Below are 288358 nucleotides of genomic sequence, written 5' to 3' on the forward strand. Positions count from 1 at the left end.
AAGGGATGGCATATAATAGAGCAAAGATTTGTGGGAAGATAGAGGATTCAGAAGCTTTTAAAAACCACAGAAGGCAAATAAAAAAATCATTAAGAAGGTAAAGATGGAATATGAATGTAAGCTAGCCAATCATACTAAAGAGTTTCTTCAGATACATAGAGTGTAAAGAGAGGCGAGAGTGGATATCAACCACTGGAAAATGATGCTGGAGAGGTAGTAATGGGGGACAGTGAAATAGTGGATGAACTAAATAAGTATCTTGCATCAGTCTTCACTGTGGAAGACTCTAGCAGTATGGTGGAAATTCCAGGTGTCAGGAGCATAAAGTGTGTGAAGTTGAAATAACTAGAGAGAAGTTTCTTGGGAAACTGATAGGTCTGAAGGTAGATAAGTCACTTGGATCAGATGGTGTACACCCCAGAGTTCTGAAAGAGATGGCTGAAGAGATTGTGAAGACAATAGTAATTCCTGAATGCTTCTGGAAGAATGGAAAATTATAAATGTCATTCCACTTTTCAAGAAAGGAGAGAGGCAGGAGAAAGGAAACTATAGGCCAATTAGTCTGACCCCAGTGGTTGGGAAGATGTTGGAATTGATTATTAAGGATAAGGGTTCAAGGTACTTGAAGGCACATGATAAAGTAGGCCTTCGTCAGCACAGTTTCCTCAAGATCAAATCTTACTTGACTAATCTGTTGGAATTCTTTGAAGATAGACAAAGAAGAACTGGTTGATGTCACTTACTTGGATTTTCTGAGCCTTTTCTGACTGGCTGCCAGTGACTATTGGTTTTCCACAGTGGTCTGTGTGCGACCAATTATTTTTACGTTATATGTGAATGATGAAATGGTTGATGGAATTGATGGGTTTGTTGCAAAGTTTGCAGACGATCTGAAGATAGGTGAAATGCTTTGAAGAAATAGAGAAGCTATAGAAGGTCTTGGACAGATTGGGAGAATGGGTAAAAGAATGGCAGATGGAATACAGTGTTAGGACTTGTATGGTCATGTACTTTGGTAGAAGAAATGAAAGGGTTGACTATTTTCTAAATGGAGAGAGAATACAAAAAACTGAGGCACAAAGGGACTTGGGAGTCCTTGTACGGGATTCCCTAAAGATTCATTTGAACGTTGAGTGTGAGGTGAGGAAGACAAATGAAATGCTAGCATTCATTTCAAGTGGACTAGAATATACAAGCAAGGATGTAATGTTCAAACTTTATGAAGCACTGGTGGAGCCTCACTTGGAGTATTGTGAACAGTTTTGGGCCTCTTATCTTAGAAAAGATGTGTTGAAACTGGAGAGGGTTCAAAGGAGATTCATGAAAATGATTCCAGGATTTAATGGCTTGTCACAGGAAGAAGGTCTGAGGGCTCTGGGCCTGTATTCAACAGTGTTCAGAAGAATGAGGGGTGACCTCATTGAAACCTAGCGAACGGTTAAGGGCATTGATAGAGTAGATGTGGAGAGGATGTTTCCTATGGGTAGGAGAATCTAAGGCCAGAGGACACAGCCTCAGAATAGAGGGGCATCCTTTTAGAATGGAGCTGAGGAGGAATTTCTTTAGCCAGAGACTGGTGAATCTGTGGAAATCTTGACCTCCACAGCTGCCTGTGGAAAAGTCTGTATGTATATTTAAGGCAGAAGTTGATAGATTTGTGATGGTCAAGGCATGAAGGGATATGGGAGATTGGGTCTCAGAGAAAAACTACATCAGCCATGAGGAAATGGCTGAACAGATTCGATGAGTCAAATGGCCTAATTCTGCTCCCATATCTTATGGTCTTAAAATCCCAGGCGATCAGTAGTTTCTGAGATACCCAAACCACCCTATCTGGCATCAACAAGCATTCCACTTAGATCTCATTTCTTCACTATTCTGATATGTGGACTGAACAACAACTGAACTTGTTGACCATGTCTACATGATTTTATGTGTTGAGTTGATGCCACATGATTGGTTGATTAGATATTTGCATTAACGAGGAGTTGTACAGGTGTACCTAGTAAATTGGCCTCTGAATGTATGTACTAAGGTATCATTTTCTTAATCAATACAAATTTCCAAGTTGGAAGCAAAGAAAGATTTCTGAAACCTCATTTCACTACAATGGTGTGCAGCTGGAGGAGAGCAGTGTTGAGTTTTCTTGTTGCATATTTAAGATGCAAGATTCAAGATTGTTTAATGTCATCTCATGTACACAAGTGTAGAGGAGAACGAAATTGTAACTCCAGATCCGATACAGCACAAAAAACACAGAAGATAAAGAACACAATAATAATAATAATAATAAAAATAATAATAATAAAAACAACACAATAAATAGAAATACATAAGATACCTTATATACATTGACTGATTATATATCCTTAAATTGATGCTAGGCTATACGTAGGTGACCGACAGGAAATAATAAAAAAAGAGGAGGGGTTAGTGGATGGCAGTGTTGATTTTACTGCTTGGGGAAAGAGACTGTTTTTGGGTCTGGTGGTCCTGGTGTGGATGCAATGTAGCCTCCTCACTGATCGGAGTGGGACAGTCTGTGAGCAGGATGGGTGGGATCCTTCATGATGCTGCTGGTACCTTTCTATATATATGTCCTCGATCAAGTTCAAGAGATAGTTGTTGACTTCAGGAGAGTACGGAGCGACCACTCTCCGCTGAACATTGACCGCTCCTCCGTTGAGATAGTTAAGAGCACCAAATTTCTTGGTGTCCGCCTGGCAGAGAATCTCACCTGGTCCCTCAACACCAGCTCCATAGCAAGGAAAGCCCAGCAGCATCTCTACTTTCTGCGAAGGCTGAGAAAAGTCCATCTCCCACCCCTCATCTTGGAAACTGAACCATCTCGGATCACAAGACCCTGCAGCAGATAGTGAGGTCAGCTGAGATCATCGGGGTCTCTCTTCCTGCTATGACAGACATTTACATCACAAGCTGCACCCGCAAAGCTAACAGCATTGTGAAGGACCCCACGGACCCCTCTCACAAACTCCTGTCATATGGCAAAAGGTACCAAAGAATTCGGGCTCTCACGACCAGACTGTGCAACAGTTTCTTCCCCCAGGCCATCAGACTCCTCAATACTCAGAGTCTAGACTGACATCTACATCATTTATTATTATATTGTAATTTGTCCTCTACTGTGCCTATTGTCTTGTTTACTAATTATTGTACCGCCCTGCACTGTTTTGTGCACTTTATGTAGTCCTGTGCAGGTCTGTAGTCTAGTGCAGTTTTTATGTTGTATTACGTAGTCTAGTGTAACCTTGTGCTGCCTCACATAGTCTAGTGTAGTTTTGCGTTGTTTCATGTCACACCAGGGTCCTGGAGGAACGTGGCTTTGTTTTTACTGTGTACTGTACTAGCAGTCTCAGAATCAGAATCAGACTTTAATCACCAAGTACCTGTGCACATACAAGGAATTTACTTCCGGCAGATGTTGTCTCTCTGCTCATAACAATAATAATGATAAATATAAATGAAAATATAGATTATACATACAGGTAGTGCAATCCAAGTAATAGTTAGCTGACAGTTAACCGGCAGTTAACTGTTCAGCAAAGTGACCGCAGTAGGGAAAAAAATTCTCCAGTGCCTATTAGTCTTAGTCTGGAGGGATCTGAAGCGCCTACCAGACGGAAGCAGTTCAAACAGTCCATGCACAGGATGGAAGGAGTCCTTTATGATGTTCCCCGCCCTCTTCTTCAACCTGGAAGAGTACAGGTCCACAATAGAGGGCAGGGAGGCTCCAATGATGCGCTCAGCAGTCCTCACTGTGCGCTGTAGTCTGGTTCTATCCTGCTTGGTGGCGGCTCCAAACCACACAGTGATGGAGGTGCACAGGACAGACTCAATGACTGCAGTATAGAACTGCAGCAGCAATACCTGAATTCCTATGGTTGAAATGACAATAAACTTGACTTGACATGACGACTTGAAATACAAGTTGAAGTTTAATTGTCATTCTACTGTACATGAGTACCCTGAATACAGCCAAATGAACCAGTGATACTTTAGGGCCAAAGTGCAAAACACGGTACCAACAGTCATTCACAGCACAAGGCACATATAATACAGCAGTAAAATACAGTCAAACAAAAAAAACAGTGCAAGTCCCTAGTTCCATGAATGTTTCAGCAGTCTGCAAACACAATATATTTTGTCCTCTGTGGAGTGAACACTGGAGGGCAGCCTGTATGCTTCGCCTCACCTCCTCCAGCACTATAGTGGAGTGCACTGACTCTGAACCCTCTCTCCCGAGCAGCTGCAAACAAGTGACACTGTGGCTTCAGGCCTAGTGCTCACTACAACCGAGGCCATGAGGCTCCTCTCCATTCGGCAATAAACCAGTGAATTGGACTTGCAGTATTCCACATTAACGTTGTCCAACACGGTCTTGCAATCACAAAGAAAGCAACTAAGATGATCACTGTTAGACTGCATACCTCCTTTGTTGACCCATACTGATGCCTTACTGATGCAGGCAGCAGCACAATTCACCCTAAGTCCAGCTCCTTCAGTTTCTCCATCAATGAGCAACCCATTGATTGCGTAGACCTGTAATACTTTAAGTCCTAAATGTCCAGTAGTATCTTGCAATGGTAAAATTACATATAAAATGACAATAACACCTTTGGTTGGCCCTGTAGAAGCCACTGTATAGCATGATGCCATCTTTCTCGAAGTCTTGATGGCAGGTAGGGCAGTGCTGGTGAAGCATGGGTAGTCTTCGCTGAGATAATTAGGGGGATATTTGTTTCTGTCATCCTGGAGCAATTCTACCTCTTGTGATCCCTGAACTTTTGCATTTGTTGCACAAAAATCTCAATGCTTTTCTTTTATTGTTTATTTTTCAGGATCCCTCTGTTGCCCCGGAAAGATCAGTTTTTATTGTCGATCTTTAATTATAACTGAAAAGGTAGTGGTGAGCCAAGTACCTGAAGTACATCAGGTGTTCTAGTGAAGGAGCTCTGGCAATAGTGGAGAGTGAGAGGAAGGGGAGAGTACCAAGATGTTAAAGGAATGGCACTCTGTTCCCAAGTGAGGATGCATACTCCCATCTGTTTAAATCCTTGTGCTTCTTGTTGTGAGAAGTTGCAGATTTGGGAGGCACAGCTGGAATAAAACATAGAACATAGAAAAATGTAGCACAGTAGGGGCCCATGATTCTGTGCCAACCTTTTATCTTACTCGAACATCAATCTGACTCTCCTTCCCACACAGCAATTCATATTCTTCCACCCATGTGCCTATCTAAGAGTCTCTTAAATGTCCCTAATGTATCTGCTTCTACCACCACCCCGGCAGCATGTTCTATGTGCTCATCACTCTTCTTGTTTAAAAAAACTACCTCTGGTTTCTCCCCTATACCTTTCTCCAATTACCTTAAAATTATGCCCCTGATATTAGCCATTGCTACTGATGCACCATCAATAACATGAGGCGAGATAGGCTTTTATTATCTGGAAGAAAGCACTGTCAGCAGCAAGAGACCATCATACAACATCCTGGAGACTGAGGGAGGAGCAGTGCCTCCAATTGCCTTTATAAAGGGGTCTGTGGGAGGAGCCACAGGAGCAGTCAGTGGGGGGGGGGGGGCGTGTCCAGACAGGTATACGTAGTTCACCGCACCTACCCCTCGGGAAGTTTATGTAGGAGTGTCAAAGGAAAGGTTCCTTTAGAAGTTCTGAAAAGGGAAAGGAGGGAAGATTGTCTGGTTATTGAATGTTATATCTGGCAAATGTGTAAGGTAACCTTTGGGGTGGAAGGTGAGATCCACAGCAGCTCTGTCCTTGTTCTGGTAAGAAGAAGAAGGGCTTTAGAGCAAAGTGTGGAAAATAGATCAGGTGGACTCAAAGATTCTCAATAATGGTGAAGGGGAAGCCACCTTTCAGAAAATGTAGGACAATGGAGCAAAGACAATGATAATGAAAGAACTGAGAGAATGATATGAATTCTATGGTAGACAAGATGTGGAAAGTATCGTTAAGACTGACAAAGAAACTGATAGAGTGCTTGGTGACAGCTCAGCCTTTGGGGTGGAGATGGAGTGATCCAGAAAAGGATGGGTTGAATCAGAGATAGACACAGCGAAGCCCTCTCTGAGCTGGCTATCTTGACTCTATTATCAGTCCTGACACAGATAATCCTTCCAAAATGTTGATTAATTTCTTTCCTCCCATAGATGCTGCTCAACCCACTGAGTTCCTCCAGTAGATTGTGTGTTTCACTAGCCTAATTCTTGGGATAAAGGGTTTGATGAATGAAAAATATTGAGCGGGTTGGAACCGTAATATGGAAGAATGATGAGTGATCTAATTGACAGTTATAATGTTTTGATAAGAATCGACAATATGGGTGCTGAGAGAGTGTTGCCCATACAAGGGCATCCAGAGGACAGAGCTTCAGAAGTTGCCCATTTCAGACTGAGAGGGGAAGAAATTCATTTCTCGGGGAGGTTCATGAATCTTTGGAATTCTCCACCACTTCGATCTGTGGGAATGGAGTCCATGAATGGGTCCAAGGTGGAGCTTGACTAGTAGGGAGATAATGAGAATGGGGAAAGAATAGGAATGAGACATTTAAGTGGTCTTATTGAATGCTGTGCAGACCTCAGGGGCCCGATGACTCACTGCTGCTGCTGTTTCTTATATTCCAAAATCAGATCATACACATCTTCATCTACAATAAAAATGTTACAACTATAATGTCATCACAAATGTTACAGTGCAAGTACAGTTTATATTGACATATATTCAACCTGGCACAGGAATCTAATGATCAGCTGCCGGGACCCTCACCCTAGTTTAGAGTCAGGTTTTAACTTCTGCCTGAACTATTCATTTGTGACAGAAACTACTTGGAAACGATGTTGAATTTGAAACATAAATGTATTCCAGCCTGAGAAATGTGCATATCATTGATAATGTGCAAACATAATTATAATATTTTGTCACGTTAATAAACATGGAACATATTCAGAACATTTGACAGTGCTGCAGTACGGATATAGGTCACAGTTCCGAGAAATTGATACTCCTTCTATCTGCCTACAAGTTCCGCCACGTAACCTCTGCACTCACTTTTTTACAGCAGATTTTGCTGATTATGGCTGAATAAAATTACTTCAGTTGATAACTGCTTTCCCTTGTCACATCTAAGAGAATTTTTTTTTTCAATATTAACCAGCCTTGAAAAAATTTGCCTTTCAGTAGATTTGGGACAACAGAAGCAGCGTTTACAGAAAATAAGTTCACATTATAAATGACGTAGAATCTCAACGATACAGAAGGTAAGATATTATAATCCTTATGTGATAATAAAGCATTGTTTAATTATTTTTAAAACTTTGTGTTGTATAAAATGCCAAAAAAATGATGCAGGTCTGTTGGAAACTAATATCTTGCCAATATTCTCAAAGCTTTAACTGACACAGGGTTGCAAGTTCAACGCAATGTAACATTATTTTTACATTGAACCTTTTAACAAGAACAAGAACATGGCTGGGAAAAGCCAGACGTATGACTTAGTCCCTTTCTTCATACTTTCATGGATAATTTAGTTGTAGGTAGAAGACAAACAAAAGAGTTATGTGGAGTGTAGCAAATTAGCACAATTAATCTGTAACCAAGTTTGTTTTGAAGCCAAAAACCTCGATAAAATTGAAAGCCTTTGAGAAGAATGTTAGTGCATTAACCATACCGTGACTTTAAATAAATTCAAGAATGTGTATAAACATATACCCATTTAATCATACATTATTAAATATCTTAACTGATAAAAGCCATTTGATCTCAGAGAGTGGTTCAGTTACCATTTGATTGCTGTTGTTTTTCCTGGGTCTGAACTGCAGATCTCTATTTAAAAACAAGTTGAGTAATTTTCAGAAATAACTTTGCAGAACTTTGTCAGTTATGTTACAGTGAACATTCCTGTTATGTTGAGCAGGAACCCTTTCAGCAAAGGAGGGTGGAATTTTATCAGATTAGCCCATTAAACTAACATGTTTTAAACTGAGAAGTAATTACCAACGTAAAATTGGAAAAACATACAATGCATAAGTTAAATCTAATGTATTTTCTTTAAACTTTGTATATAATTTTAAGTAACCCTTTCACTATAATTTTGATCTATGACAAAGGCCCAATGTAAACTTGTAAACCAAAGGAAACACTGTTCCTTTGATCATATTTCCTTTTTATTGGTTATTTATATTTCTAAATTTTGAACACTTTTACTCGTACATTATGTCTAACTTTGTTTCCTTTCATCAGTGAAAGCTTCATGGTATTCCAAGATTATTCATCGTCATGAACTATCTTTGTAGTGGAGCTATTAGTGCTGCGTATGTGAATCATCATGTGGCCAATTTACTCAGCCACCATATCAAACTTACATACCTAGTGAATGAAATAAATGATTAGTTACTTTGTAGTTTGATAATCTTTGAGAAATGAATGCAGGACAAAACACTAGAACGTGGACAGCATGTTATGTCTCAAACAAAACTCTGTACTCTGTACTTCGAAATCAGAATCAGGTTTAATATCACTGGCAAATGTCTTGAAAGTTGTTGTTTTGTCACAGCAGTGCATTGGAATACATAAAAATGATAAATTACAATAAGAAATATATTTTTAAAAATTGAATTGACTAGTGCAAAAAGAGAGCAAAAATAATATCGAGGCAGTGTACGTGGGTTAATCGTTGTTTCAGAAATCTGATGGCAGAGGAGAAGAGGCTGTTCCTAAATTATTGAGTGTGTGTCTTCAGGCTCCTGTACCTTCTCCCCAATGGCAGCAATGAGAAGAGGGCATGTCCTGGGTGATGAGGGTCCTTAACAATGGATGCCTCCGTTAACGGCACTGTATTAATAACTATGTAGTCTACTTCATTTTGTTCTTGGTTTTTAAAAGTTTGCTATATGGAAAATGATTTTAGTTATTAAATCTTAATTCTATGAAATCTTTACTAATCCATTGGAGTTTCTCCTAAGACCACAGTCAATTGTATAGGCCCTCCCCAAGGTACAGCAGATTTCTGTTTCCAAGAACGGTTCATGTCCTGAACAGTTTGCAAGACAGAAATGCAGATGGTGATATTTTAAATAAAAAAACACAGGATGACCAAGGGCAATGTGTAGTTAAATGAGAGGGTTTAACTTAACTGTTCAGATATCACTGTTAATCAAGTTCCCACGTGGCAGAAGGTTCCTGCAGCATCATGGCAGCTGGTGAATCCATCCCGCTGGCCTCTCAAATGCTCACTCATCTGAATGAGTTGCACAATGGTAATCTGGAGAAGGCCTGTCATTTAGTTTGAAAGAATTATATGGAGTGGATGTGAAGAAGATGTTGCCAATAGTGGCCCCATCTAGCACCAAAGTGCCCAGCCTCAGAACAGAGGGATGCCCAATTAGATCAGAGATGAGAAGGAATTTTTTTAGCCAGAGGGCATTGAACCTGTGGAATTCATTGCCATGGATGGCTGTGGAGGCTAAGTCTTTGGGTATACTTAAAGTGGAGAATGATAGGTTCTTGGCTAGAATGGCAGTGCAGACTCGATTAGCTGAATGACCTAATTTTTTTCCTATATCTTATGGTCTTATGGATAGTAGAAGGTAGGGAATGCAGTCATGAAAATCAGGATATCTGATGAAGTCATTATGCTGCATTGCACTGAAGCCTCACTACAAGGATGTAAAGGGCTACTTAAAGTACAGAATGTGCTGGAAGTTAGATGCAGGCACAATTGATTTCAGGATCATTCTTTAATGACTTTAGATGCAGATGTTCTTCATATTCCCCCCCCCCCCCCCACCCAACCTAAGACAGTTGTTGATGGCAATCTGGTTGACCTTCATTAGGAAAGATAGTTAAATGATTGGTATTTTCATGTCAGATTAATACATACATGTGTAATGCCCTGGTTCGTATTTTTACTGTTATGCTGCATGTATTTCACTTTGGCAGTTCTGTAAGAGCAGTCTGCTCTGATTTCATGCTTGTTTGAGTTACTGTTGAAGATAAGAGAGGAGAAATGTGTGCCATCCAATGGGAACGAACAGATTCAGGGGAGGTTTCTCTGGTGAGGGACACTAAGGTTGGGCTTGGGGCTTTTGATCGAGAAGAGATGGAGAGAGAAGATGGTGGGGAGAACTGGTCAAGGCGTACAATCCGGTGGGAGACCCATTTGTTCAAGATGGATTGCGAATGGCATTCGGAAGGTGGTGTGTGCTCTCACGTTGACCAAGGGCTCAGTGCGTGAGTGACAGAGAAGTTCAAGATGAGCTCCAATTTGTGCACATTTCACCATTAATTAGGATGGGCCCTTTTCTTTTTGTTATTCTTTACTAACCCTTCAGTTAAGATTCATAAATATAATTCCTTTAATCGCATGCAGTGTTCAGTCTGTTATTTTGTGGCATTAATTTGTTGTTACATAATCATCTTGTAGCAAATGACACAGCATCCACACAAACCGGGCTTTAGGGTGGGATCAAGTGCACCTCAATCTCACAAGTTTGGCAGGTCCGGAGGTTGTCTTCCTGAGACTTACGCAGCTAAGGAAACGGGGTGTCTTTAACATGTCTTTAATAAACTAGATCAGGGAATTGGGTTTTAAGAAAATGCATTATTTTTGATTTTTTAATTGCCATTTTTTCCATCTGTTTATTTGGATCATTTGGAAGCAGGAAGGCCTGCTGGCAGCACAAGCTGCTTGAAACAAACTGAATTTATTATCAAAGTATGGATATATTATCATATGCTACCTTCAGATTCCTTTTCTTACAGTAAATTAACGAAATAGAATATAATTTATAAAGAACTAGTCATAGTTATACATAGTGGTGCCACAACAGCGCAGCAATTAGTGTGATGCTATTACTTCTCTGGGCATCGGAGTTTAGGGTTCAATTCTCATGTCCTCTGTAAGACAGATTATGTGTACTTCCCATGGTGCACATGGGTTTCCTCTGGGTGCTCTGGTTTCCTCCCAGAGTCCAGAGACATTCCTGTTAGTAGGTTAATTGGTCATTGTAGATTGACTTGAGATTCAGCCAGGGTTTAATAGTGGGTTGCTGGGCAACATGGCCTGTTGGGCCAGAAGGGCCTGTTCTGTGCTGTATCTCTACATTAAAAGAATAAGCAACGGGATGGCAAAGCCTGAGCACACTCCACTTCTTGGCGTGGCCACAGTGCTGAGGCTACCGGCTCCATGCAGCTGCAGCACCGAGTGACAGAGTTAGTGCAGAGAGGGAAGTGTATGGCCATCATTCCTTTTACCAGCACGTTACCAGCCTAAAAGTGCTGAGGAACCCCAAACACTGGCCTGCCAGAGTAACAGAACAGAAAGCCAGGGTACAATAATGTTGTCTCTGGACATCATTTGCTCCATCAGATTGGTCAGTTTTGAATGTACTGCTGCCATAATCATCTTGCAGACAGATGATTGGACTGAGTAAGATCATAAGTCATAGGAACAGTTCAGGCCATTCAGCCCATTGACAAGTAACACCATTCAATTATATCCTCTCATTTACCCTACGGTTAAGGTAGCATTACAGTGTTAAATATAAGCCTCCAAACAATAGCCAGCATGTGGGCTAAATTACAACAGGAGATAGAAAAGGTATGTAAAAGGGGCAATGTTTCAATAATCATGGGGGATTTCAATATGCAGGTAGATTGGGAAACTGCAGTTAGTGCTGGGTCCCAAGAGAGGGAATTTGTAGATGACTAGGTCAGAGATATAACTTTTTAGAGTAGCTTGTGGTTAAGGTCACTAGGGCAATAGCAATTCTGGATTGCATGTTATGTAATAACCAGATTTGATTAGGAAGCTTAAGGTAAAGGAACACTTAGGAGACTGTGATCATAATAATTAGAATTCACCCTGCATTTTGAGATGAAAAAGCTAAAATCAAATGTATCAGTTAATAGGAATTACAGAGACATGAGAAAGGAGCTGGCTAAAGTTGATTGGAAGGGGCCACCAGCAGGGATGATGGTAGAACAGCAATGGCTGGAGTTTCTGGGGTATATTTGGAAGGCACAGGCAAGATACATCCAAAAGATGATTCTAAAGACAGGATAATGCAACTGTGGCAGATGAGGGAAGTCAAAAACAGCATAAAAGCAAAAGAGAGGGCAAATAATTTAGCAAAAATTAGTGGGAAGGTAGATTGGGAAGCATTTCAAAACCATCTGAAGGCAACTAAGAAGCCATAAAGAAAGTAAAGGTGAAATAAGAAGTTAAGCTATCCAATAATATAAAAGAGGATACAAAAAGTGTTTTCAGATATATAAGGAGTAAAAGAGAGATGAGAGTGGATATCAGACCACTAGAAAATGGCATTGGAGAGGTAGTAATGGGGTCAAAGAAATGTTGGATGAACTTAATAAGTATTTTGTGTCAGTCTTCACGGTGCAAGAGTGTTAGGGGACAGAAGTGCAAACACGAGGAAATCTGCAGGTGCTGGAAATTCAGACAACACACACAAAATGCTGGTGGAACACAGCAGGCCAGGCAGCATCTATAGGGAGAAGCACTGTCGACGTTTCAGGCCGACGAAGGGTCTCGGCCCGAAACGTCGACAGTGCTTCTCCCTATAGATGCTGCCTGGCCTGCTGTGTTCCACCAGCAGTTTGTGTGTGTTGTAGGGGACAGAAGTGAGTGCCTTTGCTATTACTAAAGAGGAAGTGCTTGGGAAGCTGAAAAGTCTGAAGGTAGATATGTCACTTGGACCAGAAGGACTACTCCCCAGGGTTTTGAAGGAGGTAGTTAAAGAGATCATGGGGGCATTAGTCATGATCTTTCAAAAATCATTAGATTCCAGAATGGTTCCTGAGGACTGCAAAAATGCAAATATCAATTGACTCTTTAAGAAGGGAAGGAGGCAGAAGAAAGCCAGTTAGCCTGCCATCAGTGGTTGGAAAGATGTTAGGGTTTATTATTAAGGATGAAGTTTCAGGGAACTTGAAGGCACATGATAAAAGAGGTCAAAGTCAGCATGGTTTTCTAAATGGGAAATCTTGCCTGACAAATCTTCGGGTCTTCTTTGAGGAAATAATAAACAGGATAGCTAAAGGAGAGTCAATAGATTTTGTTTATTTGGATTTTCAGAGCACCTTGACAAGCTGCTAAACAAAATAAGAGCTCATTGTTTTATGGGAAAGGTACTAGAATGGATAGAAGTTTGGTTGACTAGCAGGGGGCAAAGAGGGGGAATAAAGAGAACCTTTTCTGAATGGCTGCCAATGATTATTGGTGTGCTGCAGGGGTCAGTGTTGGGACCACTTGCTTCTTTTCATGTTATATGTCAATACTTTGGATGAAGGATTTGGCTTTCAGCCCAACTCTGTAAATGAGACAAAGATAGATGGAAGGGCAGGTAGTGTTGAGGAAGCAGGGTATCTTTGGAGGACATGGACTGATTGGGGGAATGGGCAAATAAGTGGCAGATGGAATATAGTATAGGGAAATGCATGGTTATTCACTTTGCAGAAGAATAAAGACATGACCACTGTATTTTGTAAGTGAGGAGAAAATTGAAATATCAGTGGTTCAGAGGGACTTGGGGGTCCCGAAAGGTTAACTTGCAGTTGAGTCAGTGGTAAGGAAGGCCAATGCAATGTTAGCCTTCATTTCAAGAGGATTACAATACAAAAGCAAGGATGTAATACTGAGACATTATAAGGCTTTGATCAGATCACACTTGGACGTTGTTTTGGGCCTAAGTAAATCTAAGTAAAGGTGTGCTGGAATTGGTGTCCAGAGAAAGTTCACAAGAACGATCCCAGGAACGAAGGGGTTAACATATGAGGAGCGTTTGATGTCTCTAGGCCAGTACTCACTGGATTTAGGAGAATGAGGGGGATCTTACTGAAACGTATGGAATATTGAAAGGCCTAGATAGAGTAAATATGAAGTTGTTTCCCATAAGGGGGGTGTAGGACCAGAGGACACAGCCTCAGAATTGTGGGACATCTATTGAGAACAGAGATGGGGAGGAATTTGTTTTGGAAGACAGTACGGAATCCGTGGATTTCTTTGCCACAGGTGGGTGTACAGGCCACATCATTGAGTATATTTAAGGTGGAGGTTGATAGGTTCTTGGTTAATCAGGGCATCAGATGTTACAGGGAGAAGGTGGAGAATGTGGTTGAGAGGGATAATAAATCAGCCAAGATGGAACTGCAGAGCAGGCAGATATGATGGCAGAATATAGTATTAATGATAAGACTCTTTGTAGTGTGGAGGATCAGAGGGATCTTGGGGTCCAAGTCCATTGGACAATCAAAGTTGCTGTGCAGGTTGACTCTGTGGTTAAGAAAGCATACAGTGCATTGGCCTTCATCAATTGTGGGATTGAGTTTAGGAGCCGAGAGGTAATGTTGCAGCTCTGTAGGACCCTGGTCAGACCCCACTTGGAGTATTGTGTTCAATTCTGGTAGCTTCACTACAGGAATGTGGAAACCATAGAAAGGGTGCAGAGGAGATTTACAAGGATGTTGCCTGGATTGGGGAGCATGCCTTATGAGAGTAGGTTGAGTGAACTTGGCATTTTCTCCTTGGAGCAACGGAGGATGAGAGGTGACCTGATAGAGGTGTGTAAGGCGATGAGAGGCAATGATCATGTGGATAGTCAGAGGCTTTTTCCCAGGGCTGAAATGGCTAGCATGTGAGGGCACAGTTTTAAAGTGCTTGGAAGTAAGTACAGAGGTGATGTCAGGGGCAAATCTTTTACGCAGAGAGTGGTGAGTGCGTGGAATGGGCTGCCAGCAACGGCGATGAAGGCAGATACAATAGGGTCTTTCAAGAGACTCCTGGACAGGTACATGGAGCTCAGAAAAATAGAGGGCTATGGGTAACCCTAGGTAATTTCTAAGGTAAGGTCATGTTCTGCGCAGTTTTCAGGGCCGAAGGGCCTGTATTGTGCTGTAGGTTTTCTATGTTCTATGTTCTAACTGAATGGCCTAATTCCGCTCCTAGGTCTTATCATCTTAAGGTCTCTCAATCCCATTCTCCTGGTCTTCTTCCCATAACCTTTAATGCCCTTACTAATCAAGAACCTACAGTATTATCCTCTGTTTTAGATATACTCAATGACTTGGCATCCACACTGTCTGTGGCAATGAATTCCACAGATTCTCTACTCTGACTAAAGAAATTCCTCCTCATCTTTGTTCCAAAGGGACATCACTGTTTTCTGAGGCTGTGCCCTCTGGTCCTGAACCTCCCAAATGACCAGCAAGGTTGTTTATTTTGAAATACAGTGCAGAATACGTCCTTCTTCCATTTGAGACATACTGCCCACAACCCTCGATTTAACCCTAGCCTAATCACGGGATAACTTGCAATGACCAATTAACTTCCTAACCTGTATGTCTTTGGACTCTGGGAGCGAACCAGAGGACCTGGAGGAAACCCACGCATTCCAAAGGGAGGATGAACAGATTGCCAGGATTATGGGGATGAAGATACAGGAGACAGTAGATACTGGAATCTGTAGCAACATGCAATCTGCTGGAGAAACTGTGTGTGGAAAGGAAGTGTTGATGATTGTGATCAAAACCCTGGAACAGGGCTGAAAGTGGAGAGAGGAGGTAGACAAGCAACACACACAAAACGCTGGTGGAATGCAGCAGGTCAGGCAGCATCTATAGGGAGAACCGCTGTTGACGTTTCGGGTCGAGACCCTTTGTCAGAGGAGGTAGACTCTGGGTTCGGGGGCTCTCAACAATTTTCTGAGAAAAAAGATTTTCTATTAAGAACTAAATGTTGTCTGCAGATTCTAGAAGAAGGTGGGGGGGACATCACTGAATATTCAACTCTTGACCAACTAATGGGGAACAAATTTTACACAGGAGTCGTCCAACAGGCTTTTAGCTTCCAAGATGTTAAAGTGTTTTGTACCCTCCCCCTGGTGCCCCTCCTCTTTCCCTTTCTCCCATCATCCACTCTCCTTTCCTATCAGGTTCCTTTTTCTCCTGCCCTTTACCTTTTCCTCCTGTCACCTCCCAGCTTCATACTTCATCACACTTGTCCCCAGCCACCTGGCTTCACCTATCACCTTCTAGCTTCCCCTCACCTTCTTATTCTGGCTTCTTCCCCATCCCTCGCCAGTCCTGAAGAAGAGTCTCGGCTCAAATTATCAACTGTTCATTCATTCCATAGATGCTTCTGGGCTTGGAGAGCTCCTCCAGCATTTCGTGTGTGTTGCTCTGGATGTTCAGCATCTGCAGAATCTCATGTGTTTAAGTGTTGTAATCCATTTTTATGTGTCCACACAAAATGTTTAAAGAATTGGCCCCAGAGCTGGAAAATATGTTTGTTCCTACCTTCTGCCTGTAAACCAAGCATGTACCACCTTCTCTAGATTGGTAGTATACTAGCTAAAAAAAGGTAAATATTATCAGAAAATGTCCTTCAAAAGAGATGCTGTTTTGCTGGTTGAAATGTTCTTTATTTATTTATCAAATAAACATCAATAAAAACAATAATTTATACATCTTTACTTTGTTTAAAAATGTCTTATTTTACCTCCCAGCTTCTTACTTCATCTCCCCTCCCCCATCCACCTGGCTTCATCCATCATCTTTTAGCTTGTTCTCCTTCCTTCCTCACACTTTCCTATTCTGGCATCTTCCCCCTTCCTTTCCAGTCCTGGTGAAGGCTCTCGGCCAAAAATGTTGACAATTTATTCCCCTCCGTAGATGCTGTCTGACCTGCTGAGTTCCTCCAGCATTTTGAATGTCTAGCATCTGCAGGATATCTTGTGTTTATTATTTTACAAATGCCTGTATTTAAAAAAATATGGCTTATATCTTATAACTGTCTAAATCCTTAATTGCTGTGTTGTCAGAAAGTTATTTTGTGTTTTTTTAGCCTTAAACAGGTGCCATAACTTTACTATCAATTTTATCATTGTGGAAAGCATTTTCCACTCAGCAGCATCTTACTTGTGACCACAAAATATCAAGTGTTGGTATCTGCCAAACAGGCACAGTTTCTGTGATCTCAGTTACGCAAATCAATGAAAATTATTCAGCTTACTCTGAGCAGGTTTTTCTGGTATTTGGAACATCAGTTTAACCCAGTAAGTACAAGACTTTTTGTGATTCTTTTACACAGACACTTTTCCTGCTGCAATTCTAGGCATTTTCATGTCTTACGTATCTCCTCAGTAGATCTTTAAAGTCAGAGTCTTATTTCTTTGCATTTACTGGAATATCTGTAAGGAAATGAATCTTAGAGTTGTGATATATACAGGACTGTGCAAAAGGCTTAGGCACATATAGTATATATAGTGAGGGTGCCTAAGACATAGCACAATACTGTGTTTGTCAACATGTAGTGGAAAGCAAATTTGTAAATCTGGCAAGAGCAAAGGGTGATGGGCAAGGGTGGAGCGCCATGGGAGGAGAATGGGACAATAGCAGAGAAGGAAGTGAAGAGTGGTGTGGGTGCAGAAACACCCAGCCCTGAGACACCAGAAAAGGTCATTTGATTCCGAACAATTGGTTCATTGATCATTACAAAATATCTCTCTGTTGCTTCCCACTCTCTCCCCTCTACCTTCCCCTTTTCCAACTATGATTGCCCTCTCCCTGTCCTCTTTCCAATCTCAGTCCACCATAGAGACCCATGTCAGGATCAGGTTTATCATCACTCATGTATTTCATGAAATTATTTTTTTGTGGCAGCAATACAGTGCAAATCATAAAATTACTGTGGTATTGTGCAAAAGTCTTACGCATTTTACTATACATATATATATATATATATCTAAGACTTTTGCACTATACTGTATGTTATACAGTATAGTATAGTGCAGTATAGTATACTATATACTATACACTATACTGTATGCTATACTGCTTCCTATTTATGCAATTTGGAATGTTAAATGAAACACTATCTGAATGGAAATTTGAAAGTCCTCTCACGTATGTCCATGCACAAGAATATCAAAAAATTGCAGATAATGGAAATCGCAAAGAACAGAAAATGCTGGAATGCTCAGCAGGTTAGGTTTTGTCTTGGAGGGTGGTGAAGTGAGAAGCTGGGAGGTAATAGGTGGAAAAGGTAAAGGGCTGAAGAAGAAGGGGTCTAACTGGACCATGAAAGAAAGGGAAGGAAAAGGGGCACAAGAGGGAGGCGATGGATGGAGGTGTAGGGGTGAGAAGAGAATCAGAATGGGGAATTAAAAAGAGAGAAGGTGGTGGGGAAGAGATTACTGAAAGTTAGAGAAATTGATGTTCAAAAAGTGAGGAATGTTGGGCTCTGTATCTAAGGAAAGATGTACAGGCCCCGGAGAAAACCCAAAGGAGAGATCCCTGGAAAGAAAGGATCCAACGACTGAGGTGCATCTGATGTCACTTGGCCTGTTCTGATGGAGTTTAGAAGGATGAGGGGGATCTCATTGGAACTTACCAGATACTGAAAGGCCTGGATAGAGTAGATGTGGACAGGATGTTTCCATTTGTAAGAGAGTGTAGGATCCAAGAGCACAGTCTCAGAATAAAAGGACATTCCTTTAAAACCAGGATGAAGAGGAATTTCTTTAGTTTGAAGGCGGTGAATCCATGGAATCCATTGCCACAGACGGCTGTGGAGGCCAAATCATTCGGTGTATTTAGGACAGATATTAATAGTTTTTAAAATAGTAACTTAAATTCACTCATCACACAAAAGACACATTTAGCAGTATTCTCTAAAGAGGAAAGAAGGAATCTCTTAAGTTTTCTTAAGTGTTTGAACAAAGGTGCAAGTATTGCAATTTGTTTGCTATGCTAATTTCCTTTCTCAATATTCCCCATACTACTATTAAGTGACCAGATTTGTGCAAATCCTTTGTGAATTACGGTATTTCTGAAGAAAGGTTCCCAACCTGAAATATTAACTGTTTCTCTTTCTTGTGGATGCTGCCTGACCTCCTGAGTGCTCCCGGCAACATCCTTGTAAATTTTCTCTGCATGTTTTCAGTCTTGTTGATGTATTACTTGTAGGCAGTAGGCCAGAACTGCACAAACTGCATACTTGGCTATATTAATTCGGGTGGCACAGTAGTGTGGTGGTTAGCACAAGGCTTTACAATACCAGTGAACCGGGTTAATTTCCCACAGTGCATGTAAGGAGTCTGTACAGTCTCCCCGTGATTGCATGGATTTCCTCTGGGTGCTCCAGTTTCCTCCCAAGGTCCAAAGACATACAGATTGGTAGGTTAATTGATCATTGTAAACTGTCCCGTAATTGGACTAGGATTAATTCAGGGTATTGCTGGGCAGCATAGCTCGAAGGGCTGGAAGGGCCTATTCTTCACTGGCCAGGGTTTTGGCCTGAAACATCACCTATTTATTCCTGTCCAAGGATGCTGCCTGAGCTGCTGTTCCTCCAGCATTTTGTGTGTGTTGCCTTGGATTTCTAGCATCTGCAGATCTTCTCATGTTTGTCAAAGAAGTCAAGTTAATTGCCATTGCCCAAGTCCTGGTGCAATGAAAAACTTTATTCATTCCTCCCTCTCACCTTAAAATTTTGTCCTCTGGGACTTTGGCTATCAATCCTATTTATACCTCAAATAATTTTGCATATCTCTAACATATCCCGATGAAGGGTCTCAGCCTGAAACATCAACTGTTATTCCCTCTATAGGAACTGCCTGATTTGCTGAGTTCCTTCCGTGCTTGCTGTGTGTTGCTCAAGACTGGCAGCATCTGAAGGATCTCTTTTGTTTATGTCACCTTCAGCTTCCTTTGCTACAGGGAAAACAGTCCTACCCTGTCCAATTTCTCCTTATAACTCAACCCCTCCAATCCAGGTAATTCTGCAGGCCTCACATCTTTTCTGTAATGAGATGACCATAAATTACACATAATACACCAAGAAATGTCTAACCAAAGTTCTGTACAACTATAACATAACATTGCATCTCCTATACTCTGTGTCTAGGTTGAGGAAACCCAGTTTGCATTGTGCATTTTCCATTGCCTCATCTACCTGTGATGCCACCTTCAGAGAACAATGTACAGGACTGCAAATATCTTAGGAAATATATCTAGCTAGGGTTCCTAAGACTTCTGCACGGTATTGTATTTGTCAACATAAATCTGGCAGGAGCAACAGATGTTGGGTATTGTGAGTGTGGAGCACTGCAGGAGGGGTGTGCGACAGGTGGCAGAGAAGGAGTGCTGGGGTGAGGGTGGCATGGGTGCAGATACACACAGCCCTGAGACCCCAGGCAAGGTCATTTGATTCCAAACAATTTATTTACTGATGATTACAAAATATATCCCTGGTACTTACCATTGCCTCTTGTCTCCCTTCCCCTTTCCCAACCATGATCTTTTTCTTCCTGCCCCCTTCCCACTCTCAGTCCACAATAGAGACCAATATCAGAATCAGGTTTATCGTCACTCATATATGTCATGAAATTTGTTTTTTTTCTTTGTGACTACAGTACTGTGCAAAAGTCTTAGGGACTTTATTATAGATACGACTAAGAATCTTGCTCAATCCTATAAATTAAATTGAAACTGGTTTCTTATTGTTGCATGTATTAAGGTACAATGAAAATCTTTGTTTTGCATGTCATTCGTACATATCGTCACATCAGAACATTGAGGTAGTACAAGGGAAAACAGTGACAGAACGCAGAATGAAACGTTAGTTACAAAGAAAGCAAATTGCAGGCAGAAAATGAGGTCCAGGGACCCCTGCCACCCAGGCCAAGCTCTCTTCTCACTGCTGTCATCAGGAAGAAGGTACCTCAGGACTCACAGCACCAGGTTCAGGAAGTTATTACCATCAGCCATCAGGCTCTTGAATCAGAGGAGATAACTTCACTCAACTTCACTAGCCCCATCACTGAACTGTTCCCACAACCTATGAACTCACTTTCAAGGACTCTTCATCTCATGTTCTCAAAATTTATTGCTTATTTATTTCTTAATACTATATTTTTTCTTTCTTTGCTTTGCACAGTTTGTTGTATTTTGATCACTGTCGCGGTCTTTCACTGATTCCATTATAGTTATTGGATTTATTGAGTGTGCCCACAAGGAAACAAATCTCAGGGTTGTTTAAGGTGGTATATATGTGCTTTGATAATAAATTTGCTTTGAACTTGGAACTTTGATAATGAGGTAATAATAATAATAATAAATTATTTTAGAGAGCATTTTTAAAAAAGACAATATAGTTCAATGTATTTTTCAAATGGATAAAGTGCAAACATGAAAATAAAATAAAAAATAAAAATAAACATGAAAATAAAAGACAAAATGATGTTAAAAGCAAGGTTAAATAAATAGGTTTTGAGTTGGTCTTTAAAAGTGTCAACTGAGTCTGCATCCATTATAGTTTTAGATACAGAAATCCACAGTTCAGGAGAGTCATTCAAAAAAAGCTGACCTGCCAATTACCTTGAGGGAGGTTGATTAAATGTAAGAGATCAACGAAAGAAAACCTGAGAGCTCAGTCAGGATTATAAAACAAAAGTGATTCCATGATGTTCTCCAATCCCAGACCATTAAGAGCTTTAAAAACAAGTAAAAGATCTTTAAAATCCATTCTAAAAGATACAGGAAGCCAATGCAGAGTAGCTAGGATGGGAGTGATATGTTTCCTCTTCCTGGTTTTAGGTAGATGGCAAGTTCAAGAGTCTATCTTATTGTACAAGAGCTCCATTCAATAATCTTATAATAGCTGTCCTTAAGCCTTCAGTATTGTCACAACCACTGATTCGGCAGTGCAGTAGATACAGCAATTGTGCTTGTGAATTTGCACGTGTCAGCAAATTATTATTTAATCGTGATAGTATTTAACTCCATACTTGTCATCGTAGTGCTTGTCGAGACTTGGTCAGAACACAGCAATGCTTCGCTGCCTGTTTGCTTTCAGCCTTCCCTGAGAAATTGGACTTTTGAGTCAACTGACTTTGAAGACTAGCAGTGTTCATTTAATGTTTAGATTTTCTTTTCAGCCACAGTATAGGCTTTGTTTCCCATTTGAGAGCTTTAGTTATCGGCCCTATTTGGCCTAGCATTTTGTGGTGAACTATGTGCCTGTCTGGACACGCCCCCTGCTGACTGCTCCTGTGGCTCCTCCCACAGGCCCCTGTATAAAGGCGATCTGAGGCTTGACGCTCGGCCTCAGTCTCCAGGACATAGTATGATGGACACTCACTCCTGGTTCCTTCTTCCAGTCAATAAAAGCCGTTATCTCGCCTTACGTCTCAGTGTGAGTTATTGATGGTGCATCACATTTATTGTTTATTTTCCCTTTAACACTGTTCGCAATAAAGTTTGTGAACTACCGACCTGCTTCAGTGCCTCTCACTCTGCACTTGGGCCATACCCGAACCTGGTTACAGCAAGTCTCAACCACACAAAGATGGACCCAGCAGAGAGAGAGCAGCTGACCTTGGCAATGAGATTCGTTGGTCAGGTTGGAGACAAGCAAACAGTCAGCGAAGCTTTGCTGTGCTCTGTCCAAGTCTCGACAAGCACTACGATGACAAGTATGGAGTTAAATACTATCACGATTAAATAATAATTAGCTGACACGTGCAAATTCACAAGTGCAATTGCCATATGCGTGGTTGTGACAAGTATGTGCTTTCAGGCTTTTGTACCTTCTGCAAAGTGGAGGGCGGAGAAGACAATGTCTGTGATGGGAGGGGTCTTTGATAAGGACTTCCTCCTTTCCCTTCCACCTCACCTTTTTTATCCTGGTGTGTTTTCCCCTTCCTTTCCAGACCTGATGAAGGGTCTCGGTCCAAAATGTTGACTGTTTATTAACTTCCATAGATGCTGCCTGACCTGCTAAGTTCCTCCTGCTTTTTGTGTGTGTTGCTCTGGATTTCCAGCATCTGCAGAATCTCCTGTGTTGTATATTCTGTAGCTGCTGGAAATCATGAGCAATGCAACCTCAGCACCTATGGAGGGAAATGAACAGTTGACATTTTGGGCTGAGACCCTGCAGGGATGGACAGCAAGGGAGTAGAAGCCTGACTAAGAAGGCTGGTGGGGGGGGGGGGGGGGGGAGTACAAGTTGGCAGGATATAGATGAGACACGTAAATGGAGTTCAGGGCAGGAAGACTGGTTTCCGTTATATGCTGAGCTGCATCCACAACTCTCTGTGGTCTTTTGTGGTCACAGTCCGAGAAGTTGCTACACCAAGCTACAATGCATTCAGAAAGGATGCTTTCTATGATGCAACAATGAAAACTGGGTTGACAGGGACGTGCCAAATTTCTTTAGTCTTCTGAGGAAGTAGGGCTACAGGTGAACGTTCTTGGATGGGCATCTGTGTGGTTGAACCAGGACAGGCTGATGGTGAAGTTTACTTTCAATCCTCTTGAGCTCAGCTCCATTCACATAAATAGGAATGTGTACATCATGTGTGCATGAAGTTAGTGACCAGCTCATGTTGACATGACATCTCTTACTTTTTTGAGATTTGGCCATTTATTGTAATATCATCTGCAAGGAGGTGTGAGAAGTAAAGTAGGGAGCTGAGGATGCAGCCTTGTGGGTCACCAGTGCTGAGGATAATCGTGTCAGAGGTGATGCTGCCTCGATCATAGAGCATTACAGCACAGTACAGGCCCTTTGGCCCCCAATGTTATGCTAACTTTTTAACCTAATATAAAATCAAATAAACCCTTCCCTCCTACATAGACCTCCATTTTTCTGTTCTCCATGTGCCTATCTAAGAGTTTCTTAAATGCTCATCATGTATTTGCCTGTACTACCACCTCCCCTGGCAGCATGCTCAATGCAGTCACTACTCTCTCTGTAAAGAACTTATCTCTGATGTCCTCCCTATACTTACACCCAATCACCTTAAAATTATGCCTCCTCATTTTAGCCATTTTCACTCCTGGAAAAACCTCTGACTGTCTACCTGATCTATGCCTCTGATTATCTTTTAAACCTCTAGCAGGTCACCTCTTATCCTTCTTCACTCCAAAGGTAAAAGCCCCAGCTCACTCAGCCTATCCTCATAAGGCTTGCTCTCCAGTACTGGCAGCATCCCAGTAAATCTCTGCAACCTTACTACTTGCGGTCTGTTAGTCAGGAAGTTAAAGCTCCAGTTGCAAAGGGAGATCTTTTGGAATGTCTTTGCACTCCTGGGTCCCTTTCCAGAAATACTCCCCAGAGCCCTGCTTTTCTTTGTGTCTCTCCTTCCCTGGTTTTCAAAATTATTTTTAAAATGAATTGTCTAAAATATATACTGAACTTTCAATTGGAAACTTTCACTCAACGTTTTTAGGAAATGCCAGCATTGTGTGAGCTTTGTGTGCACTTTACATTTGCAACAATGAGGGCAATCACAGAGTCCAGAAGTGCTGGTTTATACTGATTGAGCAGTATAATTCAATGTCATCTACAATGTTCTTAAAGAATTGGAATTAATTTACTATTTCCTCCTCAGCAGTCTGCATATTTAGCTAGATTCTCATTGTTCCACTTTATTACATGAGTTAACGAAAAACAGGCAAAGAGCTTGATTCACATTACATCTGGTTGTTAAAGTTAAGATCATTCACAGTGTTCTCATATTCTGTCTGATTCTGCAAGATGATGCATGGATTTGCAATTCCAGAGTTTTCATATCATTGATGCAATGAATTCAGAACTATTGCTCCTCACCTCCCTCTTGTTCCCCACCTCCTTCCCTTATTCCGTGGTTCTAGTCCTCTCTTATCATATTCCTCCTTCCTTTTTGTCTCTTTTACCTATCATATCAATCCTTTTTATTCCCCCTATCCCATCCATCTACCTTCTCTCTCATCTGGATTCACCTATCACCCGCCAGCTCGTGTTCCTCACTCTCATTTCTCTCCCCTTCCTTTCCAGTCTTGATGAAAGGTCTTAGCCTGAAACATTTATTTATTCCTCTGCATAGATGTTGCCTGACCTGTTGAGTTTCTCTGGATTCTGTATGTTTTGCTCAGATTTCCTGCAGGTGTAGAATCTCTGTGGCTATCACAGTATTCTTTTCCATTATTTTTGGTATTTAGACACACAAGAAACTAGAAGACATCTTGGGAGACATTGGTAAGGTCACAGTTGGAGTGCTATGTACAGTTCTGGTTGCCCTGCTATAGGAAGGATGGCATTAAACTGGAGAGGGTGCAGAAAGGCTCTGTGAGAATGTTACTGGGATTGGAGGGCTTAGATTATGAAGAGAGACTGGACAGGCTAGGACTTTCTTCCATAGAGCGAAGGAGGCTGAGGGTTTATAAAATTATGAGGGGCATAGATGAGGTGAAAAGCTGCTAGGGTAGGGGAGTCTAAAACTAGAGGACATTCGGTAGATTCAAAGTGAGAAGTGGAAGATTTAAAAGAGAGCTGAGGGGAAACTTTTACCACTGAGACGGTGATCAGTACATGGAACGAGCTGCCAGGTCAAGTAGCTGAGGCAAGCACAATAAGAACATTGAAAAACTGTTGGACAGGAACATAGATTGGAAAGGTTTCAAAGTTTAAAGTAAATTTATCATCAAAGTACATATACAACCCAGAGATTCATTTTCTTGCAGGCATTTACAGTAATTACAAGAAACATAATAGACTCAATGAAAGACTGCACACAACAGGGCAAATAGACAACCAATGTGCAAAAAACAACATATTGTGCAAATACAGAAGAGAAAGAGAAAAAAGAAATAATAATAATAATAATAATAACATCAGATGATGTTATAATCATTGACATACTACAATCTCCCTATCTATTATCAACCACCGTAATCAAATTATACCAAACCATTTTGCAGGGCAACTCTCTAACTCCACTCTGGTTTTGTCATGTTTTAAACCTACTCTCTAATTACTAAATTGGATTAAAATAGGGTATCAAATCAGAGTCAACCAAATGAATTATACCTTATACATACCTTCTACAAATGGATGATTTGAAATTATACTCTCCTTCATAAGTAAAGCCAAAGCAATTAATTTTCTGAAGATATGAAAATGAACTTTGGACTAGATAAGTGCAAAACATTAACCATAAAAAAAGCGCAATAGAGTTAACAGAATACAAATCAGAGCGACAGGATACAATCCAACCGATGGATGAAAATGCAGTATTTGGGATATCAACAACCAAAGAAAATAGATGATAGTGTGATAAAGGGACAACGTTCAACAGAATTTACTTCAAGGCTTAAGACAATCTGTCAAAGCACAACAGTGGAAATATAATAAAGGCAATGAACACTTTCACTATACCCATATTAACATATTCTTTTGGCATACTATCTTGTTTCAAAAATGATCCAGAAAGTCTACAAAGAAAAATAATAACTGAAATGACAAATTTTAGAAAGCATTATATACTTTCAAATGCGATTAGATTAACATGCTAGGATAGAAGGAGGAAGAGGAATAACAGATATAAAATATTTGCACAACAATCAGATAAAACTTTGAAGGAGCTATTTCCGTCAATGAAAACAGGATTCGGCACTCTACACAAGCAAATGCAATTCTGATAAAAAGTACGCATCATTAAACTTAACTGAAAGCGCAACCCAGAAAATGAAGAAATTAACACTGCAGAAGAAAAGGTTAACAATGGAAGGGCATGACCCTCCATGGAAAACATCCCATGATCTGAGCAGACTGGATGTCAACAAGTAAGTGTCAAACACCTGGCTCAGAGTTGGAGATCTCTTCCTAAAAACAGAGGGTTCATCGTGGCAATAAAGGACCAGGTGGTTAATACTAAAAATTATCAAAAGTGCAGAATAAAAGATAAACAAATTCAAGATGATAAAAGCAGAAAATGTCAAAAGAAACCTTCTCTAGTTTCAGCACTTCTGTTCTCAGATGGGGGCACAAAACTGCTCACAATACTCAAGTGAGGCCTCATCAGTGCTTTATAAAGTCTCAACATTACATTTAAACAGGCTCTAGATGATCTGAGCAATGGGATCAACACACACAAAGCAGCACACCCTGATGCCTCCACCATATTTTTGGAGGATTTTAACCAGTCCAGTCTGAAAAAAAATCACTAAATAATTACCATCAACAAATCACTGGTAGTACCAAAGGAATCAACTCACTGGACACTGTTACACAACCATCAAATGTGCTTACTGTGCTCTTCCACGCTCTCACTTCGGGAAGTCTGATCGCCTGGCCGTATTTCTACTCCCTGTGTATAGGCAGAGACAGAGGATTGCAGCACCAGTAGTGAGGACCAAGAAGGTATGGACAAGGGAAGCACAGGGAGCGCTTACAGGTCTGCTTTGAAGCGGTGGACTGGACTGTATTCAGAGATTCATCTTCAGATCTGGATGCACATGCTGCAGTTGTTACCGACTTCATTAAAACCTGTGTGGATGAGTGTGCGCCTTCGAAAACTTGCTGTACAAACCAAAAGCCGTGAATAAACCAGGAGGTACATCATCTGCTGAGGGCTAAATCTGTGACGTTTAAGTCTGGTGACCCCGCTCTGTAAAAGAAAACTAGATATGACTTGTGGAGGGCTATTTCAAAGGCGAAGAGACAATTCCAAGTGAGGTTGGAGGCAACGTCAGATGCACGACAACTCTGGCAGGGGTATGACATTACTTTCTACAAAGTGAAACCCAATAGCATGAATGGCAGCTTTGAATGTCCACTTTGAAAAGGAGAATATAACCAAAGCTGTGAAGATCCCTGCTGCTCCCTGTGGCCCTGTGATCTCTAATTTGGAGATCAATGTTTTTAAGGAGGGTAAATCATCTCAAGGAGGCAGGCCCTAATGGAGTACCTGGTAAGCCTCTGTAAGGCTAAACTACTGGCAGGAATATTCAAGGACATTATCAACCTTTCAGTGATAAGGTAGGAAGTTCCCATCTGCTTCAAAAAGGCACCAATTATACCAGTGCCCAAGAACAATAGAGTGAACTACCTTGATGACTATTGCCCTGTGGCACTCACATCTATGGTGATGAAATGCTTTGAGAGGTTGGTCATAGCTGAATGAACTCCTGTCTCAGCAAAGACCTGGACCCACTGCAATTTGCCCATCACCACAATAGGTCCATAGCAGATGCAGTCTCAATGGTTCTCCACATGGCCATCCGAACAATACAGACACCTATCTCAGGATACCATTTGTTGACTATAGGTCAGTGTCTAACACCATCATTCTCAGAACCCTGACTGATAAGTTACAGAACCTGGGTCTTTATTACCTCCCCCTGCAACTAGATCCTTGACTTCCTAACTGGAAGACCACAATCTGTGCATATTGGCCTCGCTGACGATCAACACTGTTACACCTCAGGGGTGTGTGCTTAGCCCACTGCTCTACTCTCTCTATACCCATGACTGTGTGGCTAGCCATAGCTCAAATTCTATCTATAAATTTGCTGATGATACAAATACTGTCAGAATCTCAGATGGAGATGAGAGAACCTGCAGGAGCGAGATATATCAGCTGATTAAGTGGTGTTGCAGAAACAATCTTGCAATCGATGTCAGTAAGATTTAAAAGCTGATTGTGGACTTCAGGAAGGGTAAGACGAGGGAACACGAACCAATCCTCATCGATGGATCAGTAGTGGAGAGAGTGAGCAATTTCAAGTTCCTGGGTGTCAAGATCTCTGAGGATCTAATCTGGTCCCAACATATCAATACAGGTATTAAGATTTTGAAGAAATTTGGTATGTCAATAAATACACTCAAAAACTTCTATAGATATACTGTGGAGAGCGTTCTGACAGCTGCATCACTATCTGGTGCGGGGGGTAAGGAGTCTACTGCACAGGATTGAAAGAAGCTTGAGGAAGTAAAATTATCTTCAGTAATAGCCTCTGTAGTATCCAAAATATCTTCAAGCAGCGGTGCCTCAGGAAGGCACCCTATCACCCGCATGCCCTCTTCTCATTGTTACCGTAAGGAAGGAGGCACAGAAGCCTGAAGGCACATGCTCAGGAATAGCTTCTTTCCCTCCGCTATCTGATTCCTATAAACATTACCTCACTTTTTTAATATATATTATTTTGATTTTTGCACTGATTTTAATCTACTCAATATACATATATACATTTACAGTTATTTAAAAAAAACTACACAGAAGTTAAACAGATGCCACACACTCATCAGATCAGTCTCCATACAGGACCATCAAAGGTTCAGCATCTGGCAAACTCCTATAGTCCAGTTTTATTTTAAAAGAAACTTCCATTCCAGTCACACCTCACATAAAATGACAGGGAAATCCACATGGATTCACGGGTGGTCCAGCTTAACTATACACTGAGGTATTAAATTTTTATGAATTCTTTTCAGTTTAGCTTTTTTTCTTCCTTTTTTTGTGACGAAGGTTTCTTTATAGAATTCATGAGCCAAATCACCATCTTCATCATAGTACATTGAGAACCTGGGTGGCTGAATATGAAGGGGGTGGCACCTAGCCGCCTGCTGCGGTACCAGGCCAGGCTCTGCTGGTGTTCGCCGTCAGCCGTGTTGGTGATGGCGCCCGAGCCAAAGGGCCAGAAACTGCCACCTTTGGAACTGCTGCCGCCCATGTCAGCGGGAGACTATCCCCAGCAGCTGGGCTCGGGGATGGGGAGAGGCCGGAACCGGGGCCGCCACTGCCTGTCGCTCCCCTTCTCCTCACTCATGTCAGCGCCAGCCAGGAAGTCAGGAACAGGAAGGGAACAGTTACTCTACTGGGGGTATTCTATAGGCCCCCTTATAGCAGCAGAGATACCGAGGAGCAGATTGGGAGGCAAATTTTGGAAAGGTGCAAAAATAACAGGGTTGTTATCATGGGTGACTTTAACTTCCCTAATATTGATTGGCACTTGATTAGTTCCAAGGGTTTAGATGGGGCAGAGTTTGTTAAGTGTGTCCAGGATGGATTCCTGTCACAGTATGTTGACAGGCCGACTAGGGGGAATGCCATACTAGATCTAGTATTAGGTAACGAACCAGGTCAGGTCACAGATCTGTCAGTGGGTGAGCATCTAGAGGACAGTGATCACCGCTCCCTGGCCTTTAGCATTATCATGGAAAAGGATAGAATCAGAGAGGACAGGAAAAATTTTAATTGGGGAAGGGCAAATTATGAGGCTATAAAGCTAGAACTTGCGGGTGTGAATTGAGATGATGTTTTTGCAGGGAAATGTACTATGGACATGTGGTCGATGTTTAGGGATATCTTGCAGGATGTTAGGGATAAATTTGTCCCAGTGAAGAAAATAAAGAATGGTAGGGTGAAGGAACCATGGGTGACAAGTGAAGTGGAAAATCTAGTCAGGTGGAAGAAGGCAGCATGCATGAGGTTTAGGAAGCAAGGATCAGATGGGTCTATTGAGGAATATAGGGTAGCAAGAAAGGAGCTTAAGAAGGGGCTGAGAAGAGCAAGAAGGGGGCATGAGAAGGCCTTGAAGAGTAGGGTAAAGGAAAACCCCAAGGCATTCTTCAATTATGTGAAGAACAAAAGGATGACAGGAGTAAAGGTAGGACCGATTAGAGATAAAAGTGGGAAGATGTGCCTGGAGGCTGTGGAAGTGAGCGAGGTCCTCAATGAATACTTCTCTTCGGTATTCACCAATGAGGGGGAACTTGATGACGGTGAGGACAATATGAGTGAGGTTGATGTTCTGGAGCATGTTGATATTAAGGGAGAGGAGGTGTTAGAGTTGTTAAAATACGTTAGGACGGATAAGTCCCCGGGGCCTGACGGAATATTCCCTAGGCTGCTGCACGAGGTGAGGGAAGAGATTGCTGAGCCTCTGGCTAGGATCTTTATGTCCGCGTTGTCCACAGGAATGGTACCGGAGGATTGGGGGGAGGCAAATGTTGTCCCCTTGTTCAAAAAAGGTAGTAGGGATAGTCCGGGTAATTATAGACCAGTTAGCCTTACATCTGTGCTGGGAAAGCTGTTGGAAAAGATTCTTAGAGATAGGATCTATGGGCATTTAGAGAATCATGGTCTAATCAGGGACAGTCAGCATGGCTTTATGAAGGGCAGATCATGCCTAACAAGCCTGATAGAATTCTTTGAGGAGGTGACCAGGCATATAGATGAGGTTAGTGCAGTGTATGTGATCTACATGGATTTTAGTAAGGCATTTGACAAGGTTCCACATGGTAGGCTTATTCAGAAAGTCAGAAGGCATGGGATCCAGGGAAGTTTGGCTAGGTGGATTCAGAATTGGCTTGCCTGCAGAAGGCAGAGGGTTGTGGTGGAGGGAGTACATTCAGATTGGAGGGTTGTGACTAGTGGTGTCCCACAAGGATCTGTTCTGGGACCTCTACTTTTTGTGATTTTTATTAATGACCTAGATGTGGGGGTAGAAGGGTGGGTTGGCAAGTTTGAAGATGACACGAAGGTTGGTGGTGTTGTAGATAGTGTAGAGGATTGTCGAAGATTGCAGAGAGACGTTGATAGGATGCAGAAGTGGGCTGAGCAGTGGCAGATGAAGTGTGAGGCGGGACACTTTGGAAGGACAAGCTCCAAGGCAGAGTACAAAGTAAATGGCAGGATACTTGGTAGTGTGGAGGAGCAGAGGGATCTGAGGGTACATGTCCACAGATCCCTGAAAGTTGCCTCACAGGTAGAAAGGGTAGTTAAGAAAGCTTATGGGGTGTTAGCTTTCATAAGTCGTGGGATAGAGTTTAAGAGACATGATGTAACAATGCACCTCTATAAAACTCTAGTTAGGTCACATTTGGAGTACTGTGTCCAGTTCTGGTCGCCTCACTATAGGAAGGATGTGGAAGCATTGGAAAGAGTACAGAGGAGATTTACCAGGATGCTGCCTGGTTTAGAGAGTATGGATTATGATCAGAGATTAAGGGAGCTAGGGCTTTACTCTTTGGAGAGAAGGAGGATGAAAGGAGACATGATAGAGGTGTACAAGATATTAAGAGGAATAGACAGAGTGGACTGCCAGTGCCTCTTCCCCAGGGCACCACTGCTCAGTACAAGAGGACATGGATTTAAGTTAAGGGGAGAGAAGTTCAAGGGGGATATTAGAGGAAGGTTTTTCACTCAGAGAGTGGTTGGTGCATGGAATGCACTGCCTGAGTCAGTGGTGGAGGCAGACACACTAGTGAAGTTTAAGAGACTACTAGACAAGTATATGGAGGAATTTAAGGTGGGGGGTTATAAGTGAGGCAGGGTTTGAGGGTCAGCACACCATTGTGGGCTGAAGGGCCTGTAATGTGCTGTACTATTCTATGTTCTATGTTATTTATTTATTTCCTTCTATATTATCATGTATTACATTGAACTGCTGCTGCTAAGTTAACAAATTTCATGACACATGCTGGTGATAATAAACCTGATTCTGATTCTGTTATATTCTAGTCCTCTTGAAATAAATGTGAACATTGCATTTGCCTTCCTTACCACAGACCCAACCTGCAAATTAACTTATAGGGAACCCTGCACAAGGACTCGCAAGTCCCTTTGCTCCTCAGTTTTTTATATTTTCTCTTTAATTAGAAAATAATCAACTCTTTCATTTCTTCCACCAAAGTGCAAGACCATGCACTTCCTGACGCTATATTCCATTTGCCATTTCTTTGCCCATTCTCCTAATCTGTCTACGTCCTTCTGTAGCCTCTTTACTTCCTCAAGACTACCTGCCACTCCACTTATCCTCAATGCCATGAATTCTGTCATCCAGATCATTGATATATGACGTAAAATGAATTGGTCCCAACACAGACAGATCCCTGTAAAACACCACTAATTACCTGTAGCCAACCAGAAAATGCTCTCTTTATTTCCACTCTTTGACTCCTGCCAATCAGCCACTGCTTTATCTGTGCTAGAATCCTTCCTGTAATACCATGAGCTCGTAGCTTGTTAAGCAGCCTCATGTGTGGCACTTTCTCAAAGGCCTTCTGAAAATCAAGTACATAACATCTATCGATTCTCCTCTGATTGTTATTTCTTCAAAAAAATTCCTCAGACATATGGGCCCTATGAACCACCGTAAATTGTATCAAAGCGTGTCTAGCACACATTGAAGAAGTTTTAACTAGTTGGAGAATTTTCTTCCATTGCTATATAGGTAAAGATACCTGAAGTTCTCCTTCCCACTCATTCTTAATTTTATCAGATGTACCTAGATGTAGATTTGTAATCAGATCATAAATAATTGTTATTAACCTCTCCTGATAGGGTTTAAACCTAAATTTTTTCTGTAATTTTAGTTTGATGTGGTATCGGAAAAGTGGGCAAAATAACATTCCAAAAATTTCTAATCTGTAAATATCTGAAAAAATGTAATCTAGGCAAATTATATTTATTAGACAACTGTTCAAAAGACATGAGACAGTTATCCATGAATAAATCACAAAAGCATGTTATTCCCTTCATTTTCCATAAAAGAAAAGCTTGATCAGTTCTGGATGGTTGGAAGAAAAAATTAGATATAATAGAACTTGATAGGATGAATTTATTCAATCCAAAAAATTTACGAAATTGAAACCATATTCATATTGTATGTTTACTTATTGGATTAGTCATTTGTTTATTCAGTTTAGTAAGTGCAAAGGGAAGCGAGGCCTCTGAAATAGAAGACAATGAGAACCCCTGTACAGACTCGCGCTCGAGGTTCATTCATCACGGACAATGAACTTCATCCAGATCTTGTGTCCAGAATGTTAAATATCGAATATTAATTGCTCAATAATAGAATCTTTAGTGCGGCCTTGCCAAACCGCTATCCTTTTTTGATTTCTGTAAATATTTCTTACTTAACCTAGGATTTTTATTCTGTCATATATATGTAGATATTTTAGAATCAATAATATCGAAAAAGGATTTAGAGATGAAAATTGGTACCACTTGAAATAGATACAGAAAGTTAGGTAAAATAATCATCTTAATAGCATTAATTCTACCAATCAATGATAAGGACAATGGGGACCATTTAGTAAGCAGTTGTTTAACATGATCAATTAAGGGTAAAACGTTAACTTTAAATAGATCCTTATGCTTCTTAGTAATTTTAACACCCAAATAAGTAATCAGTAACCAGTCTAAATGGTGATTGTCTATAGATTGGAACTTGCATATTTAATGGGGAAAGCTCACTCTTATTAAGATTACTGTGACAGATGTACTTCTGAGGTAGCTTCTTTGACGCTCATGTTCTGGTCTTGCCCTCTTTTGGAAAGATATTGGAAAGGCGTTTTTGATATTATTTCAGTAGTCTTGCATATTGATTTACAGCTTCATCCTATTACTGCAATTTTTGGATATCAGTGATGGACTCTAGTCAATTATTCCCTTCACCTTGCCATTTGATTGCATTTGTTACATTAATAGCCAGAAGATCTATTTTATTTAAATTGAAAGATTCTAAACCCCCTAATACATTTCAATGGTTTTCCTGAATAACATGTTTAAACTTAGAAAAAAATTAGGAGTGGTACTATTGATCCTTTGGTTAAATTTGAAGAAACTTGGAGGCCATTTATTCAACATTTTCATATGATATAAGCTGACCTTTTCTGAATCCTTCTCAGTAACTTTTTGTTCGTGTATAGAGGAGTGGAGTTAATGACAAATAATGATTTTAACTGATGGAACATGGCAGCCTAGCTTTTGTTTTGTTTTGTTTTTTTTTAGTTTAGGGGGGCTCTTTTTTCTGTATAATATTTTTTGAATCTTTTTTATGTTCAGTTATTAAGAGATTGGGAGGCTTAGATTACATATGTTACTCAGAGTCTGTGTCTGTATATGTTAAACGTTATTAATGTAATCCCAATCTCTTTGTATCATTATCATTGTTATGTTTATCAATTCGAAACTTAATAAAAAAGATTGAGAAAGAAAGAAAGAAAGAATTCCAGCAGATTTGTCAGGCAAGATTTTCCCTTGAGGAAGCCAAACTGACTATGGCCTCTTTTATCACATGCCTCCAGTACCCTGAGACCTTATCCTTAATAATCTTCCAAACCACTGATGTCAGACTAACTAGCCTATAGTTTCTATATTCTGTCTCTTTTCCTTGTTGAAGAGAGGAGTGACATTTGCAATTTTCCAGTCTTCTGGGGCCATTCCAGAATCTAGTGATATTTGGAAGATCATTACTAATACATTCACAACCTCTTCAGCCACTTGTTTCAGAACTTTGGGGTGTACTCCATCTGCTCCAGGTGACTTATCTCTAGTAATGGTATCTTCACACACCTCATTCCCCCTGACTCCTGGAACTTCCACCATACTGCTAATGTCTTCCACAGTGAAGACTGATGCAAACTATTTATTCAGTTTGCCCACCATTTCCTTGCCCCCCATTACTACCTCTCCAGCATCATTTTCCATCAGTCTGATATCCACTCTCACCTCTCTTTTACACTTTATGTATCTGAAGAATCTTCAGGTATTCTCCATAATATTATTGGCTAGCTTATCCATTTTAACCTTCTTGGTGACTTTTTAGTTGCGTTCAGTTAGTTTTTAAAAGCTTCTCAATCCTCTAACTTCCAACTATTTTTTGCTCTGTTATATGCCTTCACTTTGGCTTTTATGTTGGCTTTGACTTCCCCATGGTTGTGTCATCTTTTGTTTAGAATATTTCTTCATCTTTGGTATATATATGTCCTGTGCCTTCTGAATTGCTTCCAGAAATTCCAGCTATTGCTACTCTGCTGCCATCCCTGCCAGAGTTCCTTTCCAATCAATTTTGGCCAACTCCTCTCTCATGGCTCTGTAATTCCCTTTGCTCCGCTGTAACACTGATACATCTGACTTTAGCTTCTCCTTCTGAAATTTCTGGGTGAATTTAATCATATTATGATCACTTTCCTCTAAAGGTTCTTTTTTTCCTAAGCTCTCTAAACAATTCTGGTTCATTGCTCAACAACCAATCCAGAATAACTGATCTTTAAGTGGCTTTGACCACAAGCTGCTCTAAAAAAGCCATTTCATAAGTATTCTAGAAAACTCCCCCTCTTGGAATCCAGCACCATCCTGATTTTCCCAATCTACTTGCATATTGTCATTAAAAAAAAAATTGGATAGGTATATGGACAGGAAAGGAATGGAGGGTTATGGGCTGAGTGCAGGTCGATGGGACTAGGTGAGAGTAAGTGTTTGGCACGGACTAGAAGGACTGAGATGGCCTGTTTCCATGCTATATTTGTTATATGGTTATATTGAAATTTTCTAGGGCTATTGTTACATTGCCCTTTTGGCATGCATTATCCATCTCTATTGGAATTTGTAGACCACATCCTTGCTAATGTTTGGGGATCTGTATACAGCTCCCATCAAGGCTTTTTCTTTACCCTTGCATTTCCTTAGCTCTATCCACAATGATTCAACACCTTCTGACCCTGTCTGAACACCTCTTTCTGATAATTTGATTTCATTTTTTTTTACCAACAGAGCAATGCACTGACCCCTTTGCCTTCTTGCCTGTCCTTTCGATACAATGTGTATCCTTAGACATTAAACTCCTATCTATACTCTTCTCTCAGCCATGATTCAGTGAATCTTACAATATCATATGTATCCATTTGCAACTGTGCTACAAGTTCATTCAGCTTATTCCATATACTCATGCATTCAAATATAACACCTTCAGTCCTGTATTTGCCCTTTCTGATTTTCTCTGCCTTTTATATTGTAAATCATCCTGTTGATTGCAATTTCACCCTATCAACAGCCTCTCTTCATTACACATTGCCTCTGTCTGTCGAGCAGTGACCTCAGCTTCAGCCCTATCATCGGCCTTTCCTACGACACTTCTTGCATTGAAATATAGGCTGCTGAGGACATTAGTTGCACCATACTCAATCTTTTGATTCCTAATTTTGTCTGAGGTCTTTCCAACATCTGCCTCCACAACCTCTCCACTAACTGTTTTGGCACTTTGGTTCCCATCCCCTGCAGCTCTCGTTTAAACCTCACCATGCAGTATTAACAAATCTTCCAACTGTGATAATAGTCCTCCTCCATTTCAGGTGCAAACCATTCCGTCTGTATGCTGAATTAAAAGGAAATTGAATGAGTAGTCAGGCACTGGACGGGTAGACCACAATCCTGTCTAAGGGCTGTGAGATCTATGTCTCTGTCACTCTCATTACCACTTGATCAGTTAAACAGTGAAAATTTAAATTCATTCTTACCTGGGCTGAGATCCACCACTGTTAAACCAAAGGACCATAAGATGTAGGAGCAGAAATAGACCATCCCATCATGGCAGATCTATTATCCCTCTCAATCCTATTCTCCTGGCTTCTCCCTGTAACCTTTGATGTCCTGACTAATCAGGAACCTATCAACCTCCACTTTAAATATACTCAATGACAGCCTCCACAGCCGTCTGTAGCAATAAATTCCACAGCCACCACCCTCTGGCTAAAGAAATTCCTCATCTCTGTTTTAAATGGATGTCCCTCTATTCTGAAGCTGTGCCCTCTTGTCCTAAACTCAAAAACTATTAATGATTTTCCAACAGTTTTACTGATATTTTACTGTTCAGTTTTCAGTTTGTTGTCATAGAGAAGTACAGCACAGAAACAGACTTTTCAGCCCATCTAGTCAATCCAAAACCATTTAAACTGCTACTACCATCGACATGCACAGGGACCATAGTCGTCCATACTCCTACCATCCATGTCCTATCCAAACTTCTCTAAAATGTTGAAATCAAGCTCACCTGCACCAGTTGAGCTGGCAGTCCATTCCACACACTGTGAAGAAGTTTCCCCTCATGTTTCCCTTAAACTTCTCACCTTTCACCCTTAACCCATGACCTCAGGTTGTAGTCCTACCCAATCTCAGCGGAAAAAATCCTGTTTGCATTTACCCTATCTATACCCCTCATATTTGTTGCCAAATATAAAAGCTGACACATTTAATAAACACAAGTGAACATTGTGGGAATTAGTTTCAAATTAGTTTAAAATTATGAGCAATAGTACTGAAAGAATGCAAATTCTGGTGTTGAACATAGAGGCAGAAAAAAATGTTCTTCATATATTTCCTAAATGAAATGCAACTAACCTGAAGTGTAGAGTCCATAGAGAGATTTGATCGTTGCTGATGTGATGTAGCCATACAGACAAGCCTCCTGACCTTCAGCAATGATGTAATTTGCCCTGCCACACATATCTGAGAGGACAAAGATGTAGCAACAAAACTAACTTGGCCTTGAGCCGAAAATATAGTCTGTGTGGCTAAGTAGAGTTCAAATTGTATCTATGTATTTACTGATGACACCACTGTTATTGGTAGAATCTCATAGCAATGAGTAGGTGTACAGGCGTGAGATAGATAGGTTGGTTGAATAGTGTCGCAACAACAACCTCATATTCAACATTAGCAAGATCAAGAAACTGATTGTGGACCTCAGGAAGGAGAAGTCAAGAGAACACATGCTAATCCTCATTTAGAAGCAGCTTCAAGTTCCAACATCCCAGTCAACATCTCAGTGGATCCGACATCAAATTTCTGAATAGTCCTTCAACCCATGAACACTGCCTCATCATTCTTTTTTTTGCACTATTTATTTAGATCTTTATGTTTTTGTACTATACAATTGCTGCAAAATACTAAATTTCCAGGATGCCAACCATTTTAATTCCTGCCCCCATTCCAATTCCAACATGTTGGTCCCTGGCCTCCACTTTTGCCATGATTAAGCCTCTCTCAGGGTGGAAGAGCAACACCTCGTATTCCATTTAGGTAGCATCCAAACTGACAACATAAGATTCGATTTCTCCTTCTGGTAACTTTTTCCCTCCACCTTCCCTCTCCTTCTGTTCCCCACACTGGTCTCTTACGTTTTCTCCTCACCTGTCTATCACCTCCTCCTCCTAATGCCCCTCTTTTTTCCCTTTATCCCATGGTGCACTCTCATCTCCTATCAGATTCCTTATGCTCCTATCCTTTACTTTCCCACCCTCCTGGCTTCACCTATTACCTCCTTCCCCTCCCCCCACCTTTTTATTCTGGCATCTTTCCCCTTCCTTTCCAGTCCTGATAAAGGATCTCGGCCTGAAACATCGACTGTTAATTAATTCCCATAGATGCCTGACCTGCTGGATTCCTCCAGCATCTTGTGTGCATTACTCTGGAGGCCAAGTGGATGTTGATGCAATAACCAGTCAAGCAAGTTTTAAAGCTGAAACAGAATATGTGATAACACCTATGAGAGATAGTTGTCTAGTCCCTCTGGAGGATGCAGAACAGGAAAATTTACCTCAAGGAATGTTCCTTTTAGACAGGTGCCAGCATTGACAGATGAGAACAGAACCTTCTGGAGAATATTTTGACTGGTTGGCTCAGCATCTGGCATGGAAGAGCCACTCCACAAGATCAGAAAAAGCTGCAGAGGGGTGTAAACTCAGTTAGCTCATGGGCACAGGATATCTGCAAAGGGCATTGCCTCAGAAAGATGGCATCCACTATTAAGGACACAAATCTCCCAGGACATGTTCTCTTCTCATTGCTACCATCAGGGAGGAGGTACAGGAGTCTGAAGGCACACATTCAATGTTTTAGGAACAGCTCCTTCATCTCCACCATCAATGAACAACGAAACCATGAAAACTACCTCACTATTTTTGTTCTTTTTTGCACTAATTTTATTTTTTAATATATATTTCTTAGTATTTATAGTATATGTTATGCATTGCACTGTACTGACGCTACAACACAATAAATTTCACCACATATGTCAGTGATAATAAACCTGATTCTGATCTGACTCCCTGAGACAGATTGAGCTGTCAGGGAAGTTCAGAGTGACCTCGGTGTTCCAGTCGCTGACTGAGATGTCACTGGAGATCGGAGGCCTCTGCACTCGAGTGATTTCTTTATTTCTTGATGGTGAAAGAGTCTGCTGATTCTCGAGTTAGGAGACCTTGAACAAGTGACACTGCAGATTGTAACAACGACACAGCGAGCTACTGGTCTGCTTTCTCGCAGTGGCAAGAATGATATCTCCCACTGGGATGGACAGTAGTTTTTGATAGACTATAGATCATGGACTCTGGGGGCTTTACTATGGCTTTCATTGTGGGTGGTGGAGGGCTGTTGCTTTTTTGTTGGATCAAGTGTGAGGAGGGGGAGGGAGATGGTTATGTATTACTGCTGCTTATGCATGGGAAGGCGAGGAAGGCTTTAGGATTCTAATGTATTTCTGTCATTCATTCTTCGGGTTTTTTGGTTTCATGGGTGCCTGCAAATGGCAAGGATTTCAGGCTGTATACTATATACATTCTCTCTTTTCTTTTTACAATATTTACAGAGCGCAACACATAGATACATCTCAACATAACTTGTGTACATTCATATATTGTAAAATATTCATAAAATATTCATAAAATTGATCAAAATGTTATAGCATAACACATAAAGGTATACCACTCTGTAATCAAAAATTTAAAGATAAGTCATACATCATAAAAGAAATGTTTTATATTAAAAAAAAGTCAACCCCCTACCAACTACCAAAGAAAAAAGCTGATGGATGACAATGGATAATTAGAAAAAAAAACATATTCACTTAAGAAGAGAAGATAAAAATATACATAAAAGTCTGTGTACTGTTAAACTTTATAAATTGGAAAAGTAATTTAGGAAAGGTCCCCAAATATCATAAAAAGATTGTTTCAAATTTAAGACTGAGCAGCGGATCTTTTCTAAATTTAAATAAGACATAATATCACGTAGCCATTGAAGATGTGTAGGAGGGGTAGACTCCTTCCATTTAAGCAAGATTGCTCTTCTTGCTAAAAGAGAGGTAAAAATCTAAAACCTGTAGGTCAGGAATATTTAAAGTTATATCTTCATTTGCAATAATACCAAACAAGGCAGTAAGGGGATTTGGGTCAAATTGGACCCTAAAAAGTTGAGAGAAGATATGAAATACTTCTCGCCAAAACTTTTCAATTGTAGGACAAAACCAAAACATATGAATTAAAGAGGCATCAGCAGAGTTGCATTTATTACAAAGTGGTGAAACATTTGGGTAAAAACTGGAGAGCTTCTGTTTAGAAATATAAGCTCTATGAACCACTTTAAATTGTAGAAGCGAATGACGAGCACAGAAAGATGATTTATTAACCCATTTAAGAATTTTATTCCATCCAGCATCAGAAATCTGACAATTTAGGTCATCCTCCCAAGCTTTTTTTATTTTATCTAAAAAGTCTTGTCTAGAATCAATCAACAAGTTATAGATACCGGTAATAAAACCATTAACAAAAGGTTTTAAATTTAAAAGATCGTCCAGTAAATTTTTATCAGGATCTATAGGAAAAGTAGCTAATTGGAAACGTAGAAAATCTCTAATTTGAAGGTATCTGTAAAAATGTGTTTTTGGGAGTGCAAATTTATTTGACAATTGGTCAAATGAAGCAAGAGATCCTGAGATAAACAGGTCCCAAAAACACTTAATACCTAGTTCATCCCAATCTTTAAAGACTTTATCAGTCATGGAAGGGATAAAAAAATAATGAGAATGGGAGATGATAATGAAAAATTCGCTAAACCAAAAAATTTTCTAAATTGAGAGCAGATCCTTAAAGTTTGCGTAACAATTATGTTATCTGTTGTTTTATTTGCTGAAAAAGAAGAGTATGCCAATAGACGAATTTTTTACAGAATTAACTTCTAAGGAGACCCATGATGGGCAATCTTTACAATAAATATAATAGGACCAGAAAGTAATATTCCTTATATTGGCAGCCCAAAAGTAAAACCTAAAATTGGGTAGGGCTAGTCCACCCATCTCTTTATTTCTTTGGAAGTAAACTTTACTTAAACGAGCTTGTTTATTATTCCAAATATAAGAGGTTAAAATTGAATCTAAAGAATCAAAGTACGTCTTAGGAATAAAAATAGGTAAGGCCTGAAAAAGATATAAAAATTTAGGAAGAATCTTCATTTTAATTGAATTAATTCGACCAATTAGGGATAAAGAAAGAGGGGACCATTTAGAAAGCATCTTTTTCACATAATTCAATAAGGGGTTTAAGTTTTCTTTAAATAAATTCTTTAAGATTTTAGTAATTGTTACACCTAGATATGTAAATTGACTTGTAACAACTTCGAATGGAAATTTGGCATTTGATGACATTAGGTCATTTAAAGGAAATAGCTCACTTTTATGTAGGTTCAGCTTGTATCCTGAAAAAGAACTAAACTGGGAGATTAAAGAAAGAACCAAAGGTAAAGAAGTTTCAGTGTTAGAGATAAAAAGTAAAATATCATCAGCATATATCATTCTCTCACATTAAATTGAACCATTGAACTATAGCGCCTGAGGGAAGCTCTGGCAAGTCGTTAGAATTCCCCTTAATTGAAAAGGAGTTTAAAATCAAGGGGATTTTGCTCAAGTTATACAGGGTCCTGGTTTTGGTCACTTTAACTAAAAGGATACTGTAGCATTGGAGGCACTCCATAGGATTTTCAGGGGGCTAATTCCTGGGGAAAGACAGTGTGCTATCAAGAGAAATTAAGCAGTTTATGTTTCTTTGGAGTTTAGTAGAATGCGAGATGAACTTACTCAACCAAATAAGCTCGTAATGGCTTGACAGGATAGATGTTGGAGAGACTATGGGACAAATTTTGAACAAAAAGGAAGGTTTTTTGAAAAAGGGGTCAAGGTGGTTGATGAAAGTACATTTTTCCTGCTGAGAAGATCTGGAATATCAGGAGGACTAATAGAGTCATGGAAGATGAAAACAGTACCTGTTGGAAATAGTCATCAGGTCAGGCCAAATCTGTGAGAAGAGAAAGAGTGGAAAAATTGTGGATTTGGCTCAGTTCATCATGGGTAAAACCCTCCCCAATATTGGGCACATCTACAAGGACAGCTGTCACAGGAAAACAACATCCATCATCAAGGACCCCACCATCCAGGCTCTTCTTGCTGCTGCCATCAGGAAGAAGGTACTGGAGCCTCAGGACTCACACCACCAGCTTTAGAAACAGTTGTTAACCCTCAACCATCAGGTTCCTGAACCAGACAGGATAACTTCACTCACTCACCCAAACGATGAACTGTTCACATAATCTATTAGACTCACTTTCAAGGATTCTTCGTCTCATGTTCCTTATATTTATTGCATATTTATTTATTATGATTATTTTCTCCTTTTGTATTTGCACAGTTTGTTGTCTTTTGCACCTTGGTTGTCTGTCCATCCTGTTGGGTGCGGTCATTCATCGATTTTATTGTTTCTTGTACTTACTGTGAATGTCCGCAAGAAAATGAATCTCAGGGTTGTATATGGTGACATACATGTACTTTGATAATAAGTTTACTTTCGACTTTGAGAGTAGACATAGACCTAGCGCTCTGGGGCCTGACCATCACAGCCATGAATTTCCTGCATTTTCTGTTTTTACATCCCATTTCCAGCAACTGCATTTTACTTATGTTTTTCTAGACCAGAAGAAAGATAAAAGTTACAATCGTAAATATTTAGCATGATACGTTGCTTCATGTGTGTAAGTTAATGATTGTGTGAGTCTGTTTCCTTTCTAAGGGATAGCAGTAGGGCATGTGTCCTTCGAGACCTGAGTGTATGTGGTTTGACCTTGATTGATACAACAGATAGTGTTACTTAGCTGAGCCTCCAATAAAGGATATTTTGTTTATATCTCTGCCTCTTCCTAGTCACTTAAGATTTGCAGCAACATATAGAAGCCCACAGTCACATCAGGGAGGGCTATGTGTTAAAAAAAATTCTGGGTCAATTGAGAGAGACAGCATCTTGATTCATCAAGGGATTTAAGAAAAATCCCAGAGATGTTACGTACATAGTGCAGCTTGGCTGGCATCGCAACATGGTTTTCATACAAATACCAAGTAATAACCATGAACAATTAAATGTTACAGCTGTCATCACGTCTGAAGTGGTTTGAGAAAATTGGCCTGCAGTGCATATCACGAAGGGGTATTGGGTTGTGGCTAGGGCAGGTGCTGACAGCATTCTGGACCTCACTCTGGCCCAGGAAAGGCTCAAGCCTGCCACAAGGGGAATGGGTGGGCCCCACGGTTTGCTGACATTCTATCAAAAGTCCCTGGCTCATAGAGGGAGAGAGAAGGTGAAATGTTCTGTCTCAACAGTAGTTGAAGAGGCCCTCTGTACCCTCAGAACGATGATCCACCCCCATTCATCCAACAATCTCTTTGAACCCCTACCATTAGACAGGAGATACCGTAGCATTAGGACAAGAACTGTTAGAATGGGAAACGGCTTCTTCCCCCAGGCCTAAGACTTCTGCGCTCCTTCCACCACCCAGGTAGAGTCATAGAGTCATAGAATAGAAACAGGCCCTTCAGCCCATCTAGTCTGCCAAACCATTAATTTGCCTACTCCCAGTGGCCTGATCATTGCCCTCTGTACCCCTACCATCCTACCCTTAAGTGTTGAAATCAGACTTGTATCCACCACTTGCACTGGCAGCTCATTCCACACTCTCACCACCCTCTGAGTGAACAAGTTCCCCCTCATGTTCCCCTTCAACATTTCATCGTTCACCCCTAACCTATGATCTCTAGTCATCATCTCACCCAACCCCAGTGGAGAAAGCCTGCTTGCACTTATACTATCTATACCACTTGTAATTTTGTATGCTTCTGTAAAATCTCTCTTCAATCTTCATTGTTCGAGAGAATAAAGTCCTAACCAATTCACTCTTTCCCCATAACTCAGGTATCACAGGTAGGTAACCATTGGTCTTCATAAATCAATGTATGGAGTATTGAAGTTGGGGTGTTATGTTGAAATTGTATAAGATGTTGGTGAGGCCCAATTTGAAGTATTGTGTTCACTTTTGGTCATCTACCAACAGGAAAGATGTAAATAAGATTGAAAGAGTGCAGAGAAAATTTACAAACTTGTTGCCAGGACTTGAGGATTGTGTGTGCGTCTTAGTCTGGAGGAACGTTGTTTCATTTGATAGAATGCATGTGTATGATTGAATGACAATAAAATGAACTTGAACTTCAGAATCAGAATCAGGTTTAATATCACCGGCACATGTCATGAAACTTGCTAACTTAGCAGCAGCAGTACAGTGGTAATATAGGGGAAAAAAGTAAATCAATTACAGTAAGTATATATATGTATATTAAATAGTTAAATTAAAAATTTTGCAAGAACAAAATTAATATACATGAGGTAGTGTTCATGGGTTCAATATCTATTTAGGAATTGGATGAATGAGGGGAAGAAACTATTCCTGAATCAATGAGTGGGTGTCTTCGGGCTTCTGTACCTCCTTCCTGATGGTAACAATGAGAAGAAGGTGTATCCTGGGTGATGGGTATCTTTACTAATGCATGTTGCCCTTCTGTGGCACTGCTACTTGAAGATACCTTGAATACTGTGGAGGCTAGTACCCAAGTTGGAGCTGACTAATTTTACAACTTTCTGTAGCGTCTTTCGGTCCTGTGAAGTGAACAGCGCCCCCCCACCCCCATACCTGATAGTGATGCAGCCTGTCAGAATGCTGTCCATGGTGCATCTGTAGTAGTTTTTGAATATTTTAGGTGACAAACCAAATGTCCTCAAACACATAATAAAATATAGTCACAGTCTTACCTTCTTCATAACTACATTGATATGTTGGGACCAGGTTAGGTCCTCAGAGATATTGACACCCAGGAACTTGAAACTGCTCACTCTCTCCACTTCTGATTCCTCTATAAGGATTGGTTAGTGTTCATTCATCCTATCCTTTCTGGAGTCCACAATCAACTCTTTGGACTTACTGACGTTGAGTGCAAGGTTGTTGCTATGACACCACTCTACTATCTGGTAGGCCCTCCCGTCTCCACCTGAGATTCTGAAAACAATGGGTGTATCATCAACAAATTTAAAGATGGCATTTGAACAATGCCTAGCCACACAGTCATGGGTGTAGAAAGAGTAGAGCAGTGGGAAAAGTACATGACCCTGAGCTCTGCCAGTGTTGATCATCGGCAAGGAGGAGATATTATTACCGTTCCACACTGATTGTGGTCTTCTGGTTAGGAAATCAATGATCCAATTGCAGAGGGACATGCAGAGACCCAGGTTCTGTAGCTTATGATGTAGGAATGATGGTGTAAAAAGCTGAGCTTTAGTCAACAAACAGCATCCTGACATGAGTGTTTATATTGTCCAAATGATCTAAAGCCGTCAACCTCTGAGATTGCATCTGCCATAGACCTATTTTGGCAATAGGCAAATTGCAGTAGGTCTAGGTCTTTGCTGAGGCAGAAGTTGATTCTGGCCATGAAAGCACCATAGATGTGAGTGCCACTGGATGATAGTCATTAAGGCAGCTCACACTACTCTTATTGTGAACTTGACAAGTCTATGGGCAGGGTAAGCTGAGGATGGGGGTTCCAGGAGGCAAATCATGTGAATAGAAGATATCATCAAATATAAACTCTAGTGTCACACATCCCTTAAACGTACCACTACCCTAACCTCAAATGGTGTTCAGCACACCATTACCCACGTCCACTGGCCAATAGCGGCAATCAATGAGGAATCTTTCATGGTCCCAGAATAAATTATACACAGTCAGAAAAGCTCACCAGTGAATGTACTTACTGAGAGCTGGACTATGTACATGCATACTCACATCATTCTACAGATAGGCAGTAGAGAGCATCCTAACAAACTGCATCACTGCTTGGTATGGACTCTGCATTGTGGTGAGCAGGAAGGCTCGACAATGGTAGTGAAAATGTCTAATGCATCACCGGCACCAGCCTACTCACTATTAAAGACATATATACAGAAAGGTGCCGGAGAAGGGCAATAATGTCATGAAGGGTCCCACCCACTCTGCTCTTGGACTGTTGTCCCATTCCCGTCAGGGAGGAGGTTACATAGGATCCACATCAGGACCACCAGACTTAAAAACAGTTACTTTCCCCAAGCAGTAAGGCTGATCAACCCCTCCACCCACTAACCCATCCCACCACACCCCCAACCATCACTACTTTATCATTCCCTATTAGTCACCTTATGTACAGACACTAATACTGTGCCTATCGTCACTTTATGCACATGCAATCAATGTATGTACATAAGCTACCTTATGTATTTATTTTTATTATTTTTTAAATTATTGATGTGTTCTTTATGTGATTTTTTGTGCTGCATTGGATCTGAAGTAACAATTATTTTGTTCTTCACATTTGCATTCTGGAAATGACATTAAACAATCTTGAATCTTGAATCTTGTTCTAGTCTCGCTCACCCTACACCAAACTCTACAACAAACTTCACTACTGTACTTCTATAGCTCACATTTCTCAGTCACCACTAGCCATGACATGCACATCATCCCATTGCATTCAAGCCCTGCTCTACTTCCAAGCAGAGTGGGACAATCATGGCTACATGACTGATGAGGAACAGGACCAGTACCTGTGATTCCGAGGAGGAGACTGACCTTGGCAGGAGCCAGTGGCAGGGCTGAACCATTTCTTCATTGTGAATGCACTTCCCACAATCCCATTTTTTAGTTGAAAGCTGTAGTTGGAGTTAACTATTCACTCCCCAGAAGGCAAACCTTCCCCAAAAGCTTCTTTTGTAGTAGGCATAGTCTGCCCCTTTTTCCTCTAATGGAGAAATGTCACCTCTACAGGTGGTGATGAAGATGACAGTGAGTGTCAATCAGTTCATCAGCATATGTTGTATCTGAATGTGTGCAGTATAGGGAATAAAGTAGATGAACTTACAGCACAGTTGCAGATTGGCAGATATGATGTTGTAGGCATCACTGAATCATGGCTGAAAGGTTGCAGCTGGGAGCTTAATATTCAAAGATACATATTGTATTGAAAGGACAGACAGGAAGGCAGAGGGGGCTGCATTGCCCTGTTAATAAAAAAAAATGAAATCAAATCATTAGAAAGAAGTGACATTGGGTCAGAAGGTGTTGAAGCATTGTAGATAGAGCTGAGGAACTGTAGGGGTAAAAAGACCTTGATGGGAGTTGTACACAGACCCCCAAACAGTAGTAAGGATGTGGCCTACAAATTACAATGGGAGATAGAAACTGCATGCCAAAAGGGCAATGTTACGATAGTCATGCGGGCCTTCACTGTGCAGGTAGACTGGGGAAATCAGGTTGGTGCTGGACTACAGAAGGGGGAATTTCTAGAGTGCCTGCTAGATGTCCCTTTAGAGCAGCTGGTGGTTATGTTCACCAGAGGATCAGCTATTCTGGATTGGGTGCTGTACAATGAACTGGAATTGATCCAAAAGAACACAAACAAGGGAAAATCTGCAGATGCTGGAAATCCAAGCAAAACACAATGTGTGTGTTGATTAGAGAGCTCAAGGTAAAAAAGAACCCTTAGAGGCACGTGATCATACTATGATCGAATTCATTCTGATATTTGAGAAGGAGAAGCTGAAGTCAGATGTATTGGTATTACATTGGAGTAAGGGGAATTACCGAGCCATGAGAGAGGAGTTGGCCAGAATTGATTGGAAAAGAACACTGGCAGGGATGATGGCAGAGCAGCGATGGCTGGAATTTCTGGAAGCAATTCGGAAGGTGCAGGATATATATATCCCAAAGTATTCTAAAGGGAAGATGACACAACTATGTCTAACAAGATAAGTCAAAGCCAACATAAAAGCCAAAGAGAAGGCATATAATAGAGCTAAAATTAGTTGGAAGTAAGAGAATTGGGAAGCTTTTAAAAAGGAACAGAAGGCAACTAAAAAGACATTAAGAAGGAAAGGATGAATTATGAAAGTAAGCGAGGCAATAGTATTAAAGAGAATACCAAAAGTTTCTTCAGATAAATAAAGTGTAAAAGAGAGGCAAGAATGGATATTGGACCACTGGAAAACAATGCTGGAGAGATAGTAACAGGGGACAAGGAAATAGCAGATGAACTGAAAATGTTTTGCATCATTCTTCACTGTGGAAGACACTAGCAGTATGGTGGAAATTCCAAGTGTCAGGGGGCATGAAGTGTATGAAATTAGATTAAGTAGAGAGGAGGTTCTTGGGAAACAGAAAGATCTGAAGGTACTCTTCAAGAAGGTACTTTCTTTAAGAAGAAAGAGGCAGATTAAAGGAAACTATAAGCCAGTTGGTCTGACCTCAGTGGTTGGGAAGATGTTGCAGTCAATTATTAAGGATGAGGTCTTAGGGTACTTGGAGACACCTGATAAAATAGGCCATAGTCAGCATGGTTTCCTCAAGGGAAAATCTTCCCTGACAAATCTGTTGGAATTCTTTGAGGAAATAGCAAACAGGACAGACAAAGGAGAATCAGTTCATGTTGTGTACTTGGATTTTCAGAAGGACTTTGACAAGGTGCCACACATGAAGCTGCTTAACAAGCTATGAGCCCATGGTATTACAAGAAGGATTCTAGCATGGATAAAGCAGTGGCTGATTGGCAGGAGGCAAAGAGTGGAAACAAAGGGCACCTTTTCTGACTGGCTGGCGGTGATTAGTGGTGTTCCACAAAGTTCTGTGCTGGGACTGATTCTTTTCACATTAAATATCAATGATTTGGATGTTGTGATTGATGACTTTGTTGCAAAGTTTGCAGATAGTGTGAAGATAGGTGAAGGGGCAGGTAGTTCTGAGGAAGTAGAGAGGCTACAGAAGAACTTAGATAAGGAGAATGGGCAAAAAAATGGATGCTGGAATACAGTGTTGGGAAGTGTGTGGTCATGTACTTTGGTAGAAGAAATGAAAGGGTTGACTACTTTCTAAATGGAGGGAAAATACAAAAAAAAACTGAAGTGCAAAGGGACATGGGAGACCTTGTGCAGGATTCCTGAAAGGTTAATTTACAGGTTGAACCTATGGTGAGGAAGGCAAATATGATGTTTGCATTCATTTCAAAAAGACTAAAATATAAAAGCAAGGATGTAAAGTTGAAAATTTATAAAGTACCTGTGAGGCCTCACTTGGAATATTGCGAGCAGGTTTGGGCCCCTTGTCTTATAAAGGATGTGCTGGAACTGGAGAGAGTTCAAAGGAGGTTCGCAAACTTGATTCCAGGATTGAATGACTTGTCATATCAAGAGCGTCTGATGGCTCTGGGCCAGTATTTACTGGAATTCAGAACAATGAGGAGTGACCTCATTGAAACCTATCGAATAGTGAAAAGCCTTGATAGAGTGGATGTGGAGAGGATATTTCTTATGGTGGGAGAGTCCAAGACCAGAGGACAAAGCCTCAGAATAGAGGGGTGTACCTTTAGAATGGAGATGTAGAGGAATTTCTTTAGCCAGAGAGTGGTGAATCTATGGAATTCTTTGCCACAGGCAGCTGTGGATACTAACTCTTCATGTATATTTGAGGCGGAAGTTAATAGATTCTTGATTGGTCAGGGCATGAAGGGATACAGGGGGGAAGTCAGGAAATTGGGGCTGAGAGGAAAATTGGATCAGCCATAATGAAATGGTAGAGTAGACTCAATGGGCCAAATGGCCTGTCTGCTCCTATATATTATGGTTTTATGTGTAATATTCCCAGTCAGAGCTCAAATACTGATGCCACATTTGGTTAGTGGATTGGAGTGGGACCACAGAGATCAAAGGTCAACTTTATTCATGTACACATTTACATGTGTTTGAAATTTGCTGTGGTGTGCGGCAAGAAGAACATTTAACAATTATAATGTCTAAAGAATTATATAATAAATAAACTTAAAGGTTTAAGTATGAATATGGGATAAAATATGCCTAAGTACCATTTTGTATTTACAATGTAAACAGCAATGTAAACTGTGATGGGAAGTGATTACAGTGCAGTGGCTGAGGTAATAGATAGAAGGGGATGGGAGCTAACTTGGCCATCTGATCAGATAACTTTTAAAATGGCGTGAAGTTTTGTTTTAATAGCCCGATAGAACTTTCCAGAAGGAGCTTTTGCAAAAGTCACTTTGTCGGGTGGGTAGTGTCCGCAAAGATTTTTCCTGCCTGCTTCTTTGCCCTGGACACATCCAAGTGCTGAAGTGATGGTAGGCTACAGCCTCTGACCTTTCCTGCTGACCTTACAGTTCATAATAGAGTTTGTATATTGTGAGAGGACACATAGAGAGACAATGCTGGTGACTGGCCTTAGACCAGGAGGAGGAAAGGAAAGTGCAAGCACAGCTCACTGGAGAGTTGGGGTCTAGATGGGCTTTGTGGCAGGAAGCCAAGTGAAGACCGATGGTGGAGAAGGCTGATGGGCACAGAGAAATTAGTTGGCTGGCACCTGTAACCACACATCTTCACATCTCCCTGAAGTCCATTACCAACATCTTTACAGCTCATAACACCTCTGGGATTTGGAAATTATGCTCCAAGTCATTATTGTCAATTAAGAACAGTGGTGCTCCTTGTATTTTCTCCTGATGGACTCCACTTCTCTCCAATCAAACAACAGTGTTCCCCCGTCATAGTCACAAAGTCTCAACACCGACAAAGCCTTCAGTGTATCGTGGCCAGAAAGTACACATAATGGCTAATCCCATTGAACAGCACTTGATTGATTGAGAGTCAGAGCTGGTGGTGTGGAAAGAATAGGTGATCCCACTACAAATGGTGGCGTTATCACTTTTCTGCTGAATATGTGCTGAACTGTGAAAGGTTAAGAGATGACAATATGTACATTATTTCATCTTTGGTTTGACATCATTAACAGTGAAGTAACACCACACTCTATGAAACTTGACTTGGCATATCTTGAAAATTCTATCCAAATAATTTGTTGCACTGCAAATGAATTGAATTTGAATTGAATTGACTTTATTACTTACACCCTTTATACACATGACGAGTAAAAGACTTCACATTATGCCTCGGTCTAAATGTGCAATGTGTAATTTATAGTCATTTATAATAAACAGTATGTACAACAGGACAGTCAATATAGCATAGAAATACAGCTGTATCAGCATGAATTAATCAGTCTGATGGCCTGGTGGAAGAAGCTGTACAAGAGCCTGTTGGACCTGGCTTTTATGCTGCGGTACTGTTTCCTGGATGGTAGCAGCTGGAACAGTTTGTGGTTGGGGTGACTCGGGTACCCGGTGATCCTTCTGGCCCTCTTTGCACACTTGGTTTTGTTAATGTCCTGAATACTGGGAAGTTCACATCTACAGTTGCACTGGGCTATCTGCACTACTCTCTGCTGAGTCCTGTGATTGAGGGAAGTACAGTTCCCTTACCAGGCAGTGATGCAGCCCATCAGGATGCTCTCAATTTTGTCTTAATTCATACCAAAATGTGTATGTAGGTTGCTGTATTTGAACAAGTTCTTAGACCAAACAATGGGCATCATGGAGAAACAAAAGATTGCAGATGCTGAAATCTGGGAGAACTCAGTGGGCCAAGCAGTATGGGAATGGGAATGGGATTGTTGATGTTTAAATTCAGTATGATGGGTTTTCTAAATCTTATCTTTCCTTGAACATCAGCCTTGCTGAAAGGTCTCAGCCTGAAAGATCGACTCCCTATTCCTCTTCATAGATGCTGCCTGACCTGCTGAGTTCCTCCACATTTTGTATATTATTCTGTGCACAGATATACTTTCCACTGAACTTCTGAAGTTCCGAAGTGGAATGGGAAATGTTCTGCAAACATTCACAGCCAAATGTACACCAACTCTACTTCTTCTCCAAAACAGTAAAGTAAAAAATTCACTTAGTAGCCACCACTTTGGGTACCTTCTGTACTTAATAAAGTGGCTACTGAATTTATGTTCATGGTCTTCTGCTGCTCTAGACCAACCCCTTCAAAGTTCGACGAGTTGTGTGTTCAGAGATGTTCTTCTGCATCCACTTTTGTAACATGTAGTTATATGAGTTACTGTTGCCTTCCTGTCAGCTTGAACCAGTCTGGCCGTTCTGCTCTATCCCAGAGAACTGCCGCTCACTGGATGTCTTTTTGTTTTTTGCACCATTCTCTATAAACTCTAGAGACTGTTGTGTGTGAAAATCCTAGGAGATCTTCAGTTTCTGAGATACTCAAACCACTAAGTCTGACACCAATAATCATTCCACAGTCAAAGTCACTTAAGTCACACTTCTTCTCCATTCTGATGTTTGGTCTGAAAAACAACTGGATCTCTTGACCATGACGGCATGCTGTTATGCATTGAGTTTCTGCCGCATGATTGGCTAATTAGATACATTAATCAACAAACAGGTGTACATGTGTGCCTAATAAAGTGGCCACTGAGCGTACTTTGACACTGTAAATGTACAAAGTAGAAATCATTGTATCTTGAAATGGAAACTGAAGGAACATTTGAAGTGACTGAAATAGAGAACTAAAGACTCAGCACTGGGACTAATTTAAAATGTTCAAACAAACAGCGTTCCGACACGATAAGTAAGGTAGCTTTCTTCAGCTATGCCTCTATAATAGTAAGTTATATATAAGTCTGTGAGTAAGATGTTGTTCCTTCTTTCTGGTCTGCATTCTCTAGCATGTGACACCTTTGGGCTATTTCTATCCACCATTTCATATTTATATTGGCTACATCAAGTTCAAATGAAAATTCATATGAAAAGAGCCATTGTCATTTTGACAGTAAGTATGAAAGTCTGGATTCAGTATTTTGAACTTTTCAGTACTGAGTTTTAATTGGAGACTTTGCAGAATAAAGTAAGCTGTTGAGTTGAAGATTGCTTTTGTGAACTTAGAACCTACTAAAACACCTCATGGGAGTCTCTGGAATTCTTGAGCAAATAGTTTGCAGATGTTTTGCTAAACACTGATATTCATAGATAAATTGAAGAGATACAAGCTCTCAGTCAGCATTAAGTTTTAGGAACAATCACTGTACATAATTCCAATAGTTGAGAAACAGGAGAGTCCACTTGTCAGTCTTTGCTTGGTGCAGTTTTTAATTGATTCTATTGTATTTCTTTGTTCTATTGTGAATGCCTGGAAGAAAATGAATCTCAGGATAGAGTTTGGTGACAAACTGTATACATACTTTGGTAATAAATTTATTTTGAGCTTAAACTTCTTCGTGGTAAATAGAGAATTTCAGATTTCAAGAATGCGCAAAAAAGTAAAATGAAAGAAGTCATTTGGTCACACTTAGTTGGTGTATTTGTGAAAAGGAACTTTGTACTTTCCTGGCCATACCGCCTAACAATATCTGACATTAGTACTTCTTTCAGTTACTGAAGATTCATTTGTTGTATGGACAATTTACAGGGGTTCCCAACCTGGGGTCAACAGGCCCCTTGCTTAATGATATCAGTCCATTGCATTAAAGAAAAAGGTTGGGACCCTTTGATTTAGAATAAATATCAAGAACCATGTCCATGCATCAAAAATAATCAAGTTTCATGCATTGACTAGTAAATGCAACCTTTCTGATGTTAGTTCGTGGAGGGGTTGGTTGGGGAAGACCAGACTTTAAAAAAAATTCAAGCAGCCAAATTAAATTGTACTGCATTTCATCTTGTAACATCTAATTAATTAGCGAGATATGTTATTTAGTGTCCTGATGAAGGGTCTCAGACCAAAACATCGACTGTTTACTCTTTTCCGTAGATGTTGCCTGGCCTGCTGAGTTCCTCCAGCATTTTGTACGTGTTGCTCATGATTCCAGTCCAGTACTGGAATGAAAAAGTATTTCCATTCTTGATGAATGGTCTCGGCCTGAAACATTGACTGTTTATTCATTTCCATAGATACTGCCTGACCTGTCGAGTTCCTCCAGCAGTTTGTGCGTGTTGCTTCAATTGGCTCATTCGTGAACTTTAGTCAATTCCTTCTTATTCTGTTTACTGGAAGCAGCCACCCACAGTGCAATGTCCACAAAGAGACTGATTGGATTCTTGTCAATGGTGTTACTCTGGAAGGTTTTACACACAGCAGCTGGCACGTGAAGTGCATATAAAAATGGCATTATTGAATAGTCTACTGTAAACTCATTGTTTGGCAAATGGTTGCACTACGTTTTACTGGGTTCTACTGCTTCTGTGCTCTTAGTTCAATGTTTGGAAAACTTCTCAAAGCTCATGTCTTCAGCTGAGTCACTCCCCTTAACCACATCCCCTCCTGGCGTAATGGCTGTTTCCTTAAGTACTTTGGACTTCTTTTATACTAAAGCAGTTACATAAATGATAATTGTTGTAATTTTCAGAAACAAACTTAATACTACAATTAATCCCTTATTACTCTTTCCCGTAATAGAGCAAAGTAGTATTTAACAAAACCGAAATCTAAAAAAAATGCATTAAAGAATTAGCTTGAGAGTCCTCTTACCTGCTTTAAATCCCCGCAAAAGGACTGTAATGGCTGGGTGGAGTTTCCAATTTCTACATTTTCCTGAAGTATTATCATAATAAAATTAATTTAACTGAAAATATTGTTTGTTAAATTCAACATGTGAAAAATAGGAAATATTTTACTTGTGGGAGACTTGGTTTTAACCTCATCTGTATTCTCTTAGTAAAAGGAATCAGGGAACAAAGAGGATCATTCATAGATTATAGAACTTTACAGCACATACAGGCCCTTCAGCCCAGAATGTTGCTATATTCACCCATACTGATTCTTCGCTTGAGCAATGAAAAATGAATCCTGATGAAGGGGCTTGGCCCGAAACATCGACTGTTTATTAACTTATTTCTGGTGGTATTTTTTTTAATGTGCTGTGGGTGATATATGTTTTGTGGGTGCGCCATGGTCAAGGGGAATGTTGTTTTGTTTGGTTGTATATATATACATAGTCAGATGACAATAAATTTGAACTTGAAAATTTTAATTGAAGCAGCTTGTGGTAGTGCTTGTGTGATACAGGAAATCCAAAACCATGTACTAATTATGAACATGAGTTCAAATGGTTCAGCCTTGAGAATCCGGACCATTTTTAAAAAAGCTGAAAGCGCAAAGCCGATGTCAGTTAAACTGTTGACTGTTGTGGAAACAAAGAACTTCATTCAAAGTGGAAGTCTTGCCTTCTTCTCTCCCTATCCTAACATCCAGATAGCCCCTTGAGCTACCAAGTAGTCCTCATTTACACCAACCCACCACAAAAGAGCTGCATGACCAGGAGAGGTAGGAAATGGTTTCCCCCCTTAATTTCTAGTCCTGCTGAAGGGTCCCTGCCTGAAATGCCTGCTGTTTATTGATTTCTATAGATGCTGCCTGACCTGCTGAGTTCCTCCAGCATTTTGTGTGCGTTGCTCTGGATTTCAACATTTGCAGAATCTCTTGTATTCAAAAATAAATTCAGAGCAGTTCTCTATAACCATCATCTTCTAATGCTTAGTTAGTTTCTCTTTGGGAACCAATTTGACCCCAAATTTTGCTGTTCTTTACATATGTCAAGTTGTCACAACTCAGAGTATATTAATTTCACTGGACTTGTTAAAATTCAAGGATAATAGTTTGCAAATAGGTTCAGAAACAGTTATTATCCCTCAGTAATCAGGCTCTTGAATGAGAGTGGATAACTTCACTCAACTTTACTCCCTATCACTGAACTGTTCCCATAACCTCTGGACTGTCTCCTCAAAACTAACCAATAAGCTTCAAGAACTTGGCCTCAATATCTACTTGTGCAATTGAATCCTCGATTTCCTCACTTGCAGACTCTAGTCAGTTCAGATTGGCAACCACATGTTCTGCACAATCTCCACCAGCACAGGTGCACCACAAGGCTGCATGCATAACCTCCTGCTCGACTCGCCTTATACTTATGACTGTGTGGCTCAGCACAGCTCCAATACCATATTCAAGTTTTCTGATTATACCACTGTCAAAGGCTGAATCAAAGATGGTGATGAAACAGCATATAGGAGGGAGATTGAAAATCTAACTGAGAGGTGCCTTAACTAAAAAGAGAGCAAAAGGTAGTAAGATAGTGTTCATGGGCTCATTCAGAAATGTGATAGTGGAGGAGAAGAAGCTGTTTCTAAAACATTGAGTGTGTGTTTTCAGTCTCCTGTATCTCCTCCTTGATGGTAGCAGTGAGAAGAGGGCATGTCCTGGGTGATGGGGGTTCTGAATGATGGATGCATTTTGAGGCATCGCCTTTTGAAGGTGTTGATGATGCTGGAAGATCAGTGCACGTAATGGAGCTGGCTGAGTTTACAACTTGCTGCAGCTTTTTCTGAACCTGTGCGGTGGCCCCTATACCAGATGGTGATGAAACTAATTAGAATGCCTTTCACAGTATTTTTTTACCATTAACTCAACTTGAAGGAAATTATGGCACATCTTACTTTCCTTTTTTGTATAGTGGGCAATTAATGGGTATGTAAATACCATAACATGCAACCCATCAAACTTGCTTTTGACTTAGGATTCATCTTAAGAAGGATGTGTTTGTATTTCCAAGGCTTATAGATGATAGAAAGCCTGGTTCTTTGAAAAGGGAAACGGAATCTCAGAGAAACACTACCTCTGTTCTCTTGAGCCTGACAATACTTACATCATGCAATGTGTTGGATTAGGTGTAGAACTGCTGTTAATTAGGACACATCAGGACCAATACATTTTGGCCCAATTAAGTGGCTGTTGCAATTAGCTGAAGTTTAAAAGGTATAAAAAAAACAACCATTTAACTGAGTAACAATTTAGGCATTTAAATGAAATACAGAACCAATTTGAACACTATCAATGTGACTACAGTACTATAAAACCATGTTCCTAATAAGTATCAATGGAAGAATACATTTACCATGTCCGTTTGATTGATTATAAATGAACAAAATCAGTGAAGACACCTAGTGCAGATAATGGACTGCCTTCATACAATGTTGTTGGCTATTTCATCCTCCAAATCTTCATTTCATTATAACATTCAAGATGATTGTTGATACCTTTAAAATCTTTGTAATTCTTAACTTATTGAAGGAATGAAATTGTTTAATTTCCATATCCAGCTGATTCTGGCAGCTCTAAGCTTGAACGCTTGAAACCCCAGTGAGCAAAACAGTTCCAAATTGCCTTACTGTTTAATTCTCACCAACCGTCAGTGATAAATATCTCTGCTTTTTAAACAGAAACATCACAAACTACATGCAACTGTTGCTATTTAAAAGCTATTTGTTCTAAGCACGGTGTAGTGTCCAACGACCACACAAATGCATGCAACTAATGCTAGTTAGAAACCGTCCAGCAACTGTCTGCTATCTCAAATAAGTGGTATAATGTCCCAAATAAACAAAGGGAATCTGGCTATTTTCTCTATTTAGCTCTTGTCCTTTAGAGTTGTCACAAATAAATGGCTGCTCTAAATAACCGACATCCAAATTAACTGGAATCCTCAGTATTTTCCTTGTAGTTTAACTTTCCTATCCTTGCTTGTCATTTTTATGTAATAATCTATATACATGTAATTATTTAGTAATTTTCTAGTAATTGTGGTATAGCCAATTCTGTCTTTTCTAAGAGTTTTTCTGATGCAGGTGTCACATCACTTGAATCTGGCTATTTCATAGGTTAATTATTTTCACTAAAAAGTTGTTATCCCTAGTCTGAGTATGAGGTAACCGCAAGTTTTTTTTTGTTTATTCTTTGTTCTTGTAACACTCAATAAAACAGCTGTAACCACGAAGTTTTATGCCTCACTACTGACTTCCGAAGAACCTCTCAATCAATACACCAGACCCAAAAGAATGGGAGTTGTGTGCTAGTTTATCTCACATCCCAAATTAATGATTAACATCAGTTGATCATTCTAGTTCACTTCAAAGCTCCTGAATCTCATTAGGATCTGCTTCAGCCACAGAAGTGCCAAAAACAGTGGATCTTCCCCTGATCCCACCCCAAGACACGAGTTCTAGGCACATGGCAGATAACACACGTTCCTGTACGTGCAAGATTACCATAAGATACACACGCCATAAGGTACGTACACCATAAGATGCACAGGCCATTATGGTACACAGTCCATAAGGTACACAGACCACAAGGTTTACAAACTGTAAGCAGTAGCCAATGCCATAATCTAAACTGTAAGATAAACAGGACCACCGACAAACTATGTCATAAGGGGTCTACATAGCCTTAACTGGAAAAACATGTGGAATGTTTTGGAAGAAGTGGAAATTTTTGTATGTTCCAATACTGTCTTTCACAGGAAGCCTTGCAACTTGCCCAACACACTAACTGAGAGCCGTAGTTGGCAGAATCTTGTTCTATACCCCATGACAAGAATTGTACTGACCACCGAGCTTTACCAATGCAGCACAATAAGTAGCTTATCTGGATGCATCACAGTTTGGTATGGTAAATGTTCTGCATATGACCACAAGAATCTGCAGAGTTTTGGCCACAGAGCACATCACAAGAACCAGCCTCCCCTCTATGGACTCTGTCTATACTTGCTGCCTCAGTAAAGCAGCCGACATAATTAAAAACCCGAACCTTCGTCAGGACTCTTCCCGAAATATCGACTGGTTATTGTCCTCCATAGAAGCTGCTTGACTTGCTGAGTTCCTCCAGTATTTTGTATGTGTTCTGGTGGATTTCCAGCATCTGCAGAATCTCTTGTGTTTAAGGTTAGCCATGATCTTTCTGGAAGGGAGAGCAGCTGTGAAGGAAAGAATGAACAGAATAAATAGTACAGAACCAAACCCTTTGGGCCCTCTAGTCTGTGCTGAACTGTTATTCGGCCCAATCCCATCATCCCACACCTAGACCTCCCATCCATGTATTACCCAAACTTTTCTTAAATGTTGAAATTGAACCCCATCCCCCAATTCAATTGGCAGCTCATTGCACAGTTGTACCACTCTCTGAGTGAAGAAGGTTCCCCTTAAATACTTGACCTTTTACCCATGACCACTTGTTCTCATGTTTCACCCATGACTTCTACTTCTCATCTCATACAACCTCAGTGGAAAAAGACTGCTTGCAGTTACACTATCTATAATCCTCGTAAGTTTGTATACCTCTATCAAATTTCCCCTCCTTTTCCTATGGTCCAGGGGATAAAGTCCTAACCTATTCAACCTTCCCTATAACCTGAAAATCTTCTTAGAAATTATAACCAATCACTGTGCCTGTTGAGTTGGGAGCAGGAAGAGCGAGGAAAATAATTCTGCTAAAATAATCAAGCATAATCTTGTATTGAGTCTCTTTGAGCGAGGAACAGTTTTATGTGTTAATTTTTTGATGCCTATTTAATGAATTAAATAGTAAGCAAATGTAACATACTGTAAATGTCACCATGTTCATTTTCTTCCGGGCATTCACAGTAAATATAAAGAAACAACAAAAAAACAAAATAATAATAATAATAAATAAATAAGCAATAAATATCAAGAACATGAGATGAAGAGTCCTTGAAAGTGAGTTCATAGGATTGTGGGAACAGTTTAGAGATGGGCAAGTGAAGGTATCCCCACTGGTTCAAGAGCCTGATGGCTGAGGAGTAATAACTGTTCCTGAACCTAGTGTCGTGGGTCCTAAGGCTCCTGTACGTACTTCCCAATGGTGGCAGTGAGAGGAGAGAATGACCTGGGTGATGGAAGTCCTTAATGATAGATGCTACTTTCCTGCGACAGCGTTCCATATAGATGTGCTCATTGCTGGGGAGGGGTTTACCCATGATAGATTGGACCATATCTCCTACTTTTTCTAGGATTTTCTGTTCAAGGACATTGGTGCTTCCATACCAGGCTGTGATGCAACTAGTCAATAGCAAGTTCAAATATTATGTATAGTAGAACCAAATAAAGGTAGCTTTACTCAAAACTGTCAAATGATGTGTCAAGAGATCTCAAGTGCATTTTGTAATGGGAAAGGAGTTATCAAACAACTGACTTCTGAACAAGCTGCAGGAAGTCAAACACAGGAAATAACAGCAAGTTCACTGCCTTACTCTCATGCGGTTGAACTAAGTTAGCTCACAAAATGCAGGTGCAACACAAGTAATTGCTGCATTTTGACAGAACCCTTTAACTTTAGAGATAATATTTGCATCTCATATTTAAACATTGAAGGAGCTTAGCTGTTAAGAAATAAAATCATTGCAATTAAACATGGAAAAGCTTAGGCAGCCATGAAAATTAGCATAAAGAAGGAAATGAAAATCAAGCTGGTACTTGATGTGTGAAAAATAACAGACACACCACCAACGTGTTCCACAAAATGGCCACATTCTCCTAACTGAGGCATACATACAGGCAGAGGCAACTTACACTCTGCATTTCTTGTGAAGCCACATGCTTGCTGCTCTCAATAAAAACACTTTAGGTGTTGGCTGACTTAGTATGGAGAGCATCAGTTACCAATAGAACAGTACTTAAAGCATTAACTATGAATGTAAGAATGAAAAATCATTGTGTGGTTTATTTTTGAAAACAGTTTTTATTATAAATAAAGTTTATTTTGATATATAAAATAAAATGCTCTTCAGCAAGAATTGATAATGAAATATAATTGAATTTCAATGAAATTGAAATAAATTCTGAAAAGGACTAGAATACAAAAGCAAAGATATAATGCTGAGGCTTTAAATGCCAGCCCAGAATAATTGAAAGGTCAATGTTGGGACCAGAGACCAGGGTTGGGCTGGTTCTGTCCCACTGCTCCATGACATTTACTCTGCTGTGGGCCTGCTCCATCTCCTCTGGGCTTTGTGTCTGTGGGCTCCGCAATGTTTACAGCACTATGTGCTCAACTGAAGCTGAGGCTGTGGGCCTCCTCTGAGCTTTGTGTCTGAGGATTTTTGTTCAAAATGCCATTTACTCACTTTTATTGTTTGTACCATTTTTTCCCTCTCTTTGCAGCATGGATGTTTGATTTTTTTTTAATGGGTTCTTTTGGGTTTCTTTGTTTTGTGGCTGCCCATAAGGAGATGAATCTCAAGGTTGTAGAATTTATACATACATTGATAATAAATCTACGTTGAACTTTGAATTTATAAGATATTGTTCAGACTGCACCTGGAGTATGATGAACAGCTGAGGGGCCCTTATCTAAGAAAGGATATGAAGGTCCAGAGGAGGTTCACGAGAATGATCCTGGAAATGAAAGGGTTAATGTTCATGGAGCATTTGAGGACTCTGGAGCAGTACTTGCTGGGGTTTAGAAGAATGAGGGGGATCTTATTGAAACCTATCAAATATTGAAAGACCTAGGTTGAGTAGATATGGGGAGGACGTATTGGGGAAGCCTCAGAATAGAGGGAGGTCCCTTTAGTACAGAGACGAGGAGGAATTTCTTTAGCCAGAGGGTGGTGAACCTGTGGAAATCATTGCCACAAATGGCTGCAGAGGCCAAGTCATTGGGTACATTTAAAGTGGAGGTTGATAGGTTCCTGATTAGTCAGGGCATCAAAGGTTATGGGGAGAAGCCAGGAGAATACAGTTGAGTGGGGGGTAATAAATCAGCTATGATGGAGTGGTAGAGCAGACTCGATGGGCTGAATAGCCGAATTCTTTTTATATGTCGTATGGTCAAGATGGCTCTGATTGTTGCTGGAAGGGTCCTGGCAAGTAAACGTTCAGCCTTAACCAGTGGCCATAGCAGCCAAAGCCTCAGATGTTTGTCACTTAGCTGCTGAAAGATAACATTTGATTCCTACATTTTATTCCCAGTTTCTATTCCACTAAGTTAACATTCAGGATTAAGAGTGGCAGTAATATCTGTAGGTTGCAGTGAGGTTCGGCATTATTAACAGGACGGAGGGGAAAGCATGAAATTCTGACAATTTTTAAGTTACTTTTTCCAGTTTCTCTGTCATTGCTTGGGGTTGCGTTTACTGGCATCAGATGTTCTGACAGACAATGGGCTTTCTGCTCCTGAATTTGGACATCTTCGGGCTGAAGGATTTATGGTCATAGCTTGGGCAGAGTCACTGTGTTCTGCAGGTGTTCTCTGATGATTAAATAAACAAGGAATAGAGAAAAATCAGGGAATTGGTGATTTTGATATTGATTAAGCAATGGCTACTTACCAAATTGTTTGTGATTAGTTTATATTCTGTATGTTGCTTGTGATGTTGCTGCAAGCAAGTTTCTCATTGTATCTTTGCCCCACTGTAATTGTACACATAACAATTTGGTTTTTTAGTTGTCAAAATCATTTTCACAGCATGTATATTTTTACAAAAGAAATCCAATTGTCAGAATTTTCCTTTGTCAAACTAATCAGTATGTTGAATGTTTTGTTGTCGTTTAGGTACAAGAAGGGAAGAAACAGGTACTGATCCGGGGAAGAAACAGGTACTGATCCGGGGAAGAAACAGGTACTGATCCGGGGAAGAAACAGGTACTGATCCAAGGGAAGGCCACAAGCAGTGACCATGCGTGACGCTGCTTTCCATCTTCCGTTCTTCTACGGCAGCATTTCCAGATTAGAGGCTGATGAGTTCCTACGGCTGGGAGGGATGACTGACGGGCTCTTTCTGTTACGCGTGTGCCTGCGTAGCCTTGGAGGCTACGTCTTATCAGTCGTCTTTGATCAAAAGACCCACCATTACACAATTGAACGGCAGTTGAATGGGACTTACGCCATTGCTGGTGGCAAGTCTCACTGCGGTCCTGAAGAGCTGTGTGAATATTACTCAAAGGACGCCGACGGACTGTGCTTCGTACTTCGTAAGCCTTGCCTTCGACCCCCTGGTGTCGATCCCAAGCCTGGTGTATTCGACAGCATCAGAGAAAACATGTTACGCGAGTATGCACGGCAGACATGGAACCTGGAGGTAAGCACTGAATTAATATTGAAGAGTCAGCTCATTAGAGAAACAAGCCAACTCAGTACTTTTTAACTTATATCATTTCAGTTTTAAAATGTAATTCTAGTTAAACAAAGACTAGTAGCTAGGAATGTCATACAGTAATTAAGTTAAATGTACGGTAAATAAATTAAGTGGGCTGCCTTGACAGAGTAACGGTTAACATGATGCTATTGCAGCTTGAAATTCAACTCCAATGCCACCTGTAAAGAGCTTGTATGTTCTCCCTATGATTGCGTGGGTTTCCTCTGGGTGCTCCAGTTTTCTCCCACAGTCCAAAGACGTACCAGAATAGGTTAATTGAATAGGTTCATTGTAAATTGTCCAGGGTTAAATAGGTGGGTTGCTGGACAGTACGGCCTGTTCTGCTCTGCATTTAGAAATAAAATAAATAAATTAAATAAAATTAAGGGAGGATGTTGAGGCAGATACAATTACTACATCAAAAAGGCATTTGGACAGGAAAGGCATAGAGGGACCTAAAGTGGGCAAATGGGAGTAGTGCAGGGGTACTCCTAGGTAAATATGGATTAGTTGGGTCATGAGGGACCATTTCTGTGCTGTATATTTCTATGATTCTAAAGCTAGGTGCATAAATAGAAAATTATTCCCAATGGCTGTTAGATGATTGTAGTAAATATTAATGGCATTGGTCTAAGAAGTAACGAGTAAACTAATCACAGTAGTTTTGCCATTTTAAAGGTTTTAATAAATGGATCAAATCTTACAAGCTGACATTAACTGTGCAAAAGGCTCATTGTGAGGAATAAGTCAAGTCAAGTCAAGTCACTTTTATTGTCGCTTCGACCATAACTGCTGGTACAGTACGCAGTAAAAATGAGACAACGTTTTTTTAGGACCATGGTGTTACATGACACAGTATAAAAACTAGACTGAACTACGTAAAAAACAACACAGAAATAAAAACTACACTACACTACAGACCTACCCAGGACTGCATAAAGTGTACAAAACAGTGCAGGCATTGCAATAAATAATAAACAGGACAATAGGGCAGTAAGGTGCTCTGAGTATTGAGGAGTCTGATGGCTTGGGGGAAGAAACTGTTACATAGTCTGGTCGTGACAGCCTGAATGCTTTGGTGCCTTTTCCCAGATGGCAGGAGGGAGAAGAGTTTGTGTGAAGGGTGCGTGGGGTCTTTCATAATGCTGTTTGCTTTGCGGATGCAGTGTGTAGTGTAAATGTCCGTAATAGCGGAAAGAGAGACCCCGATGATCTTCTCGGCTGACCTCACTATCCACTGCAGGGTCTTGTGATCCAGGGTGGTACAATTTCCGAAATAGGCAGTGATGCAGCTGCTCAGGATGTTCTCAATGGTGGGAATGTGCTGGGAATGACCATCCTGGAAATCAGTACTGGATGTTGAAAGGCCTTGTTAGAATGAACGTAGAGAGGATATTTCCAGTAGTGGGAGAGTCTAGGATCAGATGGCACAGCCTCAGAATAGAAAGATGAGGAGGGATAGTAGAAGCCAGAGGGAGTTGAATCTGTGGAATTCATTGGGGTATATTTTGGAATTCATTGAGTATATTTAAAATGGAGGTTGATAAGCTCTTGAGTAGTCAGGTTGACAAAGGTTATGGGGAGAAGGCAGGAAAATGGGGTTGAGAAGGAAAATAAATTAGCTGTCATCAAATGACAGTGCAGACTTGATGGGCTGAATAGCCTAATTTTGCTCCGATGTCTTATGGTCTTATGGTGAAAGTGGGTATGTTTGGGCACTCAGTAGCAGTCATACAAGCGCAGAAGTTGGGGACACGGAGGGAGGGGAAATAGTTGTGGCATGGGGGGTGGTGAAGGATGTCAGCTGACAATTGTGATCAATGCTGGTGTTGGGGCTGGGCTGAAAAGCTTAAGACAGGGAAGCTTAAGCATCCAAGCAGTGCACACCCACTCCTCTGGCCCAGAGTATAACATTAAACATCTCTGGCTGTGTCTCTCAGCCTCTGAACCAATCACAGCTATAGAGTTGCCCAGGGCCATTTCACATAATTCTAGGATGCCTCAGAGCAGTGAGATACAGCACATCTTCCAGATTTGATGCTGGTAACCGTGGAAGGGTGCTGAGCAGTGTGATCTGTGAATACAGCATTGGAAAGAGAGATTCAGAGTCCCTTTTGCAGAGTAGATTCAGCATGTCACCAAAAACCTTGACAAACTTCTATACGTGCCAAGTGTAGAGTATCTTATTGCATCACATGTCTAGGAACAGAAAAGTCTACAGAAAGTGATGGATACCGCCCAGTGCATCTTAGCCAGACCCCTCTCCGTCGCTGAGCACATATACATGGAGCGCTGCCACAGTTCCCCCCACCCCACCATCCAGGCCATACACTCTTTGTTCCACACCACCAGATTCAGGAACAGTTATTACCCCTCAGACATCAGGCAATGTGGATAACTTCACTCACCTCAACTCTGAACCGATTCCAAAACCTATAGACTCTACAACTCATGTTCTCAGGGTTATTTTTATTTGCATAATTTATTTCCTTTTTGCACACTGGTTGTCAGTCTTTATGCAGAGCTTTTCTTTTTAAACTCTATTGCATTTCTTTACTCTCCTGTAAATACCTGCAAGAAGATGACTCTCGAGGTAGTAATTATGTATTTACTATGATAATAAATCATAGCATATCGATCAAATAAATTAGAGCTTTGAACTTTGATCAATAAAAATACAATTTATAATTTATTGTGATGCTGGTATTATGAGAGAGTTGTGGATAAGAAGGAAGGCAGGAATGTGAGTGATGAAGCTTTGCCCTGTGGCTGACTGACTGACAGACAGACAGACATACTTTATTGATGCCGGGGGAAATTGGGGTTTGTTACAGCCGCACCAACCAAGAATAGTGAAGCAATATAGCAATATAAAACCATAAATAATTAAATAATAATAAGTTAATCATGCCAAGTGGAAATAAGTCCAGGACCAGCCTATTGGCTCAGGGTGTCTGACACTCCGAGAGAGGAGTTGTAAAGTTTGATGGCCACAGGTAGGAATGACTTCCTGTGACACTCAGTGTTACAACTCAGTGGAATGAGTCTCTGGCTGAATGTACTCCTGTGCCTAACCAGTACATTATGGAGTGGATGGGAGTCATTGTCCAAGATAGCATGCAACTTGGACAGCATCCTCTTTTCAGACACCACCGTCAGGGAGTCCAGTTCCACCCCCACAACATCACTGGCCTTACGAATGAGTTTGTTGATTCTGTTGGTGTCTGCTACCCTCAGCCTGCTGCCCCAGCACACAACAGCAAACATGATAGCACTGGCCACCACAGCCTCATAGAACATCCTCAGCATCATCTGGCAGATGTTGAAGGACCTCAGTCTCCTCAGGAAATAGAGACGGCTCTGACCCACCTTGTAGACCCATCAGTGTTCTTTGACCAGTCCATTTTATTGTCCATCCATATCCCCAGGTATTTGTAATCCTCCACTATGTCCACACTGACCCCTTGGATGGAAACAGGGGTCATCTGTGCCTTAGCCCTCCTCAGGTCCACCACCAGCTCCTTAGTCTTTTTCACATTAAGCTGCAAATGATTCTGCTCGGCTTTCAGAGGACTGGCACTGTCAACAAATATCCCATAAATTTAATTTAATGTTCAATTGCACTTTGAAGGGTGAACAACAGATTAAAACAAGATCTCATCCGGGGATTCCTAACCTTTTTTTATGCCATGGATTAATACCATTGAGCAAGAGGTCTGCAAACACCAGTTTGGGAACTGCTGAGCTAGTCCATTGTGTTTCAAATAGGAAACAAGATTTATTGTTCATAAAAGCTTGAAACTAATCTGTCAACATGAGAGGTGATCAGTAATGGGGGAGGGGATGCTAGTATGAATTAATAAATTGCTTTATTAAACAAAAGAACTTATAGAGACAGAGAATCTCTTATCTATGTGCCCAGTGCACTGCTAGCAGACCCCCGAACTGATCAACTCTTTCACATTCCCTTCCTGGTGGTGTTGTAATGTTCCCAGACTTAACACTCTCTCTCTGTTATTCCGATGTTGTCCCTTTCGTGATTCTTTCTCAGATTGCACTGCAGCCTCTGCCGCATTCCATAGCCTTGTACTTGTCGCAGTATTTATCATTACCATGTGTTCTGTTTGTTCTGTGATCTTCATGCAATCTAGGAATTCCATTGCACACTGGTGTATATGAAATAAACCAATCTAACCTAATCTGCTTCTAGTTTGATCAACAATAAGACTAAGATGCAATACGTACATAGGAAGCAAAGTATAATTCTCTTTCAAAATCTTTTTATTGATTTTAAGCAAACATAAATGAAACATTGAGTACAAATAGCTTGAGAGTACATATTTAATAAGTTAAGGTATAAATAGAAATAGTTAATAATCCATATATAATAACCTCCCAAACTCATAGTGGTTACAGAAAATGGAAAAAAAAAAGAAAAAAAACCCCAAAAAAACCAAGGAAAAAACTAACCTAACCAACATGGGCCATTGCATTATATCAAATATACGCAGTAGTGTCAATAACTCTGCACCTCTATCCAAATAATTAAAGATGATAAGAAAAAGGTTTAGGAAAAGTCAGTTTAGCTCATATGAAAATGTTGAATAAATGGTCTCCAAATTTCTTCAAATTTAACTGAGGGGTCGAAGACAACTCATAATTTTTTCTAAACTTAAACAAGAAATAGTTTGAGAAAACCACTGAAATGTAGTTGGAGGATTAATTTCTTTCCAGTTCAATAGGATAGATCTTCTACCCATTAATGTGACAAATGCAATCATCCGTCGAGCTGAGGGGGATAAACAACTATTATCCACCATTGGTAAACCGAAAATTGCAGTACTAGGTTGCGGTTGCAATTTGATGTTCAGAACTGTTGAAGTAATACGCAAAATATCTTTCCAATAATTTTGCAAATAGGGGCAAGACCAAAACATGTGGATCAATGAAGCGACTTCAGAATGACATTTGTCACAGGTTGGATTAACATGAGAATAAAATCGAGCAAGTTTGTCCTTGGACATATGAGCCCTATGTACAACCTTAAATTGTATTAGGGCATGTTTAGCACAAATGGAAGAAGAATTAACTAATTGTAAAATTTTCTCCCACTGCTCTGTGGGTACAAGACAGTGAGGTTCTTTTCCACTATTATGGAGTGAATTATTTCCATTAAATATGCAAGTTTCAATCTATAAACATTTATCATTTAAAGTTGTTACAGATAATTTTACTTATTTGGGTATTAAAATTACTAAGAAACATAAGGATTTATTTAAAGTTAACTTTTTACCTTTAATCGACCAAATCAAGCAACTTATTACCAGGTAGTCCCCATTATCTTTGTCATTGGTTGGTCGAATTAATGCCATTAAGATGATAGTTTTACCCAAATTTTTATATCTATTTCAAGCATTACCAATTTTTATTCCTAAATCTTTTTTGACATTATTGACTCCAAAATATCCTCGTATGTGTGGCAGAATAAAAATCCTAGATTAAGTAAAAGATATTTACAGAAGCCTAAGAAGGAAGGTGGCTTGGCTTTGCCAAACCTAAGATTTTACTACTGGGCAGTTAACATTCGATATTTAATATTTTGGACCCAAGAATCGGTCATAGTACCTTGCCCACAATGGGTAAATTTGGAGTATAAATCGGTACAAGACTTTTCATTGTTTTCTATTTTAGGATCTTTGCTTCCTTTTGCTTTAACTAAACTGAATAAACAAATAACTAATCCTATAGTTAAACATACATTACAAATATGGTTTCAATTTTGTAAATTCATTGGCTTGAATAAGTTTATCTTATCAAGCCCTATTATATCTAACTTCTTTTTCCAGCCCTCTTTTATGGACCAATCCTTTGTGTTATGGGAAACAAAAGGTATAACATGTTTCCATGACCTGTTTTTAGATAACAGCTTTATGTCCTTTGAACAGCTGACCAACAAATATAATTTGCCTAAAACTCATTCTTTTAGATACTTGCAAGTTAGAAATTTTTTTGAATAATATGTTACAGTCTTTTCCAGAGTTATGTCCATTGGATACTACGGAAAAAATTCTAGCTCTGAATCCTTGCTAGAAGGGTTTAGCAGCCATAATTAATAATATGATCATGAAATTACAGCCAGGGGTATCAGAAAAAATTAAGAAGGAATGGCAAGGTATAATTCTCACATCATCTATTTTGCAGAAATTGTCCTGAAGTTTATGACTTTCCATAGGACATTAAGACATAGAAGCAGAATTAGGCAATTCGATCCATCAAGTCTGCTCTGCCATTCCATCATGGCTGATTTATTATCCCTCTCAACCCCATTCTCCTCCTTCTCCCCTTAACCTTTGACATCCTGCCTAATCCAAAACCTATTGAACTCCAATTTAAATATACCCAATGAATTTGTCTCCACACCTGTTTGCAACAATGAATTCCACCAAGATACCACCCTCTGGCTAAAGAAGTGCCTCCTCATTTCTGTTCCCTCTATTCTGAGATTGTGCTCTCTGGTCCTAGACTCCTCCCCTATAGGAACCATCCTCTCCACATCCACTATGCCTAGGCTGCTGCATGTTTAATATTTCAGTAATATTTGAGTAATCTTGAAAATATATTGTTGATTAAGTATTTTTTTAAATTATTGAATATGAGTTATATGTATAAATATGTGAATTGCAATATATCATCATGCTACCACATGGTAAGTGTGCACCTCACTTAAAGTAAACATGAAGTTATATCCCCATTCCCGGACTCCTGCATATTCCTTTGAATTGGTTTAGTGTTTTGAAGTTACAAAACATAACATGGGCCTTTCAATATGTGATAGGTTTCACTGAAATGTCCCCTCTTTTGTCTAAACTCAGTGAATATGTGCCCGGAGTCATTAAATACTCCTCATGTAGATGGGATTTCTACAGGTTGTTATAGACCCTGGCAAAGTCGGCTGATGGAATCATTCTAGCTTTGCAAAGCCTAAGGTGGAAAAAATGATGTGGGTTATTGCTCAGTTATTACCACTTTAGAAACATAGAAACAAAGAAAACCCACAGCACAATAAAGGCCCTTCGGCCCACAAAGTTGTGCCAAACACGTTCTTACCTTAGAAATTACTGGGGTTACCCATAGCGCTCTATTTTTACCTGTCCGGGAGTCTCTTAGAAGACCCTATCATATCCATCTTCTTTACTTGGTGAGACCTTGCCATTTCCTGGATGTGAAATCATGATGTTAATTCCAACCCTTGGTTCTGGGACAAAAATAGAGGGCTGATTATCTATTCTAAGATTGTCCTCTGCTCCTCTCCTATCGATTCCTTCTTCTCCAGCCCTTTTCCACTTATCACCTCCCAGCTTCTTACTTCATCTCCCCCATCTCCACCCATCTGGCTTCACCTATCACCTTTGAACTTGTTCTTCTTCCCCTCCCCCACTTTCTTATTCTGTCATCTCCCCCCTTTCTTTCCATTCCCAACAAAAGGGTCTCAGCAAAAAATGTTGACTGTTTATTCATTTCCAAAGATGCTGCCTGACCTGCAGAGTTCCTCCAGCATTGTATGTTGCTCTTTAATTTAGATTGATCATTTTAACCAACAGATCTTTATGGATTATTTGAAAATGATGATTTTTGCATAATAGATGTGATTTTTTTTTTTTGTTTACTTTCTGTCGTCTGAGTCAAAGGTTTCAAACTTAACCTGAGGTGAGCGGTATTTTGCTGATTGTTGTGTTCTGCCCCTGGTCTGGAACCTGGAGCTGAAGTTACATTGCGACTCCCCCTGGAGGATCGTCCTGGCAACATCTGGTTCTGGTTGTTTCATTATAAGAAAGATGTGGAAATTTTAGAGATGGGGCAGAGAAGATTTACCGTAGTGCTGCTTGGGTTAGAGAGCATGTCTTATGAGGGTAGGTTGAGCAAGCTAGAACTTTTCTCTTTGGAGTGGAGGAGATGAGAGGTGACTTGATACAGGTGTACAATATGATAAGAGGCACAGATCGAGTGGATACCAAAGACCTTTTCACAGACTGGAAATGGCTAATATGAGGAAGCATAATTTTAAGCTGATTGGAGGAAAGAGTGGGGGGGATATCAGAGAGTTTTTATTTTACACAGACAGTGGTGGGTGCATGGAATGCTTTGCCACGTGTGATGGTAGAGATAGATATATTAGCGATAATTAAGAGACTTCTGAATAGGCATGTGGATGATAGAAGAATGCAGGGCTGTGTAGGAAGGAAGGGTTAGATCCAACTGAGAGTGGGTTAAAGGGTCGGCACAACATTGTGGGCCAAAAGGCTTGTACTGTGCTGTACTGTTCTATATTCTATACTCCTCTGTTCTTTAAGAAGTAGATTGCTGTTTAAGATCAAAAAGGGCCAGTCCCTTTGTTTAGCATGGTGCTTATCTTGTGCCAAGGTTATGAAGTAATTGGACTTCTAGGCATTGTTCATAGAGTGATAACCAATTAGCAAAGAAACAGGCCCTTCAGCCCAACTCATCCATGCTGGCTGTGTGCCCAGTGAGCAACATACATTCGTGCTATAGGTGCAGTTTCAGTAAATGAATGGAACTGAATATCAGAGTCAACAGTGACCAAATTAAAATGAGAAAGTCACTGATAAAGTGGCTGAGAAGCTACTCAGACAGACAGACAGACAGACATATTTTATTGATCCCGAGGGAAAGTGGGTTTTGTTACAGCCACACCAACCAAGAATAGTGAAGAAATATAGCAATATAAAACCATAAATAATTAAATAATAAGTTAATTAAATAATAAGTTAATCATGCCAAGTGGAAATAAGTCCAAGACCAGCCTATTGGCTCAGGGTGTCTGACACTCCGAGGGAGGAGTTGTAAAGTTTGATGGCCACAGGTAGGAATGACTTCCTATAACGCTCAGTGTTACATCTCGGTGGAATGAGTCTCTGGCTGAATGTACTCCTGTGCCTAACCAGTACATTATGGAGTGGATGGGGGTCATTGTCCAAGATGGCATACAACTTGGACAGCATCCTCTTTTCAGACACCACCGTCAGAGAGTCCAGTTCCACCTCCACAACATCACTGGCCTTACGAATGAGTTTGTTGATTCTGTTGGTGTCTGCTACCCTCAGCCTGCTGCCCCAGCACACAACAGCAAACATGATAGCACTGGCCACTACAGACGTAGAACATCCTCAGCATCGTCCGGCAGATGTTAAATGACCTCAGTCTCCTCAGGAAATAGAGACGGCTCTGACCCTTCTTGTAGACAGCCTCAGTGTTCTTTGACCAGTCCAGTTTATTGTCCATTTGTATCCCCAGGTATTTGTAATCCTGACAGACTTCTGCAGCTACGCTAGTAAACAGAAAGCCCTGGAAATACCTGGCAGGGTAATCAACATTTTTAGAGAAAGTAAGGATCAAAGCAATACTTGATATTGATAACTTATCACTGGGGTTGGGTGTATAGATTGGTAAACTAGTTTATTATTGTCACAAGTACCAAGGTCCAGTGAAAAATCTGTCTTGCATAGCATCCATACAAATCAATTCATTACATAGGTGCTTTGAGGTGTACAAGGTAAACGAATAGCAGAATGCAACAATGTTGCCAGGACTTGAGGACCTAAGTTATAGAGAAATGTCAAATAGGTTAGGACTATATTCCCTGGAATGTAGGGTACTGAGAGGAGATCTGATAGAAGTCTACAAAATTATGATGTGTATAGATAAGATAAATGAAAGCAAGATTTTCCACAGAGGTTGGCTGAAACAAGCACTAGAGGTCACAGGCTGAGAGTGAAAAGTGAAATGTTTAATGGGAACATGAGGGACAGGAAACTTCTTCACTCAGGGCGGTGAGAGTGTGGAATGAGCTGCCAGCACAAGTAGTGGATGTGGGCTTAATTTCAATATTTAAGAATTTTGGATAAGTACATGGATGGAAGGGATATGGTCCAGATTTGGGTCAGTAAGAATAGTTTGGTATGGACTAGATGGGTTAGGTTGATCTTTGAGTTGTTTAAAAACTGGACACAATGTTGTGGGCTGAAGGGTCTGCACTGTGCTGTACTGTTCTATGCTAGTGTCCTTTGATGTCAGTTTCTGTGGCTTAAACTGTTCAGACACCCTAGGTAATCAAATACCTTTATTATCTTCAAAACCACTGGAGCGCAAGAACTTGTCTGTGTGTGCTAGAAACAATAAGAGGTACAGAGAAATAACATGAATCAAGCAGACTGCAAGAACCACCAAATCAAGATAGGTGGCACCTTAGAGTCATAGAGCACAGCAGCATAGAAACATGACATTGGCCATTAATGCCATTAACCTGCACCTGGACCACAGCCCTCCATACCCTTCCCATCCATGTATTTACCCCAACTTTTCTTAAATGTTGCAATCAAACCCACATCCACCTCTTCTGCTGGCAGCTTTTCTACATTCACACCACCCTCAGAGTGAAGAAGTTCCCCTCATGCTCCTTTGAAACATTTCACATTTCACTCTTACCTAGGACCTCTAGTTCCAGTCTCTTCCAATTGAAGTGGGAAAAGCCAGCTTGCATTTACCCTATATATACCCCTCACAATTACCCTTCGTCTCTAGTTGTAGTGTCACCCAATCTCAGTGGAGAAAGCCAGCTTGCATTCACCCTAACTATATCTTCCATAATTTTGTATACCTATAATATTTCTTCTTTAGCTCATCGTTCCTACTGGGACATAGGCCACTGACAGCAGCTCACCAGAGTGCTTTGTCCTGGGCTAATCTTTTAGTTTTTCATGATGTAGCTCATCAAATATCCTTCCTCACCCAAGGATGAAGCCTTTGGAGCATCTGTTGGCATTTCTATAGCACTTGTTTTTTTACAGAGATGGGTGTCAAGCCCCTAAGCTTAATAATGAACTCTGAACAACGTAGGTAACTTCTGATTTCTTGTTTTCAGTCTTCAGCTACACCTTTAGCCTCAGTAAGCACATGAATATCTGCCTCTGTCACCATTGGTTAATCCAGAGCACCAGGGTGCCTCCCAGGCTTTCGTACTCAGAACCCCTCTACACTGGTTCATATATCCCAAACAATGAACACCTCCCACCTTGCTCCAATCCTTGGAATCACTTGGATTTATGAGAGCATTAGGATCAAATGGCCTCCGGGTAATGCAGGCTAGCCTGAATGTAGAATGAGAATCGGATTTACTATCACTGAAGTATATCATGATATTTATTGTTTTATGGTAGCTGTACTGTGCAAGATATAAAAATTACTACAAGTTACAAAATACATAAATAGTGTTAAAGATGAATAATGAGAGAGTGTTCATTTGTTCATGGTCTGGCAGAGGGAGAGAAGCTGTTCCTAAATCGTTGAGTAGTGGTTTACACTTCCCTGTACCTCCTAATGAAATAGAGCCGCTGGATGGTCTTCTTCATGATCAATTACATCAGAATATTGTCCGTGATTTTTACACCCAGCAACTTAAAGCTGTTCACCATGTCTGCTGCTGATACCTCAAAGAGGACTGGTGTGTTTCCCCTTCCTGAGATCAGTTCCTTAGTCTTGCTGCCGTTGAGTGTGGGGTAGAGGGCTCTACTCCATTCTCCATTTGAGAATCATCTGTGGCACAGGAAAGGCCAAAGCTCCAATGAGATTCAAGATTCAAGATTCAAAAACTTTACTGTCATTCTAACCGTACATCAGCTCTGCAGGGCAGAATGAGACAGCGTTTCCCAGGAGCAGTGCAATCATAACATAACAAATGCAACACTAAATAATAAACATAACAATAAATAGTAAAACACAACAGCCACATATCAGCTAAAAATAAGTTATAAGTGTCCAGTGCAAGTTAAAAGTGTCCAAAGCAGAGTCAGGTAGAGCAGCTATTTAGCAGTCTGACTGCTTGTGGGAGGAAGCTGTTTAGTAGCCTTGTGGTTTTAGTTTTGATGCTCCTGTAACGTTTACCTGATGGCAGAAGAACAAAGAGTTCATGGAGAGGGTGTGAGGGGTCTTTAATGATGTATCGTGTTTTCTGGAGGCATCGACTCTGAAAGAGGTCTTGGACAGAAGGTAGGGAGACCCCAATAACTTTCTCTGCTCCCCTAACCACCCTCTGCAAGGCTTTTTTTGTTGGCAGCACTGCAGCTGGAGTACCAGGTTGTGATGTAAAAGGTCAGCACACTCTCAACCACTCCTCTGTAGAATGTAGTTAAGATGTTAGTGGGGAGTGATGCTTGTTTAAGCTTCCTCAAAAAGTGCAATCTCTGCTGGGCTCGTTTCACAATCCCAGTGGTGTTCCTGGACCAGGTGAGATTGTCCGAGATCTGCACCCCAAGGAACTTGATGTTTTCCACTCTCTCCACTGTGGAGCCGCTGATACTGAGGGGTGTGTGTTCAGGCTGAGACCGTCTGAAATCGACGATCATCTCCTTGGTTTTGGTGACATTAAGCATCAAGTTGATGATGCGAGGTCTGAAGCAACTCAGTAATCGCACTGTAGATGGAAGAATCCAGTCCACAGTGGAAGGCAGGTCAGAGCAGAAAACCAAGTTCAAGTTTAATTATCAGTCAACCATACAAATGAATATAGTCAAACAAAAGAGCTTTCCTCTGAGCTCAAGGAGCAAAACATTTTACCAATGGCACATAGATCACAGCACACTGCAAATAGGACAAATACCACAATTGGTTACGATTTTAGAAAAATAACATGTAGACACAAAAAAAGAAAACCAACAATTTAGTCGAAGTTCCGGATTGGCATGCCTTTAGATTGTCCACAGGAGTGGCCAAGTCAGGAAGAAGAGTGGGCCAATCTCTATATGGGCCCAAACTCTGTATGGGTCCAAACTCTGTATGGGTCCAAACTCTGTATGGGTCCAAACTCTGTATGGGTCCAATCTCTATATGGGTCCAATCTCTATATGAGCCCAATCTCTACATGAGTCCAATCTCTATATGGGCCCAAACTCTGTATGGGTCCAAACTCTGTATGGGTCCAATCTCTATATGAGCCCAATCTCTACATGAGTCCAATCTCTATATGGGCCCAAACTCTGTATGGGTCCAATCTCTATATGGGGCCAATCTCTACATGAGTCCACTCTCTACATGAGTCCAATCTCTATATGGGCCCAAACTCTGTATGGGTCCAATATCTATATGGGTCCAATCTCTATATGAGCCCAAACTCTCTCTATATGGCAATTGGACCTTGAGCCATTGTGAGCGGATTTCTTGCTCACTCATCAGGCTCTTCACCCTCACCACTGTTCAGTAATAATTAAATTCCGTATGAGCAACTCTTTTACATGTCGACCACAAACAAGAGAAAATCTACAGATGCTGGAAATCCAAGCAACACACACAGAATGCTGGAGGAACTCAGCAGGCCAACAGCATCGGGCCGAGACCTTTTGGCAGTCCTTTTACATATCCAGTTGTTTTTCTCACCAACCTGAACCACTTCCCTTCTCTACCAGGAGAGGGCGGCATTGCCTAGTTTCTGCGCGGTTCAGTCTTCAGTGGAAACTTATTAGGAAGTCGCTGATCTATCAATCTTGTGTCAAAATCATAACTAAATTAAAGCTCAATTTTAAAATTAGTACTGGGGAGTTTTATGCTTTTAATGTCCAAAATAAGGCTGCTTATCATAAAAGGAAAATTGCATTCCAATGTATTTAAATCTGATTTTATTCTTTAGATTTCTTAAAGGTGTTTTACTTAGCAGGATATTATGTCACTACACAGGAGTCCATGAGTAAAGAAGGAGCTCACAGAGAAGGCGGGCACCTGTAACAGATTTAGGAATAAGTGGTAGATACACCCCAGTGTACCCTAGCATAGCCCTCCCTCCACCAAGCACCTTTACAACCAGCACAATCACAAGAAAGCAGCATCCATCATCAAGGAACCCCTGCCAACCGAACCATGCTCTCTTCTCGCTGCTACCTTCAGGCAGGAGGTACAAGATCCTTAGGTCCCACACCACCAGTTTCAGGAACAGCTATTACCCCTCTACCATCAGGGACCTGAACTGACATGGATAACTTCACTCACCATAACTCTGAACTGACTCCACATCCTACAGGCTCACTTTCAAGAACTTTTTACAACTCATGTTCTTATGACTTCTTTTATATGCATAATTTGTCTTCTTTTGCATATCAGTTGTTTGTCAGTCTTTGTTTCTGTGTAATTTATAGTAAATTCTATTTTATTTCTTTACTTCAGTGTAATTGCCTGCAAGAAAATGAATCTTAAAGTAGTATATGGTAACGTTTATATATTTTGATAATACATTTACTTTGAACTTTAAAATATCCTTCCCAGTATGTGACCAATCAATTAGGCAGTCTCAATGACAGTGACAAAGTATTGTTACTGTGTTACAGATGAATCAGAAAGCAAGAATGCAGGCATTTCCTTAACAGAGATAATTCACAAAAGTCTGTCAGTGAGTTTGTTTCCAAGGGCAAGACAACTTAAAGTCTATTCATACTTTTTAAAAACATATTGTCCTTGCTGCCAATGGTGTTGCTTCATGCTCATTTTCCTTCCTCATCTTAAAGTTCAAAGTAAATTTATTATCAAAGTACTTATGTGTCACCATACACAAACCTAGATTCATTTTCTTGTGGACATTTACAGTTGTTGTTCCTCTCTGTGCCTTGTGATACATAGGTGGCAACCTTGATTTTTCTTTAGCATTTTGTCTGTTTTTTTTTAATGAGGCCGAGTTGCTAGCTCGATGCTCAGCCCAGCACAGATGGAAAGTGTGCAAGGAGCTGGGCGGATTCAAACCCACTTGCCTCAAAGTCGTGTGGATACCACTATACAAAGAAACACAAAAGAATCAACGAAAGACCACACATGACAAAGATGGACAAACAACCAATGTACAAAAGACAACAAAATGTGCAAATACAAGGAGAGAAAATAATAATAAATAAATAAGCAATCAATAATGAGAACATGAGTTGAAGATTATTTTGAATTGAGTCCATAGGTTACAGATCCGCGATGGTGCCAATGAAGTTGAGTGAAGGTGTTCCTTCTGATTCAAGAGACAGATGGTTGAGGGGAAACAGCTGTTCTTGAACCTGGTGGTGTGAGTCCTGTGGCTCCTGGACCTCCCTCCTGATAGAAGCAGCGAGAAGACAGCATGGCCTGGTTGATGCGAGTCTCTGATGATGGATTTTGCTTTCCTATCACAGCTCTCCATGTAGACATGCTCAGTGAAGAGGAGCTGATGAGCAGTTGTTTCCTTCCTCATCGGTTAGCCATCCTTCCTTGGCAGGGCTGGATGTGTGTGGTCGGTACATGGCCATGATGGCTCAGAGGACCGAGGGAGCTGTTTCACTCCCTCCCACACCCTGACTGGGGAAGACATGACTCTGATACTCGATGGAACCTAAAAGTGGGTGCAGCATCACCACCCACAACTTCTGCCTCATGAACAGTGACACACTCTGACACCCTCAGAGCCCTGCAGACCCATTGTCTAGTCATTGCGAGTGCCCTGGAGTGAGCACAAAGATGATTGGGTCAAAGTATTTAATTATTCCTATAAGTACACTTATAAAATATTTCCATATTTCATTAGGAGTTTGACGAGATATGGGCTGTTACCAAAGACACTCACATATTTCTACAGATATACTATGGAGAACATTCTAACTGATTGCATCATCTTCAGGTATGGAGGGCCACGGCACAGGATTGGAAAAAAACTGTAGAAAGTTGTAAACTCAGCCAGATCCATCATGAATTCTAGCCTCCCCAGCACTGAGGACACCTTCAAAAAGTAAAGCCTCAAGAAGGAGGCATCCATCGTTAAGGACCCCCATCTCCCAGGACATGCCTTCTTCTCATTGCAACCATCAGCGAGGAGGTACAGGAGCCTGAACTCAGTGTTTCAGGAACAGCTTCTTCCCCTCCTCTGTCAGAGTTCTGAATGGACAATGAATCCATGAATACTACCTCACTATTTTTGCTCTCTTTCTGCATTACTTAATGTAATTTATAGTTTTTTATCATTACATATCCTCAGGACCCACACCACCAGGTTCAGAAACAGTTAACCAGAGGGGATAACTTCACTCAACTTCACTTGCCCATCACTGAAATGTGTCCACAACCTATGCATTTACCTTCAAGGACACTTCACCTCATATTCTCAATATTTATTGCTTATTTATTTATTGTTATCATTTCTTTTTTTTCCTTTGTATTTGTACGGTTTGTTGTCTTTTGCACATTGGTTGTCCACTCTGTTGGGTGCGGTCTTTCATTGATTTTATTATGCTTCCTGGATTTACTGAGTCTACCTCCAAGAAAATGAACCTCAGGGTTGTGTATGGTGATATCTATGTACTTTGATTATAAATTTACTTTTGAACTTTTTGCCACCAAAAAAAAAAGATTATGAATCTGATTCTATTGCAGAAACTGCAACTTCCCCAAAACTGAAATTTTGATAGAACTTAGCAGAAGAAATTGGTTTCAAATATTTTAATAAACAGAATGAAAATAACTATAGTCTTCATAAATCAGAATATTGTGTACAGGAGTTGGGGTGTTATGTTGAAGTTGTGTAAGATGTTGTTGGGGCCTAATTTGGAGTATTGTCTGCAGTTTTGGTCACCTACCTACAGGAAAATAAGATTGAAAGAGTACAGAGAAAATTTACGAGGATGTTGCTGGGACTTGAGATCCTGAGTTACAGGGAAATGTTGGATAGGTTAGATCTTTATTCCTGGAGCATAGGAGGTTGAGGAAAGATTTGATAGAGGTATTAAGAGCCAAGAGATAATATTACAGCACTATAAGACCCTGGTCAGACCCCACTTGGAATACTGTGCTCAGTTCTGGTCACCTCACTACAGGAAGGATGTGGAAACCATAGAAAGGGTGCAGTGGAGATTTACAAGGATGTTGCCTGGACTAAGGAGCATGCCTTATGAGAATTAGTTGAGTGAACTCAGTCTTTTCTCCTTGGAGTGACGGAGGATGAGAGGTGACCTGATAGAGGTGTATAAGATGATGAGAGGCATTGATTGTGTGGATAGTCAGAGGCTTTTTCCCAGGGCTGAAATGGCTAGCACGAGAGGGAACAGTTTTAAGGTGCTTGGAAGCAGGTACAGAGGAGATGTCAGGGGTAAGTTTTTTATGCAGAGAGTGGTAAATGTGTGGAATGGGCTGCCAGTGACAGCAGTGGAGATGAATACGATAGGGTCTTTTAAAAGACTCCTGGATAGATGCATGGAGCTTAGAAGAATAGAGGGCTATGGGTAACCCTAGGTAACTTCTAAAGTAAGGACATGTTTGGCACAGCTTTGTGAGCTGAAGGGTTTTTCTGTTTCTATAAATTTATGATGGGCATAGATAGGGTAAATGCAAGCAGGCTTTTTTCACCGAGATTGGATGAGACTAAAACTAGAGGCCATGGGTTAAGGGCGAGAGGTGAAATGTTTAAGAAAACATGAGGGGAAACCTCTTCACTCACAGGGTGGTGAGAGTACAGACCAAGCTGCCAGCAGAAGGGGTGAATACAGGTTTGATTTTCAACATTTTGGATGTTTTGATAAGTGCATGGATAGGAGGGGTACGTTCTAGATGCCTTTGGCGCTGGGCAGAATGACAGTTTGGCACAGACTCAATGAGACAAAGGGCCTGTCTCTTTGTTGTAGTGGTCTATGACTTTATTCTGTTTAATATCAGGTTGGTGGAATATTATTGACATAAGACATCTGATTGAATCAGATCTTTGTCAGCTGTTTCTATCCCAATGCCAGATTTTCACAGAGGCACAGTTTGGTTGATGAGTTTAGATATCAATATAAAACTCACCCAACTCTAGGACTAACGAAGCCAAGCTGCTTTTTTTAAAAAAGCCCCTACACCCCATATAAACATCAAACCTCGACTTCCTGTTTGCTTGGCAAAGGAAGACAATGGGAAGTGGTGTAAATTTGCATGTCCCGGAGGTTGCCATGGCAAGCAGACAAGCCAGCTGCTATTTCTGACCCAGAGAAAAAATACTTTCCCTCCCTTGGCCCTCCTTAGGCAAATCTGGTTGGAAGATATTTCTAATTCTTGCCTATAATTGTTAAATAGCTGAATTTGATGTTCCTAAACATAAAATTTACTGGCTTTGGACAGGCAACTTTGGAACTAATGTGGAATTTAACACAGTGCTCCATCCAGCAGCTCCCAGACAGGGTTGAAATGTGGAGGGTTTTGACTACTCATGTGAGTGGATTCCAATGAGTGGGCAGTTAAATGTTCTCCTAAAATCAGTTCCCCAATGACCCCAGTCATGATGTGACCTCCAACAGATGGGATAGGAGGTTCCTATGTTAGAGAAATTGATGCATTTCTCAAAAATTTTCTAAAGTAAATTTATGTCATATTTAAGTACATGTATGTCACCATATACAACCCTGAGATTCAGTTTCTTGTGAGCATTCACAGTAATCAGAATCAGAATCAGATTTTAATCGCCAAGTACCTGTTCACATACAAGGAATTTACTTCCGGCAGATGTTGTCTCTCTGCTCATAACAATAATAATGATAAATATAAATGAAAATATAGATTATACATACAGGTAGTACAATCCAAGTAATAGTTAGCCGACAGTTAACTGTTCAGCAAGGTGACCGCAGTAGGGAAAAAACTTCTCCAGTGCCTATTAGTCTTAGTCTGGAGGGATCTGAAGCGCCTACCAGACGGAAGCAGTAAATGCAAAAAAACAAAATAGAATCGATGAAAAGCCACACACAACAACGGACAAACCACCAATTTGCAGAAGACTGCAGACTGTGAAAATACAAAAAGAACACACAGCGTACGGTGTATTGGCCTTCAACAATCGTGGAATTGAATTTCGGAGCTGAGAGGTAATGTTGCATCTATATAGGACCCTGGTCAGACCCCACTTGGAGTACTGTGCTCAGTTCTGGTCGCCTCACTATAGGAAGGATTGGGAAATCATAGAAAGGGTGCAGAGGAGATTTACAAGGATGTTGCCTGGATTGGGGAGTATGCCTTATGAGAATAGATTGAGTGAACTCATCCTTTTCTCCTTGGAGCAACGGAGAATGAGAGGTGACCTGACTGAGGTGTATAAGATGATGAGAGGCATTGATCATGTGGATAGTCAGAGGCTTTTTCCCAGAGCTGAAATGGTTGCCACAAGAAGACACAGGTTTAAGGTGTTGGGGAGTAGGTACAGAGGAAATCAGGGGTAAGATTTTTTTCAGAGACTGGCGAGTAGGTGGAATGGGTTGCTGGCAATGGAGGCAGATATGATATTGTCTTTTAAGAGACTTTTGGATAGGTACATGGAGCTTAGAAATATAGAGAGCTATAGGTAAGCCTTGTAATTTCTAAGGTAAGGACATGCTTGGCACAATTTTGTGGGCCGAAGGGCCTGTATTGTGCTGTAAGTTTTCTATGTTTCTAATGACTAAATAGGCAATAAGTATTGAGAATATGAGATGAAGAGTCCTTAAAAGTGAGCCCACAGGTTTTGGGAACTGTTCAGCATTGCTGTGAGTGAAGTTGAGTGAAGTTATCCCCCCGGTTCAAAAGCCTGATGGTTGAGCGTTAATAACTGTACCTGAATCTGGTGGTGTGAGTCTGGAGACTCCAGTGCCTCCTCCCTGATGGGAGCAGTGGGAAGAGAGCATGTCCTGGATGGAGGGGGTCCTTAATGATGGATGCTACTTTCCTGCACATAGATGTGATCAATGGCAGGGAGGACTTCACCCGTGATAGAATGGGCTGTGTTCAGTACTTTTTGTAGGATTTTCTGTTCAAGGGCTTTGGTGTTGCCCCTGTTTTAAAATTCTGTTTTAAGTTCTGAAAATACTGAATTAATATTATGATTTATAAATCACACAGCTGAACAAATTATATTAAGGATCACCTGGTTTAATGACCAAAACGATTGCATTTTAATTAACTTCTCAAGTTTGTATGTAAGGAAGACAAAACGACCCTCCAGTCAGGTATTTCTTCATTCTTGTGATCCAGACTCAGTTGAAAGCTTTGAGCACATGATGTATTGTAGCTAAAACTACCAAAACAATCCAATCCCATACAGCTGTGCTTTTTCATTGTTCATATTACATGGAAGATGGATTTAAAAACTTTCCTCTGCCTGCATACCCATTGCAAGCCTTTTCACACCTGACCCATGTGCTAAATACTTTCTCATAGTTCTGGCCTGGAGACTGGTCATTGGTCACTACAACTATTTTGTTGATAAGGTTTCATCGATCCAATGTCCCCTTCTCATGTGGAACCAAACATAGCACAGTCCCTGATTGAGAGGTGCCCCCCCCAGAGCACCATGGCCATGGAATTCCATTGAGAGGTGCAATGCTGTTCAACACTTTCAGTAATGAGCTCGAAGAACAATCCACAGATTTGCAAATGGAACAAAGAAAACTAGGCTGCAGAATGATTTAGACTACAGGATATAGGAGCAGAACCGGGTCATTTAGCTCATCGAACAATCCATCATTGCTGATTTGTTCTGTTTCCTTTTGCAGGGTGAAGCATTGGAACAAGCAATCATCAGCCAGGCTCCGCAGCTGCAGAAACTGATTGCCACTACGGCGCATGAGAAGATGGGTTGGTATCACGGTGTGATCAGTCGCGAGGAGACTGAGCGACGGCTGTACTCTGGTGCGCAGCCGGATGGGAAATTCCTGTAAGTTCATTGCGCCTGGAGACTGCACGTTTGCTCTCAAGATCAGGATCAAACGTGTTGATTAAACTACGGAGGGCTCTTTGATCTGAACTATGACTACACTTCACGAACACAAGACACACATTTATGCCACACATAAAATATACTACAAATTATAATAAGATATAGATATTACAAAAATTTAATAAATAGTGCAAAAGAGAGCAAAAAATAGTGAGGTAGTGTACAAAGTTCAAATGTATCATTATCATTGTATGTATCCCATATAAAACCTTGAGATTCATCTTCTAGCAGGCAGCCACAAAACAAAGAAACTCAATGGAATCCATGAAAGCCCCACACAACAAAGACAGTCAAGCATTCAATGTGTGGAAAAAAAGAACAAATCCTGCAAGCAACAAAAAAAGTAAAACAAATAATACTTAGAAAATTAACTACAGAGTCTCCAAAAGTGAGTCCACAGCCACAGAGCCAGGTCAGCACTGAGGTGATTTGAACCTCAAGTGTGACAGTGGGAAAGTGTGTATGGAACTCGAGGAAATAGCAGAGGTACTTAATGAATACTTTACTTCAGTATTCACTATGGAAAAGGATCTTGGTGATTGTAGTGATGACTTGCAACGGACTGAAAAGCTTGAGCATGTAGATATTAAGAAAGAAGATGTGCTGGAGCTTTTGGAAAGCATCAAGTTGGATAAGTCGCTGGGGATGAAATGTACCCCAGGCTACTGTGGGAGGCAAAGGGGGAGATTGTTGAGCGTCTGGCGATGATGCTCAACAATAAGGGTGGGAGAGGTTCTGGAGGATTGGAGGGTGCGGATGTTGTTGCCTTATTCAAGAAAGGTAGTAGAGATAGCCCAGGAAATTACAGACCAGTGAGTCTTACTTCAGTGATTGGTAAGTTGATGCAGAAGATCCTGAGAGGCAGGATTTATGAACATTTGGAGAGGTATAATATGATTAGGAATAGTCAGCATGGCTTTGTCAAAGGCAGGTCGTGCTTTACGAACCTGATTGAATTTTTTGAGCATGTGACTAAACATATTGAAGGAAGAGCAGTAGATGTAGTGTATATGAATTTCAGCAAGGAATTTGATAAGGTACCCCATGCAAGGCTTATTGAGAAAGTAAGGAGGCATGGGATCCAAGGGGACATTGTCTTGTGGATCCAGAATATAGTATTAATGGTAAGACTCTTGGCAATGTGGAGGACCAGAGGGATCTTGGGGTCCGAGTCCGTAGGATGCTCAAAGCTGCTACGCAGATTGACTCTGTGGTTAAGAAGGCATATGGTGTATTGGCCTTCATCAATCATAGAATTGAATTTAGGAACCGAGAGGTAATGTTGCAGCTATATTGGACCCTGATCAGACCCCACTTGGAGTACTGTGCTCAGTTCTGGTTGCCTCACTATAGGAAGGATGTGGAAACCATAGAAAGGGTGCAGAGGAGATTTACAAGGATGTGGCCTGGATTGGGGAGCATACCTTATGAGAACAGGTTGAGCAAACTCAGCCTTTTCTCCTTGGAGCGACAGAAAATGAGAGGTGTATAAGATGATGAGAGGCATTGATCGTGTGGATAGTCAGAGGCTTTTTCCTGGGGCTGAAATGGTTGCCACAAGAGGACACAGGATTAAGGTGCAGGGGAGTAGGTACAGAGGCGATATCAGGGGTAAGTTGTTTTACTCAGAGAGTGGTGAGTGCATGGAATGGGCTGTCGGCAATGGTGGTGGAGGCAGATACAACAGGGTCTTTTAAGAGGCTTTTAGATAGGTACATGGAGCTTAGTAAAACAGAGGCCTTGTAATTTCTAAGGTAGGGACATGTTTGGCACAACTTTGTGGACTGAAGGGCCTGCATTGTGCTGTAGGTTTTCTATGTTTCTATGAACCGGTCTAGGAGCCCGACGGCTGCAGGCCACAGCCGTGGAGCCAGTTCAACGTTGAGGTGAGTGCAGCTGGTTCAGACTCCTACACCTCACACCCAATGGTAATAGTGAGAGGAGAGGCAGACAGGTCAGACACAGGCAGACAGGATCTGCTCAGATGCGGGATTCTGGCTGACATGGTGTAGTGAGCTAAACGTCAGATCATCCTTCACCCTCAGCCTTGATACATTAATTTTTAAAATCTGGCTTAGCAAGTTCATTGTCCATTCAGATATCTGATGGTGGAGGGGAAGAAGCTGTTCCTCATATCAAGAAGATATATCAAGATGGCACTGGAAAGTGGCAACTCTTTGTGTGCAGCTTTGAAGGGAATCATTAAATATTCCTGTTTAGGACTACTGCAGCTAACATCAAAGTTCTGAGTAACACAAACAAAATGCTGGAAGAACTCAGCAGTTCAGGCAGTATCTGTTGAATGGAATAGACAGCTGATGTTTCATCTCACTGTGTGGATTTCCTCTGGGTGCTCCAGTTTCCTCCCACATTACAAAGGTGTACAGGTTAGGGTTAGTGAATTGTGGGTTTGCCTTGTTGGTGCCTGAAGCATGGTAACACTGCTCCCAGAACATACTTGGACCTGTTGGTTGTTGATGCAAGTGGCACATTTCACTGTATTTTTCAATGTTTATCTGACAAATAAAGCTGATCTTTAATTTTTTTTCCAACAATTAGCAATGCTAGCGTGGCTGAGTGAATGTTTTGTTATGTATTTGGGCATTGCCATTGCCGATCCCAACAACTGGTGAGACACTAGGTTATGAACATAATCCCATAAGCAGGGGTCCAAGGATTCTTAACCATTGAAAGAAAGAGTTAATGGGAATTCCTCCAGGAATGAAAAGATTAACATTTGAGGAGCATTTGATGCCATTGGGCCTGTACTCACTGGACATTCATGAGATGATTCTGGGAATGAAAGGGTTATCATATGACCAATGATTGAAGGCACTAGGTCTTACTAGCTGGAATTGAGAAGAATGAGTGGGGATCTTATTGAAATCTTTTGAATGTTGAAAGGCCTAGACAGAGCAAATGTGGAGAGGATGTTTCCTATAGTAGGGGAGTCTCAGACCAGAGGGCACAGTCTCAGAATAGAGGGATGTCCATTTAAATCAGAGATGAGTAGGCATTTCTTAAGCCAATGGATAGCAAAGCTGTGGAATTTATTGCACAGATGGTTCTGGAGGCCAAGTCACTGGGTATATTTAAAGCAAAGGTTGGGAGATTCTTGATCACTAAGTGTGTCAAAGGTTATGTGGAGAAGGCAGAAGAATGGAGCTGAGAGGGATAATAAATCAGCCATGATGGAATGACAGAGCAGACTCGATGGACCAAATGGCCTAATTCTGCTCCTATGTCTTATGAAAAGGAAGAATCAGTTCTAAGTTTCTGGTTCAGGACTGTACGTGATTTGGTGCAGAACCTGCAGCCTGCCAGACATTGGAGCCAGCGTTAATAAGCCATGATGTCAGACAGCGAAAAGAGAAGGAAACCTATAGGGAACCTGGTGATATTTAATTTTAAAGAAAAGGGAAGGCTGTTGGAAATATTCAGCCGTTCTTCCTGATTGCTTCAACTTCTACAATTATCTGTCAGTGTAAGGTATAATAATGTGACCTGCAGTGTTTCTCAGTGCCAGTACTCTCAAGTTAAATAATTGTCATTGACCCATGCATGATTACCCACAAATACAGGCAAACGAAACTGCATTCCTCTGGGGCCAAGGTAAGAACATTCATACACAGCACTTGGCATGCATAACACATATAATTGTGAAAGGAGTAAACATACAGTCACACATAAAATAATAATAATGTAGCCCAGGTTCCTGAGTGTCATGTCCTGTAGACTTATGGTGCATGGGATATGGTTGGCAAGAAGAAGCCTGCAGTTCTCATCCTGGAGTCTGAAGTTCCAGGTTAAAGGCATGAGCACAGTGATGCAGGCTGACTCTCTATGCAGTAGTGGGGAGGCTCAGTTATCAGAGCTGTTTGCTTGGTTGGGTAATGGTTGCACACCCTAACAGTGACTGAGTTATGGCAGTAACACACACAAAATGCTGGAGAAACTCAGCAGGTCAGGCTTCATCTATGGAACTGAATAAATAATTGATGTTTCAGGCCGAGACACTTCATCAGGACTGAAATGAATGGGAGTAGAAGCAAGATTAAGAAGGTGGGTGGAGGGGAAGGAGGACAAGCTGGCAGGGGACTTCATTGTGTCATTTGAATCACAACAAACTCATTCCACTGCAACTATCCTTTCAGAAAAATCTTGTGTATAGAACAACCCACACAAAATGCCTCCCTCACCTCATTATTCTGGCTTCTGCCCCTTTCCTTTCCTGCCCTGATGAAGGATCTGGGCCTGAAACATTGACTGTTTATTCCTCTCCACGGATGCTGCCTGATCTTCTAAGTTCCGTCAGTATTTTGTGTGTGTTCCTTTGGATTCCTGCATCTGCAGCATCTTCTTGTACTATGGGATCATAATTAGACCATTCAGTCCAGTAGTCTGCTTTGTTATTCCATCATGGCTGGTTTATTATCTCTCTCAATCCCTGTATCCTGCCTTCTCCATGTAACTGACCCCTCAAGATGGTGCTGAGGACCAATGGTAATATTTTGCAGAAAGCTCACAAAACTACTAGATATTCTAGTAGATACACTTCTTATGAATTGTGATTGGTGCAGTTTGCAGCCTGTAATTTCCCTTCTCTTTTAAGGATGTACTTTTGAACTGACTAAATGATCCTGGGAAATTCAGCGAACTAGATTCTCATGAGTGCAGGTACAGCTGGGGCAGCCATTGCTGGTGGTGGGCGCTGCATCAAGGCCTGCCAGCTGAAGACGAACTCTGTTACTCTGTGCCAATTAAAGTGTTGAGCAAGGTTAAAAATGTTGAGGATGAGAGTGGAAAATGAGCAGATGTTCAGTGCCCTCTGCCTGCATTTGACCAGTTTCCCTCTCTCACTACTACTGTTGGGCAGGAGCTGCAGACGTCTTGGGTCTCGGGAGCAGGTGTTGCCTGTAGCCCTTGGGCGTCACTTGTCTCAGCTCTGAAAGGATTCATTTTCGGGGACTCTGCAGGTCATGTTTTTGTTTTTTTTTTACCATTTGTGCAATTTGCCCTCTTTTGCTCCTTTCAGAGCTGAGACAAGTGACGCCCAAGGGCTACAGGCAACACCTGCTCCCGAGACCCAAGACGTCTGCAGCTCCTGCCCAACAGTAGTAGTGAGAGAGGGAAACTGGTCAAATGCAGGCAGAGGGCACTGAACATCTGCTCATTTTCCACTCTCATTTTGCCCTCTTTTGCAAATTGGGTATGTTGCGTTCTTGTTGTTTGTGCTTTTTTGTGAGGCTGCCTGTAAGATAATGAATTTCAAGATTGTTTATGGTATATGTCCGCTGATAATAAATTTGAACTTTGAATCAAGAACCTCTCAACCTCCGCTTTAAATATACCCAATGACTTGGCCTCCACAGCCATCTGTGGGAATGAATTCCCTGCATTCTGGTTAAAGAAATTCCTCCTCTTCATCAGTTCCAAATAAACATCCTTCTAGTCCTTCAAGCTGCGCCCTCTGGTCCTAGACTCCTCACTATAGGAAACATCTACTCTATCTAGGCCCTTTCAATATTCGATAGCCTTCAATGAGATTCCCCCCTCATTTTTTCGGAACTTCAGTGAGTACAGGCACAGAAACATCAAATGCTCCTCATATGTTAACCCTTTCATTCCTGGCATCATTCTCGTGAACCTCCTCATAAAGTTATTACTATTGTTCAGGGAATTACCAGTAGGATATTAAAGAGACTCCAGGCACACACAATGTCTTTTTGGAAAGCAGTGTGTATTTTATGGACTGGTGTGATGTAGTGGCCTCAGAGTTACTGAGAGAGCATTAGACAATGTTCACTGCACAATACATTGATTGTATTGAATTACAATAAACAAAATACACTTGTTTATTCAGGGATGGAAACTTCATTTTGTTACAAACCACTGCAGATCCCTGAAGAAGATAATGGGTGAGGGACTTGGAGGTAATTACACCATGAGAGACTTTGGATTGGTCCTCATCACCTGTGTGTATTGAAAAATTATGTGATCCTAATTCATACTCTGTTTATGTCCAACACTACCATGAAACCATACAAAATAGGAGCACGAATTGTCATCTGGCACATCAGGCCTGCTCCACGTTCAATAAAATCATGGCTGATCCAGCCATGGACTCAGCTCCCCCTCCCTATAACCCTTAATTTCTCTGCTATGAAAAAATCTATCTAACTGGGTCTTAAATATATTAAATAAGGTAGTCTCTACTGCTTCCCTGAACAGAGAATTCTACAGATTCACTAGTTTCTCCTCATCTTTGTCCTAAAATCTATTCCCCAAATCTTGAGTCTATCCCACTTACCAGTGCAAACAACTTTCCTGTCTTTATCTTATTATTCCCTTTCATAATATTATCTGACACTTGCACTTTTCTAATAATAATTTATATCTTGGTCAGTGATTTTATATTCTGTATTTTGTTCTTTCTTAATAATATTGAACAATTTTTAAAGAATTGGTCTCAGGTGATCTACAATGCTTTTTGCCTGCTTTTCCAGACTGAGGCAACGCCAAGAATCCGGAACATATGCTCTCTCTTTGCTATATGGGAAGACAGCCTACCATTACAGGATAGATTTGGACAAATCCGGAAAGTTCTCCATCCCCGAGGGATCAAAGTTCGATACTCTTTGGCAGGTTTATAGCAATTTAATTTTTCAGAGATATATAAGATTATATATTTGAACATTTGTAAAGTTACAATGGATTAGCTGTAACCAGCAAACTCTTACTCTATTATTTAAGAATGTATGTATGGATGAGAATGCAATTTTTTCAAGGTTTTTCTTACCCTCCAAGTATGAGTCTTCCACTCCTAAAACTGGTAGATCATTGTCAGGTGATTTTTTAAAATTTTGAACTGTTGCAATTAATTATTTGTAATGTATGACATGAAAGGATGAGTGTGACTAGAATGCTTGGCACTGACATGGATTTGGAAGGCCAAAGGGCCTGTTTCTGGGCTAGATGGATTTACACTCAGTAGCCACTTTATTGGGTACACCTGTATACCTGCTCATTAATGCAAAATATTTAATCAGCTGTTCATGTGAAGAAAATCAGTGTATAAAAGCATGCAGACCTGGTCAAGACATTCATCTCTTGTTCAGACTAGAAATCAGAATGGGGAAGAAATTTGATCTAAGTGACTTTGACAGTGGGATGTTGTTGGTGCCAGATGGGGTGGTTTGAGTATTTTAGAAACTGCTGATCTGCACAACAGTTTCTAGAGTTGACAAAAACATCCAGTGAGCAGCAATTCTGTGGGTGAAAACATCTTGTAAATGAGAGAGATCAGACTCTGATTCTGATTCTGAATGGCCAGACTGGTTCAAGCTGACAGGAAGATGGCAGTGACCAAATGTTACAAAAATGATGTGCAGAAGAGCATCTCTGAATGTACAACATGTCAAATCTTGAAGTGGACACTTCCACATCAACAGAAGACCATGAAGATACACCCAGTGGCCACTTCTTTAGGTACAGGAGGTACATAATACAGAGTGTTCATTGAGTGTCTGGTTCTAGGACTCCATAAAAAAGCTCTTTGCTTGGTTGGTAAAGTGTAGTAAGTGATGTGCCTGAAGAACTTGCTTGGGGGCAGTCTCAACCTTTCATTATTTTTATAAATGACTTGGATGAAGTTGCCAAGTTTTCTGTTAACACAAAGAAAGGGAGGAAAGTAAGTTGTAAAAAAGACACAAGGAAGCTGCAAAGCATTAGAAATAGTTTGAAGTGAATTGGCTAAGATGTGGCTGTGGTCCTGATGAAGAGTCTTAGCCCAAAATGTCAACTGTTCATTCCTCTCCCTATTCCAATCTGCTGAGTTCCTCCAGAATTTTGTGTGTTGATCAAGGTCTGACAAATAATGCAGAAAAATGGGAAAATCTCCATTGTGATATGTAAGTTGAAAAGGTAGCACCTTATCAAAATGGTGAGAGATAATGAAACTCTGAGCTGCAGAGGGACCTGCGTGTCATAGTGAGTCATCCGCAAAAGGCCAGTGGTCCTATGTATGAAGTAATTAGGAAAGAACCAACTTTGTTCAGTTATTTGTTGTGGTGTGTCAGCGCGGCCAAAAACTACCAGAATATTACTGCTATCATTCTTGCAAGCGATCTTGAATACAAAAAATAAGGAGATTATGCCTCAGATATAGTGGACGTTGGTGATGCCACATCTGATGGTGGATTGGAAGGCTAAATCAGTCCAGAGGTTGAACAGTTAGTAAAATACACTGATTAAAAGCCTCTGTAAGACATCTATTGCTTGGCCAAAGAGCAAGTGAGGGTTTATGGAGTGAGGGTAGCTGTAGAATAGTATGAAAAAAGTTGAAACAGTTAGTCGTCATGAGGTGGTTTTCACTACTGGATTTTCAGTGTATATAACATCTTTTATTTTGAAATTGATTGAGGATACTTTGTCCGAAGTATGAGATAGTCAAGACTGCCCAAAAACTACTGTTAAGAGGAAAGCTGAATTCCATAGCAATGCACACAAAATGCTGGAGGAACTGAGCAGGTCAGGCATCATCTAAGGAAATGAACAAACAGTCATTGTTTTGGACTGAGACCCTTCATCAGGACTGGAAAGAAAGGGAGAAAATGCCAGAGTAAAAAGGTGGAGAGAGGAGAAGGACAACTAGCTAGAAAGTGATGAGAGAAGCCAGGTGGGTGGAGATGAAGGAGAGGAGAGTGGATCATAGGAAAACAGGAAGGAGGAAGGGACCCAGGGGAGGTGATAGGCAGGTGGGAAGAGGTAAGTGGCTAGAGTAGGATATAGAAGAAGAAGGGAGGGAGATGGAGAAATTTCATTGTTTCAGAACCCTGTGAAGCTATTTCTATTTCAGAACCTTTGCATTTAATCTTATTCCTCTTGTCTGTAGAAACCAGAAACTCTTTTTCTTTTTAACTTGATCCATCCCTTCGCCCTTTTATCAGTTTATCATGTCATCTTGTCACTGCCAAGGATAAAGTTAATTTACCAATCAAACACCAGGATTCTGATGATTAAGACCTGAATCACTCAGTGATCTGTTTCTTTGGTACCATTTTGAAATGTTACTTTTCTTTTAAAGCTGGTTGAGTATCTGAAGATTAAGTCGGATGGAGTGATACATGTGCTGCGTGAGGCTTGTAATAACCCCAGCCAAGCTGCAGGTAAGCCCCTCCATGAACCATTGTAGTGAGACTGTGCAGTTTACCTTCCATAATTCCTATTGTATAAATCAGGAAGCAGATCCACAGGTACTCTCTGGAAACATAATTGAGATGTCTAAATACGTAGGTGAAGTTAAAATAATGGCCTTGGACTTCCAGTTAAAGGCAGAAGGTCCCAGAGCTTGGTTGAAGTTACACAGTGAATGAGAGAGCACTGAGGAGTATGGTAGAACAGAGGGATCTGGGAATACAGATCCACAATTCTTTGCAAATGGCATCAAAGGTAGATAGGGTCATAAAGAGAACTTTTAGCAAATTGGCCTTCATACGTCAAAGTAGTCTTGCTGAATGGTCTCAGCCTGAAATGTCGACTGTACTCTTTTCCATAGATACTGCCTGGCCTCCTGAGTTACTCCAGCATTTTGTGTGTGCTATTGAATAGAGGAGTCCAGCTGTTATGTTGGAGTTCTGATGTTATGTTGAATTTGTATAAGACGTTGGTGAGGCCAAATATGAAGTATTGTGTGCGATTCTGGTCACTTGCCTACGTGAAAGATATCAATGAGTTCAAAGGAAATTTATTATTGAGAACATAAATGTCACCATACACAACCCTGAAATTCATTTCCTTGTGGGCATACATAGTAAATCCAAGAAACACAATAGAATCAATGAAAGACTGCACTAAACAGGACGGGCAAACAACCAAAGTGCAAAATACAACAATCTGTGCAAGTACAAAAGAGACAAAAAATAGTAATAGTAATAAGTAAGCAATAGATATTGAGAACTTGAGATGACCAGTTCAGTTCAGTGAAGTTGTCCTCTCTGGTTCAAGAACCTGAACCAATGGTTTGTGTCCTGAGGCTCCTGTAACATCTTTCTGATGACAACAGCAAGAAGAGAGCATGGCCTGGATGATGGGAGTCCTTGATGATGGATATTGCTTTCCTGCCACGGTGTTCTGTGTAGATGTGCTCAATAGTGGGGAGGGCTTTACCCACTCACAAGCAAGAGAAAATCTGTAGATGCTGGAAATCCAAGCAATGCACACAAAATGCTGGAGAAACTCAGCAGGCCAGGCAGCATCCATGGAAAACAGTACAGTCGATGTTTTGAGCTGAGGCTCTTTAGGAGAACTGGACAAGAAGTCCTGCTGAAGGGTCTTGGCCTGAAATGTTGACTGTACTCTTTTCCATGGATGTTGTCTGGTCTGCTGGGTTCCTCCAGCATTTTATGTGTGTTTCAAGGCTTTACCTATGATGGACTGGGCCATATTCACTACTTTTTGTTGCATTTTCCATTCAAGAGCATTAGTGTTTCCATACCATGCCATGATACAGTCAGTCAATCAAGTCCAATCAAGTCACTTTTTATTGTCATCTCGACCATAACTGCTGGTACAGTACACAGTAAAAATGAGACATTTTTCAGGACCATGGTGTTACATGAAGCAATACAAAAACTATACTGAACTACGTAAAACAACACAAAAACTACACTAGATTACTGACCTGCCCAGGACTGCATAAAGTGCACAAAACAGTGCAGGCATTACAATAAATAATAAATAAAACAATAGACACAGTAAAGGAGAGTAAGTTGGTGTCAGTCCAGACTCTGGGTATTGAGGAGTCTGATGGTTTGGGGGAAGAAACAGTTACATAGTCTGGTCATGAGAGCCCAAATGCTTTGGTGCCTTTTCCTAGATGGCAGGAAGGAGAAGAGTTTGTATGAGGGGTGCGTGGGGTCCTTCATAATGCTGTTTGCTTTGCGGATGCAGCGTGTGGTGGAAGTGTCTGTAATGGTGGGAAGAGAGACCCCGATGATCTTCTCAGCTGACCTCACTATCTGCTGCAGGGTCTTGCAATCTGAGATGGTGCAATTTCTGAACCAGGCAGTGATGCAGCTGCTCAGGATGCTCTCAATACAACCTCTGTAGAATGTGATGAGGATGGGTTGTGGGAGATGGACTTTCCTCAGCCTTCACAGAAAGCAGAGATGCTGCTGGGCTTTCTTTGCTATGGAGCTGGTGTTGAGGGACCAGGTGAGATTCTCCGTCAGGTGAACACCAAGAGATTTGGTGCTCTTAACGATCTCTACTGAGGAGCCGTCGATGTTCAGCGGGGAGTGGTCACTCCATGCCCTCCTGAAGTCAACAACCATCTCATCATAGACCATCATAGACTAGATGGGCCAAAAGTCCTGTTTCTGTGCTGTAGTTCTCTATTTATGATTCTATGACCATTAGCAGAGCAGAAATCTTAAACATAACCAATACCAGGTCAGCAAATAATCGGGAAGGATACTTCCAAGAAACATGTTGTGCAAAAGCAAGGAGGTTTAATTGGAAAGCATAAGGTGACCACTGACTATAGTTCTGGTTTCTGATTTTAAGGAAGATCGTGCTTGTATTGAAGACACTAAAGAGAAGGTTCACCTAGTTGACTTTTGGAATGAAGGACCTGATGATATATTAACATAGAACATAGAATAGTACAGCACAGTACAGGCCCTTCAGCCCACAATGTTGTGCCGACTATCAAACCCTGCCTCCCATATAACCCCCCACCTTAAATTCCTCCATATACCTGTCTAGTAGTCTCTTAAACTTCACTAGTGTATCTGCCTCCACCACTCACTCAGGCAGTGCATTCCACACACCAACCACTCTCTGAGTGAAAAACCTTCCTCTAATATCCCCCTTGAACTTCCCTCCCCTTACCTTAAAGTCATGTCCTTTTGTACTGAGCAGTGGTGCCCTGGGGAAGAGGTGCTGGCTGTTCACTCTGTCTATTCCTTTTAATATCTTGTACACCTCTATCATGTCTCCTCTCATCCTCCTTTTCTCCAAAGAGTAAAGCCCTAGTTCCCTTATATTAAGATAATTTAATGTCATTTCCTTTGCACAAGTAGAAGGAGAATGAAATAATTGATACTCCGGAACTGATGCAGTACTCAAAACACAAAAGAACACAACAATAATTTTTAAAAAACACACAATAAATATAAATACATAAAATAACATATGCTCATGCAGTAGATTGATTGTGTATCTATAAAGTGAGCAAGGCTGTACACAAGGTGACTGACGGGAAATAATGAAGTAGTGGTGAAGTTAGTGGGTGGAGGTGTTGATCAGCGTCCCTGCTTTTTTAAGTTAACTGTGCTCCAAAATTAGATTCCTCAAAATTCCCCATAGGTCAGGGACATCTATTTAAGAATCAGAATCAGAATCTGGATCAATATCACTGGTATATGTCATATAATTTGTTGCTTTGCATCAGCAGTACATTGCAATACATAATAAAAAAAAACAAAATGCAGTAATAAGTATATATAAAAATTAAATTACATAAATAGTGCAAAACGAGAGAGAAAAAAGTGCTGATAGTATTTATTGGTTCACTGTCCTTCAGAAATTTGTTGGTGGTGGGGAAGAAGCTTTGAGTGTGTATCTTCAGACTCCTGTACCTCTTCCTTGATGGTAGCAAAGAGAAAAGGGCACGTCCTGGGTGATGGGGTCCTTAATGATAGATGCTGCCTTCTTAAGGCATTTTAAAGGTCAAGATTTTCTAGATTAATACTTATCATATCACTTTGTATATCTCATTCCTTCCATTTTGTTGAAAGAGGGCAGCGTGGCAACATTTAGTGCAACACTTCACAGCACCAGTGATATCCTGTTGGGATTCAATTCCTGCAGTTGTTAGTGAGGAGATTGTACATTCTTTCTGGTGTCCTCCTGGTGCTCTGCTTTGCTTCCACACTCCAAAGATGTATGAGTTAGGGTTAGTAAGTTGGCACCAGAAATCTGACGATCTTTGCAGGCTGCTCCCAGCACATCCTTGGACTGCGTTGGTCATTAACACAAAAGATGCTTTTTACTGTATGCTTCGATGGACATGTGACAAATAAAGCAAATCTTCAAAACAAAATCTTTAAAGAATATTCACCCCAGTATTACCTATAATAAAGCTAATGGAATATATACTACATCCAAGTCGTTAATGAATACCCTGACACATTTTCTTATTCTTCATATTAGCTTGTAAAATACTTTGAAATGTAAGAGAAAACTCATATGTGGGATTCTGGGAAACCACAGCAAAGGCAGTTACCCAATCTCTTATCAAACTGAACTTATTTAAATATATTCAGTTATTTTTAATTGGTTCTTAAAGTTTTGGTGTTTTAGGTGTTTTTAATCAAAGCGCTTTAAAACATTGTTTTTATTTTTTGAGAAATTTTGAATGATTTCAGTAGTTTTAAGTGCTTCTGGTTTAACATTTCTAAATTAAAATTTTGGGCTGTTAAGTTGGGAGCCTGGCTGTCAGCTTTCAAAGAAGTTTTGGGACAGGACATGTTAATTTAGCTCAAAGATGTCTTGTGTTGTACTAGGCATTACCAGCTAACACGAGACAGCAACCAAGATAGAACCAATGTGCCAGTGTGTGTGTGCGTGTGCGTACACGTGTGTGTGTGTGTGTGAGTGACAGAGTGAGAGAAAAAGAGAGCAAATGAGTAAATTGAATGTTTCTACATGTATAGATGAGTGTTCATGAGTCTGTGAGCATGTAAGAGAGAATATTATTACATTGTTAACACTCATTCAGGTACTTCAAAAGAAAGTTAGCAATGAAATCTTGTGTCTGTGGAGTTCCATTACATTAGTTCTGTTTCTTTATTAGAACTGAGAAATCTGTTAATCATAAAAATAGTCAGATTAGTAATCTTTGGGTATTATGGCTTATGGAGTCATAGAGTCATAGAAAAGTACAACATAGCAACAGGCCCTTTGGCCCATTTAGTCTGTGCTGAACCATGTAAACTGCCTTATCCCATCAATCTGCACTGGAACCACAACCCTGCATACTCCTGTATGTACCTATCTAAACTTCTCTTAAACGTTGAAATCAAGCTTACCTGCACCACCTGGGCTGGCAGTTCATTCCACACTCTCATGACACTCTGAGTGAAGAAGTTTCCCCTCATGTTCCCCTTAAACTTCTCACATTTCACCCTTAACCCATGACCTCTAGTTGTAGTCCCAGTGGAAAAAGCCTGCTTGCATTTATCCTATCTATACCCCTCATAATTTTTATACATCTATCAAATCTCCTCTCAATCTTCCATGTTCCAAGATATCAAGTCCTAAACTATTCAATCTTTCCTCGAGTTCTCCAGACACAGCAACAGCCTCGTAAATTTTCTCTGTGCTCTTTCAAACTTGCTTACCTCTGTCCTTCAGGTAGGAGACCAAAACTGCACACAATACTCCAAATTTGGCTTGTTCTTTCTTATGTTATTCAATGTTAATGAATCAAAAAGCTCAGTTATTTCCTTAGGAACTGGGAACAATGGGTTATCAGTACTTATTTAAACTTGGAATATCAGACTCTTGAAGGGATGAAATCATACATTGCTTTTATAGATAACATTCAGAGACAGCCAGGGCAGTTTAGAAAATAATGCAGATTGACTCTTATGCCAATGGCCTTGGTAATGGTTTGCAGGCAGCTGGTAAAGTTGGGACCTGTACTTCAGGGTCTAGTCTGTTCAAAGCACCTCCTCTCGTTTACAACCAAATATTCACTTTTACCTTTTGGTCTTGTCTGGTTTGAGTCTGATATACATTATTGCCTCACAATTAGACCATAAGATATAGTAGAATGTAGACCATTTGACCCATCGAGTCTGTTCTGCCATTTCATCATGGCTGATCTAATTTTCCTATAAGCCCAAATCTCCGGCCTTCTCCCCGTATCATTCATGCCCTGACCAATCAAGAATCTATCACCTTCTGCCTCTGTTGAACATAAAGACTTGGCCTCCATGGCTGCCTGTGTCAAAGAATTCCCCAGATTCACCACTCTGGCTAAAGAAATTCCTCCTCATCTCTGTTCTAAAAGGACGCCCCTCTATTCTGAGGCTCCGTCCTCTGGTCTTAGACTCTCCCACCACAGGAAACATCCTCTCCACATCAACTCTATCAAGGCCTTTCATCATTCAATAGGTTTCAAAGAGGTCACCCCTAATTCTGAATTCTAGTGAATACAGACCCAGAACCATCAAACGCTCTCCATATGACAAGCTATTCAATTCTGGAATCATTTTCGTGAACCTCCTTTGAATCGTCTCTAGTTTCAGAACATCCTTTCTAAGATAAGGGATCCAAAACTGTACACAATACTCCAAATGAGGCTCACCAGTGCTTTATAAAGTCTCTGCATTACATCCTTGCTTTTATATTCTGGTCCTCTTGAAATGAATACTAACATCACATTTGCCTTCCTCACCACTGATTCAACCTGCAAATTAACCTTCAGAGAATCCTGCACAAGGACTCCCAAGTCCCTTAAACAGTAATCTGATGCGTGAGACAGAATAACACAGAGCTCAGTGATAGTGGGTCCCAACGTCTGAGGGGCCAAGTACAAGACCGAAGTATTTGCAGCCATCTTTACCCAGGAATGCTGAGCGGATAATCCAACCTCCTTCTGAAGATCTAGTAGCTTGTATGTAAGGTTGTTCACCGAGCCCAGAGGTTAGGTCACAAATGTTTGTCACCAGTCGGGGTGACATTATCAGCATGCAATTGAGTGCTGTTTGTGCCGAGTGCTTGCATATATATTGGTCTGACTTGTTGCTCTGAATGGTTGGCTGTTACGCTGGCCGCTAGTCTCCGCTAGGTCTCGCTCGACCAGGTAGCTGAGTGATTTCTGCTGGCCTGTATCCCTGGTTATCAGTCGTTGTGAGCGTCGGGTGTTCTTGGCTCCGATCCCACACATGCATAGGTTCATAATAGCTATGTAGCTACTGTATGCAGTAGCTTTTCTGTAACATCAAGCCTAGAACTGTGCACTTGCCAATGACAGGGCCCTGAACACTAGGCCTCACACCTCCTCAGCACGCCAGCCCAGGCGTTCAGACACTCAGTGTTCCCTCTTCCCTCCTCTCTCATCCAGTTCAACATGTGGATGAACAGTACAGGCTACCAGTGTCTACATCCCCTCCTTGCCCTGCACCTACCATCCACACCTCCACATACCAACTGCTACCGTCTCGATCTTCCCCTCCCCAGTCATTGTGGACTCACCTTGACTACTGAGCAGGTGAGAAAGGCTCTGGGGAATCTCAGACACGGCAAAGCACTGGGACTGAATGGGTGAACCCCCAGGTCCTGAAGGAGTGTGCTGAGCAGCTGTGTGGAGTTCTCCAGTGCATTTTCAATCTGAGCCTCAGCCTGGAAAGGCTGCTGAAAACATCATGTGTGGTCCCAGTACCCAAGAAAGCCAATAGTTTTAGATAAGCAAGGCAGCACTATGAGGATTATGTTTTTTGATTTCTCAAGTGCCTTCAGTACTATACAGCCCTTATTGTTGGGGGAAAAGCTCCACTCTATGCAGGTCAGCACTTCCACTGTATCCTGGATAATGAACCACTGGTCTGGCAGACCACAGTTTGTGCGGCTTCAGAGCTGTGTATCAGACATGGCTATATGCAGCACTGGGCCCCACAGGAGACTGGATTGGCTCCCTTCCTGTTTATCCTGTATACCTTGGACTTTAGATACAACACTGAGTCATGTCATCTGCAGAAATTCTCTGATGACTCAGCAATAGGTGGATGTATAAATGGAGGATGGGAGGATGAATACAGGAACCTGCTGGAGGACTTTGTCAAATGGTGCAAGCTGAATTATCTGCAGCTCAACATCAGTAAGACAAAGGTGATGGTGTTGGGCCTTAGGAAGACTAAGCCTGTACTGATCGTTGTTACTATTGATGATGAGGATGTGGATGTGGTGAGGATATACAAGTATCTGGGGGTGCACCTGGATGACAGATTTGAGTGGAGCACCAACATAGAGGCTGTGTACAAGAAGGGCAGAGTTGCCTCTACTTCCTGAGGAGACTGAAGTTCTTTGGAGTGTGCAGGCCTCTCCTTTATATGTCCTACCAGTCTGTTGTTGCTAGTACAATCTTCTATGCGGTGATGTGCTGGGGCAATGGCACCAACATGGGTGATGCCAACAGGCCCAATAAATTGTTTAGAAAGGCTGGCTCTGTTATAGGAGTTGAACTGGACACACTGGAGGCTGTGGTAGAACAAAGGACCCTAAGGAAAATCCTGGTAATTCTGGACAATGTTTCTCACCCTCTGCATGCCCCCTTGGCTGAACAGAGGAGCACTTGCTATAATAGACTAAGGCAACTGTGCTGTTCCAAAGAGCGCTGCATGAGGTCATTCCTACCCTTGGCCATTAGGCTCTATAACAAGCCAACCTATAGCCTGGGAAGTGATGACCCCCTCCTGTTAGACTGTTTGAGGTAAACACTGCAGAAGGGGTGTGGAAACTATAGGAAGGGTGAAGAGGAGATTCACAAAGATGTTGCCTGGATTGGGGAACGTGCCTTAAGAGAATAGGTTGAGTGAACTCGGTCTTTACTCCTTGGAGCGACAGAGGATGAGAGGTGACCTGATAGAGGTGTATAAGGTGATGAGAAGCATTGATTGTGTGGATAATCAGAGGCTTTTTCCCAGTGCTGAAATGGCTAACATGAGAGGGCACAGTTTTAAATGCTTGGAAGTAGATACAGAGGAGATGTCAGGGATAAGTTTTTTACGCAGAGAGAGGTGAATGCGTGGAACGGGCTGCCGGTGATGGTGGTGGAGGCGGATACAATAGAGTAATTTAAGAGACTCCTGGACAGGTATATGGAGCTCAGAAAAATAGAGGGCTATGGGTAACCCTAGGTAAATTCTAAGGTAAGTACATGTGCGGCACAGCTTTTTGGGCCGGAGAGCCTGTATTGTGTTGTAGGCTTTCTATGTTCCCATGTAACTTATTTTTTATTCTTTCTTAGTTCTCTTTTAATATTTCTGTATCTGTTCACTTGTAATGCTACTGTGACACTGTAATTTCCTTTGGGATCAATAAAGTATCTATCTATATAGCTAAGTGAAGGGAAAGACTAAAGATCTAAGAGGCTGATAGCTCTGTCTTGAGGTCAGCTATTTTTCATATCTATAGATAAGGAAAATCCCACTCAAATTCATAGATAACAATTAACCAATGTAAAAGTTCTTATTCAAGTAATGCAGCATCAGTAAAAGCTTCTGGAATCATACAATTTAGCCACTATTGGACACATTGAACAATTGCAATACACACTGTAACCAGTAGGAAGCTTACTAGCAGTTACTTGTCTATAAATAATTATATAAAGTACAAAATGACAATTAATTGTTAAACTGCAAAAAAAAACCAGTTTAGTCTGAGTATTCAGCAGTTGGATCCAACAGATCTCACCAATTTGTGAACCCAAGTGATCATAGGAACTCAATCCTTTTGGCCATACAGAACTCTGATCCTGGAACCTGCCAACAATACCTTGTGTGGTCTAGAACCCAGCAACACCAGAGGTTCCACAGACTGCTCACTGATTGCCTGACTATCCTCCCTTCAGGGGTTGTAGCCATTAATGTGGAACGGAATGAAAGTGGGGTGCGGGGTTGGAGAAATTGTGTTTAATTTAATATTAGAAAATGTAGAGGCTCATAGAAGAATGGTTATAAAACTGTACAGGTTTATTCAAAAGAGGAAGATATTGACTCATTTTCATTCACTTTGCCTCACAGAGCCAGTGAACCCACCATCACTTCCCAAGAATGTAAGTATAATTTTAGACAATAGTTACATGTAAAGAATGTCAGTTTGCAGACATAAAACTGATTACATCTGATCTGTCTTTCAGAAAGAATTGTTCAATTCAGATATATTTCCTACATTTTTACTATTTATTTGACATTATTTATCAATTTGCTGAAGAAACTAAGTACTACAGATACTGGAATTTGGAGCAAAAGTGAACTGCAGGGGAAACTCAGCTGGGGGAGCTGCCTCTGTGTAGGCAAAGGGATGGTCAACGTTAAGGGTTTTGACTTTTGGCCAGCAGTGCCTATGGAGAGTAGCTGACTTTTCAGAGTCATAGAACACTACATCCCAGAAACAGGACATTTGGCCCACCAAGTCTGAGGCGAACTATTAATTTGCCTAGTCCCATTGACCTGCAGCTGGACCATAGCCCTCTACACCTCTCCACATACTTATCTAAATTTCAGTTACATTCCGAAATTGAAACTTTACCCACTCCTTCCGCAGGCAGCTCATTCCACACACTCACCACCCTCTGAGTGAAGATACTTCCCCTCATGTTCCCCTTAAAACTTTCACGTTTCACCCTTCACCTTTGAATTCTAGTTCTAGCCTCATCCAACCTTAGTGGAAAAAGCCTGCTTTCATTTACCCTATCTATGCCCATCATAATTTTGTATACTTATCAAATCTTCCTTCATTCCCCTGCATTTCAGGGAATAAAGTCCTAACCTATTCAACATTTCCCTATAACTCAAGCCCTCAAATCCCAACAACATCCTTGCAAATTTCTCTGTACCCTTTCAATTTTATTGACATCTTTCCTGTAGGTGGGTGATCAAAACTACACACAATGCTCCAGATCTGACCTCACCAACGTCTTACACAACTTCAACATAACATCCCAACTGCTGTAATCAATACTTTGATTTATTAAGGCCTATGTGCCAAAAACTCTCTTTTGAACCCTAGGTCATATTGACATCTTCTGTTGTTGTCTTTCCTTATAACTCAGGTCCTCAAGTCCCAAAAATATCCTTGTAAATTTTCTCTGTACTCTTTCAATCTTATTTATATCTTTCCTGTAGGTCCCCTCGCTTAATCTAACAATGTGATTGTATGTTCTATCAATGACTTAACTCCCTCCAGTATTGATGCCTTTTTCATGTTTCTCCTATTTTCCTTTGATGTAGGAGGCCATTCAGCACATTGAGCTAGGTTAGCTGTCAACCCCATCAGTGCTCACTTCCCCGGTCACATCACCGCAGCTCACTCTCCCTCAGGGAGACACACAGGTTCCTTCAGTGGTTTGTGAGCTGTTTTGACTCCCATTCTGATCAACTCCCACTGTCTCCCCAGTTTACCAGAAACCCACCTACGTTAGGGGCATCTATAAAGACCTGTTAACCTAACAGATCATCTCTGGGACGTGGGAGGAAACTGGAAAACCCAAACAGTTAGATGTTTCCATAGAAACGACTTCCTGGGGCAGGATGGAACTGCGGTCACTGGTCGTACTCTCTGTGAAACCTTGTTACCCCTTGACCTGCCCTGTTTAAACTGCTTTCTTTTGGTTAGTACCTCAAGCCCTCTCCCAGACACTGCTCCTTCGACTTCAGAAGATCCTTTTATTTCTTGCAAGAACTAATAGAACAGCATGAGACTTCATCTTGCCAATCTGATTTACCAGGACGGAGTACCTAGGTTATATGGAAAGGTTGGGCAGGCTATGACTTTATTCTTAGATTATAGGAAAATGGGGGGAGAGGGTGACGTTATAGATGTGTCAACATCCTGATGGAGTGAATGCACACAGCTTATTTCCCAGGAAAAGTGAATCAAAGAGTATAAGTTTAAGGTGCAAGGGAAAAGGAACCTGAGGGGCAACTTCCTGCAGGGGATCGTGTGTATATGAAAGAAGCTTCCAGAGAAAGTGGTTGAGGCAGGAGCAATAAAGCTTTTTAAAAGATATTTGTATAGGTATATAGACAGGAAAAGGTTAGAGCAGGGGTTCCCAACCTGGGGTCCATGAATTTGTTGCTTATTGGTATTAGTCCATGGCATAAAAAAAGGTGGGAACCCCTGTTCTAGAAGGATTAGGACCAAATGTAGACATGGTAGACTACAGGCTTAGGTGGGCATCTTGGTTGCCATGGACAAGTTGAGCTGAATGGCTTTTTCTTACAATGGATCCAATATCAGATCTTGCCTTTGCACTGAGCACACTGAACAACTTGTAAGCCTTCATCTTTAACTGTTCATTCTAGATCTTCAGTGTTTATGTATTACTCAACCTGTTGTTAGAGGTAATGGCCTTTGCCCTTCATTTCACAGATACTGAAACAGAACTCCCACATTCTCTTTCTTTTCTGCCTTTTCTTGTGCTTTACATCCTCGCCTTAATTCTTCTTCAACTCAGAACTGGATCTACTTGAACATAATCCAAATAATAATAATAGTAACTTATTTGTCGAGCACCTTTCATACAGATGATGTCGTTCAAAATGCTTTACAGTGGGATAAAGAACAAGGCTAAATTAATAGGGCTTGAGCTGGCATTTAAAAGTGTCAACTAAGTTTTCATCCCTTATAGCTTTAGGTATTGAATTCCACAGTTTTGGAGCATAGTTCAAAAAGGCTAGCAGAGCATGTATCACCAGCTCTGATGAAGTGGCTCAGCTTGAAACATTGACTGTTTACTCATTTTCATAGATGCCTCCTGGCCTGCTGCGTTCCTCCAGCATTTTGTACGTTTTGCTTGGATTTCTGGCATCTAAAGACTTTCTCCTGATCTATAAGAGAACTTTAAAATCAATTCTAAAAGATACTGGAAGCCAGAGACCAGGTTCAATTCTGCAACTGTCTGCAAGGGGATTATACATTCTCCCCATGACCATGTGAGTTTCCTGTGGGTGCTCCAATTTCTTCCCACATTCCAGAGACATACGTGTTAGTAGGTTAATTGGCTACATGGCCAAAGGACCTGCTTCCACCCTGTATCTCTAATAGTCACTGGCTTTTGTCAGAGTAAGTAGGTCTAAAATTAGAAAGGTTAGTTTTGCGGTGAGAGTGGAATGATTTAAATCTGTGTGGCAGGATTTTTACACAGAGGGTAGTGGGTATAAGGAATAAGCTGTTAGACTGACAGGGCCTGTTATCATGCTGTATCTCTGAATGAATAAATGTACATAGCCACAAATCTTTGATACCTCATGAATGATATTTTTGTCTTACTGTGGCAAAGTGTTGTGTATAGACAAAACGTCGTACATGTTAAACTTCATATTTACTTGTGTGATGTTTTTGCCTTTCAGAGAGTAGGTGCTGCCAGCCTTACTTGCAATCTGGATGGATATTCACCAGACCCCATTGAGGGTGAGATCTTTGTCTTTTCTTCTTGGGCAGTCCCTTGGGATGGAGGATACTCTGCTTCCCGGGGCTAATGAGAACTGCGGGCACATCCACAGATGGGGCAAGAGGGGAAGTAGACGTCACCTGCTTTCTCGGTACTTCCAATTGTAGTCATCTCATTATAGAAAAGATTTAGAGAGGGTGCAGAATTACCTTCAAAGTCAAATTTATCATCATCTGCACAAGTGTATGCATGCACTGCCGCAATGAAGAGCATACTTGCAGCAACATCACAGGAACACAGCATCAGATAAACAGCATTCTCAAGAAAAACATAATTATATACAAGTTTTACAAGAATGAACACAGTTAGAACAAAAACAAGTCTATTTTAGTGCAATATGATCAAAGCGCTCAGCTCTAATGATTACAGTTTCATAGCATGTAGAACAGAACAGGCCCTTTGGCCTACAATGTTGTGTCAACCTTTTAACCTACTCTGATCAACCTAACCTTTCCCTCCTATATAGCCCTCCATTTCTCTATAATCCATGTTCCTATCTAAGAGTCACTTAAATGTCCCTAATATATCAGCCTCTACCACCACCCCTGACGGTGCATCCCACACACCTACCAATCTCTGCATAAAGAACCTACCTCTGACAATCACCCTATAATTTCCTCTGATCACCTTAAAATTATGTCCTCTCAGATTAGCCATTGCCTTCCTGGGGAAAAGAGCACTGAGTATCCGCTCTACCTATGCCTATTGTCATCTTAAATACTGCTATCAAATCCAAAGTTTCATAAGTATTTGGCAGTAGGTGTCTCAATGCACACATTGACTGCAGTCATTACAGAACCCATTAAAGGTAACTTAGTGAAGCAAGGTCTGAGACACCTCAGGGTATTTGAATTTTTAAGTCGGCTATTTCACTCCCTCTCCTGAATGCATTGATTCTTTCTTCAGTGGCATATGCCTCATGGATTCTTGAAGTCTTTCAGCATTTCACCCATTTACCTGAGATTTAGCCATCTGAATGGCCACTGTGAATGACAGAGAGGAGCCTGTCTATCATAAGAGGGACCAGCAGAGACACAAGACACTGCAGGTACTGGAATCTGAAGCAACACACAAAACACTGGAGGAGCTTTATCAGGCCAGGCAGCATCTGCAGAGGAAAATGTACGGCCAATATTTTGGGCAACAGACACAAAATGCTGGAGGAACTCAGCAGGCCAGGCAGCATCTGCAGAGGAAAATGTACGGCCAATATTTTGGGCAACAGACACAAAATGCTGGAGGAACTCAGCAGGCCAGACAGCATCTGTGGAAAAAAAACTACAGTCGACATTTCGGCCAGAAACGTCAACTGTACTTTTTTCCATAGATGTTGCCTGGCCACCTTCCTCTCCAATCAGATTCCATGATCTTTAATCTTTTGTCACTCCTGCCTATCATCTCCCAGCTGCTGTCACCATCCACTAATCGCCCTCCTAAGCCTGCCAACTCTTGCTATACTGCTTCTCTCCAACTTTTTATACCAGACATCCCCCCCAAACTTTATATCCAGATGAAGGGTCTCAGCCCAAAACACCAACTGATCATTTCCCTCCATAGATGTTGCCTGACCTGCATTTTATGTGTTACTCCAGAAAGAAACAAAGTTGACACAAAGTACACCGCAGATGCTGTGGTCAAATCAAGATGTACAAAAAAGCTGATGAACTCAGCAGGTCGGGCAGCATCCATTGAAAGATGCAGTCAACGTTTCAGGTCGAGATGAAGTCTGACGAAGAAAGAGTCCTGATGAAGGGTCTTGACCCGATTTATTAAAGCTCTCAACCCATTCTCTTGGCTTCTCTCCATAACCTTTAACACCCTGACTAATCAAGAGCCTATCAACCTTCACTTTAAATATACTTAATGACTTGGCCTCCACAGCCATCTGTGGCAATGAATTCCACAGATTCCCCACCCTCTGGCTAAAGAAATTCCTCTTCATCTTTGTTCTAAATGGATGTCCCTCGATTCTGACGCTGTGCCCTCTGGTCCTAGGCTCTCTCTCTATAGTAATCATCCTCCCCAGGTTCACTCTATCTAGACCTTTCAATATTTGATAGATTTCATTGTTTCATAAAAACCTACACATTCTTTCTGTGCAGGACGCCGGATACTTCCTATGGATACAGAATCATATGTCAGCCCGTACAGTGACCCAGAGGAGCTAAAAGACAAGAAGCTGTACCTGAAGCGAGATTGCCTGCTGATTGATGAAGTGGAGCTGGGATCTGGCAATTTTGGCTGTGTGAAGAAAGGGGTGTACAAAATGAGGAAGTAAGTTTATTTGCAAGATGAACAAATCATCACCTAACCACAAGAGAATCTGTAGATGCTGGAAAAACAGTTAGTGTTTCAGGCGGGGGCCCTTCATCAGGACTGGAAAGGAAGGGGAAGAAGCCAGAATATGAAAGTGGTGGGGGGGGAGGGGTGGAGGAATACAAGCTGGCAGGTGATAGGCGATATTCACAAATATCAACAGGAAATGCTGGAAACACTCAGAAGACTGGGCAAAGATTCAGAGATTCAATATACATTTATTATCAAAGTATATAAAGTATATATGCTGTATACGACCCTGGGATTCATCTTTCTGCAGTCTGCCATGAAACGAAGAAATGCCATAGAACCCATTCACAGAAAACATCAGCACCCAACTCGCAAAATAAAAGAGCAAACTGCACAAATGGCAAAAAACAAGCTAATACCACAGTTCAGTGTTAAGCTCAGTTTCGTGCTGTGTCATCCATTGACTGCAGGCTGCAAAGCGAGCAAGAGGAGAGGGAAACTGGCCAAACACAGGAAGACGGTGCTGTGGAAAGAGAAACTGTTAACATTTCAAGCTCTTGTTCCTTTGTCAGCACTGGGAGAGAGAGAGAAAAACACAGGTTTTCAGTTACAGAGAAGTTCCAATACAGAGGGAATACCTCTGTGAGGATGAGCCCAGGGCATTAAAGTTTGCTGTGTAATGTGTTTTGAATAGAGATTCTGGGAGACATGCCCAACAGACCAGACTGTTTATGATATTTATTTTGTTTTAATCAAGGAAGCAGATTGACGTGGCCATCAAAGTGCTGAAAAATGATAATGAAAGGTCACTAAAGGAGGAACTGATGAAGGAAGCTGAATTCATGCAGAAACTGGACAATCCCTACATTGTGCGAATGATTGGTATCTGTGAAGCAGAGCATCTGATGCTTGTGATGGAGATGGCAGCAGGAGGTCCACTCAACAAGTTTCTGTCTGGCAAAAAGTGAATATTATTGTGCAATTAGCTGTGTTCTTGAGTGTACAACATTCCTGCTTATTAATGCACTATCTCACCACTCAGACACACCCGAACACTTGCCAGATTAATGCCAACAGCTGCTTCCAAGAGTAATGCATGAATGGTGTGGGAGATCAACATCTCCACGTCTAACCTTCCTGCTGCCCATGGAATCTTGTGGAACCTTTAGTGTTTCACTAGATGTGATAATGCATGTTTCTGCACAATATTTTGAGGTGAAAGGCCTGTTCCTTTGTTGCAACGTTCTATGTTCTATGACCAAATTTCTTATACTTGATTTGAAAGCTTTTATCCTGTCCATGTTTTTCTAGAAAACACACATAAAATGTTGGAGAAACTGAGCAGGTCAGGCAGCATCTAAGGAAATGAATAATCAGTCGACGTTTCCACCTAACATTTCTAGATAAGCTGATTTTCATAAGACTATTGGACCTTAAGATATAGGAGCTGAAGAAGGCCATTCACCCATCAAGTCTGCTCTGCCATTCAATCATAGGCTCATCCAATTCTTCCAGTCATCCCCACTCCCCTGCCTTCTCCCCATACCCTTTGATGCCCTGGCTAATCAAGAATCTATCTATCTCTGCCTTAAATACACCCAATGACTTGGCCTCCACAGCTGCTCGTGGCAACAAATTCCACAGATTTACCACCCTCTGACTAAAGCAATTTCTCTGCATTTCTGTTCTAAATGGACATCCTTCAATCCTGAAGTCGTGCCCTCTTGTCCTAGAATCCCCTATCATGTCAAATAACTTTATCATATCTAATCCGTTCAGGCCTTTTAACATTCGGAATGTTTCTATGAGATCCCCCTTCATTCTCCTGAACTCCAGGGAAAACAGCCCAAGAGCTGCCAGACATTTCTCATACAGTAACCCTTTCATTCCTGGAATCATTCTCGTGAATCTTCTCTGAACCCTCTCCAATGTCAGTATAAACTTTCTAAAATAAAGAGCCAAAAACTGCACACAATACTCCAAATGTGGTCTCACGAGTCCCTTATAGAGCCTCAATGTCACATCCCTGCTATTATATTCTATACCTCTAGAAATTAATGCCAACATTGCATTTGCCTTCTTCACCACCGACTTAACCTGAAAGTTAACCTTTAGTGAAAATTATTTCGGAAGGAGAAGTTAAAATGTCAGTCATATTTTGGGCAATGTGCAAATATCTTCCTAACCACCACTGATCTCCTAATGTGAGGGAGAACCTGTATCATCAGTGAAATAACATATTGCATCTGACACATTCGAAAACTTAAAAGTCTCTGCTTTCCTAACACAGAAGTAATATAAGTATTTTTATTTAATCAGTGGTTATTAAAACTTGAAATCATTAAGTCCTTCCCCTCAACATACTCTGTGTATTAAAATCTGGTGCCTGTCATCCTGTGGTACTGGACTATGATCTGAACTGCTCATAGTTCAAGTTTATTGTTATTCAGCTGTACACATGTATACCGCCAATTAAGACAACACTCCTCTGGACCAAGGGTCACAACACAGTACATATAACTCACACACATAAAGTAATATGACCACTAGTAAATTCACAATTAATAAAGTGCATTTATGACACAATGAAAAAGTAAATGGTATAATGCTACTGGTGCTTCATACATGATGACACCTGGATAGCGGCAGGGAGTTCAGTTGTTTTAGGCCAGGGGAAGAAGCTGTTTCCAACAGTTTTTGTCCTAAGGCTATGATATCTGGCTAGATGGCAGGTTAGTGATGAGCGTTTCTGAGTGTCTTCATTTTGGGTAGGGGGTTGTCCATTGTGTCCGATGATGACATGAAACCTATGTGGGGGAGCTTTTAATGTGGAAAAGACTTGCACTGGGGCAGTTCAACTCTCTTGACCTCGGGAGTCCGAGCACAGTGGAAAAACAAGTACAAGAGGGGTTGCAGTGGATGATCTGTTTGCCAGAGCTGGCTTCACTTTACACTGGGGACAAATGTGCATTCTCACTGAATATTTAAGCAACTTTCTACTCATGTTTTAAATCTAACAAATGAGTTAGTTTCAGTGGTTTACTGAAAGTTAAAGCACAGAGCGATATGACTGTGTTACCCATTGGTTTTATGAATTACACATCTTGGTGTTATCTCTGCTTATGCTGAACTGTAACAGGATTTGTATGGTGGGTCTTCAGCCTTAAAGCTGCATCAACTCTTGACTAGTCTCAGCATTTTTTTAACACCATCCTCAAATTGTGCCAATCAAGCGGCTATGTCAGTGTTGCTCTGCTAAAAGGATTGTTTTAAATGTCAGGCCGAACTATGATATATACTGAGAAACCATTGATCATTGTTGACTAAAGCTTACTCATAGGCATGCAATCCACAAGTAATCAAAACAATTCTCAGGGTTAATCTTTCAGCATGAAGTTTTACAGTAAAATGATTATAAAATATCCTGTAGAGATGGCTTTCCCTCACCAGTCCACTGGATTTCCGTAGTTCTCTGAAACTTCCAATAAAGCAATTTTTTTTTAAAATCACCGCAAGGCAAAGTTAAAAATAGAACATAGAACACTTCAGCACAGTACAGACCCTTCGGCATATGATATTATGCCAAACTTTTAACCTACTCCAAGTTCAATCGAGTCCTTCCCTCCCACACAGCCCTCCATTTTTTTTTTATCATCCATGTGTCTATCTAAGTGTCTCTTAAATGTCCCTAATGTATCTGTCTCTACCACCAACCCTGGAAGCATGTTCCACACCCCTACCACTCTTTAAAAAAAAAACTACCTCTGACATCCCCCTATTGTTTCCTCCAATCACTTTAAAATTATCCCCTTGTAATGGTCATCTCCTCCCTGGGACGAAGTCTCTGGCTTACCACTCTATCTGTGCCTCTGATCATCTCTATCCAGTCACCTCTCATTCTCCTTTGCTCCAAAGAGAAAAGCCCTAGCTCACTCAACCTATCTTCATAAGGCATGCCCTCTAATCCAGGCAACATTTTGGTAAATCTTCGGCACTCTCTCTAAAGCTTCTACAACCTTCCTTTCATGAGGCAACCAGAACTGAGCACAATATTCCAGGGAGTTACAATATTATTTAGTGACAAAATAATATCACTATCAAATTATCTAAACTGTGTTCTCTCATAATATGTTTTCTCACCAGAGATCAAATTTCCATCGCAATTGTGGTGGAACTACTTCATCAAGTTTCTATGGGAATGAAATACCTGGAGGAAAATAACTTTGTGCACAGGGATCTTGCTGCCAGAAATGTTCTCTTGGTCAATCAACATTATGCCAAGATCAGTGATTTTGGATTGTCCAAAGCAATCGGTGCTGATGACAGTTACTACAAGGTAAATCTTTTCAGGAAAACCCCGTTCAAATAAGATATGAGAAACATAGATAGAACAGACAGCCAGTATCTTTTTTCCAGGGGTGAAATGTCTAATTCTAGAGGGCTTGCATTTAAGGTGAGAGGTGTAAGTTCAAAGGAGATATGTGGGTATTTTTTTTGTACGAAGAGTGGTGGGGCTTCAAATGTGGAGGTTGTTTACAGACTGGTAGGTGCCTGGGGTGGTGGTAGAGGCAGAAACATTAAGAGACTTTTAAGAAACAAAAGAAAATCTGCACTTGCTGGAAATTCAAAGTGATACACACAAAATGCTGGAGGAACTTAGCAGGTCAGACAGCATCTATGAAAAAGAGTAAACAATCATTGTTTCAGGCTGAGATCTTTCATCAGGACTGGAAAAAAAAGAAATTAGGTCAGAGTAAGAAGGTGGGGGGAGGAGAGAAAGAAGTACAAGGTAGTAGGTGATAGGTGAAACCGGAAGAGGAAGAGGAGTGAAGAACTAGGAGGTTGATTGGTGAAAGAGATAAAGAGCTGGAGAAGGGGGTATCTGATAGGAGAGGACAGAAAGCCATGGAAGAAAGGGAAGAGGGAGGAGCACCAGAGGGAGGTGATGGCCAGGTAAGGAGATAAGGTGAGAGAAGGAAATGAGAATGGGAATGGTGAAGGAGAAGGGGGTGGGCAGTTATTGGAAGTTTGAGAAATCATGCCATCAAGTTGGAGGCTATCCAGATGGAATGTAAGGTGTTGTTCTTCCAACCTGGGTGTGGCCTCATTGTGGCCTCATTGTCTTATGGTAACATGCCTTAAATCTCCCAGGTGGCACCACATCTGGGAAAATTACAAATGTTCATGTTGACTTCACAATTTACCTGGGAACACACTGCAGTTGTCAGCAGTGTATAACTTCCTCACAGAACAATCATCAACTAATAAACTGTAACCTGAATTTCAAGGAGTTGTGTTTAAAATAGGATTGTAAACTCCCTAAAATGAGTCATAAAATTACCTAAGTTGTTAACTTTGATACCCAAGAATTGTGGTGGCATTAGATGGATTTTAAATTAAAATTTGAAATGCAAATTACTCATTAGTTGCACAATGTATAGTGTGTAATTTTATAACAATGGTATAATCTCTAAACTATCATGACTAAGCCTGTTAAATTTGTACTTGTATGCCTTTTTAAAAGGTCACAGGAGTTACTTTGCTCCGTGTTAGTTACTTTCCTGCTGAGGTTTCTGAATATAACATTGATAACTTGCTCATTTTAGCTGCCTGGGGAATAAATGCCTTCTCCAGGTTGGCCTGACACAGACGAGGGGATAAGCTGGTATCAATGATATTATTATATAATATTTCTCCTTCCAACTGTTAATAACGTCCTGTTACAGTGACGAGGAATGTAATTTCACCTTATACACGTGGGCTTTCAGAGACCATGCTGCGGATGACCAATTTTTGGAATTCCCCCTTTTTGCAGAATTTGGAGGCTTATCACTAGTTGATTAAAAAAAAACAGAGTTAGACAGATTTCTTAAAAAGAAGTTTGTTTATAAAGGGATCTTCCAACCCTCTGTCTTCCCACAAATTTTTACTTTGTTGTATTCCGTCTCTTTTGTTTTTACATTAGGCTTGACTCCCTTCGTCAGCCACAGTTGTTCTATACTGCCATTTGCGTATTTCTTCATTTTTGGAATACATGTGTCCTGCACCTTCCTCATTCTCCCCAGAAACTCACACCATTGCTGCTCTGCCAGCAACTCCTTCCAAGTTATTTTGGCCAACTCCTCACTCGTACCGTTGTAATTTCTCTTACTCCGCTGAAACATCACTACGTCAGACTTTACTTTCTCCCTATCAAAATTCAAATTGAACTCAATCATATTGTGATCACTGTCTCCTAAAGTGATTAGGGATCACCTTAAGCTCCCGAATCACCTCCAGTTTATTGCATAATACGCAATCCAGTATAGCAACAAACTGCTCTAAAAAGCCATCTTGTAGGCATTCAACAAACTCACTTTCTTGAGATCCATTACCAACCTGATTTTCCCAAGTGACCTGCATGTTAATATCTCCCTTGGTTATCATAACATTGCCCTTTTGCCATGCCTTTTCTATTTCCCACTGTAACCTGTGGTCCACATGCCAGACACTGTTGGGAGGCCTGAATATCACTGCCATCAGCCTTTTATCCTTGCAACAGACACAAAATGCTGGAAGAACTCAGCATGCCAGGCAACATCTTTGGAAAAGAGTACAGTCGACTTCTCAGGCCAAAACTTTCAGCAGTCCTGTAGAAGGGTCTTGGCCCAAAAAATCGACTGTACTCTTTTCCATAGCTGCTGCCTGGCCAGCTGAGTTCCTCTAGCATTTTGTGTATATTCTTAAGATTTCCAACAGTTGCAGATTTTCTCTTGTTTGTCCTCATACCCTTGCAGTTTCTGAACTCAACCCACATGGGTTCAACATCTTCAGATCCTAATTCACATATTTCTATGATTTGATGCCATTCTTTACCAGCAGAGCCATGCCTCCCCTCTGCCTACATTCCTATCCCTTTGATACAATGTGAAATCTTGGACATTCAGCTCCCAACTACAACCATCCTTCAGCCATGATTCAGCGATGGCCACAACATCAATCTGTTAGTACCACTTGACCCAGACTTCTGAAATTGAGTGAGTGAAACTGTCCCAGTGCAATGCCTTTTCCACTTTAAAAACTTCCCCACCCAGGTTTCCTGCCATTGCTGGATATGATGGACAATCACTGAAACGGAACCATGCAGATTCCCGTTGTTTTGTGATCTGAATTTCTCTGCTCATTGGACATAAATACCAGTGGTAGTGAGGCACCTGCAGGTTCCAGTGAAGACTGCATTGGGCTTTCTCTGAGGGCATGAATCAGAAAAATCTGAATGTTTGATGGCTCTGAGTCTGTACTCGCTGGAATTTAGCAGGATGGGGGGGATCTCATTGAAGCCTTCCAACATTGACAGGCCCTCAGGATATAGAAGGGTCCATTTAAAACAGTGATGCAGTAAATGTATTTAACCAGAAGGTGGCGAGTTTGTAGAATTTGTTAACAAGCAGCTCTGGAGGCCGGGTCATTAGGGGTATTTAAGGCAGAGATTGATAGGTTCTTGATTGTCCATGGCATCAAAAGTTATGGGGAGAGGGCTGGAGAGTGGGGCTGAGGAGGGGAAAAAAGATCTGCCATGATTGAATGGCAGAGCAGACTTGATGGGCCAGATGGCCCAATTCTGCTCCTGTGTCTTATGGTCTTGTGGTCACAAATTAGGCTGCAGTAGACTTCTTTTGTGCCTTGTCATGCCCTTTGCTCGCTACGAAGCGTTGCAGAACGGCCTTCCTGACTATTTGATCTTAGTGTAGATCTCATCCTCCCGATGCGCCCGAGCTAACTTTGCCTGCTAGGACAGGCATGTCCTTATCTCACTGGGAATGAGGCCACTGGCTGCCTGGTGTAGCACATTTTTCAAACCCGTGTTTTAGGATATGGCTACTATCGCATGCAAACAGCTACTTAAAGCCACGGGTTATAGTTGAGAGTCCAGAAGGGACCAAAGGTGAGTGAGCTGGCCCACATTGAACATGACAAACCCCTTCACCAGGGGTACCACCCCATCCTGGACACCACATAAAACTGTTCTGTTTAACTGCTTTGTAAATCACCAAACTCCCCTAACACATTTTTTTCATTGGTTGATTGCCATTCGCTGTTTATATAAGGCTTTTCATGGACTGTCCTGTGTTTCTTTGTTTTCCTGTGGACGCTTGCAGGACAATGAATCTCAGGGTAGGATATACATACTTCGGTAATAAATTTATCTTGAGTTTGATCTGAAGCCATAACATTCCTTGTCTCCCACATCAGAAGTGAAAATGACATACAGTATTAAGACAGCAGCTGCTCCCTCATTTCTCACTTCATTTAGAGGTTTTCATTGCTCTGACCTCAGGCTCGCACCGCTGGGAAGTGGCCAGTGAAGTGGTACGCACCTGAATGTATAAATTTCCGGAAATTTTCAAGCAAGGCTGATGTCTGGAGCTTTGGTGTGACAATGTGGGAAGCGTTGACCTATGGACAAAAGCCATACAAGGTAAGGACTACCCTTTGAATCCACTTTATGGGCAGGGTTGGGGCACAAATCGAGATCTCTTATTTATTTTCTGGCATGTTATATTCCAGCTTCTTCCTCCTTCCGTCCAGTCCTATGAGAGTTCTCAGTCCAAAATAACAAGTGTTTATTCCTTTCCTGGCCTGCTGAGTTCCTCCAGTACTTTTTGTGTTACTCTGGATTTCCAGCTTCTGCACCTCTTGTTCAGTCGTCTGTTGATGTCAGTGTGAATCTTCCACTTCCCTCATTGTAGTCTTTTTCATCATAACTGTGACTAGACAATACTCAATCCTATCCATTAGATGGAGTGTGAGGACAGAGCCAACCTCAGTATTCACATAGGCAACAGAAGAAAACAAAAATACTGTGAAAACTGAGAAATAAAATCTCTAAGAAATGCTCCAATGAATGTTTAAGATGAGCTCAAGGGACAATGACTACAGATAACTTATTTATTATATATTTTTTAATGTAGAGATAGAGCTCTATGATACAGTCCCATGTAGCTTTATAAAGTACTGGTGAATCATCACTTGAACTATTGTAAGCAGTTTGGGGACCCTGATTTAAGAAAGGATGTGCTGACATTGGAGAGCTTTCAGAAGAGGTCCACAAGAATGATTCTAGGAATGAAAGGGTTGTCATATGAGGATCATTTGATGGCTCCAGGCCTGTACTCACTGGAATTCAGAAGAATGAAGGGGACCTCATTGAAACCTATTGAATGTTGAAAAGCATGGATAGAATGGATGTGAAAAGGATGTTTCCTTTGGTAGGGGAGGCTAGGACCAGAGGGTACAGCCTCAAAATAGAGGGATCTATTTAGAACACAGATGAGGACGAACTTCTTTAGCCAGAGGGTGATGAATCTGTGGAATTTGTTGCTACGGGTGTCTGTTAAAGCCAGGTCACTGGGTGCTTTTCAGGTGGAGGTTGATAGGTGTTTAATTAGTCGGGGCATGAAAGGATATGAATAAAATGCAGAAGAAAGGGGTTGAGAGGGAAATGGATCAGCCATAATGAAATGGCGGAGCAGACTCAATGGGCTGAATGGCCATTCTGCTCCTAGGACCTATGATCCACTGTGAATGAAATCTTGCTGTTTCCCAACATCTTTACAATGCTTTCCGCAAGCTTTCTAAAACATCTAATTATCATAAGGAAGAACAGCACAGGGTACATTTTACATTTGATTTGAAGTTGGCAGCATTTATAGTCATGGAGGATACAGCTCTGAAACAGACCCTTCAGCCTAATTTGTCCATGCCAGCCATAATGGCCATCTAAGCCAGTCTGGTCTATGTTTACAGTGGCACAGTTAGCAAAGCACCAGTGACCTGGGTTCAATTCCCACCGCTGCTTGTAAGGAGTTTGTACGTTCTCCCCATGACCCTGTAGGTTTCCTCCAGGTGCTCTGGTTTCCTCCCACATTCCAGAGAGGCATGGTTTAGTAGGTTAATTGGTCACATGGGTGTAATTGGGTGGCATGGGCTCGTTGGGCTGGAAGGGCCTGTTACTGGGCTGTATCTCTAAATAAATAAATATTTCTCTAAACTATGGGTTCCCAACCTTTTTTATGCTTAATGGCCCCTCACCATTAAGCAAGGGGTTCGTGGACCTCAGGTTCGGACCTCTAGGTTGGGACCCCTGTTCCAAACCCCTCCTATCCATGTGCCTGTTCAAGTGTCTTTTAAGTACTTTTAATCCTCCTGTAGAATAACATAATTGGGCGAAATGTACATAATTCACAACCACTGACATTGAGTTGGGGTTTCACTTTGAGAGGCTGGTTTGACATGATGATGAGGTTATTACGTAAAGATTTTCAGCATGCTTTCATGTTGAGATTTTTGAGTTCAATAAAATGTGTTATGGGTTTCATTAAACATAAAACATTATAGCGATGTGCTACACACAGCGCTGAAATAATGACACGCAGTCGGTAAGTCATTTCAAGACTAGTTTATTCAAACTTCATGGTGCTGGCATTTAAATCCCTAGTGCCCGCCCTCTCTGGGCGGAAATGACATCAGAGGTGCATTACCAAAGTCTCCCCACGCGCGCTGGGTATTTGTGAGCCGGTTCGCCTGCGCAGAAAGTGGGTCGCCACATAACCCCACCTTCCCAGAACCGGCGATATACCCACCAATGTCCACAGTCTGGATCAGCCTCTGTTTGGGAGGTCTGCCTCTGCGCCGCAGTGCCTGAACCTCGGCCGGCTGCGCCAAGTCCACATGGGCTGGTTTGAGTCGGTCCACCGTGAAAACCTCCTCTCTCCCCCCAATGTCCAGAACGTACGTGGACCCGTTGTTGTTGATCACCTTGAATGGCCCCTCATACGGCCACTGTAGCAGTGCCCGGTGTCCGCCCCTTCGTACAAACACAAACTTACAGTTCAGCAGGTCTTTGGGTACATGGGTCGGGGTCCGTCCGTTCTGTGAAGTTGGTACGGGGGCCAGGTTACCGAGCCTTTCGCGTAGCCTGTCCAGGACTGCTGCGGGTTCTTCCTCTTGACCCCTTGGGGCTGGTATGAACTCTCCCGGGACGGCCATGGGCGTGCCGTACACCAACTCGGCTGACGAGGTGTGCAGATCCTCTTTGGGCACTGTACGAATTCCAAGCAGGACCCAGGGAAGCTCGTCCATCCAGTTAGGTCCTCTCAGGTGGGCCATGAGAGCCGACTTCAAGTGACGGTGGAAGCGTAACACCAGTCCATTCGACTGGGTGGTAGGCAGTTGTGTGGTGCAGCTGCGTTCCCAACAGGCTGGCCACAGCCGACCACAGGCTGGAGGTGAACTGGGCGCCTCTGTCGGAGGTAAGGTGGGCCGGTACCCTGAAGCGTGCTACCCAGGTTGCGATCAGTGCTCGGGCGCAGGAATCGGCAGATGTGTCAGTGAGCGGGACCACCTCTGGCCACCTCGTGAACCGGTCTATCATAGTTAGGAGGTACTGCGCTCCTCAGGACACTGGTAGGGGGCCCACGATATCCACATGAATGTGGTTGAGCCTCCGAACTGCTGCGGTGGGGCTTTAGTGTGCCGCTGCACCTTGGCTGTTTGGCACTGCGCGCACGTTCTGGCCCATTCACTGACCTGCTTGCGAAGTCCGTGCCACGCGAACTTGCTGGAGACCAGCCGAATGGCTGTCCTGATAGATGGGTGCGCCAAACCGTGTATGGAGTCGAAAACTCGCCACCTTCAGGCTGCCGGGACGATGGGGCGAGGTTGGCCAGTAGCCACGTCGCACAGGAGGGTCCTCTCACCTGGGCCTACGAGAAAGTCCTGCAGCTGCAAACCCGAGACTGTGGTCCTGTAGCTGGGTATCTCGTCGTCTGCCTGCTGCGCCTCCACCAGTGCTGCATAGTCCACCCCCAGGGACAGGGCCTGGACAGCTGGTCTGGAGAGTGCGTCCGCCATGAGGTTGTCCTTTCCCGAGACATGCTGGATGTCCGTCGTGTACTCGGAGATTTAGGACAGATGTCGCTGCTGGCGAGCCGACCAGGGATTGGACACCTTCATGAACGTGAAGGTCAACAGTTTATGGTCCGTGAACGCGGCAAACGGCCTGCCTTCTAAGAAGTACCTGAAATGCCGGATTGCCAGATACAGTGCCAACAGCTCCCGGTTGAAAGCCCTGTACTTGAGTTCGGGTGGTCGTAGGTGCCTGCTGAAGAATGCCAGGGGTTGCCAGAGCCCCTCGATGAGCTGCTCCAGCACCCCATCGACTGCTGTGTCGGATGTGTCCACCGTGAGGGCAGGCGGAATGTCCGTTCTGGGGTGCACCAGCATCGCAGCATCTGCCAAGGTTTCCTTGGCTTTAACGAAAGCAGCTGCGGCCTCTTTGTCCCAAGTAATGTCCTTGCCTTTACCCGACATCAGGGTGTACAAAAGGCACATGATACTGGCTGCTGAGGGGAGGAAACGGTGGTAGAAGTTCACCATACCAACAACTCTTGCAGGCCTTTGACCGTGTTGGGCCAGGCAAAGTGGCGGATCGCGTCTACCGTGGCGGGCAGAGGTGTTGCCCCGTCTTTGGTAATCCTGTGGCCCAGGAAGTCGATGGTATCGAGACCGAACTGGCATTTGGCCGGGTCGATCGTGAGGCCGAAATCACTCAGGCGGGTGGAGGTGGGACAGATGCTCCTGACGACAACTGCTGGCTATAAGGATGTCATCTAAATAGATGAACGCAAAGTCCAGGTCGCGTCCCACCGCGTCCATTAGCCGCTGGAACATCTTTGCGGCATTCTTCAGGCTGAATGGCATTCGGAGGAACTCGAATAGGCCGAACAGGGTGATGAGTGCTGTTTTGGGGATGTCTTCAGGGTGCACCAGGATTTGATGGTATCCCCGGACGAGGTCTACTTTGGAAAAGATTCTTGCTCCGTGCAGGTTTGCTGCAAAGTCCTGTATGTGCAGCACGGGGTAGCGTTCTGGAGTGGTAGCCTCATTCAGTCTGCGGTAGTCGCCGCATGATCTCCAACCCCCGGCTGCTTTGGGCACCATGTGCAGGGGAGAGGCCCATGGGCTGTCGGACCTCCGTACAATCCCCAATTCCTCCATCCTCTTGAACTCCTCCTTCGCCAGGCGGAGCTTTTCTGGGGGAAGCCTTCGTGCACGAGCATGGAGGGGTGGTCCCTGGGTCGGAATGTGGTGCTGTATCCCATGTCTGGGCATGGCTGCCGTGAACTGCGGTGCCAGAATTGATGGAAAGTCCGCCAGGATTCTGGTGAATTCGTTGTCTGACAGCATGATGGAGTCCAGGTGTGGGGCCAGCAACTTGGCTTCACCCAGGGAGAATGTTTGGAAAGTCTCGGCATGTACCAGTCTTTTCCCTCGCAAGTCTACCAGCAGGCTGTGAGCTTGCAAAAAGTCCGCCCCCAGTAGTGGTTGGGCCACTGTGGCCAGTGTGAAGTCCCACGTGAACCGGCTGGCACCGAACTGCAGCTGCACTGTGCGGGTGCCGTAGATTCATATCGTGCTGCCGTTTGCGGCCCTCAGGGTGGGTCTTGGCTTCCTGTTGCGGGTGTTGTACCCCGTCAGGGGCAAGACGCTGATCTCTGCTCCAATGTCGACCAAGAAGCGGCGTCCCGACTGTTTGTCCCAGATGTACAAGAGGCTGTCCTGGTGGCCAGCCGCCATAGTCATTAGCGGCAGCTGGCCCTGGCCCTTGCAGGGCAGACGACCACGGCAGGCTTTTGTGCCCCACCGCTGGTGGTAGAAACACCACTGTTCACTGGCCTCCTCACTCCTGCCTCTGTGTTGTGTGCGCCCCCCTTCCAGGCCTGGTCTGGTCCGCTGCTGGGTGCGTGGCCTGGTAATCTGACCGACGGATGCCATGCTTTCCCTCTTGGCTTTCCACAGCATGTCTGCCCGGGCCGCCACCTTCCGGGGGTTGCTGAAATACTCTAAGATGATTCCAGAGCTATTGAACACGTCAGCCAATGCCGTCGCTTTGGAACTGCTGGAGTTTTGGGAGCAAAATACTATCACTTGCTTTGTACCTGTTTGCTCTGCTAGAAATCACTACCAACAACACCAAATTCTCCTACGTGGTAGCGTTGTTTAGCAACTCCATGGCTGTGAGAATAGTGAGTCTGCTTGAACATAATGAATACAGATCACTGAAAACTCAGCTTTTACAGATTCTTGGACTGTTGGAAGGTGAGTGCACCAAACAGTTGCTCTCCTTGTCTGGTCTCGGTGAGGGTAAGCCTTCAGAGCTAATGGACCACACCATCCTTGTTTTACGTTTAAGGAACTCTTCATGCAACAAATGCCTGATCAACTTCACATAGCCTTTGCTAATACACCTATGAAGGACTATAGGGACCTTGCTGAAATGGCTGATAGTCTACACTCAGCTAGGCAGCAGTGCATCATTCCTCCTCCTTTGTCTACCTCAATAAGCCTGCTCAGCAAGGCCCCCAATGTAAGGATGCCCGTGGCTACGAAACAGACAACGCCTGGCCTGTGTTTTTACCATGCTTGCTTTGGTAGGAACTGCTGACCACCTTGCAGCTTTGACGGTACCAGTGCATTGGGACATAAGAGATCTGTCAATGCCATGGGTTCTGGTTGCCAGGGTCATCTGCTGTTCATTATGGACTCCCCTTCAGGCGATGCTTCCTGAGTGACATGGGTGCTCAAGTGAATGTGCTGCCAGCACCATAAATTGATGAAACCTGGCTGGAGGTTGCCAATGGCAGCAGGATCCAAACTTAACAGTATATGATGAGCAATACTCTGCTTCAGTGGGCAAGGTTACACATGGGACTTCGTCCTGGCTAAAGTGGCCAGACCTCTGCCCACAGTTTTCCTGTGTGCCCATGGACTGACTGTTAGTTGATATTAAGAACTGCCGGCTTGTGGATGTCAAGGACTTTGGGTCGTTCCACTGCTTTCCCAGTAAGTTCCCCACAATGACTCTGTCAAGCGCATGTACCACCATATGTGAGTTTTCGCGACTGCTGGGTGAATTCCCAACCTCACCAAGCCCACATTCTGCACTACAGTCACAAAGCATGGGGTGGAGCACCACGTTCTCACAATCGGCCCGCCAGTCCATGCCTGCGTGTCTAGACTGGACCCAGAAAAGCTGGTAACTGCTAAGGCAGAGTTTGCCAACATGGAAAGACTTGACATTGTATGCCAGACGAATAGCCCCTGGGCTTTATCCCGCCATGTGGTGCCTCAGTCCGGTAGTTGCCACTCATATGGTGATTATTGATGCCTTAACAAGGCTACCACCCCCGATTGTTACCTGGTTCCACACATCCAAGACTTTTTGGCACTTTTAGCCAGAAAGTTAATTTTTTCCATAGTTAGGAGCTACCATCAGATGCCTATGTGCTCAGAGGACATTCCCAAAATAACCCCATTTGGCCTTTTTGAGTTACCATGCATGCTGTTTGGACTGAAAACTGCAGCACAGACTTTCCAATGCTGATGGATTCTGTATTAAAAGACTTAGATTTTTCACTTCATTTACCTGGATGACGTACTTGTTGCTAGTTGGGACACCAATCTCATCTGTGCACACTCGGCAAGAACTTAAGCCAACATGGGATGATTATTAACCCTGCTAAATGTCAGCATGGGTTGTCAACCATTAACTTCCTTGCCCATCGCATCTCCTCAGCAGATACAAGATCCCTCAGATCAAAAGTAGCCACTATTATGGATTTCCCAGTGCTCCACACTACAAAAAAACTACAGGAGTCTTTGGGTAGGGCAAATTTCTATCGCCGCTTCATTCTGTGAGCTGCTGGACTTATGTTCCCCCGTATGGCATGCTTAAAGGCAATAACCCTAATCATGTACTTGACTGGTGGGTGGACATGACCAGGGCATTTAATGATACCAAATGAGCTCTCCCTAACTCGACCTTACTGGTACAACCTCTACCCAACACACCGATAGCCATTACTACTGACGCCTCAGATTACGCTGTGGGTAAACAGTTGACTGGCGGCTTATGGCAACCACACTCCTTCAGCAGGCAGTACCATCTCCCTGGAAGGAAGTACAGTGCATTTGACCATGAGCATCTTGGTCTCTCTCTGGCTGTCAGCCATTTTCATTTTCTTCGAGAGAGTGCCATTTCACAGTGTTCATTGACCACAAGCACCTCGTGCATGCAATGGCCAAAATATCAGATCTTGGTCTGCACAGCAACAATGCCACCTGGCCTACATATCAGAGTTCACAACAGATATAAAACATATCATGAGGAAAAATAATCCAGTGGCCAATTGCCTCTCACTGCCACCTACTGAGGCCATGGGGGTTGACTAGGCTGGCATGGTAGCTGACCAGTCTACTGACCCAGAGCTCCAGGCTTACCGAACTGCTGTCACAGGCCTGTGGTTGGCTGACATTAAGTTTTGGGAAGCTGGGGATTCTCTCCTGTGCAATTGAAGTTGTACTAAAGTTTGGCACTGCCTCAGAAAGGATGTGCATGAGTGGTTCCAGCAGGCAAAAATGAACTATCATAATCAGGACCCATTGGCACCTTTTGAGGACACTGAGCGACGGCTTGACCATGTTAACATAGACCTTGTTTTCCCCCTCCTATGGTTTCTTGCCATAGTGGAACGCTCCATGAGCTGGCCAGAGGTCATCCCTCTAGCATCGACAACAGCCGCAGACATGTCTCGGGCATTCATCAAAACCTGGGTTGCTCAGTTTGGCACCCCGTCTGATATTTCCTCTGACCACGGTTCCCAATTCATATCAGACCTCTGGGCTGCGATGACCCAGAACCTCAGTGTTAGGCTACATCACACCATGGCGTGTCACCCACAGTCCAATGGCCTATGTGCATGGTTTCACCCATCATTAAAGGCTGCTCAGAGGGCTTACCTGACTGAAGAGTGATGGCATGATTATCTCCCGTTTGTCCTGCTGGGGCTCACAACAGCATTCATCCACGGCTGAGTTGGTATACAGGTAGTCGTTACGTGTGCCAGGAGATTTTATTCCTGATGCCATGGCCATCTGGTTGGCCTCACTGTAGATTTCTGCCTTCCTCAGCAAACTCAATTCCTGTTTGCATTTTCTTACCTCCCACCATGGCATACAGCACTCTTGGGTTCCTGTTGACCTACATTCCACCTTGTTTGTTTTCGTACATCACGATGCACACCAACATTCCCTTAGGCTCCCTTGCAATGTCTCATTGTACATTTTGAAATGGGAAGAAAAGACTATTATCATAGGTAAGAGCGGGATCCCTCAACCTATTTTGGTAGATTGCCTTAAACCGGCCCACCAGGATTTGGTATTCCACTGCCATGCCCCTGCCATCATGACATGACCACTAGTATGTCAACACACTTCTGGATGAATTTGCTGTTCATCCACACAGGAACACAGGACCTCAGCCGGGGGGTGTGTTTATCTGAGCTCCAGACAAGCTCACAATGCCAGATTTAGTGAATTCTTGGCGGTGGGGGTGGTCCTGTGTGGGATAACATAACAGAGAGAGAAGTAGATAATTCACAACCACTGACATTTAGTTGGAGTTTCACTTTAAGAGCCTGGTCTGATGTGATGATGTTATTATGTGAAGAAATTTAGATTTTGGAATTCAATAAAATGTTTTACAGGTCTCATTAAACATAAAACGCCTCACCGTTTTATATACAAAAGCCTACACTCCAACCTGATGGCATTAACATCAATTCCATCAACTTCCAATAAGTTTTCCCTTCATCCTTCCCTCTTCTTCAATTCCTCACTCTGGACTCTTACTTCTTCTCACTTGACTGACTATCACCTCCCCCGCTGCCCATCCTCCTTCCCTTTTTACCATGGTTCACTCTCCTCTTCTCTCAGATTCCTTCCTCTCCAACCATTCATCTCCAGTCCTATCACCTCCCAGCTTCTTACTTCAGCCCTCCCTCCCCCACCCACCTGGTTTCACCATCACCTTCTAACTTGTCCTCTTCCTCTTCCCCTCCCCCACCTTTTTCTTCTGCATCTTCCCCCTTCCTTTCCAGTTCTAATGAAGGGTCTCACCCGAAATGTTGACTGTTTATTCATTTCAATATATGCTGCCTGAGGTGCTGAGATCCTCCAGCACTTTGTGTGTGTTGCTCTGGATTTCCAGAATCTCTTGCATTTTAAGTACTAATAGCGTACTCATTAATGTGAGAACCCAGATACTGAAACCTTTTTCAGATCATTTACTTTCTTTCTGATTAGATCCAGGTTTGCTTGGTGGCATAGATTAATCCTCTTTAGTTAACATTTCTTGCAACACTCCCTGCCCAAGTCTTATTGATAGGGGCTGTTCTGTCCTGCTGAGGACAGCATTTGTAAAGTTGTTCTGGACACATTGTCAGTGCAGGTTTTGTATGAAGCCTACATGGCATAGTATGCTGCAGCCTATTGTCCCTCCACTAACTGGCTGCCTTTAACATCTGAACGTTTCTTGGCTGTTTACAAAGTGCAACAAACTTGAATTACAAAGCTTCATTTTTGTGAAATTTAGAAGCATAGAAAACCTACAGCACAATACAGGCCCTTTGGCCCACAATGCTGTGCCTAACATGTCCTTGCTTTAGAAATTTCCTGGGGTTACCCATAACCTTCTATTTTTATGATCTCCATAAATTTGTGGCAGATAAATGGGCAAGAGAGCCTAATCCCTAAAATCTCTGAGTTACTCCATTAATCACCAGTTAATACTGCACAATTACATCGTTTGAAATCACCACCACATTTAAAAGCAATTGTGTTTTGCTTTACAGAAAATGAAAGGGCCAGAGGTTGTTATTTTCATTGAAAATGGAGGCCGACTGGATCGTCCTCCTGACTGTCCTGATGAAATGCATGAACTTATGCAGGCGTGCTGGACATACAAGTAAGTTCTAACTGATTTAGAGAGTAATTCTGATTAGAGAGCACAGAAACAGGCCCTTTGGCCCAACAGTCTATGTTGTCTATTTGACTGTGATATTTTTAATCCAAGGTTTTTTCGGAAGTGAAGGAAGAGGCTTGTTGCTTTATGTTCATTTTATTAAGCATTAATAGAACAAAGAGGGCTAACAATCGGAGGGAGGGAGAGTCGAAAGAAAAAGATGATGCCAGTCTCGTGATCAGCTCTTTTTACACCAATAGATAAGAAACATTCCATTCAGATTCATAGTTAGGAGTCAGCCAATGGGGAAGCCCCTGTTTAAATATTGCAGAACCAGAGAAACTTCCAGAGCTTTTGAGATTCATACAAGTGTAACCACTAGGAGACAAACTGAACAACTGCATATACATACCATGGCCACTAGGAAACATACTGAACAGTTACATGTATACAGATAATTATATAAAATACAAGCAAACTATTAATTGTTAAAGTACAAAGAACATAACAATTAAACAATCTGATTCTACATGACCATGGTGCCTAACAATTAGTCCCATTTGTCAGAGTTAGAGTCATATCCTTCTGAACATCTCCTATCCACGTACCCTAAGATATAGGAGCAGAATTAGCCATTTGGCCCATCGAGTCTGCTTTGCCATTTCATCATGGCTGATCCATTTCCCTCGCAGCCCCAATCTCCTGTCTTCCCACAGTATCCCTTCATGCCCTGACCAATCAAGAGTCTATCAACCTCTGCCTTAAATATACGCAATGACTTAGCCTCCACAGCCATCTGTGGCAACAAATTCCACAGATTTACCATTTTCTAGCTAAAGAAATTCTTCCATCATTCTTCCAAATTCCAGTGAGTACAGGCCCAGAACCATCAACTGCTCTTCATATGATAAGCCTTTAAATCCCAGAATCATTTTCATGAACCTACTTTGAACCCTCTCCAAATGTCTTTTAAATGTTACTTTACCTACCTCAACTACTTTGTCTGGTAGCTAGTCCATAAAGTCACCAACCTCTGTGTGAAATTGCAGCTCAGGTCTATGCCTTCTAGTTTTTGTTGCCCATTCCCTGGAAAAGAGATGATGTATGTTGACCCTGTCTGTCCCCTTCATGATGTTATACGTCTTCAAAAGGTTACCCCTTAAAAGAAGATGGAACATTACAGCACAGCCTTTGGCCCAAGATTTGGTGCCAATTCTTAACATACTCTGAGATCAATCTAAATTTTCCCTCCCTCATAGCCCCTCATTTTTCATCAATCCATGTGCCTATCCAAGAGTATCTTCATTGTGCTTAATATATCTGCCTCCACTACCCTGTATAAAAAAGTTACCTCTGACATCTCTCCTTAACTCCCCTCTAAACACCTGAACTTTAGAGAAGACAGAGGGTGGTGGTCAAAGGGACTTACAGTATTCCAGCCGGAAGTCTGTGATTAGTGGTGTTCCACAGGGATCTGGATAGCAAAGGTTTTATCAGATATACAAAGAGTAAAAGAGAGTTGAGAGTAGATATCGGACCATTGGAAAATGACAGTGGAGAAATAGTAATGGGGGACAAAGAAGTATCAAATGAACTGAATAAGTATTTTGCATCGGTCTTCACTGCGGAAGACACTAACAGTGTGCCAGATGTTCAAAAGTGTAGGAGCAGAGATGAATGAGGTTGCCATCATTAGGAAAAAGGTGCTTGGGATGCTGAAAGTTCTAAAGATGGACGATATCCGAGGGTTCTGAAAGGGTAATGATCTTTCAAGAATCACTTGCTTCTGGGGCATGTAGTTTCAAGGAAATAGAGAGGCTAAAGAAGGACTTAGACAGTTTAAAAGAATGGGCAAAGAAGTGACAGATGGAATACAGTGTTGGGAAGTGTATAGTCATGCACTTTGGTAGAAGAAATAAAAGCATAAACTGTTTTCTAAACAGAGAAAATTCAAAAATCTGAGGTGCAGGTTAACTTGTAGGCTGAAATGGTGGTGAGGAGTAGATGTGGAGAAGATGTTTTCTATAGTGAGGGAGTCTAAGATCAGAGGGGATAACTTCAGAATAGAGTGATGTCCATTTAGAGGCCGTCATTGAATGTAGTTGAAGTGGAGGTTGACAGACTCTTGATACATCAGGGCGCAAAAGGCTACAGGGAGAAAGCAGGAGAATGGGGTTGAGAGGGAAATGACCAGCTGTGATCAAATGGTGGAGCAGACTTGATGGGTTGAGTGGCCTATTTCTGCTCTAAAGTCTTAAGTTCTCATGATCTATACTGGGACCTCTGCTGTTTGTGATGTATATAAATGCCCTAGATAAAAATGTAGATGGGTGGGTTAGTAAGTTTGCAGGTGATAAAAAGATTGGCGGTGTTGTGGATAGCTGCTCAGCACCCTTTCTAAATCTTCCTCACCTTTTCTATAATGAAGCAACCAGAATGGAACACAACACTCCAAGTGCAGTGTAACCAGAGTTTTATAGAGGTCTTGACCTCAGTCTTTCGATTAATGATGTCCAAAGCAGCGAATGCCTTCTTAACTACCCTGTCAACTTGTGCAGCAACTTACACAAAATGCTCTGTATTTTGAATAGTGACTGTTGCTAAGTACAAGCTCAACCATCTTATTTGGGTCCATTGCACATCAGTTGATAATTGAAGAGATCAAAGTGAACAATTCCATGTACGTGTTTCTGCAGAGTTCCTAGCTATGAAGGAAATCATTGGATTTTCTGGAAAGATCTGCAGAAACCTGTAGATAAGAATCTGCTTTTGTTCTTCATCTGTCATTGTGTTACACTTCTAATGATGCCTGAAAATATCATTGTAGATACCCAAGAGCAGTGACTCATTACAAGCACTGCTATCAAAGATAATACTCTCACTGTGGGCTAGCACACAGCAGCAGCTACAGTACATGCTGAATTTAGATCTATCAATAGGTTCTTGATTAGTCGGGGCGTCAAAGGTTCTGGGGAGAAGGCAGGAGAATGAGGTTGAGAGAGTTAATATATCAGCCATGATGGAATGGCGGAATGGATTAGATAGGCTTAATGGACTAATTCTGCTCCTATGTCTTATGGCCTTGTGGTCTTACATGTCTGCATATAGACACATATAAGAATATAGTCATAGAATAATATGGCACTGAAACAGGCCCTTCAGCCCATCTAGTCCATCCCAAATTATTGTGCCTAGTCCTATTGACCTGTACCTGGACCATAACCGTCCATAGCCCTCCCATCTGTGTACCTATCCAAATTTCTTACCAATGTTGAAATTAACTCTGCATCCACCACTTGCACTGGCCACATGTTCCTCACTCTCACCACGCTCTGAGTGAGTAAGTTCCTTTTAAACATTTCACCTTTCACCCTTGGTTCATGACATCTAGTTCTAGTCTCACTCAACCTCAGTGCAAAAATATTTATAACTAAAATTATAGTTTATAACTTAGAATTATAACACTAGGTGAAAGTTTTGAACAAAGATTTTATATGCTACACCGAACCCTCTTGTGAAAACGTTACAAGGTTAATGTAACAAGCTTGTAAGTATTACAATTAATTATTTGTTAATGTTAGTTAATTAACAAACTTGTAAGTATTGCGAGCTTAATGCTTCCGTTATCAGAGACCAATGATAAAAATAATTCTAAGATAGAGTTATTGACAAGACCAGCACTGCATGTGATTCTTGAAAGCAGACTATACATTTAGCCACACATTTGCGATAAGGCACCTTCCATAGCAAGACACACCACTCTCACACATTTAATAACACCATAACAATGTTAAATATTGAAAAAAGTCTATGTGTGATTTGTATGTGAGAACACACTGAGCTGGTTGTGTAAGATGCCTGTTATTTGACAAAATTAATGTTAAATCAGAATCTGAAAAAGATCTGAATGATATAGTGAGGTGTTCATATTGAGTTGACAGCCTTTCTACAATTTACTCAGTCTGATATGAATCTAATCGGGTTCAGTCTGAACAAAGCACTAATTAATTAAGGCTTCTGGAAAAAGTATATGCACTACTGCTTAAAACGTCTGCTGTTTTCATAGAGCGTCTTGACTGCGGTATCAAGTGAAGTTAGTAAGAGATTAGAATCTCTGTGTTTATTGATAATAAAGAGTGTAGTGTTGGTTTAACTTGAGAATAGTGTGAATAACACGTGATTTCTGTGGGCAAATTTACTTGTAATAATTGTTACTTCTGTACTGAGTATATTGTTGCTGACATCTTTTGGCTACTAAAATTGAGATGGTGTTCTGACATATCCCAATCAAAATGGTGCAAAGAATGTATTGATGGTGATGAATTCATATCCTATTTAAAGTCAGAGCTGAGATATACTGTAGATTATTTTGTTGATTAAATAGGGAATACTAGTTGGAAGATTCAGATGTTTTATGGTCTATTAATCACTACTGCTGTGTGTGGCGTACTAGCATTTTGTTTGAAATTATTATGCACAAAAAGTGTTGTACAACCTATCATAGAAAAGACACCATTAAACTGGAAAGACTGAATAGAAGATTTACAAGAATGCTGCCAGGACTCAAGGAGAGAGGTTGGGCAGGCTAGGACTTTATTCCTTGGAACACAGGAGATTAAATTTGGAAGCTTTAGAGAGGGGTTATAGACTTACCAGGATGCTAACTGGATTGGGGAGCATGTCTTATGAGGATAGGTTGAGTGGGCTAGGGCTTTTCTCTTTGGAGTGATGGAGGATGAGAAGTGACTAGATAGAGATGTACAAGATGATAAGAGGCATAGATCAGCTGCATGGCCAGAGACCCTCTTCCACAGGGTTTGCAATGGCTAGTACCAGGAGGCATAATTTTAAGGTGATTGGAGGAAAGTATAGGAAGATTTTTTTTTAACAGAGTGGTAGGTGCATGGAACATCCTGCCAGGGGGGGTGGTAGAGGCAAATATATTTGGGTCATTTAAGAGACTCTTAGATAGGCACATGGATAATAGAAAAATGGAGGATCATGTAGGGGGGAAGGGTTAGATTAATCTTGGAGGTTGGCACATCATAAACCAAAGGACCTGTACTGTACTGTGCTGTACTGTTCTATGTCCTGTGTCTGACAACTAAAAACCTTTACAAGTGTGCACACCAAACTGGACTTTTTACTTATCAGAATGCTAGAACTGCAGGCAGTGATAACAGTCCTAAGTTTACTGCAGCTTCATCAACCTCTCCAGGCACCATTACACTATAGCTGTTAAAATTTTTCACATAAGTAACAGAAAGGAATTACACAGCTTCCAGAGTAGAGAGGATATGGAACAAGATGCCAGAGACAGTGCTTGAAGCAGGAACAGTAGTATCAGGTTACCTCTCAATTTCTGATGTTCCAAGGAATGAAGTCCTACTCTATGCAACCTCTCTCTTTAACTGTTTACTCGGAAACAATGGATATGATAATTGTTAGAGTTATGTTAGATCTTATGTTAGAAAAAAAGGAACATCCAGGAGACCTGCACTGTTCAGTTTGGCAGATAGGTTAGAGTTCACGAATGATTCCCTAATTTAACACATTGAAGATTTGTGATTAATTTGCCAAGTTAAATGGCCTTGGTAAGTTGTCCCTGGTGTGCTGATGAGTGGTGGCAGCTGCAGGGAACTAATGAGAATTTCGGGAGAATACATTTGGGTTACTGTTAACCGGGGCTTCTCAACCTGGGGTCCAAGGACTTTAAAAGATGCTTGATGATTGGCAGGGACTCGGTGGGTCAAAGACCCCCATGAAGTAAAATGAACCAAAAGGCTGCTATCTGACTGGAGAAAGATGACAGATAAGTCACGTTCAGAGAGATTTTATTGATCTTGTGCATGAATCACAGGATTTTAGCAGGCATGTTCAACAAATAGCTAAGAATGAAAGTGACACGTTGACTTCGATTGTGAATCAGAATCAGGTTTATTATGACTTTAATGTCATGAAATGTGTTGTTTTGAGGCAGCAGCACTTTAAAATTCTTCTTAAGCCCACCACACCTACTTGGACACAGGATACTGACAGCAATTCACTAGCATCCTCTGTCCTGCGCCAACAGAGGGTTGATCGACCATGTGGCTTCAGCTTTCATCAAATAATTCATATGTCTTCTAGGCAAAGCTCCTTCCTCTCCCAGGAATGAGGAGTTTGGAGCCTCTGTTGGAGTTTCTGTAGCTCTGGGTTTTTACAGGATGGGGTTGCTAGTCCAATCCTCCTCCTGTCACTGCCGGGTTTGGGATCATTCACTGGGTTTCTATGGGATGGGGTTGGTAGACCCGTGCCTAACCTCCTCCTGTCACAGCCGGGTTTGGGATCATTCACTGGGTTTCTATGGGATGGGGTTGGTAGACCCGTGCCTAACCTCCTCCTGTCACAGCCGGGTTTGGGATCATTCACTGGGTTTCTATGGGATGGGGTTGGTAGACCCGTGCCTAACCTCCTCCTGTCACAGCCGGGTTTGGGATCATTCACTGGGTTTCTATGGGATGGGGTTGGTAGACCCGTGCCTAACCTCCTCCTGTCACAGCCGGGTTTGGGATCATTCACTGGGTTTCTATGGGATGGGGTTGGTAGACCCGTGCCTAACCTCCTCCTGTCACAGCCGGGTTTGGGATCATTCACTGGGTTTCTATGGGATGGGGTTGGTAGACCCGTGCCTAACCTCCTCCTGTCACAGCCGGGTTTGGGATCATTCACTGGGTTTCTATGGGATGGGGTTGGTAGACCCGTGCCTAACCTTCTCCTGTCACAGCCGGGTTTGGGATCATTCATGTGGAGTTACATAATAATTACGATAAATTAAATTAAGAATATATGAAAATAAATAGTGCATAAAGAGAGCAGAAGGGTGAGGTGGTGTTCAAGGACTGTTCAGCAATCTGATAATGGAGGGGGCAGAAGATGTTGGAGTTTAAGAATCGAGAATTTTTGTTTCAGTTGTACTGCGTGCTGGTGGGTCCACACCTGGTCTGTCTGAATATAGTCTGGGTCTATGTGGGAAGAATAAGGGAAACGTTATTCAAGCACAAGGTTGACATGATATTTTCACAAGTGCAGGAGTAAAGAACAAGGTACAAACTAAGAGGCCAGCCATTTAAAACTGTGCACAGAAATTTCTTCTGAGGGTAGAAAATCACTACATTTTTTTGATCCTAGTATTGATGGAAGCCAGATCATAGAGCCATATAGTCATAGAGCACTAATGTCATTGTGGTGCAGCAGGTAACACATTACTATTACAGTTCAGACAGACAGACATACTTTGTTGATCCCAAGGGAAATTGGGTTTCGTTACAGCCACACCGACCAAGAATAGTAAAGAAATATAGCAATATAAAACCATAAATAATTAAATAATAAGTTCATCATGCCAAGTGGAAATAAGTCCAGGACCAGCCTATTGGCACAGGGTATCTGACACTCCGAGGGAGGAGTTGTAAAGTTTGATGGCCACAGGTAGGAATGACTTCCTATGATGCAGAGTGTTACATCTCGGTGGAATGAGTCTCCGGCTGAATGTACTCCTGTGCCTAACCAGTACATTATGGAGTGGATGGGAGTCATTGTCCAAGATGGCATGCAACTTGGACAGCATCCTCTTTTCAGACACCACCGTCAGGGAGTCCAGTTCCAGCCCCCACAACATCACTGGCCTTACAAATGAGTTTGTTGATTCTATTGGTGTCTGCTACCCTCAGCCTGCTGCCCCAGCACACAACAGCAAACATGATAGCACTGGCCACCACAGCCTCGTAGAACATCCTCAGCATTGTCCAGCAGATGTTAAAGGACCTCAGTCTCCTCAGGAAATAGAGATGTCTCTGACCCTTCTTGTAGACAGCCTCAGTGTTCTTTGACTTGTCCAGTTTATTGTCCATTCGTATCCCCAGGTATTTGCAATCCTCCACCATGTCCACACTGACCCCTTGGATGGAAACAGGGGTCTCCTGTGCTTTAGCCCTCCTCAGGTCCACCACCAGCTCCTTAGTCTTTTTCACACTAAGCTGCTGATGACATCAGAGTTCAGTGTTCAATTCCAACACCCTCTGTAAGGAGTCTGTATGTCCTCCCTATGGAATACATGGGTTTTCTCTGGGTGCTCCCATAGTCCAAAGACATACTGGTTAGTAGGTTAATTGGTCATTATAAATTGTCCTGTGATTAGGCTGTGGTTAAATAAGGAGCTTCAGAAGGTCCTGTTCTACTCTGTATCTCTGAATAAATAAACAATCAATAAATAAATACAGCCTTGACACAGCAGATTAGTATTTGAAAGACCCAAGAATTGAGTACTGTGCAGAATGGGCACTGAACAGCTGACAAGCCCCCATCTTCCCAAAGGTTTTAAGTTTCAGTAACCTGCCTTTGCCCCTTCAGTAGAAACAGTTCCACCAGGCTTGGTAGCTAAGCCACACATGAAAGCCAGGTGTTGGACTTGGTTTTCAGAAACTATTTTAGTCACACATCATTGGGGGCATTTAAAAGGTAGTGGGAGCTTATCCCCCCGACCTTGAAAACCTTAAGGAACCCTGATAATGCAGGAATAAAAGGAATCCCAGGATGGGATGTGGGGGTTTGGAGTGGAACTCTGCAGATGACAGTGTTCCCTTGTTGTCCTTGACCTTCTAGATTGGGAGAACTCTTGGGTGTCACAGGGGCTGGACAAGATTTTGCAGGCACAAGAGGCTATAGTGAAAGAGTTGACAGTCAAGCAATTTGCTTTCACCTGACAGATTCTCAAATGCTGTTATAGCTAGAGCAGAGCTTCCCTATGTCTCAGTGACAAGAATAAACCAATACAATACCATCAGATTCCTTCCGAAACTGGGAAAATATTGTAGGGAGTCAGGAGGCAAGTTTTCAACTGTACATGTTTATTGTGGTGATTCAGTTCAGATTACGACCCAAGAAGCCATTATTAATATAAAAATACACACACACACACACACACACACATACACACACACAGAACATGCGCAAGGAAGCAACATTTCAAGGACAATACTGGCTATTGGCTTGGTAATGTTAATGTTAATGGTATTGACTGGGACAGGAATGAGAAACTAAACATCTTGCAGTGATGGGAAAAACTGATGGAAGAAAAAGTCGTGGTCGACAGCATACGAATTCATGAGCTATGTCAGGGGATGGACAGGCAAAAGTTTTGAAGAGATTATTAGAACTTCTCAGATTTAGAACAGATGGAAGACCATGATTGCCCGCATCATACAACATGGCACATAATGATGATGATAGAACACAGAACAGTACCGACCCTTTGGCCCACTATGTTGTGTGTATGTTGTATATCTGGACATGATAATATAGGGATAGAACATAGAACAATACAGTCTCTTCCACCCACTATCTTGTGTCGATCTTTTAACCTACTCCAAGATCAATCTATTGCTTTCCTCCCACATAACTCTACATTTTTCTATCACGCAGGTGCCTGTCTGAAAGTCTCTTAAATATCCCTAATTTCAAGCCTCTATCACTAGCCCTGGTAGAATGCTCCATGCACTTGTTGCTCTTCGTGTTAAAAAAAATGAGCTCTACCTTCTGTCAGTAGGATCTCTTGAGGTTCTCAACTCCTACCCCAGGGGCCTGGCCATTGACATCTCCTCCTCCAGTCTATCTTCCATTCCTACACCCTCATCTGATCACCTGCTCACCTTCTTCATGAATTCCAAGCTCCACAATGGTGGGAGATCACAGGGGAAAGGTTTCTAGTTCAATTGTTTAGAACATGTTTAGACTTCCACTCCATTTTGTGTCTAATTAATGACTGGACCACTGATGTGAGGGCTCATCATGGATTTATAGGTTCCTTAGAGGATCCTTTCTGCAATAGGTCTTGAAATATGCATGAGTTCAGAGTTCAGATCCGATGCTGTCTATGAGGTGCTTGTACGTCCTCCTGGGTGCTCCAATTTCTTCTCACATTCCAAAGAAATACCAATTTGTAGGTTAATTGGTCAATGTAAATTGTACTGTGATTAGGCTAGTGTAAGTAGATGGGTTGCTGGGTGGCCTGGAAGGACCTGTTCTGTGCTGCATCTCTAAATAATCAAATAAATAAATACATTAATTAAAGAAATAAGACCATAAGATATAGGAGCAGAATTAGGCCACTATTTCATCATGGCTGATCCAATTTTCCTCTCAGCCTCAGTCTCCTGCCTTCTCCCCTGTCCCTTCTGCCCCTGAACAAGCAAGAATCTATGAACCTTTGCCTTAAATATACATAAAGACTTGGCCTCCACAGCTGCTTGTGGCATAGAATTCGCCACTCTCTGGCTAAAAAAGAATCTCATCATCTCCACTCTACAAGGACACCTGTCTTTTCTGAGGCTGAGTAATCTTGGCCTTTTCTCCTTGGAGCAACAGAGGATGAGAGGTAATGATAGAGGTATATAAGATGATGAGAGGTATTGATTGTGTGGATAGCCAGAGGCTTTTTCCCAGGGCTGAAATGGCTAATATGTGGGGGCATAGTTTGGTGCTTAGAAGTAGGTACAGAGGGGATGTCAGGGGTAAGCTTTTCATACAGAGTGGTGGGTGTGTGGAATGCAATGCAGGTGACAGTGGTGAAGGTGGATACACCAGGGTCTTTTAAGAGACTGTTAGATAGGTACATGAAACTTAGAAAAGCAGAGGGCTACGTAGTAGGGAAATTCTAGGCAGTTTCTAGAGTAGGTTACATGATTGGCACAATATTGTGAGCCAAAGGGCCTGTAAAGCACTGTAGGTTTCTATTTCATTCGTTTCACCATTCGATAGGTTTCAATGAGGCCACTCTCATTCTTCTTAATTTTAGTCAATACAGGCCCAGAGCCATCAGACACTCTTCATATGACAAGCCATTCAATCCTGGAATCATTTTTGTGAACCTCCTTTGAACTCTCTTCAGTTTCATCACACCTTTTCTAAGTTAAGGGGCCCAAAACTGCTCACAATACTCTAAGTGAGGCCTCTCCAGCGCTTTATAAATTCTCAACATTACATCCTTGCTTTTCTATTCTAGTTCTCTTGAAATGACTGCTGTCATTCCATTTGCCTCCCTCACCACAGGCTCAACCTGCAAATTAACCTTTAGAGAATCCTCACAAGGACTCCCAAGTTCTTTTGTGCCTCAGATTTTTGTATTTTCTCTCCATTTAGAAAATAGTCAACCCTTTCGTTTCATTTACCAAAATGCATGACCATACACTTCCTAACACTGTATCCCATCTGCCATTTCTTTGCCCATTCTCCTAATTCATCTAAATCCTTCTGTATCCTCTCTACTTCATCAAAACTACCTGGCCCTCCACCTATCTTTATATCGTCTGCAAACTTTGCAACAAAGCACATCCAACTCATTGACATACTGTATAACGTAAAAAGATTTGGTCCCAACACAGACCCCTGTGGATCACCAGTAGTCACCACCAGCCAGTCAGAAAAGTCTCCCCTCATTCCCACTCTTTGCCCCTTGCCAATCGGCCACTGCTTTATCCATGCTAGAATCTTTCCTGTAGTACCACAGGCTCGTAAGCAGCATCGTGTGGCACCTTGTCAAAGGCCTAAAAACCCAAGAACAGAACATCAACTGATTCTCCTTTGTTTATCCTGATGTTATTTCTTCAAAATATTTCAATGTTAGAAGAATTCCAAATTACATTTTATGAGACAATGGGCCATAGGTACTGCTTAACTCCCTGGGCCTGAAGGCTTTTAAAAGTATCTATATATGACTAGAAATATTTGAAAAGATAATGGCCGGAACATAATTCTTTAGAAAGCTGTCTTTGACACAACAGCAGGAATGGAGAAAAAATCTAGAGAGTAGATTTAAAAGGTGGCGGGGAGGGGAGAGAGAAACACAAGGTGATAGGTGAAACCTGGAGGGGGAAGGATGAAGTAAAGAGTCTCTCTCTCTCTCCTCTCCCCACCTTTTAAATCTGCTCCCTAGCTTTTTTCTCCAGTCCTGCCAAAGGGTTTCAGCCCAAAATGTCAACTGTGCTCTTTTCTTACACGCTGCCTGGCCTGCCGAGTTCTTTCAGCATTTTGTGCGTGTTGCTCAGATGTCCAGCATCTGTAAATTTTCTCTCACTTTACAGTTCAGCTGCTACTTTACTGAAATGTATACAATTCAGTTTTTATTCCTTGCTTTAAAATGTTTAAACCATGCCATCAAATTTGTGTTTTTCCTGTGCTGGTTTGATGTTTCAGAAGCAGTCAGTGTGGTTGGCCATCAGCAAGTTCGATAACATCATTAGTGCTGGTCATAAGGAACCTGAGCAAGTTTAAGGCCTGATAGCAACTCACACATCAACAACCCCAAATCTTTGAGCCCATCTTCTTTTGAGTGACTTGTGAATGTTCTGCTATTTTCATGATCATTATCTCATTCAAGAGACTGACCAAGGCTGATTGCTTCATTGTTGGGTTAGCTGGAGATGTAGCTACAACATTCAAAATTATTGTAAACAGCCTTGCCAAGTGCAGCCATTGATTTTCTTAACTACTGGGCCATAAGCCAACAGTAGCTTGTCAGTGACGTCTGTCCTGGCCTGGTCTTGCAAGTTGTCTCCAGGTGTAACCCATATTCTTAGTGTATTCTTCCTCTCCCAGTGATGAGTTCTTTAGAGTTTCTGTTGGTGTTTCACAGGATGGGGTTGCCAGCACCATGCCAAACCCTCCTCCTTTTGCAGCCGTCCATGATAGAGCTGAATGGAGCCATGAGCAGTAATTAAATCTATGAATTCCTGTCTTAAGGGTGACAGAGTTGGCCTCCCAATAGTTCGCTGGAGTTAGAGAAATAGATTTGCCGTTAGATCACAGAAAGATGTAAAGCCAACAGTGTTACTGCAGTGAGTGATTTTAACTTCCCCAATATTAACTGGGATACCTCCAGTGCCAGGACGATAGATGGAGCCAATATACCCTCTTATTTTTTTTACAGCTGCACAGACTAACCATTGTTCTGAGCAGGAAATTTTTACTTGGTCTGAAATTTTTTTCTGTAATATGCACATCAAACAAACAAAAACCACAACTCACAACACAAGGCAGGCAGTCAAAAAAACTGACAGGCACAATGTCAAAAGTAAAATGTTTTGACTAGATGGCATTGGCATTCATCAGGCTGGTAGTTTATGAACAATGAGCTTCAACTTCCACTCTGTGTTTATTGTTACAATTTGTAATTTGAAACACTGACAAGCTAAATACATTGAAGCTCTAAAATGTTTCAAAGTAAAGGCTGTGGTATGTTTATTATTTAGAACATTTATAGATTATATTCATTAACACATAATTATTTCACAATTATATTAACATAATTTCAAAATTATATTAACATTATATAAAACAAAATTCCAGTAGTGCACCAACAAAGGCTATGTGCACAGGAGCATTTCAGCTATGGTGAGGCCACGCACCCTTGCAGCTCAGTGGGTGGAATTTGTTTGGTGCATTCAGGAAGATTTTTTGAAAAAATATGTATGTGGGTAGCCCAATGAGGGATGAAGTTGAAGGAAGTCTAATTAAATCTTTTTTAAGAAATGAGCCTGGCCAGGTTTCAATGATTTAGATTTAGATTTATTTATTATTCACATGTAGGCTGAAACATACAATGAGATGTGTCATTTGCATTAGCACCAACACAGTCTGAGGACATGGTGGGAGTAGGCTGCAAGAGCTGGGACTTGTTTGTTTTATTTTATTTTGTTTAGAGATACTGGGGGTGGGGGTGGAACAGGTTCTTCAAGCCCTTTGAGCCGCACCGCTAGCAACCCACCTATTTAACCCTAGCCTAATCACAGGACAATTCACAATGACCAATTAACCTACTAACTAGTATGTCTTTGGATTTTGGGAGGAAACCAGAGCACCTGGCAGTCCTCCATTCCACAGGGAGAATGTACAAATTCCTCACAGAATCCAACTTAGGTGGAGAAGTCACCAATTAGGGGGAAGCACATAATAGTAATGCCCTACTTTGTCAGCTATCAGGGTTCAAATCCTATTGCAGTCTCTAAGAAGTTTGTAAGTTCTCTCTGTGAACATATTTGTTTCTTTCAGATGCTCTGGTTTCCTCCCTCATTCCAATAACGTACCAATTAGGGTTACTGAGTTGTGGGCATGCTACTTTGGCACTGGAAGTACAGCGGCACTTGTTGACTGTCCCTAGCACATCCTTGAATGGTGGTTGGTTATTGACACAAACACCTTATTTCTTGTTCTGATGTTTCAATGCACATGTGACAAATAAAGCCGATCTTTGATATATTCTCATTGTGTGTTACAGGGTGAATGATCGTCCTGGATTTGTGGTTGTGGAGGGCAAGATGCGAGACTACCATTATAAAATTACACAGAAGCCAACAGCAGTTTGACATTGTACCTGTGATAACCTTACAGCGGACAAGTTTGATTTGATTTGCAAGTGTTTTGCTGTGTCACTCTTTACCAGTTCTTGTAGTCAGTAGCTATGAAAGAAAAGCTTACAGCAACAACATGGCTGCAGTTTGAGCATTCCTTTTGTCAATTTCATATTCTAAACATTCACATTTTCAAATATAATTTAACTTGACCTTCTTTATTAACCTGAAATGAGTCTCTATGGCTGTACCCTGACAAGAGTGTTAGTCAGAACTAATCGGCATCCCATTGCAATCAAATGAACATTTGGAGGCTGAACTGACAGGAGTGTTAGTCAAAACACAGTAGTATAGGGTTTGTGTGATGCTAGTTCACTCAATGCATCAGAGTCCAGAATTTAACTCCAACACCATGTGCACCCCTCCCCAGTGAATGCAGGGGTTTCCTCCAACAGTCTAAAGATGCACCTGTTAGTAGGTTAATTGGTCATTGTAAATTATTCTGTGATTAGGCTAATGTTAAATTGGTGTGTTGCTGATCAGCCTGCCTCATTGGGCTGGAAGGATGTGTTGCACGCTGTATCAAATAAAAAACTAACCTTGGCAGCCCATTACAATTAACTGGACATATGGTGCCAATAAATTTATTTTGCATTGTTGTATTAAGGCAAACAAGGAATGATACTGTCACATTTCACATATTTAATGTACAAGATCAAAGTTATAACTGCCCTTTTTACAAAATTGTGTGCTTGCTTTATAAATGGAATATTACTGCTATCAAGAATAATCTTAGCCCTGAGTGAAAATAAAGAAATAATTTTGATTGTAAAATGTTGAACCTGAGTCTACAGGAAGCCCTTGTTGCTACGGGGACTTCTGCAGCTCCTCATGGTGATCTGAGGGGAAGCTGTTGTTGTGTGGCAAGTCAACTCAAAAGTCACAGTAAATTTTTATCAATGTACATATACATCACCATATCCTACCCTGGGAGCCATTTTCTTGCTGGCATTTACAGGAAAAGAAATACAGTAATTTATAAAAAAAACTATATATAAAGACTGTCAAAGAGCCAATTGTGCAAAACAATGTAAGTTATGTAAAAATGACTCAGAACATAAGCTGTAGAGTCTCTTGAAGTGACTCTAGTTTGGAGAATCAGTTCAGAGTTATAGTGAGTGAAGTTATCCATGCCGGTTCAGGAGCCTGATGTTTGCAGAGTAACTGTACATGAACCTGGTGATATGGGACCTAGGGTTTCTGTACCTCCTTCCTAATGGTATTGTAGTAACAAGAAGAGAGCATGTTCTGGATGGTGGGGGTCCTTGATCATAGATGCTGCTTTCTTATAGCAATGTTCCTCATGAATGTGCTCAGTGGTAGGGGAGGGTTTTGCCTGTGATGGACTTGGCCATATCCACTGCTTTCTGTAGTCTTGTCCATTCCTGGCATTGGAGTTTCCATACCAGGCCATGATGCAACCAGTTAGGATACTCTCCACCATGCATCTATATAGGTTTGTCAAAGTTTATTGGTGACATGCTGAACCTAAGCAAACTTCTACAGAAGTTGAGGTGCTATTATGTCTTCTTTGTGATGGCACTTAGGTGCAGATCACAGAACAGATCCTCTAACACCCAGGAACTTGAAGTTACTGATCCTTTCCAACATACAGACTGAAAACATTCCTACCCACACTGGAAGGGGTGAAGCTATTAAACCCATGTCTTCTTAACCTCTCCATCCAACCATCTGATCCAACCAAGAACCAGCAATATCTCACACTTTGGGTTGAGGAACAACACCTTATATTCCATCTGGGTAGCTTCCAACCAGATGTCATGAATATTGATTTCTCTTTTCAGTAAAAAAAATGTTTCCCTCCCTCTTCCCTCTTCTTCGATTCTCCATTCTGGCATTTTACTTATTCTCACTCACCTATCACCTCCCCCGGGTCCCCTTCTCCTTCCCTTTCTCCTATGGTTCATTCTCCTACGGAAATCTATTAATTTCCATAGATGTTGCCTGACCTACTGAGTTCCTCCAGTACTTTGTGTGTGTTGCTTTGGATTTCCAAAATTGGCAGAACTTATTGTATTTAAAATCTCACAAATCAGTGTCACCAAAATCTAGCCTAATGTGCAGAAACCAGTGAAAACCTGAAGATGTCAATTTTTGCTTAAAGGTACTGAAGGGAAAATAAAAAGCAAGCAATGCCAGAAGTTAAATATTAAGAACAAATATAAAATGCTCATTATTCTGTGATTAAATCCAGAAAGTAAAAATGTACTGAAAACTCTTACCAAAGGTGTGTCCTGATGAAGAATCTCAGCCCAAAATGTTGACTATTTATTCATTTCCATAGATGCTGCCTGACTTGATGAGTTCCTCCAGCATCTTGTGTGTGTTCTTCCTCTCCTGCTCTCTGGCTGGTCCAACAGAAACCTAAGATTCATTAACAAACTGAAAATGTTGGAAACACTGGGCAAGTCAGCTGAGAAAAAAATAATTTCAGTTCAGACCAAATATCTTCACCCTGAAACAATCAGTTTATCTTTCCATCAATGCTGCCTGCATTGTGGGGTGTTTTCCACTCTGAACGATTGTGGACTTCCAGAAGAGGACGTCGAGGGAATGCACAAAGTCCTCATCAAGGGATCGGGAGAGGAAACATGAGGAAATTTGCAGATGCTGGAAATTCAAACAACAACACAAACAAAATGCTGGTAGAACACAGCAGGCTAGGCAGCATCTATAGGGAGAAGCGATGTCGATGTTACGGGCCAAGACCCTTCGTCAGGACTCATGAGAGGGAAGGACCAGCAGCTTCAAATTCCTGGGTGTCAACATCTCTAAAGACTAATTCTGGGCTCAAAATGATGGTGCAATTATTATGAAAGCATGACAGCAGCTACATTTCATTAGGAGTTTGAGGAGATTTGCTATGTCATCAAATACTCCAGCAAATTTTTACAGATGTACAGTGGAGAACATTCTGAGTGGTTGCACCACAGTCTGATGTGGAGGGGCCACTGCAAAGGATTGGAAAAAGTTGCTTCGTTTAGTAAACTCAGCCAGCTCCATCATGGGCAATAGCTTTCCCAGTGTTGAGGACATCTTCAGAAGGCAATGCCTCAAAAAGGTGGCATCCCCTATCACCCAGGATATGCCCGCTTCTCAAGGAGGTACAGGAGTCTGAAGCTACACACTCAACAGTTCAGGAGCAGCTTCCCCTCACCATCTGATTTCTGAATTGACAATGAACCCATGAACACCAAAGAACACTGTTGGCTCTCTTTTAGTACTACTTGTTTAATTTTATATGTGTACAGTTGTACAGTACTGTGCTAGGGTGACTAAGACTTTTGCACAGTTCTGTATTCGTCATTGTGGAACGGAAGGTGGATTTGTAAATCTGACAGGAGCAAAGGACATTGGGAATGATAGGAGTGTAGGACACGCAGCAGAGATAAAGTGCCCGGGTGGAGGGTAGAATGGCTGCAGACACACCCAGCCTAGAAACACCGGGCAAGGTCATTTGATTCCAAACAATTGGTTTATTGATCATTACGGAATGTCTCTCTGAAGCTTACTTCCCCCTCCCCTCTCCCTTTCCCTTTTCCCAACCATGATTCCCCTCTCTCTGTTCCTTTCCCACTCTCAATAGAATCCATGTCAGAATCAGGTTTATCATCACTCACCTATGTCCAGTAATTTGGTTTTTTTGTGGCAGCAGTACAGCGCAAAACATAAAATTACTAGTGTTGTGCAAAATTCTTAGGCACCCTAGCTATATATACATATGTATGCCTAATACTTTTACACAGTTTTTTTTTATATATTGCAACATATTGCTGCAATATATAAAGTCTGTTGTGTCGCTTTTTCCGAGCTCTGTACCCAAAGAACTCGGGTCCCTGGGACACAGCCAGCAGCCAGCTCACTGCTTCCGATCTTCCGTGCTCTCCCACGACACGTCAGTTGGCGGCAGTAGCACCAGCCTTGGATCAGCCCATCTTCAGATCCAGGAAAATCCAGCACACTGAAGGCATGCTGGTCTTGCAGGCCGCATCCTTGGCATACCGAATAGCGGCCGGTCATGCAGCCCTGACAGCGAGTTCCATTTCCGCAAAGAACCGAAGTCAGAGTGTAACTCCGGGTCAGGGTCTTCAAAAGAACTTTGAAAGGGGAGAAAAGAGATATTAAAGATAGAAATGGAGCTGTTTTTAAAGATGCAAGAAAAGGAGTCACCGTTAGGTGCCATCATCCTAAACTCCGCCCTTCCAGTACCACCAAACAAAACAACGTTCCCCCAGACCAAGGTGCACAACACAGTATATATAACTCTCACCCACAGCACATAAAATAATACTGCCACTAGTAACTTGACAAATAATAAAGTGCATTTACAATACAAGTTAAAAAGTAAACTGTATAATCATTGTGGCACTTCATATGTAATGAGACCCGGGTGGTGGCAGAGAGTTCAGTTGTCATAGCCTAGGGCAGGGGTCGGCAACGTTTACCACTAAAAGAGCCAATATGGACCCATTTCCCACAGAAAAGAAAACACTGGGAGCCACAAAATGAAATGACACTGCATACAACAGGGTTTTTTTTGCCTTTATGCTATGTATAAACAAACTATAATGTGTTGCATTTTTGAAATTGATGAACTCCTGCAGAGAAAACGAAATTACATTTCTGCATGCAACAAAAACATTTTGAACTCCGAAAAAAAGACATTGGGTTGAAGGTTACTACATAGGTAGCCTACCTTGGATCGAAGAATTAAAAGAAAGCGCGCACTGGCGGGTGTCAGGCATTGGCAGTGGTGATGTATATTAATAGCGATAAAAAACACGTTGTAGCGGTGTAGCGCTACACGCAGCGCTAAAATAAAGACTGCAGTCAAAGGTAACTTTATTCGAACTAAACAGCCTTGCTTTTAAGCCTCCCTCAACCCAGCCCCCATGGACGCAGATGCTGCAAAAGACGCGTACTCACAAACCCCCGTAGGCTATCTCCCTTAGCCGGAATGCTGGCTAATTGTGAGGAAATGTGTCGCCACACTTAGATTGTACAAGATCACCATAATCTTCAAATTTAGAATTACATTTCAAAAGCTAACAAACTAACATAAAATACATTTTAATTAAATACTGACCAATTATTTCCCAAAGCAACAGGGAGCCGCAGCACAGAGGTGAAAGAGCCACAAATGGCTCGGGAGCCGCAGGTTGCCGATCCCCGGCCTAGGGGAAGAAGCTGTTTCTCATCATAACAGTTCTTGTCTTCATGCTACAGTACCTCCTACCTCACAGTAGGGGATCAAAGAGATTGTTGGACAGGCAGGAGGGATCATTGACAATGCTAAGAGCCCTGCATACGCAGCACTCCTGGTAAGTATCTCTGATAGATGGAAAAGAGACCCTAATGATTCTTTCAGCAGTTCTTGTATCTCATTATCTGTTCAACCAAGCGATGAAAAATTTCTGATGGGTGGAAGAGAAATTCTGATGATCTTCTCAGCAGTCCTAACATTTCATTCATCTATTCAAGGTAATGCCTTTAAACTCACCCCTCACCTCATTGTTAACTCATTATTACCCTTTCAATCCATACTGCCATGGAGCAGGACATAGAAAATAAGAAACTAACAAGGACTGAGGGATCACTGGGAACTGACTCATCAAGGCTCCCCAAACTATGGAACTAAGGCTGAGTGAGAAAACAAAGCACAGAACAGAAAATCTTTAGGAATTCAAAAAGCTGTTTGTGACATGTGGGAACAACTACAGGGATGCACTGACACTGGGGATAAATTACAAGGATCTCAGAATCAGAATCAGGTTTATTATCACTGACTTATGTCATGAAATTTGTAGTTTTGATGCAGTTGTGCATTGCAAGACAATATTACCATAAAATTACTAATAATGTAAAAAAAAGTAACGGTAGTGTTCTGATAGTGGAGAATAAGAAGCTGTTCATCAATCATTGATTCAAAGTACATTTATTGTCAAAGTACGTACATAGTATACAACCCTGAGATTTGTCTTCCCACACTCAGCCACCAAACAAAGCCATTGAACACATTTAAAGAAAAATAACAACCCCCCACCCACATGCAAGAAACAACTTGTGCAACAGCAACTAAAAGAATGAGCAAAAACACAGAATATAAAACACAAATGTGGAAGAGTCCTTATTCAGTCCAGCTCAGAGTTCATCGAGATGGGTCTTCAGGCTCCTGTAGTTCTCCCTGATAGTAGTAACGAGAAGAGGGCATGATAAATGTCCTTAGTAATGATGCCACATTGAGGCACCACTGATTGAAGATGGGGGAAAGATTGTGGCTGTGCTGAAGCTGGTTGTGTCTGCAACCCTCGGCAACCTCTTCTGATCCCATGCATTGGAGGCTCCAACCTCCATGAGAATTTGTGTCTTTGGCTACAGTTATGCAAGTACATTTGATCCTGCACACTGCAATAAGATGATGGCCATCAAATAGAAAGGTGAATGATTTGGAAAGGTTTAAGTGGAACCTGAGGGAGAACTTCTTCATGCAGAGGGTGGTGAGAGTGTAGAACAAGCTGCAAGCACAAGTGGTACATGCAAGCTCAATTTCAACATTGAAGGGAAGTTTGGATAGGTACATGGATGGCAGGAGTATGGAGGCCAATGGTCTGGATGCAGGTCAATGGGAACAATGATTCAACATAGACTAGATGGGCTGAAGGGCCCGTTTCTGTGCTGTACTTTTCTATTGACTCTATAACTCTAAATACTGGATTTAGTGTCAGCAAATCATGTTCTCATGTCTGCATCAGGGTGATTCATGTCCCTCTGACTCAAAAGTGAGAACATCATTGAGCGAAGACCACTTCTGATGGGGCTCTTTTTCCTTTATTTGTACTCCCAGCCATCCTGACAACCCCCCACCACCACTGACCTCAGTATCCTGACTTTGTGCGTCACAGAACACCTTCCCCACAATATGTAGTTCTTCCTTTAGCTATCTATATCTGATGTGGGAAGAAGTCGCCCACGTACTTGCTTTCAACACCCCTGTACAAAACTGGTTGTTGTCATCTTACCATTGGGATGGTTACCATAGTAAGGCTCCCACCCACTTCAGGACTGGGTAAGATGACCATTGTCTCCAGATTACAGCATTGTTTGATTCAATGTTTTTGAGAGACTGAATAACCTACACGTTGACCTCCAAACCCTACATACACACACTTCAGCAATGGAAATCTTGGTTGGTTGAGAACCTAATGACACACAAATTGTACTCATCTCTAAAAACCACCACTTTATGAAAATTACTTGGTCTCTGTGATCTTGATCACGCCTTCAGTTACCTGCCTGACCTCCACAGAATCTCATTGCTGTCTGTGGGATCTTGGAACGCACACTTTGATTGGCTGGCCTCCCAAAGACAAAACATTGCAAATGCTGAAAATAAAAAAAAACAGAATTCAGAAGTCATGGGACCCAGAGCAGGTTAAGTATTATGCAATTCAGAGAACCCCAAGGATGAGAATGGTGACTTATAAGTGCAAAATATGCCAATGATTAACCTCCATTTTTCTGTTTTGAATAAACTGCATTTCTGGATTTGAACCAAAGGTTGGTGTTAATATTTTATTTTCTTGGAGTTTGAGAAAGAATCAAAATGAGAATTAGAAAGCATGAGCTGGCGTTCATTTAATACACAAAACTAGATTTTTAAAAGAAACAGACTCTCAGTAATGATGACTACAAAACCACCAGACATGACATGAGATAACTTGTTGATGGCTTAGGTTGACCTTGAATGTTGCATCCTAGATGTCCACGTGATGCACAAGCCAGGGCAGTACGATATGCAAACTGTCACTCATGCAGCCAGCTCCTCCTCTGCACACAGCTGACAAGTTCAATCGAATGGCAGAGACCGATGCAGTTTGGCATCAGCAGCAATGCAGGAGCTGCCAGTCAGAGTTGAACTCAACATTGGACTGCCTTAGGAGCCCTAGCTCCAGATTTTTCCTGGGGGTTTACTCCCAAAGCTTTTCCCATGAGTTGCTATAGCTGGACAGCAGTGAAAGTTTGAGATCAGAGTTCTAAGTTGCCAACCACGTCTGATGAGCCTCATCTGCCCAAAAAAAAAGCACCACTAGAACATTGTAGGAACCCATCTGGTTGACTGCTGTCTTCTCACAGTCTGATCTACATGTGCCTCCAGATCAACGTCAATGTTATTGACAGCAAATTGTTCACAGTATCTGCCGGGGAAAGCTTTCTTCCAACAAGGTCTTCAGGTTTAAAGAGATGAAACAAGAAACTAGATGCGCCTCCTAGCCTCCACATTTGGACATAACCACCTAGCAAAATGGACTTCCAACTCATTGGTCTTCCACAGCCAAGTCAATGTACTGTAGTTACACTCACAGAAACAATGCCTCAGTTAATGCTGTCACTAGATACGCATTCACCACAGGACTATAGTTCTGGAAGTCCTCAACACTGGCTTTTATATAATATCTTCATTTGAGGAGTGTGGGCTTTACTGTCTGAGCCAGCATTTAATTGAGGTAGAGAGGGATGATCGAATGCTGAAGCAGACTCAATGGGCCTAATGGCCTAATTCTGCTCCTATGTCTTATGATGTCACATGGTCTTGTCTCACTAGAGACAATCTAACCTTGACAGTCAATGGCATTACCATAGCAAAGTCCCCCATCATCAATATCCTGGGGGTCAGAAATTCATACAAGCGCCTCACAGTAACAGCAGGGCTCCCAGAACAGGTTAAAGGGTGGGGACTTTCCCCACTGAATGCCTCACCCCTCGACATTAAATCCTGTCCAGAAGACAGAAGCTAGAGATGTGATGAAACACTTTCCACAGAACAAGTTCATTCCAACAGCCCCCATAAAGTACAAATTACTAAGTATAAAAACATAGTACTAAGTAAAAAAGCAACAACACAAGACGCCTAGGGACTCAGCAGGCCAGGCAGCATCAATGGAAAAGAGTAAGCAGTCGATGTTTCATCAAGACTGGAGAGAAAAAGATGAGAAGTCAGTATAAGAAGGTGGGGGGAGGGGAGAAAGAAGGACAAAGTAGTAGGTGAGATGAAACTGGGAGGTGGAGAGAGGTAAAGTGAAAATCTGGGAAGTTGATTGGTAAAAGAGATGAAGAGCTGAAGAAGGTAGAATCAGACAGGAGAGGATAGAAAGTCATGGGAAAAAGGGAAGAGGAAGAGAACCAGAGGGAGGGGATGGGCAGGTATGGAGATAAGGCGAGAGAGGGAAATGGGAATGGGGAATGGTGAAAGGAGGGCAATTACCAGAAGTTCGGGAAATCGAAGTACAAAGTAAATTTATTATTGAAGTACATATATGTCATAGTATACAACCTGGAGATTCATTTTCTTATGGGCATTCACAGTAAATACAAAGAAACACAATAGAATCAATGAAAGACCACATACAACAAGACAAATGACCAATATGCAAAAGACAACAAACTGTGCAAATACAAAAAGAAAAACAATTGTAAATAATAATAAATAAATAAACAATAAATTTTGAGAACATGAGATGAAGAGACCTTGAATGTGCATTCATAGGTTGTGGGAACAGTTCAGTGATGGAGTGAGTGAATTTGAGTCACGTTATCTCCTCTAGTTCAACAGCCCGGTGGATGTTCAGGAGTGGTAACTGTCCCTGAACCTGGTGGTGTTGGTCTGAAAAGGCTGACACCAACCAAGACAAAATATCCTCTTTGTTGGAAGCCACAGCCTGTTGAAACATTCATTCTCTCCAGTGCCAGTGCACAGTGTCTGCTGTGTCCCAGTACAAAATGCACTGCAGTTACTCAGGGAGGCTCTTCCAGCAACATTGTCCACCTCACCACCAAACAGCACTGGGGCAGCAGAGACTCAGCAACACCTGGATTTGAAAAAAGTTAATAGCTGAACCTAAGTTTAGATAGGAGGGCATGGTAGCATAGCAGATAGCACATTGCTCTACAGTGCCAGTGTCCTGCCACTGTCTGTAAGGGGTTTCTATGTTCTCCCCATGACTGCATGGGTTTCCTCCAGGTGCTCTGGTTTCCTCCCACAGTCCAAAGGTTGGTTACATGGGAGTAGTTAGGTGGTGGGGGTTCATTAGGCTACAATGGTCTGTTACTGTGCTGTACCTCTAAATAAAAAAAATCCCCTAAAATAAATCACTAAACCAAGAAGAACTATACCACAAAAATGGACAGAAGAGAATGTCAGAAAATGAAGTTTATTCATAAAGTATTAAACAGAATGTTCTTCATCATATCTAAAAATTTCAAGCTATTCCACTTGAAATTACCTCACATGCATTAGGCGTTTTTGAGAATTAAATATTATAGCCTTGAATCTCATTACAATAAATAATGTTGCATCATTTTCAATCCTTAAATAGATTTACTTTATTTAGAAATAGACCCTTCATGCCCTTTCAGCCACTCCACTCAACAACCCCCGAGAACTCCGATTTGACCCTAACCTAATCATGGGACAATTTATAATGACCAACTAGGATACTCGGTACATCTTTAGACTGTGGGAAGAAATCACGGGTACAGAGACTCCTTACGGAAGATGCCGTGATTGAACTTCAAATTCCAACATCGGGAGCTGTAATAGTGTCGTACTAACTACAACACTAATGTGTTACCTTTCCAAACAAAATATGGGAAAGAAAAATTAGAAAGGACAATATCAAACAATGAGAAATGAGCTGGGTGGTTTGTAACTGACGGCTAGAATACAGCTTGACCATCTGCACCCGAACTCCCTTCACCCATCCACCCTTCTTGTGGTCTGGAAAACAGTGGTGGCATCCGTCAGTCTCGAGGGACCATGGATCTGCGCCTGGAGTTTCCAGGGCGCAGGCCTGGGCAGGGTTGTATGGGAGACCGGCAGTTGCCCAAGCTGCAGGCCTTACCCTCTCCACGCCACTGATGTTGTCCAAGGGAAGGGCACTAGGACCCATGCAGCTTGGTACCGGTGACGTCACAGAGCAATGTGCTGTTAAGTGCCTTGCTCAAGGACACAAACATGCTGCCTCAGCTGAGGCTCGAACCAGTGACCTTCAGGTTACTAGTCTGATGCCTTGCCCACTAGGCCACGCGCCAATGGAAAACAGTGCCCTTTAGCTAATTCAAAATTTCCTTTCCATTTTCTGAAAGAGATTGGATGCAGCCTGTGATAAACTTTAAACTGAACCATGACCTTTAACAGAGCTGCTTGACATACAGCTAGAGAGGTGCAATAAATTCCTTTCTTATACAAAGGATAAACTGACTCATTTCAGAATCAGAATCAGGTTTAATATCACCCACATATGCCATGAAATTTGTTAATTGAGCAACAACAGCAAAATGCAATGCATGATAATATGGAACATAAATAAATAAATAAATAAAGGGATCACAGTAAATATTTATCCTATTAAATAGTTTAATTAAAGATAGTAATGCAAAAACAAATAAATTTGAAAGTGAGGTAATGCTCTTAAGTTCAATGTCCATTTAGAAGTCAGATGGCAGAGGGGAAGAAGCTGTTCCTGAATTGCTCAGTGTGTGCCTTCAGGCTTCTGTACCTCCTTCCCGACGGTAACATTGAGAAGAGGGCACGTTCTGGGTGGTGGGCCTCCTTCTGGATGCTGGCTTTCTGAGGCACTGGTCCTTGAAACAAACAGCCAAAGCAGGATTTTGAATAGAAACATAGCCTGTTATTATGATGTTTTAAAATACTTTGGAGAACTCTAACTCCACACATTAAATATATTTAAAATATTAAATTTGTTATTCATTTTAAAGAAGAGGAATTCCACAAATACTGGAATTCCAGAGCAATGCACACAAACTGCTGGAGAAACTCTGCAGGTCAGGCAACATCTCTGGAAATTCACCTGTTGGAGTTACTTTGAGGGAATTCCACATCAAGTTATAGTCAGAGAACATTTTCACACTATTCTCACAATGAGGAAGGATTACAAGCAGAAAAATCTGTAACAATGTTCCTTCCACTCTCTAACTAGATTTCATGCAGCCTCAGGAAGCAGCTGACATTATCAAAGACCCTACGCACCCTGGACATTCTCCTCCCCTCTATCCTCAGGCAGACGATACAAAGGCTGACCCCATGTTTAAGGCAAGATTCTATCCCACTATTAAAAATCTACTTAACAGACCCATCAGAATCAGATTCAAGTTTATTATCACTGAGATATGTCATAAAATTGTATCAATACCATCAAAACTAATCAATAAGCTTCAAGACCTTGGGGCCTCAGTACCTCCTTGTGCAAATGGATCCTCAATTTTCTCACTTGCAGACCCCAGTCAATTCGGATTGGCAACATCTTCTTCACAATCTCCATCAGCACCGGTAAACCACAGGGCTGTGTGCTTAGCCCCTGCTCTACTCACTTTACACTTAAAACTGTGAGGCTAAGCCAGGCATGGGCAAACTACAGGCCATATGCAGCCCGTTAAGCTTTTTAATCCAGCCCGCAGAACTTGACGAAATTATATTAATAAACCTTGTTAAAGTTTTTTTACCCGCAATTCTGGCGTTTTCCCAACAGATGACGCACTCTATATACATTTGTGGCGACCCATTTCCTGGCAAATCCGAACCGGCTCACAATTAGCCGGCATTCCGGCTAAGGGAGATAGCCTGCGGGGATTTGCGAGCACAGAGCTTTGGAGCCTCTGCGCCACGGGGGGCAGGTTGAGGGAGGCTTAAAAGTGAGGCTGGGGATTTCAAATAAAGTTTTTTTTCTTCGACTGCAGTTACCGACTCCGTGTCGTAATTTTAGCACTGCATGTAGCACACTGCTACATAGTGACCTTTGTTGAGGTGCAGCGTATTACTCCACATTTGCGCTTTACTCTTTGTTCGGCTCGACCTATTTGTGTGAACAGGCGTGAACATCAACAAAGCCAGCCACAGATCCAAGTTAACTGACCAACACCTCAGATCCATCCTGAGAATCGCCACAACAAAACTAAATCCAGACTTTGATGCGCTGGCTAAAAAGGGAGACCAACAACACTGTTCCCACTGAAATTAAAAATAAGTTTCTTCATTGTGTTATGTAAAAAATGCATTTGAAAATATTTTTCTCAATAAGCCTTACATGTTACATGTCATTTCTGTTAAGTGATGGACATGAGTAGTGCGCAGGTGCATGTACGTTCTCAAAATAAAAAATGCGCTCCAGATCAAATAATGCGCTCTGCATACTGGTGCGCTGTCACTGTTCTGTCTTTGTGCTGGTCGTTGTTGAGTTTTGGCACAGGGGACAATTGAATAAGAAGGAGCAGGACAAGTAGACCTGCATCTCCTACCGTTTTTGAAATAAAGACAGTCAGGAGGAGAGTGATGATGATAATATCTTGAAGGATAACAGAATTTTCAGTGCTTTAAAATAATAACTGTTACTATTTTAAAAAACTGAATTTTATTCTTAAATTTTATTCTGAAAATTAAATTTTTCAGTGTTTTAAAAGTCATTTCAATAAATAGCTAAATACCATGGGACTTCAAAGACAGATATTTTGTTGTAATGCATTTGTTCATTTTCAATTGAAATTAAAGCAAATGTTTTCTACTTATCCCATGATATTTTATTTTCTCTTATGAGGTGTATTACCAAAACACTCCGTCCATCTGCTCCTGCTCTGGCCCCCCTGTCAAATTTTAGAACCCTTTGTGGCCCACAAGTCAAAAAGTTTGCCCACCCGTGGGCTAAGCACAGCTCCAATGCCATATTCAAGGCCCTTAATGACAGACAGCACCTCTTTGAGGTATTGCCTTTTGAAGTTACAAACATAGAAATGTAGAAAACCTACAGCACAATACAGGCCCTTCAGCCCACGACACTGTGCCAACTGTGTACTTTAGAAATTACCTCGGGTTACCCACAGCCCTCTATTTTTCTAAGCTCCATGTACCTATTCAGGAGTCTCTTAAAAGACCCTATCATATCCACTTCCACCACAGTTGCCGGCAGCCCATTCCAAGCACTCACGACTCTCTGAGTAAAAATCTTACCCGACATCGCCAGCACCTTAAAACTGTGCCTCTCGTGTTAGTCATTTCAGCCCTAGGAAAAAGCCTCTGACTATCCACACAATCAATGCCTCTCATCATCTAAAACACCTCTTTCAGGTCACCTCTCATTCTATGTTGCTCCAAGGAAAAAAAGGCCGAGTTCACTCAACCTATTCTCATAAGTCATGCGCCCCAATCCAGACAACATCCTTGTAAATCTCCTCTGCACCCTTTCTATAGTTTCCACATTCTTCTTGTAATGAGGCAACCAGAACTGAGCACAGTACTCCAAGTGGGATCTGACCAGGGTCCTATATAACTGTAACATTGCCTCTCGGCTCTCAAACTCAATCCCACACCAATGCACCATTTACCTTCTTAACCACAGAGTCAACCTGCACAGCAGCTTAGAGTATTCCATGGACTCGGACCCCAAGATCCCTCTGATCCTCCACACTGCCAAGAGTCTTACCATTAATACTATATTCTGCCATCATATTTGACCTACCAAAATGAACCAACTCAGACTTATCTGGGTTGAACTCCATCTGCCACTTCTCAGTCCAGTTTTGCGTCCTATCAGTGTCCCGTTGTAACCTCTGACAGCCCTCCACACTATCCACAACACACCCAACCTTTGTGTCATCAGCAAATTTACTAACCCATCCCTCCATTTCTTCATCCAGGTCATTTATAAAAATCACAAAGAGAAGGGGTGTCAGAACAGATCCCTGAGGCACACCACTGGTCATCGACCTTCATGCAGAATATGACCCATCTACAACCACTCTTGCCTTTGGTGGGCAAGCCAATTCTGGATCCACAAAGCAAGGTCCCCTTGGATCCCATGCCTCCTTACTTTCTCAATAAGCATTGTATGGGATACCTGATCAAATGTCTTGCTGAAAACCACATACACTACATTTACTGCTCTTCATCAACGTGTTCAGTCACATCCTCAAAAAATTCAATCAGGCTAGTAGGGCACAACCTGCCTTTGACTATTTCTAATCATATTATACCTCTCCAAATGTTTATAAATCCTGCATCTCAGGATCTTCTCCATCAACTTACCAACCATTGAAGTAAGACTCACTGGTCTATAATTTCCTGGGCTACCTCTACTCCCTTTCTTGAATAAGGGAACAACATCTGCAACCCTCCAATCCTCCGGAACTTCTCTCATCCCCATTGATGATGTAAAGATAATTGCCAGAGGCTCAGCAATCACCTCCCTCACCTCTCACTGTTAGCCTTGGGTATATCTTGTCTAGTCCCTGTGACTTCTCCAACTTAATGTTTTCCAAAAGCTCCAGCACATCCTCTTTCTTAACGTCTATATACTCAAGCTTTTCAGTCCACTCTAAGTCATCCCTAAAATTGCCAAGGTCCTTTTCTGTAGTGAATACTGAAGCAAAGTATCAATTAAGTACCTCCACTATCTCCTCCGGTTTCATCACACTTTTCCACTGTCACATTTGATTGGTCCTATTCTCTCATGTCTTATCCTCTTGCTCTTCCCATACTTGTAGAATGCCTTAGGGTTTTCCTTAATCCTGCCCGCCTTCTCATGGCCCCTTCTGGCTCTCCTAATTTCATTCTTAAGCTCCTTCCTGCTAGCCTTATAATCTTCTAGATCTCTATCATTACCTAGTTTTTTGAACCTTTTGTAAGTTTTTCTTTTCTTCTTGACTAGATTTTCAACAGCCTTTGTACACCATGGTTCCTGTGCTCTACCATCCTTTCCCTGTCTCATTGGAACATATCTATGCAGAACACCACGCAAATATCTCCTGAACATTTGCCACATTTTTGTTGTACATTTCATTGCGAACATCTGTCTCAATTTATGCTTCTGCCTGATAGCTTCACATTTCCTCTTACTCCAATTAAACACTTTCCTAACTTGCTTGTTCCTATCCCTCTCCAATGCTATGCCAAAGGAGATAAAATTGTGATCACTATCTCCAAAATGTTCTCTCACTGAGAGACCTGACACTTGACCATGTTCATTTCCAAATACCAGATCAAGTACAGCCTCTCCTCTTGTAGACTTATCTACAGACTGTGCCTGGAAACCTTCCTGAACACACCTAACTCCACCCTATCAAAACCCCTTGCTCTAGGGAGATGCCAATCAATACTGGGGAAATTAAAATCTCCCACCACAACAACCCTGTTATTATTACAACTTTCCAGAATCTGTCTCCCTATCTGCTCCTTGATGTCCGTGTTACTATTGGGTGGTCTATAAAAAACACTCAGTAGTGTTATTGACTCCCTCCTATATCTAACTTCCACCCACAGAGACTCTGTAGACAATCCCTCCATGTCTTCCTTCTTTTACGCAGCGGTAATACTTTCTCTGATTAGCAGTGCCATGCCCCTCCTCTTTTGCCTCCCTCTCTGTCCTTTCTGAAACATCTAAAACCCGGCACTTGAAGTAACCATTCCTGTCCCTGAGCCATCCAAGTCTCTGTAATGGCCACCACATCATAGCTTCAAGTGCTGATCCACGCTCTAAGCTCATCCGCTTTGTTCATGATACTTCTTGCATTAAAATGGACAGATCTCAAACCATTAGTCTGAGCATATCTCTTCTCTATCAACTGCCTATCCTCCGTCTCACACTGTCTTCAAACTTTCTTGATTTGTGAGCCAACAGCCCCTTCCTCTGTCTCTTTATCTTGGTTCCCACCTCCAGCAATTCTAGTTTAAACTCTCCCCAGTAGCCTTAGCTGATGCACCATCAATAACTCTCTCTGAGACGTGAAGTCGAGATATCGGCTTTAATTGACTGGAAGAAAGAACAAGCAGTGGTTGACCACCATACTACATCCTGGAGACTGAGGGCCGGGCTCAGGCCCCAATCGCCTTTATACCGGGGTCTGTGGGAGGAGCCACAGGAGCAGTCAGCAGGGGTCGTGTCCAGACAGATATATGTAGTTCACCACATTCACCCCCCCTTTTGTTTTTAAAGAGAGTCCCCATGGGGCGAAGTTTCTTACAAGTATATTTACAGGTTAAGTCTATCAGGTGGTCGAATCTGTCGCTGAGATCTACGTAACACCAGCTGTGATTGCACAGGTGCCCGTGGTGATTGCACTGGAGACGGTGGTTGTGCTGGTTCCAGCCTAACTGGAGGTGTCAGCCCACGAGGCGTCAGTGATCCCTCATGCGTGTGCGAGATGCCTGGTATATGCGCGTGCGAGGCGCCCGGAATGGGAGTGTCGTGAGGAGTCTGTGTAGGGCTCGGTGTGCGCGGTGTCACCTCGGGTACAGGGTTCATAGTTACCGTGGAGTGTTCGGGGTAGTGGTCTGCTGCTCCTGCAGACGCCAGGTTGCGGACGGAGACCGTGCCCTCCCGCCCATCAGGTAAGACCATGTAAGCATACTGGGGTTTCGCATGTAGAAGGTGAACCCTCTCGACCAGCGGGGAGTATTTATTGCTCCTCAAATGTTTCTGGAGCAGCACTGGCCCTGGGGACATCAGCCAAGCTGGTAGGATAATCCCAGTGGCAGACTTCCTGGGAAAAGAGAATAGGCGCTCATGAGGGGTGGCATTGGTGAATGTATACAACAGTGAGCGGATAGAGTGGAGTGCCTCAGGGAGGACCTCCTGCCATCGAGAGACCGGCAACCCTTTTGACTTAAGGGCTAAAAGTGTGGCCTTCCACACTGTGGCATTCTCCCTCTCCACCTGTCCATTTCCCCGGGGATTATAACTCGTGGTCCTACTAGTAGCAATGCCCCTAGCCAGCAGGTACTGGTGCAGCTTGTCACTCATAAAGGAGGACCCTCTATCACTATGGATATAGCAGGGATATCCGAACAGAGTGAAGAGCTGGCGCAGGGCTTTTATGACGGATGTGGTAGTGGTGTTGGGGCAGGGGATGGCAAAGGGGAACCGCGAGTACTCGTCGATAATATTGAGAAAGTAGACATTGCAGTCAGTGGAGGGAAGGGGGCCCTTAAAGTCAACACTCAGTCGCTCAAAGGGGCGGGTGGCCTTGATAAGTTGCGCCTTTTCAGGACGGTAGAAGTGCGGTTTGCACTCAGCGCAGACTTGGCAGTCTCTGGTCATCGTCCTGATGTCCTCAAGGGAGTATGGCAGGTTCCAGGCTTTCACGAAATGGTAAAATCGGGTGACCCCCGGATGGCAAAGATGTGCATGGAGGGCGTATAGCTGGTCGAGCTGTGCGCTGGCACACACTCCCCGGGATAGGGCATCAGGGGGCTCATTGAGCCTTCCAGGCCAGTACAGGATATCATAGTTGTAGGTGGAGAGTTCTATTCTCCACCGCACAATTTTATCATTTTTGGTTTTGCCCCGCTTTTGGTTGCTGAACATGAACACAACTGAGCGCTGGTCGGTCAGCAAGGTGAACCTTTTGCTGGCGAGATAGTGCCTCCAGTGCCTAATAGCTTCCACCATGGCCTGGGCTTCTTTCTCCACCACAGAGTGCCAAATTTCAGGGCCTTGAAGGGTACGAGAAAAGAATGCTACTGGCCTTCCTGCCTGATTGAGGGTAGCAGGAAGCGTGAAATCGGAGGCGTCACTCTCTACTTGGAAGGGAATGGTCTCATCCACCGCATGCATTGTTGCTTTGGCAATGTCCCCTTTAATGCAGCTGAAGGCCACGCGGGCTTCGGCAGAGAGGGGAAAAGTGGTAGACTTGACCGGGGGCGGGCCTTGTCTGCGTAATGGGGGACCCATTGGGTGTAATAGGAAAAGAAGCCCAGGCACCGTCTGAGGGCTTTGAGAGTGGTGGGAAGAGGGAGTTCTAACAGTCGGGATACGGGGCCATACGGTCGGGATCAGGGCCAATAACCCCGTTTTCCACGACATACCCAAGGATAGCGAGTCGGGTGGTTCCAAACACACACTTGTCCCTATTATAAGTAAGGTTCAGGGCTTTGGCCACTTGGAAAAATCATTGGAGGTTGGTGTTGTGATCCGGCCAGTCGTGACCGCAGATGGTGATGTTATCCAGATATGGAAATGTGGCCTTCAGTTGGCACTGGTCCACCATCCGGTCCATTTCCCTCTGGAAGACAGAGACACCATTTGTGACACCAAATGGGATACGCAGGAAGTGATAGAGCCTGCCGCCCACCTCGAAGGGAATGTAGGGGTGGTCCTCTGGGCGAATGGAGAGCTGGTGATAAGTGGATTTCAGATCTATTGTCGAGTACACCTTGTACCGAGCTATCTGGTTGACCATATCCGCGATGCGGGGTAGGGGGTACGCGTCAAGCTGTATGAACCTATTGATGGTTTGACTATGGTCCACGACCATCCTAATTTTCTGCCCAGTCTGAACAACAACCACCTGGGCCCTCCAAGGGCTTGTGCTTGGCTCAATGATCCCCTCCCTGAGCAGCCGCTGCACCTCCGACTGAATGAAGGCCCTGTACCTCCTGCTTTTAGTTGCCACAGGTTTACAGTTGGGGGTCAGGTTGGTGAACAGCGGTGGGGGAGGGATCTTGAGGGTGTAGAGGCTGCAAGTGGTGTCAGTAGTGCAGCTGTTGGCATGGTGCTGGGTGGGATGTGTGGGTCGGTGTGTGTGTGTGGTCAGTAGCGGGGTATATGGCGAAGTCCCACCAAACTGAGGATTCCTGACAGAGAGTGGTGGGAGGGACCCATCATATGCCATAGTCACACTTTCGAGGTGGCTCTGGAAGTCCAGCCCCAATAGCACACGCGCGCACAGTTGAGGCATGACCAGTAGCACAAAGTTCTGATATTCTGTACCCTGCACCACCAACGTCGCTACACAACCCACCCGGATGTCTGTGGAATACGACCCAGAAGCCATGGTGACCCTCTGGCTTACCGGCTGTGTCACGAGTCTGCAGCGTTGCACTGTGTCCGGGTCAATAAAACTCTCAGTGCTGCCCGTGTCAAACAGGCAGCTAGTCCTGTGCCCCTCCACCAGGATGTCCATCATTGACCTTGCAAGCTGGTGTGGGGCACTTTGGTCGAGGGTTACGGTGGCCAGAGCTGAACTGCAGTCTTGGTGCTCGGTAAGCACCAGTGGGTAGGGGGTGGGGTATGTTGGCGCCGACAAAGATGGCTGCCCCCATCCGGGCATGCAAGATGGCGGCCCCCGTGCCTCACACGCAGCGCTGCCCGACCCCGATCATGGTTTAGACTTACAGACCTTGGCAAAATGGCCCTTCTTCCCGCAGCTGGAGCAGGTCGCTTCTCGGGCCGGGCAGCATTTTTGGGGATGCTTTTCGAGTCCGCAGAAGTAACACTGCACGGGCTTGCGACTGGCAGCAGCTGTGGTCAGGTTCGGGGAGTTCATGGAATCGCGACTGGCAGTGGCATTGGCGAATTTGCTCGCGCGAACAGGCGGCAGTGGGGTCTGAGGTGTCCACGGAACCGGCGGGGAATCGCGTGGCTGGACAGCGTCAGCATTGTGCAGAGCAGCCTCCAGTGTGTCGGCCGTAAAATAAGATCAGCATTTTCCAGCAGCTGCTGGCGCACGTACACTGACCTGATTCCTGTAACAAAGGCGTCTCGTACTAGCAGCTCTGCATGCTGTTCTGCCGTGAGAGTTTTGCAGTCACAAGTCCGCACGAGTGTCTGTAGGGCTCAGAGAAACTCGGCACTCAACTCTGCAGGCCGCTGTCGTCGCGTAGCTAAACAATGTCTTGCGTAGACGGTGTTCACCGGCTGCAGGTACTGTCTTTTGAGGGCGTCCAGTGCCCCTTCGTAGGTCGGCAGGTCTCTGATAAGTGAGTAAACTTTCAGGGTGACCCTCGAGAGGAGAATTCGGTGCATAACAGCGGGTTCAGTTGCACTAACCTCCTCCAAGTATGATTGGAAGCATTCAAGCCAGAGTTCAAAGGGAAGAGCTGCTTCAGGGTCTTGGGGGTCCAAATCCAATCTTTCCGGATGTAAAATGCTTTCCACGTTTTAAAACTTCCAGTCAATAAAATTGATGCACCATCAATAACTCTCTCTGAGACGTGAAGTCGAGATATTGGCTTTTATTGACTGGAAGAAAGAACAAGCAGTAGTTGACCACCATACTACATCCTGGAGACTGAGGGCCGGGCTCAGGCCTCAATCGCCTTTATACCAGGGTCTGTGGGAGGAGCCACAGCAGCAGTCAGCAGGGGGCATGTCCAGACAGGTATATGTAGTTCACCACATTAGCAAACCTCCCTGCCAGGATATTGGTCCCCCTGGGATTCAAGTCCAACCTGAACTTTTTGCACAGATCATGCTTGCCCCAGCAGAGGTCTCAATCATGCAGAAATCTGAATTCCTGCCCTTGCTCCAATCCCTCATCCACACATTTATCCTCCACCTCACTTTATTCTTATACTCACTGTTAAGTGGCACAAGCAGTAGTCCCAAGATTACTACCTTTGAGGTCCAGGTTCTCAACTTCCTTCGTTCCAACATGCTTCATTGTCCCCGTGCTGAAGAAGTCCTCAGTGTCCTGCCTCAATGACTACCACACTGTTGCACTCACATCCATCATCATGAAGTGTTTCGAGAGGCTTGTCATGAAGCACATCAAGATCGTGCTGCCCCCCTCACTGGACCCCCTGCAGGTCACATACCGTCCCGACCATTCAACAGACAATGCCATTGCCATCACCCTCCACCTGGACAAAAAAGACATGTATGTTCGGATACTGTTCATAGACTTCAGTTCAGCATTCAACACCATCATCCCTCAGAAACTGATTGGAAAGCTGAGCCTACTGGGCCTGAACTCTCTGCAACTGGATCCTAACCTTCCTGACTGGGAGACTCTAACACCATCACACTGAGAACAAGGGCCCCCCAGGGCTGCGTGCTCAGTCCACTGCTGTTCACTCTGTTGACCAATGATTGTGCTGCAACACACAGCTCAAACCACATCATCAAGTTCACCGATGACATGACCGTGGTGGGTCTCATCAGCAAGAATGACGAGTCAGCTTACAGAGAGGAGGTGCAGCGGCTAATGGACTGGTGCAAAGCCAACAACCTGTCTCTGAATGTGAACAAAACAAAAGAGATGGTCGTTGACTTCAGGAGGGCATGGAGCAACCACTCTCTGCTGAACATCGACAGCTCCTCGGTAGAGATCGTTAAGAGCACCAAATGTCTTGGTGTTCACCTGGACTCACCAGGAGAATCTCACCTGGTCCATCAATACCAGCTCCATGGCAAAGAAAGCCCAGCAGCATCTCTACTTTCTGCAAAGGCTGAGGAAAGTCCATCTCCCACCCCCCATCCCATTACATTCTACAGAGGGTGACGTGAGAGCATTTTGAGCAGCTGCATCACTGCCTGGTTCGGAAATTGCACCATCTTGGATCGCAAGACCCTGCAGCGGATAGCGAGGTCAGCCGAGAAGATCATCGGGGTCTTTCTTCCTGCCATCATGGACATTTACACTACACGCTACATCTGCAAAGCAAACAGCATTATGAAGGACCCCAAGCACCCCTCATACAAACTCTTCTCCTTCCTGCCATCTGGGAAAAGGCTCCAAAGCATTCGGGCTCTCACGACCAGACTATGCAACAGTTTCTTCCCCCAAGCTATCAGACTCCTCAATACCCCTATTGTACTGTTTATTATTTATTGTAAAGCCTGCACTGTTTTGTGCACTTTTTGTAGTCCTGGGTAGGTCTGTAGACCAGTGTGGTTTTTTGTGTTGTTTTACGCAGTTCAGTGTAATTTTTGTATTGTTTCATGTAGCACCATGGTCCTGAAAAATGTTGTCACATTTTTATTGTGTACTGTATCAGCAGTTATGGTTGAAATGTCAATAAAAAGGGACATGAATTGACTTATGTACAGACACTCCTGTGCCTAGCGCCACTTTATGGACATACAATCAATCAATGAATATAAGTTATCTTACATATTTATATTTATTGTGTTTTTAAAATTATTATTGTGTTCCTTATCTTATTGTGTTCTTTTAGTGCTGCATCAGATCTAGAGCAACAATTACTTCATTATGCTTGTGTTCTGGAATCTTGACTCTTGAATCAATGATGAAGGTGGATTGGCGGATGTGATACACAAGGATTTGGGTAAGATATTTGACAAGGTTCCCCATGGTAGGATCATTCAGAAAGTCAAGAGGCATGGGATCCAGAGAAACATGGCAATATGGATGCAGAATTGGCTTGGCCGTAGAGTGCAGAGAGTAATTGTAGATGGAGAGCATTCTGCCAGGAGGTCGATGTTGTAGTGTTCCATTGCACATTGTGATTTGGATGAGGAAGTGGATGGATGGATTAGTAAGTTTGCAGATGACATGAAGGTGATGGTGTTGTAGAAAATAGAGAGCATGGGTTCCCAAGCTGGTATGATGAACCGTTGGGTTAATGGTAGGGGCTCATGACATCAAAAGGGTTGGGAACCCTTGGAACACTGTAGAGGGCTGTTGTAGTTTACAATGGGACATTGACAGGATGCAGAACTGGCCTGAGAAGTGGCAGATGGAGTTCTATCTGGGAAAATAGAAAGTGGAAGGTCACACTTGAAGGCAGAAGTTTAAAGGGTTGGATCAACCTTGTGGGCCGAAGGGCCTGAACTCTGCTGTAGTGTTCTATATTCTATTCTCTATATTCACACCTTGTCCTTATCTGGGAGCATTTTGCCAGTGCTCCTTTGTTGTTTGATCTCATTCCCGGAATTTCCTGTCAAAGAACCTTCACCAGGAGAGAACATAGCAGTTCCTAAAGGGAAATAGTAGGCAAACAGTGGTGCGGAATAAATTTAGGCCTTACCAACATTGTTAAGTGTATTAAAAAAATTGTGCATCTTGAGTTTAATGGTTGAATTGTTAACCCCACAACAGCAGTGGAAGACTGACTGGAAGAGGAGCAACGCAACTCTGTCAGCCAGAATCTGAACCAGAACCAGGTTTAGTAAGGCAGCACAGTAGCAGAATGGATAGCATGACTGTATTACAGCCCAAGGAATTGGAGATCAGAGTTCAGTTCTGGCATCCTCTCTGAGTAGTCCTTGTACAACTTTTCTGTGGAACGTGTGAGTTTTCCCTGGGTGCGAAGAAGTATTGGTTGGTAGGTTTATTAGTTGAATTGTCCCATGATTAGATTAGGGGTAAATTGGGTTTGTTGGGGGTTTCTAGCTCTACACATTATCCTTACACATCTGGAGAAGAAGAATGCTTATGTGAGAATGCTGCTCGTGGACTAAAGTTCAGCATTCAAAACCATAATTCCCTCCAGGCTTGACAAGAAGCTCAGAGACTTCAGCCTTCACCGGCAGGTGGTAAGAATGGGTTCCCTTACCTTTGCCCCTCTGACCCTCAACACAGGAGCCCCCAGGCTGTGCCCTAAGCACCCTCCCTTACCCATGAATGTGTTGCCACCCACAGCTCCAATCTGCCAATTAAATTTACTGGTGATACTACATTGATTGGCTTTATCTCAAATAATAATGAGGAACCTACAGAGAAAAAGTCATCTCTCTGACGCAGTGGGGTCAAGAAAACAACCTCTCCCTCAATGTTGTGAAAACAAAGGAGCTGGTTGTGGACTACAGGAGGAATGGAGACAGGCTCACCCCTATTGACGTCAATGGATCTGGGGTTGAGAGGGTGAACAGCATTAAGTTTCTCCGCATGCACATCACCAAGGACCTCGGTTGATCGGTATATACCGGCTGTGTGGTGAAAAAAGTACAACAGCGCCTTTTTCACCTCAGAAGGTTGAAGAAGTTTGATATGGGCCCCCAAATCCTAAGAACGTTCTACAGGGGGACAATTGAGAGCATCCTGACTGGTTGCATCACTGTCTGGTATTTCCCTCAATTGCAGGTCTCTGCAGAGAGTGCTGCGGACAGCCCAGTGCATCTGTAGATGTGAACTTCCCACTATTCAGGACATTTACAGTGACAGGTGCATAAAATGGGCCCGAAGGATCACTGGGGACCCAAATCACCCCAACCACAAACTGTTCCAGCTGCTACCATCTGGGAAATGGTACCGCAGCATAAAAGCCAGGACCAACAGGCTCTGGGACAGCTTCTTCCACCAGGCCATCAGACTGATTAACTCATGCTGGCACAATTGTATTTTCTAAGCAACGTTGACTGTTCTGTTGTATAGATTACTGTACAGACTATTTATTACAAATTACTATAATTTGCATGTTGCACATTCAGACGGAGACTTAATGTAAAGATTTTTATTCCTCATGTATGTGAAGGATGTAAGAAATAAGTTGATTCTATTCATTTCAATTCAGTGCAGCTGGAAGGGCATACCCTGTGCTGCATCTCTGACACATGTCATGGAATTTGTTGTTTTATAACAGCAGTACAGTCAAATACTATATGTTCTGGTGAAGGGTTGTTTACAGATAATTTGACTTTGCTCTCAATTGCCCAAACTTCACACTCAAGATTCAAGATTGTTTATTGTCATTCTTTAGGACACGAGAGTAAAGCAGAACAAAGTGGTCTAATGCAGCATAAAAACATAATAAAATATACAATAAATATTAATACATGATATTAGTTTATATACACAGATCGACTGTATCAGGAGCCAGATGTTTAAGGGGTAATAACTGTTCCTGAACCTGGTGGTGAGGCTCCTGTAGCTTCTCCTCCTGCCCAAGAGGAGAGCATGGCTCGGATGGTGGGGCCCTTGATGATGGATCGTGGACAAACTCATAATTCAAATGCAGTGTATAGCAAGGGAATGTGGGATCACTGAAAACACATCTGTGAACCCAACGTGAACCTAACAATCATGGGACAATGACTTTGCAGATCCTTTCACATCAGAAACAAAATGGAGTCGGTACAGATAAACATCCAGAGGGAACTTCAGCCCTAAAAACCTCAGAGGAACTTGCAGAGAAAATCGTGGAGGCTCATTGCACCCAGATGACGCACGATACTAGGAATATTTGAAAGCACATCTCCTACTCTGTCTGAAACCACATTGCAAAATTCAAGCAAATTGATACCAGTAGAGATATGAACAATCTAGAAGGGAAAAAAAAACCACAAGAAGTTCACACAAACCGAGAAAAACAGTGATATTAGAAAAAATACATATGACCATTATGTGGACTTTTCAGCCTGCAGCACAGTATAAGTAAATATTATCTGCATCTCATATGGTAAATAAACCTCAGAACCACATACCTTGATAGTCAAAATTGCTCACAGAGCACTGACTGGCTTGTTTAGCAGCACTGTACGATGGAAAGCCATGCGTTGTTCAGTTATCACTGGCCCATCAGACATTTCCTTGCCAAAAATATCTATCATCTTGTTCATGAATTAAGACTATTTTTCTTCTGGGGTGATTGGACATATTGGGAGAGAACAGAGTTTGAAAGCCTTTGAAGTTTGCTTAATTTAATATGGGTTAATTTGAAGTTGGGGCGCCATGGTAGTGTAGCAGTTAGTGGGACATAATTACTGCTCAGGCATTAGGGTTTGGAGTTCAACCCTGGAGTTGTCTGAAAGGAGTCTGTACATCCTCCCCATGGAATGTACGGGTTTTCTCCGGGTGCTCTGGTTTCCCCCCTCAGCCCAAAGACGTACCGGTTAGTAGGTTAATTGGTCATTGAAAATTGTTCCGTGAGTAGGCTAGGGTAATATTAGGGGTAGCTGGGCCAAAAGGGCTTGTTCCATGTTGTGTCTCTAAGTAATTAAATAAATAAATAAACAATATCTGATTTCTGGAGTGGGTTACAATTTGCTTTCACTACCTTAATGCACTGAAGTGATGAAATGATCTGTACATGAATAATGCACAGTTTTCCATGCCCCTGTACTTTGGCACATCTGACAATAGTAAACCAGTTTACCAGGGATGTACACCAGGGATTGTGCCTCCATTATATCTGCTAGTGGTTGGGTTAGGTGTGTGTGGTAATGGAAATTTGTCTGGATACGATGCTGGTCCCAACTAGGAGAGGTAGTTTACAAATCAGATTAGTGAACTTTCCAACAATCACTGATGTTTATTTTCTTGGTAAACTTTCAGCTTCAAGGCTAAAGAAAGCTCATCGGTGTCTCTTGCTCACAGGTAAAGGTCTCCCCACCATTGAGCACATCTTTATGGAGCACTGTCACAGGAAAGCAGCCTCCATCTTCAAGGACACCCACCATCCAGGCCATGCTCTCTTCTCACTGCTACCATTGGGAAGGAGGTACAAGAGTCTCATGACCCACACCATCAGATTCAGGAACAGCTATTACCCCTCAACCATCAGGCTCCTGAACCAGAGGGGATATTTCTAATGCCTATTTCTGCTCCTATATCTTATGGTCTGATGGTCTAATTCTCATCACATTTCTGGAGGGCTTTCTGTAAATTGATGGGAGCAACAGCAAGCCTTTCCTCTGGGTTTCACCCACAGTCCAATGGCCAGATGGAGTGGGCCAACCAAGATGTAGAATATATGGAAAGACCTGATGAGTGGCGTGACCATTTGAGGTGGACTGAGATCACCCACAACACCTCACAGCACTCAGCACATGGGATGTCTCCGTTTGACTGCCAGTTTGGTTATCCTCCGATTCTCTTTCTGGAAGAAGAAGCCAAGATTGGATTCCCGCAGCACCTTTTTTTTAACTTCTCTTCTTTATATTTGCTCAGCTAGGTAGAGATGACAGGCAAGATTGTGTAATGCTCCTCTTTCAGGATGTGGGTTGGTGGTGAGATCTCTTGTATTCCTGAACACTATAACTGTGAGAAGCGCATCCAGCTGCAGCTTCTGTCTGGAACTGGATGAACACCAGATCATTTGGGAGTCTGAAGGGGTGAAAGATAGGACATATAGATAGGTAGTTACACTCAAGGTGCAGGACACAAGAAACTGGTATTACAGTCAGGAAGGGGAAATGGGTTAAGGAGCCAGTGAAGAGTACCCCTCAACAATAGGTCTATCACTTTGGATACTGTCGGGGGGATGACCTAACAGAGGAAAGTCACAGTGGTCGGGTGTCTGGTACTGAGTTTGTCTCTGTGATTCAGAATGGAAGGGGAAAGAAAAGGCACGGTGTGGTGACATGGGATTCATTAGTTAGGGGATCAGACAGGAGGTTCTGTGGGGGAGAACGATTGTATGGAGCACTGTATGTTATCTCCCTAGCACCAGGGTTCAGGATACCTCAGGTTGAGTCCTCGGCGTTCGTTTGAGGGAGGGTGAACAGCTAGAAGCCATGATCCATGTTGATATCAATGACATGGGTAGGACGAGTGATGAGGTTTTGTATAGGGAGTTATGTGCCTCCAGAGTCGTTTGAGGGAGGGTGAACAGCCAGAAGTCATGATCCATGTTGATATCAATGACATGGGTAGGACGAGTGATGAGGTTCTGTACAGGGAGTGATGTGCCTCCAGAGTTGTGATCTCAGGTTTGCTACCCATGCCATACACTAGTGAGGCTAGAACTAGGAAGAGGGAGGCACTAGGAACTAGAACTAGGAGGGAGGGCATCAGATTTTTGGATCATTGTTCTCTCTTCCAGGGAAAATGGGACCTGTACAGAAGGGACTGTTTGCACCTGAACTGGAGGGGGACTAATATCCTAGTGGGAAGGTTTGTTAATGCTGCATGGTGGGGTTTGAACTAGAGTGGCTGGGATATGGGAACCAGAGTGCCAGAACAGTTGTGGTGGCAGATGTTGGGAAGAACTCAGACAAAGTTAGGAATCAAAAGGTTGAGCATGGTGGGACAAAATCAAAAAGGGTGAATATAGGACTGAAGGTGTTGTATCTGAATGTGTGAATATCTGAATAAGGTTGATGAGGCGCATTTGCAGATTGGCAGGAATTATGTTGTAGGCATCACTGAATCATGGCTGAAAGATTATAAGACTCTAAGATCATAAGACATAGAAACAGATTTAGGCCATTTAGCCATTTGTGTCTGTTCTGCCATTCTATCATAGCCGATCCTGGATTCCACTCAACCCCATACTTTCTCGCCATATCCTTTGATGCCCAGACTGATCAGGAAATAATCAACTTCCACCTTAAACATACCCATGGATTTGGCCTCCAAGTCAGTCCATGGCAAAGCATTTCACAGATTCACTATTCTATGGCTAAAGAAATACCTCATCTCCATCCAAAGGGTTACCCTTCAACGTTGAGGCTGTTCCCTCTAGTTCTGGATACCCCCACCAGAGGAAACATCCTCTCCACATCCATCCTATCTGGTCCTATGAATATTCGGTAGGTTTCACTGAGATCCCCCCACATTCTTCTAAATTCCAGTGAGTACAGGCCCAAAGCTGTCAAATGCTCCTCATATGCGAACTCTTTCATTCCCTGAAGCATCCTTGTGAACCTCCTCTGGACTTTCTCCACTGACAACACATCCTTTCAGATATAGTGGGCCCAAAACTTTTGACAATACTCTAAGTATGGCCTGACTAGTGTCTTATAAAGTCTCAGCGTTATCTCCTTGTTTTTATATTCTATTCCTCTTGAAATAAATGCCAATATTGCATTTGCCTTCTTTACCACTGACTCAATTTTAAATTAGCCTTTTGGGAATCTTGCACGAGGACTCCTAAGTCCCTCTGCACCTCAGATGTTCAAACTTTCTCCCCATTTGAATAATAGTCCACACTATTGTTCCTTTTACCAAAATGCATCATCATGCATTTCCAACATTCCATTTGCCCGTTCTTCCAATTTGTTTACGTCCTGCTGCAATCGCATTGCTTCCTCAGCACTACCTACCCCTCTACCTATCTTCATTTCATCTGCAAAGATTCCATTATCCAAATCACTGACAAACAATGTGAAGAGTAACAGTCCCAATGCTGACCTCCCCAAGGAATACCACTCATCACTGGCAGCCGACCAGAAAAGTTCCCCTTTCATTCCCTCTTCCTCCTTCCTGCCTATAGCCATTCCACTATCCATGCTCCTGTAATGCCATAGGCGTATTGGCGCATGGCCAAGTGGTTAAGGCGCTCGTCTAGTGATCTGAAGGTCGCTAGTTCAAGCCTTGGCTGAGGCTGCGGGTGTGTCCTTGAGTAAAGCACTTAACCACACATTGCTCTGTGATGACACTGGTGCCAAACTGAATGGGTCCTAATGGTGGTGTGGAGAGGGGAGACTTGCAGCTTGGGCAACTGTTGGTCTTCCATTCAAAAAAAAACCTTGCCCAGGCTTGCGCCCTGGAAACTTTCCAAGGTGCAAATCCGTGGTCTATCCAGACTAACGGAGGCCTACACAATGCCATAGGATTTTATCTTGTTAAGCATCCTCATGTGTGGCAACTTATCAAACGCCTTTGAAAATCCAAGTAAATGACATCTACTGCCTCTTTCTCTTGTAACTTTCTTGTAACTCTTGTAACTTTCTCGAAGAACTCTAACAGATCTGTCAGGAATTACGCTGACATTTACTTATTTTACCATTAGTTTCCAAGTACCTTGAAACTTCATCCTTAATAATAGACTCCAATACAGTCCCAACCACTGATGTTAAGAAAACTGGCCTATAATTTCCACTCTTTTTCCTTCCTCCCTTCTTGAAGAGTAGAATGACATTTGTAATCTTCCAGTTCCTGAGGTACCATGCCAGAATCAGGTGATTCTTGAAAGATATTGACCAATGCATTCATTATCTCTTCAGCAACATCCCTCAGGATTCTGGGATGATTTTGCCTAGCGCTTTTTCCTTTGTAATAACAATGCCCCTCACTCTGCTCCCTGACACTCACGGACCTCTGGCACACTGCTAATACAAAGTACCCATTAAATTCACCTGCTGTTTCTTTCTCCCCCATTACTACCACGCCAGCATCATTTTCCAGTGGTCCATTATCAACTCACACCTCCATTTTACTCTTTATATAACGGAAAACAATTTTGACATACTACTTTATATTATTGGTGAGTCTGCCCTCATATTTCATATTTTCCCTTCTTATAGTTTTTTTACTTGCCTTTTGTTGGATTTAAAAAGCTCCCAATCATCCAATTTCCCTCTCACTTTTGGTACCTTATTTGCACTTTCCTTGGCTTTTATGCAGACCTTAACTTTTCTTGTCAACCATAGCTGCCTAACCCTGCCATTTGAGAACATCTTCCTCTGTGGGACATATCTATCCTGCGCCTTGTGACTATTCCCAGAAACTTCAGCCATCTCTGCTCTGCCGTCATTCCTGCCAGTATCCTCCTCCAAACCACCTGGGCAAGCTCCTCTCTCATGCCTCTGTAGTTCCGTTTATTCCATTGTAATACCGATATATGTGAGCTATCAGTATGAATTCAATCATATTATGATTACTGCCTCCTAAGGCTTCCTATATGATAGGCTCCCTAATAAGATCTTCAGTTATTACACAACACTCAATCTAAGATAGACTTTCCCTGAGTAGGCTCAAGCCATAGCTGCTGTAAAAAGCCATCTCGTAGGCATTCAACAAATTCCCGCTCTTGTGATCTGACAACAACCTGATTTTCTCAATCCTCTTGCATTTTGAAGTCCCCACTTACAATTGTGTCATTACCCTTTCTACATGCCCTTTCCAGCTCCCTTTGCAATCTCAACCCCACATCTTGGCTACTATTTGGAGGCCTTTCCATAACATTTCCATAATGTTTTTTTTACCCTTGCAGTTTCTTAAATCCTCACACAAAGATTTGACATTCTCTGGCCCTATGTCACCTCTTTCTAAAGATGTAATTCCATTTCTGACCAACAGAGCTACACCACCCCTGAAACCTTCCTGCCAGTCCTTTGGATACAAAGTACAACCTTTGCTTTATTACTGGACATTACAGCTGGAAATTTAATATCCAAGGAGGTGGTAAAAAAATGAATTCTAATCATTGAATGAGGTGACATAGGGTCAGAAGGTGTTGAATCATTCTGGACAGATCTAAGGAACTGCAAGGGTGAAAGGGCCCTGATGGGAGTTGTATTCAGACATCTGTACACTGATCTGTAATCTGCCTACAAATTACAGTGGGAGATAGAAAGTGCATACCAAAAGAGCAATTTTCAATAGTCACAGGTAAATTGGGAAAATCATGTTGGTGCTGAGTTACAGGAGGGGTAATCTTTGGAATGCCTATGAGATGGTTTTAGAGCAGCTCGTGGTTGAGACAACTAGAGGATCATCTGTTCTTGATGGGATGTTGTGCAATGAACCAGAACTGATTAGACAGCTTAAGGTAAAATAACTCTTAGGGGAAAGTGATCATAATATGATCAAATACACCCTGAAATTTCAGAAGCTAAAGTCAGCTGTATCAGTATTATAGTGGAGTAAGGGGAATTACAGAGGCACAAGAGTGGAGTTGGCCAGAATTAAATGGTAAAGAACACTGGCAGGGATGATGGCAGAACAGCAATGGCTGGAATTTCCAGAAGTAATTTGGAAGGCACAGAATATATGCATCCCAAAGGGGAAGAAGTATTCTCAAGGAAAGATGACATAACCATGGCTAGCAAGAGTAGTAAAAGCCAACATAAAAGCCAAAGAAAGGGTGTACAATAGAACAAAGATTAGTGGGAAGTTAGAGGATTGGGAAGAACATAGAACATGGAAATCTATAGCATATTACTGGCCCTTCAGCCCACAATGCTGTGCTGACCATGTGAACTACTCTAGAAACTGCCTAGAATTACTCTACCACAAGTGAGGCTGCTATGAGCCCATGGTATTACAGGAAAGATTCTGGAATGGATATAGCAGTGGCTGTTTGGCAGAAGGCAAAGAAAGGGAATAAAGGGACCCTTTTCTGACTGGTCAGCGGTGACTAGTGATGTTCCACAGTGGTCTGTGTTGGGACTGATTCTTTTTACATTGTATGTCAATGATTTGGATGATGGAATTGATAGCTTTGTTGCAAAGTATGCAGACGATATGAAGATAGGTGGAGTAGCAGGTAGTTTTGAGGAAGTAGGGAGGCAACAGAAGGATTTAGATTAGGAGAATGGGCAAATAAATGGCAGATGGAATACAGTGTTGAGAAGTGTATGGTCATGTACTTTGGTAGAAGAAACGAAAGGATTGACTATTTTCTAAATGGAGAGAAAATACAAAAAGCTGAGGTGCAAAGGGACGGGAGTCATTGTACAGCATTCTCTAAAGGTTAATTTGCAGGTTGAGTTGGTGGTGAGGAAGGCAAATGCAATGTTAGCATTCATTTCAAGAGGACTCGAATATAAAAGTGTAATGTTGAGACTTTATAAAGCACTGGTGAAGCCTCACTTGGAGTATTGTGAGCAGGTTTGGGTCCCTTATCTTAGAAAGGATATGCTGAAACTGGAGAAAGTTCAAAGGAGGTTCACAAAAATGATTCCAGAATTGAATGGCTTGACTTATGAAGAGTGTATGACGGCTTTGGGCCTGTATTCTCTAGAATACAGAAGAATGAGGGCTGACCTCATTGAAACCTATCAAACGATGAATGTCGACATTTCAGGCAGAGACCCCTCATCCAGATTGTCTGCCAAAGGGTCTCGGCCTGAAACGTCAACTGGACTCTTTTCTAGAGATGCTGCCTGGCCTGCTGAGTTTCTCCAGCTTTTTGTTTGTGTGGACTTTCTGCAGCTGCAGATTTTCTCATTTGTGAATGGTGATAGTGCCAAGAATTGAGTACTTAAGGAACACCGCAACATAGGTTCAGTGCTACCAGTGATTTTGTCTAGTGTTTGTTTTGTGTTTGGTTTTTCAATCCCATTTGAGACCTGGCCTCAGATACTACAGCTATCCTCGCCATGGACTCTCGTGACAGTATATAGTGATATAAATGTACTTTGAACTTTGAACTTCCTCAGGAGGCTCAAGAAATTTAGCACATATTTGCCAATCCTTAGCAATTTTAGTTGATGAACTATAGAAAGAATTTATCAGGATGCCTCACAGCATGTTCTAGCAACTACTCTGCACGGGGACACAAAGAAACTGCAGAGAATTATGAACTCAGCTCAACACATTATGGAAACCAGACTCCCCTCTATGGACTCTACTTTGCACTGTACACCTGACTGTCTCGATAAGGCAAAGTCTTTAAAGCTGCCCTGGACTTTCTCTGGAGTGGTTTCACTTTATTTTGCATTCTGTTATTGTACTTTCTGAATGTGCTGTGAAATGATCTGATCTGCATGAACAGAATACAAAGGGGGATTTTTGCTTTGCTCTCGGTGGCCCTCACTGTATACTCAGCGTATGTTCATGGCCTTCTTCCGTGGCCCATCCACTTCAATGTTCAACATGTTGTGTTTTCAGAGATGCTCTTCTGCACACCACTGATGTGAGGCATTGTTATCTGAGTTACTGTTGCCCTCCTGTCAGCCTGAACCAGTCTGGCCGTTCCCCTCTGACTTCTCTCATATACAAGGTAAATAAGAGAAAATCTGCAGATGCTGGAAGTCCGAGCAACATACACAAAATGCTGGAGGAACTCAACATCTATGGAAAAGAGTACAGTTGACATTTCGGGCCGAAACCCCTCAGCGGTTCTTGCCTCAGCTGGAAGATTCTGGATTTACTTCGAATTGAATGGAAGATCCAGGCTGGTAGTCCATGGTGGTAGGAGGGGCTGGTGTATTATTTGGGTCACTGTCTTTTGGTCAAGATGCTAAACCTCAGTTCATAAGACCATAAGACATAGGAGCAGAACTAGGCCATTCAGCCCATTGAATCTGCTCTACATTCCATCATTGCTGATTTACTATCCCCGTCAACCCCATTGTCTTGCTTGTTCCCCATAACCTTTCATGCCCTGACTAATCAAGAACCTATCTGACCAATGCCTTCTATAAATCCTCAGCATCATATCCTTGCTCATATATTCTAGTCTTCAAATTTGCTCTTTCAAGTCAATCTTCAACCTTCAGCCATAACTACTGCAGTTTAACAATAGCATTACCACTTTGTACAGTATTAAAATTAACCTTTCTGTTCTAATTATGTTTGTTCTTGTAAAAATTGTATTTAAGACTAGGCAGAATCTCAAGTGGTGGCAAGAGGGAATACAAGAGCGAGATAGATCAGCTAGTTGAGTGATTTTGCGGAAACAACCTTGCACCCAACATCAATAAGACTAAAGAATTGTTTGCGGACTTCAGAAAGGAGAAGTTGAGGGAACTCACATCAGTCTTCATCAAAGGATCAGCAGTGGAAAGGGTGAGCAGCTTCAAGTTCCTGGGTGCCAACATCTCTGAAGATCATTTCTGGGCTCAAAATACTGATGCACTCATAAGGTGGTGATATTTCATTAGGAGATTGAGGAGATTTGGTATGATAAAAAACACTCGCAAATTTCTGCAGATGTACCATGGAGAGCATTCTAGCTGGTTGCATCACCGTCTGGTATGGCAGGTGGCACTGCACGGGATCAGAAAAGGCTGCAGCAAGTTGTAAACTCAGTCAGCCCTATCATGGGCGCTAGCCTTCCCAGCATCCAGGGCATCTTTGAAAAGTGATACCTCAAGCAGGACCCCAAAAACCTCTTATCATTGCTACCATCACATTACCATCAGGAAGGAGGTACAGGAGCCTGAAGGCACACACCTAACGATTCAGGAATAGTTTCTTCCCCTCTGACATCAGATTTCTGAATGGACATTAAGCCCATGAACACAACCTCACTATTTTTTAATATATTTTTTGCACTACTTATTTAATTTAACTTTTTAATATATATGATATATATACTTCTTCCAGTAATTTACAGTTTATGTATTGCATAACAACAAATTTCATGAAATATGCCAGTGATGTTAAACTGATTCTGATTCTGAGAGGCATTGACTGCAGACCGCAGCTCACCAGAGTTGTTTGTCCTGGGCCAGTCTTCCAAGTTTTGCCCAGGGGTAGTCCATCTTGGTGTATCCTTCCTCTTCCAGGGCTGAGGACTTTGGAGCTTCTGTTGATGTTTCAGTAGCTTTGGGTGTTTATGGGATGGGTTGCTATCCTCATGTCCATCCATTCTCCGTTCATAGCTGGGTTTAGAACCATCCATGATGGATTTCTAATTTACGTTTAGTTCATAGTTTTCTCATAAATGCTTTTATATGACGTGGTGTGCCCACAACACAGCTGCAAGAAAGTTTTCCATTTCAACTGTGCATATTTGTACTTGTGAATAGCATAGATAAATGATCAACTTTATACACCATACAGTACCGTGCAAAAGTCTTAGGCACATACATATACATAGCTGGAGCACCTGGGACTTTTGCACAGTACTGCAGTAATTTTATGTATTTCACTGTATTGTTGCTGCAGAGAAAACCCCCACAAATCTCCTGACATGTGACAAATGATGAACTTGATTCTGATATGGGTCTCTATTGTGGACTGGGAGTGGGAATGGGGCAGAGGGAGGAAGCATGGTTGGGAAAAGGGGAGGGAACAGAAAGAATTGGAGAGGCAGTCTGTAATGATCAATAAACCATTTGTTCGGAATGAAATAACCTTGCCTGATGTCTCAAGACTGGATATGTCTGCACCACTGCCACCTGTCCCACGAGCTTCCTGCAGTGCTCTACCCTTGCTATTCCCAAAATGCTTTGTTCCTGCCAGATTTACAAACTCACTCTTCACTCCACATTGAACAATACAGCACTCTGCAAAAGTCTTAGGCACCCTCGCTATATATACTATATGTGCCTAAGACTTTTGCACAGTACGGTATATTTATTTACAACATTTTTATATTTAGAATAGGCCCTTCCAGCCCTTCAAGCTGTGCTGGCCAGCAACCCCCGATTTAACTCTAGCCTAATCATGGGACAATTTACAATGACCAATTAACCTGCTAACCAGTACTTCTTTGGACTGTGGGAGGAAACCAGAGCACCCGGAGGAAACCAATGCATTCCACAGGGACCACATACAGGTGACATCGAAATCAAACTCTGAGCTTTAATGCTCTGAGCTATAATAACATTGTGCTATCGTGGCACCTACATTTACACACTTTGTACATTTATTAGGAAATTGCTGTGGTGTATTGGTCAGGGTGTGACTGAGGTAATAGATAGGGTTGTGGGGATGGTTAAATATGATAATAAACTCAACATTGACTTTGACTGTAAAAGATTCTGTTGTGTTATTTTCAGTTGATCCCAGTATCCTGTTTTATACTTCTCCTAACTAAGTTAACATGTTGCTGTTAGCGTGGAGCTTTCTGTGACAAAGTTAATGCTGTATTTCAGGAGAAGCTCATTAGCTTTGCACCATTCCCAATGGGTTATGAAGAGTTCTTTACCATTCATTGTTTGATCAACTTTTTCATGTTACAGTAATAAAGACCCAACATTCAGTCAATTGTGCCTATTGCAAAATTACAGCAACTTCACACCATTTAAGACACTTCAATGGTGAAGCAGACATCAAGATACTGTCTTTGCAAAGCTACTAACAGAATGATTCAGTTCTAAGATGACGTTTGGAGATTTGGGTTTAAATGAATTTGAGTTCAACTGCATTCTCTTTGCCTGAAGTTGATGTATCATTTGCAAATAAACGGATGCTAAATGTCGTTTGCCTTACAACTACTTCAGTATGAATATCAGGTGCAGGAATAACAATGACACCAATTTTGGAGACAAGTGATTCTGCAGATGCCGGAAATCCTGAGCAAAACTCACAAAATGCTGAAGGAACTCAGGTCAGGCAGCATCTGTGGAGAGGAATAAACATTCAACATTTTGGGCCAAGGTTCTTCATCAGAATATTTAGGAGACAAAATAAGATAATATTGATCAAATGCTTTAGTAGATTAAGTAACGGGAACACTGGGGCAAGTAGAGAGAGGTGATCCATAGTCAAAGTAAATATGTTATCAAAGTAAGTACATGTATGTTACTATACACTACCTCGAGATTCATTGTCTTGCAGGTATTTACCAGAGAATAAACATAGAAACGTAGAAAACTTACAGCACAATACAGGGCCTTCGGCCCACAAATTTATGCGGAACATGTCCCTACCTCAGAAATTACTAGGCTTACCTGTAGCTCTATAAGCTTCATGTACCTATCTAAAAGTCCCTTAAAAGACCCTATCGTATCCACCTCCATCACCATTGCAGGCAACCCATTCCACGCACTCACCGCTCTCTGAGTAGAAAACTCACCCCTGACATCTCCTCTGTATCTACTCCCAAGCACCTTAAAACTGTGCCCTCTCATGTTAGCCATTTCAGCCCTGGGAAAAAGCCTCTGACTATCCACACGATCAATGCCTCTCATCATTTTGTACACCTCTATCAGGTTACCCCTTGTAAAGGGGGTTTCTTCTTTTTTCTTTGTTACTGTGTATGTAATCAAAATGGCTTCTTTGTTTTGTTAAAAGCAGGAATGCTTCTTTATTGCGAGAGAGTGCTGGAAACTTCTTTGGGTTAAAATTTACTGATAACGAGAATTGTATTCCTTTGTTAACCAATTGGGATTAATGTTGTTCTTTCTTCTGAGTCTGTAAGCTATTGTTGGCGGGCTTTTGGGGAGATCGGCACAAGGGAGTGAGAGAGAGAGGACGCGATGCTGTAAACTGGGCGAGGAACGGACCCCAAGCGGGGGTCCGAGGCCAGCAGGTACCCCGAGGAGAGGAGATGAAGCTAGATGTGCTTGGTTGACCACTCGGAGGGTCCTGAGCTGCGAGTCGAGGAGTTCGGAGGGGATCGAATGGTGGCCAGAAGTCTTCAGTAATTGAGCTCCAACAGTTGTGCACGAAGTGGTTTGGACTTTGATAAGTTTGGCGCCTTGTCTTTATTTTTTTCTTCATATATACTGTATTGTTATTAATCACTTAGTTATAGTAACCTTTATAAATTGTACTCATTTAATCGCATATGGTGTACTGTCTGTTTTTGGGCGAGGCGGGGACATCACACAGCATCCACACCAGCTGATCACCCAGTTTGGCGGGGCCGAAGTCTGCTCCCCCTAGACGAGAACGAGCTGAGCGAGCCTGAGGTGACCCAGGGGGTTTCCCAGAGGGAAAGTCATCCTCTGTCGCTCCAAGGAGAAAAGGCCGAGTTCACTCAACCTATTCTCATAAGGCATGCTCCCCAATCCAGGCAATAAAGAAATGCAATAGAATTTGAAATACTTGTATCACGCATTTATGTTATTTCGGGAAGGCATTCTGACCGGTTGTATCACCATCTGATATGGAGGGGCCATACAGAAAAAGCTGCAGAAAGTTGTAAACTTGGTCAGCTCCATCAGATTGAGCATCAGGTTGATTATCACTGACATGTGTTGTAAAATTTGTCAACTTAGCAGCAGCAGTTCAATGCAATACATGATAAAAAAATAAGTAACTCGATTACAGTAAGTTTATATGTATATTAAATAGTTAGATTAAAATAGTGCAAAACAGAAATAATATTATAAAAAAAGTGAGGTAGTGTTCATGGATTCAATGACCATTTAGGAACTGGATGGAAGATGGGGAGAAGCTGTTTCTGAATTGCTGAGTATGTGCCTTCACCCTTCTGTACCTCCTTCCTGATGGTAACAATGAGAAGAGGGCATGCCCTGGGAGACTGTGGATCTTAATAATGGATGCCACCTTTCTGAAGCACCACTCCTTGAAGATATCTTGGATATTAAGGAGGCTCGTACTCAAGATGGAGCTGACTAATTTTATAACTTTCTGTAGCTTCTTTCAGAACTGTTTCTCCCCCATACCAGACAGTGATGTAGCCTTTCAGAATGTCCTCCATAGTACATGGCACAGAAACAGGCCCTTTGGCCCACCTAGTCCATGCTGAAGTAATTAAGCTGCCTAGTTCCATTGACTTGCAGCTGGACTATACCCTGCCATCCAAATACCTATCCAAACTTCTCTTAAAGGCTGAAATTGAGCTCACGTGCATCACTTGTGCTGGCAGCTCATTCCACACTCTAATGATTTTCTGTTTGAAGGTATCCCCTCATGTTCCCCTTAAACTTTTCACCTTCCACTCTTAACCCATGACCTCCAGTTGTAGTCCCACCCAACCTCAGTGGATAAACACACATACTTCTATAGAAATCTGAGGGTTTTTGGTGACAAACCAAATCTCTTCAAACTCCTAATGAAATATTGCAAAGGGAGGTACAGAAGCCTAGGTTCTGTAATATATCAGTCAGGGTGTGGGAACGATGGTGTTAAACACTGAGCTATAGTCAACTACTCATGGGCACTGACCTCCCTAGCATTGAGGGCATCTGAAAATGCGATGCCTCAAAAAGGTGGATTCAATCACACAGGACACGTCCTCGCATCATTGCTACCATCAAAGAGGAAGTGCAGGAGCCTGAAGACACATGCTCAATGATTTAGGAACAACTTCTTTCCATCTGCTATCAGATTTCTGAACAGACAATGAACCCATAAAACTACCTCAGTATTTCTGCTCTCTCTTTGCATTACTTATTTAATGTTTAATATATTATTAATTTATCATATATTTTACATACTGCAAAACAAAAAAAATTCACTGCATACACCTATATGTTACAAAAAGCTCAAAAGTTCAAAGCAAATTTATTTTCAAAGTACTGTATGTATATGTCACCATATACTACCTACAGATTAATTTTCTTGCAGGCATTTATGGAAAAAATAAAGAAATACATTAGAATTTATGGAAAACTATACATAAGTGAAAACTGACAAACAACCAATGTGCAAAAGAAGACAAATTGTGCAAATAAAAACAAGTTAATACGTAATACTGAGTAGATGAGACGTAGAGCCCTTCAAAGTGAGTCCATAGGTTGTAGAATAAGTTCAGTGATGGGGTGAGTGAAGTTATCCATACTGGTTCAGGGGCCTAATGGCTGTAGGGTCATAACTGTTCCTGAACCTAGTTAATTCAGGTTCAGAACCTGGTCATTGATAATAAACCTGATTCTGATTGTGATTCCCTTGAGTTTAAAAGACAAATTGACAACCTAAAATTGGTGAAGAAGTTGGAAACCAGCTGAATGAAGCTTGGAATTTTCTCCATTTGAAGTCTGTACTTCCTGGATCATGAACTATTTATAGAGCAATTTTAGAGGCTCAAAACTCTGCTTCTGCCTTTAAAGTGATAGTATCAGAAATAAGAATGTCACTTCCCCCCCCCCCCCCGAGGATATTGAAAGGAAAAATTCCACCATTGTTAACAGCACATATTACAAATTTCATTTAACTTGAACTCTGAGAGTTACTGTAGCTGTGACCTGTAATATGAAATCTTTTGAAACTTGGCAGCCTAATATCAAAAAAACTTTTGTGTGCAACAAATGTAACATAAATATAACTTTCAGAATCTGTTCTTAATCTTATTGCATTATTTTGAAGTAAATCCTACAAATTTCTAAGATGTTATATCTCTACATTTGCAGCTAAAATCATTTATAACACATTAAGATGAGAATCATAAAAAAACTCTGTGGGGTTGAAATTGATCTGTGTTTTATTTTTATCCAAGTGATATGTGTCTTGCAGTCTGCTCAGCGGGAAATCGGTGGTTTTACCAGCTACTGTCACAACTAACGTTCAGAGGGCTTGTGGGCTCTGTGTTAAGATCTGGTCAGTCACAAATGCATGTTATTGCAATGCTTGATAACAGTAGTTTCCACTTTGCACCATGCTTTAAAATATTAGCACATAAATTGAATATACAGTATAACAAAAGAGTAATTTACATTCTACAGTTTAAAATTTATTCTCCTGGAGAAGTGTCAAATTAAATTGAAACATTTCCATGCTTAAATAACTGCAGACAAGAATATCATTTAATGCTAGAACCATTTTATTGAAGTTTCCTTTTCCTAAAATATAAGACCATAGACCAAAAGGCATAGGAGCAGAGTTCAGCCATCACCATTCCGTCATGGCTGATTCATGATCCTCCTCAACCCTATTCTCCCGCCTTCTCTCTTCTTCCTGTAACCATTGATGCCCTGACTAACTAAGAGTCATCAAACTCCTTTTTAAATACACCCAATGACTTGGCTTCCACAACTGTCTGTGGCGATAAATTCCCCAGATTCACCACCCTCTGACTGAAGAAATTCCTCCTCATCTCTGAAAGAAATGGACATCACTCTCCACTGAGGCTGTGCCCGCTAATCCTAGATTCTGCCGCTCTTGGAAACAGCCTCTCCACTGTATCCTTCATATAAACCTTAAGCTGGCAGTGGTTTTTGGACATCAAAAGAGAAACAAAAGAAATCAATGGCTGAACATATTTGCCAAAACTCCAAACTGTTCATCAGTCTCAGACTCACTCACATAAACTCTACCTGATTTCCCTCCAACCATTCGCCAACTTCAGACTCACTCACATAAACTCCACCCAGTGTTCCCTCCAACCATTTCTAAATCCAAAACTTACACATGAATCCCACCTCAAGTACCCTCCAACCATTCATCAACCTCACATTCATTCACATAAACCCCATCCTGGGTTCCCTCCAACTGCTTGTCAACATCAGACTTGCTCACATTAACCTCCTCCCACGTTCTCTCCAACTGTTCCTAAATCCAAGACCCACTCACATTAATTCCAGGTCAAGGGCCATCCAAACATTTGTTAACCTCATACTAACTCACATAAACCCTTCCTCAGTTCCCTCCGACCATTCGTCTACCTAAGATTTACTCAGATAAATTCGATCTTGAGCTTCCTCAAACCATTTGTCAGTCGCAGGCTCATTCCAATAACCCCACCTCAAGTTCCCTCCAACCATTCCTAAATTCCAGACCCACTCAACTAAATTCCAGGTTGAGGACCCTCCAACTGTTTGTCAACCTCAGAGTCACTCACATATACTCCACTCTGACTTCCCTCCATTTGTCATAAGATCCACCTCGAGTTCCTTCCAACCATTTCACAACCTCAGACTCACTCACATAAACTCCTCTCTGAGTTCCCTCCATTTGCCAACCTCAAACACATGCAAATAAACTCTACCCGAGTTCCCTCCAAACGTTCGTCAACCTCAGATTCACTCACGTAAACTCCACCCCGAGTTCCCTCCAGCTGCTTGTCAACCTCAGACTCAATCACATAAACTCCTCCAAGTTCCTTCCATTCGTCAACCTCAGACTAAGTTACGTAAACTCCCCCGAGTTCCCTCTGTTTGTCAACCTCTGACTCACTCACAAGAACTTCACCCCGAGTTATCTCCAATCATTTATAAACCTTAGAGTTTCTCACATAAAACAGTCCCCAAGTTCCCTCCAACCAATCCTCAATCCCAGACTCAGTCATGTAAACTCATTCCAACCATTCATCAACCTCAGGCTCACTCAATTAAACCTCTCCTCAAGTTATCTTCAACAGATTGTCAACCTGACTCACTCACATAAACTGTGTTCTGAATTCCCTCAAACTGTTTGTCAACCTCACATAAACACCACCTAAAGTTCCTTCCAACCATTCACCAATATCAGAATTTCTCACGTGGGCCATACTCTGAGTTCCTTCCATCTGTTCCTCACTCCCATAAAAACCACCTCGAACTCCCACCAATTACAGACTTACCTATACTACCCTACCCTATGTTCTCTCCAACAGTTCCTCAATCCCAGACCCACTCACATAAACCCCAACCAGAGTGCCCTCCAACCATTTGACAACCTGACTTACTCATGTTAACCTTATCCCACTTCATCAACATCAAACTAACTCTCATAAACTCCATCCGGAATTCCCTGCAACCATTTGACAACCTTAGACTCACTCACCTAAACTCCACTGCAACTTCCTTCCAACCTTCCAACAACCTCAGACTCACTCACATACCCTACCTCAAGTTAGTGCCAACAGTTCAGCAACCTCATTCACACTGTCATAATCTCGAACTTGTGTTCCCTCCAAACATTACTCAATGCAAGACTCACTCACACAAACTCCACCCCAGGTTCACTCCAATCATTCCTCAACCTTAGAGTCACTCACTAAAAACCCCACCTTGAGTTCCCTCCAGCCGTTACTCAATGTGAGACTCATTCGCATAAAGTCTACCACGAGTTCCTTCCAACGACTCGTCAATCAAAGACTCCCTCACATAAACTTCACTTTAACCATTCGACAACTTCAGACTTACTCATATAAAGTCCACCTCAACTTCCCTCCAACAGTCCTTCAACCTCAAACTCAATCACATAAACTACACCTTGAATTCCCTCCAACCATTCGTCAACCTCAGAGTTTCTCGCATAAGCTTCACCTGGAGTTCATCCTAGCCATTCAACAACCTCAGACTCACTCACATTCACCCCACCTTGAGTTCTTGCCATCAGTTTCTCAATCCCAGACTCACCCACATAAACTCCTCCTCAAGTTCCCTCCAAGCATTCAACAACCTAGGACTCACACTAATTAACTCTATGTCCAGTTCCCTCCAACAATCTGACAACTTCCGACTCACTCACATAAACCTCGACTCAAGTTCCCTCCAATCATTCTTCAACCTACATCTCACACACATGGACTCCACCCTGAGTTCCCTCCAACTGTTCAACAACTGCAGACTTACTCACATAACCTCTTATCCAGTTCTCTCCAACAGTTTGTCAATCTCCAACTCACTCACAAAACTATAGTGAGGGAGTCTATGACCAGGGGACACAGCCTCAGAGTAGAGGGACATCCACTTATAACAGAGATGAGGAGAAATTTCTTTAGCCAGAGGGCAGTGAAACTGTGGAATTCATTGCTATGGACAGCAAGTCATTGTACATATTTGAAGCAGAAGTTCATAGCTTCTTGATTAGTCAGGGTTCCAAAAGTAAGGTGGAGAAAGCAGAAGAGTGGGGGTGAGAGGGATAATAGATCAGCCATGGTCAAATGGTGGAGCAGACACACTGGGCTGACTGGCCTAGCTCTGCTCCTCTTTCTTATGGACTTATAGAGTTTGTATGACAGAGTGAATAGGTAATGAGAAGGAACCACTATTATAATCTTTATTGTCACATAAATTGATGTCCTTACTGCTTAGCTTCCTAGGACCCTTTCACAGCAAAGATTTGGCTCGTTTCTTTTTCTCATTTACAAATTGTGTACCCTCGTTGTAATCAGCTGTGTCCACAGCTGGCCAATAACACTGGGCCATTTCAAGTCTTGGTATGAGAGAGTTAGAGTCTGAAAAGGTTTACTTATTTATTTAGAGATAAAGTGCGCAACAGGCCTTTCCAGCCCAACAAGCAACCCACCTATTTAATCCTAGCCTAATCACAGGACAATTTACAGCAATCAATTACCTACTAACCAGTACATCTATGGACTGTGGGAGGAAGCCAGAACACTGGGGGGAAACTCATGCACTCACTAGAAGATTGTACAAACTTTTGAATCATGAAACAAAACCCAGGCTTGCCACGTACAAGATCTTACCTTGGTAGTTATTAGAGTTTCCCAGAAACACATTGTGGACAGACAGATGCATAGTAGCATTTGGACAAAGTTGCACTAGAGACTGCTGAAGTACATTTGGAAAGTAATGCCACCTGCTTGGGTTTTCTGGGTTTCTGAAGGCTAAGCAAAAGAAGGGCATGGCAGTACTGTAGCGGCTAGCGTGACACTATTACAGCTCAGGGTGTCAGAGATCGGAGTTCAATTCCAATATCCTCTGTAAAGAGTTTGCATGTTCCTTCCTGTGTGTGCATGGGGCTATGTTCTTCCATCATCCAAAGACATATTGGTTATTTTGTTAATTGGTCATTGTAAATTTTGCTGTGATTAAGCTAGGGTTAAATCGGTGGGTTGCTGGGTGAAGCAACGTGAAGGGCCAGAAGGGTTCATTCTGTGCTGTATCTCTAAATAAATTAATTAATATAAAAACTATTTACCTGTGCTGCACACTAAATGTATTTTGAATTATATTTTATTAACTTATTCATGGTAATATTTTGGTTTATGTGCTGTCCATGATACATTGTATGTGCACCATGGTCCAGAGAAACGTTGTTTTGTTTGGTTGTATATATGTACAGTCAGATGACCATAAATTTGAGCTTGAGCTTGATTTGGATGAAGCCCTATTGGAGACAGCTAAAGTACTTTTGGAAAGTAACATTTGGGTTCTCCGAGTTCCGATGGCTGAAGAGAGTAAAACACAGCCAAATCAGGCATTGTGTAGCATGGTCCTCCATCTCAGAAGGTAACAATTGTCTCTCCTTGGGCAAATAAATATTCTGTGTTATATGTAAAGTGAAGGTGTTGATTTAGAATTTCCATTGCCTAAGCGTTCAATGGCTCTTGTTAACCATCGAAGCAGAGTACAGGGTACTGCGACTCAGCAGCTGGGTTCTGCTTAGCTAAGTGAATTGTGGAAAACGCCACTGTCCTGGGCACATGCAGTGTTTTCACTTTCTGCGGGATAGAGATCCTAACCATTGCCGTATTGGAACTTCAGATGGCATGTTCACAGCACAATGGATTCGTAGTTTGCACCTGTAAATGCACCCCTAAAGGCACAATGTGCACACAGGAGATTCTGCAGATGCTGAAAATCCAGATCAACACACACAAGGTACTGGAGGAACTCAGCAGGTCAGATAAGATCTATAGATATTATGGGCCAAGTCCCTCATCAGAACTGGAAAGGATGGAGGCAGAAACTAGAATAAGAAAATAGGGGGAAGGGGGATGAACAGCAGAGATCACAGAAGGGGGAGCGGTGTGCAAGGGTCTCACTTAAGCCCTATCAAAGAGAGGATTTACACTTCTTCAGGGTAGACACACATTGTAGTGAATCACAAGAAGACTATCAAAGTTTGCAGCAGGATCTGGACCAGCTGGAAAAATGGCAGATGGAGTTTAATGTGAGGTGTTGCACTTTGGGAGGACAAACCAGAGTAGGACTGACACAATGAATGGTAGAGCACCTAGGAATGCAGTAGAACAGAGGGATCTGGGAATAGAAACATAGAAAACCTACAGCACAAAACAGGCCTTTCGGTCCACAAAGCTGTGGTGAACATGTCCTTATCTTAGAAATTACCTAGGGTTACCCATAGCCCTCTAGTTTTCTGAGCTCCATGTACCTGTCCAGGAGTCTTTTAAGAGACCCTATCGTATCTGCCTCCACCACCATCACTGGCAGCCCATACAGATCTATAATTCCTTGAAACTAGCGCCACTGGTAGACAATGTCAGAAAGAAAGTTTTTGGCACATTGGCCTTCAAAAAACACAGGAGGTTCTGCAAATGCCAGAAATCCAGAGCAACACACATAAAATGCTGAAGGAACTCAGCAGATCAGGCAGCATCTATGGAAATGAATAAACAGTTGATGTTTAGGTTCACAGCTTTTCATCAGGACTTGAAAGGAAGGAGGCAGAAGTCAGAATAAGAAGATGGGGGAGGGGAGCACTACAAGCTGGCAGGGTGATCACAGAGGGCGAGCAGTGAGAAGGGGTCTCACTGAACTTTCACTGAAGAAAATATTTAAACTTCTTTAGGGTGGCTGGAGGAAATGAAATGAGGAGGTCGGAGAGAGATGAGACCAGAAGGGGGTGGGTAAGATGGATCGGTGGGGAAAAGGGGGATAGAATAAGAAGCTGGACAATGATAGGACCTGATGCACCTTTGAGGGAAGACAGTACTGAGCTGCTACCACTGTGCCTCCGTAACCAAAGGCAGTGGTCACCATGGTCAGGGGAAAACTCCTTCAAGCTGGCCATTCTGCTGCAGAAGGTGACTCACTGTCACTGGAGTAAAAGTGGTTGTTTGTGGCGACATCCTTGATTCAGATGCAAGGCCTAAATATTCTCCACTTGCTAATCAACATGTACAGCCAGAAAAAACCTCAGGTTGTTTTCTAGAGACTATCAAAGCTTGCAGCAGGATCTGGACCAGCTGGAAAATGGCAGATGGAGTTTAATGCAGACAAATGTGAGGTGTTGCACTTGGGGAGGGCTGACACAATGAATGGTAGAGCACCTAGGAGTGCAATAGAACAGACGGATCTGGGAATACAGATCAATAATTCCTTGAAACTAGTGTCACAGGTAGACAATGTCAGAAAGAAAGTTTTTGGCACATTGGCCTTCATAAGTCAAAGTACTGAGTACGGGAGTTGGGATGTTATGTTGAGGCTGTATCAAACGTTGGTGAGGCCTAATTTGGAGTATCGTGCCCAGTTTTGGTCACCTTGCTTACAGGAAAGATGGAAATAAAATTGAAAGAGTGCAGAGAAGATTTACAAGGATGTTGCCAGGACTTGAGGACCTGAGTTATAGGGAAAGGTTGAATTGGTTTGGACTTTATTTCCTGGAGTACAGGAGAATGAAGGAAAATGTGATAGAGGTATACAAATTTATGAGGGGTACAGATAGGTTAAATGCAAGTAGGCTTTTTCTACTGAGGTTTTGTGAGACTAGAACTCAAGGCCATAGGTTTAGGGTGAAAGATGAAATATTTAAGGTGAACCTGAATGTGGTGAGGGTGGAAGTAGTAGATGTGGGCTTGATTTCAACATTGAAGAAAAGTTTGGGTAAGTACATGGATGAGAGAGCCATGGAGCACTATGGTCCAGGGGAAGCCGATGGGACAGGGCAGAATAACAGCTCAAGGTGGATGGGCTGAAGGGCCTGTTTCTATACTCTATAACTCTATGAATCACTGCTTCACTATAAAGGAATGTTCGGGTTCGCGAATGTTGAGCAAGCTGGGCGCCATGGTAGTGTAGCAGTTAGCACGACATCATCACAGTCCGGGGAATGCTGCAGTTTGGAGTTCAATTCTGGCGACATTTGTAAGGAATTTGTACGTTCTCCTTGTGACAGCAGGAGTTTCCTCCAGGTGCTCTAGTTTCCTCCCACAATCAAGGAAAGAAAACGGTAGAATGTTAATTGGCCGTTTTAAATTGTCTTGCAATTTGGCTAGGGTTAAATAGGTGGATTGCTAGTTAGCACAGCTCATTTGGTGGAAGGGCCTGTTCAGCACTGTGTCTCCAAATAAATAAAAGGGTTAGAGGACAGGAATGAAACTTCTACAACTGCATTGACAGGTAACATGAAGAGCTGCAGAAGGTGGAGTGTTTGGGGGGCTGTTTGTGATTGGAAATTTACATGTATATTTACATAAACAACTTAGATGTGGCAAGCATGCTCAGTGAGATGGAAATTGGTGTTGACCTTTATTGTGAAGAAAGTTACACATGGATCGGCAGTGGAATTTGATTCTGGTAAGGGTGATATGAGATCTTTTGGGAAGAACTAAATGAGTTAAATGGACAGGTATTTAGGAATAAAATGACCCATTTGTAGGCAAACTAAGGGATCACAAATAACATTGGAAGGATGTTATTAAACTAGAAAGAGTTCAGAAAAGATTTACAAGGATGTTGCTGGGACATGATGGACTGAGTTATAATGAGAGACTAGATGAGTTAGGGCTGTAGGTGGCACAGTAGCATAGCAATTAGCTCAACACTTTACAGGCCAGTGGTAAAACTGAGGGTTTGATTCCTACCGCTGTCTGTAAGGACTTTCTGTGTTGTCCCTGTAAACACATGGGTTTAACCAATAAGACATAGTAACAGAATTAGGCCATTCAGCCCATCAAGTCTGCTCCACCATCCCATCATGGTGACCCTGGATCCCACTCAACCCCATGCACCTGCTTTCTCACCATATTCATTGATCCCCTGACTGATCAGGAAACAATCAACTTCCGCCTTAAATATAAGAAGGGACTTGGCCTCAGCCGTGGTCTGTGGCAGAGCATTCCACAGATTCGCTACTCTGGCTAAAGATATTCTTCCTTACCTCTGTTCTCAAAGGTCACCCTTCGTTGAGGGTCTAGTTGTGCATGCCCCCTCCACAGGAAATATCCTATCAACATCCATCTTAACTAGTCCTTTTAGCATTCCTTAGGTTTCACTCAGATCCCCACACATTCTTCTAAATCCAATGAGTATAGGGCCAAATGCTCCTCATATGTTAACCCCTTCCTTCCCAGAATATCCTTGTCAACCTCCTCTGGCATCTTTCCAATGATAACACATCCTTTCTGAGATATGGGGCCCAAAATAGTTGACAGTACTCCAAGTGTAGCCTGAATAGTGTCTTATAAAGGTTCAGCATTATCTCTTTGCTTTTATATTGTATCCCCCTTGAAATAAATGCCAACATTGCATTTGTCACCTTTAGCACAGACTCACCCTGTGAATTAGCCTTCCAGGAGTCTTGCATGAGGACTCTTAAATCTCTCTATACCTCTGGTGTTTGAGATTTCTCCCTACTTAGATAATAGACCACACTATTGTTCCTTTTACCAGAATGTATTATCATACATTTCCCAACACTGTATTCCATTTGCCACTTTTTTACCCATTCTTCCAATTTGACACAGACATACTTTATTGATCCCGAGGGAAATTGGGTTTCATTACAGCCGCACCAAGAATAGTGAAGAAATATAGCAATATAAAACCATAAAAAATTAAATAATAATAAGTTAATCATGCCAAGTGGAAATAAGCCCAGGACCAGCCTATTGGCTCAGGGTGTCTGACACTCCAAGGGAGGAGTTGTAAAGTTTGATGGCTACAGGCAGGAATGACTTCCTATGACACTCGGTGTTACATCTCGGTGGAATGAGTCTCTGGCTGAATGTACTTCTGTGCCTAACCAGTACATTATGGATTATTATTGTCCAAGTCCTGTTGCAATCAGCACTACAGGCCCCTCACCTATCTTCGTATCATCTGCAAACTTTGCCACAAACCCATAAATTTAATTAAATCATTGACAAACAATGTGAAAAGTAGCGATCCTAATACTGACACCTAAGGAATACCACTAGTCACTGGCAGCCAGCTGGAAAAGCCCCCCCCCCCCTTTATTCCCACTCGCTGCCTCCTGCCTGTCAGCCATCCCTCTGTCCATGCCAGTATCTTTCCTGTAATGCCACAGGAATATCTTGAGCATCTTAATGTGTGGTACCTTATCAAATGCCTTCTGATAATCCAAGTAAATGACATCCACCCTTTGGCCACCCTCCTGGTTACTTCCTCAAAGAACTCAAACAGATTTGTCAGACAAGATTGTCCCTTACAGAAACCATGATGACTTTGACTTACTTTATCGTTATTCTCCAAGTACCTGAAACCTCATCCTTAATAATGGACTCCAGCACATTCCCAACCACTGAAGTTAGGCTAATTGGTCTATAATTTCCTTTCTTTTGCCTTCCTCCCTTCTTAAAGAGTGGTGACATTTGCAATTTTCCATTCCTCCGTGATCATGCCAGAATCAAGTGGTTTTTGAAAAATCATGACCCATGCATCCGTTATCTCTTCAGCAACCTCTCTCAGGACTCGGGGATGTAATCCATCTGCTCCAGGTGACATACACCTTAAAAACTTTCAGTTTGCCTAACACTTTTTCCTTTGTAATAGCAATGGCACTCACTTCTGCTCCCTGACACTCACGGACCTCTGGCACACTGCTAGTGTCTTCCACAGTGAAAGCTGAGGCAAAGTACTCATTAAGTTCATCAGGTATTTTTTGTCCCCCCTTACTACCTCACCAGCATCATTTTCCAGTGCTCCAATATCCTCGAACCTCCCTTTTACTCTTTATTTAACTGAAAAAACGTTTAGTAATCTGCTATATTATTGGCTAGTTTGCTCCCATATTTCATCTTTTCCCTTGTAGCTTTTTTAGTTGCCTTTTGTTGGACTTTAAAAGCTTCCCAATCATCCAGTTTCCCTCTCTCTTTAATACCTTATATGCCTTTTCCTTGGCTTTTATGCAGTCCTTAAATTCTCTTATCAACCAATCATCCAACTTTCCTCCAGTGCTCTGGTTTCCCCCCAGGTTCCAAAGACAGACGGTTATGGTTAGAGTTACTGAGTTGTGGGTATGCTATGTTGGCACCAGATGCGTGGCAACACCTGTAGACTGCGCAACATAATCCTTGCTGATTTGATGCTAACGGCATGTTCCACTGTAAGTTTTGATATACATGTGACAAATAAAGTGATCTAATCTAAACCTTTATTCCCTGGAGTATAGGAGCACAGGAGGCTTCAGGATTGGCGTTACAGGGATGTATCCAATTTTGAGGGGCATCATGATCATCATTATGTCCTGTGTCATATGGCATTGGTGACCATGGTCATTATGATTGTTCTTGGGAAATTTTTCTACAGAAGTGGTCTGCCATTTCCTTCTTCTGGCCACTGTCTTTACAAGATGCATGACCCGAGCCATTATCAGCACTTCTCAGAGATTGTCTGCTTGGTGTCAGTGGTTGCTTAACTAGGACTTAAGTTATGCACCAGCTGCTCATACAACCATCCACCACTTGCTCCTGTGGTTTCACATGATCCTGATTGGGCGGGGTGGGGGGGGGAGCTAAATAGGTTCTACACCTTGCCCAAGGGTGACCTTTAGGCTAGTGCAGGGAAGGAGCACCTCCCCCTCCTTTGGTAGAGACATATACCACTACCATGAAGTGCCCAGATTGGGTAATTGCACACAGGTGATTTCCCAGGGTTGGAGTATCAAGAACTAGAGGGCATGGGTTTAAGATGAGAGGGGAAAGATTTTATAGGAACTTTAGGGGCAACTTTTATACACAGAGTTGTCTCTACTGTATATTAAGTGAGCTACCAGTGGAAGTGGTTGAGGAAGGTACAATAACAGCTTTTGAAGGATGGTTAAACAAGTACCTGGAGAGGAAAGATTTGGAAGATTATGATCTGAATGATGAGTAACTGATCAAATATATGGATATCCTCTGAATACCTGATTCCTCCCATATTGCAAAGATGCACAAGTTAGTAGGTTAATTGGCACATGGGTGTAATTGGGTGGCACAGACTTGTTGGGTTGTTAGGGCTTGTTAACATGCTGTAGCTCTAAATTATTAACCAGTGACTGGAATAGATTCTGCACAAAGATCGATTTTGGGTGATGTAAATGTATCAGTCTTTACTCAATAACTGATGTCAGTAAATGAGAGTGGTGGTGAGATTCAGTAATGGTTGGGTACCGTAGTGAAGCATACTGAGGAGATATCAAAGCTTCATGTTCAATGGTCTCTCCTTTGCACAGCTTTCCTCTTTTACAAGGGTATGACCTTCGGTTACAGAAGGAAAACTGACCTGAAATACTTAACAGCAATAGAATTTATTTATTTAGAGATACGGCAGGGAACTGGGCTTTCCAGTCCAGTGAGCTGTGTTGCACAGAAACTCACCTATTTAACAATAGACTAATCACAAGACAATGTACAATGTCCAATGAACCTACTGTCCGGTACGTCTTTGGAGTGAGGGAGGAAATCAGAGCATCTGGAGGAAGCCCACTCATTTTACGGGAGAACATAAAAATCCCTTACAGAGGATGCTGGGATTGAACTCCGAACTCCAATGCCCCAAGCTGTTGTGTATCCAGCTGCTATGCTAAAAGCAAAATTGGCCTGGTAATAGGAGAAAAGGGTGGTGATGAGGAACTGTTCGATTGTGATTGGAAACTTGTGAACAGTTATGTACCACGGAGATGGGTGCTGGCCCCCTTCCTGATTGTTCTGTACATCAACGAATTAGAGGTGAAAAGTGCATTCCCTGATATAGAAATTGACCATAAGGCAGAGGAGCAGAATTGAGCCTTTCAGCCCATCAAGTCTGTTCTGCCATTCCATCACGGCTGATTTATTATCCCTCAGCCCCATTCTCCTGCCTTCTCCCATAACCTTTGACATCTTTACTAATCAAGAAATTGGTAATGACCTTCATTGTGAGGGGAGTTCTCTAAAGCTACCCAAAGATATTAGAATGGGAAGAACTGTGGCAGGTTGAACTTATTCCTGGTAAGTGTGAGGAGAGACCTTTTGTGAAGAATTGGGAAGAATTATAAGGCTAGGATATACACAATGGTTAGTGGATGGAGATACATCTCTACCAAAGTAGGTGTAAGGCACTCCTTCCCTCCACTAGCCTGCAAAGTGTAGCACCCAGTTAGACCAATTCTCCACCCCATCCAATCAGGGTCATGTGAAGCCATGGGAGCAGATGGTGGATGGTCATCTGAGGCAGGGAGCATATCAAAGGTTCTGATTATGCGACCAATGACACTAGACAGCCAATCTCTGAAGAGTATTGATAATGGCTGGTGTCACCCATCTTGTAAAGATATTGCCCAGAAGAAGGCAATGGCAAACCACTTCTGTAGACAAATTTGCCAAGAACAATCATGATTAGAAGATCATGATTGTTCATGTCACACAACATGGCATATAATGATGATGAAAAACACAGTGAATGATAGAAACCTTGGAAGTATTTTGAAATAAAGTGACTTTTGAGACTGAGTAAAGACTCCAGAAGGTGGCAGCACACATAAATAAGATGATTAAGAAGACACGGGGGTGGTTGTTTTTATTAGCCAGGGCATAGAATTCTGCAGCAGGGAGGTTATGAAACAACTTTATGAAACTTTGGTCAGACTGGATCTCTTTGAACATAGAACAGTACAGCGCAGTACAGCCCTTTTGGCCCAGATAGGCCTCCATTTTTTTTATCCATGTCCCTACTTAAGAGTCTCTTAAATCTCCCTAAAATATCCACACCTACAACGACCTATGCCGCTAATCTTCTTATGCACCTCTATCAATTCACGTCATCCTCCTTAGCTCCAAAGAGCTAAGACATAGAATTAAGCTATGTGCCCATAGCTAAGGTATCCAACACTAAAGGGAATAGTTTTAGGGTGAGGAGTAGGACTTTCACAGAGTCATTTAGTTTGAGAGGTTGGTCATCAACAGAATTAATTCCTGCCTGATCAGGGAGCAGGACCTGCTGGAATTTGCCTACTAATATAAGTCTACAGTGGATGCAATCTCACTGGCTCTCCACTCGGCCTTAGACCATGTGGACAAGACAATACTTAAGCTGCTGTTTTTGATCTGTAAGTTCGCCCATGACACAACTGTTGTTGGTTGAACCTCAGATGACAACAAAGAAGTATATAAGAGTAAGATAGGCCAGCTAGTTGAGTGGGGTCGCAGCAAAAACTTCACACTCAATGTCAGAAGACCAAGGAATTTAAGCTAATTTGGCAGGGAGATGGGAACAGGTATGATAGAGCTGAGGATGAGCCAGCAGGTTTACAAAAGATGATAAGTGTAATATGAATGTAAGGAGGGACAACCTAATGATTGGGTACAAATGCAGACAGAACAAAGAGTTAAATTGTACCACAGAGACAAAATTCATAAGGGTGAAGAACGCAGGACTGAAGGTGCTGCACTTAAATGCTCACAGCATTTGGAATAAGGTGGGTGAACTCATGGCGGAATTAGAGATTGGTTGTTATGATGTTGGGGGCATCACTGACTCATGGCTGAAAGAAGGCCGGAAGTGGAAGCTTAACATCAAAGGAGATACTTTGTAGCAAAAGGACAGGTAAGAAGGCATAGCAGTGGTGTGGCTCTGTTGGTAAGAGATGGAATTATATCTTTAAATCCACAAAGGTTTTAATTAAGTCGGTAACAACTGCAGCATACTCATAGGTCAATGGCAGATGTAATCGCAATGTCCCTTCACACAGCCTTAGACCACCTGGACAATACAAACACCAACGTTAGGGTGTTGTTCATCGACTATAGCTCAGCATTTAATACCATCATTCCCACAATCCTGATTGAGAAATTACAGAACCTGGGCCTCTGTACCTCCCTCTGCAATTGGATTCTCGACTTCCTAACTGGAAGATCACACAATCTGTATGGATTGGTGATAAATCTCCTCCCCACTGACAGTCAACATGGGTGCACCTCAGGGGTATGTGCTTAGCCCAGTGCTCTACTCTCTATATACACATGACTGTGGCTAGGCATAACTCAAATACCATCTATAACTTTGCTGATGATACAACCATTGTTGGTAGAATCTCAGGTGGAGACGAGAGGGTGTACAGGAGTGAGATACTCCAACTAGTGGAGTAGTGTCACAGCAACAATCTGGTACTCAACATTAGAAAGACTAAAGAGCTGATTGTGAACTTCAGGGAGGGTAAGACAAAGGAACACATACCAATCCTTATAGAGGGATGAGAAGTGGAGAGAGTGAGTAGTTTCAAGTTCCTGGGTGTCAAAATCTCTGAGGATCTAACCTGGTCCTATTGATTCAGCTACAAAGAAGGCAAGACAATGACTATGCTTCATCAGGAGTTTGAAGAGATTTGGTATGTCAACAAAAACACTCAAAAACTTCTATGGTTGTACCATTCTGCATCACTCTCTGGTATGGGGGTGGGTGCTACTGCACAGGACTGAAAGACGCTGCAGAGGATCGTAAATCTAGTGAGCTCTATCTTGGGTACTTGACTACAAAATACCAGTGATATCTTCAAGGATCGGTGTCTCAGAAAGGCAGCGTCCATTATTAAGGACCCACAATACCCAGGGCATGTCCTTTTCTCACTGAAACCATCAGGTAGGGGGTACAGAAGCCTGAAGGCACACACTCAGTGATTCAGGAACAGCTTCTTCCACTCCACCATCTGATTCCTAAATGGACATTGATACTGTGAACACTACCTCACTTTTTTAATTGATATTATTTCTGTTTTGCACAATTTTTAATCTATTCAACATACATATACTGTTATTGATTTACTTATATATTTATTTATTTATTATTATTTTCCTCTTCTATATTATGTATTGCATTGAACTGCTGCTGTTAAGTTAACAAATTTCATGACACATGCTAGTGATAATAAACCTGATTCTGAAAGAGGTGACATAAGGTCAAAAGATGTTGAATCAATGTGGATGGAGTTAAGAAACTGCACAGAAAGCATTATGGGAATCATATGGAATCATATTGATGCACCATCAATAACTCACTCTGAGACGTAAAGGCGAGATATCGGCTTTTATTGACTGGAAGAAGGAACAAACAGTGAGTGACCACCATACTACATCCTGGAGACTGAGAGGCCGGGCTCAGGCCTTGATCGCCTTTATACAGGGGTCTGTGGGAGGAGCCACAGGAGCAGTCAGCAGAGGACGTGTCCAGACAGGTATATGTAGTTCACCACACATATATAGGCCTCCAATTAGTAGCCCAGATGTGGGGTTGAGATTGCAAAGAAAGCTGGAAAAGGCACGTAATAAGGGTAATGTCACAACTGTAATGGAGGACTTCAATATGCAAGGGGATTGGGAAAATCAGGTTGGTGTCGGTTGCAAGAGAAGGAATTTGTTGAATGCCTATAAGATGGCTTTTTAGAGCAGCTTGTGCTTGAGCCTGCCCGGGGAAAGGCAGATTGGGTGTTGTGTAATAACCTTGAGTTTATTAGTCAGCTTAATGTAAAGGAAGCTTCAGGAGGCAGTGATCATAATATGATTGAATTCGTACTGCAGTTTGAGAGGGAGATGCATAGCTCACATGTATCGGTATCACAATAAAATAAAGGGAACTACAGAGGCATGAGAGAGGAGCCTGCCCAGGTGGTTTGGAGGAGGATACTGGCAGGGATGACGGCAGAGCAGAGATGGCTGAAGTCTCTGGGAATAGTTCATAAGGCGCAGGACTGGTAAGTCCCATAGAGGAAGAAGTTCTCAAATGGCAGGAGGAGGCAACCATGGCTGACAGGGAAGTTTAAAAACTGCATAAAAGCCGAGGAAAGAGCATATAAGATAGCCAAAGTGAGTAGGAAGTCGGATGATTGGGGAGCTTTTAAAATCCAACAATTATCAGAAGCGAAAAGATAAAATATGAGGACAAACTAGCTAATACAAAGCAGGATACGAAAAGCTTTTCTCATTAAATAAAGAATAAAGGGAGGTGAGAGTGGATATTGGACCACTGGAAAATGGTGAGGTAGTAATGGGGGACAAAGAAATGGCGGATGAATTTAATAAGTACTTTGCTTTTGTCTTTACTGTGGAAGACACTAGCAGTTTGTCAGAGCTCTGTGAGAGGCAGGGAGCAGGAGTTAGTGCCATTGCTATTACAAAGGAAAAAGTGCCGGGCAAACTCAAAGGTTTTAAGGTGTATAAATTGCCTGGACCAGATGGACTTCAATTTTCAGAAGGTATTTAATAAGGTGCCACACATGAGGCTGCTTAACAGGATAAAATCCTATGATGTTACAGGGAAGATGCTGGCATGGATAGAGGAATGGCTGACGGGCAGGAGGCAGCGAGTGGGAATAAAGGGAGCCTTTTCTGATTGGCTGCCAATGACTAGAGGTGTTCCTCAGGGGCCAATATTAGGATGGGTACATTTCACATTGTTTGTCAATGACTTAGTGGCAAAGTTTGTGTATGATATGAAGATGGGTGGAGGAGCAGGTAGTGCTGAGGAAGCAATGCGATTGCAGCAAGACTGAGACAAATGGGCAAAAAACTGGCAGGTGGAATACAGTGCTGGGAAATGTATGATAATGCATTTTGGTAAAAGGAACAATAGTGCAGCCTATTATCTAAACGGGGAGAAGGTTCAAACATTAGAGGTGCAAAGGGACTTGGGAGTCCTTGTGTGAGACTCCTGGAAGGTTAATTCACAGGTTGAGTGAAAAAAGAAGGCAAGTGCAAGGCTGACATTTATTTCAAGGAGAATAGAATATAAAAGCAAGAAGATAATGCTGGAGCTTTATAAGACACTGGTCAGGCTGCATTTGGAGTATTGTCAACAGCCCCTTATCTCAGAAAGGATGTGTTGTTACTGGAGAGAGTCCAGAGGAGATTCACAAGGATGATTCCAGGAATGCAGGGGTTAACATATGAGGAGCATTTGGCAACTTTGGGCCAGTACTCACTGGAATTTAGAAGAATGCAGGGGGTATCTCATTGAAACCTACTGGCTGTTGAAAGGGCTAGATAAGATGGATGTGAAGAGGATTTTCCCTCTGGTGGTGGTGACCAGTACAAGTAGGCACAGCTTCAAAATTGAGGGGGGATCTTTTAGAACAGAAGTAAGGGGGATTTTTTTAAACTAAAGAGTGGTGAATCTGTAGAATGCTCTGCCCCAGACTGCGGTGTAGGCAAAGTCCGTGGGTATATTTAAAGCGGAAGTTGATAGACTCCTGATTGGTAGGGGCATCAAGGGAAATGGTGAGAGGGCAGGAGTATGGGGTTGAATGTGATCCGGGATCAGCCATGATGAAATGGTGGAGTGGACTTGATGGGCTGAATGGCCTAATTCTGCTCCTATGTCTTATGGTCTAAGGAACTGATTGTGGACTTCATAATGGAGAAGTCAGGGAACACACACCAGTCTTCATCAAAGGATCAGCAGTGGGGAGGATGAGCAGCTTCAAGTTTCTGGTTGTCAACACCTTTGAGGATCCTGGGCCCAACATATTAATGCAACTACAAAGGAGGCATGACAGCAGCTATATTTCATTAGGAGTTTGAGGAGATTTTGTATCTCACCAAAGACCCTAGCAAGTTTCCACAGATTTACCATGGAGAGCATTCTAACTGGTTGCATCGCTGTCTGGTATGGAGAGACAACTGTGCAGGATGAGAAAAAGCTGCGGAAAGTTGTAAACTCAGCCAGCTCTGTTAAGGACACTGGTCTCCCAGCATTGAGGACACCTTCAGTAGGAAATGCCTCTAAAAGCCTGCATCCAATATTAAGTACTTTTACCATCAGGACATGCCCTCTTCTCATTACTACCATCAGGAGGGACAGGACACACTCAACATGTTTGGAACAGTTTCTTCCTCTTCACAGTTAAATTTCTGAATGAACAGTGAAATCATGAATATAACCTCATACTTCTGCTCACTTATTGCACTATGTATTCATTTTTATATATTTCTTTATATATTTTATTGTATTTTGTATGTATTGCTGTATTACTACTGCAAAATAAAAAATATTATGACGTGTCAGTGATAATAAACCTGATCCCTGTAAGTAACTCAGAATATGTGTAGCGTGGGTGGTTGATGGTTGGGTTGAGTACTCTGATCTTGGGTTCTAAAAGGATTTGTATGGTGACCGAGATTGCCAAGATTGGAGAACAACTCAATCCAACCAAGTCCGATTCTGATGGGCATCCGTAGGTCAGCATAGATACCTATGTCACTGTGACTCTGAGATATGAAGATGTCCACCTGAGGGCTAGGACTTGGGATTCCTTAATTCGGTACTACTGGAGCAAGTGAGCATTAAGTCAAGACTTGGCCTTCACAGTCACCTAGGGCAATGAGTTCCACAGATTCACCACTCCCTGGCTAAGGAAGTTTTTCCTCATCACCATGTTCAATGGATGTCCCTCTATTCTCAGGCTGTGCCCTCTGATCCTACGTTCACTCACTAGAGAAACCATCCTCTCCACATCCATTCCACCTGTACCCCCTTCGAGTGAATAAAAAGTCTCAAACTATTGTTGACAATCTGTAAGCATCATTAGCAGACCAACTAACTTCTGTAACCACAGAAATGTTGTCTCCGATGACAGCCTGCAGTCGTGTCTAGCACTGACTGCAGCTGGCCGACACTCCCTCATCCCCCACTATACTGTCTCCGTGTCATCCAATCTCCCTGGGCAACACTTCAAACAGTGGTGGCAGACTGAAGTAGCTGGTTGCTGGGCACTGGTTGAGTCCTGAGTGTTGCCATATGGGGCAACCCCTCTCCCTGGGTGGGTCACAGGTACAGAATGAGGTTCAGTGTGGAAGAATAAGCGCTCTAGAATAAATGAAATCCATCTCCAAAAATCTAAAAAAGAGGGTGGCATGGCTTTACCTAACTTTCGTTTATATTATTGGGCAGCTAATATATGTTGTGCTACCTTTTGGTCTTTTTTCCATGGCCAACCCGAGTGCCCTAACTGGGTGGCAATGGAGCTGAGCTCCACTAAAGAATTATCTATCTCTGCACTTCTTGGCTCTGCGCTCCCTAGTAGTCTGTCCAGATTAATAGCTAATCCTCTTGTTAGACACACTTTGCGTATATGGGCTCAGTTTAGGAAATGCTATAGTTTCCATGGTTTTTCCATTTCCAGCCCTGTCGTACATAATCACCTTTTTTTACCTACCACGTATGATTCAGCATTCCAGGTTTGGTATAGGAAGGGCATTAGACATTTTGAAGATCTTTTCATTGATAATTGCTTCGCATCTTTTCAGCAGCTCTCTGTTAAGTTCAATCTGCCCAATGCTCATTTTTTTAGATATCTCCAAATTAGACACTTTATTGCTCCTTTAATTCCTAACTTTCCTGAAATGCCTGCGAAAAATGCTATGGACTTCTTTCCATTAATCCACTAGGTAAAGGTTTAATATCAATTATTCGAGATAAATTAGCAGCCTTATGACGGGCCCCTGTGGATAAAATTAAAATGGCATGGGAGCAGGATTTAAATACCTCCTTATCTGATGAGAGCTGGGACTCGATTCTCAAATCGGTTAACTCAACCTCTCTTTGTGCTCGCCATTGCCTTTTACAGTTTAAGATTGTTCATAGAGCCCATATGTCTAAATCTAAACTATCTCGATTCTACCCTAGCATTAGTCCACTCTGTGATAAATGCAAGAGGGGCGTGGCCTCTCGCATTCATATGTACTGGTTCTGTCCTAGCTTGGAGAAATTTTGGAAAGATGTCTTCACTACGTTATCGTATATTCTGAATCAGCACCTAGAACCAAACCTCTTAATTGCTTTGTTCGGTTTCTAGGGCGAGACAGATTTACGTCTGAGCCCGACCAAATGCCGAATATTATCCTTTGCCTCTCTCCTGGCTAGGCGCTTGATCCTCCTCAGATGGAGAGATGTCGCCCCACCCACCCATGCTCAATGGCTTAACGACATTATGGCCTGCATGGACCTCGAAAAAATTCATTATTCAGTTCTTAATTCGGACCTAAAGTTCCATAAGTTCTGGGGACCTTTTATTGAGTACTTTCATAACCCTCCTCTTGACTAGGGTTTTTTTCTTTTCTGTCCCTTGCTTTCAGCTCCCTTTTTTTCTGGTAGTAGGCATTATTATCTCTGTTGCTAAGTGTATTCACAGTCTGGGAGTTTGATTGTCCTGATTTATATTCTCTATATTGTGTTGTGGTTGGTCTGGAGTTTTTTTTTTGTGTTGTGGGGCTTGGGGAGGATACTAAGTTTACTTGTCTTCAATTTAGGTGCTTTTCTTTCTTTGTATCATATTGTCATTGTATGCTTAATTTTGCACTGTATTAATGTTCCTCATTGTGATTTGGGTTTTTTTAATCTGTAAAATGTATAAAAAAACTAATTAAAAAAAAAGAATGAGGTTCAGGTTGGTATAGCCCAATTTGGAGAAAGGAGAGAGAAGGGGAAGAGCGACAGGAGAGCGGAGAGAAACAGTCCCAATCCCGGACACTAGAAGGGAAATTCCAGGGCTGAGAATGTCAGTTAGTAAATTGGTTTATCATTGTCACCTGTACCAAGATAGGGAGAAAGGCTTGTCACTGTATGCAAGACAGTATGCAAAAGCTTATCTTGCGTACTGTTCATACAGATCAGGCCATTGCAGTGTAAAATGGTAACAGAATGCAGGGTAAAGTGCAACAGAAGTGCAAGAGAAAGCAGAGTGCTGGTAAGCAGTAAGCCGCAAAATCGTAGCAACGTAGATTGTGAGTCCAAGTGTCCATCGTAATGTACAAAGGAACATTTCAAAAGTCTGATGAGTGTGATGGAAGTTGTCCTTGAGCTGGGTGGTATGTGTTTTCATGCTTTTGTAACTTCTGCCCAAAGGGGAGAGGAGAGAATGTTGGGTGGGCAGGGTATTTGATTATGCTGGCTGCTTTACTGAGACAGGTAAAGGAGGGGAGGCTGGTTTCCGTAATGTGCTGAGCTGTGTCCACAACCCTCAGCAGTTTCTTGTGGTCACAGGAAGAGCAGTTGCCGTGCTAGGCTGTGGTGTATCCAGATAGGATGTTTCTATGGTGCATCAATAAAATTGGAGAGGAACAAAAGGACTTGCTAAATTCCTTTATCTCCTGAGGAAGTAGAATCATTGGCTTTTAATGCTGTTTGCTTTGCCGATGCAGCGTGTAGTGTAAATGTCCGTAATGGTGGGAAGAGAGACACCAATGATCTTCTCAGCTGAAGATTTCCTGAGGAAGTAGAATCATTGGTGAGCTTTTCTAACCATGACAAGAAAGCTCAGTGTTGAGGTTGCGAACGTTACTGAGGCCCACAGAGCAACTGAAGACATCAACATGGACCCTCAGCATTGTTGTAGGGATGGTCAGGGCAGAAATGACACAGAAAGGTTCAACAGCAACTGAGAGTTCCATGTCAACCACACCTGTCCACGAGGACATGGGAGAGGATGCAGATACACAACTCTGGGCATGCCCGTGTAGTTTATTATCGTGTCTACAGAGAAGACCATAAGAACTTATGATATAGGAGGAGACTTAGGCCATTCAACTCACCAAGTCTGCTCCACCACAGCTGATCTATTATCCCTCTCAACCCCATTCTCCTGCCTTCTCCTTGTAACCTTTAATGCCCTTACTAATCAAGAACCAATCAACCTCTGCTTTAAATATACCCAATGACATGGCTGCTACATCTATCTTTGGCAATAAATTCTACAGATTCATTACCCTCTGGCTAAAGAAATTCCTGCTTATAGAACATAGAAATCCTACAGCGCATTTCAGGCCCTTCGGCCCACAATGTTGCGCCGACCATGTAACCTACTCTAGAAACTGCCGAGAATTTCCCTAGTTCGTAGACCTCTATTTTTCTTAGCTTCATGTACCTATCTAAGAGGCTCTCAAAAGACCCTATTGTATCTGCTTCCACTGCCACCAGCATTGCATTCCACGCACCCACCACTTTTTGTGTGAAAAACTTGCCCCTGACATCCCCTCGGTACTTATTTCCAAGCACCATAAAACTATGCCCCCTCGTGTTAGCCATTTCAGCCCTGGGGAAAAAGCCTCTGACTATCCACACGATCAATGCCTCTCATCATCTTATACACCTCTATCAGGTCACCTCTAACCTTCCATCGCTCCAAGGAGAAAAGGCCATGTACACTCAACCTTTCCTCATAAGATACGCCCTCCAATCCAGCAACATCCTTGCAAATCTCCTCTGCACTTTCTCTATGGTATCCACATCCTTCTGTAGTGAGATGACTAGAACTGAATACAGTACTCCAAGTGGGGTCTGACCAAGGTCTTATATAGCTGTAACATTACCTCATGGCTCTTGAACTCAGTTCCATGGCTGATGAATGCCAACACACCATATGCCTTCTTAACATTGTCGACCTGCACAGGAGCTTTGAGTGTCCTATTGACATGGACCCCAAGATCTCTCTAATCCTCCATGCTGCCAAGAGTCTTACCATTTATATTATATTCTGTCTTCAAACGGGACCTGCCAAAATGAACCACTTCACATTTATTTGGGTTGAACTCCATCTGCCACTTCCCAGCCCAGTTCTGCAACCTATCGATGTCCCACTGTAACCTCTGACAACCGTCCAGACTGTCCACAACACCACCCCCCCCCCCAGCCTTTGGGTTATCAGCAAACTTACTAACCCACCCTCCTACTTCTTCATCCAGGTCATTTATAAAAATCAGAAGGGTTCCCAGTACACCACTGCTCGCCAACCTCCATGCAAAATACGAACCATCTCTGTTCTAAAGAGTCATCCATCTGTTCTCAGGCTATGGCCTCTGATTCTAGATTCTCCCACATTTGGAAATACCTTCTCCATGTCTATGCTATCTAGCCCTTTCAATATTTGGTAGGTTTCAATGGGATTCTTCCCCCCTCTCCAAATGCACATTCTTCTAAATCCCAGTACAGATCCAGAGACATCAAACTCTCCTTATGTGTTAATCCTCTCATTTCTGGGATAATTCTCGTGAATCTCCAATACCAGCATATCCTTTCTTAGATATGGGGCCAAAGCTGCCCACAATAATCGAAGTGTGGTCTGACCAGTGCCTTGTAAATCCACAGCATTACATGCTTACTTGTATATTCTAGTCTTCTCAAAATGAATGACAGGTACAATGATGATGGTGACAGGCAATAGGCAGGTACAGTGAAAAACTTGCTTGCAGCCACCAAGTCATGTAGGTAAAGGTGGCTGGAGTTGCAGGGAGAGATTGGCTGGAACTTGGAGTGTAGGAGACTGAAGGGTGATTTTGTGGATTAGGGTTATAGCTAGGGTAAATACAGTCTTTTCCTCAGGGTGAAGGAGTTGGATGTTAGGGTAGGGTAGGAAGGAGAGATTTTGAGGGGACCTGAGGGCACTTATTAACATAAATATAATTGCAGAAAAAGCATGATAGAACCTTTACGTCCTCAGGAGTCTGCAGAGATTTGGCATGTCATCAAAACCATTGGTAAACATCCATAATTGTCTGGTGGAAGGTGTGCTGACTGGCAGTATCACTGCCTGGTATAGGAACACCAACGCCTTTGAGCAGAATATCCTACAAAAGGTAGTGGATTCAGCCCAGTACATCACGGGTAAAATTCTCCCAGCCATTGAGCACATCTACATGAAACGTTGCCATAGAAAAGCAGCATTCATCATCAAAGATCCTCACCACCCATGCCTCGTTCTTTTCTGGCTGCTGCCATCAGTAGAAGGTACAGGAGCCTCAGGACTCACACCATTTGGTTCGAGAATGGTTACTACCCCTCAGCCATCAGGCTCTTGAACAAAAAAGGATAACTACACTCACTTAAGGACTCTTATCGTGTTTTTTCATGCTCAATATTTATTATCTGCATTTGCAGTTTGTAGTTACTGTTCACAGTCACTGTTCTATAAAAAGAATGTCAGGGTTGTATGTGGTGACACGTACGTACTCTGATAATAAATTTTACTTTGAACTTTGATGCAGAGGCTGTTTGTTATGTGAAGCAAGTTGCTGGGGAGGTGGTAAAGACAGCTACAGTAACAACATTTGAGAGACATCTAGAGAGGTGCATTTATAGGAAAGGTTTAGAGCAGAGGTCCCCAACTTTTGTTATGCTATGGACCTCTACCGTTAACTAAGGGATCCATGGACCCCAGGTTGGAAACCTTGCGCTAGGACATGTTACGCATGAAAATGCCAGATCAGCTGTTATCGAGATACTCAAATGGCCCTGTCTGGCATGGTCAAAGTCACTTAGATCACATTTCTTCCCCATTCTGATGTTTGGTCAGAACAACAACTGAACCTCTTGACCGTGTCTGCATGCTTCTATGCATTCAGTTGCTGCCACATGTTTGGCTGATTAGACATTAACATTAACTAGCATAACCATCCCCTACTGACTCTCAACTTTTCATCACCCCCCCCCCACCCTGCCCTGTCCTCCTACCTTTCCTCTCACCTGGCTTCACCCATCTCTTCACGCACAGCATGCTGGAGGAACTCAGCAGGTTGGGCAGCATCCGTGGAAACAAACAGTTAACGTTTTGGGCTGAGACCCTTCATCAGGACTGAAGGGGGAAGGGGCAGGGGCCCTATAAAGAAGGTGGGGGGGGGAGGGTGGGAAGGAGAAGGCTGGTAGGTGCCAGGTGAAAAACCAGTAAGGGGAAAGATCAAGGGGTGGGGGAGGGGAAGCAGGGAGGGATAGGCAGGAAAGGTGAAGAAGGAAAGTAAGGGGAATGCACTATGTGTAGTAGAAAGAGGCAGACCCATGAGGGAGGTGATAGGCAGCTGGAGGAGGAGGCAGAGTGAAACTGGGATGGGGGAAGGAAAGGGGAACAAATTACCAGAAGTTGGAGAATTCAATGTTCATGCCAAGGGGCTGAAGACTACCCAGAAGGTATATGAGGTGTTGCTCCCCCAAACTGAGTTTGGCCTCGTCATGGCAGTAGGGGAGGCCATGTATGGACATATCTGAATGGGAATGTGAAGCAGAGTTGAAGTGGGTAGCAACCGGGAGTTCCTGTCTGTTGTGGTGGATGGAGCAGAGGTGCTCGACAAAGCGGTCCTCCAATCTGCCTCTTCACCCATCTCTTGCCAGCTTGCACTCATTCCCCTCTCCCCACCTACCTCCTTATTCTGACTTCTTTCCCCTTTCCTTTCCAGCCCTCATGAAGAGTATCAACTCAAAACATCAACTGTTAATTCCTTCCCATTGACGCTGCCTGACCAGTTGAGTTCCTCCAGTATTTTGCGTGTGTTGCTCTGGAACTCCAGCATCTGTAGAATCTCTTGTGTTTATGCTGAGGCATGTTTGGTCTTCTGTAGGTCTGATGATCATTGAAGAACAACGAAAAGAGAGGTCAAGTCGAAGGACTCCTGAATTGCTACTGAAGCGCTGGGAAAGCCAGCCAATTAACTTTAGCGGCATCCAGACGCACCACAACCCCACTGTACAGGTATCAAGATCTATGGTTTGTGTGTAAATTGATGGGATGAGGCAGATTAATTGTTCAGCACAGTCTAGATAGGATGAGGAACCTGTTTTGTCCGGTGGTGCTCTGTGACTCTACACCATTGAGCACATCTACACAGAATGCATTAGCAGGAAAGCAGCATCCATCATCCAGAACTCTGCCATCGAGGCCATGCTCCCTTCTCACTGTTGCCACCAGGAAGAAGGTACAAGGGCCACAGGACACACACCACCAGGTTCAGGAACAATTATTATCCATCAGGCTTTTGAACCAGAGGGGATAACTTTAGTCAACCCAACACACCACCTATGGACCCACTTTTAAGGACTCTTCATCTCATGTTTTTGATATTTATTTATTTGTTGTTGTTTTTTTCTCTTTTGCTATTTGCAGTTTGTTGTCCTTTGCACATTGGTTGTTTGTCCATCCTGTTAGGTGTGGTCTTCCATTGATTCCACTGTGTTTCTTGTTCTTGCAGTGAATGCCCACAAGAAAATGAATGTCAGGGTTGTATATGGTAATATATACGAATTTTGACAATAAATTTACTTTAAACTTTGACTCTAACACCTGAATGGGAAGGCTCCACTGTAGGGAAGGTTTGGAGAACTGGGAAGACCATAAGATGTAGGACCAGAATTAAGCCCATTACTGTTTCACAACATTGAATCACAGAGATGATTTATTTTGGCTTTTTTGACACTGATCAACTGAAAGGAGTCTTTTGTGTCAAAGTGAAAACAAATTTCTCTGAATTGGTTTAAATATATTAAAATTATTAAACACAAAATAATTTATTGCATCATTATTCACCCCCTTCAAGTCAGTATTTAGTAGATGTGCCTTTGTCAAGTCAAGTCACTTTTTATTGTCATTTCGACCATAATTGCTGCTACAGTACACAGTAAAAATGAGACGTGTTTCAGGACAATGGTGATACGTGAAACAATACAAAATCTACACTAGACTACAGACTTACCCAGGACTGCATAAAGTGCACAAAACAGTGCAGGCATTACAATAAATAGTAGGCAAGACAATAGGCACAGTAGAGGGCAATAAGTTGGTGTCAGTCCAGGCTCTGGGTATTGAGGAGTCTGATAGTTTGGGGGAAGAAACTGTTACATAGTCTGGTCGTGAGAGCCCGAATGCCCTGATGCCTTTTCCCAGATGGCAGGAAGGAGAACAGTTTGTATGAGGGGTGCGTGGGGTCCTTCATAATACTGTTTGCCTTGCGGGTGTAGCGTAAATGTCCGTAATGGTGGGAAGAGAGACCCCTATGACCTTCTCGACTGACCTCACTATCCGCTGCAGGGTCTTGTGATCCGAGATGGTGCAATTTCCGAACCAGGCAGTGATGCAGCTGCTCAGGATGCTCTCAATGCAACCCCTGTAGAACGTGATGAGGATGGGGGGTGGGAGATGGACTTTCCTCAGCCTTCGCAGAAAATAGAGACGCTGCTGGGCTTACTTGCTATGGAGCTGGTGTTGAGGGACCAGGTGAGATTCTCCGCCAGGTGAACACCAAGAAATTTGGTGCTCTGAACGATCTCTATCAAGGAGCCATCGTTGTTCAGTGGAGAGTGGTTGCTCTGTGCCCTCCTAAAGTCAACGACCATCTCCTTTGTTTTGTTCACATTCAGAGACAGGTTGTTGGCTTTGCACCAGTCCATTAGCCGCTGCACCTCCTCTCTGTAAGCTGACTCGTTGTTCTTGCTGATGAGACCCACCAGGGTTGTGTCATCAGTGAACTTGATGATGTGGTTCGAGCTGTGTGTTGCAGCTCAGTCGTGGGTCAGCAGAGTGAACAGCAATGGACTGAGCACACAGCCCTGGGGGGCCCCATGCTCAGTGTGATGGTGTTGGAGATGCTGCCTCCGATACAGACTGACTGAGGTCTTCCAGTCAAGAAGTCCAATATTCAGTTGCAGAGGGAGGTGTTCAGGCCCAGTAGGCTCAGCTTTCCAATCAGTTTCTGAGGGATGATGGTGTTGAATGCTGAACTGAAGTCTATGACCAGCATTCAAATGTATGTATCTTTTTTGTCCAGGTGGGTTAGGGCCAGGTGGAGGGTGATGGCAATGGCATTGTCTGCTGAGCGGTTGGGACGGTATACAAACTGCAGGGGGTCCAGTGAGGGGGGCAGCAGGCTCTTGATGTGCCTCATGAGCCTCTCGAAACATTTCATGATGATGGATGTGAGTGCAACGGTACAGTAGTCATTGAGGCAGGACACTGAAGACTTCTTTGGCACGGGGACGATGGTGGCAGCCTTGAAGCACGTTGGAATGGTGGCTGATCAGGGAGATGTTGAAGATGTCAGTGAGAACATCTGCTAGCTGGTCTACACATCCTCTAAGCACTCTACCAGGAATGTTGTCTGGTCCAGCAGCCTTCCGTGGGTTGACCCTGCACAGGGTTCTTCTCACATCAGCCACTGTGAGACACAGCACCTGGTCATTCGCAGGAGGGGTAGACTTCCTCGCCGCCATGTCATTTTCCGCCTCAAAATGAGCATAGAAGTTATTCAGCGCATCTGGGAGGGAGGCATTCCCCGCACAGTCAGGTGATGTTGTCCTGTAGTTGGTGATGTCCTGAATGCCCTTCCACATGTGCCGTGTGTCACCGCTGTCCTGGAAGTGGCTGTGGATTCGCTTGGTGTGTGCATGCTTTGCCTCTGTGATGGCCCGGGACAGTTTGGCCCTTGCTGTTGTTAGGGTTGCCTTGTTGCCTGTCTGAAGGCAGAGTCACGGCTTCTCAACAGCTCACGCACCTCCACGGTCATCCATGGCTTCTGGTTGGCACGTATAGTGATGGTCTTGGACACAGTGACATCATCGATACACTTGCTGATGCAGCTGGTCACTGATACCGTGTATGCCTCTAAGTTGGTAAAGTCACCATCAGTTGCAGCCTCCCTGAATATGTGCCAATCTGTGTGCTCAAATCAGTCTTGAAGAGCAGAGATGGCTCCTGCTGGCCAGGTTTTCACCTGCTTCTGTACTGGTTTGGAGTGCCTGATGAGCGGTCTGTATGCTGGGATTAGCATAACAGAGATGCGGTCTGACTATCCGAGGTGGGGTCGGGGCTCCGCCCAGTATGCTTTGGGGACGTTTGTGTAAACCAGCTCCAACACGTTCTCCCCCCTCGTTGCAAAGTCCACGTACTGATGGAATTTGGCAGCAATTACAGCCTTGAGTCTGTGTGGATAGGTCTCTATCAGCTTTACACATCTGGACTCTGCAATTTTTCCCCATTCTTCTTTACCAAACTGCTCAAACTCTGTCAGATTGCATGGGGATCATGAGTGAACAGTCCTCTTCAAGTCCAGCCACAATTACTCAATTATATTGAGGTCTGGACTCTGACTTGGCCACTCCAGGGCATTAACTTTGTTGTTTTTAAGCCATTCCTGTAAAACTTTGGCTTTCTGCTTAGGGTCATTATCTTGCTGGAAAACAAATCTTCTCCCAAGTTACAGTTCTCTTGCAGACTGCATCAGGATTTCCCTGTATTTCGCTACACTCATTTTACCGTCTACCTTCACAAACCTTCCAGGGCCTGCTGCAGTGAAGCATCCCCACAGCACAATGCAGCCACCACCACGCTTCACGTTTGGGATGGTGTGTTTTTGACGATGTGTGGTGATCGGCTTACGCCAAACATAGCATTTAGTCTGATGGCCAAAAAGTTCAATTTTGGTTTCATCAGACCATAGAACCTTCTTCCAGCTGACTTCAGAATCTCCCTTGTGCCTTCTGGCAAACCCTAGCCAAAATTTCATGAGGTTTTCTCAACAGGGGCTTTCTCTTTGCCACTCCTGTAAAGCTGTGACTGGTGAAGCACCCGAGCAACAGTTGTTGCATGCTCGGTCTCTCCCATCTCAGCCACCAAAGCTTGTAACTCCTCCAGAGTTGTCATAAGTCTCTTGGTATCCTCCCTCACTTATCACTTTCTTGCACAGTCACTCAGTTTTTGAAGACAACCTGCTCTAGGCAGATTTACAACTGTGTCATATTCTTTCCATTTCTTGATGATTGACTCCAAGGGATATTCAGTGACTTGGAAATTTTCTTGTATCCAACTCCTGTCTTGAGCTTTTCAATAGCCTATTTGTGGAATTGCTTGGTGTGTTCTTTTGTCTTCATGGTGTAGTTCTTGCCAGGATACTGACTCACCAGCAGTTGGACCTTCCAGATACAGGTGTATTTTTTACTGCAATCAGATGAAACGCCTTGACTGCGCGCAGGTGATCTCCATTTAACTAATTATGCAACTTCTAAAACCAATTGGCTACACCATTGATTTGCTGTGTCATTAACAGATGTGAACACTTAATACAATCAATTATTTTGTGCTTTATATTTGTAATTAATCCAGATAACATTGTAGAGGTGTTTTCATTTTGACATGAAAGATCCTTTTTCTGTCAATCAGTGTCAAAAAAAGCCAACTTAAATCCATTGTATTCAATGTTGTAAAACAGTAAAAAATGAACTTCAGGGGGGAGATGAATACTTTTTATAGGCACTATACCTTCCCCCTCATCTGGTCTCACCTATCAGATTGTACTACTTCCCCTCCCCTCACTTGTTCTGGCTTCTGCCTTTTCCTCTCCAGTCCTGATGAAGGGTCTCAGCCCAAAATGCCAACTGTTTCTTCCCCTCCATAGATGCTACCTGACCTGCTGTGTTCCTCCAGTGTCTTGTGTTTTGTTCTGAAGTCTGAGACCCAGATTCAGATCAATGTTGCAAAACACCTTCAGGTGGTCACAGAGAACATGGAGCTAGGGTTACAGGCAGATTGCTATGATACCTTTTGGCAATAAGACTCAGTTTTTTTTTTCAGTATTTGTTATTTGCGCAGTTTGTCTTTTACATATTAGTTGTTTGTAAGTATTTATGTATAGCTTTTCATAGATTCTATTGTATTTCCTTATTCTTCCCGTAAATGCCTGCTAGAAAATGAATCTCAAGGTAGTATATGGTGACATTTACAGTGGATTCCAGTTAGCTGGGACACAACAGAATCAGAATCAGAATCAGACTTTAATCGCCAAGTACCTGTGCACGTACAAGGAATTTACTTCCGGCAGATGTTGTCTCTCTGCTCATAACAATAATAATGATAAATATAAATGAAAATATAGATTATACATACAGGTAGTATATATATAGATTATACATACAGTACTATAAAACTGAATGTATGCTGGAATAGTATTCCATTGGTAAACTATCTATTCTTGCTCCTTACATCATCGAGGTTTAATTTTTTCCCAAAGGCCAGCAATTTACTTTATCAGTTCCTGCCATGTTTGAACAACACAACACAGTCATGCAATCCTTTGCTTTCTTTGAACCTGATAGTGTTGTGTGTTTGTAGCAAAGGGAACCGTCCGGCATGGCATGATAACACAAAGCCTGTTTCAATGGCATTTTAGATATCATCTGCACAAAATTTTTGAGGCATTTCAGGGAGTTTTGTAGATTTCCATATTTCTGTACTTGCAGCATCAGCACCTCTTTTCTCTCTGTGTGCTTTCTTGTATTTATGTGTTATCTGCCTTTCCATCGAGAAAACCATCTACTACTTTCAAATCTTCTTAGCCAGCTCCTCTGACTTGTTTTTTTTTAATTGGTCCACTGACACACACATCTTTTTCAGTTCCAATGGAAAACCATTGACTGAGGTTCTCTTCAACATCTCGATCCTTACCTTTAGCTTTTGAGATGTTCCCTATCCTCCTCCTCATGATACCCCCTCTTCTCTCAGGGTATCTTGTGCAATTGTGGATTTTCGGCACTCCAGTTATCTTTGTCAGTTGCCGATAAGTAGAGTTAGGCAGATGGTTTTTAATTTATTCGAGTAGGTTAATTTTTTTTCAGTTAGTGTCAAATCTTTTCATGGCAAAGGTCTCATAACCAAATTTTATAAGTCAAAATAAAAATAAACAAAATTAGCAAAAATTGCTGTTTTTTTTGATTTGGCATCTCTCAGCCCAAATGGATAACATAACACCAGCACATGCAATTGTTCAGTCCAATGACAGTCTAGCATCTAATGGCCACACAAGTGCTTGTGACTGACCGTCTCCAGCCCCAGTTAGGTGGCATAGTGTCCCAAAGGTAATCCTCAATTTGTTATTGTTCTTTAAGAGTTTTCCCAAATAAATGACTCTCCTGATTAACTGATGGCCCAATTAACTGGAATCCACCGTATGTACTTTGATAATAAATTTACATTGAACTTTGAACTATGAACAGTATTGGTGCTAGTGTATTATTGTCACATACTGAGTGATACAAACAGTGAAGCATTTTTGTTTTGCATGCCATACAGACGATCCCAAACATAAATACATCAATGTAGTAATAATGAATTGAAATGCAAGCATACCTAACGGCCGAGTACATATTCTTGATTGGAGTTGAGCCCCAGGTCCACACATTCTTTTCTGTTATCTAGTCTGTAGGGTTCCCACATCTCAAGTATCTCTCAAGAGACGATGATGCAAAACAACTATATGCTGAGGGCAGAGATCCCAGAGGTTTGGTGAGCTGCTGTTGGCCAGTAGGGCTGATGGGCTTAAGAAGAAGATGGCAGGATAATCTGTAAACTCATTGATCCTTGATGGTTCTTTAAGGTTGTTATGGACAGGGCTAGTAATGGGAACAAGCTCCCACTACCTATTAAATGCTCCCAATGTCGTGCACCCCAAATAGCCTCTGACAACCAAGTCCGGCTTTAGGCCTTCGCTGGTGGTTTAGCTACTAAGCCCAATACTGACAGGAGAAAAGGCAAAGGTGGGTTACCAGCACCTTAAAACCAGTTGCTTTGGGCAGAAGGGGCTCATTTGCAGCCAATCTCAAACTTCCACTGTCTCGCGGCTATAATCATTCATGTGGATGGCTTCAGGAGTAAAGGCCAATGAAAAATCCAGAGCTGGAGTAGATAAAACAGTCCTGTGTTGAGTTCAACACTGACAACTCCTGTGATGCTGCTGCTACCAAACTGTATTGGTCTTTACCGTTTCATCAGATGCGTGGAGAGGGGGAGTTTGCTACATGGGCAACAACTTGCTCTCCATATTTTACTCTCCTGGTTTGCATATCTAGACAGTGAGGATACAACATCTTTGGTTGACCCTGACCTTCGGAGGCCTCCTCCTGTACCCTGAGGAGATCTGATGGGCATGGCAAAGTTCAGATGGAAGGTTTGATAGAATTTCTCTGATCGAGTACAACAGATTGCAATTTTACAAAACACTGGCTAGACTGTGTTTGGAAAGTTGTGTGAATCTGGTTCTAGTCACATGCTCAAGGAAGAATGTGTTCTTGCTAGAGTGATTGTGGAAGAGTTTCACTAGGTTGTTGCCTGAATTGAAGAACATTAGATATGAGGAGAGAATGACTTTGTTTTCTCTGGTGACCTAATAGAAATACATAAGATTATGAGAGGCACAGAGCAGATAGTCAAAATCTTTTTCCCATGGTAGGTTCAAAACAAGAGGGCAGAGGTTTGAGATGAGAGGGAGATATTTTAAAGGGGATCTAAGAAATATTTTTGACCAGAGAGTGGCTGCGTAGAGGTACTGCCATAGAAGGTGGATACAATCACATGTTTTAGTGTCACTGGTGCAAACAAGTACCCAAGACATTGAAGGAAGTTGGGATGAGTTCAGTGAGATTTTGGTTGGCATAGTAGTGTAGTGGTTAGGGTAATGCAATTACAGCAGCAGTGATACAGGTTCATTTTCGCCACTGTCTGTAAGGAGTTTTGTACGTTCCTGTCAGTTTGGCCTGAGTGCTCTGGTTTCCTCCCACATTCCAAAGACATAGGGGTTAGTAGGTTAATCGGTCACATTGGGCGGCATGGGCTCAATGGGTAGAAGGGCCTGTTACTGTGCTGCATCTCTAAATAGTGCAGATAGGTCAAAGGTTCAGTCTGGACATGATAGGTTGCAAGATCTTGTTTTGTGATGCATGATCTCTTCAACTCTGCTCTTCTTCAAGCTGCCAACAGGCGGGGGCTGGGGCAAGGATGGAGGTTCTTGTGGTCTTCCTGACACACCAGTGCACAGGAAGGTGTGATATTCAACTTGGTAGCCCACTGCATTCAAAAGCTTCAGAGGGTGCTGTCATTGTTTTGGTGTGAGGTTAAGTTTGTGGCTGTAGGTGACTGGGCTCGGTGTTGGCTTCTTTGGAAAAACAGATATAGCTTGTATATTGTTTTTCTTCTTAAGCCCATCAACTTACTGGGTCATAGGCCACCCAAGGCATCTCACCTAGATAGTCCCCTATCCAGGGCCAATAGAAGGTTTATCATTTAAAAAAAAAATTGTTTCCTCTAGATCAATGGTTGGTCTGTCTTGCCACACTTTGCCTCTCCATGCACCTCGTAGCCTCTCGTATCCAGGGTGTCAATATTTCTAATTAGTATTTTATTTCATTTAGAGAAACAGCACAGAACAGGCCCTTCCAGCCCAACAAGATACGCTGCCCAGTAACTCATCAATTTAACCCGAGCCTAATCACAGGACAATTTACAATGACCAATTAACCTACCAACCAGCATGTCTTTGGACTGTGGGAGGAAACCGGAGTGCTCAGAGAAAACCCATGCAGTTACAGAGAGAACATACAAACTCCTTATAGACAGCATGGGAGTTGAACTCTGAACTCTGACACCCTGAGCTGTAATAGCATCGTGCTAACCGCTATGCTGCAGTGGTGCCCTATCTGCATATTTTAAAATTAGAAACCAGAAACAAGGATCTGAAGCCACACACACCTTCAGCTGGGCTTCGAGGAAGCAAAGGGCAATAATTTCCAGGACAAAAGCAACCGTACTGTCAGCAGGCCAAATTGTTTCTGTTGTGATGCAGAAAAAATCTCAAATTTTCAAGCAGCCCCTGTATCCCACAACACTCTGTTCTCCAGATTTTTCCAAAATAATTCTGTCCAAAACATTCCCAGAACCTTGTCCCTCATCATTCTCCCAATGTTTGGGTAATGGACAGGCTTTATGAAAGTAAGCGGATTGAAATCCACTACTGCCACGATGAGGCCACTCTCAGGTTGGAGTAGCAACCTCTCGCATCCCATTCAGGTAGCATCCAAGCTGATGGCATGAACAATGATTCCCCCAGTCTGGTCCACCCTCTTACCCCTTCTCCTCACCTGCCTATCACCAACCCCCTCGTGCCCCTCTCTCCTTCCCAGCTTCTTACTTTATCCCCCCCCTCCCCAACCCACCTGGCTTCATCTATCACTTTCTAGTTTGCTGTCCTTCACTTCCCACCACCTTCTTATTTTGTTATCTACCTCTTTCCTGATGAAGTGTCTCAGCCCAAAAGGTTGACTATTTATTGCTCTCTTTCGAAGCTGACATAGATTCAGGTTTATTATCAGAGTCAATCTCCTGCCATCTCGTATGAGATACAGGAACACTTTAGCCAAGACAGTAAGACTGAAATATAATTTCTTCCCGAGGGCTGTTGTGCAGTTGAACAATAAGACCATAAGATATAGGAGCAGAATTTGGCCAATTGAGTCTGGTCCTCCATTTCATCATGGCTGATCCATTTTTCCTCTCAGCACCTATCTCCTGCCTTCTCCCCATATCCCTCTGTGCCCTGACAATTCAGGATCCAATCAACCTCTAACATAAATATACCCACTGACTTGGTCTCCACAGCCACCTATAGCAATGAATTCCACAGATTCTCAACTCTGGCTAAAGAAATTCCTCATTTCCATTCTAAAAGGACACCACCCTACTCTGAGGCTGTGTCCTCTGTTTGCTACATCTCAGTTTGCCAATGGCCTTTGAGTGTTATGGACTATCAAAGTCACTTGTTGCATGTAAATATGTGATTTTTTCTTTAATTGGGCCATACAGCATGCATTGTAAATATCTGTTTCACAAGGATCGGAGTAGCACCACAATCTTGTTATCTTAAGCAATGACAAAGTTCTGTTCAACGATATGACATGAAATTTGTTGCTTTTGGGCAGAGGTAAAGTGCAAAGACTTAAAATTATTATAAATTAGAAAATAATAAATAGTGCAAAGAGAATAGCAAGGTAGTTTATTTTATTTGCACAATTGGCCTTTTGCACATTGGCTGTTTATCACACTTTGTTTATGTATAGTATTTTTCTAAATTATATTGTGTTTCTTTATTTTCCTGTGGATGTCTGCAACAAAATGAATCTCAAGTTAATATTTGATAACATGGATGTACTTTGATAATAAAGTTATCCTGAGCTTCATGGATTTATGGACCATTCAGAAATCTGATCTGGAATCTCAGGAAAAGGGTCCAATGGCTTCCATTGCCTTCAGTGCTGTGCATAAGGAGTGAGCCTTGTAACTTACATCTCCGCCTCAGAGGCAAAGGAGATGCCTGGTTCCGTGAGAAGGCTACAGTCTTCACGATCTGGCTGATGAGAGCTTTGATCATGGATACACCCTGATAACAGCCCTGTAACCACCACAGTTAGATGATTTAAAAGTGCATTTCTTACAGGGAAATTACAGGCTGCAAATTGCAGCAGTAACAGCTCCAACATAGATCCAATAGATTCCTGTGAGCTGCCTACAAAATGATGCCCCTACTTTAGCACCATTTTTTTTCTACAACCTGCAGATACACTTTCTTTAGCTCATTTTCTCAATATTATCTTTTTATTAACACAATCTGTCTCCGTTTGCACATTGGTTGTTTGTCAGTCTTTGTTTATGTATATTCTTCTTAAGCCTTTGCTCCTAATGCGGCAGAGGCTGCCGACATCAACTCGCCAGAGTCCTCTGAGCTGGGCCAGTCTTTTATGATGTCTGCAGATGTAGCCCATTTTCTCGATGGATCCTTCCCCTCCCAGGGATGACATCTTTGGACCTTCTGTTAGTTTCTGTAGCTCTGGGCATTTACAGGATGGGGTTGCCAGCCCCGTACCCAACCCTCTTCCTTTTGTTGCCAGGCTGGGGACAGTCCATGGCAGAGTTTTGTTTATATATCGTTTTTTTTGTAAATTCTATTGTATTTCCTTTTTGCTGTTGTGAATGCCTGCAAAAAATAATTTCAAGGTAATATATGATAACGTATGCATAATTTGATAAGATATTTACTTTGAGCTTTAAACCATATACTTTTCAGGAGTGATTCTTGGATTTGCGTAGCAGGCATCTAACATGCCAAGTAATTCTGTCCCAAAGATGGATAAAAGTCCCATGCAGAACTGCCGGGGAGGAACGTTTCAGGGATTCATGGAAGCAGGGATTGTACATGAGTGGGGCTGTTATTAAAATCCCAGATGAGTCTCAGATACCATGTAACTGGAATAGAGTCATGGGGCATGGAAAGGTGCTCTTCAGTTCCCCGGTCCTGCTGACCAACATCGCCATCTAATCTGATCCCATCTGCATTTTTAGCCCATATCCCTCTAAACCTTTTTTAATGTCATGGAGCCTTACCATTAACTAGGGAGTCTGTGGACCCAAGGTTGAGAACCTGTACTTTAAACCTTAAACACAAGACTCTGCAGATGCTGGAAATCCAGAGCAATACACAAAAAATGCTAGAGGAACTCAGCAGGTCAGGCAGCATCTATGGAAATGAACAAACAGTCAACATTTTTGGGCTGGGGGAGTGAAGTGAGAAGCTGGGAGATGATGGGTGGAAAAGGCAAAGGGCTGGAGAAGAGATCTGATGGGAGAGGGGAGTGGACAATGGGAGAAAGGGAAGGGGGAGGGGCAACATGGGGATGTGAAAGGCAGGTGAGGAAGAGAGGTAAGAGGTCTGAGTTCAGATTAGAAGAAGAGGGGAGAGAAAAGGAAAAGAGTCTCTGTAAAACTTTCCTATCCAAGAACAAGTACCATTTCCAAAGTAACATGAGCATGGCTATGGCTTTTTGGTGAGAGGTCACTGCATCGCTTGAGATGGGGAGGGAAGGACCGTGATCTGCTCCTACATGTAAGTAATGATGCAGCTTTACCATTACAGATTCTACTTCCGATTCAAATTTATTTTTTATGTGTACATTGAAGCATACAGTGAAATGCATTGTTTGAGTAAACAATCAACACACCCAAGGATCTGCTGGGGGCAGCCTACAAGTGTAGTCACACACTGGGGCACCAAAATAGCATGCCCACAATATTCAGCAGATTACTGCAAACAACAACAAAAAACAAAACAAGACAACAACAACAAAACAAGCCTCTTCCCCACCCTCCCACTAATCTACCCCCTCACACTCACAGACAGGACTCTTATCCCAGGACAGACTGTCTCCAAGTCTACAGTCCTTGGCCCCAAATACTCAAACTCACAGACATCTGTGATGGTTCTTAACATCTGGCAGTATAACGTGGAACAGACCTTTTGGCCCATCATGTTTGTGCCAACTGTGATGCTAAAAATCAAACATCTAACCAGAAGTCGAGTGGTATTTGGTTTAGTTCAGTTCAGCGTTATGCTGCTAGCCCACAGCAGGCCATAAACATAGATAAACATAGCATACAGCATATACCTTCCCCATGACAGATTCCACCTGTGCAGACCCTCTCAGGGAGACATGGCATACTCTGACATCCTCCTTGCACCTTAAGAGCAAAGTGAGGCCATTCAGCCCAGAGTCTGCTCCGCCATTCCATCATGGCTGATTTATTATCCCTCTCAACCCCCATTCTCCTGCCTTTTTCCCATAACCTTTGATGCTCTGACTAATCAAGAGCCTATCAACCTCCACTTTAAAGATACTTGGTGACTTAGACTCCACAGCCTTATATGGCAATGAATTCCACAGATTCACTACCCTCTGGCTAAAGAAATTCCTCCTCATCTCTTTACTCTTTAGTCTGATGCTCATCAAATGCTCCCCATATGTTAAACACTTCATTCCCAGAATCATTCTCAGGAATGCTCCCAAAGATCCTACCATTTATTGTGTACTTCCTCTAGCATTTGACCTCTCAAAGTGAAAAATCTCACACCAGCCCTCACTGAATCCCACCTGCCATTTCTCCACCCAGATTCCCAAACCTCTTTACATTCTTTCATATCAACCAACAAACTTCTCCCTACCTAAAACTCCACCATCACTATCAGACCAACTACAATTTAATCCAAATCATTCGTAAACATCACAATCAACAGAAGTCGCAACACGAAGCTTGCGGAACACCACTGGTAAAAGACCTCTGTCAGAGAAGCAGCCCTTTTATAGCATGCACTCAGTGGCCACTTTATTAGGCACACCTGTACAGCTGCGCATTAATGCAAAGTGGAAAAAAAACCAAAAAAATAGACATCCAATGAGCAGCAGTTCTGTGGGCAAAAATACCTTGCATGTGAGAGAGGTCAGAGGAAAATGGTCAGACTGGTTCAAGCTGACAGGAAGGCGACAGTGACTTAAATAAACACATGTTACAACAGACGTTTGCAGAAGACCATTTCAGACTGGAGGTGCCTAATAAGATTGCCACTGAACGTATACCAGTGACAATAAACTTGATGCTTATTTGCATTTTGATTCCTCAGGAAGACAACTTGGCACACTCTGGAATGTTTGTGGAATTTCCCTGAGATGGGAAAGACAACAGACCATGTATCTGATGTGTGCCAACAGTAATCACCAAATCATACGATGTCACTCTTGTATTGCAGCTGTATAAATCTTTAGTTAGGTCAATGTTCTGGAGTACTGCATGCAGTCTGATCTCCTCATTAAAGGAAGGATATGGAGCCTTTGGAAAGGATGCAGGAGAGGTCTCCAGGGTGTCACCCAGATTAGAGAGTAGGAGAGGGTGGTCAAACTTGAAATGTTTCCTCTGGAGTGCTGGAGCCTGAGGATGTAGGTGATAAGACATAGGAATAGAATTAGGCCATTCAGACCATCAAATCAAATAACATGATCATCATTTGATCATAGTTGATTTACTTTCCCTCTCTACCCCATTCTCCACACAAGCTTTGATAATATAGTGTGGAACAACCCCTTCCAGTTCTTCAAGCCACTCTGCTGGCAGCCCACCCAGAGGATGAGAATGCCCAGTGTTGGTGGGGCCTTTGTGATAAACAGAGAGCTTTGTACTTTACTATATTAACCTGTTTCTGGATGTAGAAAGCTGTATGCACACATAATAAAGATCAGAACTGAAAGGATGTTTCCTAAAGTGGGGGAGTCTTGGACCAGAGGGCACAGCCTCAGAAAAGAGGGACGTCCATTGGGAACAGAGATGAGGAGGAATTTCTTTCGCCAGAGGGTGGGTAAATCTGTGGAATTCATTGCTATTGACTGTTGTGAAGGACAAGTCATTAGATATATTTAAAGCTGAGTTTGATAGCTTCTTTATTAGTGAGGGTGTTAAAGGCTATGGGGAGAAGGCAGGAGAATGAATTTGAGAGGGTTGGTAAATCAGCTATGATTTGGATCATTGAGCTGAATGCCCTAATTCTTCTCCTGGTCTTAAGTGTAATGTATGCTTTTCTTTTTAAAAGATCAGGTGTTTTAAAATTGGAAGGAAATAAGAATTGTTTTATTTGTCAAATGTATTGGAAAGATATATATTTCCTTCCAGCCAGATCATTGATTACGGTTGGGCAGTTGTATAAATACCTTGTTCTAGAAACTCAGTTACATAGGAAAGATATGCACACTGGGCATTTTATTGACAAAACACGTGAGGCAACATGTCAAGAGAAAAAAGGAAGCAAATGTTAGATATAAGAAGCAGGAAGTAGGAGGGGCTCATGAGAAATATAAGATAGCCAGGAAGGAGCTAAAGAAAGGACTTAGGAGAGCTCGAAGGGGGCATGAAAAGGCCTTGGCATGTAGGATTAAGGAGAACTCCAAGGCATTCTATGCGTATGTGAAGAATAGGAGGATGACCAGAACGAAGGTGGGGACCGCTAAAGGATAAAGAGGGCAGCATGTGCCTGGAGGCAGAGGAGGTTGGGGAGGTCCTAAATGAATAGTATTCACAAGTGAAAAGGATCTTGATCAGGATGAGGTCGAAGTTGAGCAAGCCTGTGTGCTGGCCAATGTGGAGATTGAGAGAAGAGATCTCAGGAGCATTAGCTATGATCTTTGAATCCTCTTTGGCTACAGGGGAGGTGCTGGAGGACTGGAGAATGGCAAATGTAGTTCCCTTGTTTAAAAAAGGTAATAGGGAGAATCCTGGGAACTACAGACTGGTGAGTCTTATGTTGGTGGTCTGCAAACTACTGGAAAGGATTCTTAAGGATAGGATCTATGAGCATTTGGAGAAGTACAGTCTACTCATGGATAGTCAACATGGCTTTGTGAAGGGAAGAACGTGCCTCATGAGCCTGATTGAGTTTTTTGAAGAGGTAACAAAATAAATTGATGAGGGTAGGGCAGTGAATGTGGTCTACATGGACTTTAGCAAAGCACCTGACAAGGTCCCTCATGAGAGACTCATCCAGAAAGTCATGAAGCATGGGATAAGTGGAACCTTGGTTGTTTGGATAAAAAATTGGCTTAAAGGAAGAAAGCAGAGGGTGGTTGTGGAAGGAAAATATTCTGCCTGGAGGTTGGTGACTAGTGGAGTGCCGCAGGGATCTGTTCTGGGACCCCACTATTTGTGATTTTTATAAATGATCTGGATGTAGAGGTGGAAGGATGGGTGAGTAAGTTTGCAGATGACATGAAGATTGGAGGAGTTGTGGATGGAGGTGTAGGTGGTCAAGGTTACAAGAAGATATAGACAGGCTGCAGAGTTGGGCAGAAAAATGGCAGATGGAGTTCAATCCGGACAAGTGTGAGGTGATGCATTTTGGAAGGACAAACCAGAAGACTGAGTACAGGATTAATGGTCAGTTACTTAAGAGTGTGGATGAACAAAGGGACCTTGGGGTTCAAATTCATACATCCCCCAAGGTCGCTGCACAGGTTGATAGGGTAGTTAAGAAGGTCTATGGGATGCTAGTTCAAGAGTAGAGAGGTCATGTTGCAACTCTACAAATCTCTGGTGAGACCGCACAGAGTATTGTGTTCAATTCTGGTCATCTCATTATAGAAAGGACGTGGAAACTACGGAGAGAGTGCTGAGGAGATTTACCAGGATGTTGCCTGGTTTGGAGAACAAGTCATATGAAGCAAGGTTAGCAGAGCTGGGACTTTTCTCTTTGGAGCCTAGAAGAATGAGAGGGGATTTGATAGAGGTCTACAAGATTATGAGAGGCATAGATGGGGTGGATAGTCAGTACCTGTTTCCCAGGGCACCAACAGTAAACACAAGGCGGCATATGTACAAAATTAAGGGAGGGAAGTTTAGGGGAGACATCAGGGGTAGGTTTTTTACACAAAGAGTTGTGAGTGCCTGGAATGACTTGCCAGGGATGGTGGTGTAAGCTAAAACATTAGGGGTATTTAAGAGTCTCTTGGACAGGGACATAGATGAAAGAAAAATGGAGGGTTATGGGGTAGTGTGGATTTAGTACTTTTTTTAAGGATTATATGGGTCGGCACAACATGGAGGGCTGAAGGGCCTGTACTGTGCTGTAGTGTTCTATGGTTCTAAATTGGGGAAAATGAATACTGTACCGGAAGTTTAACAAACACTAGAAAGTCTGCAGATGCTGGAAATCCCGGGCAACACATATAAAATGCTGGAGGAACTAGGCAGACCAGACAGCATCTATGGAAAAGAATGAACCGTGGACGTTTGGGGCCGAGACCCTTCATCAGAAGTTAAAGTTCAAGTTCAATTGTCATTCAACATTACACAAGAATACAGCCGAACGAAGCAGTGTCCCTCCGGGGACAAGCTGCAAAACAAGTCACTTACAGCACAAGGCACGTATGATTACCATAGCATAACTACATAGTTACAAACATATATTAAAAACAATAATCTCGCCCGAGTGCCATGGCCTGTAGATTGAAGTGGTGTTAGATGGGTAAAGGGCAGTGTTTGAAGAGAGAATCTAACTTGGCAGCAAATTCGGAAAACTCACTTCAAATATTGATCTTGCTTTAAAAATAAACCGCCGGTTATTTCCGGATTTTCTGCATTTCGGTTGTGCAGTCACCGAGCTCGATACGCCACAGAGAGCTCCCGGCCACCTGCCCAAGCGCTGCTCTGCAGGTGAGTCCAGCAGAGACACACAGGGGCGCGGTCGCTTCCATATGCACTCGCGTCTCTGAACTTTCTGACTTCGATGTCAATGGCTAACAAATTATTAGATGTCTTTGCGAGTTGCCCATATTCGTGAAATATTGGCTGCTTTGAATTATAAATTGTACGAATTTATTAATGCGACAATGGGGGCAAAACCGTGGACCTGAAAGTCAGATAATTGGCAGGTCAGCTCTTTTGAATTATGCTCCAAAACTGTAGAATTCTATAAGGGCTGCAGACTCTGTTGACACGTTTAAACACCAGCTCAATCCCTGTTTATTTAACCTTTAACTGATATCTTTTTGTCTTTTAGTTTCATGGTTGCACTTTATCCCATTGTGAAGCGCTTTAAGCTACATCGCCTGTATGAAAAGTGCTCGATAAATAATTTGTTATTATTATTCATTCACCGAGAATCTTCCAAGATTACATCAAGAACCGTTGCGGGATACCCTATGGTGCGCTGTCCGCAGGGGTCAATGAAGGGTCTCAGCCCGAAACCCCTACTGTTTATTCATCTCCGTGGACGCTGAGTTCCTGCAGTAATTTGTATGCGCAACTTAATTTTCCGTAACGCAATATCTAAAGAATTTAACGCCCGATGTATCACCCAAAGGTATTAGTTAATGCAAGGCACGCCCCATAAAGTGTGAACTTCACTTCAGTATAACGTCGTTGTCATACACTATTCTGTGACACCAAATGGAATTAACATCTCGCATCTGATAGTTAGGACAATGGCTAGGAGAATGAAAGCCAATGCAACTCGCCCCAAATAACTTAATATATCACTGTCTTGGGATATGTCATGGTATCGAAGAGTTAACCAACTATAATGTACGGGAACATACTACCGAATTAACAAATTTATCGTTCAATAGTTTATAAACAGGAATTGTTAACAAAAGCTTTACTACTTAGCGCTAGTGAAACAATTTACCCAACATTCTACGCTGGAATGAATACCTGAAGAAATTAATTGCTCGTCTACGTGTTGTCAAGTGCCAGTGATTTCCCCAAATCCACTTCAAAACGAGACAAGATAACTTGTTGAACTGCAGGCTTTATTACTCACTGTGTATGAAAACAAATTCTGCAAGAGATGTTTTGGACATTTCTCACGATCCCCCCCCCCCCCCCCCCCCGTTGCTGCCTGATGGAAGCAGGTACAGGAGCCTCAGGACCCACACCACCAGGTTATTAGCCCTCAACGATCAGGCTCTTGAAACGAAGGGAGTAACTTCACTCACCTCAACACTGAACTGTTCCCACAACCTATGGACTCACTTTCAAAGGACTCTTCATGTTCTCGATATTGTTTATTACTAGTATTTCCTTTTTTATATTTTGTACAGTTTGTTGTCCTGGGTTGTCTTTTGCATATAGGTTGTTTGTCCGTCCTGTTGGGTACAGACTTTGATTAATTCCGTTTTGATTCTTTGTACTTACTGTGAATGCCCGGAAGAAGATAAATCTCTGAGTTGTATATGGTTACATAATACATGACTTTTGGTAACAAGTTTAATGTGTTTTTTTAACGAGTTCGAATCAAAGGGAGCAGCTCCTCTTCTCTTTCAATAAAACTGCTAACTGGTGTGCAATGACGTTGTGTGAACTGAATCATGTGTCCATAAACAAGGAACACGGTCCTAAAGGGGGCATGAATCAAAATGAACTGAGAAATCATAATGTCCTCTCGTTTCTCTATCTGTCAACATTTTGATCTCATTTGATGCGGTTCGCTGTATCCAAGTTTGATCTTTTTTAATATTATTTTGTCTTGGAGTATGGGAATCACATTTTGCAAAGAGCCCAGATACCTCACACTGCAATCCTGTTAATTCTTCCGACGAAAACCTTAAATTAGATGTAGTTTAGCCGATTTGAGACGCAGCGCGGAGCAAGCTTTTCCGAGCAGCCGAGCCGCCCAACGCCAGCCTAATCACGGAATAACAATGACCAATCAACCCAATAACCGAAATGGCTTGGAACTTTGGGAGAAAACCCACGTAGCACACAGGGCGGATGTATATAAAAAAAAAGCTCCTTACAGAGAACTCTGGAATTGAACTCTGAAGGCATTGATCGTGCGGATAGTCAGAGGTTTTTCCCCAGGGCTGAAATGGCCAACACGAAAGGGCACAGTTTTAAGGTGCTTGGAAGCAGGTACAGAGGAGATGCCGGGGTTTTTACGCAGAGAGTGGTGAGTGCGTGGAATGGGCTGCCGTTGACGGTGGTGGAGGCGGATAAGATAGGATCTTGTAAGAGACTCCTGGATAGGTACGTGGAGTTTAGAAATATAGAGGGCTATGTATGGGTAACCCTAGGTAATTTCTAAAGCAAGTATACATGTTCGGCACAGCATTGTGCTGTAGGGTTTCTATGAACTGTCGCGCTAACCACTGCCATACTATGGCGTCCAGTCAATTTATGCATTTACTACAATCAAAATAGACACCAACTGGAAGGTATAAACACAATATTCTGTAGATGCTGGAAATCTAGAGTAACACACACAAAATTCTGGAGGAACTCGGCAGGTCAGGTGGTGTCTATAGAGAGGAATCAACAGTCGACGTTTCAGGTGAGACCCTTCATCAGGAGTGGGAAGGCGGGGGAAAGGAAGGATGACAAGCCCTCATTCATTTCCTTATTGACATCTTCCCCATTCCTTTCCAGTCTTGATGAAGGGTCTCGTCCCAAAATGTCGTCTGTTTATTTATTTCCATGTATACCTGTTGAGTTCCTCCAGTATTTTATGTGTGGAAACAGGGAGGAACTTTCGCGTTTTCCACAAGAGCCCAAAAAGAAATGTGATGTTCCTTAAAGATGCTTTGCAGTAACTCTCCGGGGAGGGAATACGTCGTACCTGAAGGGCAGCAGTGGCTCGCTCTGCAGTCCGAGCACGGCGTTAAAGAGTCGCCGCAGTACCCGAGTCTCGATGTCAGAGCCATCGCTACTTTGGTCCGGGACCTGCTGAACAGGCAGCCCTCCATTCCCCTCCTCAGTCCCACACGCAAACGCGAGCTCATGCCGCAGGAGAAAAAGGTCGCCAGGTATCGGAACAAGAGAGAGAAGTGACAACGACGCGGTGAATAAAAGCGTCGCCCGGAAATGGAGAGTATGGTCAATGTTTCAATAGAAGGAAACAGATGCGTGAAAACAGAACTTCTGACCAGTTAGGAATCCCTGAGGTTCCCCCACAATCCCAAATCCCAAATGTCCATCACGGATACAGCCTCCCCACTATTGAGCAAACTACATTGAACGCTGTCACTGGAAAGCAGCACCCTTCACCAAGGACCGGCACCATCCAGGCGATGCTCTCTTCTCGCTATGGCTTCCCTGCAATCGCGCTCCATATAGACGTACTCAGTGGTAGTGAAGGCTTTACCCGTGGTAGACTCTGCTTTTTTGTAGGTGTTTCTATACTAGGTTGTGATGCAACCAGTCAATATACCTCCACTGTCCACCCATAGAAGTCTGCCAAAGTTTTACATGATATGCCGAGTCTTTGCAAACTTCTATGTAGAGATGCTGTTGTTGCTTCCTCGTAATGGCACCTAACGTGCAGGACCCAGGACAGATCCTGTAAAGTGATAAAATCAAGTTGCTGATCATCTTCATCTCGGATTCCTGATCCACCGATGAGGACTGGCTCACGGACTTCCAGTTTCTTCCTCCTGTGGTCAATAATCAACTCCTTGGTCTTGCTGGCATAGAGTGACAGGCTGTTGCAGCCAGAATTTCAATCTCCCTCCTGTATGCTGATTCACCATCACTTTTGATTTGGCCAACCATAGTGGTGTCATCAGCAAACTGGAATCTGGCACTGGAGCTGTGTTCAGCCTCACAGTGTGAGTGAGTAGAGCAGGGGCTAAGCACACAGCTTTGTGGTACACCGGTGCTGATGGAGAATGTTGAGGAGTTGTTTTTGCAAATCCAAACTGACTGGGGTCTGCAAGTGAGGAAATCAAGGATCCAGTTGCACAAAAAAGGTATTGAGGCCAAGGTCCTGAAGCTCATTGATTAGTTTTGAGTGGATGATAGTATTAATGAAGAATTTCCTGATGTGTGCATGCTTACAGTCAAAATGTTCCACCGTTAAATGAAGAGTCGATGAAACGTCAACAGCTGTGGACCTGTTGTGGTGGTAGGTAAAGTAGAGCAGGTCTAAGTCACTTCTTTGGCAGAAGTTGCTATGTTTGGTTGCAATATTTAAAATAAGTTTAGATAAGTACATGGATGGTAGGGGTATGGAGGGCTGTGGTCCAGGTATGTGTCAATGGGACTAACCAGAATAATAGTTTGCCATGGACTAGATGGGCCAAAGGGCCTATTTCTGTGTTGTGGTGCACTATGACCAGCGAGGTCTGAGAAGAGGAAACAGTAATATCTTTCTCTGTGGTCACTACACAGTTTCTTGAGTGTCAGCATCGTCATCTGGTTATTTATAGTTAATTGTGTGGTTGTTGAGCTAAAATTCAATGGTCTTCTCAATTGCTCAACATTTGGCACTGCTGTTGGACCCTGATGCTTTTCCAATCCAAACTTTTTTTGAAAGTCAAGAATGAGGCATAAAACTTTTTGCTAATGATTGCTTTATAAGGTGTTGCATAAGCAAAATTGTTTAATGTCATATCCTGTACACAAAAGTAAGCAGAAGGAAATATTGTTACTCCAGATCCAATGCAGCACAAAAAACACAAGATAATACAATAATAAAACACAATAAATGTAAATACATAAGATAGCTTATATACATTGATTGTATATCCATTAAGTGACACTAGGCTGTACATAAGGTGACTAACAAGAAATGATAAAGTAGTGGTGGTTGGGGTTGTGATGGGTTACATTAGTGGTGGAGGTGTTGTTGAGCCTTACTGCTGGGAAAAGTAACTGTTTTTGAGTCTGGTGGTTCTGGTGTGGATGCTATGTAGCCTCCTCCCTGATGAGAGTGGGACAAACAGTCCATGAACAGGGTGGGAAAGAAACTACTTGATGATACTGGTCCTTATCCAGTACCTTTCTGTATACATGCCCTTGATGGCAGGTAGGCTGGTGCCGGTGATGTGTTGTATAATTTTGACTACCCATTGTCAAGTCTTCCTGTCCACTGCAGTACAGTTTCTGTACCAGAGAATAGAAAGAAAGAAGCATGTTGTCAGGAAATATAATGAATGTTTGACCCAAAAATAGAGCAGCTGAGATGATTCTGCAGTAAATGATGACTTTAATAACAGTCGACAAGATAACAAGCCATGAGGGGCCCCAAAACAAAAGAGAACAGAAACTAAACACAACAGGCAACTAAGTAAACTTTAGTCAGGGAGAGTGAATGCAAGGAGCGACTGGTTCAATTAGTGAACAAGGACTGCGTGGATGAGAACTGAGGTTAAATAGGCTGCTGGTAATGAGTTTGAATTGAGCAGCAGGTGAATCCTGTTAGCCAGGAGGTGTCTGGGAGATAACTGAATGTGCAGGCTATAAGTGTGTTACCGGGAGAAGGCCTGACATAAGTCAAGAGAAAAAGAGAAAGAACAAAGGAGGCCTAGTCTTCTAAACAAGATTGTTGGTTGTCTGACATTGAACAATGACAAGAGACCTGTGCAGCAGAGTTTTTAAAATGGAAGTGGAAAAGCCATTGCACTGGGATGATTCCACTCTCTCGACCTAAGAAGTATAATGTGTTGCAAGTAGTCGTCACAAGCTGGGGTCTTCCTTGGTTGCAGGGGATGATCATGACTTGTTCTGTGTCATGCTCTTCACTCTCCACAGAGCATTGTAGAAGCACCTCCCTGGCTGTTGGATCTCACTGTTGATCTCATCCACTCAGTCCACCAGAGCTGACTTTGCATGCTAGGACAGGCATGTCTCTATCTTGCCAGGCTACGAGGCCACTGGCTGCCCTCATCTTTTAGCTGGCCCGCTGAAGTGGTGTATCAGGGTGTGGTATTGTTGTAAGCAGATAGCTACTTGGAGCCACAGGTTAGAGTTGAGTGTCCAGTGGGGACCAGAGGTGAGTGAGCTTGCCTACAAGAATGGATAAGACAAGCCCCTTCACGAGAGGTGCCATCTCTCCTTGGACAGTCCTTTACAGCTGAGTTGGTGCATGGGCAGCCATTATGGATGCCAGGTGATTTTATTCCTGACGCCATGACTGCCTGGTCAGTGTCTCAGCAGCATTCTGCCCTCCTCAGTAAACTCAGTTCTTTACACCTATTCCTACCTCCCATCATGGCATTCAAAACCCTTCGTTTTTGTCCAACGTTATGCACATCAACACGCCTTGAGGCTCTCTAATGATGGCCCTTTCTGTATTTTGGAACTGAGTGAAAAAACTTTTATTACCAATAGAAAGGTTAAACCTGAAGGTATTTCTGTAGATTGCCTTAAACCGGATGGTCCAAGATCTGGATGGTTTGATGCACCCCTGGACAAGTTCGAGGCACCTGCTGTTGCTCCAACCATTACCATTATACTTTATTGTCACCAAACAATTGATACTAGAGCGTACAATCATCACAGTGATATTTGTTTCTGCGCTTCATGCTCCCAGAAGTACAAAGTAAATATAATAAAAATTCAAATTATGAATCATAATTAGAAAATAGAAAAGGGAAAGTAGGGTAGTGCAGGTCAGGTCAGGATATTTGGAAGGTACGGCCCAGATCCGGGTCAGGAACCGTTCAGCAGTCTTATCACAGTTGGAAAGAAGCTGTTCCCAAATCTGGCCGTACAAATCTTCAAGCTCCTGAACCTTCTCCCGGAGGGAAGTGGGACAAAAAGTGTTGGCTGGGTGGGTCTTAGGCACATGGGATCTGAGCCCACTGCTTGCATGAGCTCCACAGAGACTCACAATGCCAGTTTTGACTAATTAGGGGGAGGCCTTTGTAAATAAGGTAATGGGTGACAGATGACACATACAATGGGAACTATTCTACATATTTAATGAACACTGTCTTTGAGTTGTTAGTTCACTTTCAGAGACAGGATCCGATACAATGACATCAGTGAAGGCAACTGCTTTTGGTTTGTTCATAATGGAAGTAAAGGACTGCGACATTTTTTAAGCACACAAAATGGCTCTCATATGTTTTATTCACACATTGCTACACACTCCATTGATGTTCAGGGCAGGGTGAAAAGTGTTGATGTTATAATGAGCACAGTCAAGTTCACAATCTAGGAAGAATTCCTCAGCCTATTAAATCATAAAGGAGAACTTTTATGAATGAGTGAGAAAGTATTAAACTGTCTGAATTTAAATGAGAAAGGATGGGAGCGGTTTGGGGATGAAGTGCCACATCAACACCGGCCTAGCCTAGATGGGCTGAGTGGTCATGTTTTACTAAAGCAAGGGAGACTGGAGGAAGTGTCTGCTTGCAACAGATGTATGAGTAGTTTGGAAAGTGAACTCTTTGAGAATGGTCAAGCAGCACCTGTGGAGGTAGAAAGTGTATGATCGTAAGACCACAAGACATAGGAGTCTGCTTTGCCATTCCTTCATGGCTGATCCCAGATCCTACTCAGCACCATACAACTGACTTGTCTCAATATCCTTTCATGCCCTGACCAACCAGAAAACCATCAGCTTCTGTCTTAAATATACCCACGGACTTGGCCTCCACTGCAATCTGTGGCAGAGCAGTCCTCAGATTCACTACTTCCTGGCTAAAAAAACATCCTCCTTGCCTCTGTTCTAAACAGTTGCCCCTCAGTTTTGAGGCTCTGGATACCCTCACTACAGGAAACATCCTCTCCACATCCATCTTATCTAGTCCTTTCAATATTTGATAGGTTTCAATGAGATCCCCCCCCCCCCCACATTCTTCTAAATTTCAGTGAATACAGCTTTCAGTGAAAGCTGCCAAATGCTCCTCATGTGCGAACTGTTTCACTTCCTGAATCATCCTCGTGAACCCCCTCTGGACTCTCTCCAATGACAACACATCCTTTCTAAGATATGGGCCCCAAAATTATTGACGATGCTTCAAGTGTGGCCTGACTAGTGTTTATAAAGCCTCAGCTTTATTTCCTTGCTTTTATATTCTATTCCCCTTGAAATAAATGCCAACATTGCATTTGCCTTCTTTACCACAGACTAAACCTGTAAATTAGCCTTCTGGGAGTCTTGCATGAGGACTCCTAAATCCCTCCGCACCTCTGATGTCTCGACGTTCCAGGTTGAGATCCTATGCAAGTACTGAGTTCTTTACATTTTGTCTTGTTTAATGTAGTTATTTTTACATAATTCTATGTAACACATTGAATATATAACATATATACAGAAAAGAGCCAGAAAAGGGCGTCATAGTAGTGTAGCAGTTAGCACAACAGTTTAGAGTATAGACAACCTGGGTTCAATTGCCGCCACTGCCTGTAAGGAGTTTGCACGTTCTTCCTGTGAATGTGGGGGTTTCCTCCAGGTGCTCCAGTTTCCTCCCACAGTCCGAAGACATACTGGTTCATAATTTAATTGATTATTGTAAATTATCCTATGAAGGGGCTAGGATTAAATTGTGGGATTGCTGGGCAGTGTGACTTGAAGGCCCTATTCCGTGCTGTATCTCAGTCCATCAATTAATCAATAAATACATTTTTTTAAAAAAGACCAATAACATCATAAAGGATCCCACCCACCTCACTCATGGACTGTTTGCCCCACCCCCTTCAGGAAATAAACTACAAAGCTTCTACACCAGGACCAATAGACTCAGAAACATTTATTTTCCCAAGCAGTAAGGCTGATCAACACCTCCACCCACTAACCCCCATACCTCCCCCTGCACTACCACTACTTTATTATTTCTTGTCACTCATCTTATGTACAGATATCCTGTGCCTAGTGTCACCTAATGGACATACAATCAATCTATGTATATAAGCTATTTTATGTATTTGTATTTCTTGTGTTTTATTAGTATTGTGTTCTTTTATCTTATTGTGCTTTTTTGTGCTGCAACGGATCTGGAGTAACAAATGTTCTCCTTTACACTTCAAAGTAAATTTATTATGAAAATACATCTCTGTCACCATATACAACCCTGAGATTCATTTTCTAGCAAGCATACTCAATAAATCCAATAACTGTAATAGAATCAATGAAAGACCACACCAACAGGGTGACAACCAGTGTGCAAAAGACAACAAACTGTGCAAATGCAAAAGAAAAAGGTATTCATAATAAAAAAAAATAATACATCATGAAGATGAAGAATCCTTGAAAGTGAGTCCATAAGTTGTGGGAGCAGTCTGGAGAAGGGGAAAGTGATGTTATCCCTTCTAGTTCAAGAGCCTGATGGTTGAGGAGTAATAACTGTTCCTGAACCTGGTGATGAGTCCTGAGGATCCTTTACTTCCTTACTGATGGCAGCAATAGGAAGTGAGCATGGCTGGGGTGGTATAGGTCTCTGGTGATGGATGCTGCTTTCCTGCGACAACACTTCATGTAGATGTGCTCAGTGGTTGAGAGAGCTTCACTCTTGATGGACTGGGCTACTTTTCGTAGGATTTTCTGTTCAAGGACATTGATGCTTCCATACCAGGCTGTGATGCAACCAGTCAATGTACACTCCATCACACATCTATAGAAGTTTGTCAAAGTTTTAGATGTCATGCTGAATCTTTGCAAACATCTAAGGAAGTAGAGGTGCTGCTGTGCTGTGTTCTGAAATAATAACACTGGAGAGTACATGTCCTCTGAAATAATGACAGAGGAATTTAATGTTGCTGACTTGTGTATGGAAATGACACTAAACAGTCCTGAATCTTGAAGGAATTGCCAGGTAGAGTAATATAGAGCCAAAACCAGGAATTATTTGTCAAAGCATTTGAATTGTTACTTACCAACTTAGGTGCTTCCTTACTTCTCACTGAAGAAGGACATTTGGCCCATCAAATGCATGCTTGTTTCCAACAGACGATTGGTATCACCTTCCTCTTAGCCCTGCACATTATTCTCTCTCTCTCTCACTCATGTCAATCAACTCCCCTTTGACTTATTTACCACTCTGTCACACTAAGGGGTAACTTGCGGCAGCCAAGAACCTTCTGACATGGGAGCAAACTATGCAGCAGGAAAAATGCCAAGCAGTCAGAAGGAGAGTGTGCAAACTCCAGGCTGAGAGCATCCCAAGTCAGGACTGAACCTGAACAACATTGACAGATCTGACAACCAGATTTTCCACTTTTGATCTGCATCTATTTTATAAATTGTCATCCTATTCAATGCAATCAGCTGCTAGGCACACTAATTGGAATTGGTTATTACAGGTAAAATAAGTGACAATCAGATTCAAACTAAATAACATGCTTATTTCATAATATATATTTGTTTTTGCAGACAATAGATCACTACAGTGCAGAAACAGGCCTTTTGGCCCATCTTATCCATGCTAAACTATTAATCTGCCCATTTCCATCAGCCTGCACCTGGACCATAGCAGTCCTTACATTGATTTACTAATTCAAATTTCCCTTAAAAGCTGAAATCAAACCTACATACACAGCTTCCCTGGTGTCAGCTCATTCCACATTCTCACCACTCTCTGAGTGAAGATGTTCCCCTTAATTAGTTCACCTTTCACCTTTAGCATATGACCTCTAGTACTAGTCTCAACCAACCTGAGTGGAAAAAGCCTGCTTGTATTTATGGTATCTGTTGCAGGAAAGCTGTATTAATCATCAAGGACCCCCACCATACAGGCTATGCTTTCTTTTGCTGCTGTGAACAAGAAGGTACAGGAGCCTTAGGACTCACACCACCAGGTTCAGGAACAGTTATTACCCCTCAAACATCAGGCTCATGAACCAGAGGATGTAATTTTATTCAACTTCACTCACCCCAACACAGAACTGTTCCCACAACCGATGGACTCACCTTCAAGATTGCTTTACAAATAATAAACAAATAAATTAATAAATAAGCAATAAATATTAAGAACACAAAATTTAGAGTCCTTGAAAGTGAGTCCATAGGTTGTGAGAACAGTTCAGATATGGGCTGAATGAAATCAAGTGAAGTTATCCCCTCTGGTTCAAGAATTCAATGGTTGAGGGTAATAACTGTTCCTGACCCTAGTGATTTCGATCCTGAGGCTCCTGTACCTCCTTCCCAATGACAGCAGTGAGAAGATAGCATGACCTGGACAATGGAGGTCCTTGAAGATGTTGCCTTCCTGCAACAACGCTACACGTAAATGTGAATTGGAATAAAGGCTATTACAGCTGTCTTTGTTAAGTCGTGGTTCCTGTTCACCTGTACTCCCAAATATGGACATGAATGTTTATACACTTACAAAGACTCACAGAATGAATATCTTTAAGCAGCTTCTACTGCATGGTCTTCAAAGACCACAGCATACGTAGTGTAGTATGTGGAAAACTCAGTGCAATAATATACATAAATATAATGCGGAGTTCCTGTAAAGATTTGCACTGAAGTATTACTCTTAACAACTTTGAATAAAATCATCTCTTATCAATGGTTGCATCTTTGTAACAACAGGATGCACTCAGTGTCAATGATAGGTTTGCTCAACCGCAAGTTTTCTTTGCACATCACAAAATGCAACCTGTGTATCTTACACCTTTCTTAACAAGTCTTATTCAGGGGAGCTCAGCTTATTACCTGGAAGGGAAGTTACAGTAAGATCAGCCAAAGAATGATTAGAACTCCAAAATATTCTAAACCCTTGATCAATTTCTTTAGAACTTTACACTTCCTGGCTAATGCTCAGAAATGGAAATGCAGTGGATATAGCCCAGTCTGTCCCAGGCAAAGCCATCACCCTATCAGCCCCTCTATTGAGCACACTTATTAAAAGCACAGCCACAAGAAAGCAGTATCCATCATCAAGAACTCCACCACCCAGGCCATGCTATCTTTTTGCTGCTGCCATCAGGAAGGAGGTATAGGAGCCTCTGGACCCACACCACCAGGTTCAAGAACAATTATACTTATAAGGCTTATTCAGAAAGTCAGAAGGCATGGAATCCAGGGAAGTTTGGCCAGGTGGATTCAGAATTGGCTTGCCTGCAGAAAGCAGAGGGTCATGGTGGAGGGAGTACATTCAGATTGGAGGGTTGTGACTAGTGGTGTCCCACAAGGATCGGTTCTGGGAACTCTACTTTTCGTGATTTTTATTAATGACCTGGATGCGGGGGTAGAAGGGTGGGTTGGCAAGTTTGCAGACGACACAAAGGTTCATGGTGTTGTGGATAGTGTAGAGGATTGTCAAAGATTGCAGAGAGACATTGATAGGATGCAGAAGTGGGCTGAGAAGTGGCAGATGGAGTTCAACCCGGAGAAGTGTGAGGTGGTACACTTTGGAAGGACAAACTCCAAGGCAGAGTACATTGTAAATGGCTGGATACTTGGTAGTGTGGAGGAGCAGAGGGATCTGGGGGTACATATCCACAGATCCCTGAAAGTTGCCTCACAGGTAGATAGGGTAGTTAAGAAAGCTTATGGGGTGTTAGCTTTCATAAGTCGAGGGATAGAGTTTAAGAGTTGTGAGGTAATGATGCAGCTCTATAAAACTCTAGTTAGGCCACACTTGAAGTACTGTGTCCAGTTCTGGTCACCTCACTATTGGAAGGATGTGGAAGCATTGGAAAGGGTACAGAGGAGATTTACCAGGATGCTGTCTGGTTTAGAGAGTATGGATTATGATCAGAGATTAAGGGAGCTAGGGCTTTACTCTTTGGAGAGGAGGAGGATGAGAGGTGACATGATAGAAGTATACAGGATATTAAAGATATTAAAAGAAATACATAGAGTGGACAGCCAGTGCCTCTTCCCCAGGGCACCACTGCTCAATTCAAGAGGCTTTAAGGTAAGGGGAGGGAAGTTCAAGGGGGATATTAGAGTAAGGTTTTTTAGTCAGAGAGAGGTTGGTGCGTGGAATGTACTGCCTGAGTCAGTGGCGCAGGCAGATACACTAGTGAAATTTAAGAGACTACTAGGCAAGTATATGGAGGAATTTAAGGTGGGGGGGGTGGTGTTATATAGGAGGCAGGGTTTAAGGGTCAGCACAACATTGTGGGCCAAAGGGCCTGTACTGTGCTGTACTATTTTATGTTCTATATTACCCCTCAACCATCAGGCTGTTAAACCAGTTTGGATAACTTCACTCACCTCAACTCTGAACTGATTCCACAACCTGCAGACTAACTTTAAAGGCTTCTACAACTCATGATCTCAGTTTTGTTTGTTTATATTGTTTTATTTGTACAATTTGGCTTCTTTTGAACATTGGTTATTTGCAGTCTTTGTTTATATATAGTTTCCATAAATTCTGTTGTATTCCTTAATTTTCCTGTAAATGCCTGCAAAAAAATTAGTCTTAAGGTAGTGTATCATTATCAGGTTTAATATCACTGACGTATGTCATGAAATGTGTTATTTCGCAGCAGTATATTGCAATACATTATAATAAAACTATATATTAAATAAATAGATTAAATAAGTAGTGTATAAAAAGTGCAATATTTTTTAAATAGTGAGGTAGCATACGTGGGTTCATTGTTCATTCAGTAATCTGATGGTGGTGGGGAAGAAGCAGTTCCAGAAACATTAAGTGTGAGTCTTCAGGCTCCTGTACCTCCTCCAAGATGGTAGCGATGAGAAGAGGGCATGGCCTGGGTAATGGAGGTCCTTAATAACAGATGTCACCTTCTTGAGGCATTATTGTTTGAAGATATCCTCGATGCTGGGGAGGCTAGTGCTCATGATGGAACTGGCTGAGTTTACAACTTTCTGCAGCCTATTTCGATCCTGTGCAGTGGCTCGTCTATACCAGACAGCCATGCAGCCAATTCGAATGTTCTCTGTAGAAATTTGCAAGAGTTTTGTTTTGGTGAAATACCAAGACTCCTCAAACTCTTAATGTAAAATAGCTACTGTTGTGCCTTTTCTGTAATTGCATCAATATGTTGGGCCCAGGATAGATCTTCAGAGATGTTGAAACCCAGGAACTTGTTACAATAACCTGATGGTTATGTCTCTCGGCTAAGAATCCCAAGATCCGGTGGAATTAGATGGGAGTTGAAATCTTACAGTAGCTGAGTTTAAGTTAATTTAAAAATTCTGAATAAAAGGTGTAGATCTGTTGCTCTTGAATCCACCTGATACTCATTAAATGTCACTGAGCACCTTAAGGATGTGGGCTTTGTATGCTTCTCTACTCTCCCTGTGTGGTCAGGCTCAGCATCTGACACACCTGCTGTTGGCAGAATTTTGGGTGGTGATGAGGTGTGAGATAGACTGGCTAGTTGAGTGGTGTCACCTCAACAACCTTGCAACCTTGCACTCAACGTTAGTAAAACCAAGAAATTGATTGTGGACTTCAGGAATGGAAAGTTGAGAAAAGTCGACCAGTACAAAGGGTGTGCAGTTTCAAGTTCAGATTTGTCAGCATCCTGAGCCCAACATATTAATACAGTAACAAAGAAGGCATGATACTGGCTATATTTCATTAGGAGCTTGAGGAAAATGGATATGTCACCAAAGAGCCAAGCAAATTTCTCCAGATGTACAGTGGAGAGCATTCTGACGGGCTGTTTCACCGTCTGCTATGGAGGCTCCAATGCACAGGACTTGAAAAAAAACTGCAGGGAGTTGTAACCTCCCCACCCTCGAAGATGTATTCAGGAGGCAATGCTTCAAGAAGGTTGCATTCATCACTAAGGACCTGCATCACTCATTGCTTTAGGACCAGCTTCTTCCCCTCTGCCTTCAGGTTTACGAATGGTTCATGATCACGGTCTCACTATTTTGCACTCTTTTTGCACTATTTATTTATTTTACTTATATTTCTTATTGTAACACATGTGGCATTTTTTATGCATTTCTCTGTACCACTGCCACAAATCAACAAATTTCACGGTCCGTGATACTAAACCAGATTCTGATTCTGGATGTCTTGAAGTCATTCAGGAAGGAAACCTGGCTTCATGTGAGACCTGATACACTGATATAACTAGTCAGAGTGCCTTCCACTCTGCAACTGTAATGTATGGATCTATTTCTTATAAAGCAATGACTTCCCTTTATACTACGCATTGGTCTGTTGTCTAGGCATGCGCGTTGTTCTCCCTCTTTCTCTCACTGCAATGTGAATACATCAGTTACAGCCAGGTAATAGCTGAGAAACTTAGATTTTACAAAAGGAACAAGTCAAAACATGAAAGCAGTTTTGAATACATTGCATTAAGGGATAGGCTTGTATGTGCCATGCACAAAGCACTCAAATGAGGCTAGTGTCAGAATGAGACCTAACTTTAGAATGGGCACTGACCATTGCAATATAATTAGAGACTGCAGCAGAGGTAGAGAAAAAAGACTTAGAATGTGAAATGCACAAAATATCCCTGAATGGCGCAAAAATCCAAAAATGTTATGGATGTGGCAAATCCTCCCACGATGCAAATGACTGTCGTTTCAAAGAAAAAGTTTGCAAAAAGTGTCACCAACAAAGTCACATAGAGAGAATATGAAAAAGAGACAAAAAGCACTACCAAATAGAAAAACCACTCTGAGTGAAAAGACTACCTTCACCAGCAATGGCTTACCAGAACAAATTGTGAATGACAATGGACCACAATACATGTCAAAAGAATTTGACTGTTCATGAAGAAAAATGGCATCAGACATTTCAAGTAAGCTCCTCACCACCCAGCAGCAAATGGGTTAGCTGAAAGGTTTTACAAACTTTCAAGAAGTCTATTAAAGTGATGAACAAGGAGGACATTTCTTTACAGTACGAGGTGGACAATTTCCTTTTTGTGTATTGGAGCTCTGTTCATATGACAACAAATCAAACACCTGCAATGCTGTTCATGAACAGGAATCTGAGATCTTGCATAGACCTCCTGAAGTGCAGAATAAACAGTTCAACCAGTTGCTAAGTGAAGTAGCAAGGAGCTTTGAGATTGGACAGGAAGTCCTCACATGTAATTACGGAGAAGACGTGGACTCCCAGTAGGATAGCTACGAGAACTGAACTGCTGATGTACACAGTGCATGTTGGAAACCATACATGTGGACCAGGTTCTGGATGCACAACCGAAGAACACACCTGAATCGATCACATCCAACAAGATGGACACATTACAATCACCGGACTTGCCTCTCAGTGATAATCATGTCACTGACAACAAGATGAAACCGGAAACTGGGAATGTCTGACAAGACACCTGCCAGACCTGATGCCACTCCTCAGGTCCAGAGGCACAATCCTGAAAGAACCAGAGCACCACCCAAAAAAAATGAACCTTTAGAACAGTGAAGTTACGAACTTTTATTGTGAAAACATGTTTATTTGGAATATGGGTTTATGAAAGAGAAATTGAATGTTTTGTACATATACAGATTTATGGTGCATTAATCTAAAGGAGGAGTTAGTGTAATGTATGGATCTATTTCTTTTAGAGCAACGACTCCCCTTAACACTGTATATTGATCTGTTGCTTACGTATGCGCATTGTTCTCCCCTCTCTCTCACTACAAGGTGAATACACCAGTTAAAGCCATCTCCTGTGTGTGTGCTTTTATTTTAATTGATATATCGCTGCACAGACACGACAGCAAATATAGATGTTTGTCAAAGCTTTAGATGAATGGTGAGGCAGAGTTTGAGGAATGGTGCCCAACTTCACTTCCACCCTCTCCCTCTCCAGCTTTCTCTCCCTGCCCCTTCTCTCTCTCTCTCTCTCTCTCTCCCTGTTTTTGTTTTTCATTCACTGTATTTTCACTCTTTTCATCTATAATTCTCTGCATTCCTGCTCTCTCTCTCTACTCTGTTGCCCTCTCTCTCTCCCTCTCTTTCCACCCAACCTACATATCTTTTTTTCTCTCTCTATCCCTGTCTCTCCCTCTACAGTCTCTGTAATCCCTATCCAAACTTTTCACCCTTTCTGTGCACATCTCTCCCACCTGATTGCTCTCTCTATCCTTAATCCACCTCTCCCATGTGTTTATCCTCTCTACCTCTTCCTGTCTCTCCGTCCCCATCCCCCTGATTTTTACCTGTTCTCAGAGTATCCCAGACAGCCAGTCAGTTGTGGTACAACGGTATCTCAACACCACATTTTCAGTGAAATTAACAATTGATGGTATGACACATCCTGTGAATGATAGCATCATTCACAACAGATAGCTTATTTAGCCATCTTTTCTGTAGTTAAAATGAAGCATATCTTCAGCAGGAATGATTTGCACTTCCCATAAAAATTGTATATGCAGTAGATTACGGTTAATTGGGACACATCGGGAGCAGTACATTTTAATCCAATTAACCAAGGTTTCAGGGAAATACTTAAAAGGATATAAAATAGACAACTGAGTAACAAATTATGTATTTAAATGAAATACAGAAGAAATTAGAGCACCACCAATAGTAAAACTGTATTATTTCCTGATAGTTATTGACAGCGGAATTCATCCAGTGTACACAATGAACAAAATCAGCGCAGGCACCTTGCACAGATAGTCGACGTTTCGAACTGAGACCCTAAGTCCTGATGAAGGGGTCTAGGCCTGAAATGCTGATGTTTACTCTTTTCCATAGATGCTGCCTGCCTGCTGCATTCCTCAAGCATTTTGTGTGTGTTTTTCGGATGTTCAGTATCCACAGATTTTCTCAACCTAGTGCAGATAATGGACCACCTTCATACAATGCTATGGATGGTTGCATCTTTCAAATCCTCATTTTCATTGTAACATTTAAGATGATTGTCGATATTTTCAAATTTTTCATAGTCCCTTACCTGTTGAAGTCATGAAATGGTTTCATTTTCACTTCTGGCTGTCTCTAACATCTCCAAACCTGAATTCTTGAAACTGCAGTGAGCAACACAGTTCTGAATTGTCTTACTGCTTATTTCTTGCTAACTATCAGTGACAAACGTTATTACTTTTTGAACACGAACACACACAAATGAGACACAAACACACACAAATGACACTATTTAAAAACTGTTCGCTCTAAGCAAGATGTAACCCCTAATGGCCACACAAGACATGTGACTGACTTCATTTAGAACCTGTTTGGCAAGTCTCTGCTGCCCTAATTTAGCAACACAGTGTTCCAAATAAACAAAGAGAATCTCAAACACGTATTTTCTCGATTCGTTTTTGTCCTTTAAGAGTTTGCCCAAATAAGCAGATTCCCTGATGAGCTGATGGCCCAGTTAACTGGAATCCACCGTGTGCACAGAACAAACATGGCAAAATGGAAATTAAAAAAGTTTAAAGGGAAATGGCCACAGCACTTGCAGAAATTTAATTTTGCATTTCATTGAATGTATAGTGAAATATTGTGGACCAAATGATCAAAGGAGGAAATTTGTAATTATGGAGGAAGTTGGAGCTAAACAAGGAACTGCAGAAATCAAAACTAAGTGCAAAAAATGACAAAATACTCAGCTGCTGGGGCAGCATCTGCGGAGAGAGAAACTGAGTTAATATTTTAGGTCAAAGATTTTTGATACAGGATTTTCGGCCTGAATTGGCAGCACTGTTTCTGTCTCCACAGATGTTGCCTAGCCTGCTACTGTGTCACGGTCCAGTCCGCTGACTCCCTGTTTCTGTTGATTTCCTTTTCCCCGTGTTTTGTCTAGCTCCTTGATTGAGGCACCTGATCCTCATTCAAACCGGCAGCATAAAAACTTCGGCTTACATCTACTCGCTGCTGGTTCATCACCGTAGCCTGTGCAGCTATGTTCGTCCCGGGGCAGCTGAGAAGTTGTTTCGGTGCCTGTGGCTGCTTAGTGAATTCAGTCGTTTTTGTGTCCAGCTGAGTTGCCGGCCGTTTTGCCGCTACTCTGAGCTAAGATGCAAATCCTGTCATTTTCATGTTCGACTGAGATATGCTGGCCGATTGTCGCCACTCCAAGCCGCCAAGAATAAGGGACTGTCTTCATGAGCTTCTCCATGTCTGGATACAAATGAACTGTCATTGTTTGGTTTCTGTTGTCTCGTTTCCAGCCATTTGCCGCTCCTCCGAGTTCAGAATTCTGTCTCTTCGTGTCTGGCTGAGGATTGCTGGCCGTTTGCTGCTCCTCCGAGCCAAGATATGAATCGTCTGTCTTTGCCTGGTGTTGCCGTCTCTGTGTTCCGGGTCCAGGCTCCGAGTCATGTCCAAATGCATCTCTGTGTCAAGTCTCCGTGCCTGTGCCCTGCACTTGGGTCCACTTCCAGTCGTTCCAGCTGCTCATTGCAACATAATGTTTTCAGAATTTTCAGCTTTTACTTAAAATTCTGCATTTATGGTCCCAAGCCCGGCTGCAAAAGGAGAAGTGTTGGCCATGGGGCTAGCAACTGAATCCCATAAAAACCTAGAGCTACAGAAATGCCAACAGAAGCTCCAAGGATCTCATCAGTGGGAGAGAAAGGATCTTCACTTAAGGGGTTACAACTAAGGACAACTTGAAAGGCTGGCCCAGGACTGAGGACTCTGGAAAACTGCTTTCAGTGGCTTATTTCCCAGTAGGGGTGATGGGCTTAAGTAAGTAACAAGATACCTCATGTCTGATGTTACCACATCATATCACAGAGAGCTATCACAATGAAATTGGAGGTTAGAGGTAGTGGCTTAAAAAGATGTGGTTGTTTGTTTCCACTGTCACTGTGTCAGATGTTACAATTAAATTCTAACTTTCATACTGAACCAACTGTGGCAAAAAAAAACATTGTGACCTTCAGTGAGGCTCCAGTAACTAGATGCTGCCTGTCCTGTTGAGTTTCTACAGCATTTTGTGTGTGTTGCTCAAGATTACCAGCATCTGCACAATCTCTTGTGTAAATGATGATAGGGTTTCAGGTTGACAGAAAGTTGTGGAAATGAAGATGGAGAAGACTAGAGATCAGAGTCATTATCTTTAATTTTCCTCACAAACTAAACTCCATTCCCAAACTCTACTGCTTTACCTGACTACTCTTGAACTTGCTGCCCTATTTAACCGTTCACGAAGCTTTTACCTTCAAATTCTGTCATTGCTCGACCAATTATGTCAACTAATGAAACATCACCATCCCCTGCTCCTGAACCGGGGTCCTTTGTCCATGCTTTCGCTGTGTCCAGATTTAAGACGACAAGACAGAGGAGCAGAATTAGGTCATTCCATCATGGCTGATTTATTATTTCCTTCAAACCTACTCCCCATAATCATCGATGCCCTTTCTAATAAATATACCCAATGACGGCCTCCACATCTGTCAATTGCAATGAATTTTATAGAATCTCTAACCTATAACTAAAAATATTCCTATTCATCTCTGTTCTAAAGGGACGTTTTTGTATTCTGAGGCTGTGCTCTCTGGTCCTAGACTTCCCCTACTACAGGAAACACCCTCACCAATTCTTCTCTGAAACAAATCTATAAATATACCTCCAATATAGCAATTGCAGTAGAATTAACATTGGGCAAAATCTCCATGTGTTTCTTGAACATAACCCCGAAAGTGCTGGATAATTCATCACAACTAAAGTCAGTGTTATTCTGTCCCAAAATGATGTTACTGTCCGTGTGGATTATCTCTCTGTTTTCCAGCTCAATCCTGGTTGATCTTGTACTTGAGCTGATTCTTTTAGTAGTATATGTGTGTACAGTTGAATGACAATAAACTGAACTTGAACTTGCTTATTTAAACTTCTCTTAAAAGTCCGTAATGTCCCTACCACCAACCCAGGCAGTGCATTCCATGCACCCACTACTCTGTGTAAAAAATTTGCTGCTTACATTTCCTTTGAAATTGCCCCCACTCACCTTAAATACATGCCCTCTGGTATTAGACATTTCAACCTCGGGGGAAAAAAGATACCGTCTCTCTACTCTGTCTATGCCTCTCATATTCATATAAACCTCTATCAGATCTCCCCCCAGCCTTCACCGTTCTGGAGAAAACAGCCCAAGTTTGTCCAATCTGTCCTTATAACACATGCCCTCTAATCCACACAGCATTTTGCCAAACCTCCTCTGTACCCTCTCCAAAGTTTCAACATTCTTCCTAAAGTCTGTATAAATCACGTCTACCACCTTGACTTTATCAATTTCAAAGAAAGTTCAAAGCACATTTATGAGCAGTATGTCACCACACACAATTCTGAGATTCATTTCCTTGCAGGAATTCACAGTAAAAACAAAGTAACACCATAGAATCAATGAAAAACCTCACACAACAAGACAAACAACCAAAGTGCAAAAGACATCAACTGTGCAAATTCAGAAAGAGAAAAGAAATAATAAAAAAATAAGCAATAAATATCAAGAACATGAGATCAAAGTGAGTCCATAGGTTATGGAATCAATGTGATGTTGAGGTGAGAAAAGCTATCCCCTTTGGTTCAAGAGCCTGATGGTTGAAGGGTAATAATTGTTCCTGAGCCTAGTGGTGAGGGTCCTGAGGCTCCTGTAACTCCTTCCTGATGACAGTAGTGAGAAGACAGCATGTCCTGAATGGTCAGGGACCTTGATGATAGATGCTTCTTCACTGCGACACCACTCCTTGTAAATGTGTTCAGTCATGAAGAGGGCTTTACTCATGATAGAATGGTTCATATCCAATATTGTTTGTAGGCTTTCAAAGACATCCTTGACAGTACTCCATGCTCAATGTTTAGTTGCTTTCTATTGGTTTTTAAAAGCTTCCCAAATATCTTACTTCCAACTAATACTTACTCTCTTTGGCTTTTATGGTGGTTTTGACTTCTCTTGTTAGCCACAATGGTGTCATCTTTCCTTTAGAATACTTCTTCCTCTTTGGAATGTATATATCCTGTGATTTCTGAACTGCTTGCATACATTCCAGCTATTGCTACTCTGCCGTTTTCCCTGTCAATGTTCTTTTTCAATCAATTCATGTCAACTTCATCCTAATGCCACTATAATTCCCTTTACTCCACTGTAAAAATGATGCATCTGTTGTTAACTTCTCTTTCTCAAATTTCAAGGTGAATTTGATCATATTATGATCACTTTCCCTCAGGGTTCTTTTACCTTAAGTGCTCTAAACGATACTGGCTCATTGCACAACACCCAGTGCAGATTAGCTGATCCCCTAGTGGGCTCAACCATGAGCTTCTCTAAAAAGCCATCTCATTGTTACTCTATAAATTACCCTCCCTGGAATCCAGCACGAGCCTGATTTCCCAATCTACCATATTGAAGTCCCCCATGACTAATATAACATTGGCCTTTTGGCATGCATTTTCTATTTCCCTTTGAAATTTGTAGACCACATCCATATTACTGTTTTGGGGGTCTCCATAATCTCTTTCAGGGTCTTTTCGCTCTACGCACAATGGTTCAACACCTTTGTTACCTCTTTCTAATGATTTGGTTTCATTTTTACCAACAGAGCAACACTACCCCCTCTGCTGTCTTGCCTGTCCTTTTGATACAATATGTGTACTTGGATATTAAGCTCCCAGTTATAATCTTCTTTCAGCTACAATTCAGTGATGACTCCAACATCATACATGCCAATCTGTAACTGTGCTACAAGTTAATTGACCTTATTCCATATACTGTGTGCATTCAAATATAACACCTTCAGTCCTGTATTCACCCTTTTCAATTTTACATTACGACTTATCCTGTTGACTGCAATTTTCCCAATCAACAGCCACCTCTCTACATATTGTCTCTTTTTGTAAACCAGTGACCTCATCTTTAGCACTATTATCTGCCTTTCCTATGATACTTCTTGCATTGAAGTGTAGGCAGCTCAGGAGACTAGATGCACAATGCTCAACCATTTGATTCCTAACTTTGTTTGAGGTCTTACCACCAAGTGCCTCCACAACATTTTCACTAACTGTTCTGGCAGTCTGGTTCCCATCCCCCTGTAACCCTGCATTTCCTGTCAGTCACCTTATGTACAGATACTCCTGCACCTAGCGCCACTTTATGGGCAATTAATGAATCTAGGTATATAAGCTCTCCTACATATTTATACCTTTTGTGTTTTTATTCCTGTGTTCTTTACCTTTATCGTGTTTTATTATTCTGCATAGGATCCAGAGTAACAATTATTTTGTTCTAAGAAAGTCTCACGAATCATCTTAAATCCACTTTATTTAACTTAACCAGTGTTGTATATTTAATATTTCAGTAATATTTGAGCGATATTGTAAACATGTTGTTTTAGTAAGCATTCTGGTTTGTTTAAATAATTCATTATGGGTTATACGTAAATATACACCAATTGCATACAATTGTGTTTTGCATCTTCAAAATATTAAACTAATTCAAAGGAAGACATGGGAGTCTGAAACATGGGTCTAACTTCCTGTTTACTTTAAGCAAGGTGCACCCATATCACATGGTTGCATGATGACATATGTAATTTATGTATTTATACATATAACCCATAATTAATTACTTAAACAAGAATGTTTAATAAAACAATATATATACACACAAGATTACAACACATACATCATGACGCTACTACATGATATTTGTAGACCTCGCTTAAAGTAAAACAAACTAAGACTCACATCTCTTGGCTCCCTTATTTTCATTTCAGTTAGTTTTACGTTTTGGAGTTACAAAACATAACGGTAGTGACAAGGTATTTTTAAATTAACCTGAGATAGCTACCTACCTGTTGATGTGCAGCAAGGCGTTTAAGTTAACAAAAAGTACAGCAAGAAATGGTCAAGTGAAAAATAAACAGTGCAGCATGTGCTTTGTTGGGAACATACAGGGACTGTTGAGTTTAAAAAAAACAGAATACAGAAGAATTCATGTGTTCATGAACAGTGAGTACTGGGAGATAATAATCATAAAAAAGAGCAGAAATGGCTGGCTACATTGGAAAGATTGATGTGTTTGATTACACAAGGGATAACTGGAATATGTATACTGAGCTAATTGAATAATATTTTAAAGCCAATGGAATAACCAGTGAGAATCAAGAAACAGTTTTGCTGAGTGTATTGGGTGGAAAAGCATTCAGTTTGCTTAGAAGCTTGACTGGTCCAAACAACCCAGCCAAAATGAGCTTTGATGATATTGTGAAAGTAATGCAGGAACTTTTGGAACCAAAGCCATTGTTGAATGCAGAATTCTTTAGATTCTGTCAGTAGAATCAAAAGGAAAGGGAGTCCATTTCAGCATATGTGGCTGAACTGAAGAGATATTCTGAGCATTGTCAGTTCAATAATGGGCTTACTGATGCACTGAGAGATTGTTTAGTTTGTGGAATCTTACAAGAAACCATCCAAAAACAGCTCCTACTTGAAGCATAACACATCTAAAAGAGCAGTTGAAGTAACTGTATAGAAACACAATTGAGTTGCAGTCAGGAATAAATGTGAGCATGAACAAAATTACAAAGTCTAAACAGAAACCGGCCTGTCCAAACAAATTGTGGCAGCTTCAAAAACCGCATTACTCTGCATTCTGTTGATGAAAAATCTGATCATGATGAGAGTGACACAAGACTGAGTAGCCTTGAGATTTACATTGTGCATACTAACAATAGGTAAACAACATGTCTTACACCAGAAGTGAACACCAAATTAATTAAAATGGGTACTGGCTCAACATGCACAAAATGATGGAGGAACTCAGCAGGCCAGGCAGGATCCAGGGAAAGAGGACATCCCATCTCTCCACTGGAAACACTAAAATACCATATACCACAGCCCTGATATTCCCATCTCTGCACTGGTAATCATACCCCACCACAAACATCCCCATCTCTGCACTGGTAATCATACCCCACCACCTCCCACACCCCAAACAACCCCATCTCTGCACCGGTAATCATACCACACCATCTCCCACACCACAAAGATCCCCATCTCTGCACTGGTAATCATACCCCACCATCTCCCACACCACAAAGATCCCCATTTCTGCACTGGTAATCATACCACACCACCTCCCACACCACAAACATCCCCATCTCTGCTCTGGTACTCATACCCCACCACCTCCCACACCACAAACATCCCCAACTCTGCTCTGGTAATCATACCCCACCACTTCCCACACCCTAAACATCCTCATCTCTGCTCTGGTAATCATACCCCACCACTTCCCACACCCCTAACATCCCCATCTCTGCTCTGGTAATCATACCCCACCACCTCCCACACCACAAACATCCCCATCTCTGCTCTGGTAATCATACCCCACCACCTCCCACATCCCTAACATCCCCATCTCTGCTCTGGTAATCATACCCCACCACCTCCCACACCACAAACATCCCCATCTCTGCTCTGGTAATCATACCCCACCACCTCCCACACCACAAACATCCCCATCTCTGCTCTGGTAATCATACCCCACCACTTCCCACACCCCAAACAACCCCATCTCTGCTCTGGTACTCATACCCCACCACCTCCCACACCACAAACATCCCCATCTCTGCTCCGGTAATCATACCCCACCACTTCCCACACCACAAACATCCCCATCTCTGCTCTGGTAATCATACCCCACCACTTCCCACACCACAAACATCCCCATCTCTGCACCGGTAATCATACCCCACCACTTCCCACACCACAAACATCCCCATCTCTGCACTGGTAATCATACCCCACCACTTCCCACACCCCAAACAACCCCATCTCTGCTCTGGTACTCATACCCCACCACCTCCCACACCACAAACATCCCCATCTCTGCTCTGGTAATCTACCCCACCACAAACATCCCCATCTCTGCTCTGGTAATCATACCCCACCACCTCCCACACCCCTAACATCCCCATCTCTGCTCTGGTAATCATACCCCACCACTTCCCACACCCCTAACATCCCCATCTCTGCTCTGGTAATCATACCCCACCACCTCCCACACCACAAACAACCCCATCTCTGCACTGGTAATCATACCCCACCACCTCCCACACCCCAAACAACCCCATCTCTGCACTGGTAATCATACCCCACCACCTCCCACACCCCAAACAACCCCATCTCTGCACTGGTAATCATACCCCACCACCTCCCACACCCCAAACAACCCCATCTCTGCTCTGGTAATCATACCCCACCACCTCCCACACCACAAAGATCCCCATCTCTGCACTGGTAATCATACCCCACCACCTCCCACACCCCAAACAACCCCATCTCTGCACTGGTAATCATACCCCACCACCTCCCACACCCCAAACAACCCCATCTCTGCACTGGTAATCATACCCCACCACCTCCCACACCCCAAACAACCCCATCTCTGCACTGGTAATCATACCCCACCACCTCCCATACCCTAAACATCCCCATCTCTGCACTGGTAATCATACCCCACCACCTCCCACACCCCAAACAACCCCATCTCTGCACTGGTAATCATACCCCACCACCTCCCACACCCCTAACATCCCCACCAAGGACACACAAGGGTTGACTGATTTTAGGTTGTTTAATGCCATTTCCAGAATGCAAGTCTAAAGGAGAAGAAAATAATTGTTATTCCAGCTCCAATGCAGCATATAAAATACTTTCAGGTAAAGGACACAATTATAATAAAAAGGCAATTAATATAAATACATAAGATAGCTTATTTACATAGATTGATTGTATATCCACGAATAGTCAGTAGGTACAGATGTGTCTGTACAGAGTGGTGGTGGTTAGTGATGTAGAGCATTGAGCTGAAGGATGAAGGTGACTGTAACAGGAATTTATAAAGTAGTGGTGATTGGGGGTGTGGAGGGGAGGGTTAATGGGTGGAGGTGTTGATCAGTCTTACTGCTTGGGGACTGAACTAAAGCTTTGGTGCAGTTGCCATAACATCTTCAGTATATTGCCTCACCTAGCTTCTTTTACTCATTATGGGGCTCTTGGTGAACTTCCCAAACTCTTTGATTATCCACCCCAGATAATGAAAAATATACACTGGTAAAACAGGGGACTTTAATGAGGAGGTTACAGAGAACTCACAAGTGCCAGACAAGTCAGTTCCCATTAAAGGTCAAGAACCTGATTCACTCTCTTTCTCACTGTCTGATGCTGACTGACCTGCTGAATGTTTCCAATATTACCTCTTTCTGATGCAAAGCTGGACCACAGATAGTCAAGGGCAGAAAGCCTCTGCTTGCTCATTGCAGGATATCAGGTATCAGGGTGATTAATACTTGAATCTGTAGCTCTCTTTGGGTGGAATCATGGGAACTCGTGTTAAGGAGCGTGTGAGGCTTTCTTCTCCCCACCACCCATGAATTCAGGACCATAATTTAGAGAGTCCTGACCAGCTGCATCACTATCTGGTGCAGTAATTACAAGGCATCTGACTGCAAGTCCCTACAAAGCATTGTGAGGGCTGCTGAGAAGATCATCGTGATCTCCCTTTCACCAATCAAAGATGTTTATCAGGAGTGCGGTGTATGCAGAGTCCTTAGCGTTGTCACTGATCCCTCCTATCCATCCAACGATCTCTTTGAACCCCTCCCCCCACCATCAGATGGGAGGTACTGCAGCAAGGGCTGTTAGGATGGGAAACAACTTCATCCCCCAGGCTGTAAGACTACTGAACTCCCTGCCACTACCCTTGTCTCATCACTCATGAAGTGCCAAGAGCTTTACACTGTTTACTTTTTAAATTGTGATGTAAATGTCATAATTATCTGTTAATTGATTTGTGGTGGTATTAACTTCATGTGTTATGTATGTGATTTATACATAGTGTTGAGCCCCTTGGTCTGGAGGGAACTTTGGTGTTAAATGTATGTGGTTGAATAACAATAAACTGAACTTGAATTTGAAGGACAAAGCTATGGCTGAGGCACTCTGCCTCGAGTTCCTTCCTGCAGTCACTGTTTACTTGAAGCATTCACCTTGGTTCTTGCCTCTCCATGGAGTAACAGTTGGGTTTTTTGCATCGGCAATGATCTTGACATTTGTTAGATCCTGATACTTCTATGATCAAAAGGTTCTTAGGGAGTCAAGAATGAAGCACAAAACCTGTTGCTTACCGTGACTTTTTTTCCCACAAAGAATGAACAATGACTGAGTTGGGAGAACAAACAAAGTAGAATAGAAAAAGCAAAAGCAACACTGCAGGAACTCAACAGGTCTATGGAAAAGAATATTTAGTCGATGTTTTGAGCAGAGACACTTCATCAGGACTGAGAAGGAAAGGGGAAGATGCTAGAATAGAAATGTGGGGAAGGAAGAAGCTGGAAGGTGATAGGTGAAGCCAGGTGAGTGGGAAAGGTCAAAGGCTGGAGATTAAGTAATCTGATTAGAGAGGACCATAAGAGAAAGGGAAGGAGGAGGGGCACCAGGGTGAAGTAATAGGCAAGTGAGAAGTAAAATGTCAGAATAGGGAATAGAGGAAGAGGGAAGAGGGAATTTGTTTTCCAAATTCCTGCATCTGTAGACTTTCTTATGTTTACAATAGAAAAAGAATTCATCATACTCAGACCAGAGATACCCAAAATTCCAGTGATAGCAATTAACCTGTAAAATAACCAAATTCAAGAGGCCTGCTACAGAAAACTAAGAAGTTTCTAGAAAAATACAGAAGGACCTGCACCATAATTACTGGAAAATTCACTGAACAAACAATTACAAGTACACATGTGATGATATAAAAGTACAATCAAACATGGGAAAGTTGAGCTATAAGAAAAATACAAAGAACATAATAATCCAACACGGAGTTAAGAACCTTGAAGATTTCAGGGTTGTCTGTGAGTTCCTGGGCCGCCTCTGCTCTTTAACCCACTCTCCAGTCTTACTGTAATGCATTTTCTCCTCAGTGGTCCATGGAGCTGCTTCCTTTCCCCTGGGACAGGGATGAGACTCGAATGCAGGGGTGTCTTGCAATTGACATGAACTAGTTCCTGAGTTGAACTGGTTGCATCGCCATCTAGTATGGAGGAGTGACTGTACAAGTTCGTAAAAAGCTGCAGAGAGTTGAAAACCCAGCCAGCTCCATCATGGGCACTAACCTTCCCTGCATCTTCAAAAGGAGATGCCTCAAAAAGACAGCATCCAGCATATGCCTCTTTAAGGAGGCACGCCTCTTCCGGTAGTCGACAAGTGACCCTTGGGCAAGGTGTTTCACCTGCTTAGCCCATCAACCAGAGTCACATGAAGTCATGAAAGCAGGTGGTGGATGGTTGTATGAGCAGCTGGTGCATATCACAAGTCCTGGTTATGTGACCATGCCAATAATCTCTGAATATTATTGATATTGGCTGGGTTCACCCATCTTGTAATGACAGTGCCTGGAGAAGGCAATGGCAAACCAGTTCTGTAGAAAAATTTGCCAAGAACAATCATAGTCATGGAAAGACCATGTTCGCCAATGTCATATGACATGGTGCATAATAAACAACTGAACTTAAGTACATTTTTATATGTACTTATTGTAATTTATAGTTTTTAATTATTATGTATTGTAATGTACTGCTACTGCAAACCAAAAAAAAAAAAATCATGGCACATGCCAGGCAATGTTAAACCTGATTCTATAGCATGCTAGGCTATGAGTCATGCAGTCAGCCAGCCTGTCACACTCTACAATGTGTACTTTAGCAAACTAATTCCAACGCTGTATTGTGTAAATTGGCGTACTAGCAAACTATATTGAACGTGAACAAGAATAAGGATCCAAAAATAATCCATTTCATAACTCTCAGTGTTATAAAGGAGTTCTGTCTGAACCACAGACACCTTTGGTTGGTCCAGTATTGACATAAGCCCACTTACCGCACAATCCAATGAATGATGTTTAATCTGACCACTGGGTTTAAGCTATAGGAAATTGGAAATATTGGAATCTCACTGACAATCAACACTAGTGCACCACAGGCATGTGTGCTTAGCCCACTCCTCTCTATACCCATGAATGTGTGGCTAGCCACAGCTCAAATGCCGGCTATAAGTCTGCTGATGATACAACTATTATTGGCAGAATTTCAGATAGCGACAAGAGTCTGTACAAGAGTGAGATCTACAAGTTAGTTGAGTGGTGTCACAGCAACAACCTTTCACTCACTATCAGTAAGACCAAAGAACTGACTGTGGACATCAGAAGGGGTAAGACAGGGAAACACACCAATCTTCATAGAAGGATCAGAAGTGAAGAGATTGAACAATTTCAAGTTCATGGGTGTCAGCATCACTGAGGATCTAACCTAGACCCAACGTATTGATGCAGCTACAAAGAAGACTCAACAGTGGCTATATTTCATTAGGAGTTTGAGTAGATTTGGTAAACGTCACCTAAAACATTAGCAAATTTCTACAGATGTACTGTGGGCAACATTCTAACTGGCCGCATCACTACCTGGTATGAGTGGACTACTGCACAGGATTGAAGCAAGATGTAGAGAGTTGTAAACTCAGTCAGCTCCATTATGGGCACTAACCTCCAGAATATCCAGGACATCTTCAAGGAGTGATGGTTCAAAAAGGCAGTGTCCATCATTAAGGGACCACCATCACCCAGGACATACCCTCTTATGTTACCATCAGGAAGGAGGTACAAAAGCTTGAAGGCACACACTCAATAATTCAGGAAAAGCTTCTTCCCCTCTGCTATCTGATTTCTGAATAGATAGTGAACCCATGAACACTGCTGCACTACTTTTTTAAAATTTCAATTTCTATTTTTGCACTACTTATTTAAAAAATTTATATATATACTTACTGTAATTCCTAGTTTTTTTCTATTACCATATATTGCATTGTACTACTGCTGTTAAGTTAACAAATTTCATGACATAAACTGGTGATATTAAACCTGATTCTGATTCTCCAAAAAAGAATCAAACTGCTCGAGAAATTCAGCGGGTCAAGTAGTATTTGTGAAGGAAAATGGACAGGTGAGGTTTTGGGTCCAGACTATTATATACTTAGATGTCAAGAAGTTCCATTGTTGTTCAGACCAACCAGTATAATGGAGAAGAAATATGATCTAAGTGACTTTGACTGTGGAATGATTTTTGATGCCAAATGGGATTGTTTTGAGTATCTCAGAAACTGCCGATCTCTTGAGATTTTCACACACAACAGTCTCTAGAGTTTACAGAGAATGATGGAAAAAACAAAAAGTATCCAGTGAGTGGGGTTTCTTGGGTGAAAATGCCTTGTTACTGAGAGATGTCAGAAGAGAATTATCAGACTGGCTCAAGCTGACAGGAAGATGACGGTAACCCAACTAACCACACTTGACAACAGTGGTGGGCAGAAGAGTATCTCTGAATGCACATCGTGCTGAACCTTGAAGTGGATGGGCTACAACAGCAGAGACCACGCCAGGTCCCACTCGTGTACCTAATATATACGCTGAGTGGTCAGCTCCCCACTATGCTTTCATTCTGGATGAACTAATTTTAATTAGCATTTTTCTTTCATTGCTAGCCGAGGTACAGTGAAAAGCTTGACTTGCATACTGTTCATATAGATCAATTCATTAGCACAGTGCATTGAGGTAGAACCATGTAAAACAACATTAGGATGCAGAATAAAGCCTAATGGCTACAGAGAAAGTATAGTGCAGGAAAATAATGTGCACGATCCTAACGAGGTAGATCGTGAGGTCAAGTCCAACTTACTGTACAAGAAAGCTATTTAATAGTCTTCTCACAGTGGGCTAGAATCTGCCTTTGAGCCTGGTGGAAGTGCTGTCAGGTTTTTACATCTTCTGCCCATTGGAAGAGGGGAAGAGAAAGAATATTGGAGGAGGCTGCAGTCATGATTGTGCTGGCTAGTTTGCTGAGGCAGCAAGAAGTGTAGACTAAGTCCATGGAGGGGAGGCTAGTTCTGTGATGTGCTGAGCTGTGTCCACAACTCTGCTCTGCAGTTTCCTGTAGTCATGAGCACAGCAGTTGTCATATCAAGCCGTTATGCATCCACATTGGATGGTTTCTATTGTGTATCGATAAAAATTGGAAAGGGTCAATGAGGACATCCGAAATTTTGTGACATGGTTGGATCCGACCTGGAGCACCCACCATCCATTTCCCTCTCCATAGATGCTGTCTGACCCTCTGAGTTCCTCCAGCTGATATTGCATTGATGAGCCAGTGCAAAATCCTTGACTAACAGTGTATGTCAAAAGGTTTCAGCTTCCCAGTAACTTAGTTGGATGAACTAGTTTAGTGACAACTGTCAATATTTGCTTTCATGTCGATTTGTTGATGGCGTTCTGTTGGAGCTTTCCATGATATACTCACAATGGTGATACAATCAAATAATGAATGAACTTGGTGCCTCCCTGATTCAGTTTTGAATCTATCAACATGATTTAGGGATGTCCATTTAGAACAGAGATGAGGAAGAATTTTTTTTAGCCAGAGGGTGGTGGATCTGTAGAATTCATTGCCATAGACGGCTGTGGTGGCCAAGTCATTGGGCATACTTAAAGTGAAGGGTGATACATTCTTGATTAGTCAGGGCATCAGAGGCTGGAGAATGGGGTTGAGAGGGATTAAGCCATGAAGAAATGACAGAGAAGATCCGATGGGTCAAATGGCTTAATTCTGCTCCTATGCCTTATTGTCCACATGATTCTCTCTAATTGCAAAGATTTATTCCCCCTATATATAATATAAACTTTTTCAGCACTGTTCTACACTTTGGTGCATCCAATTGGAAGGCCGAGTCATTCTTTATGCACGCCTAATTTAATTTAATATTCAATTAACGCTCGGCGACTGGAGATACGTCTCCACCAAAGGAGATGTAAGGCGCTCCTTCCCTCCCGTAGCCTACAGAACACCCTTGGACATGATTAGCCCGCCCCCTCCCCCCTTCAGGGTCACGGGAAGCCACGGGAGCAGGTGGTAGCTGGCCGTATGAGTATCTGGAGCATATCACAAGTCCTGGACGCCAGGAAACAATTTCTGAAGAGTATTGATTATAGCTGGGGTCACCCGTCTGGTAAAGACACTGTCCAGAAGAAGGCAATGGCAAACTACTACTGTAGAAAGAATTGTCAAGAACCATCATGGTAATGAGACCATGTCACGTCATATGACACGGCCAATAATAATGATGATTAATTATAATAAATATAAATATATATATATATTTATATATTTCTTATAGTAGTTTATATTGTTTCTTGTGAAGTCATAGACTCATAGAAAAGTACAGCCCGAAAACAGGTCCTTCGGCCCATCTAATTCGTGCCTAATCATTTAAACTGTCTACTCCGATGGACCAGCACCGAGACCATAGCCCACCCATACCCCTACCATCCATGTATCTTTCCAAACATCTCTTAAGCGTTGAAATTGAGCTCGCATGCCTCACTTGCGCTGGCAGGTCGTTCCACACTCACCACGCTCTGAATGAAGGTCTATATTGCAATGCAAAGAACTGCTGCCTCATATGCCAATGAAATAAACCTGATTCTGATTCAATCTTAAAGCAGAATTTACTTCGCCATCTCGCGGCCAATATTATCGATTCGCTCCCCATGGTATTATGACTTCGCTCTCGGCTTCTGTTACGTAAGGACGGCGTGCCTTTTCCTTTTGATATGCTGGTTATGCATAAAAGCAGGTTGGCTCAGGAACACGCCTGTGTTCTCCAGCGTCCTCGTTGTTCTCGGACAGGGGAAGACAACCAAATGTCCCGCCGCGCTTACGTTACGAAATTAACGCTCCAGTGAGAAACTTGCAGGCAGGTAACTGGGTTGTTTGTTTACTGTGTGTGCTGATAATTCTCGTGCAAAATGGCACAGTCATTATACAACACAGTTATACGCAGAATTGATAAATCTTCTGCTCTGTAGTATCAATCACTCATTGGGTACACTTTGTTTAAAGACATTCGCGATGGAGTCGAAATTGTTTGTAAACCATTTCATTATCAGTTCCATCTTTTTCCTTCAACGGGATAATTGGAGATGGAGATGATAGGTAGGGAGATGGGGAGGGGTTCGGGGAATGATGGAGTGGGGGTTAGGGAGCCGAGAGAAGAGGGATGATGGGATAAGGGGGATAGTGGGTGTGGTGTGGTGTAAATCAGCTTGACATTGTTCCTACAGTAAATGGTGGCAAAATATTAGACGTGACATTGTTTCTACAGTAAATGGTGGCAAAATATTAGACGTAAACAGTTGCCATCAAACATTTCCGAATGTGAACTGGGGACCACACGTGGGAAAGAATTTTAAGTTTTGCAGTTTTTGGAACTTCAACTTCCAGAAAATCTGCTTAAATTCTAGAAAAAGCCGCGGGTTTTGTTTAAGACATTCAGAAAAGAAGATCTCAACTATCCGTACAGCTTTAAATTGAGGAGAATTTTACACTACTGAGCGTTAAAGTAATGTTTTAATATCCTAATGCATCCCTTCGGATATTCGTAAACCCCTAACACTCACGATAATCTCCACGCTTTAAGTTTATTGAACTGCTGTTAAAGTTGCCGGTGTTCAAAAATAGACACTGCTGTAAGAGGATTACTGTGGGATGTACTCTGTTTACTTGCGGCGACAGTTCAAAACCGCCTGCAGAGAAGGCTTCGAAATCGCTGGTGAGAAGCTTGTGAGATGCGACTACGGATGAAGTGCCAACGACAATAGCCTCTAATCTATGAAAAAGAAGTTCTTCTGACTGAAACAGAAACCTCTTGCGCGGCTTCTTGCAGCTATGATATACACACTTCAGATAAGCATTGCCCAATGAAATTGGGGTTTTATCTTGTATAATGCTTAAAACCATAATTCAGCATCCAATCACGGCACCAACTTAAACCTACATTGGTCGCAACAACAACATACCCCAACTATTACCAATACAAGTTAAAAATGTTCGCATTAGCCTAACTGCAATGTCTACAAAGGAAAACGATTTTTATTTCCGACAGAGAAAACGGTTTAAAGGCGCATTATACTCTGGTGACAGTCAGTATTTTAAAATCAGTTAAACTGCAATCTGTTCCAACATGCACTCTGCATGTGTATGTTCTTTTAGAAGTCTGGTTTCCCCCTAAACAGAATCAGAATCAGGTTTAACCGGGGTGTCAAAAGGTTATGTGGAGATGGATAATAAATCAGCCATGATGGAATGGCGGAACAGACTCGATGGACCGAATGGTCTAATTCTGCTCTTATGTCTTATGGTCTTAATATCACTGCATTGTATACTGCACTTAATTCGTTAATATTCCCTAATCCCTGAACATGAGTATTTTTTTTTTAACAAACCTCTAAGACTTGAGTGTGGCGGAACCTTCTCCCGCCCCCACAACCTTTCGACTAGAAACTGCCCACGTAAATCACTCCCTTCGTTCATTCACGAACACCGATCCCACCGCTGCAGTCGTCAGATATCCCGAAGGGATCGCCGAATAACCACCAGAAAGTAAGCTGGAACTGCGCGGTGTGACCAGCTCTCTCCAAGAAGCTTGGAGATCAAGAGCCGGTCTTGAGTCTTGGCTGATGTTTGTGGTTTCGCGCGATGCGCACTGTTTACTTGAGTTCCATCTTCAAAGTTCAAAGTTCAAAGTAAATTTATTATCAAAGTACATATATGTCACCATATACAACCCTGAGATTCATTTTCTTGCAGGACTTCACAGCAAATACAAAGAAACACAATAGAATCAATGAAAAACTGCACACGAGACGAACAACCAATGTACAAGATGTGAAAATACAAGCGTAATAATAATAAATAAGCAATAAATATCGAGAACATGAGATGAAGAAAGCTTGAAAGTGAGTCTATAGGTTGTAGGAACAGTTTATTGTTAGTCTGCGTGAAGTTATCCCTCTTGTCTGATTGTTCCTGAATCTGTTGGTGTGGGATCTAAGGCTCCTGTATCTCTGTCCTGGGCAGCAGCGCGAAGGGAGCGTGGCATGGACGGTGGGAATCCTTGATGTTAGATGCTGGTTTCCTGCGACAGCGCTCTTTGTAGATTGCTCAATGGTGTGGAGGACTTAACCCGTGATGGACTGGGCCGTACCCACTACTTTTTGTAGGCTTTTTCAGTGCAAGGCAGTTGGTGTTTCCATACCAAATCTTTTTTTTTCAAAGGTCGCCGGATAACATAGAATTCGGAAACGGCAAAATATTAAGTAACAGTGGAGAACCGTTCACATCTGATAGACATGTTCCTTAAATAAGGAGAAACTCCCTCTTTTTCAATGGAGTCCAACATTGTAACCGTATGCAATGCAAGTTTGCAGATAATGAATCATCAGGGATTTGTTCCAATGGAATAATTATTGCGTAGTTTGCAGATTAAGTTTCGTGGAAAATAAGAGACTCGTGGGCTAGATTTTCCGGTACTGTACGCTATGCACTTGTGAAAGTTACGTGCAAATTTTGTTAGCGTAGGAAGTCGGCCCGCCTACCAGCATTACAGCGTGCCTATCGAGCAGCTGCTGGAAGTGCTGTTTGAGTAAATGCAATATCTACTTAAAAAAGAATGCACTACCTTGAAATATGAATATACAAATTGTTAGACAGATTGTAATTGTGTTTGTAGTCTTTCGGTCACTAAAGTCCCAAGTTACTTTATCATCAAAATATTCACATATTTACGGTAAGTCACGGTGCTAGTTATGTACAGTATATCATATGTATATAAATTAATATTGATAAGTTTTTACTATAAGTATGATGTTTTATATTGCCAAAAAGTAGTAATATTAAGAGAGAAGGGATGTATCCAGTAAAAAGATCGTAAAAAATGTCTAACGTGGTAAAATCCAGGTCTACGGAAAATATTAAGAGGGATTGAACACAATGCTTTGAAATACAGTAGTGTCTGTTAGAGTTGCTATATTAAAATAAAATCAAGAATATCACTTAATTAAATGCCTCTTATAGTTGCTTAACTTAAATTGTACATACCAATTTGCTTCTAAGTAACTGTGTGCAATTTAAGAAACATTGCCTTATGTGATGTAAACCCTTGCCATAATTGCAATGTTTTCCTGATATATTTAAAACATTCATTACTAAGTTAGAGCTAAACAAGTTATCCCATTATTTAAACAGTGCAATCTAAATTTATAATTATCCCAACAAGTTCCTATCCAAAATCATTGTGATTGTTACTGGGTCTTCCTTCCAAACTATGTTGTGAATAGACTGCAAATTAAAAACCTAGTTACTACTAATGTTACTATTAGCTAAAACTTAGTTACTAAACTACTACTAATGTTTCTATTAAAAATGGAAGATCACGCCATTTCCGTGCACAAGAACTACCTCTGATGACTTCATATTACTCTCTAAGAGCAATGGTGCAAATATAAGGCCAAGTTCACCCACTAAAATAACAAAAATCTATGTACATTGATATGTCTGATGACAAAGAAAGTTAGCATTTAATTTCAGGGTCTTTTCAGATGTAATGTTAGGTAATGTGAAAATGCTCAAAATCATGTTTCAGAAGAAATGTATTTTGTTGTACCAGTGTGGCTTTGAAAGTGGCCTCACCTTCTAATATAAATTATGATTCATGTATTTCCTTCCCAAATTACACTATATTGTTTATAAATTGGAAATGTTACAGAATCTGACTAAGTAATATAAAAGACTGAAAAAGAAGCTAGATGATGAAAGAATAACATATTTACTTGCTAGCTTCTCTCTTGACCTTCTACAGCCAAAGTACATTGTATTGTAAATTCAGCATAATTGTAATTGACAATATATATTTTTATGTATTTATATAAGAATACTACTGTTAGCAATTTAAGGAACCAACATGTTATTAAACAACTAAATCAATAGTGGCCAAAATTGTCACAGTATATCACTTGTTATATGTCGTATTGTATATCATGGACAATCATGGTCTTTCCATGACAATGATTGGTCTTGGCAAATTGGTCTACAGAAGTGGTTTGCCATTGCCTTCTCTGGGCAGTGTCTCTAAAGATGGATAACCCCAGCTATTATCGATACACTTCGGAGACTGTCTGCCTGGTGTTAGTGGTCACATAAACAGGGTGTGTGATATGCACCAGCTGCTCATATGACCATCCACTACCTGCTCCCATGGCTTCATGTGACAATGATCAGGGAGCTAAGCAGATGCTATGCTTGGCCCAACGTTGACTTGTGGTCTAGTGGAGGGAAATTAGCATCTTACACCTCCTACAGTAGAGATGTATCTCCACCCTGCACCCAAAGTATTTAACTTAGCTAAGATACTTATTGTTGCACTGTAACTGAATGACATCTTATAAAGGGATTTTACACAGAGTTTGAGATGAAATTGATCAAAGCTAATCACAAGAGATACTGCAGATGCTGGAAATCCAGAGCAACACACACAAAATGCTGGAGGAACTTAGCGGATCAGGCAGCACGAGGAGCCATGTTGAAGGTCCTCGGCCTGAAACATTGACTGTTTATACATTTCCATAGATGCTGCCTGACCTGCTGAGTTCTTCCAGCATTTTGTGTTTGTTGATACAAGCTGTTTCAAGTTTTGAGGTGTTTGTAGATAAGTGGGTCAAAATTTTTGCACAGATTTCATGGTTCTCAACTTATGATTTGGTGTTATGATTCAAATATACAAAATGCAGACACAGTACCATATTATTTTAATATTCATAGTTTTCCTAAAGTTATACATTAAATTATTGTTTGTAAGATAAAAGAACATTTTCACATCTGCTTTCTCTTTGTACCATAAGAGCAGTAGTTGTCAAGTTGAGATTCTTAGGAAACTACTCTTTGATTACTACACTCTATAAAATTGACATGACAGGCAGTACAATTTTAACTACCTCTACACTTTACAGAGATCCACTGTATCCAGTTCCACACACACAAGTGCATCTTGCTTGATTTTTGAGTAGTCTCAAGGAAATATTCACAAACAAGAGAAAATCTGCAGATGATGGAGATCCGAACAACACACACAAAATGCTAGAGAAACTCAGCAGGCCAGGCAGCATCTATGGAAAAAAAGTACAGTCAACGTTTTGGGCTGAAACCTTTTGCAAGGACAGAAATATTTAAGGGAATGCTTACTATTTCAGAGTGAAGTGCAACTTAAGTTTTGTTTTCAAATTAACTGGCTGTACGCAGTGGTAAACTGAGTTGCTTAAATTATGACGAGAAAATTTCTAAATGGTTTCCCTTTAAAAGAAGCACAATATATTTCATTTTAATGGCAATCCAAACTATTTATATTTCAAAATTGTCAAGCAGTCTTAGTTAATAGGTATCTATTAACCATCTTCAGTTTGCATCTCAGAATCAGGTTTAACATAATTGGTAAATATGAAATTTGTTGTTTTGCAGTAGCAGTACATTGCAATTCCTGCAGTACTTAATAAACACCTTAAATTGCAATAAGTATATAATAAAACTAAAAGAGAATAGAAAAAGGAAAAAATAGTGGAGTGGAATACATGAATTCATTGTTCATTCAGGCATCTGATGGCAGTGGCATGAATTAGGCAATGAAATGTATTTTGTTCTCATCTGCAGAATTGATATAACCCTTCACAGTTAGATTTTAGGTATAGGAACAGACTGTGTAAAGAGGTCTTGTGCAAATAGGTTTTCATAGTTGAGAAACTACATTTCTAGGAAACAAAGAAATGGACAATGAATACATTTTGCAACAAATCAAAAGTTCATTTTTCTGTGTGTCTTTACGCTGTTACAGTACTGATGTACGGGGCTGTCGATAGCCAGCCATAGGTTCTCTTTCGCTCATACAAGAACATGCCAAATATTAAAGAGCCAAGATCCAAAACTGGTTAATGCAGATATTCTGATAAATTAACATGACATTAAGTCATTGTTGTTTATAATTGGAATATACCAGACTGTAACAGTGAATATTATTGATTTTCAAATCTTCAATTTTGTTCTTAGAAATGCGATATCAGTTTTGGGTTCAGAAACAATTTTGTGTCAAGATGGCAAGTGGGTGTTGGTTTCGTGTTTTCAGTTTCTTTGAAAAATGTCTAGACATGGAGGTGGAACTTTAAGTGTTGGACTCATCGTGGTTAATGTAAAGTTCTTGAACATTTTATGTGATTTTTCTAAAACCAACGCTGTCTGTCTTATCTTACTAAAATATGCGTTGGTACTTTCATGTAAGAAAGATAGGAAGCAAGAGAGAAAGATGAACTGAGGTAAACAAGCTTGTGGGAGTTTGAATCAAGTGGTCCGTTTCAGGTCATTGGCCCATCTCCATCTGACACCTTGCATTTCCTAATGTGTTGTAGCTTTGAATCTGTTATCTGATCTGGATTCTTCACATAAAATGTGCATGAATCCAATTGCAAATGAGGGAAACACAGTCCGGAGAGGGAGAGGTATATTTAAAGCTGAAATAGATATTTTGTTGGTTAGTGACGGTGCCAAAGGATATGGGGAGAAGGCAAGAGAGTGGGGTTGAGAAGGATTATAAATCAGCCATGATGGAATGACCGGAGCAGACTTGACTGGCCAAGTAGCTTAATTCTGCTGCTGTGTCTTACGTGGGAGGGGGAGGGAGGCAGGCAAACAGAAGGAGGGAGAGGGAGAGAGAGGTGATAAAAAGAAGTGCTGGTAGCATGTGAAGAAGGAATAATTGGAATAAATGGAAAACAAAATTGGAACAGAACTGTAGGAAGAAAAAGTAGAAGACATACTTATGGTCCAGGACTGATGAAAGAAGCTTGGCAGCATAATTGATCTTTTATTTCTGCTTTAGCCATTTCTTTACCATTATCGTGTTAAAGAGACAGTAAGTCCAATATCTCAGCAGAAAGTATTAGGCAATGAATAGTGAAAAAAATTACTGTGTTTCCGCGGAAGGCACCAACAGCCCACATCTATTATCTGTGAAACTCTAGCTACAACAGTGAGAGACTTGCAAGATCTTTGCAGAAGACCGAGGAGCTGGGTGCCAATGCCTGCGAAAAATTTGCATAACGATTTAATTGTTATAATTGGAACAACAATTATAACAATCATTGATTGGGTCAAGCAGCAGCGAAGAATTCAGTCCAGGAAAGCCTTAACATTGCCACCACCTCGCAATCTTCCATGTTATTTCGAACACTTTTGATTAAGTTCCATCGTCTGAATGCGATTTAAGTGTTGTTTTATTAACGTTCTTGTTTTTATTTGCCCCCTTGCAGGTTTGGTGCAGTAATTGCGTGAAGTTGCGAAGAGCCGAGCAGAGGCAGCGCGGCGCGGCCACGGGCCGGGAGCGCCCCCCAGTGCCGCGCATGCGTGGCGGCGGTGGCACTCGCTTTCCCGCCCGCCGAGAGAGAGAGAGAGAGAGCGCCCAAGGGCGATGCTGTCGGCGCTCGACCTGATGGTAGATTTGGAGCCGCCGGGGCTGAAGCGCGGCAATTTCAGGGGCCGGCTGAGTTCGCGGAGGAAGAGGGAGTTCATGCCCGAGGAGAAGAAGGACGCGTCGTACTGGGAGAAGCGACGGAAGAACAACGAGGCGGCCAAGCGCTCCCGGGAGAAGCGGCGCCTCAACGACCTGGTGTTGGAGAACAAGATGTTGGCGCTGAGCGAGGAGAACGCCTGCCTCCGTGCCGAGCTGCTCTCTCTTAAGGTCCGCTACGGTCTCATCAGCTCCTCAGCCTACAGCCAGGAGACGCAACTCCTGCACACCTACATGCAGAAGTACCTGGCCAGGCAGAGGTCCATCGAGATGGATCCTCGCTTCTTGGAAGTAGACGCTCCCTATAGCAGGGATGGCTTCTGCAGCACAAGATACCCTTCAGGGAGGTTTTCCCATGACTCTATTCACACCTCGCCTCAACATACGCAGGACAGTGTATTTCACAAAATCTATACTAGCCCTGCATCGGTGGGAGTACAAACGCAATATCCTTCAGAAACTTCTGCTGAAGAGCCCACCATGCACAATCTACCATTGAATCAATTATTTTCGAGATACCCCTGCTCACTTAACGAAACATATCCCTGCTTCAAACCTTCAAGCGTGTTCACCAATGCAGTAGAAGTGAACGTTAAAAGCAAGAGAGAGATTGAAGATGATGTAGAAGATGAACAAGAGGTTCCTAAGATGCATCATGTTTCTCCTTTCAAGGACTGCAGGTTTGAATGCTCAACAACAGTGAAGACGAATTGTGCTGCTCTTCCGCACAAACTGCGAATTAAGGCAAAGCCAATTCTTGCAAAAGAAGAAAAAGACGGACCAGAGTTTGATCTCGAAGTACCATGGAAGGAGCAATCTCCACTTAAAAATACTAGAAGCATTTCATTGACAGAGATCAAAAACATTGATGTGAGTTTGTGTGGTGGTATTTGTGATTGCAAAGTCGCATTTAAACCTGTTCCTTTATTGCCCATTTGTCATTCCGTTTAATTGAAGTTTTATTAATTGTGACCTTTAATTGTTCATTGCTCATTCATTCTTATTTTAATTTTGTTCTCTATTGGGAATAGTGTATTAAGTTGTACACCAAGTTGCAATTCTTAAATGCTTGTTAATACAATCGGTATAGAATGAATGAAAGATAACTTTTGGGAGTAGTAAGTTATTAGAAAGCATTATCTCCCAAGACATGGTTTTTATATAGTTATAAAATATCACTAAAATTACTACTTTATGCCACAGGATGTTTTTATCAGATTACTGTGATAATAATGTTTAAAATACAAAATTTTTTAGAATTAAATACAAATATACTGATAGAATTTCTTACTTTTTCATAAAAATAGTTGACAAGAAAGTGGAAATTAGAGTTTAATGGTAAATTACTTCTTACCAATAAATTATCTGTTTTAGTAACAACCAATTAGATCTCTCTTTCCAAACTGTGGCAATTTATGCCATATTTTATTTCAGTTTATATGTTCTAAATGCTACTGTTCATTTAATGCGTGATATCCTTAATGACTTTCACAGCATCCCGTTTGGGGGGGAAAACATACCTGTCAGACTGGCAGAAATCTGTTTGGCTTGAAGAGTCCATAGTTTCTTTGATCATCTTGGTTGGCATGAACCAGTTGGGCCAAAGGGCCTTTAACCAATACTGTATTTCTATGACTAAATCAGTTCTCAGGGTACTAGTTCAAGCTGATATATGTTTGGTATGAACCTCCTGCATTCACGGCCACATATATAGTAAATTCTAACAGAATTAGAATCTAAAGGGCATCAAAACTGGACATGACTCTTACAAGTTAGTTAATTAGCTTAATTAGTAGCAGTTAGAAGAATTGAGATCCTGTTTCCATCTTTATTATATTCTGTCATAGCTTCTGGGTTTTGAATTTGTTTTTTTTATTTGGGTAGCAATGAATGCAAATGTGTATTAACAACTCAATGGTCTGGCTTCTGCCCCTTCCTTTCCAGTCCTGATGATGGGTGTCAGCCCAAAACATTCACAAACAAGAGAAAATCTGCAGATGCTGGAAATCTAAGCAACGCACATAAAATACTGGAGCAACTCGGCAGTCCACGTACTCTTTTCCATTGATGCTGCCTGGCCTGCTGAGTTCCTCCATCGCTTTGTGTGCGATGCTTTGGATGTTCAGCATCTCAGAATCTTTTGTGCCAATGTACCAGTTGACTAACTTGCCTCATAGGCAAAGGACTTTTAGGCCAATGATAATGCCATCTTAAATAACGATTGACTGAGTTCATACTTTGTTATAGATCTAGAAATCAAATAGTTACATTGTGGGAGGAGCAGACTCAATAGGCTGAATGGCCTAACTTTGATCCTATGTCTTGTACAAATTTGTTGTGCAGTGAAGGAAGTAATGTTAGAGAATGTTTCCCTTGGTGCAGCACACAAGGAAATAGGAGCAGGCTGGACCCTGAAGCCTGTACTGCCATTCATGTGACTATGATTGATATACCCTGACCTCATCTCCTCTTCTGAACCACTTCTCCAAAATTGCAGTTGTTTTTTCCTTCAAATATTTATCTGTCTCAGCTTTTAATATATACTTGCCTGTTAATAATGTAACCAAAATTTTGGATATCAACTTAACAAATTGTGATGAAATTAAGTTATTTCTTTCTTACAACTTGTTCCCAGGCTCTGAGGAAGGTGTCCTTTACCATAATTCTTTCGTTTGGCAATATTTAAATTTTCTCTTTCTCAATGGTAGTGTGGTTTATCTAAGCTGTGTCTCTGAATTTCAATAAGATATTTGATAGAACAGGGCTTGCTAGTTACTTCATAATTAGGTTTATTGTCACTGATATGTTGTATATATTTTCGTAGCAGTAATACAGTGCAAAACATAAAAAACTGTTATAACAATAAGTAAATACATAATTCAGAAGAGGAATTGCAAGATAGTGTTTATGGACCATTCAGAAATCTGGCAGAAGAGAATAAGCTAAACCTGGAGTGTGTGTCTTCAGGCTCCTGTACCACCTCCATGATTGTACAACATAGAAGGAAGTCATTTTGTCCATTCCATTTACCTTATTGCAACCCTAACTGACATACAAGCAGAACTGGGGAGGTCAAAGTTTTACACACTTCTTTCTTCATATCCCTGAAACATTTTGGGGAAACAAAACTTTATTCAATTTGTATATAAAATGCCAATTGACCGATCAGGGGTTGTCAGTTGTGGTGGAATGTGCAACTGTTGACCATTCTTTGCACAGATTGGTGACTCCTAACATAAAGATTCAAAACCCTGTCTTTACTAGCTTACATTACCTAGTTTTATATACCTGTGCTTACATGTTCTCCTCTTCACCTAATTTTTGATGATTTTTCATTAATTTTCTGTTAATCTCACCTTAGTGCAGTAAATTCTGGGAAATATAGTTTTAATTAGTGTGACTGTTCCTTATAATTAAATCTGGAGTCCGATATCTTCAATAAATATATTTTGCATTCCTTTAGGCAGTAAACTCACTTTAAGCTGTGAGGCTGGGGACTGTTCTCAATATTCCTGGTTTAATTACAGCTTTAAAGGACACCTATTCATTTGCATCAGGCATTCTAGATACAAGGTTGACCCTCTAATAGCTTGTTTGACTATGTATTTATCTTTCCATGACATCTTTTGATCTATGTATATTGTATGGTCCTGAGAGACTTGGGATCATTGTTTCCTGCCATTTTAGGAAGTGAAGATGCTGAATAAATTTACTTGAACATGGAAAAGATGTAACTGGAATTCCGCAGTTTAATCTGTTAATAATAATTTTATTGTAATTGCATAATTATTGCTTGAATATTTTTCAAACTTAATATTTTAAGTCTATAAATGGTGACTGTATTCTGGAAAAGAGTATCTTGTTTTGAATAACTACTTTTGATAAAAGTGTAAAAAAAAAGAAATGCAAGAAGTATGTTGGTAATAAAAATTTGATGTGAGGCATGTTGCGGTGTTTTGATTATATAACAGAGAATGGAGACATAGTGGTTATGTTATGTAACCGGGGGATTAGTGGTCTGCGCTAATAATCCAAGGATGAGTTACTTATAAATAATGCAATCCACTGTACTCAGAATGAAAAACCTGAGTTTTTCAGTTCATTGATTTCTGCAAAACTGGATACTCAGCTGTCTCTATTTTGCTATAAACTTAACTTTATTGCCTTGGGAAATACTTAGTGTACAGAAAGCTATTACCTGTCCACCCTAGGGTTACTAAGTTATTTTACTTCCCATAACTGTACATTCATTATGTGCTACTTTGCATGATGTGGGCGATTATAGTCTTTCCAGGACCATAATTGTTCTTGGCAAATCTTTCTTCAGCAGCGGTTTGCCATTGCTGTCTTCTGGGTAGTGTCTGAAAGATGGACGCTTGAGCTATTATCAATATTCATTAGAGATTGTCTACTTAGTGCCAGTAGTAACATAACCAGGTCTTGTGATATGCATCAGCTGCTCATGTGCCCATTCAGCAGCTGGTCTCATGGCTTCATGTGACTCTGATCGGGGTGGAGGGAGGTCTAAACAGGTGCTACACATTGCCTGAGGGTGACCTGCAGGCCTTGCATCTCCTTTGACAGATGCATCTCCACCCTGTCAGCAGATAACAGTTAATAGCTCGCTAAAATTGAAGCGGGAGTTATGTTTTCCAAAATTTTAGATATTTCATTAAGAAAGCTTAAAAATACTCGGTGTCCATTGAAAAGGAAATTGGATATCCAAGTTATGAATATAATTGAAATTAGCTGAAATATATTAAGTTCATTGTAGAATATCCAGAAAATGCAGTAACTGTTATACTATGATAATTATACAATACACCAGTATTCTACAGATGTTATTTTTCATTAGTAATATGAAATTCCAAATTCCTCTTTCAAAACTATAATGATAATTATCTGGATTTCAAAAATTTGCTGATGTGTTTGAACTAAGTTCTGAAGAAGTATTTCAATAATAAACAACAACAGTATTGTTATTTTAATGACTAATGAGCAGAATATGGGAATTGGATGATTAGTGTTCCAAGCAACATTGAGTGCAGCTGTTAGAAAAGTGATAGCATCAGGTATTCACTTTTTAATGAAATGGAACTAAATACAATTTCTGATCTCTGAATATTTAGTAAAGTGGTTAAGTTCCAAGACTATTCTTATTTGATCACAAATGACAATAGTTTTCAATGATTTTGTCATCCTTATTTTAGCAAAAAAACTTGAAGGTTATAAGTAAGTTTTTTCCAACTCTTGCATACTGGAAAAATTCCTAACAGCTTTCAACATGACATAGTTTACGTGCACAGGGGAAATTTCCAGCAACGATTTCTATTTCTGTTACCTCTGCGTCTCCCATCATCCCTTTGTACCCTTGTGTCTTGTCTTGAAGTAACTTTCACAGCAATAAGTGGTTTAATGCCTTGTTCTCAGTGTAAGGGGGCTTGTCCTCAATGCTTATAATCTAGGCAACCTGAAATGAGGTGACCATTGACCATAGACAATTCTCTGTTCTAAAGATAAATGGAACCAAAGTTTAACTTGCCCTCTATACAATCCTGTCATTCTCAGCACAGCACCCTTTAATACGGCGTTGAACAATCAACCTAAATAATGTGCCAAAGTAATGGGATTCTGAGAATCTGAGACAAGATTATCTAGGTAACATAAAGATTTTCTAGGAATAACTGTGCATAGTTCCCTGAAAGTGGAGTCTCATGTAGATAGGGTGGTGAAGAGGGCTTTTGGAACGCTGGCCTTTATAAATCAAAGCATTGAGTACAGAAGTTGGGATGTAATGCTAAAGTTGTACAAGGCATTGGTAAGGCCAAATTTGGAATATTGTGTGCAGTTCTGGTCACCGAATTATAGGAAAGATATCAATAAATTAGAGAAAGTGCAGAGACGATTTACTAGGATGTTACCTGGGTTTCAGCAATTAAGTTACCGAGAAAGGTTGAACAAGTTAGGTCTCTATTCATTGGAGCGTAGAAGGTTGAGGGGGGATTTGATCGAGGTATTTAAAATTTTGAGAGGGATAGATAGAGTTGACGTGAACAGGCTGTTTCCATTGAGAGTAGGGGAGATTCAAACTAGAGGACATGATTTGAGAGTTAGGGGGCAGAAGTTTAAGGGAAACAAGAGGGGGTATTTCTTTACTCAAAGAGTGATAGCTGTGTGGAATGAGCTTCCTGTAGAAGTAGTAGAGGCCAGTTCAGTTGTGTCATTTAAGGTAAAATTGGATAGGTATATGGACAGGAAAGGAGTGGAGGGTTATGGGCTGAGTGCGGGTAGGTGGGACTAGGTGAGATTAAGGGTTCGGCACGGACTAGGAGGGCCAAGATGGCCTGTTTCCGTGCTGTGATTGTTATATGGTTATATTATAAACAAGATTATAGATTGGAGAGCATGCCTTATGAGAATAGGTTGAGTGAATTTGACCTTTTCTCCTTGGAGTGACAGAGAATGAGAGGTGACTGAGAGAGGTGTATAAGATGACGAGAGGCATTGATCGTGTGGATAGCCAGAGGCTTTTTCCCGGGGCTGAAATGGCTAATGTGAGTGGGCATAGTTTTGAGGTGTTTGGAAGCAGCTACAAAGGGGATGTCAGAGCTAAATTTTTCCACAGTGTGGTGAATGCGTGGAATGCACTGCCAGCAAGAATGTTGTGACGGATACAATAGGGTATTTTAAAGGACTATTAGATATGTACAAGGAGCTTCTTAAAAAAATAGAGGACTATGCAGTAGTGAAATTCTAGGCAGCTTCTAGAATAGGTTACATGGTTGGCACGTTATTGTCAGCCGAAAGGCCTGTTATGTACCATAGATTTTCTGTTTCTATTTCATTCTTTGTCCCCATTTTGACTAGATTTACACATGTTGAAACAAACTGTTTGGTTTTATCAGCTTGTATCTTCAAAGTGAAACCATTTTTCTTCAAGAGCCTGTTATTTCAATGATTACATTAACAATTCAAATGTGGTATTTCATAATGATTTAACTTTTTGGAGAGTTTTAGACTTGGGGTGGATTAGATTTGATAACCCTCTTATAATGTAGATTTTTAATAGGAATTGTGTTGGTTCAGCAAAGGACAATCACTTTACCTGTTTAACTTAGACGGAGACAAAAACTGTTGGTTTACATTGAAGTGCATGTCATACGCAACCTTATTTAATTGTAAATAAAGTTAACCTTATAAAGTTAATATTTCACAAGTTAATATATTGCAAACTCTGCTGGGTAAACTAATAAATCAAAAATAATTGAGACACAGGAATGTATAAATTCTCTAATGTAAGGGGCAATACATCCACGTAATATGCCTCATTGACTCCGATTTGGTCTTTAAAAAGTGGAAAACAGAGCAATCCTTCAATGGAATATCAACCTTATTTAATTGCAAAGTACATTAATATGAGAATTGTTACAACTTCAAGGATGATTTAATCATAAGTTACTAACATTTATTGAAATATAGCGATGACCTTTTATACATATACTGTATAGAAACCAATTATCAAGTTCTATAATAGTTCATTTTAACCACACTCTGTACCTGGTATAATTTGAATTTTACTTAAAATGGACATTGATATTACCTGGTTTTCTTGCCAGCAGAATCATTGCTTGGATCTACGATAAGGAAGGGGAGACAGTTTTGTGAGCTGGACCTGAAAATTTCTGAAAATACATCTTTATTATCTGACTGCATTGAGGCAAATCCCACTGGGGGATTGTTCTGTTTTTACTTTTTAAAGATAAAGCTGGATTTTAATGGGGTGTATTATGTGCATGCGTTATCCTTTAGAGAACACAGTGAATTTCTGTGACTATCTTAATTGTTTTTCTCTGGTATTCTGAATGATGTACCAATTAGTTATCTCTATGTAATGCGAAGTTGCAGTTATAATTCCAGACAAGTGTCTGCAGCTTTTGTTTAAAATTGCAGCTAGGTGGTGAATGTAGTTACCAGAAAATGAGAATCAAAAGTTCAGAGTTAAATTTATTATCAAAGTGCATACATGTCACCATGTACAACTTTGAGATTCTTTTTCTGTGGGCATACTTAGCAAATTTATAAAACAGTAACTGTAAACAGGATCTGTAAATGTCAGGAACCATAAGCCGTAGACAAACTGCAAATGCAGATAATAAATATCAATAAATTTCAGGCATGAAATAAAAAGGTAAGAGGCCTTAAATGAGTATAGTTATTCCTTTTTGTTCTAGAGTCTTGTGGTTGACAGGTAGTAACTGTTCTTGAACTGGTGATGCGAGTCCTGAAGCACCTGTATCTTACACCTGATGTCAGCAGCAAGAAGAGAGCATGGCCTTGGTGGTGAGGATCTTTGGATGCTGCTTTCCCATAGCAACATTTATACATTTGGTAGCTATTTTATTAGCTACATTAGTGGAACTCGGTGTGGTGTTCTGCTGTAACCCATCCACTTCGAGGTTCACTACGTTGTGTGTTTAGAGACGCTCTTCTGCACACCACTGTTGTAACATGTGGTTATTAGAGCTACTTTTGCCTTTCTGTCAGCTTGAACCATTTGGAGTATTTTCCTCTGATCTCTCTCATTAACAATTGCTGCTCACTTGATGCACTTTATTTGCACCGCTCTCTGTGAAGTCGAAACTGTGCATGAAAATCTGAGGAGATCAGCAGTTCCTTTAATACTCAAACCACCTTATCTGGCACCACCAATCATTCTGCTGTCAAAGCCACATAAATCACATTTCTGATGTTTGGTTTGAACACAAACTGAATCTATTAGCCATGTCTGTTTGCTTTCATGCATTGAATTTCAGTCACATGATAGGTTGAATATGTATTTGCATTAACAAGCAGGTGTATTTAATAAAGCAACTACTGAGTTATGATTGACCCTCAAGAGTCTTTAGACACTGGAATTTGGCACAACAAGGAAACTGCTAGAGGAACTTGGAGAGTCAAGCAACATCTATGGAAGAAATGGAATTGTTGACATTTGAAGTTCAGGATTTCATCTCTTAACCTGGACAATTCCTTTCCTCCCATGGATGTTGCTTGACCTGCTGAATTCCTCCAGAGCAGGGGTTCCCCAACCTTTTTTTGTGTCATAGAACCTACCTTTAACTGAGGTGGCCATGGACCCCAGGTTGGGAATCCCTGTTCCAGAGGATTGTCTTTTGCTGAGGATATGATTAATTGATTTGGTTGGTCTATGCTATGAAGTACTGCCTGTAATTGGCCAAATCTCTTTACTTGTTAAAATATAAATAATAAGAAAGAATAAGTTTGTCTCATGATTTAGAAGCATTTTGAATCTAAAATACAGTGGGTTTTGGTTAATTGAGCTATTGGTTAATCAGAGCAGCTGCTTATTTGGGACAACTCTCTAAGAACAAAAGTTAATCGAGAAAATAGTCATCATTCCCTTCATTTATTTGCTGCTTAATTAGGCCAAGATGTACTGGTCCTGATGTGTCCTAATTAACCAGAATCCACTGTACATTTGAAAGATCTGTATGTTGAAATTTGCTAGTAGAATTTTCACTTAGAAATGTTGATTTTACTTTCTATTTGTATCAGCTTGTTGAGTGGTGTCACAGCAACAACCTTGTACTTAGCGTCAGTAAGACCAAAGAGATGATTGTGGACTTCAGTAAAGTTATCATAGATGGAGGGGTAAGGGTGATAACTCCCACTACTTAAATGCTTCCAATGCCGTGCATCTCAAATAGCCTCTGACAGTCAAGTCCAGCTCCTAGCCTTCACATGTGACTTTGCTACTAAGCCTGGCAGACCCATTTCCACTGACAGAAGGGACAAAGGTGGGTTACTAATGCTTTAAAAGCAGTTGCCTCAGGCAGATAGGGCTTGTCAGCTGTGGTTGGCAGCTCTTCTTGGAGAAGAAATACTCTGATCTCAATCTTCCCATGCCTTGTGGTTATATCCACTCATGGCAAAGGCTTTGGGAGTAAACCATGAGAAAAGAGCTGAAGCTGGAGTCCCTAAGGCAGTCCTATGATGAATTCATCACTGACTGGCAGTTCCTGAAATGCTGCTGGTGCCAAACTGTATCGGTCTCTTGTCTTTCCTTTGGATTCATAAGCTGCATCGAGCAGGAGAGCCTGCTGCATGGGCAACAGCTTGTTCTCCATATTGTACTATCCTGGTTTATGTATCACGTAGACAGCTTGGACACAACATCCATAGTCAACCCCAACCAATGGGGGTCTCATATAATAAAAAGAATCATAAGGTACCCTTTGTGAGTTATTTTCTAAATTTATAAAAACACTTTAAATTGGATTGCTTAAGTAATTATGTATATACCTTCCTTTAAACAAAGTGCATCTGAATCAATATTCATTATTATGCACCTAACGTTTTGCAGTTCCCTATCTGATTTTAGAACTTCAGTTTGTTGTGAACATATAACCTTATTCTGAACTAGATTTGTTTCAGGAATATGAGGCACATATTCTGTTGTTTCTTAACCAAGGACACTAAACTATACAGATTAATATTGGTGGTTGTCCATCGTATCTGATGATGACAGGAAACCTGACAGGAAAGCAGGAGAGCTTTGAAAGTGAAAAAGCTGTTGCATTGGGGCAGTTCCACTCTTGTCCTCTGAAATCTGGTTCCAGTGATATCAGTAGTCGACATGTTGGGGTCTTTCTTGGTTGCAGTAGATGACCTTGACTATTTCTGTGCCTCATCATGCCCTTCATGAAGTATTGCAGAACCACCTTCCTCGCCATTGGATCTCACTTGATATCATCTACCCAGTCCACCAGAGCTGAATTTGCAAGCTAGGACAGGCATGTACTTATCTCACTGGGAATGATTCCTTCTTCCTTCCTCTCCAGCCTTTTACTTTTCTCACCTACCTGGCTTCACCTATCACCTTCTAACTTGTCCTCTTTCCTCTTCCCCCAACTTCTTATTCTGGCATCATCCCCCTTCATTTCCAGCCCTGATGGATCTTGGCCTGAAGTGTCACCTGTTTATTCATTTCCATAGATGCTGCCTGACTTGAGTTCCTCCAGCATTTTGTGTCTGTTGCTCAGGATTTCCAGCATCTGCAGAATCTCTTGTGCTACGGAAAGAATCATTATAATACTGCATAAATATTAATAAATGTAATAGTCTAGAAAATCTGCCACTCTGTCCACTAAAATCCTGAGCCCTATCGATCTTCAGAGTTTTGTAATTCAAACTTTTATTATTATTTATTCTTATTTTACAAAGCAGCGCAGGAAAACATATAAAACTAAGTAACAGAAAAAAAGTTATAATTTAAGTTTAAATTAACATACAACCAAAATTGATTTTTTGGTAGTCCTGACGAAGGGTCTCGGCCTGAAACGTCGACAGTGCTTCTCCTTATAGATGCTGCCTGGCCTGCTGTGTTCTACCAGCATTTTGTGTGTGTTACCAAAATTGATCCCACACGTCTTGCACTTTTCCCTCACTGTTAATTCTTCCCAACATGTGTTCATATGATGAAATCTTAACCATTTCCTCAGTCCATTCCCTCACAGTGGGACATCTGGGTTTTTTCCAGTTTTGCAATATAATTCTTGCAGCTGTGATGAGACCCACCTTTAAAATAGTAAATTTGTCATTGTTTACGTTAGGTATCATTGTCCTATCATCCAGGAGACAAAACTGTGGGCACAAGGGCAGTGTAGGACCCGACCAATTCCCGCAACAAATCAAGAACTTTACACCAAGATGGACGAACCATGGAACACTCCCAAATCATGTAAAAATATGTGCCCACTTCATTTTTACATTTCCAGCATAAATGATTATCAGCAATCCCCATTTTGTAGGGTCTAGTGAGTTTTACATTTTTAGAAATTTTATCTTGAATATTATCACAGATTGTATCAAGATACTTTCCTATCAAATGTTTGTCACAAATTCTAGACTAATTATACTCAGTCATCTTAATTAATGGGGATAAATTCCACTTTCTATTAAATGCTCCAAATGGCATGCATCTTAAATAGTCTGATAACCACCTACTGGCCTTAATGTGTGCCTTAGAAACTAAGCACAGTGGAACAGTTTCCACTGACAGGAGAATGGACGAAGCTAGGTTACTCGTCACTTCGGGCAGGTTGGTCTCATCCAGGAGAAAAGCTGCCATGGTGGAGTAGTGGATCGCAGGGCGTTTGAGTTCAATTCCATTGTTGTTTGTAGGGAATACATCCTAGAATGCATGGGTATTCCTCAGTGCTCTGGTTTCCTCCCACAGTTTGAAGACACACCAGGCAGGCTAATTGAACATTATAAATTGTACTGTGATTAGGATAGGATTAATTTGATTTGTTGGGGGTTTCTGGGACAACATGGCTCGAAGGGCCTACTCCGTGCTGTATTGCTAAGTAAAATAAATCTCAAAACTCCACTACCTTGAAGCTATACCCACTAATGGGGAAGGCTTTAGGAGTAAACTCGGGAAAAATCTAGAGCTGGAGTCACTAAGTCAGTCCCACAATGAGTTCAGCACTGACTGGCAACTCTTGTGACACCATTGGTGCTGAACTGTATTGGTCTCTGCTATTCCTTTGGATTCATCAGATGCATGGAGAGGGGGAGCCCTGCATGGGCAACAGCTTGCTCTCCATATCATACTGCCTTGGCTCGCATGCTGACTTGTGCATGCTTCAGCAGCTAGGACACATTGTCCATGCTCAACCCCAACCAATGGAGGCCTCACAGTCACAGGAAGATGCATATTTTGTTCTGCTTTCCCTCAGTTTAAGCATTTGTTATTAGATATGGCATTTTAACAATTGACATGTAAAAATATATAACAGGATTTGTAAGCTTGATTTATAGAACAGTCTGTTATATTTTGATTTGTAAACTTGGCCTAAAATGGTTTCTCAACTGGAAGAGATTTGTTAACTTGACTTGTGGATTTTACATTCATTCATGAGCCACCTTTTGAGTGTTCATGGATTTATTGTCTATCCAGAAATCTGATGGAGGAGAGGAAGCAGCTGTTCCTGAAACATTGAGTGTGCATCTTCAGGCTCCTGAATCTCTACCTTGATGATAGCAATGAGCAGTGGGCATTACCTGGGATGATGGGGGTCTTTAATAATGCCACCTTTTTGAGGCATTGCCTTCTGAAGATATCCTCCAGTGCTGGGGAAGCTCATGTCCATGATGGATCTGACTGAGTTTGAAACATTCTGCAGACTTTTCCTATCCTGTGCAGTAGCCCCTCCATACCGGATGGTGATGCAACCAGTTAGAATGCTCTCCGTGCATTTTGTATATGTTGCTTTGGATTTCCTGTCTCTGAATCAGCACAAGTTCTTTTGCAGATGAGTGGTAAGGGTGGAGAGAATGCCCAGTAGGGTGGCTGCCGGGAGAAACTGAACAAGCAAGTAGTGACTGTTCTATCTGAGAGAGGTTGTCGAAGCCTTGTTAATTGTACAAAGCTTCTCTGAAGGAAATGTGAATAGAAGGGGGTGAATGAAAACATAAATTAAAAGGTAATATACATTCTGAAACTGAAATATTCAAGATTTGTTTTATGTGATTTCCTGTACACAAGTGTAGAAGAGAACAAAAATAATTGTTACTCTGGATCTGATGCAGCTCAAAATAAGCACAGTAAGAAAAAGAACATAATAAAAAACAACAAATAAATAAGATAGCTTATATATTTCATATGTTCATAAATTGATGCTGGACACAGGAGTGCTTGTACAAAGGGTGACTGAAGTGACAAAGTATTGGTGATTGGGATTGTGGAATGGGTTAGTGGGTAGAGATTTAATCAGTCTTATTGCTTGGAGAAAGTAACTGTTTTTGAGTCTGGTTGTCTTGGCTTGGATGCTATGTAGCCTGCTCCCTAATGAAGTGGGACAAACAGTCCATGAGCAGGATGGGTGGGATCCTTCATGACGTTACTGGCCCTTTTCTGGCACCTTTCTGTATGTATGTCCTTGATGATGGGTATTAATTTCAGAAGTAAAATAAATTTGGAAAAGAGATAGAAAATGCTACACATATTCACTAGGTCAATTTTCTATACAGAGAGATACAAAGTGAACATTTCAGGAATAAACTCTTATCGAGCTTCCAGCCAGGTACAAGTATAAATTTTAACTAACATTTCAGTGACAAACTCTGCCATTTTCATCAGGGATGATGCCTGGGCATGTCTAGTCTGGTGGTATTTATATCCCCATCATCTGTCCCTCCTGATTTGTTAGTCTCATCCAATCAGGTTTCTGCTGTCCCACCTTGTTTACAATCGAATTCTAGTTCTTGCAGCAAGATTTCTGTCTTTATTAAAATTCTTTTCCTCTGGAAGCTCTCCTTCACCAGGTGTTCCCAAAAGCCATTGGCACAACGCAGTAGTTCTGTGCTGTCGAAGTCAATCCTATGGCCATCGTGAATGCAATGTCCTGCTACTGCTGATTTCTCTGGGTAACCCAAATGGATACACCTCCTGTGCTCCTTCATGCGGGTTTTCACTGTGTACCCTGTCTGGCTGATATACGCTTTTCCACATTCACAAGGAATCCTGTAAATGCTAGCCATCCTGAGTCCCAGGACATCTTTGAACTGTATAAGCTGTGATTTGAACTTCCTTATGGGTTTGTTGATGGTACTAATGTTTTATTTCTTCAGGATGCTAGTGATTCTTCCAGAAAAAAACTGGAAGCACAGCCTCAAAATTGAGGGATGACCTTTTAGAACAGAGCTAAGGAGGAATTTTTTTTTGGCCAGAGTAGTGAATCTGTGGAATGCTCTGTCACAGACTGTGGTGGAGGTCAAGTCCATGGGTATATTTAACGTGGAAGTTGATCTTTTCCTGTCCAGTCAGGGCATCGAAGAATATGGTGAGAACACAGGTGTATGGGGTTGAGTGGGATCTGGCCTAATTCTGGCCGTGTCTCATAGTCTTAGTCAAACCGAAGAAATATAGGGAAGACAGGCAGTAGCAACGGGTTCCTCCTCATTGTTAGATTTCCTAGTTTTTCTGTCGGTCATTTTAAGGGCCCGATTGATTTCCTTCACCTTGTAGCCATTCTGTAGGAAAGTCATGCATAATCATCTTACATCCCCGTGGAGACACTCTGGGTCCAAAATAGTTTTTGCATGGTTAATTAAAATAGTTATGCAGGTTAGTTAGCAGCCCTGTTGGCCTGGCATTTTTGATTTTCTGTTTAGTACAGTCCTTATTAAAACTTAATGAACTGTACATTCGATGTTTGTGTCTCTCGCTCTGCACTTGGGTCAGTTTTGTTAGCACTATTGAGTTAGAATGATGCAGAGCTGAATTTTTAAAACAGCTACAGGTTTGGCATATGGCAGCAAAAAATTTAAAGTTCACATATTGAACATATGATTGGTTGTGCCTTATTTTAATCATCATTTTTCAATTGTGAATGACCAATAATGCAAATAATTTGTGTAGTTAACCATTATGCACTCAGTGGCTGCTCAGAGCTTGAGCCTTTTTGAAATCCCAGCCAGTGTACCTACTCAAGTGAAATCCACAGAAAAGTGCAATACGTTAGCTCAAGTTTTTTTTATACCTGTACACCTGCTTGTCAATGGAAGTGTCTAATCAGCCAATAATGTGGCAGCAACTCAATACATAAAAGTATGCTGACATGGTCAAGCAGTTCAGTTGTTCAGTCCAAATGCCAGAATGGTGAAGAAATGTGATCTAAGTGACTTTGAACATGGAATGATAGTTGGTGCCAGACGGAATATCTCAGGAACTGCTAATCTGTACAGTTTACAGAGAATTGTACGCAAAACAAATAAAATCCAATGATCAGCAGTTCTGTGGTCAAAAATGCTTTGTTATTGGGAGAGGTTAGAAGAGAGTGGCCAGACTAGTTTAAGCTGACAGGAAGGTGACAGTAATTTAAATACCATGCACTACAAAATGGTGTGCAGAAGAGCACCTCTGAATACACAATACATCGAACCTTGAAATGGATAGGCTACAGTAACAGTAGACCATACTAGATTTCACTCCTCAGAACATCTTGGAGAGTCCATCGATTCCAAGTTGTTTCTCTTTAAAGGTGTAGTTAGAAATTTTTGGGGCCGAATCCTATTTTTAATGTAACTCATTATCTTGTATCTTCAGAATATGAATCAGGATTCTGATCCTGAAGTTTATTATCACTGGCATATGTCATAAAATTTGTTTTTCTTGTGGCAGTAGTACATTGAAGTACCCAATAATAAAGCTGTAAATTACAATAAGAAATGTATTTAAAAAGATAAATAAGTTGGTGCAAAAAGAGAGCAAAAAAGAGAAGACATATTCGGGTAGTTTTATGGGTTCATTGTCCATTCAGAAATCTGATGGCAGAGGGTAAGATGTTTAAAGTGTTAAGTGCCTCTCTTCAGGCTCCTGCACCTTCTAGATAAGAGGACATGTCCTGGATGATGGGGGTCTTTAATGAAGAATGCCACCTTTTTGAGGCATTGCCTTTAGAAGATGTCCTTGATGCTGGGAAGCAGTTGTGCATATAACATTTAAATACTTCAGAAATATGGAGAGCTGACATGGCATAATGTGCTTCTGTAAAGCTGGGCTGATCTTTGCATTGCCAAATTGGACTTTCCAGGTAATATTGAAATTTCTGCCTAGCCAGGGTACACAACGTTCAGTAACAGGTAGTGTACCCTCCTGCCAGCTACCTTTACCTGATTTACCCTGCCTGTCAAAGCCATGTACCCAGGTGTGGCTGCTATCACATGCATACGGCTACTTGGAGCCACTGGTAAGAGCTTAGTGTCTCAGTGAGACCCAAAGATGAATGGACTACCCCAGATTTGACATGACAAGACTCTTCAACAGAGATGCTTCCCCTCCCTAGACACCCCATGCAACCCACTCACCTAGGTAGTGGGAGAGTATTCCATCATAATTCCTGATACAGTATGTGTCTTGGAGATGTAAATCAACTTTTGGGTGTCAAGAAGCAAATGTCTTGATGCAGAATAGAATCTTGGAAGTGTTTTCCTTCCCATTGTATTTATGGAGTGGATGGGCCAGTGAAAGTTGAACCTGCAGACACAAGAATCTAAAGTACAACAGTATTTGGTTCATTGAATCTGCTCTGCCATTCACTTGTATCAGTTGAAGGCCTCTCTGTTGGTCAGGGTTGATTATGTATGTTGCATCCTAGCTTTCTACATAATACGCAAGTCAGGGCAAAATGATATGAAGAGCCTGCTGTTGCTCATGCAGGTGTGTACCCCCTCTCCATGCAGCTTGATGAATCCAAAGGAATGGCAAAGACCGATACAGTTTGGCACCAATGGCATCGCAGTCGTCATTGAACTCGATGTAACCTCAGGGTCTCCAGCTCTGGAATTTTCCTCTTGGTTTACTCCCGAAGCCTTCCCCATGAGTGCGTATAGCCACAAGGCAGAGGAGGTTTGAGATCAGTATCTTCCTTCTCGTGGGTGAGCTTCCAACCACAACTCATGAGTGCTATCTACCTGAAGTGACTGGTTTGGTTTCAAGGCGCAAGAAACCTGCCTTTTCCCCTTATCCTGTCAGAAGAAACAGTTCTGCTGGGCTTAGTAGCCCACATGTAAAGGCCAGAAGCTGGACTTGATTGTCAGAGGCTATTTTAAACACACACCATTGGGAGCATTTAAAAGATAGTGTGAGCTTATCCCTACTGCCTCCTGAGAGTATGACAAGCTTAAGGAAATAATATTGCTACTGATATGATAGTAATCCCTGTTCCACTTTCTTATTCAATAACCTTTCACCTACAAGCTTAATATCCTGATTCATTCTGCCTTAAAAATATTTAATGACTTTGCACCCACTTGATATTCCAAATATCAAGACTTTTTGAGAGTCATGTGTTAAATGGGGAACCTCTTATTTTGGAACAGTGACCTCTGGTTTAAAGGAAACCATTCTGGTCAATGGTGACTTTCAGAATGACTGAAATTCTGACATCATGAGTGATGGAGGAATTGTTCAAAGTAAATTCATTATTAAAGTACATGTACGTCATCATTTATAGCACTAAGGCTTGTTTTCTTGGGGGCATACTCAGTAAATCCAAGAACCATAATAGAATCAGTGGAAGACTGCATCCATCATATTGGACAAACAATATCCAAAAGACAGCATACTGTGTGAAAACAAAAAAAATAGGCGAAAAAAAAATACCAAGACCATGAAATGAAGAGTCCTTGAATGTGAGTCCATGGGTTGTGCGGACAGTTCAATGATGGAGCAAGTGAAGGTATCCCCACTGGTTCAAGAGCCTGATGGTTGATGGGTAATAACTGTTCCTGAACCTGGGTGTGGGTCCTGAGGTTCCTGTTCCTCCTTCCTGATAGCAGCAGTGAGAAGAGAGCTTGACTTATGTTGCTGGAAATCCTTGATGATGGATGTTGCTTTCCTGCAACAGTGCTCCATGTCGATGCGCTCAGTGGTAGGGAGGACTTCACCTGTGGACCTAATGATCCATTACTTTTTGTAGGATTTTCCATTTAAGGGCATTGGTGTTTCTATACCAGGCTGTGATGCAATCAGTCAATATTCTCTCCACTACACATCTATAGAGGTTTGTCAGAGATTTAGATGTCATGCCAAATGTTCACAAACTCATACAGAAGTTGAAGTGCTGCTGTGCTTTCTTTGTACTTTTACTCATGTGCCAGGCCCAGGGCAGGTCCTCTGGAATGATAACACTGAGGAATTTAATGTTGCTGATTATCTTGGCCTCTGATACCTGAATGAAGACTGGCTCCTGGACTTCTGCTTTCCTCCTCCTGAAGTCAATAATCGGCTCCTTGGTCTTGCTGACATAATGAATCGTTGAAGCAGCTAGAAATATTGACTGAGTAAACTGTTTTGGGAGTGATGACAATCAAAACTATCTTCCTTTGTAAGAAGTATGACAGCAGGGCTGTAGAAAGTCAGTCATCAAAGTATATATCTCCAGATTTTTAGTGAGGGTTATGATGAACTATGATCCTGTTTAAAAAGTACAGCAAGTGTGAGGACCAAGTGACTTATTTGTGTCTATTTCTTTAGAATTTGTATAAGTCTATTTTTATTAATCACCTACATATAACATATAACAATTACATAACAATCACAGCACGGAAACAGGCCATCTCGGCCCTCCTAGTCCGTGCCGACATTGAAAGGGATTTAACTTAGTAATCATGGCAATTGGCAATATACAATCTTTAATTCATTTTTATATATTTAGAGATTCAGCATGGTTACAGGACTTTCTGGCCCAATGATTTTGTGCTGCCCAATTACAGTCATGTGACCAAGTAACCTACTAAGTCATACACCTGTGGGATGTGGGAGGAAACCGAAGCACCATACCATCCCAGGAAGAACATGCAAGACAGCAAACACAAAATGCTGGAAGAACTCAATAGGCCAGGCAGCACAGAAGCATAGAAAATAGGTGCAGGAGTAGGCAATTCGGCCCTTCGAGCCTGCACTGCCATTCAGTATGATCATTGCTGATCATCCACTCAGAACACTGTACCTGCTTTCTCTCCATACCCCCTGATCCCTTTAGCCACAAGGGTCATATCTAACTTCCTCTTAAATATAGCTAATGAACTAGCCTCAACTGTTTCCTGTGGCAGAGAATTCCACAGATTCACCACTCTCTGTGTGAAGAAGTTTTTCCTCATCTCAGTCCTTAAAGACTTCCCCTTTATCCTTAAACTGTGACCCCTCGTTCTGGACTTCCCCAACATCGGAAACAATCTTCCTGCATCTAGCCTGTCCAATCCCTTTAGAATTTTATACATTTCAATAAGATCCCCCCTCAATCCTCGAAATTCCAGTGAGTATAAGCCCAGTCGATCCAGTCTTTCTTCATATGAAAGTCCTGCCATCCCAGGAATCAATCTGGTAAACCTTCTCTGTACTCCCTCTCTGGCAAGAATGTCTTCCTCAGATTAGGGGACCAAAACTGTACACAATACTCTAGGTGCAGTCTCACCAAGGCCTTGTACAACTGCAGTAGAACCTCCCTGCTCTGTACTCAAATCCTTTTGCTATGAATGCCAACATACCATTTGCCTTTTCACCGCCTGCTGTACCTGCATGCCCACTTTCAATGACTGGTGTACAATGACACCCAGGTCTCATTGTATCTCCCCTTTTCCTAATCGGCCACCATTCAGATAATAATGTTTTCCTGTTCTTGCAACCAAAGTGGATAACCTCACATTTATCCACATTAAATTGCATCTGCCATGAACTTGCCCACTCACCTAACCTATCCAAGTCACCCTGCATCCTCTTAGCATCCTCC

General features: G+C 42.0%; 2 protein-coding genes and 1 pseudogene across 6 annotated transcripts; 2 read left to right on the forward strand and 1 right to left on the reverse strand.

Moving 5' to 3' along the window:
- Window positions 1-7048: 7048 nt before the first annotated feature.
- On the forward strand, window positions 7049-143010 carry LOC132405770 (tyrosine-protein kinase ZAP-70). 2 transcript variants are annotated; one of them, XM_059990780.1, is made up of 13 exons: window positions 7049-7294; window positions 63091-63616; window positions 84229-84389; window positions 90959-91097; window positions 93538-93619; window positions 103265-103296; window positions 106595-106655; window positions 108798-108969; window positions 109739-109945; window positions 113125-113317; window positions 117299-117439; window positions 127713-127825; window positions 142134-143010. In XM_059990780.1, exons 2-13 carry the CDS (start codon window positions 63215-63217, stop codon window positions 142219-142221), a joined length of 1791 nt encoding a protein of 596 aa, XP_059846763.1. In that variant the 5' UTR covers window positions 7049-7294; window positions 63091-63214; the 3' UTR covers window positions 142222-143010. The 2 variants fall into 2 exon arrangements, with proteins under 2 accessions (XP_059846763.1, XP_059846764.1); XM_059990781.1 differs by lacking the exons at window positions 7049-7294; window positions 63091-63616 and adding an exon at window positions 82457-82569.
- LOC132405769 (tumor suppressor candidate 2-like) lies at window positions 29209-29546 on the reverse strand (annotated as a pseudogene).
- An 85942-nt stretch (window positions 143011-228952) lies between the features above and the next one.
- Window positions 228953-271973, forward strand: LOC132405957 (nuclear factor interleukin-3-regulated protein-like). Of its 4 annotated transcripts, none has more exons than XM_059990993.1 (2): window positions 228953-229005; window positions 267781-271973. In XM_059990993.1, the coding sequence occupies exon 2, from the start codon at window positions 267939-267941 to the stop codon at window positions 268986-268988; it is 1050 nt and encodes a 349-aa protein (XP_059846976.1). In that variant the 5' UTR covers window positions 228953-229005; window positions 267781-267938; the 3' UTR covers window positions 268989-271973. The 4 variants fall into 4 exon arrangements, with proteins under 4 accessions (XP_059846976.1, XP_059846973.1, XP_059846975.1 ...); XM_059990990.1 differs by lacking the exon at window positions 228953-229005 and adding an exon at window positions 260222-260352; XM_059990992.1 differs by lacking the exon at window positions 228953-229005 and adding an exon at window positions 261964-262033.
- The last annotated feature ends 16385 nt before the right edge of the window (window positions 271974-288358 follow it).

This window comes from Hypanus sabinus, chromosome 16 (genome assembly GCF_030144855.1).
Source record: "Hypanus sabinus isolate sHypSab1 chromosome 16, sHypSab1.hap1, whole genome shotgun sequence".
Taxonomy (NCBI): domain Eukaryota; kingdom Metazoa; phylum Chordata; class Chondrichthyes; order Myliobatiformes; family Dasyatidae; genus Hypanus; species Hypanus sabinus.

Excerpts from the sequence above, each read along its gene's own strand:
- LOC132405770 (XM_059990780.1), top strand. The coding sequence starts at position 63,215 with ATGCGTGACGCTGCTTTCCATCTTCCGTTCTTCTACGGCAGCATTTCC. Across the intron at positions 108,970-109,738 it reads GGGGTGTACAAAATGAGGAA|GAAGCAGATTGACGTGGCCA; the intron begins GTAAGTTTATTT and ends GTTTTAATCAAG. Across the intron at positions 113,318-117,298 it reads CTGATGACAGTTACTACAAG|GCTCGCACCGCTGGGAAGTG; the intron begins GTAAATCTTTTC and ends CTCTGACCTCAG.
- LOC132405957 (XM_059990993.1), top strand. The coding sequence starts at position 267,939 with ATGCTGTCGGCGCTCGACCTGATGGTAGATTTGGAGCCGCCGGGGCTG.